The sequence below is a fragment of the Tiliqua scincoides genome, chromosome 4 (assembly GCF_035046505.1).
Source record: "Tiliqua scincoides isolate rTilSci1 chromosome 4, rTilSci1.hap2, whole genome shotgun sequence".
NCBI lineage: Eukaryota > Metazoa > Chordata > Lepidosauria > Squamata > Scincidae > Tiliqua > Tiliqua scincoides.
In genome coordinates, this window is record NC_089824.1 from 211,603,112 (window position 1) to 211,848,873 (window position 245,762).

Here is a 245,762-nt window from a genome sequence, read left to right on the forward strand (position 1 = left end):
TGTGTAAGATGCTTAATACATTGTATTCCCTGTGAAAAGGTCTCAGTGGGACACACTCCATCACCATGATCTGGAGAGCCCCAAGCATGTGGCAAAGAGCTCTTATGTGCAGAAGTACTTCATTAGAGCTGAAACAACAGTATATTGTGCAAATGGGTCAAGGATGGATGACTTTTCAGACTGACATTTGGATTTCAACTTCAGAATTTGATTTGTAGTATTTTAGAATTGAAACGTGACACTGATGTACAGAACTGGCTGTTCTTATTTGCAGCCCAATCCAACTTTAGTCCCTGCGCTGTGAAGCAACAGTGCTAATGTGGCACTGACCAACTGAATCCTGCAGGGAGTTTGGGCCTCTGAAGGACTCCTTGGGGTAAGGGAACATTTGTTTCCTAGCCCTGGGGTAAGCAATATTCAGACCTGCACCAACTCTATAGCTGGCACAATTCTGCACAGACCCAGATTGGAGAATCAAGGTCAGGAAGGTAGTTAGGATATAAGTGTGCACCACTGGCACTGATACTGTCCCACTCCCAGCCCCATCTCTTCCCTGTTCCTCTCTCTGTCTGCCCCATTCCGCCCTCCCCTTGTCTTCCTCCAACTCCCTACATGAACTTACCAGTGCTGGCAGGGGTCCCCAGTCCACTGGTGCACAGACCCAGGCACTCACCACTGCATCCAGGCCATGACCTGGATTTGACAACAGCCGTAAAGGGCCTTACAAAGGAGCTTTCCGTCTAAAAAGGGCCACTTGGATACAACTGCATGGAGCAACTGCATGGCTCTGAATCAACAACTTGGTGTGAGACTCCCTTTAGAGCATGTGCTGGGTGGAAAAACTGAGCTTGCTGGTGTTCAGTGGCCTTCAATTTGATTTGAAAACTTACCTCCAGCATTTTAAACAGGGCTGGTTGTTCCTATAAGACAGAGGTTTACCAGCCAAACCCCAGCCAGCATCTTGCCCTCTGGAGGATTTTATCTGGCCTGCGAGGTTCCCCCAGTGTCTCGGAGCTAAAAATAGCCCAAAAGATGCAATTCTGGGTTTCTCAGCAGGGTGTATACCACATTCAGCAACTAGAAGTGATGAATATAATGAAATATACTGGAAAGAAATTATCATTACATAGCCTTCTCTGGCACTCACACAACATCTGCACAATAATTTCAACATCAATGCCCAATGGAAAATTAAATGGGCAGTCAAATGCCCAGAAACAGGTAGATATACAGACAATCCTACACTTAAGGTGCCAGGTTTTGACTTATCTCGCCAGTACTGGAAAACTTTGAACAGGATCCGTTCCCTACATGGTGTTTGCCAGGACTCATTGTTTAAATGGGGACTAGTACCTACCCCACAGTGTGATTGCAGGTTTTTCCGCCAAGCCATATACCACATTGTGTCTGCCTGCAAACTGAGGGTGTTTACTGGTCCATGGTCTGACCGTTTAAATGAAGGTAACTCTGTCCGTGAATGGCTGGACAAATTGGACAATGATATTTGATTTAGTTTAATTGTTTTATAAGTCCATGTATTATATGTGGTTGGCAACCTTCAGTCTCGAAAGACTATGGTATAAGCCTACAGCACCCGGTATTCCCAATTACATTCAGCACCTCTAGTGGCTGAATGAGGTATATACCATGCTGGGAGATCTGGAATATATAGGTGGACCTGCTGTATCCATGCATAAGAACATAAGAACAGCCCCACTGGATCAGGCCACAAGCCCATCTAGTCCAGCTCCCTGTATCTCACAGCCAAATGCCCCAGGGAGCACATAAGATAACAAGAGACCTGCATCCTGGTGCCCTCCCTTGCATCTGGCGTTCTGACATAGCCCATTTCTAAAATCAGCAGGTTGCACATATGCGTGATGGCTTGTAACCCATAATGGATTTTTCCTCCAGAAATTTGTCCAGTTCCCTTTTAAAGGCATCTAGGCCAGATGCCATCACCACATCATGTGGCAAGGAGTTCCACAGACCAACCACATGCTGAGTAAAGAAATATTTTCTTTTGTCTATTCTAACTCTCCCAACACTCAATTTTAGTGGATGTCCCCTGATTCTGGTGTTATGTGAGAGTGCAAAGAGCATCTCTCTATCCACTCTATCCTTCCCGTGCATAATTTTGTATGTCTCAATCATGTCCCCCTACAGTTGTCTCTTTTCTAGGCTGAAGAAGCCCAAATGTCGTAGCCTTTCCTCATAAGGAAGGTGCCTCAGCCCAGTAATCATCTTAGTCACTCTCTTTTGCACCTTTTCCATTTCCACTATGTCCTTTTTGAGATGTGGTGACCAGAACTGGACGCAATACTCCAGGTGTGGCCTTACCATCGATTTGTACAACGGCATTACAATATTAGCTGTTTTGTTCTCAATACCTTTTCTAATGATCCCAAACATAGAATTGGCCTTCTTCACTGCCACCGCACATTGGGTCAACACTTTCATTGACCTGTCCACCACCACCCCAAGATCTCTCTCCTGATCTGTCACACACATTAGTCCCCATTAGCCTATATGTGAAGTTTTGATTTTTTGCCCCAATGTGCATGACTTTACACTTACTTACATTGAAGCGTATCTGCCATTTTGCTGCCCAGTCTGCCAGTCTGGAGAGATCCTTCTGGAGCTCCTCACAATCACTTCTGGTCTTTACCACTCAGAGAAGTTTGGTGTCATCCGCAAACTTAGCTACCTCACTGCTCAACCCTGTCTCCAGGTCATTTATGAAGAGGTTGAAAAGCACCAGTCCCAGGACAGATCCTTGGGGCACACTGCTTTTCACTTCTCTCCATTGTGAACAATGCCCATTGACACCCACTCTGTTTCCTGGTCTTCAACCAGTTCTCAGTCCAGGAGAGGACCTGCCCTCTAATTCCCTGACTGTGGAGTTTTTTCAGTAGCCTTTGGTGAGGGACCATGTCGAACGCCTTCTGAAAGTCCAGATATATAATGTCCACAGCTTCTCCCACATCCACATGTCTGCCTTCTAAAAGGTTCGTGAGGCAAGACCTACCCTTACAGAAGCCATGCTGATTCTCTCACAGCAAGGCTTGCTCGTCTATGTGTTTTGAGATTCTATCTTTGATGAGGCATCCCACCATCTTACCTGGTATAGATGTTAGGCTGACCAGCCTATAGTTTCCTGGGTCCCCCCTCTTTCCCTTTTTAAAGATCGGTGTGACATTTGCTATCCTCCAATCCTCTGGCACCGTGGCCGTTTTAAGGGACAAGTTCCATATTTTAGTCAAGAGATCAGCAACTTCATTCTTCAATTCCTTAATAACTCTTGGGTGGATGCCATCAGGGCCCAGTGACTTATTGATCTTTAATTTATCAATGAGGTCTGAAACATCTTCTCTTTTAACCTCTATCTGACATAATTCCTTGGTCAGGAGGGGCCGATCAGGCAGCGGTATCCGCCCGAGGTCTTCTGCCATGAAGACAGATGCAAAGAACTCATTTAATTTCTCTGCCATCTCTAGGTCTCCTTTTATCTCCCCTTTCCCTCCCTCACAATCCAGAGGGCCAACCACTTCTCTGGCGGGTCTCCTGCTTCTAACATATTTGAAGAAGCTTTTATTATTCCCCTTAATGTTGCTGGCCATGTGTTCCTCATAGTCTCGCTTGGCCTCCCGTATCACCTTCTTACATTTCTTTTGCCACAGTTTATGTTCCTTTTTATTCTCCTCATTACAGCAAGACTTCCATTTATGGAAGGAAGCTTCCTTGCCATTTACAGCCTCTCTAACTTGGCTCTTTAGTCATGCGGGCACGTCCTGGACTTAGTGGAGCCCTTCTTCCTTTGCGGTATACACTTCCGCTGGGCCTCTGTTACTGTGGTTTTAAGCAGCCTCCATGCACTCTAGAGAGATTGGACTCTTTCTACCTTCCCTTTCAACCTCCTTCTAACCAACCTCCTCAATTGAGGGAAGTCCGCTCATCGGAAGTCAAGGGTTTTTATGCGAGATTTGCCCGATATTCTTCCCCCGACATGCATGTCGAAACGGATTGCAGCATGATCACTGTTCGCCAATGGCTCAGTAACATTGACATCTCTAACCAGGTCCTGCATACCGCACAATATTAAATCCAGAGTCACCTGTCCTCTGGTGGGCTCCATGACTAGCTGCTCTAAGGCACAGTCATTTAACATGTCAAGGAATCCAGTCTCTCTTTCATGACCAGAACACAAATTGACCCAGTCTATATGAGGATAATTGAAGTCCCCCATGATTACAACCCTGTCCCTCCTTGTCACCTCCCTGATCCGTTTCCTCATTTCAAGGTCCCCTTCCAGTTTCTGGTCTGGAGGACAATAGTACACCCCCAGTATTACATCACTCCTCAGGTCTGGTAATTTAACCCACAGAGATTCTATGGTGGGTCGGACCCACCCTCAATCTCTACTTTGCTGGATTCTATGCCTTCCTTAACATAAAGGGCCACCCCACCTCCAACACACCCCTCCTTGTCCCTCCTGTAGAGTTTATAGCCCAGGATTTCAGTATCCCACTGATTCTCTGCATTCCACCAGGTTTCCGTTATGCGCATTATGTCAAGGTTTTCCCTAGTCACCAGACATTCCAGTTCTCCCATCTTTGCTCAGAGGCTTCGGGCATTTGCATAAAAGCATTTGTACATGGAATGCCCCAGGATGGGCTGCTTTTTAGCTCCTTTATCCCTGCATCCTTTCATTGTGCCAAACCGTCTATCACATCCCATCATGCTACCATTCCCAATTGCTTCTCCTACTCTGTCTTTGCCTTGTTGTTCTCTCAGCTCCCCATCCTCATCCTATAGGGATGAGGAGTCCCGAACCGGATGCCCCTCGGCTCCTGTCGGGCTTCCCTCAGAGATCAGTTTAAAAGCTGCTCTGCCACCTTTTTAATGTTATGCGCCAGCAGTCTGGTTCCATTCTGGTTCAAGTGAAGTCTGTCCCTCTTGTACAGGCCCCGCTTGTCCCAAAACGTTCCCTAGTGCCTAATGAATCTAAACCCCTCCTCCCTACACCACCGTCTCATCCACGCATTGAGACACCTGATCTCTGTCTGCCTAGCTGGCCCTGCACATGGAACAGGCAGCACTTCCAAGAACGCTTCCTTTGAGGTCCTGGCTTTCAATTTCCTACCTAAGAGCCTAAATTTGGCCCCCAGGACCTCCCGGTTACACTTGCCCACATTGTTGGTGCCGACGTGCACCACAACTGCTACTTCCTCCCCAGCCTGTCTAGACAAGAAGTGATGTCCGCAACCTTCGCACCAGGCAGGCAAGTCGCCATGTGGTCCTCACATCCATCGCAAACCCCCCCTCTATGTTTCTGATGATCAAATCCCCACTACAAGAAGCCCCGACCCCCCTCCCGCCAAGGAGTATCCTGACTGCATTTGGATACGGGCCCGTCTCTTGGAGAAGGGGTCCACTCTAGGGGATTGTTTCCCTCCTCTCCAGGATGGCGTCCTCCAGCCCTGAGACTTCTCACCCGGGCAGCTGAGGAGCTGCATGCCTGAGGGTGGGACGAAGCCTGATCGTCCCTGGAAGTCTCCCCATGGTCCTTCTCTCCCTGCCTCTGCTTCTCCAGGTTGGCCACCAAGGCTTCAAGGGAGTGGATGCATTCCCTGAGTCCCTGGAGCTCCTTGCACCAAAGACACACCCATGACTTATGCCCCAGAGGCATATAGTCACACATGTTGCACTCGATGCAAAACACTGGATAGCCCCCACCCTGCTGCTGTCTATCTGACTGCATAGACATTGTCCTTGTTGTTGTTTAGGGGTACTTAAAAAACCCTGCACTAGTTTGCTACCCTCTTCTCAAGGGAAGAGAAGGGCAGTATCTGGGGCCCTGGCCTCCTCACCCTGCTGCTGAATTTGCTCAGATGCTAAACTCGCAGTGCCTTACCTGGCACTTTGTTCCCAAGGCACTGGGTTCTGCTCTGCTTCTGCAGAGAGGCTCATGCGGTGGCAGGCACTAGCTTTATACCCTCCCTCCCTCCTTGCTCTTTGAAAAGGGGCTGGTCTTCCTTGGTGAGATTTCAAAAGCTCAGGAAGACAATAGGCTGCTGATGGGCTTGATCTATTCTGCAGGCTCCTGAATGAGTTGCTTGGATTAGCCTAATGGGGCTCTTATCAACTCCTAAAGGTCAATGACTATGACCTAAAGAACAATGACTATGCTAAATTGCCCTGTCTGGTTGGGAACTGGCCCTTCCTAGGTTCTTACCCTCCTAATTCAGTTCTCTTAGGCTGGACTGTTTTTTAACCTCAAGCTAGTTTTTAATTTGAATTTGTTTGTTTGCTTGTTTGTTTATTGCTCTCACCTAGATCCTGTGCCCCAATTTACTGAACCTTTAGATTATGTTCTAACTTAGATTAAGTTTAACTTGGGTTAAGTATAGGGTTAATTTAAACAAAGTATAAAAACTTGCTTTCCACTTTATCCTCCTCTTATTTTTCCAAGTGCCTGACCCTTGGGCTCTTACTCACAAGTAGGACTCTGCTCCTGCTCAGAGTAGACCTATGTGCACACTCACATATTTATTTTTATTGCCCTCACCTAGCTCCTGTGCCCCAACTTGCTGGAGTAGATTTCCTCCCTCAGGTTAGATTAGGTGCTAACTTAGGTAAAGCTAAGCTAAAGGTAAAGTCAAATTTCAATGCTGCATTTGGGACCCACATACTTCCATATCTGCAGGTCCCCAAACTCACGAGTCAGACCCATTTGGACCTCCGGAGGCAAGGGCAGCTGGGCTGCCCTTGCCTCCGGAAGGTGTTCTTAGGGGCAAGAAGGCCTTACTGTATTCTAGGAGGCCTTCAAAAGTCATTGCCAGTTTTTGTAAAAACCAGAAGTGACATTGTATGGCCTTAAAAGGCCTTTGGAGGGCTGGGGATTTTGCTCTCTGCTCCCCTTCTCCTTCCACCCCCACCCACTTATTATATTCAGTCAAACTCTCAGCACATTGGCTCTCCATGGATTCATTATTTATTTATTTCCCAGCCCTCTGCACTGTGTCAGATACACCACGCTGCCCTCGTGTCAAAAAGTTTGGAGACCCCTGCTATAAGAGCTTCTGCTTCATGTTCTTGTTCTGAGTCTGCAACTTTACCACCAGCAATTATGCCAGCAATTATGCCCACAACAAGAGCGCTTGCTATCATTATGATGTGTAATGTAATGTACAATGTGCAATCAATTTGTGTGTGCTCCGCTGATGCAGTAAGAAAGCTTCCAAAGCATACTGACAGATCTGAAACAGATCACTTTGTTGGATCCCATACCACTAAGTTATTGAATTAAGCAAACAGCATAATTATATAGGTTCTGACTTAATTATCTCTGCCGCACCCCGTAATTTCCATAAAGTTCTGGATATTTTCCTCTCAAAGTGGGTGCTAGCTTATTTTCTCAGTGCAGAAACCTCCAATTAACCATGATTCTGCTTTTCAGTTTCTTTCCTGCTATGGTGTAAGTGTCCTATTTTTAGTCAATGAGGGTTCAAACAGTGCAAGGAACCAGTTGATCCGAAAGGGCCTGTGTATACTGATAGGGATATAACCCAATCCACCTGAACATTTTTATGAGAACTCTTCCCATCACTGCTTCAGGCTCAGAGGGGCACCTGCTGTCATTCCATGAGTGCCTGCACATGTTAACATCAAACAAATTGCGCAAGGATAAATGTGGCACCCTCCCAAATCTGCCTCCACAGTTCCAAATGGGAAAAAAAAGGTTAAGAATGAAGATGTAATAATTACAGGAGAAGGTGCCTAGACCCAGGTGAAAGGAAAAGGCAGAGCCTTCTGGCCAGGGAGTGGAACCAAAGACAAATCTGAACCTACAAACTGGTTCAGGTTTCAACCTGAACCTCAAAACTGTTGGTTGCTTTGAGCCTGAATCAGAAGGTAGGAAAAAAGAGAAAGAAGAAATCTTTACAAGAAGAAGAGGGTGCATAATGGAAGTTAAGAAGGGAGGAAAGGAGGCAGAAGAGAGTATTTGCACTTGAAATCTAGGGCGAATGGGGGCTGAACAACCAGGAAGAGGGTGACCAGATGTCCTCCTTTTCCAGGACATGTCCTCTTTTTAGCCCCATGTCCTGGAAAAGAACTTAAATGTCCTCCTTTTCTCTGTGAGCAAAAACGTCCTTTTTTTCCTTTGCCAGCAGTGCATAGTGATCAACAAATTATATATAATATAGTTTTAAATTTAATAATAAATAATATAGTGTTTAAATGAACCACATGAAATCAATATACGAGTGCTTTCGGCTTTTATTTTGCGGTGTCATACATTTTTCTTGGCTGTCCTACATTTTAGGGTGCCTTGTCCTCTTTTGTGGCTATGACATCTGGTCACCCTGGCCAGGAGAGGAAAGAAAAAAGACTTCTGGATTTTAGAGGTTGCGTATCTCTGAATGCCAGATGCAAGGGAGTGGCTCACTCCAAGAGTTTGGGATGAAATGAGCTAGACGTCTTTAAGTGAAGTATCAAAAGAATTATATAAGAACAGCTGGCAGAGGAAGAAGATACTCTAATGAGCAAATTTGAAGTTGATGTTGTTTAGTCTTTGTGGGGTGCAGCTATACGGGTACATCATGATAAACTCCTGCCTCTCAGAATTTATAACTGCATCACTAGTAGTCAACCTCACCCTCCCACAGTCCGACTGCCATTATGCTTGGCACTTTGGGTGATTAGTTAATCTATACTAATATAGCATTAATTAGCTCCGTTTTGTGCCAGTCCAGACACGACTTCAGCACCCTCATTCGAAATGAGTGAAAATAGCCTCTTTGTTCACAAAGGTAAACGGATCCCCAACAAATGGTGGAATATTGTGTGACGGCCTCCTGGTGAATCCCTGTCTGTGTTTTTAGAGCTATGAAAACAAACCCGGAGACTGTGCTCATTGCCGTCTCTGTAGGAACCTGACAGGTGCCATTAGCAAGAAGGTCAGCTATGATAAAAGCTACGGTTTCAATAGACGAGAAATAAAAAGGAAACCCTAAATATTGTCCAAATGGAACAATCCGCGGGGACATTCAGCGCTGCGCTGCGTGGAACTTATGAAAGAATTCCATAAAAGGACGGGTCTGCAAAAGTTGTGCAAAGTTTTGTGGAGAAATGCTGAGGTAAACCTAGGGTAGGCTTCCTTCTGCTGCGTTCAGGATTGTAACTAGACATTTCTGTGCTCTGGGCACATTTAACAATCCATGCCTGCCCCCTTCAATTTTTGAGCAAAAAATTATGATATGTCTACAATCCTGCATGTTGGTTCTGTCCTGTATATGAACTATATGCAAGAAGCCAGGTGACGTCTTGGTCCTGCCAGGCAGTATTCAGAGCATGCCCTATTCCCCCCACAGCTGACCAGAAGCACAAACAGCTTTCCTTCAGCCCCAGTTAAGCCTCTGCTGCCCCAGCCCCAATGAACCTTGCCCGGGGCACCTTTTCCTCACACCCTGGCTGAGTTGAATCATCCATACAGCCAAATATACATGCATTTCAGTCCTCATCATTATTCCTTAGAGACATACATCTGATTGCTCTCAAAAACACTTAGGGTGCAATCCTAATCAACTTTCCAGCACTGAGGTAAGGGCAATGCAACGTTGAGGTAAGGAAAAAAACATTGCCTTACTTTGCGGAGGCCTCTGTGACTACCGCCCAACTGCAGGTTGCAGCACATGCCCCACTGACAAACTATGCCAGAGCTGGAAAGTTGGTTAGGATAGCACTCTTAGGGGCTCTTCCTGCCTTACTAATACCACAGTACAAAATACGTGTGCAAGAGTCCACTGATGCCAGGACCACACATGCATGCCTGGATTTAGGGGGAGGCAGGGGTGGGCGAGTCCACTGTGGCTTGGCTCAAATTGAGTCTCAAGTCTCCGCCTGCCCCCCCCCACCTCCCGTGACTCCACTCAAAAACATGCATGCCTGGATTTAGGGGAAGGTGACCTGACTTAGACAACTGCCTGAGGCTTAGACACAGAGGGCTTAGACATTTTGGACATTACAATTGTACTTTATGTTCAAAAGCATCGATAATGCTTCACACATTTAGCATGGGACCCACTTTTCAGAATGAGAATCTGTCAGGACCCACCAGAAGTGATGTCATGAACAGAAGTGACATCATCAAGCAAGAAAATTTTTAATAATCCTAGGCTGCAATCCTACCCACTTACCCAGGAGTAAGTCCAAATTACTATCATTGTTTAAAGAATACACATAGTAGCTTGTAACGCAGTCTCATACCATGGTAGCATCAAGTCTATTAAAAATAAAATATTGAAATGAATGGGGACCCAGCTGAAATTGGATCATGACCCACCTAGTTTGAGAAACACTCTTCTATAAGATTACAGGAAACAATTTTTGTTTCAATTTGCTTATATATGCCCTACACCAGTGGTTCTCACACATTTAGCACTGGGACCCACTTTCCAGAATGAGAATCTGTCAGGGTGACTGGAAGTTACATCATCAAGCAGAAAAATTTTGCACAATCCTAGGCTGCAATCCTACCTACAATTACCCTGTAGTGACTATCATAGTTAAAATCAAATACACAGTAGCCTGTTAAAAGTACATTTCCACAAATGCAGTCACATACCAGGGGAGCATCAGGTCTAATAGATTAAAAATAAAATATTGAAATGAATGGGGACCCACCTGAAATTGGCTCTCGACCCACCTAGTGGGTCCTGACCCACAGTTTGAGAAACACTGCCGTACACTGTATGTATGTATGTATGTATGTATAAGAATAAAAGAAATAAAGAAATAAGATATGTATCATATAGTATATAGAAAATATATATAGAGAAAAAAGAAATACAGATTTGTAGATTCATGCATGAAAATGTATTATATGACAGGGATACATCAACCATTCAGATTATTACACTGAAATTATGAAAGCCAAGCCTATGCCATGGTTTCCTCACAAGGAAGCTGCTGAACCATTCACTATGCCACACCTCCAAAACTGAACACGAAAAGGCAAAACTGATGCCATTTTTTGAATCAGAACCCCAAATTCATATAAAACCACCATAAAAAGTTTTTCTGACCCTCAGTTTTGCAGGCTTATGTAATGATGGATGGACAGGATGACGGGTCTGACCATTAAAGGGAGTCTTGTATGTTCCTATTCTGTTCAATGGACCCACCCACCCACCCCTGAGTTAACTTACTTACAGTCAGCGCTGTCAATGTTCCAAAGCTGCAGTGACTTCAGAAAGACCCCCACATCACGCACCATCAGAATGGATTTTACAGCTTCTCTGCTGACAAGAAAGGAGAGACGTCTCTGCAGGGTCGGCTACATTTCTTTGAGGCCAACACCTCCGTAAATACTTGAGGTGGATAAGCAGGAGCCAAGGGAACAATGGAAACATTATAGTTAAGAAACTGTAGAAGTTAACAACAGTGGGATTTATGTGCTGTGGAGTAAATAAATATTCAGTTCCCATTCATGCTAATGGGAGTTAAGTGACTAATTTGCTGCACATTCTGCTAAGAATTTACCTCCCTGCCTTTTATAGAACAAATGAATTTATAGCCTCCTTATGCCAAGAAAGGCAAAGGATGCTGAACAGGACTCTTTACAGAATTTTTTTTGTGAGGTCCCTTAAAAAAGTAATGGTAAAAATAACTATTTCCCACCCAGCCCCCTTAAGCCAGGCAATTTTAGATGAGCTCTGAATTGAATCTCACTGTAATTTGGGGCAGGAAATCAGGTACGTGGGAAGGGCTGGATTGAGAGGTGGGAATCTTTGGATACAAAGAAAAAGGCCGTCTTTTGCATTAGAGGCATAAGGTACACAATTCAGTCCAGATCGCACAATTTCTAAGTGCTCCTGAAAGAAGGCTTGAAGCAAATTATGACTGATAGACTGTAGGGGCAGGAAATATCAGAGCTGATGCAGCTCTGACATTTCCAAATGTATCTTCACAACCATGAAGCCTAGATACTGTAACTTTTTAAAAAGTGAAATCTGAGATTTAAGTAAGGTTGCCACGTTTTTCTTACTTTTTTAATTGGCCCTACTCCTGTGTTTTAATCATCAGCTTGAATACAGTCTCAGATTACTGATCCATCTGGGCCTACAGCCCAGTTCTGCTCCCCGCACTGCCGTCGGGTGCAGCAGCACTAAAATGGCTACCACTGTATCCAGTGGCAATACCACAGCCGCCGGAGGTCTCCTGAGGGGAAGGGGACTTTCGTCCCCTTCTCCCAAGGAAAGCCCCAGGTCCCACAATGGGACTTCTCAAATCTGCACCCGCAGTTGTGCTGGCATGGACTTAAGAGCTTCTGTGTTGGGCTTTGCAGCCTCACATTTTTTGGAGCAGGGCTCCGAAGATCCCAACACCCTCCTAGGCTGGTAACTCCCCCTGCCCCCCATCCCGGAACGCCTCCCCAACCCCCAGGCCCTTACCACCGCCCAAAGCTCTTACCTTGCTCCAGGCGGCATCAATCCAGCACTGGTCCCAGCACTAGCAGTCTCTCCTCTCCAGGTGTTGTGGACATGCCTAACAGCACATTTGCAACACCCAGCAGGGCACCAGTGCTAGCGCTGGTAGTCCATATGATTGGGCCCTAAGAGTGTTCATGTTCCGTAGGAAATCATACAGGATTACACACTCACACAGACCTCTACTCTAAGTGGAAGTGTTTCTTACAGTGCATTCACATAGGCCTTCTCATTCTGAGGTTTCCTCTATTTGCATCTTAATGAAATAATTTGAAAGATGAATTTCATTCAGAATGGCATTCCAGAGGTGGGATACATCAAAGAAGGCCCTCATAATAATAATAATAACAGGTATTTATATACCACCTTTCTTGGTCTTTATTCAAGACTTTATTCAAGGTGGTTTACATAGGCAGGCTTTATTTAAATCCCTTATTAAATAGGGATTTTTACAATTTGAAAGAAGGTTCTTTCTTTCAAGAACCACTACATTCAGGTGTTTCATTCCAATCTGGCTTCACATTCTGGCCTCCATCCTCCCACGCTCAGAGCAGATGGAATAGCTCGGCTTCAGCTTGTCAGCTGCTTCAAGGTTGCACGGTGCCGGTGGCCTCGAACTGGCGACCTTGTGGATGTTATCTTCAGGCAGACGAAGGCTCTACCCTCTAGACCAGACCTCCTGCCCATCCTTGACAGCTCAGTTCTAAACTTTTGAAAAGAAGGTACAATGGCTAAGAACTCCTTTCCCAATATCAAAGCATAATGGAGAGTAGATTAGAGGAGGCACTTTTTCAGATAACTGTATAGATCCATGGTACAGATTGTAAAAATGTACACCAATTCCTTGAATTGAGCTTAGAAGCAAACTGGTAACTAGTAAGTTCCTTAAGGTGTTTCATATAAGCCCCTTAGTTCCTGTTTCTCTAATGCAGGGGTGTCCGAACTTGCTGGCAGCAGGACCACATCATCTCTCTGACACTGTGTCAGGGACCGGGGGAAAAAGAGTTAATTTACATTTCTTATTTGAATAAATTTACGTAAATGAATATATTAGAGATGGAACTTTTATGAATGAATGAAGGTCTTGCAATAGCTCATGGCCTACAAAAGGCCTTGCACAAAGCAAGGCCGGCCTTTCCTTTGCTGCCACTGCTGCATCACAGATGTGAAACAGAAAGCAGTGGAGGGAATCCTTATCCCACAGCTCACACAAGAGGTCGAACAGTTGGCCATCACGCTGAGAACAGTTGTGTCAGGCCAGTGTGGGCTCCAGCAAGTCTCCAGAGGGCCAGAGCTCATTGGAGACTGGGGGCTCTCAGTGGGCCGGATTGGGAGTCCTCGAGGGCTGCAAGTGGCCCCAGGGCCGGGGTTTGGGTACGCCTGCTCTAATATGTTTTCAACCAACTGAAGTTTCCTGACACACCTCAGAGACAGCCTTGTGAAGTGCACTTTGAAATTGTCCATCCTGAAGATCGGCACGAGATGGAAAGGGATGAAGCTGGGAGACCAAATATAGATGAAGAAAGCACACACCACAACCACCCACAGCCACTGACACCAACTGAGAATAAAATGGCAGCAAAACAGACGACAAATATGGATGCAGTGCAGGTCGCTCAAGTTGTCTTCACTGGAGCAAAAATTTCTTTTGAGTTGGCAGTGCCTGGCCTTACATTGTATTCCGGAGCTTGCCGTGCCAGGAATACATTTGGCGAGTGTTTTTTTCTCCTGTTACTGAAGCCGGTCTTGTGGTTGTAGGAGCTCACAATTGCTGAATACCCTTCACCCTGAAAGGCATTGAGGTCTCTGAGGAGCTGGAAACCCTACCTCATAATGTTGCCTTCACCAAAACATTCCTTGCTTTGCTCTGTTTTCCATTGATGCTGAAAGAATGACATTCGCTAATAAAAACGAGAGAGAAAGAGAATATGGATGTAGACTGAATGTGCTCCCTTTGCCTATTTGAGGAGTTATTTACTGTCTGGTAACCCCATTTTATAGCCACTCTGCTTTTGCTTTCAAACACTCTGAGTGACACGCATGCTGTATATCAGTCATTATTTGATATTGGAAGCTTTTGCCGTGGTTTCCAGGCGCCTTTTAGAAGCTGCCAAGGAATTCAGCACGACAGAGCTTGGAACTTTATGGCTGCTTCTTTCTCCCCCCCCCCCCCCAGCCTGTGCTAAAAATGAAGACAAGAGTTGTGTTTCAAACTGATAGGCTCCTGGCCATGAAAGGAACCAATTTTGCCGCCTTCTACCATAAAGATAAACCTTCCTTTGAACACGACACCCTTTTCCAAAGACCTTCACACTGTCTCATGAAAACCCTGCAGAAAGCAAATAAATAATAAGGGCAAGCCTATTAAAAAATACAGTTGGCCTCTCCCTCTATTCCCCAGCAAAACCTGAGGCTCATATGCAGGCCTGGCCCAGGCAGAAGGCAGACTGAAGTGGCTGCTCTGAGTGATGGGTTGGAAGAAGCAGTGAATTTCATGACTGCCAGCTGCTTCACTATGTGCTCCAATCCTCTTCCCACCCACTGAGAGCGAGCAAGAGAAGGATTAGAGTGGCAGTGGCAGCCCACCTCTCCCTCCAGGAACGCCATGTGGCCACAGCACTGCAGAAAGAAGAAGCAAGCGGCTCCTGCAATACTGTTCTGTTTGTTCCACTTCTAGGACAATCAAAGCCATGATCACTCCCTCATCTCCTCCTTGCTTGAATGGGCAAGAAGGAGAAGGGATAGTAGAGTGAACCCCCACTACCCTCCTTACTCCCTGCATGCTCCATCCATCAGGGCAATTTGATGCAAACAGGCAATTCAGGGAGGAATAGAGACTGAAGGGTTGTGGAAAGCAGAGCAACAATGGTCAGACCCACTGTGATAACCACAATTTTTTTTAAAAAGTACAGCATCTCTTTAAAGCTGCTTTGAACAGAAAATTACTTAGCACTGTGAGAACATGGAAAACTTACTAAGGCTGCCTTCTTACATGAGAGTCAGCCCCATTGAGCTCAGTGGGATTTACTTCCAAGTGAGTGTGCCCAGGATTGAGTTGCGAGCCAGTCATAAAATTGCACAACAAATTGTGCCTCCGCTACGATGCACTGGATCCAGACAGCCATTCCTTTTTTACTGTCTAGAGGCACACCCCAAATGTCACATTCTTGATGAGAGGGGCTAACAAGACATAAAACAAATATTGTACTTTAAATGGGTCGAAGTCAGGCAAAAGTCTGTGAGCATCCTATTGAGATGATGGACAGGTGACGAAAGAAATCGCGGAGCTTTAAAAGAGATAGCCGGCTGGACTGGTTTGTTTTTGCTGGCCCCTTGTGAGTAGGATCACGCCTGCACAGATTGCTTTTACGTGCTTTGCTTCTCCTCTGAGAGAATACCTTGTCTTTTAAAGTCATTTAGCTGTGCTGATAATTTTTATTCTTTATACCAGGCTGCTAGCCAAGGTAAATGTTTGTGTTGTTTTAAAAACTTAAAGTATATCACTGTGGGAAACTTTAAATGTACAGATTACTTCAGAAAGCATTTTTGGGGCAAAGAAAGTTGTGATAATATACAATGTTATTTCACTGCCACCCCCTTCTTTATACATGTTAAAGCATTTAAAAGCCTCTTTCCTTCTTTGTGCACGAAAATAACGATATGATATTCATGGCCTCCTGTCTGCATTGTATTTCACCAGACACAGATATGAAGAAGCTGAGCATCTACCCTTATCTTTGTAGCTGGGGAAAAAAAAAAGATGCTTGAAGTGCAGGGTGAACATTATGTGAATAGTGTCTGTTGCCTCTCTAGTAAATGTTTCTGCCAAGACTTTAGGGAAACATCCAAATTGTGAAGGAAGGAATCTGGCCAGCTGCTATTGGAAACAGAATGCTGAATGACATGGAGCTTTGGATCCATCCAGCAAGTCCGTTCATCGGGAAAACACAGAATAACCAATCTGAGTAAGATAGACATGCACTTTGGTTGGAGAGAGACAATATCCTATATATTTTTTTTTCAAGGCAGGCTTGAAGAATGCAGGTTGCTTGTACTAATTATGTACATTTATCCAACATTTTTTAATATTATTATTATTATTATTATTATTATTATTATTATTATTATTATTATTATTATTATTAACAGTATTTATATACCGCTTTTCAACTAAAAGTTCACAAAGCGGTTTACAGAGAAAAATCAAATAACTAAATGGCTCCCTGTCCCAAAAGGGCTCACAACCTAAAAAGATGCAAAATGAATACCAGCAGACAGCCACTAGAACAGACAGTGCTGGGGTGTCTAGTTAACAAGTTTGCATGATGCATAGGGTTGCCAACCAATTAACAAAATCAAGATTGAGTCATCAAATAAGTTCTAATTGATATAATTATAGTCAATGGGGCTTACTCCCCCATTACTCTTACAATTATTCTAATTGAATAATTATAGTCAATGGGGCTTACTCCCAGGAAAGTTTAATAGGATTGCAACCTTAATCAACTTAAAAATATATAAATGCATTCACATATAGCTAAAACAGTCATTCTGGGGGGAAAAAAACCAATTTACAGTACAGTACTTTGTTTTATGACATAAAAATTTTGCAGCAGATGCTATCCTAGATAAAGCACTCTCATAGCTAGAAGTGTGAGAGCAAAAGGGCGATGCCTCTTTTCCTCTGGTGCTTCCCTTCTGTCTTTTTAGTATTTATTTGAAAAAATATTGCCCAATTAATTAGGAATGCATTTCCTTGTTTCCTAGCCACCTTGGGTGCCCTTTGGGGAGAAAGGCAGAATATAAATCGAATAAATAAATAAATAAATAAATAAATAAATAAATTTCAACTTGATTTAAAAAGATTTCAGGCAAGGAATCTAACCAACTAATTACTTTTAGCCCAATCCTAAGGTTACCAAGTGCCAGTGTGGTAACCACAGCGCCTGTGCTGTGTATCATAAAAGCACCATAACGTGCTTTTCAACACCCTGGAGAGAAGGCCTGCACCATCCAACAGGCACTCCAACCCACCCAGTGGCCACCGGGACAGATAAGTGCTGTGTCAGGCAATGGGGAGGCAAAGAGAAGGTGGAGCAGAGATGGGAAGGGGGTCTCTCGGGGCGGGGAGGGGTGGTTAGGCCTGGGAAGGGTCGGGGATGGCAGAGCAGGTATCTGCTGCATCCTAAACCCAGATGCGGAGACTCAACTTGTAGATTTAGATTTAATCAAATGGCATAGGGCAGTGCAAAATGGCCCAAAACCATACTTGGGAAGGGGGGCTTGAGCACTTAGCCCCTAATGCAGTTCCTAGCCTGATCATGCTAGTCAAGCATAGCTTTAAAAACCTTCTATTGACTTTCAATAGGTTTTTTTTTTTTAAAGTATAAATAGTGCACACAGCATGTGCACTAGGAATCATCTAGGGCAGGGGTGTCCAAACTTTTTGGCAGGAGGGCCAAATCATCTCTCTGACACTGTGTTGTGGGCCAGGAAAAAAAGAAGAATTAATTTACATTTCAAATTTGAATGTTACATTGTTACATTGGCATCCTTCAGTCTTGGAAGACTATGGTATTACGCTCTAAATGGTGGTTCTGGAACAGTGTCCTCTCCAGTGCGCAAAGCCTGGGTAAAGTACAGATATGGAGGATAGACTGTTACCCATGCAGCAAATCCCCCCTCTCCACATCGCTGAAATGGTCCAATGGAAAGGCAGAGGCCAATACGGTTGGTTCCAGCAGCGTCACAGGAGTTGCCAGAACGTGACTGTGTTCAGCCATGAACTGCCTCAGGGACTCCGGCTCCGGATTTTGCCTCGAGGTTGACTCCTGAAGCCTTTTCCATAACTGGATGTAGCCACAAGGCAGTGGAGGTTTGGGATCAGAGTTTTCCTTCTCTCAGATGAGCTGCCTTCCCAGGTTAACGGGTCCCATCTACCCGGTGGCTGTTTAGTCGCCTCTTACGACAAGTACAGCCAAACTGAGGGCCTATTCTTATCCCCAGCCCCCAGGGGATAACAACAAACCCAACAAACAACAAACAAACCAAATAACAACAAACCCAATTTAAATACATAAATGAATACATTAGAGATGGAACTTATATGAATGAATGAAGGTCTTGCAATAGCTCAAGGCCTATAAAAGGCCTTGCACAAAGCAAGGCTGGCCTTTCCTTCACTGCCACTGCTGCATCACACATGTGAAACAGCAACAGGGGAGGAGACCTCAGCCTGCAGCTCACACAAGAGGTCGAACAGTCACCCTCACTCTGAGAGCAGTTGCGTCGGGCCAGTGTGCACTGCAGCAAGTATCCAGGGGGCCAGAGGCTCATTGGAGACTGGGGGCTTTCTGTGGGCCAGACTGGGAAACCCCGAGGGCTGCAAGTGGCCCCCAGACAGGGGCTTGGGCACCCCTGATCATGGGGAACCATGGCTGGGACTAAGTGCTAAAGCCCTCCTTTCTCCATCCCATTGCAATTTCAGGTTGTTTCACATATCCATCTGTCCCTGTTCTATTTGCAAAAAACAAAGGGTCAAAAGCATTCATTTGTGTGCATGTCTAGTTTGACTTTTAGGCTGCAATCCAATACACACTTTCCTGGGTGTAAGCCCCACAGAACACAGTAAGACACACTTCTGAGTAGACATGCCTAGGATTGCACTGTTATTCTGTTTGGCTTTATTTGTTTTCATTGGTTGGCTTTTAATTGTAATTTTAAATTGTTATTCTTAGGATCGTTTTGATTTAATCTGCCTTGAGAAACCCCAGATTGAACAGCAGAGTATTTTTTGGAGTATTTTTAGAGTAAAAATATTTCTAACAGACACGGAGAATAGGCCTAACAACACTCTGATACACCAATACCCACAAACAGCACCCGCACAAATCCCCACGGGTTGGGTTTGTTGTTTTAAGTGTGGATGACATCCAAGTGGCCAGGAGCTGAGCAACATGGTCTTAATAAGCATGTGCTTTCCATTTGTCACTACTCAAGATATACACCGAGGCAAGGGGACTTGTTGAAATCTGCTAAGCGTTCACTTTAGCCTGCACACTCGAGTGTTGTATAGCTGGGGAAGGTTTGAGGGAGAAGTAATTTTGATGAAATTAAAGACAGTCATTATGAGAATTATTCTGCTAAAACTAGTTCATTGACTGTGTTAAACAATGAACCAAAAGCCCATGGATTTCCTCTCAATGTCAAAACAGTAACATAGCTATTAAGTAATCAACTAGATGCAAAATCATATACAGGGTGACCCAAAACTAGGTGGACAGTAAATGATAACATTTATTCCATCTACTGTCCACCTACTTTTGGGTCGCCCTGTATTAAGTAAGAAATACCTTTGGGTCGCCAAGGGCATTAAGTAAGAAAAATCAATTCATTTGTTAATCACAGATTTAAAATATGGCATGTTGATTGACAGCACAATCCTAACCTGCACTGGTATGGCCTGCGTTATATCCTACACAGGGAAAGGTTGGAAGTCACCTCAGAGTAAGGGGGCATTTTTCCCCTCACCCCAAGTAACACCCCCGCTTCACTATGGGGCTATTTGGATGAATCTTACACCAGGCTTCTTCAAATCCAAGAAGCCTGGCGTAACATCAGGCCAGTGGTGTAGCTAAGGGGGTGCAGAGGGTAGCATTTGCACCAGACAACAAGCTTTAGGGGGGCAACAAGCTAAGCTTGATACTAGTGGTCAAAATTGTGAAACACTTGGAAAGTACAAATAATAGCATCATGTTATATATTATTGGAAAGGTAATTTAATGCAGAATGCAATGAAACAAACTGCATTGGAGTATCTGCATTTTATCAGACATTGTGGCCAATTAACCAGAAAATGAAAACACAACTGCCTTATGCAACAAAAAGTGGATTTTCTTAACTCAAAACTGACTTGTGAGAGCCCAATCCTGTGCTCGGCGGCATGGCTCCATGCTGTAAGGCACATTTGCTAGCCTCACCGCCGGGCTCCCACCAGTGCTAGCCCAGCACTGGCCAGTCTCCCGGACCACTGAGCTGCAGCATGGTAGGTGGGGGTGGGGATGGGGCAGGGAGGAGGCGTTCCGGGAAGGGGGGAGGCCAGCAGGGGCAGAGAGATGGTGGGGGGAAGCATGCCGGGGGAGGGAGGGAGGCATGCTGGGGGGAGGGAGGGAGGCGGGTCTGCGGAGCTCTGCAGGATCCAAGGCGCTCAAGGAGGGCTCTGCACCCTACACAAGTGCCTTTACCTTACCGCTGACCTTTTGGTTGGCAGTAAAGTGAGTAGCCCCATTGCGGGGCTGCTTACCTTACCCGGGAGAAGGGCACAAAAGTCCCCTCCTCCTGAGGCGCCTCCCGTGGTAGCCCAGGCTGCACAGGATCTGGTGGCAGTCCTTCTCGGTGCCACCGAGCCTGGGCACCCCGGGCAGCTCAGGATTGGGCTATGAGACTGATTGTTCTGAAAGCCAATTAGATGACTGGCCAATTGTTATGATATAGCATGGAACCAATAAGGTGTTAATACGAATCAGTTCTCATTTCCATGTATCATAATACCCTTGCTAACTGGATGAAGAGGCACTTTTCAAGTGGTGCACCTCTTATATTTAGTGGGGGGAGAATAACCATCCCTCTTCACCCCAGCACAGTGTCTCTAACCAATAAGGGACATGCTTTTTATTTACCCAATGGGTCTACTTGGATCTGTGCCACCTAAAGAATTTTTCTTGTAAAGTATCTACAAGATTCAGTTGGTTCAAAATGCACTGCTTGGTGATTGCTTGGGACAGTCAGGAAAAAGCACATTAAAAAGTGAAAATCAGGGGAAAACTCACCTCCTCCCCTGAGCAGCTCGCCACCCATTTACTCTGCCGCCTCTCCCCAGTGAGTGACATAGCTAAGGCACCTATCTGCTACTTGGGGTCAAACAAGATTTTGTACCCCTCCCCACAATGAAAATAATTAAATTTAACTCTTTAGGTGGTGCAAATCCAAGCAGAACTGAGCAGCCTGGAGCCAGTCTGCGCTGCCCGGGAACAGGGTCAGGATCTGGCATAACTGCTGGGTCCTGGCTCCAGCCCCGCTCCAGCCCCACTCTCGGGCCTACCTGCCGCCTGTGAGGTAGATGAGGCTGAGAGAAAGTGACTGGCCCAAGGTCACCCAGGAAACTTCATGGCTGAGGGGAGATTCAAACCTGGATCTTTCAGGTCAAAGTCCATCTCCTAAACCACTACACCACCCTGGCTCTCTCAATATCATAGCAGTATTGATAATTTAATTATTTTGAGGAGTTCGTTTTACTCTTAGCCACTTTGATTATTTTTTTTAAATAAAAGGATATAGTCTTTTTAATGCCCTTAAAATAGAATATTATCCTCATAGGTTTTCCTTAAAAGAAATTAAAACTACCTACATAGGTCCTTTATTAGTTCACCACCCACATTCCCCCTTGGCTTTCTAGGTGTCTAGGCCAAGTTCTGACTCTGTCTGCTTTTTGGCAATTACCATTCAGCAACCCCAGACAAACATACTGTGCAAATACCAGCAACTTGAAACTTTAAATAAAGCGGCACTGAAGTAACTGCACAAATATCTTTTTTCACAATAATCTGCTTGCTGTCTTTCATGCATTCACTAATGACTTCTACCTCCTGTGGAAATTCAGTGGGCGCGTGCCTTTTTCCAGGGTTAAAAAAAAGTCACCCTTTCCCCTTCAGTGAGTTATTATATTTGTTTACTTAGTGATGGGTTTTATTTATATTCCTATAATTTCAGTTTTATAACATGAAATACCTGCCAGGAGAAATCATATGAAGAAATGCTTAAAAATCTCTGAAATGTCAAGTACTGTGGCCTTATATTTTCAGCAACTGGTACACATGGAATGTGTGTACCGGTTTTGTGTGCGTGTGTTTTTTAAGTTGTCAATATGTGATAGAAATGTCCCCCAGCTGCAGTCTGAAATTGTACAGTCCAGCAAGAGCTATATTTTATTTATTTACATTTTTATACTGCCCTTCTTCCAAAGAGCTCAGGGGGGTGTACATAGCTGCTCCCCTTCTTTGTCCTCACAACAACCCTATGAGGTGAGGCTGAGAGAAAGTGACTAGCCCATGGTCACCCAGGAAGCTTTATGGCTGAGGGGGGATTTGAACCTGGATCTTCCAGGTGTAAGTCCACTTCCCAAACCACCATACCACCCTGGCTATACCATGTGATACTGCTGATTGCATAGTTTGACTCTCTCCTCTTCTTCAATAAGTGGTTTTTGAAATGGGCTATCCTCAGGGAGTGCTTTCTAAATTGTTTCATTTACATAAGAACATGAGAAGAGCCCTGCTGGATCAGGCCCAGGGCCCATCTAGCCCAGCTTCCTGTATCTCACAGTGGCCCACCAGATACCTCAGGGAGCACACATGACAAGCGACCTGCATCCTGGTGCCCTCCTTTGCACCTGGTGCATCCTGGTGACCTCCCTTGCATTTGCTTTAGAGCATCAGCAGCTTTGTTGCAGCAAAGGATGCTGGGAAATGCTCTTATGGGGCACACTCTCAGTTTACACAGGGCACCGGCCAAGCCTGGTGGGCTTAATTTCTAAGCAAACTGAGATCGCAATGCACCTTAGACCCAATACTTTCCTGTGGTGTCTTCACATTTCAGGGGAAGATTGGCACTGGCATTCCTGGACCGGGGGGGGGGGGGACACACTAAATTTCTTAGGTGCCAGAATACCTGTGTAAGGCAGGCCCTTCCCCTCAACTTCTGAACCAGTCACAGCTGTGAAAGCAAAGTAGAGGCTTCTCCTCCACTTTGCTCTCACCTTCCCTAATGGCTTGGAAGTCGAGGGGGAGAGGCCACTCTACAATGGGTATTCCGGAGCCTGAAGAAACTGAGTATATTCCCCCCACCCGGAATGCCAGTGAAGATTGGTAGCAGTGGACAAACTATCTCTTAGAACTTTTGGCCCATATTACTGACCATCTTGTTGAGGGATGCCTAACAGGGTTTGAAGGGATCCCAGGATTCATCAGAACATAGCCTAAAAACTATGAATGGAAAACAACATCAAGATGCTTACCTCTCCCAGGGTGAAATTCACTGTGCCATAAAGTCACAGAGTAATTTCTGAATGTCCCAAGGCTGTTAGCATGGGTGTGCCTGGCTTAAACACCCTGGAACATCCAGGGGGTTATTATCCTAGAAAAGCAAGCCAGAGATAACAGTGCTTGAATCTCAATTGTGTAAATGAACTCTCAGTGTCACCTTACTTTCCATGCTCAGCTTTCCTAACACACATTATTTTGCATACTGCTGCTTACTGAAGCTCCCGAAAGATTTCCACAAAAGCCAAACAGTCAAGTATAAATAGAAAATAACTGGGATTGCCTGTAAAATCCAAATTCCTTGAGGGGTCTGGAGAATGTGGTTTCAAAGACATGGTCAGAGGATATCTTGCTTAGACCATCTAGATCTAATCCCTTTTTAAAGTCTCTGTAAGGAAAACTTCAAGGGGACTACCCCAGAGTAAGTGGTTTAAGAATCACAGCCAAAGTAAATGCTAGATGCAAGCACCAAGACACCATCTTGAATGATTTCCATATGCAACATGATTGACAAGACACAGAAGAAGAAGAACAAAAAGGAAACTACGTATTTCACATGTACAGTAATAAAAGATGTCTCTTATAGTCGTATGTTAATTTAATCTAGCACAATTAATTTCATTAGAGTTCCTGTTAGTCCCAATCACTGGCTCTAGGCAAACAAGTAACTGAAAGATGGTCCTCCATTCCAACGCACTTTTAATCTAATAATCTTTGCATTAAATTAGGCAGTTCTAAGAGAGAATGATGTAATCTTGCTGCAGAATGAGCACACAATTTCACTGGGATAATGTGGAATTCTGCTCACTAGGACATTCTCATTTGGAACATTCATGGTCTAAATGAATGTTCAGACTGTGAAAAATGGAAACAGCTTCAGGGATGGGCTGATCAGAGTGGATCAGGGTGATTTAGTGCAAATGGAGTATGATTACAAGGAGGGAAGTGGTTACATCTTCTTAAATTTAAGGATTTTCAAAGAAGTTTCTGTCAGAGCTGTGAAATCCAGGAATAACACATAGGAATTGTATATCTATTATAAGATTCAAAGCCCAACCCTTTCCAGGGCTTATACTGGCAGATCTCACAATCTGCTACTCTAGTGTAAAGCCTGGGCCGCTTGTGCAGCAGCCACTCCACCACTCTGCGGGCTGCTACTGCAAACGCGAAGCCTAACTGACCGCACATGGACGACACCAGCCCACAGAACCTCCAGCATCGCTGGTATGTTGGCAGCAGGGACATATTGGGGTGGGAATGGGTCAGCTAGGGGACTGGGAGGGGGTAGATCTTGGCAGCAGCAGTACACACTAGATCTTATGCCCCCTTCTTAGCCCGGCTCCAGTACCAGAGTCTCCTCGGACTTACGCCAGGAAAAGAGTTGGCATAGGTCTGAGGAAACCCATTGGGGAGCAGGCAGCCTACAAGGAGGTAAGAAAAAAAATGGCTGTATTTACCTCTCCTGGATGGTCTGGTTCTGGGTCAGCCCACAGCCTGCAGCTGATGCTGCACACTCTGGGGGCAGGGGATAGGCTTGGGCTGTATGGTTTCAATCCTATTCTGGCGCCTGCAGTTCTGCTACACTACACTACACTACACTACACTTACCGTTTTGCTACACTACAAGGGCTACACTATTGCTCCTGTGGAGAGCAAACACATAAGGACTTCACAGTGACCTCCAAAGTACACAATATATCTGTATCATTCAGTTACACTGTTGTCTTCTGAACTTGCATTCATAGTATCACCAGTTGGCAACCTTCAGTCTCGAAAGACTATGGTATCGCGCTCTGAAAGGTGGTTCTGGAACACCGTCTAGTGTGGCTGAAAAGGCCGATTCGGGAGTGACAATCCCTTCCACACTGGGAGCAAGTGCAGTCTGTCCCTGGTCTGTCCCTGTCCCTGGCTATGGGCCTTCCTTCTTTGCCTCTTAGCCTCAGACTGTTGGCCAAGTGTCTCTTCAAACTGGGAAAGGCCATGTTGCACAGCCTGCCTCCAAGCGGGCCGCTCAGAGGCCAGGGTTTCCCACTTTTTGAGGTCCACTCCTAAGGCCTTCAGATCCCTCTTGCAGATGTCCTTGTATCGCAGCTGTGGTCTACCTGTAGGACGTTTTCCTTGCACGAGTTCTCCATAGAGGAGATCCTTTGGGATCTGGCCATCATCCATTCTCACGACATGACCGAGCCAACGCAGGCGTCTCTGTTTGAGTAGTGCATACATGCTAGGGATTCCAGCACGTTCCAGGACTGTGTTGTTAGAAACTTTGTCCTGCCAGGTGATGCCGAGAATACATCGGACGCAGCGCATGTGGAAAGCATTCAGTTTCCTCTCCTGTTGTGAGTGAAGAGTCCATGACTCGCTGCAGTACAGAAGTGTACTCAGGACGCAAGCTCTGTAGACCTGGATCTTGGTATGTTCCGTCAGCTTCTTGTTGGACCAGACTCTCTTTGTGAGTCTGGAAAACGTGGTAGCTGCTTTACCGATGCGTTTGTTTAGCTTGGTATCGAGAGAAAGAGTGTCGGAGATAGTTGAGCCAAGGTACACAAAGTCATGGACAACCTCCAGTTCATGCGCAGAGATTGTAATGCAGGGAGGTGAGTCCACATCCTGAACCATGACCTGTGTTTTCTTCAGGCTGATTGTCAGTCCAAAATCTTGGCAGGCCTTGCTAAAACGATCCATGAGCTGCTGGAGATCTTTGGCAGAGTGGGTAGTGATAGCTGCATCGTCGGCAAAGAGGAAGTCACGCAGACATTTCAGCTGGACTTTGGACTTTGCTCTCAGTCTGGAGAGGTTGAAGAGCTTTCCATCTGATCTGGTCCGGAGATAGATGCCTTCTGTTGTAGTTCCAAAGGCCTGCTTCAGCAGGACAGCGAAGAAGATCCCAAACAAGGTTGGTGCAAGAACACAGCCCTGCTTCACGCCGCTTTGGATGTCAAAGGGGTCTGATGTGGAGCCATCAAAGACAACAGTGCCCTTCATGTCCTTGTGGAAGGATCTGATGATGCTGAGGAGCCTGGGTGGACATCCAATCTTGGGGAGAATCTTGAAGAGGCCGTCCCTGCTGACCAGGTCGAAAGCCTTCGTGAGATCTATGAAGGCTATAAAGAGTGGCTGTCGTTATTCCATGCATTTCTCCTGCAGTTGTCTAAGGGAGAATACCATATCAGTGGTGGACCTGTTGGCTTGGAATCCACACCGCGATTCTGGATAAACGCTCTCTGCAAGTACCTGGAGCCTCTTTAGTGCAACTCGGGCAAACAACTTTCCTACAACGCTAAGGAGAGAGATGCCACGGTAGTTGTTGCAGTCACCCATGTCGCCATTGTTCTTGTAGAGCGTGATGATGTTTGCATCCCTCATGTCTTGAGGTACTCCACCTTCTCTCCAGCAGAGACAAAGAATTTCATGCAGCTCAGTGACGATGATCTCTTTGCAGCACTTTAGGACTTCAGCAGGGATGCTGTCTTTTCCAGGTGCCTTGCCAAAGGCAAGGGAGTCCAGGGACACGTGAAGTTCTTCTAGGGTTGGTTCACTGTCAAGCTCCTTCAGCACAGGCAGGCACTCAATGTTGTTCAGCGCTTCTTCGGTGACTACATTTTTCTGGAATATAGCTCAGAGTAGTGCTGCACCCAGCGTTCCATCTGCTGCGCCCGATCCTGGATGACCTCACCTGCGGCAGACTTCAGAGGGGCAATAGTATCTCTAATTGGTGAATTAACAAATTAAGGGCACAATCCTACCAACTTTCCAGCACCAAGGTAAGGGCAATGCAACTCCAAGGTAAGGAAACAAATATTGCCTTACCTCAAGGAGGCCTCTGTGACTGCCACCCAACTGCAGGATGCAGCACATCTCGCATTGGTTCAGCTGTGTCAGTGCTGGAAAGCGGGTCAGGATTTGGGCCTAGGTAGTATGTAGTTCATCTAATAAAAACAGTTGACTGTAATGTTGAAATCAAGGGCAATTCCCATTAAAAGCCATGTCATTTCCATTTAAATATCTATTACCAAGATGGGTTTTTTTTAATGCCAGACTGAATGGCAGCAAAGCACACTGGAAATGCAACAGAAATGTGTGTTGTACCATTTTCAAGCCCACATTGCAAAGCTAGATGTTTGTTCATGCAATTGTCAGGCTTGTAGCCAACTCTGTACGTTCAATGGTAAAATTCTGCGTGTGGTTACATACATATTGCCGTATCTAATTTTCTAAGATTCTTTCAGAAGTTATGTGGCCCACAAAATAACCCAACTGGAACAAACAAATGGAGAGCAAGCCTTTAGTCAAAAATAAAATTATGAAGTGTTATATTGCTCCTCCAGCAACACACTCCTCCCAGGTGATTCTGCCTGGTTCTCGGTTACACATCTGTATTATTCTTTATAGGAGAAATAAATGGCTCCCCCAGCACACGGTATTCTGCCATTTAGTCATTAATCTCAGAAATGTGATTTTCATCTGACATAATTTCCGCCATGTCAGAAGAGCAGCCTTTCAGAACTGAAAACCATTGACTCCACTACCTGTGTACGATTGATCGTCTTGTACACTCAGGACAAATGCAATCCTTTCTTTCTTTCTTTCTTTCTTTCTTTCTTTCTTTCTTTCTTTCTTTCTTTCTTTCTTTCTGGACACTCTGCTCAGAACATTTTCATAAAAGCGCAGTGCACACACAAACACAAATTCTGGATTCAGAAATAATTGTTTTTTAAAAGTCACATCACAAACTTCCCAAATAATGATAGGCAGCTCGGTTTGTGGAACGGATCTGCGCAGGAAGATCCCACACAGTCCCCATGCTGGCACTACATACAATGTTATTTGTTTTATTAAAATATTTATATGCTGCATTTCCATAGCAATAAAATGCTCAAGGCAGCTAACTTAAAATGAACTTAAAACGTGATGTAATTCATGAACAACATAGATATTGCAGTGTTCATGTTTTCTCAATAAAGATAAATACAAAAATACGAGCAACAGATGGAACAAGGGAATGGGGTGTTAAAAAGTTCACAGTGGTCAAGATAAAGTATGGCCAGAAAAAAAGAGACTTTAGTCGGTATCAAAACATTATCAAGAAGGAGACCAAGCATTCCCAGCAGTGGCTACTGCCTCTAGATATATCCCGAAGTGAATCCTGATCTGGTCATGAGAGCCAGGCTTAGCTCTTCCTGTTGCCCGAAGGAAGAGGTAGTCTTGGTTCTCCAGCATTCCCCAACCAGTTGGCTTGTCTGAGTTTTATGACTTGTTATTTGCAAGTTCCACCTCGCTTGGGGCAGAATCTGGTAATTGAGAACACGGTGAGCTGGTTCAGATGATACCTTAAAGTCTGAACTGGTTCCTGTGTGTTAAATGACATGCACTTTCAGTTAAATGACTATCAAGTGAGGGGTGAATCAGGATAGAACCAGCCTTAGGGCAATTTGACCAATTTGGGCCCTGTACCTGGAGGGGGAGAGCAGAGTGCCTGAAGCTGCAGCCAGCACCTCATCTTGTAGTTGACACTCCAGCATGGAATCTTCCATACTAAGGTGTTGCAAGGAAAGCATTGCCACTGAGCAGCCCTTCTTCCTGCTCACCCTGGGTCAGACTGCCCCCCCCCCAGAAGCAGTTTGTGGTGATGCCACTGCTGCTCATCCTAGTGAGTAGGGGGGCCTGGAGTGGGTGGGGCTCCCTGCAAAATGTTTTGCATTGAGCCCCACAGCTCCTAAGGCCGGCCATGCATCAGGATATGTGCACACCACCATGAGCACATATGCCATGTAATGCGTGGGGCTGGTTCCGTTCTCTCTGAACCAACCTTCTGTCTTTGCCACTTCCCTCTCCCCTCTTTTGCGGTTAATTCCAGGGCTGTGACATACTGTGCCCCTGGTCACGCTTTTCTCCTTTCTTCTGATCTGATACTTATGTTGGGGCTCCTCTCAATGGATGCGAAGGACAAGCAGTTATTTGTGTTGGGGTGAGCTCAGGTCAAGTGACGGTCCCTTGCAGGCTGTTTCCCCAGCCCTTACTTACAACTGAGAAATACATCCTTTTCAACACAATGCCTTAAACACACAAAACGCTGACACGAACCTGTTAGCTGTAGGGGATAAAGCACTTCTGCTGAGCAATTGCTCTTCTTTTACGTATTGTGAGCTTTCATAAACAAGTTTGAGCAAATGCTTTAGTTCTGGAGTTGCTAGTAATTCAGCTTCTATTTGCTGAAGGAACAGTTCAGGTCACCCAGAGTCTGTATATTTCAGCTGGCTGCCTCTGTGTTTGGATGCCATGTTTACTATCAGCCAGCCTCTCCCTTTATATTGAAGGTGATTCTTGAAAAATCATGCCCAGCCTTGTTGTACAGTCAACAATGGAAGGGAAACATATGGCATTTCAGTGAATAGGAGTGTCAGATTTTTCTTTCGCTCTGCTTAACGATACCCTAACATTCGAAGCCAAAAGCAGCTTCCTCACTTTGGTTCATGGTAGGGCCACCTCAGCTGGCCTGCCTCTCCTGTCTCCAAGGAGGTACAGGTGGTGGGTATGCTTCTTAAAGCAGGGATGCTTCGTGTAGCATTGATATGCTCTGCATGCATATCTCCAATCAACTAAACTGTCCAGTTCCTTATTTCTTCGTCTGTAGGCTGTCCCACTTCAGCTGACAGATGCTGAGGTGTCATTAAAAGGACCAAATTGTCATTTGCAAGTTGGCCCTCGGTATCTATGGGGGATCCGTTCCCAGAACCCTTGTGGATACCAAACCTGCAGATATTGAGATCCGTGGGGGTTCCCTCTGAAGACCTCCAGACGTGACTGGAAGTGTCTTCTGGTTGCAGCCAGAGGTGTTCTGAGGCACACAGAGGTTTCATGCAGCCTCCACATTATTCAGAAGGCCTCCCAGAGACTTCTGAGTGGCGCTTCTGGTTTTTCATCAAACTGGAAGTGCCTCTAAGCCACCTCTGGGATGCAATCTGAAGCACATGGAGGCCACACACAACCTCTGTGCACTTCAGAAGAGGCACTTCCTTGTTGGGTTTTTTGAGGTTAGGCGAGGCCCTCCGAATACAGTTTGGGAGCCATAGTCAAATCCACAGATTCCAAGACCTCAGATAAGGAGGGTCAACTTGTATTTATTTATTTATGTAGAGGGGCCCCATTAGGATTTTCTTCCTTTGGAGCACTAAAATGCAGGGACGTGCAGTAGGTGGAGAGGCAGGTAAGGCAGAGCCTCCCCACTGGAGTCCTTCGAAAAGCGCCGCAGTCATGTGAGGCACCCAAGCACCCATAACCCACGCGCAGAGTGTGGAGAGTGCAGAATGCATGGGTTGTGGGTGCTTGGGTGCCTTACACGGTGGCGGCGCATTCTGAAGGACTCAAGTGGGGAGGCACTGCCTCACCTGCCTCCCCACCCACCTCATGTCTCTGCTAAAATGTCTTCTTCTGTCTCTGGTCTAGGTGGTAAAGCTCTGTGGACAGTACCACTTCAGAATGCACATGGAAGCTTACATGATAGAATGGTACAAAAACATCTGCAGAAAATCAGATGTCAGGGAGAAAAGTTCTAGTCTACCCTTTTGCTTCGGATACTATTTTCCTACACATAGGATTTTTTTTCTTCATGCAGAAGTGTCTTATCACATAAGCCTCTACCTGCAGTCGGAAGTGGTACAGCCGACACAGCTTTGGCACCTAACTGAGAACTAGGCCTCTATATGTGGATTTGTAAGTCGCCCAGTGGGTTGCATCAAAACTGTGTTATGGAATTTCCTCCCACTCTTTGAGTCAATTCATAAATGAGTTTTGTTTAAAATGTCCAGCTGTGGAGACTTGGCAAGGAGGCTGCCACACATACCACAAGCACTAACTCAGTTGTCACCAGGAGAGTGGAACTTTTACACAAGGCGACTCCGCTGATTGATGATGTACCTAAACATGATGTCTGTGTAATAAATGCATACAAATGAGTTAAGTGGGGTCCGCTCCCAAACAAAAAGCATGCCTCGGAAACAAAAAATAACAAACAATTTAGAGAGAGGAAAGGTCATAGGGAAGAACTTTCTTCTCTCTTGTTAACCTCTTATGTGCTGCAGAGTTTAGCGACAGAAGTCCCCTGGTTGGTTTGACACAGCAATGTCCAAATTGTACACCAGAGTACACTAGTGTATTGCAAAAGGGTGAAGTCTTGAAAAGTCTTCACTCCAAGAAGTGTTTCTTGGAGCAGGGATGCTCAACATAGTATTTGTGGTGCGTGCATAGTATTTGCAGCATGCAAGTGGCCTCTTCCCGTTCAGAGCCATTCCTGGGAGGGGGAATAAAATGGAGGCATTTGCCTCCCTGCCTCCTTGTATTCGCCTCCGTTTTGCTCCCCTGCTCAGAATGGCTCTGATGGGGAGAGACCACTTGCACACTGCAGTGAGGCTCCTTGCAAAACTTAGTGCTTTGCACCCCTTCTATCTACGCCACTGGCTACCACCAGCCTTGCTTTCCCACTACTGTACTTGGGGCAAGATCTTGACTTTGGCCTCTTGATGGACCAGTAAGAGATATTTGCTATGGTCTTTGCTAATTGTTGCAGCCCTGTATATCCAATGTCCTGTCTCTGTTTTGCACAATGCTGCATGGTAATGAAACAGAACTCAGAACAAAGCTATGCAAGTATGACCAGAACAGGCTTAATTCTCAGTGGCTACCACAATTAGCAAGATTGTTCAGGCATGGAGGATTTTGCTTGCTCCCCCCCCCCCCAAGCAAGGAAGGGCAAAGATAATCTGAAACCCCACAGTGTCCCTGCATGCAGTGAGCCCTCCTTATCCAACGACTCAGTGTCTGCAGATTTGAGTACCCACAGATACCGAGTCTGAGGTTAGAGGGTGTAAAAGGACCTCCTGGACATGACCAGAAATGGTTTCTGGTCTTGTAAAGGAGTGTTCTGAGGTGTACAGCCTTCCCACACCTCATAACACCTTCCAGATGCAGCCAGAAGTCACCAGCACAAACCAGAAGTGACTTCCGGTTGTGTCCAGAATGCTTCTGAGTAAGCTGGGAGACCTTCACAACCTTCAGAGGGACCCGATGTGGCCCTCAGGTATTGCAACACTGCACCAGCCCTCCCCCCAATTTAATTATCCACAGATGTTGGTATCTGTGGGAGTCCTGGAACAGATCTTGTACTTCCATAGAATCACAGGGTTGGAATGGACTCACAAGATCATCTAGTCCAACCCCCTGCCTGTAACAGGAAATCCTCCTAAAGTATCCCCACCAGGTGCCTGTTGAACCTCTGCTCCAAGATGCTTCAGCAACTGAGAATCCACCACCACCCTCTGCTATCTGTTCCACTGCTTCACCTCCTTTACCATCAATAATTTATTTCTGATATCCAACCCAAATCTCCTCTCTTGCAGTTGGTATCCATTGGATCTAGTTCCACTCTCAGAGGCAGCTGAGAACAAATTTGTTCCTTCTTCTGTATGATGGCCCTCTCCTCTAATTTGACTCCTCAACTGTATTTTCAATTACAGGCCATCCCTCCAACCTGGTTTGATTACTTCTGCTTCCTTGTCTCCAGCCCTACCTGGACAGTAGACTTTAAAGAAGTCTGTGTGGGGTGAAGAGCCTGCAATGATGGCATCCTTTCAATGATGGCAACTGCTCCCACCATATGGAGACTTAATTCTTGCTGCAAGCTTGGGCAGTTCCTAATGCAAGTGGAAAATGCACTTCAGCTCCCTGCGGTCTCCTTGTGGCTTGCTTCTCTTGCCATATTATTTTTGAACGGCATGCAAAAAGCTAAGGGCTCCTTGCTCCATTTTGCAAATCCAATAACCGAACCTGCTTGGCTTCTGGGTGGTCCTGGTGAAAGAGCAGAAAACCACTCCATGCCCATGTGATATAACAATCACAATAAACACTGCAATTGCTTTGACAGGGCCCTTCAAAATCACTTTAACAATGGGATGTTTCCTTCAGGTTCTCCATTCCATTTGTTTTTTGCTTTCCCTTTTGCTTCCCCCAATTCCCCTGGTGTGCATGTTGGTGTTCAGGTCTTAAGCAGAGCCACAAGCCTATTCAGTATTCTCTTTACACCCCGAGACTTATAGTGTTTCGCATGGCTTACAGGCCAAATGCCCTCCAGGTTTAATAAGTTGGATTTGGCCTGTTGAATCAATAAAAAGAGTCAAGCTCAGGAAAGAAGATGACTTTGTTCAAAGAAATGACCACCGCCTAACTAATTTGCAAGTCTGAATTCGGGTTATTTTTCTAAATATGGAAGTAGAACTAGACGCTAGACCTACTTCTAAATACTGAGTAAAATCAACACCCAGCATTCGCGTCAGGAGGGGTGCAATGTTGATGGAAACAGTTGGTGTTAATGGGAGGTTTCTTTTTCCCCTTTGTCAAATAATACCTGTAAAGGGTCTTTCTGGTTTGGGACCATAGCAGGGGCAAAGACTTACAGCCCTCTATACCACCATGTTCCCCACTAGGATTAGGAGCCCCACATATATGCCATTTACAAATGAAAACAGCCCTGGTATGTGTGCAATGTTGTTAACATCGTGTATCCTTTGGCCCTTTGCCAGAATGCTCACAGGTGTTGAGCCAGCCCACAAATAAACACGAAGTTCTCCTCCTGCTGCATGAACCTACCTGAATGCCAAGAACTCCAAGCTCTCCTGTCTTCTGAAGTCAGACGGGTGCATGGTGGTGTTGGGAAAGAGTCTTTTTGTTGTTAGAACCTTTTAAAGTATTTCCAAAGAGATTGCTAATGGACTTTGATTGATGTGCTTTTGTCTGGGCTCTTCTGTTCCTAATTGTATTGCAATTTTTAACTATAGTTTTATTTGCCATTATTTCTGCTTTTGTTTATAAGGTTTTGGGAAAGTGATATATAAATTTGCATACCCAAGTTCATTAAATTCCACATTGCTTGTTGCTGCTCTTCACAAATTTACTTCTTCTCCTCAGGACTGTGGGCTAATTCAGAGCCAAGCAACGAACATAAGAAGAACCCTGCTGGATCAGGCCAAACGCCCATCTAGTCCAGCTTCCTGTATCTCACAGTGGCTCACCAGATGCCTCGGGGAGCATGCAAGACAACTGTAGGGACACTGCCACGTCGGCACTGGCAAACCACGCCACCCGTGGTTCAGCCTCCTTGCACCAAACCCAAGCCAATTAACACAAAAGGCATATGTGGCGTGAGATAATCAGGTTGTTTGATTATGCAAAGAGAGTTTCGGGAATGAGGGGGGGAGAGGGATAAAAATAAAGAGCTCTCGACAGAGAGAGAGAAGATCTTCCACCAAGCCCACCTTCGTCTCTTTCTTCATCTCTATTGAGATCCCACAGACAACCTGTATCCTGAGACCTGTATCCTGGTGCTCTCCCTTGCATCTGGCATTATGAGGTATCAGAATGTACATCACATGAAAGTTAGTATCTGTGTAGTGACTAAGTCTGGGTAGATCTTAAGACATCTCGTGAATTGGGCACTTCGGATGACACAAGGAGGGGGTGATTTCTGCCAGTCCCCCTATGTTCTCTGAAAATCTGCTCCTGTCAGGAAGGCATGTAGAATGGAGGACAGCAGAAAGAAGTGGAGATCAGTAACAAAGGTCTCCCCTCTTGTGTAAATAAAAGTGCTGCCCATTAGCGGAGGAAGCAATTAGGATACAATCCTTTTACAGGTAATAAGCCTGCAAGTGAAGAACTATCCACAGCAGTTTGCACAATGAACAGTGGATTATGCACAATATTCATCCTATTTCTAGGTACAAATCAAGCCAAAAAAAAGAAGTAAAAAGATGCTTGGCTGAGCAGCTGATGTATTTCCGTTTCACTTTCGAATCTTGCCTTTCTTGGCAGTTTTCGCTCACTCATCTCAAGTTGTGCTTGACATTAACTCAGGTACCTTAACATAAGCATCCGCTCAAATCACATTCCCAAACATGTGTTTAAGATCCCTAAAGACACAAAGTGCTTCATCGATTATGAAAGGTGTTAAGAAAATGTATGAGTACCGATAAACGGTGCAGTTGCAAGGCACTGGTGGTCTTGACCCTAGTAGAAGGATCCAGGGACCTCAGTGGTGTAGCTAGAGGTGGTGCTCCCCACTAGGTTCTGTGGAGAGCCTCAATGAGGCAAGCAGGCAGCCCCCTCCACCCCCCCTTCAGAGCCATTTCAGACAGGGAAGCAGAACAGAGGCATTTGCCTTCTTTTTGCTTCCCCCACCTGGAATGGCTCTGAAGGGGAAGGGCCACACATGCTGTGGTGAGGCTCCCTGCAGAACTTAGTGCTTTGCAACCCCCTCTAGCTACACCACTGAGGGACCTTACTCTCTGTACCACTACAATATCTTGTTTGGGTCAAGGAAAGCATTCTACACAATGTCTCTGCTGCATTTCAATATACCACTGAGGATGCTCCAATATTGCAGTTATCAGCCCAGCGTTAGTCGGGTGGCGCAAGGGGTATTTTAGGGTTCCTATAAAACTCTTGACTCCTAGGCTGCCTGTGCACTTTGAGTAACGTTCCTCAGGTGTGGCCTTAGCCCTGCATACTTGCTTGACTGCTCCCTGGCTCGCCTCCAAACTGCCACTCCTGATAGCATTCTTTGCAATGCTGTACAGAAGTATCAGAATGTGCCAAGTATAGTCCTACTGCTGCAATGCTTTTCTGAATATCAAACAATGCTCCTCTTCATGTCTGTGGTTCAGATGGATGCCACCTGATGACAGGGGTTCCACCTTAGAGCTGTTCCAAGGAATCTGGCATGGAGGAATCTAGCATTAAAAAAGGAGCAGTGTGACCATATTCAGGAAGTGCCCCAGACCTCATGCTTGCCGCACTGTAGCATAAACACTCTCGTTCCCTCTGCGCCTCGTAAGATGGATTTTTTTATTTATGCATAGACAGTGCTTTTTTTGTAAAAAAAAAAAAAAAAAAAAGGTGCAGGAACTCACGACTTGTTAATCTTTTATTTATTTATTTTTAAATTTATTTAAAATAAAATATTTTATTTTTATATATATGTATACACACACAAATATAATATGTATATATAAATATATAAAATATTTTTTATTTAAAATAAAATAAATCTTTTATTTATTTATTTATTTATTCATTCATTCATTCATTCATTCATCTCATTTCTCTCTCTTTAAATCCTCATTCCCCAACTACTTAAGAACTAGAAAATGAGGGGAGATCTTCAAGAGAGAAGAACAAAAAGAGACGGACCACCTCGGGAGCGCACACCAAGGATTATATCAGGGCTTGTTGCATGTATTTGCAAATATGTAACAACCAAAAAAATTAATTAAAACTTTTAAAACATTTAATAAATATTGGTTAAAACAATTGATGAAGGCAAAATATAAAAAATGATTACATTACATCACTCTACAGATTTGTTTGAACGCAAATCAATTGGCACACAGGGGAGAGGGGGCACAAAAGATGGGTTAATTAATTTATTAATGAACAAGTTATGGATCAAAAATCATGTGGTCACATACCCTCTATTGGCTCAAGACATTGAAACATGATGCAAAAAAAAAGAGAAATATGTGATCAGATAACAATGAATGTGCAATATAAGCACACAAGGGGGGGAGCAGAAGAACAAACACAAAAGATGAATTGTAAAATAGATAAATTATATAATACCGGAAAATAATCTATTTTACAACTCATCTTGAACCAATAGAGGGTGTGTGACCACATGATTTTTGATTCATAACTTCCTAACTTAATCAATTCATTAACCCATCTTTTGTGGTTCCCCCCTTTCCCCTGTGTACTATGTCCCCATTCCCCATTATAATAATAGTGATTATTAAATATAGTCTAAAAAAATCAAAAATTAATAGACAACAATGATCTGACCTACTGCACAGAGGAATACATATTTCCTAAGTGTTATTATAATGCAGCAAGGACACTTAAGCTTCCACAATTATAGTTAAAAACCTAAATCTCCTGTTGATGACATTACAAAGCTACTAAATTATTAGTAATAATTTTTGCTTAATTAATTTAGATCAGCCAAGCCTTATATTAATAACTATAAAAATGAATAAATTACTTGCTTCTGAGTAGACCTGCATAGGCTTGGGCTGCAATCCCATCCACATTTTCCTGGGAGTAAGCCCCACTGAACACAAGGGGACTTACTTCTCAGTACACCTGCATAGGCTTGGGCTGCAATCACATTTTCCTGGGAGTAAGCCCCACTGAACACAAGGGGACTTGCTTCTGAGTAGACCTGCATAGGCTTGGGCTGCAATCCCATCCACATTTTCCTGGGAGTAAGCCCCACTGAACACAAGGGGACTTACTTCTCAGTAGACATGCCTAGGCTGTCTCAGGTGCAGGGGCTGCACCAGCCAACTTCCTTCCCCCCCTCCTCTTGCCAAGCCAGTACCTGGGTGCTGCAACTCATCTCCCTGGCTGGCTGTCCCTTGTCGTTGTCGTCCTCCTGCTCCTCAGCACACATCCCCACGCCCTCACCGGCTTGGTAGCTGCGCAGGAAGCAGAGCGCAGGGAGAGGAAAGGCGGGCTGGGCTCAGGCTAGAGCTGTGAGTGCGGTGAGGCAGGGGCAGTGCTTTTTTTGTAAAAAAATTAATAAAAGGTGCAGGAACCCACTTACAAGAACAAGTTTAAGATTAACAAGTGTAATCTTTTATTTATTTACCTCCCCACCTAAAAAAAAAAAAAAAAGAAGAAAAAAAATTATTCCTTACAGGGATTTGAACCCCCAACTTCTGGCTCCACAGACCAGCACTTTAGTAACTGAGCCATTGGAAGTCTTAGGCTCAAAGTGTTTGGAACTAATACTTGAGGCGCTGATGGCCACCAGCTGGGCTCAGGACCTTATATATTAGTTTTGAACACTGTAACTCTAGGCTTTCCTATAGCCCAATGGAGAGAGTGCTGGGCTGTGGAGCACTAGGTTGGAGGTTCGAATCCCTCCTTAGCCAGCAGTGCTGGGTGGCGCAGGGAGGGAAAAAAGGTGGGGGCCAGGAGGAGGGGGGAAAAGGTGGGGGCCAGGAGGAGGGGGGAAAAAAGGTGCCGGAACGCTGTTCCGGTGCATTCCATTACAAAAAAAGCCCTGTGCATAGAGAATGGAAGACAGACATGTGCTGCAAGGACTGGAGGTGGTAAAAACAGCTTCCTCACCCAGGAGGGTATGGAGTCAGAACTACATATATCCATCACCATTGCTATTTTAATATGCAAAGTCCATATTTTCTTATGTGCACAGTTTGTTATGAACTGAATTTGCTTCCAGTGCTGGCACTTCTGTGCCACCTGGTCAAGTCAACAGAGCTATGTCTAGCAAGGCCTTTTTAAAACGCATCTATGTTAAGCTGCTGCTGCAGCTCACAGATTTTGTATTGTGCTTACATTGTGCTGTTATTGTTTTTTACATAAGAAATTTCCTGTTTCAATTTGAATGTAAAAATTCAACAGCTCTTAATGTAGTTTTCAAGATATTGTTCAATTATTGTTTTTAAACGTGCACATCACTGCAGGCAGCTCTGCAGGGAAAACAGGCTGTAACTGATGCAATAAAGCCAATAGCCCTATCCTCTTTGGGGGAAAAAGGTTCTTGCAAGTTGGAAACTCTGATCAAATTTGGAAACTCCGATCACTGCAATTCTTGATAAGTGTGATGTGCAGTATCTCCAAAAGTTGCTGTTGTGCATTGTCAATATGCTTATCTCTGCTGCATGTAAGCATTACCTAAAATTGTCACAGATGATACTTTTCACATGTCATGGTAATTTGACCCCACTATTTCCTTTTATTTCCTATACATGTGTGCATGTATATATTCACATATATTTATGAGAGAAATATACATATACATACACACATATATGAGAGATATTTCTTTGAGGGAAGCTATGCTCCACAAACATATTGTGGAGACACTATGTGGGGGAGGTTGGTCAATTCAACGATATACATACCTTTTTCACATCAGCCTGTTCAGAAAGTGAATCAAGTATCTGTGCAATTTATGTTCAAACAATAAGACATCAGTAACTAGTTAGGGGTGTGCAGAGGCTTAGCAAAAGATGGAAAACCCTTATCACAACTGCCTGCTCCCCACAGCCCCCCAAACCAGGGTCCCACTGATCCAGTCAGACAGGGTTGACTTGAAAGGGACCACACTCCAGGGCTAAAAGCCACACCTGATATACAGACTGCCACCACCCCTCGTTGCCAGTACTTCAGCCAGAGGAACCAGAGAACTACAGGCATCTCAGCTACTCAGAGAAACCCTCAAGTCCCAGAGTTAGGGTTACCAGATACAAACAGGGACAGAGTGCCTATGCCTTCTACTATTATATAAAAGAGGGAATTTTGGCAGGTACAGCTCAGCATGGAAGGGTATAAAACTGGCACCTGCCAAAATTCCTTTGTCTTTGTACAATGGTTAAAAGTATAAGCACTCTGACCCTATCTGTTTCTGGTAACCCTACCCAGAGTCCTTTCCCTCTCTAGTACTGGCAAAACACACCACTGTTAGTTTGTGGTCAGAACTGGATTTATACTGAACCAGAGTTCCCCACCACACATGGCTGAGGTAGTTTTTATATGTACTGAAAAGAAAGGGAAGGAAAGGAAGAATAACCACAAAAGCTAAGAAAACTATTTAGGAGTAATACAAAGGCAGACATAAAACAACAAAGATAAGCTGCTAGCTAACTACCAGCTAACCTCATCTTGGAAACATAGCTCCAGGTATATGCAGAACACTGAGCCAACCATCCCTCAGCACAGCTGACTGCAGTGGGAGGTCTTCCCCGATGCTTTTAATACCTTTCTTCCACCTTCTCGAAGGTTCTGGCCAAACAGAGGCTTGAAACCTCCGAGAGTATGAGAAAAGATGACCCCAAAGTTGACCTTTGTTTTAATGCAGTAAAGGAGAAAATTTGAGATAGTGCAATGAACCATCATTTCCCATATTATTCTGGTTCTCCTGAACCATTATTCTGGTTCTCCGGAATAATTGGGTGTGGATGAGGTCTCTCAAAATAAGTTGAATGGACAGAGAATCTTGTTTGCTTTAAGAATGGAGTCTAGATTCCAAAGTACCCTTCTCAGCATTTGAGGACTGCCTACAGACTGGAATCATGCATAGGAACATTATAGCAAAGGGATCTGGGTTTCATTCATGTCTTTGTGACTCCTTTTTAAAAAATTGCCTTAAACGCACCTCACATTTCTATTCCTCATCATCTCTCAGTTCAGCAGTTGGGATCATCTGTACCAAATAGCATTGAGTGTTGCAGTGGGTGCCAGGGCTTTTGACCAATGGCTCTGGTGACAGCAGGCCAGCAACGACAGGGCATTCCACCTAGTAGCCACCAGCTCCCGTGGTTTTCAACCTACAATGCTTCCTGATATAGGACAATGATACACGGGGAGGAGGTAACATGGCAGCTGGCACCCAATAGTGACCAACTAGAACACTGTTGTCGGTGCTCTCTGCCCATCACCATCAAAGTGGTGGGGGGAACCAACCCCATGCCACAACATCCTTTATCAAAGTAAGGAAACGGGCACCCTACTGGCAGCTGCCATTGCTGACTGGGCTCACTTATCCTGGTGGGGGCACCACAATGCTGTGGGCTTCTGGGAGCTCTTAGGCCCTGGCAACTGATGCCAGGTCTGTTATTCACGAGACTGTGCTACCTTGCTGCTTGAAATGGGAAGGAAATCACGATCCGCATTATGTTTTTACTTTTGTGATAGGGAGGGACGGCTGCAATTCTGTGCGTCTCTCTTCTAAATTGGTCATGCTTCCCCCCCCCCCCAGTGGTTCTTGCTTCTTTAGCACACTCCGGAGATTTGGCCCAGATCTCATTCTTACTGATGTCATGTTGGGATTGATTAATCCAAGCACAAGGGAACATGGGCTTACATTGTTTTTGTTGGGTAATCATCTCAGGCTTATTTTGAGCGCTTGGAGATAGCCTGGACGTGCTTGGCCTTGCATGCATCGCAATGTAAACAGCAGCTCTGAGTACAACAATTAAAAATGGGGCTTTATGGATGTTTGTTTCTCTTGAAGGAGCTTGGAATTTGAGTGGGGAGCTAAGGGGGAGTCAAGCACAACAATTAAATATGGCAAATAGTGGCTAGCTCATTCATACTAGAGCATGGATTTTTCCTCTGGAGTTTTATAAACTGCTCAAGCAGCTTCCATTTCCCTTTGTGATGTCAACAGAAACCCTCTGCAGGACCATGGCATTGTTATCAATCACCCACCATCTGCTATTCCTCCCCTACTGTATAGCAGGGGGTGTTCGGGTAAAAGCCTTCCTCAAAGGCAGCTGGAATCCCAAAGCTTGAACGAGCGCCAGTTAGTTTTTCAGACTGGTTGGAAAATCCAGGCAATTAATCTCCTCCCAAGTCTGAAGATAATTCCGTCCAACAGTTGTAGGTTTCAATTTCTAAACAGCAAGATAACCCTCATCATCAAGTAAAGGTATAAATGCCATTAGGAGATAGGGAGATGATTTAAGCCCATCTAGATGGTTGCTTGCAGAATCCAAATTTATTGCCCTGGCTGTGATGAAATGAATGTTTTCACAGCTAGATATGGGCAAGAAACACAGCACAGAACTTCATTCTTCAAAAGACCGTAAGTTCGTAACCTTTTAAAATTTCCTGCTTATCTTTCTTGCAAGGACTGCCTGCCTAGTATGGTGTTGCCATAGAAGAGAGATGACCAGTGGACGGCCTGTGGACTGGATGCCCAAACAAACATGCGCGTGGCAATGAGACGCCACGTATGTTTCATATAAATGTTTGTATATTGCAGTCAAGCAAGTTTAGGAAAAACAAAGGATCACTACCAGAAGGCTTGTTCAGGGGATCTTTCAAGAAGCACATTTGTTCCTCCGTTCCACAATTGATCTTGTGCCATTTGAGTGCTTCTGCCTCCTATCTATGAAGCCTGTACTGCTGGTTGATTCCAATTTTATGATGAAGCCGTTATCCATGAGAGGGGGCAGATATTCCAGTCCCTGGGCTAGTGGCTGACAACTACAGTGCATCCAAGGTTGTAGGAGCTGACCATCCCCATGAGTACAACATCAAAACAATTTCAGCGATGTAAAATGGTTGGCAACCTTCAGTCTCAAAAGACTATGGTATAAGCCTACAGCACCCAGTATTCCCAGGAGGTCTCCCATCCAAGTACTAACCAGGCCTGACCCTGCTTCCAAGATCAGATGAGATTGGGCATGTGCAGGGTAACAGTTGCTGTCACAAAACTGTGATGTAAAATGCCTAGTTACAAAACGCGAGGCCAGTAACTAAACCTTTCCTTACTTTAACCCAAAGAACATCATTTTAACTTTCAAAAATATGTTTCATGCAATGCAGCAGAAAGAATTTTGCATAGCAGATCTGTTGGTTATATGTTTATTATATTTTTTAAGAAAGAAAAAAAAGTCTCAGGAAGTGGCTCACATCAATGAACAAATTCAGTATAATGCTAGTGGTAGGCGCTGTATATACCTGTGATGAGATACAGTCCCTGCCTTCATGCTCATGAACTAAACAGGCAGGGAAGTGAAGGGAAGGGAGGTGGAAAGAAAAGGAAGAGGGTGGAGATCAATGTGACTGCACCAGAATGAAGTGTTGAACTGTAAACAGGGCAGAATTTTATATCTACTTGGGACCAAGTTCTGATCTTCTCCTGCAGCCATTATCTGTGATCACCTTATTAGGTATACCTGTACTCAGAAGGAAAAAAAATATATATTGTGTGAACTTGTCCTACTTTGAGAATTCCTCCTGCTAGGGGGAATGATTACAATGTTCATAGAGAGCTTACCAGAAGTTTGTTAATAAAGGCTGGTATGATGGACAGGATTCCCTAAAAGAGTGCTTCTCTGCCTTTTCTAGTTGCACAACTAGTAAGAACCACTGTGTGTATTTTAAGCCTCCCTAATTGAAATTCAACTGATCCAGGCTTCTCTGTGATTTACTAGTGTTCCACAGAGGATAAATAACAGAAGAGGTTCCTTGAGGATAAGACATTTGAAAAGCTACTTTTCAAATGCTTAGGTGTGCCAGAACAAGGACTCTGGATATGGGATCTTTATTCTGTTTATGACGTGGTGGGTTTTTAGAAGAAGGGACTGCTCACCAGGTCTTTGCAGTGCTTTCGCACCAGCAACACAGATGGCCAGAGGGTGGTGCTGCAGCTATCGGTTTACAAGGGTCAGGTGATACAATGGGCCAATAGTGTTCCGCTTGGTCCTACAAAACTGCTGATTCTGTGTGTGCAACTTGTTACACAGGTGTGTCTGAAGTGTGCCATGGTTGCAAAGCCCGAGTGAATGTCTTTTTCTGTGCCACTGTTTAAAAGGTTTTGGCTCCTCATCTAGGTCTCCTCACCAGTTTCAAAAAACTTTTGCAGGGTGTCTTGAAAGTGTCACCTTTTCCGCAGAATGTTCTGAATGATATTAGACACCCAATTTTGGCCTTGCCATTATCACCAGGACCCTTTGGGTCTTCACTGCAGAAGACCTTGGGCAGATACCGCTGCCTGAACGGCCCCTCCTGACCAAGGAATTAAGTCAGACAGAGGTTGAAAGAGAAGATGTTTCAGACCTCATTGATAAATTAAAGATCAATAAGTCACCGGGCCCTGATGACATCCACCCAAGAGTTATTAAGGAATTGAAGAATGAAGTTGCTGATCTCTTGACTAAAATATGGAACTTGTCCCTTAAAACTGCCACGGTTCCAGAGGATTGGAGGATAGCAAATGTCACGCCGATCTTTAAAAAGGGAAAGAGGGGGGCTTCTTGTTGGACCAGACTCTCTTTGTGAGTCTGGAAAATGTAGTAGCTACTTTACCGATACATTTGTTTAGCTCGGAATCCAGAGAAAGAGTGTCGGACAATGGAGAGAGGTGAAAAATAATAATAATAATAATAACTTTATTTTTACCCCGCCTTTCTCCCCGAAGGGACTCAAGGCGGCTTACAACATATTAAAAACATAATTTAAAAACAAATAAAAACATATTAACACATCATAAAAAACAGCAGTCAGAGTAAAAAATAGATAAAAAGAGCATAGAGCAGCAGCAAGTCATAAAAGAATCAGGCCTGTAAAAAAATATTAAAAGATGTTAAAAAGATGTTAAAAGGCCGAGAACTCAGAAGGCCTGTTTAAACAGAAGGGTCTTCAGGCCTCACCGAAAGGTCTCAAGAGAGGGAGCCATTCTTAAGTCAAGGGGAAGTCATAGCGTTGGTGCCACTACTGAGAAGGCCCTATTTCTTGCAGCCGCCCCACGTACCTCCCTAGGCGGCGGCACTTGTAAAAAGGTCTTCTCTGCTGACCTAAGAGGACGAGCCGGATTGTACGGGAGCAGGCGATCTCTAAGATACCCTGGTCCAGAGCAGTATAGGGCTTTAAAGGTCAATACCAGCACCTTGAATTGGGCCCGGAAACGAATGGGCAGCCAGTGCAGCCGCTGGAGAAGCGGACTGACAGAGTCGAACCGCCTACCTCCAGTAACCACACGGGCCGCCGCATTCTGCACTAATTGCAGTTTCCGAACCGTCTTCAAGGGCAGCCCCACATAGAGCGCGTTGCAGTAATCTAATCTCGATGTCACCGAGGCATGGATCACCGTGGCCAGGTCTGCACGATCCAAGTACGGCTGCAGCTGGCGCACCAGCCGAAGCTGAGCAAAGGCCCCCCTTGCCACAGCCGCCACCTGGGAATCCAGGAGCAGCTGCAAGTCCAGGTGGACCCCCAAGCTGCGGACCTGCTCCTTCAGAGGGAGTGCAACCCCATTCAGCACAAGCCGATAGTCCAGCACCTGCATCGAGGATTTCCGAACCAGGAGAGCCTCTGTCTTATCCGGATTTAATTTCAGCTTGTTAAAAAAGCGGTGTGCCCCAAGGATCTGTCCTGGGACCGGTGCTTTTCAACCTCTTCATAAATGACCTGGAGACAGGGTTGAGCAGTGAGGTGGCTAAGTTTGCAGACGACACCAAACTTTTCCGAGTGGTAAAGACCAGAAGTGATTGTGAGGAGCTCCAGAAGGATCTCTCCAGACTGGCAGAATGGGCAGCAAAATGGCAGATGCGCTTCAATGTCAGTAAGTGTAAAGTCATGCACATTGGGGCAAAAAATCAAAACTTTAGATATAGGCTGATGGGTTCTGAGCTGTCTGTGACAGATCAGGAGAGAGATCTTGGGGTGGTGGTGGACAGGTCGATGAAAGTGTCGACCAAATGTGCGGTGGCAGTGAAGAAGGCCAATTCTATGCTTGGGATCATTAGGAAGGGTATTGAGAACAAAACGGCTAATATTATAATGCTGTTGTACAAATCTATGGTAAGGCCACACCTGGAGTATTGTGTCCAGTTCTGGTCGCCACATTTCAAAAAGGACATAGTAGAAATGGAAAAGGTGCAAAAGAGAGTGACTAAGATGATTACTGGTCTGGGACACCTTCCTTATGAGAAAAGGCTATGACGTTTGGGCCTCTTCAGCCTAGAAAAGAGACGCCTGAGGGTGGGCATGATTGTGACATACAAAATTATGCATGGGAAGGATAAAGTGGATAGAAAGATGCTCTTTACACTCTCACATAACACCAGAACCAGGGGACATCCACTAAAATTGAGTGTTGGGAGAGTTAGGACAGACAAAATAAAATAATTCTTTACTCAGCGTGTGGTTGGGCTGTGGAACTCATTGCCATAGGATGTGGTGACGGCATCTGGCCTGGACGCCTTTAAAAGGGGATTGGACAAGTTTCTGGAGGAAAAATCCATTATGGGGTACAAGCCATGATGTGTATGTGCAACCTCCTGATTTTACAAATGGGCTGTGTCAGAATGCCAATGCAAGGGAGGACACCAGGATGCAGGTCTCTTGTTATCTGGTGTGCTCCCTGGGGCATTTGGTGGGCCGCTGTGAGATACAGGAAGCTGGACTAGATGGGCCTATGGCCTGATCCAGTGGGGCTGTTCTTATGTTATGTAATTGCAGCCTAGAGCTGCCCACATGTTGGAAACAGCCGCGCAACAGATCGGTAACACAATCTGATGCGCACCAGGAGATTTCAGGCCGCCCCAGTTGCAAGCCTGCCATGCTGGAGCTGTCGGCCCTCCATGGCAATCTACAGACACGGTGAAACCTTATCATACATAAAGGACTAATTAGGTGTACCGGGCCATTAGCCATCTCTGAGGATTGACTGATGAAAAACATAATTAATGGCAACTTTCATAAACAGACTCCAGAATGTAGAATTCACTTGAAAGGAAAGCAGCTGGTCCTAATGGAACCAAGACCATTTTTCTGCCTTAAATCCTCCCGTATCTTTCTGGGGGAGACTGCTACATAATTCTGGCTGGAGAGATGATAAAGAGAAATCTAGAAGCAAAAGTCTGCTGCGGAAATGAAAGCGTCTTTGACTACAGAGCTCTGATGTTGTTCTTTTTCAGATTCAAGTGAAAACAAAGAGAGCCTGTGTTGTCCTTGGCTCTGGCATTTTGCTTGGACAATTGTTCGATTAAGTGCTGTTCAGCTATACAGCACATAGGTGACAGACTGAGGTGGTAGAATTCTGGACTGCATCACATCAGACTGCAGGTGTGTATGTGAGAGGAGGAGCCATATATATTTTAACAGTATTCCATGATCCCTGCATATAGTAAGCTAGGACATCAGGAGTTACAGGGGAGTGTCACTTAAGAGAAAGCATCAAGAAATGCACTAGCCTTCTTTTTTAATAAGGATATTTAGGGTTTTTATGCTGATTAGTTTTCTGCTTTTGCATTTTTAAGTTTTCTGCTTCTGGTTTTCTGCCTTTTAATCGGCTTTTAATTAGATTTTTAGGCTGCTTATTGGATTTTAGGAGTTTTAAATGTTTGTATTTTTTTTATATTTTTATGATGTTAATATTTTTTGTTATATCTGGAAGCTGTTTTGAATGCCCATTAGGGAGATAAAGTGGGGTATAAATTTGTAAGTAAGTAAGTAAGTAAGTAAGTAAGTAAAATAAATAAACAAACAAACAAACAAACAAACATTGGCTCCACCCACTTGTTTGCTCTTGGGCTCAGACACAGGTGAAAGACTCTTTAACCCCTTCCTTCCCAGAGTCAACTGCATGAGAGTTTTTGGCATAGATCTCTCTTTATGCATTCAGCTCCTCTAGTGCTCTTCACATTTGTATGAGAGTGAGGAAGAGTTAAGAGGTTCTTTGATGATGTCTGGTCATGTCTAGTGTGGCCTTTTCAGGGAAATCCTGAAAAGGATCCTTGGCTCAGGGACTCTTGCTGGTTAGCAGCAATTCAAGTAGCCATGGCAGAACTTTTATTTTATTTATTTATAGTCATACCTGTGATCATCTTACCTGTGATCATCTGATAGGAGGAAAGACAGCCGCTGGCAAAAAGTATGTGTGTTAGATTGAGCCTCTGGTCGGCCAGTTGCCTGGCCCTGTTTTTAGATCTCACCAGGCCACAGTCACTGTCTTCTTTACATTTCCCTTTACTGATCTGCTCCTGAACTTCTGTTCAACATAAGCTCCACTCCTCTGACTAGACTACCAAGACTACATTACATTAACTGCACAATTCAATAATGTCTACTCAGAAGTTCCATTGTATCCAATGGGGCTTCGTCCCAAGAAAATGTGTATAGGATTGCAGCCTAAAGAAAGCTCCTCATAGTGCTTCTCAAATCTCTGTTCCTGATGTCTACAGTTAAGAAATTCTGTGCCACAGGTATGTACTCGTAGTACAGTGGAACCCCAGTCAAAGCTCCATGCCACCTGTATTCTATGGAAAGTGCCACAATAAAATGCAGGTGTACAAGCCATGGCATCAGTGTTGAAGGAAAGGGCTGATGTCACTTGCCATTTCACCTTTGATCCTGGCAAGACCTTGATGAAATCTTCCACCTCTCAAGGCGCCACCAAGGGTTTCTAAATGAATGTGTTGGGGAAGTGGGAAAGGGGTTTTTAGCTCTCACTTGCAACTTATCAACCAATTTAGACCTCTCCCCCTTGCTCACTCCCCCCCACCCCCATTATACCCTTTCATGCAAAAGCTCAGTAGGAAACCCTCTTGAATAAACACAAATGCACTTGATCTTCTTAATGGCATTTCAGAAAAAGGAAGCACAAAACCACACGAGCAATTTATTTCCCTGTAATGATTTTATCAGGGCTGAAGAATGTAATTTCTTCCTCTTGCTTTGGGAGAACCTGATTTACCTGCTGAGTTTGAAACCCACCAATCTGCCCTTGCTAGAGGTGCCTCACAGAGGCAAAAAAGGTAATAGCAGGGATGGGAAAAATAATTCAAATAGCTAGACCCGAACAAGAATTTTTAAGACCCAGGGTGGAAGTAGTTCGCTAGAGCAGACCTGGGCTACAAGCAGACTTGCTGGATCTGTTTTGCTTTTCTCAAGGACCTGCAGGTCCACCAGTTGGAGCCAATTGGTACACAGTACTAACTTTGCAGCAGGTCATACGCTTAGAATTAAGCCCATACAGGAATTTGTGTTCCTTTAATAGTTTTTAAAAGCTTAAACTGACTGTCAATCAGGGACATGTGCTGGGTGGGGAGGCAGGTGAGGCAGAGCCTCTCCACTGGAATCCTTCGACAGCAGTGCTGCCGTGTGAGACACTTTTCAAAGGATTCCAGTAGGGAGGCTCTGTCTCACCTGCCTTCCCACCCACTGCATGTCCCTGCTATCAATTGACCCTTTTCTTAAATTATATATCACAGTGGGAGTTAATTGCAACAGGGATTAGGTGCTAAAGCCCCCCTACACCCATTCTGGTTTCTGGCCATTTCACACACAGGCACACACATTATTTTTTAGGGGAAAAAACCCAAAGGTCAGAAGCATGCATTTGCTCATATGCCTAGTCTGCTTCTTATTTAGATATTTTTGAATAGCTATGTGTTGTTGCTAGTATTAAACAAAGTGAACATCAGAAACCTTCACCAACCTATTGCAAATCACCTTGTAGTAGACTCCGATCTACCTTCTGATAATCCCTGGTTTAAAGGGAAAGAAACAGAAAATTAGGCAGGCTAGTCAGCAGAGCAGGCACCACTGTGCTGAGTGTCTGACCAGGTCAATTTCTGATGCCATCCCTGTCCTATATACTGATTTGCAACTTTAAAACATCCCTTCCCATCCCTGCATAATTTCAGCTGTCTCCAGCACCTAGAAGAATGTCTGTTCACCACCTAGGTATAACTTACTAGCAGCTCAGTAAACCTCCTGTGTCTTTGTGATATAAGTCACTGAGAGATGAGATATCAAGAGCTGTAGCTGCTTCTATCAATCAGGCCCCTAAGCCAAAAGGAAGCACTGCTAGAGAGATTGTAGGCAAAGCACCTTTTTGCTGCAGCAAAACAGATAGGAGTGATTCAGATTGATGCTTTGAAACCTGTTTGTCTGCCTGGTGACATGAAGTGTGATGGCGTTTTATCTAGATGTCAAATCAATGAGCTGCAGGTAGGAACTGAAATAAAATGACACGCAGGAAGGGAGTATCTTGAAACAGACTTGAAATTCTATCAGGAAGCATAGAGAGCTGTTGGTAAAGATGTTTTCTTAATTCAAGCAACTCCTTGTGCAAGGGTCGGCAACCTATGGCCCACGGGCCAGATCCGGCCTGCCACCCGAAGTCATCCGGCCCATGTGGAGCTTGGCTTGGGAGGCAAAGCCTCCTGCCCAATTTGCCACACGCTGTAGAAGGAATGGCAAAGCCACCTCCTCAGGCTGGCGGAGTCTCTGTGACCTGTGCAGCTTTTCCTCCTAAGCTTGGCAACCGGGAAGTTTGACAACTTGGAGTTTGGCAATCCAGAAGTTGGTGATTACATGATTACATCATTGCTGCGTGTCCAAAAAGGTTGCCGATGCCTGTCCTATTGGCTCAAGAAACTACAGGGCCAGTTCAGATGGTGTTTCTATCACCGAACTGGTCCCACACATTAAAAGACATTCACGCTCAGCATGCACACGTGACTTTTAATACATGGGTCAATCAAGCGAGAGAGGCATCAAGCAGAGCAATCAGCAGAAGTCTGGTAAATTGGTAAATTCCTATGGTAAATTCTACCACACAGCCACTTTGCTGCTATCAGTGAACACCTTGGAGCATCCTGGAGTTAAGCATTCAAAAATACTTTACTTAGGGTGCAATCCTACCATGCGCTGGAACAGGCAAGCCAAGAGGCTTGCGCTGTGTCCAGTGCAGGTTAGGTGCCCAAAGCAGCTCAGTCAGAGGTAAGATAACTTTTCCCCTTACCCCTATGTAAGGCACCCTGGACCCTATGGGTCTTTTCAGACCTGCACCACTTCTTGAGGTGGCACAAGTCCAAGGAGAGTGGAGTGGCTTGAAGCTGCTCTGAGCTCCCCGGGAATGGGGGTTGGGATCCAGCATAACTGCTGAATCTCAGCCCCACCTCCTGTTAAATGCAGCTTAAATGCAGTGGTATCACTAGGGTTGGTGTAACCCCCATAACTTTATTTTAATATAGGTCATCCAATATATCAGTGACAAACAAAAAAAACAGTGGCCAACTTGATGATACTCACACAACTGAATAAGAGTTCTAGCATTAACTCTGATAAATGGAAATGAGAGTTGACTCATATTAACACCTTATTGTGTATTTTATAGTTTGTAGTTTTATGTCTATTTTATAGTTTATTTATTACCTTTTATGTATTTTAGGGTGCAATCCTAACCAGCAGTAATGCCGGTATAGGTGGCCCTGGAGGGTCGCAAACGTGCCGTAAAGCACATTTGTGCTTCCTTAGGTGGGAGCTGCATTGGTGCATTCAGATGTGTCAACACACGGATGGAGGCAGAAGCCTCTGCCACGGCTCCCGCGCCGCCGCTTGCACGCCGACATAAGTGGGAAAGGTAGGCGTGGGCGGCGTGAGGAGGGGGCGGGAGGGAGTGTTACTGGGCGGGGGAGGGTGGGCCTGGGGGCGGCCGCGCGGGGAGCTGGGAGCAGGGCCGGGGGCAGGGCTGGGACCCGGCAGTTATGCTGGATCCCAACCAACGTCCCTGGGCTGAGTGGAGCGGCTTCAAGCCGCTCTGCTCTCCTCGGACTTGCGCCACCTCCAGAGGTGGCGTAGATCCGAAGAGACCCATAAGGGCATGCAGCCCTTACCCACAGGTAAGGGGAAGAGCTTCCCCTTGCCCGTGGCTGAGCTGCTGCTCGCTACAATCCCGCGTTGGATGCAGCGCAAGCCTCCTGGCTTGCCTGCTCCAACATGGGTTAGGATTGCACCCTTAATTTGTTGTCAGCTGCCCTGTGTGCCCTTTGGGAAGAAAGGTGGGGTAAAAATTGAATAATTAAAATAATAAATAATAATAAATATTATTTCCCTTTTGTGTCATAACACCTCATTGGCTCTCAGAACAATCAGTCTCATTGGTCAGTTCTGAGTTAAGGAGATCCACTTTTTGTTATATAAGGCAGTTGTACTTTCTTTTTCTGGTTAATTGGCCATAACCTTTGATAGAATACAGATATTTCAACATTGTTTGTTTCATTGCATTCTGAATTAAATTACCCATTGAATGATGCATAACATGATGGTATTATTCAAAAATACCAAGATTTTCACAATTTTGGCCAGTAGTGGTGTCACATACATCCGAGAGTGTCACCTGGTGCAGTTCGCACTCCCTAGTGATGCCAGTTAGTCTCAGGCATCTGGACAATACATTGCTCCCCAGAGTCCTGCAGGTGGTGTTGCACCCATATTTCAGCATGGAGGGTTGTGAGAAATGCATGCATTGCATTAATATTCCAAATACGATGGAGCTTATTTGTCTGTGAGAGAGAGGAATGTCCTGGTGGAGTCATGGACTATTAAGCCATTTCTGCCCAGCATTGAATATATCTGTGCAAACCAAATGTGTACACCTGTGGGCTGGGCAGAAATGGGTTAATTACTTCCAAATCCACCAGTCTTATAAACTACATTTAGAGCACCTGTGAAATGACATGGATCTATCTTGCAGTATTCTCCCCATCTCATTTTATCCTCACAATGCCTTGACAGTGGTGGGAACCCAAGAGGATAATCACCCACTTTTTCCACTGTGTTTTACACTGGCATCGTCATGTTTTAGGGGTCCATACAAACCCATTCCCCCTTCCCTATGTGGAACTCTTTGCCACAGGAAGTAGTGATGGCATCTTGCCTGGATGTCTTTAGGAGGGGATTGGACAAATTTCTGGAGGAAAAGTTCATTACAGGTTATAAGTCATAGTAGGTATGTGCAAGCTCTTGGTTTTAGAGGCAGGCTGCCTCTGATTGCCAGATGCAGGGGAGGGCACCGGGTCACAGATTGTGTCTGTTGTCTTGTGGGCTCTGTGAGGCATTTGGTGGGCCACTGTGAGATACAGGAAGCTGGACTAGATCGGCCTTTGGCCTGATCCAGCAGGGATCTTCTTATGTTCCCTCTTTTTTTAAAAAAAAAAAAGTGTGTTCTCACCTGCATGTGAGTGAACTGAACCCTCTATTTGTCTGTGCTGTTCCCTTGGAGACATCTGGGCAGGTATTATTTTCTTGCTCTGGATTGGCTTATAATCAGAGTGCCCATCCATGGGTGTTGAACAACCTGCGGTCAGCCTTGTCTCCTGATCACAACCTGCAACATGTCCTATTGAACATGACCCAGCTAAGCTTCTAGGAGGAACTCAGCTGCTCCAGACATTGCCTTTCAGTGCAAGCCTAACCTTACACAAACTTTGCACCTCTCTGATCACTCCCCACAATGCCTTGACAGTCACGTTCCTGAAACCATCTGTCAAGCATGTCTGGGAAAGAGCATTCCTAGAGACGTTTGCCTTTCTCCTCTGAAGCTTCTAATTGCACATTAGAGATTAAGCTTTCGCTCTTCACAGCAAACAGCTGTTACCTGACACATCTAATCTCCATAAACAACAGGAATCCCCTCTTCAAGCCGGTGCACATAGAAATGTTGCCCTCCTATCACACATTCAGATTTCACCTGTTTTAGATATTGATGTCGCACCTGTGGAACAACATGGCTGTGGTTAGTTTGTGTTCTGGGGTTGTGGCTGGTGAGGCTTTTCTGACTCCCACCCACCCTGTGGTGTGGCTGCCAAGAGGAAATGGTACTCTGAATTCATTTGAGGACAGTACCTGAACCCATCATACTATACCCAAACCTTAAGGCATTCTGACATGGCACTGATGCTGACCATTTCTTAAAATTATAGAAGCACAGAATGATTTTTCCAGACAATTTTGTAAATTGATTTTCCCTTTAGCACAACATTTTTTTTTCCACTAGTCCCAGCCCAGCGACTGCAATGCTATACAGCAGTGTTTCTCAAACTGTGGGTCGGGACCCACTAGGTAGGTCGCGAGCCAATTTCAGGTGGCTCCCCATTCATTTCAATATTTTATTTTTAATATATTAGACCTGATGCTACCATGGGATGTGACTGCATTTGGGGAGATCTGTACTTTTAACAGGCTACTATGTATATGCTTTTAACGTGATAGTTAATGGGGCTTACTCCTGGGTAAGTGTAGGTAGGATTGCAGCCTAGGATTGTTAAAACATTTTCCTGCTTGATGATGTCACTTCCGGTGATGACATCACTTCCAGTGGGTCCTGACAAGATTCTCATTCTAAAAAGAGGGTCTCAGTGCTAAATGTGTGAGAACCACTGCTATATAGACATTGCATTTCCACATGAAAGATTGGAGGTAGCCTTGCTGCTGGGGAAAGCAAGAGCTTACAAGTAAGGTCTGAAAGAATGCAGCAGCCCTGCCCTGTTGTGTCTACCTAGTGTAGGGGAATTTTCACCTCTTGCTCAAATCCAACCAGCAGACATACAAGAAATAGCCAAAAAAAGAAGAGGTGCATCATGGTGAGATGCACACAGAAAGCACATACATCTGACCCCCCCGCCCCCGCCAGCAACCATCAAAGCTTCAACAAGGAATTTCAAGCCTACCCAATCACATGCCTGCAATAATGCAATCAACACCCTCCACATCTCCATAGCATAGCAAAGGGAAACTTTCTCCAAAGAACTAGCCCAAACCAGCCCAGAATGACTGAGCCTAGATCTGAATATATCAAGGCATATGGGTTCATGGCAAGGTCACCCTGCAGTAATGACTTTCCTCCATGGCTTCTCTGCTTTTTCTCCTCACTAGCAGCTGGTATTCAAAGGTATCTGCCTCTAGACATGGAGGTTCCATTTAGCTGCCATAACAGTGGTTCCCAAACTTTTAGCATTGGGACTCACTTTTTAAAATGACATTATTATCGGGACCCAGCTAAACCCATCAAGTTTATGAAACTTTTTTTAAAAAAGGAGATCTAGAAAGAAATAATATTTTTATTTATTTACTTACAAGTAATAACATTTTTATTTATTTATTTACAAAAAACTCAAGCCCTTTCTTATAATGGAAGGCGTGCATTCATGAGAGTTCATCAGGGCTGCTTCATCAGAACATAAGAAGAGGCCCGCTGGATCAGGCCAAAGGCCCATCTAGTCCAGCTCACTGTGAGATACAGGAAGCTGGACTAGATGGGCCTTTGGCCTGATCCAGCGGGGCTCTTCTTATGTTCTAATGAAGCAGCCCTGATGGACTTTCATGAATGAACTCCTTCCTTTCCCACATTTTATCTCCCTATATTACACATGCTTGTAAACTGCAGGAGCTCAGCTTCTTGCAGACCCCAGGAGTTGAGCTCTTTGCAGGGCAGTTAGCAGCTATCTTGCAAACACCAATGTAATTAGCAGTATGCAGTGTAATTAGCAGCTATCTGATTCTTGAATAGCCTCAGGACTTGAAGCAATTATCTGATCTTGCCATTACCTGTGTTTACATTGGAGATTGTCCAACCCTTCATGGCCCACCAAAAATCGGGTTGCAACTCACCAGTGGGTTCTGACCCACAGTTTGGGAACCACTGTGCCATAGCCATTGATAGATGCATCCTCTCTGAATTCATTTAATCCTTTAACAAGGCCATGCCTACAGTTTTTAAAATTTCTCGTAAATTACTGTATCACCTCAAGGCAGTCAAGGGGTGGTGTGGCATGCAGAAGGTGAGGGTGGTGGTAGAATCCTGAAGTAATAGAATGAACCAAACTACTTCAGCCTGGAGGGCAGGGATCACATTTTTTAAATGTTTCCCTAAGTGCGTACATTCGATGCAAGTAGAAACAGGAATAGCAGGGAGAAGACTAGTCAGTTAAGAGACCCAAGAACCAGGTTACGAATTGTCGGCCTTTTCTGCATGGGGCTGCGTTCCCCTTGAAGGAGCAGGTTTGCAGTTTGGGAATGCTTCTGAATCTAATCTCGCCCCTCGATGTCCTGATGGCAGTGGCCTAGCTAGAGGGGTGCAAAGCATGGGCAACCCATTCCTAACTTGCACTGAAACAGGCAAGCCAGTGAGCATGCGCTGTGTCCAGCGCAAGTTTTGGGCTGTCTGAGGCTTGGCCTGAGGTAAGGGGAAACTTTTCCCTTATCCCAAGGAGAGCAGCAGCAGCAGCCTCAGTGGATCTACTTGGATCTGTGCCACCTGATGAGGTAGCACAAATCCAAGTAGCCCGAGAATGGGGCTCCCCTGGGCCTGGGCTGCCCTACCCTGGGCCACTCAGGAATGGGGACAGGATCTGGCATAACTGCCAGAACCTGGCCCCATCTCTTGCCCACCCCTGGGGATGCCCACCACCTGCCCTGAAATGCCACCCTCCCGCCTCCTCCCCACCCTCCCCCCAGACTCCTGTGTTGGCTGAGCTTGACCAACATATTTACCAGGCCTGAGACTCACATTGGTGTGGGGAGGCCAGGCTATCTCCCCTCAGAGTGGCGCAAAAGTGCTTGATGACACTTTTTGACATTCCCGGGTCAGCGCAAGAGACTTGGGTCAACCCAAGGGCACTGCACCCTAAGTTCTGCAGGGAGACTCACAGCAGCATGCAAGTGGCCCCTCCCCCTCCCTTAGGAGCCATTCCAGGTGGGGGGAGCATAGAATGGCTCTGAAGGGGAGGGGGAGGGGCTGCTTGCTCACTACACTGAGGCTCCCTGCAGAACTTAGTGCTTTGCGCCCCCTCTAGCTATGCCACTTCCTGATGGTGGTTAGGGCTTGGGGTGCTTTTGTCCTGCTTAGGCTGTTACCCTGCCAGGTGCATCCCTTCTTGAGCCAATCAGATCTGTGGTTGTCCATGCACTGAACACACCTTTGTTGACCATTCAAAACATGCAGAATGCAGCTGCAAGACTGTTGGCTGGCATGAGGTGTGATCAGAACATCAACCCTTTGCTTTGTCAGCTGCATTGGTTGCCAGTCTGCTTTTCGGTGCAATTCAAAGGGTTGCTTTGACCTTTAAAGATCTAAATGGGACCAGCGTACTTGAAGGACCTCCTCTAGTGTTGTTAGATTCTCAGTCAGAAGAGTCATTGCATTAAATCCTGGTGTGGCCACTCTGGCAGAGAACCTGCCCCCTCCTCTTCCCAGTCCTGCAAAAGTTTAACAATAGAGGTTGTAATCCCCTCAGCAATACAATGCCCACCAGTCACCATAAGGTGTTGGTAAGAAACTTAGAATCCAACGTGCCCTGAGGTGGAGAGTGACAATGCTCCATGCAAGCATAGAGTCACTGCCCACCCTTGAGCTAATCCTACACATCCATAGTTTTGTTATCAAAATGCCATATTATTATGTCATTGTACAAATTGATGGTAAGGCCACACCTGGAGTATTACATCCAGTTCTGGTCACCACATCTCAAAAAGCTTATAGTGGAACTGGAGGTGGTGCAGAAGAGAGTGACCAAAGTGATTACTGCTCTGGGCACCTCCCTTATGAGGAGGGAGCTCTTTAGTAAAAAGGTAGCTGAGAGGGTACATGATTGAGATGTTAAAAATTATGCAAGGAATGGATAGAGTGGATAGAGGGATGTTCTTTTCCCTCTCACACAAGACCAGAATCAGGTGACATCCACAAAAATTGAGGGTTGGAAGAGTTAAGACAAACAAAACATTTCTTTACCCAGCGTGTCATTAGTCTGTGGAACTCCTTGCCACAGGATGTGATGATGATGTCTGTCCTATATGCCTTTAAAAGGGGATTGGGCAAATTTCTGGAGGAAAAGTCCATCACAGGTTACAAACCCTGATAGGTATATGCAACCTCCTGTTTCTGGAAGTAGGCTACTTCAGAATGCCAGGTGCAAGAGATTGCAGGTGCAAAGGAGTGTTGTCTTGTGTGCTCCTAGAGGCATCTGGTGGGCCACTGTGAGATACAGGAAGCTGGACTAGATGGGCCTTTGACCTGATCCAGAGGTGCTTTTCTTATGTTCTTATCATGTATGCAGCATTGGAGAGTTTTTATAATCAACTGGGAGAAATCTAAATTCTTGAGCCATCAATGTATTTGTCATGAGTATTTTTTTTTTTCTATTACTCAGAGTCCCACAAATCACTGCCACTTAGGCTGTGGACAAGAAAAGATCACATTTTCCATCCTGGCCTAGAAGAGAATGTCACCATATTGGCAGACAAATCCTTCACTTTATGTCACTCCCTCATCCCGCACCTCATAAGTTATATGACACAATGCAGTGCAATCAACAGTAGCCATTTAGATTGCCCAAAGTCAACCTTTTTTTTTTTCTCTCTCTCTCTCCCCAACTCATGGTCAGATCATTAATGGCCAGATAATATTAGAATATGGATGTGGAATTCTGGCAATTGGAAGCTTGGTGCAACTTGACTTGACATTCTGCCAAGACTATTCAGCACATCTTCAGCCACAAGAAGCTTGCAGCTGCTTTGGTTGCAAATCAAGGAGAAGAAGGGGAGAGAGAGCAGCAAAAAGCGCTCTAGTCTATTGCTCAGGGATGTTCAAATGAAAGCATTTGTGGCTTTTTAGTCAGAAAACAAGACAGCTAAGTAGGGGGACATGATATAGAGGCTGATAAAACTTTGCATGGTGTGGTGAAAGTGGACAGAGGAAAGTTTTTCTCGTTCGGAATACTGTACTAGAACTCAGGCTCTGCTGATAAAATAGATGTAGGACAGTTAAATTAAAGGAGCCCAGGCTTCACAACATATGGAATTCATTTAAGGAATTCACTGACATGAAGTGTAGTGATGGACACTAACTTAGTTGGCTTTAATAGAGGATTGGGCAAATAATTGGAGGAAAAATCTATCATCTGTCATCAGGGGTATGCAGAAGTTCCAAGTTTAGAGGCTGAAAGCTACTGGATATTAATTGTGGGGCGAAGGCAACAGGGGATGGCTATGAGAAGCAGAATGCTGGACCAGACAGACCCTTATTGGAATCAGCTGAGTTGTTCCTATGTTCTTATGTTCACAGCATTCTCCAGGCATGTGACGACTCCTACAATTCAATTGTAGAGCCATTTCACACATTACACATATGAAGGCTTAGGTTTGCCACCAGCCCTTCTGTCAACAGGGAGCTACAGCCAATCATAGCTCCTAATCCACAGGACATGTGTTTGCAAAAATGCAGTATAAGTCTGTGGGTGCAAACCGGTGGGATGTTCTCCTCCATCAATTTATCTAATTTCTATTCACCTAATGAATGATTCCCATTTCTATCAAATGTGTCCAGCGAGATCAGCCCTTTTGTACTGAGATTTCCATGAATTTGGTGAAAATCATACTCCAGCTATCTGGATATACAATTTGTCTTCTTGTATTCACTTTGATATGTCAAAAAACTAGAATACTGCTCATGAAGAATAAACTCCAGTGTGTTGGAATGGTTGGTAAGCATAGCATAGCACAGAGAAGATGTTGTCCTTATTTCTAACACAGTGAACTGTGACTCTGCCCCTTAAGACTATGAAGAGTGAGTGATGGGAGAAGAGTGAAGCTGGGTAATACCAAGGAGGTCCAGTTAGACCAGCATCCTGTTTCTGTTGCAGATTCTAACCTAAGAAATCATCTGGGTATTTAGAGTGGGATGTCACCACTATGCTGACAACACACAACTCTATCTCTCCTTGCCATCCCGCTCTGAGGAAGCTGTGGAAGGTCTGAGGTGCTGTCTGAATGCGACTAAGGACTGGATAAAAGCCAATAGGTTGAAACTGAATTCTGAAAAGGCTGAGGTCCTCCTGGTCAGGAAATCCTCAATGCAGGTGCCGAGGGCGCAATCCTATCCAATTTTCCAGTGCCGGTGTAGCTGTGCCAATGGGGTGTGCAATGCATCCTGTGGTGGGGAGGCAGTCACAGAGACCTCCTCAATGTATGGGAACATTTGTTCCCTTACCTTGGGGCTGCATTTGGGTTGCACCAGTGCTGGAAAGTTGGATAGGATTGGGCCCGGAATCATCTACCCACTTTGAATAGGGTTGCACTCCCCCTGCAAGAGTGGTTGTGCAGCTGAGGAGTTCTCCTAGATTCTCAGCTCTCTCTGGAGAACCAGTTGGCAGCAGATGCTAGAAGTGCATTACATAAGAACAGCCCCACTGGATCAGGCCATAGGCCCATCTAGTCGAGCTTCCTGTATCTCACAGCAGCCCACCAAATGCCCCAGGGAGCACACCAGATAACAAGAGACCTGAAAGGCCTCCTGGGAATTGTAGTTTAAGAACATAAGAACAGCCCCACTGGATCAGGCCATAGGCCCATCTAGTCCAGCTTCCTGTATCTCACAGCGGCCCACCAAATGTCCCAGGGAGCACACCAGATAACAAGAGACCTGCATCCTGGTGCCCTCCCTTGCATCTGGCATTCTGACATAATCCATTTCTAAAATCAGGAGGTTGCATCATGTCTTGTAACCTGTAATGGATTTTTCCTCCAGGAACTTGTCCAATCCCCTTTTAAAGGCGTCCAGGCCAGATGCCGTCACCACATCCTGTGGCAATGAGTTCCACAGTCCAACCACACGCTGAGTAAAGAAATATTTTCTTTTGTCTGTCCTAACTCTCCCAACACTCAATTTTAGTGGATGTCCCCTGGTTCTGTGTTATGTGAGAGTGTAAAGAGCATCTCTCTAGCCACTTTATCTTTCCCATGCATAGTTTTGTATGCCTCAATCATGTCCCCCCTCAGGAGTCTCTTTTCTAAGCTGAAGAGGCCCAAACGTCGTAGCCTTTCCTCATAAGGTGCCCCAGCCCAGTAATCATCTTAGGGCGCAATCCTAACCCCTTATGTTAGTGCTTTCCAGCACTGACATAAGGGCAATGCAGCTCTAAGGTAAGGGAACAAACATTCCTTTACTTTGAGGAGGCCTCCATGAGTGACACCCAACTGCAGGATGCAGCACACATCCCATTGGCACAGCTATGCCCGTGCTGGAAAGTACTGACATAAGGGGTTAGGATTGCGCCCTTATTCGCTCTCTTTTGCACTTTTTCCATTTTTTGAGATGTGGTGACCAGAACTGGACGCAATACTCCAGGTGTGGCCTTACCATAGATTTGTACAACGGCATTATAATATTAGCCACCATTCACCCAGCTTTGGCTGGTACACCGAAACCATACTTGAACCATACAAGTATGTGTTGAACGCAGGCCCTAATAAACTCTCAAGAAGGAAGTTCCCTCCTCCAAGCTGACAAGGAAAATGTATTGAGACCTATGGAAAGTGAAACTGAGCTGTGTGTTTACTCATGAGTAGATGACCATGCCTCAGCTGTTATTGAAGGCCACTGGAATGATCCTGATCTGATGAATGTGGAGCTCAATGAAAACTCCAGAAGGCAGTCCCCCCACTATAGGAAAAAGGTTAAAAGCAGAGGCTTGAGTGGCTGGTAAAGTGAATTATTTTTTTTGGTCTCATAAAGCTAGGTGGGTCCCAATAGAGTGTCATTTTAAAAAATGGGTCCTGGTGTTCAAACATTTGGGAACCACTGTTCTAGCCAATTATAGCAGAGCTGGGATTGACATGCAAGAGAAGCAGTGATAAGGTGCTTTCTTCCCTTCTCACATATATATTGGCAACCTTCAGTCTTGAAAGACTATGCTATCGCGCTCTGAAAGGTGGTTCTGGCACAGCGTCTAGTGTGGCTGAAAAGGCCAATCAGGGAGTGACAATCCCTTCCACATCAGGAGCAAGTGCAGTCTGTCCCTGGTCTGTCTTCCTGGCTATGGGCCTGCCTTCTTTGCCTCTTAGCCTCAGACTGTCGGCCAAGTGTCTCTTCAAACTGGGAAAGGCCATGCTGCACAGCCTGCCTCCAAGCAGGCCACTCAGAGGCCAGGGTTTCGCACTTGTTGAGGTCCATTCCTAAGGCCTTCAGATCCCTCTTGCAAATGTCTTTGTATCGCAGCTGTGGTCTACCTGTAGGGCGCTTTCCTTGCACGAGTTCCCCATAGATGGCCGGATCTCCTTTGGGATCCGGCCATCATCCATTCTCACGACATGACCGAGCCAATGCAGGCGTCTCTGTTTCAGCAGTGCATACGTGCTAGGGATTCCAGCACGTTCCAGGACTGTGTTGTTTGGAACTTTGTCCTGCCAGGTGATGCCGAGAATGCGTCGGAGGCAGCGCACGTGGAAAGCGTTCAGTTTCCTCTCCTGTTGTGAGCGGAGAGTCCATGACTCGCTGCAGTACAGAAGTGTACTCAGGACGCAAGCTCTGTAGACCTGGATCTTAGTATGTTCCGTCAGCTTCTTGTTGGACCAGACTCTCTTTGTGAGTCTGGAAAACATGGTAGCTGCTTTACCGACGTGTTTGTTTAGCTCGGTATCGACAGAAAGAGTGTCGGAGATAGTTGAGCCAAGGTACACAAAGTCATGGACAACCTTCAGTTCATGCACAGAGATTGTAATGCAAGGAGGTGAGTCCACATCCTGAACCATGACCTGTGTTTTCTTCAGGCTGATCGTCTCACAAATGGAGCCCAAAGAGCTAGGAGAAGATGACAGCCACAATTCAGTTGTTTTTAATGATAGAACCTTCTGGTTCCTTTATGGCCCCCAGGTTTTTCCCCCTCCCGCTGAGGATGAAGTGAGAGCTGCCACAAAATACAATGGACAAATCCAGAATTTAAGTGTGGCTGTGATTGGGCAACAGTGTCTGCTCTCCCCAAACATGTAGGAGCAAAGACAGGAGCATAATTTTTCCCCCAATTCAAATCTTGTTTCCTGTTTTAAAATTACTATGATCTTAGTTTTTAAACATTGAAAAGCTTGGTATTGGAGTGCATGGGAGTCAGCGGAGGGCTGTACATGCAGCTGCATGCCAGGCCTGGCCTGGGAAGGGGCGTGAAGGGGCATTTAAACTAGATTGCCCTTTGCTGGAGCCTGAAGGGGTTGTGCGCAGGTAGATTTTGGCTGGAAATTTAAGCCAGCCTCAGCTTTACTTCAAACTTGGAATATGAACCATGTATTACTTTACAGGGCTGTTGTGAGCAACTGCCCTAATCAAAGCCCCCTCAACCTGTAATATGGGCAAAATGGCCTGCATTGGGATTGGAATTCCAATGACAGTTTTGCATGACATGGTACATGACAAGTTCTAGACTTGTACGGAGGAGCTCTTTGGCTTCTAAACCGGCTTTGGTTCCAGATTTTTGCTGGCATGCACTGTCTTTTACCTGTCACCCCTTGTTTACATAATACTGGGTTAATCTGGCATGTATGAAAAAGCATCCATGATTCAATACTCCCCTTTACAGCTCAAGCTCGTTGCAGCTTTATATCACTCAGATCTGACTTTTCTGAGAGATGCTTAGTAGCAAGAAATGCTAGAAAGATCAGAGATAAATTCACTGCATGATGTTGCTGTGTGCTAAAGGATAATAGGTTTTTTAAAAAGCACTTCTGGGACTGAATGAAGTCTACTATGCCAAGGGTCAGTTCTGGCTAAAGAAACCAAAATGGTAAGTCTTCCTCTGGCTGCAGGAGATACCTCTTTTGATCAAACCACTCTGAACTTAAAAGGAAGCCACACTTTTAGAAACAAAGTAAGGGATGCAAGACACACAAAGACCAGCTTCAAAGATACTGCAGCCTCATTAATTTTTTTCCTCCCATTCTCAAGTTCACTAAGCATGATGTAGCATTTCCATGACCCTGTTAAAGACTTGTGTGGAGATGAGAGCTATACTTGGGTTTTGCTTCTTCTTCTGAATGGATGCTAAGAGGGTGTAACAGCAGGAAAGAGGCCTTCAAAGTCTGATGTCTTTCCATTCCCATTGCTATCTCTGACTTGGCTGATGAAATATGTTCATGGCAATTAAGCTACAAGCTCTTTGTAAACTAAAGAGCTTGTATTGCTAGTCTCCTTTCTTCTTGTGAAGGTGGCCATGTCCCCCACAGCTGGATCAGGGCTGTGGAATGAGGGGATCCAGTCTTTTCCCCCCAGCCATAGGTCTGATCCAAAACATCCTCTGAAACGGCTCTTAGTCAGTGGCGCAGCTAATGATCGTGTAGCCCTGTGCCAAGCTCAAAATGATACTCTGGAAGTGATGTCACAACCAGAAGTGACATCACACCTGGGCTTTTAAAAAAGTGAAAATTGCGGAAAAAAAACCTGCCTCCTTGCCCCAGAAGCTCGCTACCCACTTGCTCTGCTGCCACCCCCCAGTCAGTGGAATAGCTAATGCATCTCCCTGCTACTTGGGTGGGGGGGGGGGTTAAAGACGATTTTTGAAGCCCCCTCACGACAAAATTTAATTTAATTAAATAAATTAAAAGTGTGCCCCTTATTGGTTAGAGACACTGTGCTGGGCTGAAGAGGGACAGTTATTCTCCCCCTGCTACATATAAGAGGGGCACCACTTGAAAAAGTGCCTCTTTACCCAGTTAGCAGGGTAACTGTATCACGATACATGGAAATGAGAGCGGACTCATATTAACACCTTATTGTTTCCATGCTATATCATATAACATCTCATTGGCTCTCAGAAAAATCAGTCTCCTAGGTCAGTTTTGAGTTAAGAAAATCCACTTTCTGTTCCATAAGGCAGTTGTGTTTTCATTTTCTGGTTAATTGGCCATAACTTTTGATATAATGTAGATATTCCAATGAGGCTTGTTTCATTACATTCTGCATTAAATAACCTTTCCAAGGATATATAACATGATGATATTATTCATACATACCAATTTTTTCAAAATTTTGGCCACTAGTGTCAAGCTCAACTTATTGCCCCACTAAAGCTTGGTCTCTAGTAAAACTGCTACCCCACGCACCCCCTTAACTATGCCACTGCTCTTAGTTATGAAGGGGACATTTAGGAGACAGAAATTGTGTTCTGCTATCATTGATTGTCGCTCATGCAACCCAATTGTATGCAGATAAGTTCAGCAATCAATCCCACTGAATTACATGATGTTTATTCTTAGGAAAGTGTGCACAGGACTGCAGCCTTACATTTCTAACAGTCCCCTTAGGTCTCCAGTATTGTATTAGTCTGTAGTAGCAGTAGCACAGAAATGATGGTGGCATATTAACAGACTAGTATTTTACTTGACATGTGATTTATAAGGCTACTACCTACATGATTACATGAAGCTGTCTGAAAAGAGCTAAATCGCCAACTCAGAAAAATCTGACCTTTCTTGTAATAGGTAGGACTTTAATAAGCCTTTGTATCATTAAAACTGATTGCAATAGATTCAGATAGACATAAGAAAGAACTTCTTCACACAGTAGGTGACTGATTTATTGAATTCACTTTCACACTGTCAGAGTGCTGGGGACAAATAACAAGGAAAAATAATTGTCTTCATGTCCTGCTTGGAGACTTCTCAGAAGTCTGTGCTGGCTACTGTTGGAGTAGTCTATGACCATTTGTCCCATAGGAATTTTGAGGTGGATGAGTTTTCTCTTCAGATCTTGTAAGGGCACACCCAAAGGAAAGGTAAAATCTTGGGTAGACATCTGGTAACCAGAGCATAAGATGTCAATCTTATACATACTGTCCTGGGAGTAAGCCCCACTGGACACACTGGGACTTACTTCTGAGTAAACATGTATAGGATTGTGCTGTATAGGATGCCCAAACCAAAATTTATTTCTTTATTTGAGAAATTTATATCCCATCTTTCCCATGCCGAAGCAAATGCCCAAGGCAGCTTACAAAGATGCATAATGAAGTACAAAGTATCATAACAGGTAAGAAGAAGAAAAGATCAAAGCATTAAAAACATTAATTTTAGCATTAAACATTGAAACATAAAAAGCAAAACCTAACACAGCCATTCAAGACCATTCTCGCAGCATTGCACTCCTCTCAACCTACCCTTCAAAATGAACCAAGCGGGCTACACTCTACTCTCATGAGTTAAAAACACACATGCCGCTCTGTTTCAGTTTCCATAGGGCACAACACATTTTCCTTGTCAGTTTTGCGATCCGCCAAAAATTGGGTTGCAACCCACAGTTTGGGAACCACTGGGCTAGAAGAATGGAAGGTAGGGCAAGTTCAGCTCATGGATGTTTCCTGCATGTTCTGGCTCTGTTTTGGTTTCCAAGAAACCAAGAAATCTGTATCACAACATTTCAGTGTTTAGTGCATCAGTTATGCAAGTGAAACCTTATTGACAATCAGTTCCATCTTATGCAAGTGAAACCTTATTGACAATCAGTTCAAAATGTTAGATACAAATGAAAAAATTAGTGCTGTACCAAGCAATCATCCAACAGGGCTGACTATTGCAAGCACTTCAGAACTGCCTGGCAAACAGCTGCTCTTGCTTGCCCTCTGCTGTTCACAAACAAAAGGGCCACCACCAACCAGTGGCTAACGTTCCTCTCTCCCCCTGCCCTGAAGATGATTAATGATGAAATGATATTTAATATAAAACAGAGCCAGGCAATTTCCACTAAAGTTCCAAGAAGAAAATATACATTGTGCAGTGTTTCTGTACTTCAAAAATATCTTTGTTATTACACTGGTTATTTTTACATTTAAATGCGCAGAGGCTATTAATTTCTTTGGAAAGGCATCCTTAAGGCAGTTGCTGCCGAAGTGCATGAAAGAGATCCTTCCTCGATTAGAGCTGTTATTGCTGGAAAGCACATCAGACCATGTTCAAGCACATTAACTGCCTAATGAATCACTTTGTTTCATTTTGCTAACAAAGAGAAACATTTAGATGCAAAGAGGTAAGTCTCTGCAGAGAGATGGAGGATCTCACAATTCGTAATGCAGACAGCAGCAGGGTCAAAGCATGCGACAGAGAAAGCAGTAGCGTCCAAGACTATTCTCTTCATTAAGACAAAGACTGGAGTCCTCATATGAAACTGGCCTGTTCGTTCTTCTTGAAATCCATCGCTACATCCTGCAGTTGGCTGGAAAATTCTGTCTTAGCAAGACTTGGCAACTGACATTCATGCCCTTGCATCCTCAAGACACGACTACTGTATGTGCCATATATGGGACTGCCCTGGATGATTGTTCTGAAAATTCAGCCTGAGCAGAATGCAGTGACTTTTTTCTTCACAAGGTAAGTCAACTCACTGAAGTTGCTTTAGGGCCTGCAGGGGCTCCCTGTTATCCTCCAGGGTGAATTCAAGGTGTTGGCTTTATCCTATATAGTCCTAAAAGGCTTTGTTTTCTCTGTCTTAGAGATTTGCCTCAGTGCATCTATGGAATAGGATTTTGGCACTCTGCATGTTGTCTGAATTCATTATGTCTTCAGATTCCAGCTGGGGCTCCTGCTGCAGTCCATTCATTATTTATTTGTAACATTGCCTGTTGAATGTGGACATGTTGGAATGAAAGTTGGTACACACGTTCGAGACCCCACTCCATATTTCAAGTCCAAATACCAGCTCAGCCACTCTCTTTTTCCAAGACTGAAGCAAAATGCAAACACCAACACTGTGGGATACCTGCCAGTTGGGGCAACCTTCTGCACTGAAACAATGTACCACAACTTTCCCACAGGGAAAGATGATCATCAGGAAGGATGATAAGATCAGATGATCTGTTGCCTGAGCAGATATAGGGAAAAAGCTGGGCGAAGGGATTGCATGGTAGAGTCTGATTCCTGTGCTTGTCCTTGCTTGGGACCAGCCTGTTAAGTTAGGGGGCTGTCTGCAACCAAGAACAGGTTGACCACGTCAGTCTACAGTATATGCCCAAAGAGATGCCAGTATGCAGGATAGCACTCACTGGCGTCGCTAGGGGTGTGTGGGCTGCACTGGGTTATGCGCACAGGGGGATGATGCGCACTGGTGATCAAAATCACTAAAATTGTAGGAATAATACAATTATGTTATATACTTACCATTCAATGTGGAATTGACAGCAGAATTCAATGAAACAAGTTATGGCCAAAAAACCAGAAAACAAAAATACATGGAGCCCTATGAAAAGTGAAACTGAGCCATATCGTGCATTTACTCGTGAACAGGTGAATTTGCCTTAGTCTATTGGAAAGGGCAGGCTGAGAGGAAAACAACTACACCGGAATGGTCCCAATCCAGTGTAAACCACCCCCCCCAAAAAAAACACCCGAGAAAGAAGTCACTCCCTCCAAGCTGATGAATGTATTGAGCCCCATGGAAAGCAAAACTAAACTCACAGTTACTCATGAGTAAGCAAACGTGCCTTGGCTCATGGTCTGGTCAGGCAAAGAGGAATGCGAGGCCACCAGGCTGGTCCCGATCTGATGAAAGCGGAGTTCAACAAATGCTCCAGAAGGCAGCCGTCCCTCCACCCCCCTACGAAGAATAAAACAAAGTCATTAGCTTGTAAGGTGAATTTTTTTTCTTTTTCAGACTTGTAAAGCTGGGTGGGTCTTAACAGTGATCTGGTTTAAATAAAGAACTTAACTTGATGAACCTTGGGCCCTAGGCAGGGCTGATATTTTTTTTTGGGGGGGGGGGGCAGGCTACAGAAAAAATTCACTTGGTGGAACAGGGTTGGCTTCCCTTATTTAATTATTTGTTTTACTTTAATTATTTATTTTAATTTGCTTGATGATGTCACTTCTGGCCATGACATAACTTCTGGGGGGTCCTGGACAGATTGTCATTCTAAAAAGTGGGTCCTGGTGCTAAATGTTTGAAAACCACTCAATAAAGTGTTAGTAAGTTGACACCCTGGGGGTGTGTGACACCACTAGTGACCAAAATCACTAAATTCAGTTTTTGTAGGAATAATACCATCATGTTATAGGAATAATACCATCATGTTATATATCAATCAATATATATCAATCAATATGTAATTTCATGCAGAATCCAATGAAACAAACCTTATTGAATTATCTGTGTTCTAGAAAAAGGTACAGCCAAAAAACCAGCAGGGATGGGACAATTTTAGAAATGGGTTATGTCAGAATGCCAGATGCAAGGGAGGGCACCAGGATGAGGTCTCTTGTTATCAGGTGTGCTCCCTGGGGCATTTGGTGGGCCGCTGTGAGATACAGGAAGCTGGACTAGATGGGCCTATGGCCTGTTCCAGTGGGGCTGTTCTTATGTTCTTATGGTACATCACTACACCCCCAACCTGGGGTGTTGCCCCGCTCACTGCATGGGAGGAGGTCCATCATGAGAGGGACGTGCTGGCCTCTGGCACTGGGTGTCATGAACCCTTGTGATGCCACTGCTAGCACTCTTCCTGGTATCCCTAGTAGAACAGAAACCCACTACTTAAGCAGGCTGATACCATAGCAACAGCAGCACTTGTTGGCTATGCCAAAGAGATAAAAAAAAAAACAGACTGAGCTCCTCGCAACCTTTATGTTGGCCTAGAATTCTGCATATGTGGTGCCAGGTGCCATGCAGGAGAGAGTCCCCTCTGTGCAAGCAGTCCCCCTTTTTCCTAGCAGGTCATACGATGTCCTCTACTCAAAAAGTTCTTGGCCTCCTCAATGACCTTCCTCCATCATGGGCAGCTGGAAAAAGAACTCTTGCTCTTCCGGGGCGAGGGAGGTGGCACGGGAACGGAAGCCATGCCTGGGGGTTATTTGTTTATTTCTAAACCCAAGAGGCACACAGAAGGAGCTTTTTGAAAACTCTGTGATCCTGTCTCATCGTGCTGTGGCCAACCTGGAGAACAGAAAGCAACATTGCTGCACCCCAGTCAGATTTTTTTCTGTCCAATGTTGCATATATGCAACAGGGACCAAAAGTGTACACCTGTGGGATGGGCAACAAATGAGCTAAAGGCATCCAGGCCAGATGCCATCACCACATCCTGTGGCAAGGAGTTCCACAGTCTAATTACATGCTGGGTAAAGAAATATTTATCTTTGTCTGTCCTAACTCTGCCAACACTCAATTTTGGCAGGTGTCTCCTGGTTCTGGTGTTATGTGAGAGGTAAAAGAGCATCTCTCTGTCCATCCCCTGCATAACTTTGTATGCCTCAATCATGGCCCCCTTTTTTCTAGACAAAAATGCTAACACACAAGCTCCTTTGGAGTCATAGAAAGGGCTGAGCGCCTTCTTCAGCCTCCGTTTCTATATGTAGACCTTGCCCGACACGTGGACAGGCGCACGCCCTGCAGGCAGCAGCCGGAAGTGTCGCTTGAGCGCCGCGCGGCCCACACCTGCCTCCTGATTGGACGATCTGCGGGTGCTGCGAGTGCCGGAACCTTCGTTCTCGGGGGAACTGTTTCCCCGCCGCACAATGCGGAAGTGACGTGGGCTGGTGCAGTCAGGTCCATCCGGGGCCGGGAGGAAGGGATGCGGGGAGCCAGAGGGGACCTGGGCTAGGTCCCGTCCCGTCCCCGCCGGCGCTGGTGGGAGGGAGGGAGGAGTGGCAGCCGCAGGAGGCTTGTAGGCGGGGAGGGCTCAGGGAGAGCTGAGAGGGGAAGACTCTTTGGGGGGGTCTGGGGGGTACTTGGAAGGGAAGCCCCTCAGGCGTAGCCACAGGTCCAGTGGTGGCCTCTGGGAGGAGAGAGGTGAGGAGGGGTCCCTAGACGCCCCAAGGAGGGGGTTCCCTAGGCACTCCAGGAGGGAGGGGTGAGGGTCCCTAGGTGACCCAAGGAGGCGGGTGAGGGTCCCTAGGCTCCCTAAGGGGGAGGGGAAGGGACCCTAGGCGACCTAAGACAGGGTGGTGAGGGTCCCTAGGCTCCCCAAGAGGGGTGAGGGTCTTTAGGCTCAGGAAGGGGAAGGGTTCCTAGGTGCCCCAAGGAGGGGGTGAGGGTCCCTGGGTGCTGTAAGGGGACTGAGGGTCCCTAGGCACTCCAAGTGGGGATGAGGTGAAGGAAGGGGCTTGTGTGGAGCCCTGCGCAGTCATGGGGGAGCATCTCTGAGGTCTTCATAAAGCTTCCAGAGGAGCATTCCATGTTCTCAGCTCTCTGCTGCAAGGACAATTTTTAAACATTTTTTAAAGGTTTCCCTGAGGGAAAACCTGGAAGGGATTAGTGGGGGTTTTTTTTCCTGAAGGTGTCAAGTGAGGGTTCCCCACTGAGGGTCCCCATAAGTCTCCATAAGATATAAGAGCTCCAACAGATAAGGTATAAAATAAGATAGCCACAAGATAAGGTAAGGTATCCATAAGATACAAGGGCTCCATCAGATATCTTATCTTATGGATAAGATATATCCATAAGATAAAGTAAAATAAGATATTCATAAGATAAGGTGTAAGGGCTCCATAAGATTTGGGGGTGGGGGTCTTCTGAAAGCTCAGTGAGAATCCTCAGGAGAAAGTTGGGAGCCTGAATAGGCCGTATAGGAAATCTAGAGCCATGGCCACCCGGCGTTTAACAGACGCGTTCTTGTTGTTGCGGAACAATGCGATCCAAAGCCGGCAGCTGCTGGCCGAGCAAGTGAGTAGTTACAGCTCCTCCAGCCCTCTGACTTCACGTAGCATGGCTGCTGCGGTGAGTCTCCCTTCATCCTTCTGTATCCCACATTTCGCTGTTGAGTGCCAGCTGCTTAGGACTGTCAGATAGCAAGCATGCTTATTTTTTTGCCCTTTTCTTCCTTGGTTTTCATCCTGTTGCCTTTTTCTTCTCCATTTCCTCTTCTGCCCATTTGCTTTATTAAAAAATTGTAGCGGTAATAGGATATTTCCACCTAGTTCAATGTTTGTAAGAATTTACAGCTGACTACTTAACTTTAAAAGGAAGTATTTCAGAGTGCTCAATTTATTTAAAACTGCCCTGCTCTGAGTTGTGAACACCAGCAATAAGTCTGAAAGCTCCCTAAAGGTAGGTCACTTCACATATTACAAACTGGCTTTTTCACCAAGTGTATGCTCAATATGGAGCTTCAGCCAACTGCATCTTCCTGGCAAGTGCACTTGTATGATAGATTGTTTCTTTCATGTTTCATATTTTTGATATATTCTTAAAGCATCTAAAGCACTTCAGAAAAGTAATGTGTGGCCATTAAAAGGTGTGGATGTTTCTTTGAAGAAATACAAAACTTCTCCCAGACCTCCTTCCAGTCTATTTCTGGTGTCTTTTAAACTGGAAAAGAAGGTTAAAACCTATTTCTTCCAGTCAATAACTCAAGCCTGGTGCAGTCTTGTATTGAATTACGTTGCTTAAGGCCTATTTTACATTCACTTCCTAGAAGCTTTGAAAACATGAAATAAGTTAAACATCTTGTTATCTCCCATTCCTTGTGATTTGCCAGTTCAGATGTTTGGAAGGTGTCTAATGGAATCATCTTTGTCATAAATATTCACAGATAGTTCAGCTGACTGTTCCTTAAGAAGGAGATTCTCCTGACTAAAGTGTTAGTCTTAAAACTTGTGCAGTGCCTGCTGTTATGATAGGCAGGATGTGTGAAGAGGGAATGCACAGACAAATATTGTGCTTCTTCTCTCCTCCTACCCCCCTGCAGTCACCTAGCCACCCAACATGCAGAGGCTAATTCTGTTATGCCTCTTATCAGTTGTGTTCCAGATTTCTACCATTGAGCCCAATAAGATCAAAACTAGCCACTATCCTCCTTTTGCAAAAGCCTGAATTGTGTTTATTGTTTGAGATCTGTGCCAATTAAAATTCAATGGTCATCTTCTGTTGTTGAACTGTTGAGTTACCTTGGAATGAGTCACTATACCACTTTGACACACTGTACTGCTCGGTAAAATAGTGAATAATAATAATAATACAGGTATTTATATACCGCCTTTCTTGGTCTTTATTCAAGACGGTTTACATAGGCAGGCTATTTAAATCCCCGTAGGGATTTTTACGGTTGAAAGAAGGTTCTATCTTTCAAGAACCACAACATTTAGATGTTTCTTTCTGATCTGGTCACAACATTCTGGCCTCCATCCTCCCACGCTCAGAGCAGATGGAATAACTCGGCTCAGCTTGTCAGCTGCTTCAAGGTCGCAGGGTGCTGGTGGCCTCGAACTGGCGACCTGTGGATGTTATCTTCAGGCAAATGGAGGCTCTACCCTCTAGACCAGACCTCCTGAAGGGCCTCCTTGTTATTTTCCTAAAGGACCCTAAAAGTAGGTCCTAAAATAGGGACTGTTTCAAGCAATCCTAGTGCCTCCATTTCTCAAAAAACATTCTCCACCTTTGTGTCACCATTAATCTGGTTTCTTTACATCCGGGTAGGTGAGGGGGAAAGTCTTCTTAGATGCAGTAATTACATTTTTAGAAGGAAGCATCAAATCTTTATACAGTAGCTTGATGCTGAACAGATTGAAGGGTTGGGAATCCAAATTCTTTCAGGGAAGTTTCAAACAGGGCTGTGGAGTTGGTAAACCAAACCCCCTAACTTTGATCCTATCCAAAATTGCTTCCAATGCTGACTTCACAGCATTGAGCAGGGCTGTGGAATCAGAGTTACCGTAGTCAGAAGCACTTTTAGGTGAGGCTGGAGGTTTGCGTACTGACTCCACAGCCTTGGTTTCAAACTCACATACTATATATGATGGGTGTCAAACGTGTTTCATACAGTGGGCCGAATAGCATTCATGATGTCTGTTGGGACCAGAAATGATGTCATGAAGCAGGAAGTGATGTCATGACCAGAAATAATATCTTTTCTTACATAGAAACTCATTAGCTGCAAATGACAGTAGAGAAAACACACAAATCTTGATCATATTTTCAAGATATCAGAGAGCCAGTGATCATGCAGGCTGCCTTTTCAGCAGTGCCATCTCAGCCCACCTCAGCTGAGAGTGGCTGGTGGCGGTCCTGGGAGAGCCTGAGGGCCAGGTAAAGAGCTTCCATGGGCCACATCCAGCCTGCCGGCCTTATGTTTGACACCCCTCATATATGAGATTTTCCCAGCCCTGTCCTACATGTGTACATAATTTTCCTTCCCCTCCCATCATTCGCTCTGTCCATTTATTTTGCTCTCTTTTCAGCTTGCTGATAGTACTATTTAATGATGTTTCATTATTATAAAAATATCATTCTGGTATTAACACCATTAAATTGTTGCTCCTCTCCTCTTTTCCTCCAACTGTATCTTTCTTAAGAAAGTAGGAAGCAAGCTAACCGCTTGGGGGGCACGCGTTGGTAGCAGTCTTTCATAGTTTTCTGATTTGAGCTTTTTTACTATTGAGTGTCAGGTGGTGTTTTGTTCTTTATGTCTCCTTGAAAATGGAATGAATGAAAAACTGTGCCTGTATTAATAAACTGTACAGTAATCTGAGCAGCAGGTTTTAGGCTGTTAAGAGTATTACATAGTTGGCTTTCAGGTGCCTTTCAGCTATATATTTCCATTGGGCAAGAAGGAAATGTAACCTTGTGTCATAAATATTATAACTGAATGCATTTCTCTGATATTGTTACCTTTGTATAGCCTTAGGTTCTTATGGAGCTTATTATATGTTATAGATAGGAAACATCTCTTGTTTACAATGAAATGTCCAAACAGCAGCTTTAGATCAGGGCAGCAATGTATGACTTAAACAATATTTTGAAGTACTAGGAAACTGTGCACTCGAGACTCTACTGATTTTAGCTGCTAGTTTGCTTAAAATGGCATAGGCTGCTTTGTTTTCACTGCAATCATATCCAAAATTACTTGCCAGAAAAATCCACTGAACACACTGGTATGCTTTCTGAGTAAATATGAATGAATTGTTATTATAAACTGCTTTTTCAACAAAAAAGTTAAAGTGAATTGCACAACTAAATAAACAAATCGTTCCCTGTTCTGGAAGGGTTCAAAGTTTCTCGAACCCGACACATTAGAGCATATCTTGATTTATTGCCCAGCGCACTGTTCACTTCGTAAGTTGTATCTAGACTCTTTTTTACAGCGTCCTATTAGGCCATTTATTGATCCCCTTTTTGTTTCGTTAGGTGACAACCAGGCTAACATTATTATAGCAGTTGCTAGTTTTTTATCTCAAATTATCAGAATTTCTCCCGCCTGATTGTTGTATTTACCTTTATATGCCAATAAAAGTTTGATTGATTGATTGATTGATTGATTGAAGGGTTCACAGTTTTTAAAAGGTGCAGAAGAAACTTCTACTAACAGTCTCTAGAAAAACAACTATGCTGGGTTGAATAGGGACAGTTCGAATTGAACTATAAATCATTTAGGCCAGTGATTCTCAAACTTTTAGGGAGATGTATATAAGAACATAGGAACAGCCCTGCTGGATCAGGCCATAGGCCCATCTAGTTCAGTATCCTGTGTCTTACAGTGGCCCACCAAATGCCCCAGGGAGCACACCAGCCAACAAGAGACCTGCATCCTGGTGCCCTCCCTTGCATGTGGCATTCTGACATAGCATTCTGACATTTACTCCCTAAGTAAGTCTTTTCGGGGGGGGGGGGCAGGGCAGCAACATGATCCTCAGGATTGTGTCGCTAAGGGTGGCAAAGGGGGTGTGCTTTTACTCACAGATGGCCAGCATGCGGTCCAGGAGGTGCAGAGAGCCTTGCACAGCCCTCAGCAGGGCTCCCCAATGCTTAGAATGTTCAAACAGCAATTGAAAAGCACCTCCTAGAAACCGGAAGTGCTTTTCATTTGCTCTGTTTGAATACTTTAAGCATTGGGGAGCTTTGCAGAGGGCTGTGCAGGGCTCCCTGCACCTCCTAGACCTCGCGCTGGCCATCCGTGAGTAAAAACACCTGCCCTTAGTGATGTGAACCTGGGGATCACGTCACTGCCTCCCCCCTTCCCCTTCCCCCACACCTTAAAGTCACTGTACCACTTTGACATACTGTACTGCTCTGTAAAATAGTGAAGGGGCTACTTACCATTTTCCTAAAGGACCCTAAAAGTAGGGGGAAGGTTTACACAAGCTGGTTGAGTGCAACCCACCAGTTTGAGAACCACTGATTTAGGCTGTTGGGATATATCTATTTGTAAGGACTTCTATAAAGAAAGCTGCCTGTTTGTTTTGCAGACATAGTAAATATCACATTTATCTCATATGTGATGATCAAGTGTTTCTGTATGCATAGAACAAACGAAATGATATAACAGTACTGTACTGAAAAACATAGTGTTGAATAGAAAAACATATATTAACTTCTATATATACTTCTTGCTATAGCAAGATAGAAGCAAATGTGTTAACAAGGGTCTTGCTAAATGCTTTGCCACACCCTTCTTTAGAGGTTTAGCCCCTCTCTTAATTTCTTCTACCTCAAGAAATTAATTCTCATACCTTTGTACTCTGCCCATCTAATGAGAATCTACTGTAATGCAATGAGCAGATGGGAGCAGTAAACTAAGAAATCAAGGGGATGCATCAGGTCACTATTTTTTCCCAACCATAGGTTTAGATCTGTGGTGTTGCAGTAGGTTTAGGCCTTAACCTCTCAGCCTTTCTACTCTTGTTCCCATAGGCTTTTCAGCCTTTTTGTCCAGATTATAATTTGAAGTCTTTAGGTCTGCCAGGAGACTTTTAGGCATCTGCAGTTGTTTTACTTTTTGGTAGGGTCCCTAACAAATAAAAAACTAGCAGAGAAGTAACAATCATACCCAGGTTCTTTGAAACAGCTAATAGGATCATAGTGGTTAGTATGGATGAATGAGCTTTATATTATCAAAAAAATTTTGCTAGCCTTTGTAGAAAAGATATATTTTTCTAATCCTTGGTATAAATCATGTCAAAGCCAGCAAAGTGTGCAAATGGTTTTGGTGCTCAATGTGTGAGTAAAATAGAAAGATCTTATCAGTGTTAGAAGCACCATTTAAGGAAGGGGGAGTTTCTGCATCCCACCCCATGTTGAGATCATAAATGGTGATTCCTCAGAAGCATCTGCATTTTGGGGTAGTCTGCTGGTTTTGTACATTGACCATGATTATAAGCCATTGAGTGGGTCTTTGTGTACATTTTTTATGTGTGCCTGTTTGGAGTGTCTGTCCAAAACTGGGGAAAACATTGGCATTCGTGTGCAGAATTTGATCTCAGACTTATTTTGTAAATGTTCAAAAACTAGCACTTTCTGGGTTGCAGCCTCCTGACCTCACTTTCCTTAAACACCAACTCTAACAGAACAGTTTTGTATCCAAGAGATGCCAGATGAAGTTGTACCTGCATAGTACATAATGGATCATTTACATATAATTACCTGAACTGTTTCTGTTCAGGAATCAAGCCTGAACTCAGAAGAGGTTCCACAAGGCAGTTGGCACAAGCATTCCAATACAGTATTTTCTAGTGTACAACACCCAGCAGAAGCATTTCACTGGCCGTGCCATGGCTGCTAAGTATTACCTCAGAACAGTATCCTGTGCCATGCTTGGTAACTATGTCTTGAACCGAGTGTAGCTGGAATATCTGTAGATACCCAAATGCTAGATTCAGTTAATCAGTTGAAATTGGATTGAGCTGTTGGTTCTGATCACATTAAAACAGGCACAGTTTGCACTACATGTGAGTTCTGTTTTGCACTTCTGTTTGTTTGCTTAATGGATTACAAAAAGTGTGTTTTGTACAAGTTTTTTTTTCTAAAATGTGTACCTGTATTTAAAGACTGAGCAGATTTTTTGGAATGTATTGAAAGGGGAAGCATGCAACTGTCTATAAAACTAGGTCTTCATCCAGTCATAGACTGATTTGTTTTCATTGATAAACTGGCAATTTTGAGCAATAAAGTTCTTGTATTTCCTCAACTGACTGTACCCTGTGCTGTGTCCTCTTCTTTTCTTTCCCTCTCTTAAACTTTTCCTGTCCCTATATGGATGGGGCTGATGGGATCAACAAACCACCTCAGGAGCTGGATGAGGTATAGTTCTGTTTGTCTAATGCTGCTGTTCTTTCATGAAAATGTGGGTAGAGAGGGCAGGCCTTGAGTTACCAAAGAGGAGTGCAGAGGTTTTCTGATTTGTGGCATAATTTAACTCCTTATAAATTGATAGAATTTGCACAAATATCAAATTGGCAGCCACCTCGACTCCAGTGACCCAGTGGAACCTTTGGTTAGTTCCATGCAGTCTCCCGCATGGGCCCAAAGTCATCAGGCTTGATAATGCCCTATATGAGCTTTTTTTTGTATTAAATTTGAAATTTTGGTACCTTTAAAAAAGGATCTGCCCATTTAAAAGACCCATCTGCCAAGGACCCTAGAGAATCTAAGTTTTATTCTCACAACAGGTCTCTGGGTAGTAGGTTATGTTGAGAGAGAACAACCATTCCAAAGTTATCCAAGGAGGTTCGTGACAGGGTTATAAATCCAGGTTTCCCCCATCTCACCCAGGCCAGCTCTGGCAGAGTTTTTGTGGGAGGGGGTGGGGTTGCTACAGGGGAAGGAATAGCCTGTACAGAGTGTGATGTTTGCATTGTCTTGAGAAGTGATATGTGAAATCATGCTACATTGTTCTGTGAGTCTGCCTCCTGGCCTGAGAGTCAGAGCTGGCCCAGTCAGACCATAGCCGGTTTTCTCTTCAGCTTGCATAACTGGCTGGAGTGTTTCCATCTCCAGGAGGGAGCCCTGGCAACCCTTTTCAGTGTAGCATTCCTAGTTCAATATTCCTTGCCTCTCGGCAGTTTTCTTGCACTACTGTGGCCTTACCTACCCAGGTAAGTGGACATGTACTGATACAGAAAAGATATTCCTGTGTGCCTGACGTCATGTTGCAGTCAAAGTAATACTCAGCAAGCCTACTGACCCATGTGTTCACATTTAAATGCAGAAAGGGAACTGCAGCAACAAGAGGTAGAATTGAGTGGTTAACGGCCCCTAAGAGCAGTTTGTTTACTACATTTATATCCTGCTTTTTTTCCATGGTGGAGTTCCAAGGCAGTGTACATGGAAAATCCAGGCACTGGTCAGGCCTAGACCTTAGCTTTGACCATGTTGTCACCACTCATGCCTTCAGACCAGACTTACTGTGTAATTCTATGCATGCTTACTCAGAAGTTGGTCCCATAGCGTTCAAAGCATTCAATGTGGGTTACTCCCAAGTAAGTGCGCCTAGAATTGCACCCTGAGGGTTTTCCATATCTCCTTTTTCTCTCTTCTTTGTTGGAGCCTTGGGTCCAGTTTTTCTACACAATCTCATCTGGTAAGCTTAAGCACTGTGTTTTAGAAATGATACCTTTTACGCTTTGTGAATGGGAAGCGAAAGGGGGAGACCCCTCTTCTCCAGTTTCCCCTTGAAGGGTTCTAAAAAATTTAATGTGTGAGTAAAGCTGAAAAAATTCCAGTTGGTTTAAAACTTGGAAGACAGAAGTTTCCATTGGTATTAAAGTGTGCTGCTGTTGCATGCTGCGCACACACAATCCGCGTTTTAAAAATTTTAATGTGCAATATTGAACATGGTGTTTGAGGATATCTTAATCTAGCACTTCCTTTAATTTTACAGCAAAATTCAGGCCCTTTGTACAGCTTCCTGAAGGAACAATACCTTTCCATTTGTTGTCATTGTCATTCTACAGCCAGCCTTGCCTAGTCAGAGGAAGCCAACAGGATTTAACAAAAAAGGAATGCCTAGAATTAGATCATGGAACTGCAGGCTAATAAAGTTCTGTCTTTATGCCTGTCACTTTTTTTTTAACTTAAGGAAGGAATTTCCTCCCTGGGTGCTTCAATTTCCATCATTCCAGGACCATTTCTTTGCAGAGGATGCAGGTGGTTGGAATTCTGGCCCACACTATTCTGAAAGTGCAGTTGATTACAATAAGCACAGAGCACAAACTAACTCAAATGGATACTTCAACCTTACTCTTAGTTTAAGTCAGGCCATGCACAACTGTATTGGCAACATTTCCAATAGATGTTTTGACTTTGGGGAGTCTTTTGGAGGAAGGGTAGTCTTAACTCTGGGACTGATAGCAAGACAGATTTGCCAAGGCCAGGTTGCTGCTGCAAGTACATCCATTGAAGCTTCTCTGTAGTTACAGCTATACATATCTACATAATTGGGCCTTAAAGCACTCTTTGAAAAGAGAGTACTGCAGGATGTATGTAAGGGTACTTACATTTTTCTTTTACTAGCTCCCAGCCTTGGCACAGAATCTTCATTTATGAACACATTGTGCTTGAATTCCTTCAGTTGCATTTCAATTGCATAAACACTGTTATGCATTTCAATTGCATAAACCAAGAATGTGCTCACCCTTCTAGGGGAAGGATTGGCAAGCAGTGGCAATCTGTTAGGAAACTCTTGCTAAACTCTTAAGGAGCCACAGTATTCTCAATAAAATGGTGCTGGAAAGCTGTTGCCTTAAGCTACCTGTTCTGCCTCTAAATATGTTGTTCTTGCTTTCTGTAGCTTGCTGATGATCGCATGGCTCTAGTATCAGGAATCAGTTTAGACCCTGAAGCAGCTATCTGTGTAACGAAGCGCCTACCTCCAAAGTGGGTTGATGGAGTGGATGAAGTAAGTATGTATGTGCGTAATAGATTTGAGATGCATTCAAGAAAAAAACAGCAGTTAATTTATATCCTCCCCTTCCGATGCTCAGGAGAACATACAAAGTGGAAAAGAAACAACTATTGATAGTTGCAAAAAGTGGAAGAGACTTTGCAAATATGATTGAAAGCATAAAACAGTCAAGTGATAATTTGGTAATAATACTTATTCTTGGTCTCCCATGTTCAACAAGGCAATTGTGTCTCAGGTTGCCTGTAGGATATTAGTAAAATACTTGCTGTTGCATAAAGATAAAAGAGATGGGGATGTGCAATGAGGTCTCAGTTCTCAAGGCCTTATTGGGGTGGGCAGAGAAGGAGGAGGCAATAAAAACTACTTCAAAAGAAGTGACTAATTGCCTTTGATATACTGACATAAGATACTTGGTGTAATAAGTCAAAGCATTTGCATAAAGAGCAAAACATAAACCTTGCTGGATCAGACCAAAAGACCATTGAGTCTGGCATTCTGCTTTCCACAGCGACTAACCAGATGTTTTCAGGAAGTCCAAAAATTGGACTTGAAGATGACAATTTTCTCCCACTGTTGGCCTCTCCACCACCCTGCAACAGCTATTGTCTCACATGCTGCCACTGAACATGGAAATTCCAATTAGCTATCTGCCTAAAAGCCATTGATAGACAAATACTGTACATAAAGGATCTTTTTAAAGCCTTTTTAAAGTTTACACACCTACAAACAAGCTAAAATATTTAGAAGAGTAGAAGGCTCTATTTGCTACATCTCTGCCTTCAAAAGTGGAGTGTCCTGCTCCGATGACTTCAGCTGTTTAAGAGGAGCAGGTTTTGTCCCATCCCCAGCTGTTTTCTAATTGCACAGAAGGGAGCCACTGAAAGCTACTACTACTTTATCAGCATAGTCGCACCCTGATTTGGTTTCTTGGTAATACTAGTGTGTGCCAAACAGCTGTACCCCCAGATCTAGCTCTTATGTATAAACGATCAGTTAGGGTTTCAATGGAATCTTCTGCACCTGCTGCACTTAGAATTGTAAGAAATCTGGATCTCAAACCTGCTGGAAGCTAATCCCTTTGAAGACCTAACCTATAATCCTAGAAGTACAGGAGCTAGCTGTGATGATTGACTAGAGCAAGTAATACCAAAATGGCCATTCTGATGAGTTTGAATTATGCAGTCACATACTAAGAAGCAAGCGGGGCCTATTACCAAATGTGGACAAGACTATTCTTCCTCCCTGCTACCTGACCAAAAAGCCACTTTTTTCCTAATGGCATGGGAACAGAGTTTAGAGGAGTTTGAACTTTGATTTAAAGGTGCCTTCCAGTTATCATTGGGTTGAAGTGTCATGTCCAAAAAGTAGCTAAGAAGCACTGCTATACACAAGGTTGAAATTACACATTGCTTCTTTGTGATTTTCTTAATGTTGATTCCCACCCACCCCATTTTTATTTAATATTTGCCAATCCCTTTCCCCTTATGTTGTTTGCTTCTAATTTCTCTGCCTTCCTTCTTTTTTGGTGTTTTTTAGATTCAGTATGAAATCTCCAGAATAAAACTGAAGATGAAAGAATTAGCCAGTCTACATGATAAACACTTAAACAGACCCACTCTGGATGATAGCAGTGAAGAAGAACATGCAATAGAAATAACTACCCAAGAAATTACACAGGTACCAGTCACACTTTCTAGAAATAAATCCAAGATTTATCTTAGTTCATGAGTCAGTGTGTTTGCTTTGGCCAGTCACTGAATTGTGGTAGCGATCAAAGTGATACATAAGCTTTATATTCACCTACAGGTTTATATCTTGTCTCAACTAGCACCATGGAGTCTTGCAATGGCATATAAGAAAAATCACAATTGATGAGAGCCATTTAAAAGTCCATGTAGTGCACAACAAAGCTGAAATAAAGTGACAGACTGAATGGCTATGTCCTTTATTCGTGCACGTTATTGGGAGTTTCCACTTGGTAAATGATTGTCTTTGTTCATCTCGTCCCTCTCCACTGCCTGATATCTGGCTCGGGGCGGCCCTACATGGTGCTAGTCTTCACTCAAGTGAGAAGGGTGTGGTTGGGGAGCAGGTCCTTGTCTGTAATTGACTTTCTTCGGTGGAATTGATCTTCATGGAAGAGCTGGTCTTTAATTGGTTTTTGTCAGTTGTTAGATATTTTTGTTCTGTGTTGAAATATGTAGTTGCTCCTTGTTGTTTGGGTGTGGTTCATATTTGACCTTATAGGAAGATATTTTTCAGAACTATTCTTTATCTAGGTTTTTGCTATGGTTTTATTTTGGATTTTAAGTGCTTTACATCACCTTTATAATCCCTGGCATTTATATAGTGCTTTTGAGTGACTGTTTTACCCATATTATTTTGTTGTAATCTGTATCGCAACAACCTTGTAAGGTAGGTCACTATTACTAATCCCGTATTGGGGACAGAGAAGGTTGAATCTGAGAGAATGGTTTGCATAAGACCACCTTGTGAATTCATGACAGAGAAAAGATTTGAACCAAGATCTTGGCTACTGTGCTACACAATCCCTGAATACCTGTAATAGCTGCATATGCTTCCTTTACCCCACCTTCATCCCTCCCCCTACATTGTCTCCCCTGTGTCGGTATCTAGGTTCTAAGCCCCTTAGGACAGAGACTTATCTTTTCACTCCATGTAAAGCACCATGTGCACAGATGTTGCTGTAGACATAAATGCATTTCTAGAGGATAGCTGATGAACACAATAAATAAAAATAAGGATCTCAAGAGTGCCACATGTTGCTGTGCCATTTTGTGTGTCTACATGTCTCACTTAGCTGAACACTACCAACCATTCATTTCCACCCCTTACAATGGGAAAAACAGTCGCCCCACATCCTGTGCAATTTTCAGTAAGGACAGATGAAGACTTTGTTATTATTAAATAATAAACCCTTCAGTTAAGACTTCAGTCTTTTTGAATTCTTTATTTTAAGATTGTGTCAGTTGGAATAATCTGCTTTTTACTAATAGTCATAGCCTTCCTCCCACAGCTATTCCACAGGTGTCAGAGAGCAGTCCAGACATTACACAGCAGGTCTCGAAGCTGTACAGAGCAAGAACAGCGGCTTCTTAAGAACGTTGTGTCTTCCTTAGCCCAGTCCCTCCAGGACTTGTCCACCACCTTCAGGCATGGGCAATCTGACTATCTCAAACGTAAGCTATGCACAATATACCTTCTGCTTGCACAACAGCCTGTGAAATGAACCTCTTTCCCTTTCTCTGCAGTGTCTCCAGATGTTGCAGACCACTTTGTAACAAAGCAGTAATGTCTTACTGAAATCACCCTACTTATTAGAATCTTCTACCTCTCTAAGAGCATAGTGCTCATCCTCTGTCAGCCTTGTGTTCTTCGTGTCCCCTGCCAGTCAAATCAGACCACTTTCCAAAGTTCTCTGATACCCCATCGTGCCCCGTTCCAGTCGTCTAAATCTATTTTAAAAATAAGGGTTTTTTTGTCTGAGAACATATTCTCCACTGAAGTAGGAGACCCTGGTCTGTTGGTGAAGCCCTGGAAATTAGAACAAGCACTAGATGCAATTTATTATCAAATACCCAATCCCGGCTTTGCTGCATCATACACCACTTGAGAGATCTCGTACTTTCAGTCCTAGAAAAGCCAGGGCATTGTATAGTTGGACTTGCATGTCTGCCATGACTGTAATGGCCCCGCAGCAAGTAGCAGCATGCGTATGCTGTCCATTTCTCTGGTTGGATGCTGTTACAGTGACAGTTCTGACTGGTTGCAACAGCACTGATAGTTGTCCTGTGATGTCTGAGTTGTACAGTCTCCCAATCCCAGGAATGTCTGAGATCCTCCATGTTTGCTGGCATGGAAGAGAGTTACCAACTGCGCTAGATAGCGCTTTTTGTTCAGCCAAATTTTGTAATTCAGGAAAATCAAATTATCAGTGGAGCACCTTCCCTGTGAACTAAGGCGGAAGCACTCTGGATCTTTAAGTTTAGAGAAAAAGACAACTACAGATAGGGAGAGACATGGCTTATGAAATTGTGAGTGGGAGGGAAAGTAGATCTTCCTTTCTAATCACAGTAGAATGAAGCTTCACTTAAGGAAGTGGATTGGTGGAAGGTTCAGTACTGGCAAAAGAAAGTACTGCTTCACACAATTTACTTATGGAATTTATTGCCACAGGATGCAGTAATCAACAATAGCTTAGATCAGCAGTGTCAAACTCATTTCATACAAAGGGCCAAATAACATTCATGGTACCTGCTGGAAGGGACATCATTAAGCAGATGATGGCCGGAAATAAGCACTATGTTCTTGCATACGAACTCAGCTGTAAGTGACAGAGAAGAAAATGTGCAAATCTTGATCATATTTTCAAGGTATGGGAGAGCCCAGTTATCACATGGGCTGTCTTTTCAGCAGCTCAACTTCTACCAAGGTATCCCTTCACGACTCAGCAACTGAGAGGTGGTCTGTGAAGTGATGCCTTGGCATCAGTAGCACCGCAGAAAGGGTAGCCCAAATGATAATTGGACTCTCCCAGCACCTCTGCAGCAGCTCTGTCTTGGTCTGCCCCTTCTCTCATAATGTTACTTGTCTTCTGTGGCCTCCTTTAATCTTTCCCTCCCAGAACTTCAACAGAAGCACCGCTGCTCAAATGATGGTACTAGGAGAGCTCAGTTATCACATCAGCAGGGTTGCCACTTTCTGGAAAGTCAGGGAAATGGAAATTGGTCCATTTCAGGCAAAATCAGGGAAATTGTGATTAAAATATATTCAAGCAGTGGATTTTTGACCTGCTGCTGCAAGAGCATGCTCTGTTCTTGTGGCAACTGGAATAGAGATGTAGCAGAATACAAGTAAAACTTAACAATGCCCTTTCCCACCTCCACCTTTTTCTCAGCTCCACCCCCAACAACCAGCCTAATGTCTTTGTTGAGCTCTGTCCCTGCATGATTTCCAAGGTCTGCATGTAGCATTTGCAGAGCGAGGTTAGTTTAAACATTTAGCAGTATACAAACTTTAAACATCTGTTTTCATCCGTACCTGCTAGTACTGCATTTAACTTACATATAAAGCTAAACATGTTTTGGGGTCATGCTTATGTATGGAATGGACTTTTGTCTCATTCCAGACAGAGTTGCAAATGAGTTTTGCTGCTGTTGGATTTCACAGACAACTAGCACTTTCTATTCTGCACCATGCAAAGTAAATTTTGCAAATATGATTGCTTGTTCCTGCTGGAGTTTACAGAGTACCAGCTCTCTCACCCTCTTTCCTAACTTCTCCCATGCATAAAGGTTGCAAATGAGGGTTGTCTGCTTCTCTAGATTACAGAAACTCCACCTCCTTTCTTGTTGCTGATCTGCTCATTACACTTTCTGGAACCAGAAAGTGAAACTTTCCCAGCTTTAGAAAGTTCCTACTTGCCAGAAAACAAATCTGCTAATATCTTGGTGTCAGACAGGTGTGTACAGCTGTATCTGAAACCACATTTTGAAGATGGCTTCCAAAAGGACAGTTTTTTAATATGCAGTGGCTGGATTTCAGACTTCATTCTGACTTCGTTCCGTGGCTATCACCAGTTGCTGGAGACAAATGCAAAGGTTATTGTAAAGTGTGCTACAAAACCTTTGAACTAAGTAATATGGGAATTATAGCTGTGGAGTCTGATGCACAAGGCCATTACATCAGAAGAACCTGAAAATTAAATCAAGTTAACAGTCCATCGCAATATGTTTGTATCTTGGTGTAATATTTTGTGCAATTGCAAAACAGATGTTGCAGTTAATGTTGAAAGAAGCTGATATTAAATCTCTGACAAATATTTTTGCAGTTGAGACTTGTGTAGTTGTAGAGTGGAACATTTCATTAAACCTTGTATTAATGCAACACGACCTATTCATTTTTTAACTTGCGGTTATATTTGAATGGTGGTCAGGAAAATTGACAAATGTTGATCAGAGAAAGTCAGGGAAATGAAAAATAAAATTTTAGTGGCAACCCTGCATCAGTCATATCTGGCCCACTGGCCATACATTTGGCACCTCTAGCTTAGATGTTTTTCGAAAAGAATTAAATTTTTCTATATAAATTGCTTTATCTGTGGTGGTTAACCATGGTGACTAAATGGATCCTCCATTTACAGGGACATTGTACCTTGAGTACCAGATGCTGCATAAAAATAGGGGATGATGATGAAGATGATAAGATCATCTCCTTTATGTCCTGTTTTTAAGCACCCAGGGGCACCTGGCTGGGCTTTGTTGAAAACTGAATGCTTGCCTTGATGGATCTTAATCTTGGAGGTCAACAAGGCATTGTGCTCTTTAGATACCCATGATGAAGTAGTTTCTCCTTCAGGATAAACTATGTATTAATGACTTACTGGACTATGGGCTGATAAGAAATCCTAAATAACACTTTGCAGCTGTAATTTCTTCACCTGTTGGACTATCTTTGAAGTTATTGCATGTTTACATTCATTATGCAGTGCTGAGTACTTTGTATTTATAGTTCTTTTTCTGCTTTTATAGGCATGAAGAATCGAGAAGAGAGATCCAAACATTTCTTTGACACTTCAGTCCCTCTTATGGATGATGGTGAGGACACTACACTGTATGACCGGGTAAGTTAAGATGTTGAGTTGAATGAAAATTTGTTTGAAAGACACTACTTGTCTTTTTATCTTGTAGGAAGAATGGAGAGATGTCATTCTGATTCACATTTGTTGTTTCTAATCTGACCTCCAGCTAAGCAGCTGTTCATTCCATTATGTTTTTTGTGTATCACTCTTGTTAATGGGAAAAGGCATCTGCAACTATGGGGGCGTGGACATTGATGCTGAATCAGACCAACAGTTTATCTTATCACCATCAGCTGTACCAGCTCTGGTTATTTCCCATACCTGCTATCTGAGTTTCTGGGAAAAATTTGTGCCAGTTTCAACTTTGGTTAGATGAATGGTCTCCAGCTAGTAGGTTGGAACTGTAAATGAGTTGCACCTGTTGGCATCCCCACAATTTTTTTATTATTTTAAATACAATTTTTAGTATGTTTAACAAAAGGAGAAAGATGAGGGGGAGGGAAAAGAAGGGAAAGGGAGAAAAATTGATCTGTATAGTAGTAGCCCTGTTTAGTGGGGAGGGGCTGTAGCTCTGTAGAAGAGCTCTGTAGAAGTGCTTTTTATGCAGAAGGTCCTGCATTCAATCCCTGGCATCTCTAGATGATATGGAGTGAAATTCCTAGCTGAAACCCTGGAGAGCTGCAGCAAATCATTGTCGACAATACTGAGCTATGGTCTGTCTCGGTATAAGGCAGCTTACTATATACCTAGCAGTCTGTGGAGAAAGTAGGATTCAGGTCCCAAGTAGTGAAGTCTACTGGGGTAAGTATACACCTCCAGTCTTTCTCTTGCATTTGAAGCTGTAACATAGTGGAATATTAGCAACTATTTACAGCCGTGCTCGCTCTCTTTTTAGGGTTTTACAGATGACCAGTTAGTATTGGTGGAACAAAACACACTGCTGGTGGAAGAGCGGGAGCGAGAAATCCGACAAATTGTACAGTCTATTTCTGATCTCAATGAAATTTTTAGGGACTTGGGTGCAATGATAGTAGAACAGGTAAGATGCCCAATTTCTTCTCTAGAAACAAAGGTGTGACCTTTTTCCAATACTATCAATCATTTATAGATGTGTGAGTGATCCCTGGTGACAATGTATTAGTAAAAGGGTTTGAAGGATATAGAAGCATTTGAGTTTCAGAGTGGGCAGTGATGGGAACAGGGGTGGGTGGACGGGGTCCTGGAAGGGGGCAACAACGGTCTCAATACTTTATGTATTGGGGTTGTGGCACAAAAAAGGTTGAAGACCACTGAAGTAGAGTGTAAGGATTTTGGTCATACTGAAGAAAGAAGTATCAATTATAGTCTGTTTTAATGGGGTGAAGTCTGGTGCTGAAAGGGAACAAAGTCATTAACAAACTTGTGCCCTTGGGTGTGGTCTAGGGGCAAAATGACTTTCTGTTCAAGGTGTTTAAGCCAGACCAGATGATGAATCCAGCTCTTGGTTGATGAGCAAATTGTCAGCATGAGTTCTGTAAGCAAGCAAAGATGTGAATAGATGCTACATCCTGCTCCTAATGGCTTTTTTCTCTGTCATCGATGATCTTTGGGTTTCAAAACAGTGTTTCGTATTGGTATATTTGATTTCTGGTACTGTGTTCCTTAGTTTGAATATTATTGAGCTGACATGCTCTGTTCTTTGCTCAGGGTACAGTTCTGGATAGGATTGACTACAATGTTGAACAATCATGTGTTAAAACAGAAGAGGGATTAAAACAGCTGCATAAGGTAAATATGTGTGTGTGTGGTTTTTTTTTACGATGTAGTATTCTCTGTGAATACTTCCTTCCTTTTTAAGAGCAGCCATCTAAGACCTGGGAGACACTGAGGATAGAGATTGATTCCCCCGCCCCCATGGTATGTTATTTTGATGATACAGCAGCAAGTAGTGAAGGTAACAGCTGTCACCAACAATGTTGCCCAGCCCAGCTCTGTGCAGCCCAGAGTTCAGCAACCCAGTGGCATAGCTCAGGCATCTGGCACCCAGGGGCACACATTTTTTTAACACCCCTCAGTACAACAAAATCAAATTTAATTAAGTAAATTAAAAGATTACAATAAGTACAAGTTTAAAAACAAATTGTAAATTTGGTACCGCCTTGGGTACCCTTCGGGGAGAAAGGCAGAATACAAATCTAATAAATAAATAAATATCATTTTCATTTGGAAATTTGGATTTGAGAATGAGCGACAGGCCATTTCAGGGGGGGAAAAACAGATTTATGTGCTAAAAGCTTGGTGTGTTACCGTGCTGTATATTAGATCCCATTTTAAAACATCAGTTCTTTCTCCTTATAATTAAACAGATTTTATAATTAGTTGTGGGAAAATTCCTTGTTTTGTACCCAATTACCTTTTTTCATTAACCTCATTCTGTCAGACTAAACTACCTCATAATGGTGGTGGTTATGACTGAGTGGGGTAATTTCCACCTACACCACCATTCTGAGCCCCTCAAAGGAAGGGGGCATACAAATACAGTAAATAAGTAATCAGACATGCAATCCTCTTCTGTGTAACTAGAATACTAAAAGCAGCAATTTAGTGGAGCGCTCAGTAAATAAACATGCTCTCTTGGAGTACTTCGATATGTCTATCTCATCAGCATGATGTATAGGCTGAATTTGATTCATGGCTCACATTACCCCCAAGTGCAAAGAGTTAGTTACTACAATTGCTTTTGCATGTTCTGGGGAGAGATTTGATTTAACATATACTGAACATTTGCATTAACAGAAGCATTTTTCCAAAAATATATTATTGTTGTCTCAGTGCATTAACTGCCAATCCTCTATATCTGCAGGCTGAGCAATACCAAAAGAAGAATCGGAAGATGCTTGTCATTTTAATTTTATTTGTAGTAGTAATTGTCTTAATTGTTGTTCTCATTGGTGTAAAATTTCGCTAGCTAACACTCTGGTTATTATCATCCTTCTGTGTGTATATATGTTTGGGGGTGGGTTTTTTTGTTCTTCAGTTTCTTTGCATCTGGTGTGAATGGGTGAGCCTTCGCTCTTGAAAGCTGCCAATGAATGAATGTATAAGCCCTTGTGGTGCAATCTGTGCAATGTTTCTGTAGAAACCCTGTTCTGTTTTACAAACTCAGTGATACGGATGATAATGGTGTGCAAAAGTCTTTCAGTTGTGGGACTTTTGGTTGATAAACGCTACCCAATCAAGATATCTCATTCTTTACCCAGGCAGTTCGAATGCTTATATGAATTGTATCTTTAGTATTTGTTGTGCTTACAGAAGGCATCCTTCTGTTGATAGATCAAAAATAGGATATAATCCCATGTATTTTAACGGAGAAAAACTGAAGCCAACTCAAAGGTTTCATAAAGTATAGTTGTTAACTTTCACCGTGTTCAGAGCCTATGCCCTCATTCACAATCTTGCATTATGGCTAACCTTAGATCTTGTGACCTGTCTCAGTTTCCATTTGGATTCGATACCAAAAAACGATGATTTCAAAGTTAAAATGCCTTAAAGGTAAAGACAAGTTTGGTTTCACCTAGTTTTCCTCCAGACTTTTATTTTAAGACTTTTAATAGTGAAATAAAAGTGAAAACTTTCTGAAACATCAAGTAATGAAGATCCTGTGAAGTGCTACCATTACTAATATTTCTGGAGTAGTATTTAGCAGCATAAGTAACAGTCAAACATAATCAGTGCTTATAAATTAAAATGGCTTTCTTAATCTCCAAGTAATTAGGAATGTGGTGTCTCACCCTGGAATTGATCATGTTTTTTATCTACTGCATGTGTTTTGAAACACTGAAATGTTAAGCCACAACTGAAAGAAAGTTTTCTCCCTCTGCCTTTATATCAGCCCCATGTCCATTATTATATAAAAATCAATTATGGCATATTTCATCCTGTACTTTCAGATACTGACCTGCAAAAAGCATGGTGATAGCCATGCATGTAACTTAAATTGGATGAAATAAGTAAACTGGTATGTGGTTGTATTTATTGTGATCATATAGACATGAAGAACTTTTGTCCTCTGCTCTCTGGCTGCAGAGAAGGCTCAAGAGATATTTTGGAATGCTCATATTCACATGTGATTAAAGTGCTTTACTACTGGTTACTGTATATCAGGATTTCTTGATTCCTCTAATGCAGCAGGTCACTGTGCAGGGAGAGATCATTTTAAATGCTAAAAATATTAGCAGTTTAACTGGATCCTAAAAGTGCTGTGCAGTTTTAGGAGCCTTGCTTTAGTCCTTTTTAAAAAGCTTTCAGTATTGAATAACTTATTTTAAGTTTATGGTGTTGTCGTTCTGTTGTGGCTTATCAACACAGTCTGTTCGTTTTGCAGCCACCTTGGGCAATCAGTAGCCTAATATTTGTAATGACATCTGTGCACTGACCTTCCCCAGCTTTCTTCCTGTTACCCAGCTCTTTGCATTCAGTCCTTATGTAGAATGATGGTCATGGAAACAACATGCATGCCTTTGCCTTGTTTCACCCTAGGATTAGGCCTGTCTACTGGAAGCGGAAGCACCACCATCTCACTAGGAATGTGCACAAGCCCCATTAGATTAATGGAAGGTGCGCAAATGCACCATGCTGTCATGCTGCTTTCATTGTAGTGGATCTTCCGCAAAAGATCTTTCTGATAGGCTGTGTTCAAGGTTAGTTCACAATACTTTAGATTTACTTCTTTTTTTACGGATCTTCATAAAAGATGGTATTCTGTCTTACATGGTACAGATAGTCCCTGACTGATGTACAGGTTCTGTTCCAGATGTTGTCCAATATGGGAACCAACGTAATCCAGATGTTGTCCAATATGGGAACAAACATAAGTTTGAACAGCACCTTTGCACAGGCACAAAAGCACAAGTCTAGATGAACTGCACAAAAGCGCTAACATGGCCAGACAGACTGCCTGTGCAAAAGCCAAAACATCTGTAAACTGGACATCCATAATTCAGGGACTGTCTGTATTGTGTTTTTGCTTCATGGTATTATCTTGTCCTATATTGTCAGATTCTTTATTCAGAGAGAGCTATTCTATGCAAAAAGATACATAAAAGAAGACACGGGCTGCAATCCTATCCACACTTACCTAAGAGTAAATCCCACTGAACACAATAGGTCTTACTTCTGAGTAGACATGCATAGGATTGTGCCCACACAATGCAGGGCTAACATTGCTGCCCCCCCCCCCCAGCCCAGGTTCACTGTGCCCTAGATTAAGTTCTTTCTGGGTTTTCTGTTTGTCTCAAAAGGCAATAGATTTCAGCTGGGATTTTGTCAAACTGCTGTCACAGTTCATTTTGTGCACCATTCTAGTGGAGGTTTTTGGTTTTGAAGATCAATTCCAGCCCAGGGAGCCGACTTGGTCGAGCCAGCTCTCCACAGTGGAGCAGCATAACCCAACAGCGTGGTGGTAGGAAGACTGTACTTGCTGCCTGTGAGAACATTTAGTGTGACGTGACACATTGTTGACTTTGAGACACAGTGAGTGAAAGCCTCAATTCCTTTCGTGTTTGTACACCTATAGGGGTGTATTGTTTACATCACTGGAAGGCGATAGTCATTCTAGACGTATTGAACCACTTCTGCAACCAGACAAGGCTTAACTAGTTCAGTGTTTTGCTAGCAGTTTGTACCTGGATATGCTGGTGGTAGGCCTGATGTTTGTGAATTACATAGACTGAGGGAGTTTGGCTGGTCATGCCTGACCAGAAAGATCAGATGGCATTTTGGCCCTTCCATCTTTGGTTCTGTATAAAGACAGACTGTTTCCCTTTGGCTGGTGTTGTTGCATTTAGGGCCTAGTTCTTGCTGAGGAGCTAAGCCTCTCTCAGTGGCTGTACCCCTTCAGACACAGTGGGCGTTCACACAATTGAATGATTCACTGTTAATATGCAATGTACTCCCAATTTAATGAACCTTAGGAAATAAGGGATGTTGCTATATTTTAAAATAATAAACTTCATATATGTTTTAAGCATGCGTGTGTGTGCATCAGAAATGCATTTGGATTCAATGGATTTTTGGTGTTAACAGATACCTTTCTCCCCACCACCATAAGTGATTTTAAGTGGAGAGTTCACTGTATATACCTTTCAAATTAAACAAACACACATTCTGGATGTGGGAAATAATTCCAGGCCATGCTGGGATATCGTTTTCTTTTTACAACAGAGAGGTATGCAACCATGTGCACTGCCCCCTCATCCACGGTCTGAAGTGGCACAGCCCCGATGTAGGTTTACCTTGTGTTGCAAATCAGGCCTAGAACATGTACACTTGAAGGGCGGAAGACAGACTAACCTTCAATAACACAGACCAACACAGCGTTTGGGAACCACTGCAAGTCTTTGCAGGGGAGAGACAAAGGCAGCAGTGCAATAGTTAGGATTGTTGGGAACTGCTGGGTTAGGGTAACAAGAAATAAAGATGTCATAATAGTTAAGGAGAGGTATAAGAAGGGGTGTTAAGCAAGCAGGGCGAGCATGTTGTTTCCACTCTGCAAGAAACCTAAAAATGGTTCTTACACCCAGACTACTTACTGAGATTTCTAATGGGGCAGATGGAATAATAATGAATACTTGCGGTTTGCCTGGGATTTTTTTTTTAACTTCAGTATTGCATAACAATATGTACTGTAGCAACAATGGCTATTTTGCCATGTGCAGTCTTATGGATTTCTTTAATTTATCTTTTTGGCTTTACAGTAAGAACTTTTCAGTAAACAAAACAGATTACAATTTATTTTGGGAATAAAAGGCCAATTCTGTTTAACTGGGTTATCCTCAAAGAGCTCTGTGAGGAATGTAGCTGCAAACCAGTGCTTTTAATATGCCCAGGACTGTGCAAATTCTTTGAGTCAGTAATTTCATTGTGCAAGCACTTGGTCTAGTTTCTGGGCCTTGAGTTTCACATTTTGAGACTGTAAATAATGCAGGCCCCACTCATGCACTAGACACCTCATTAATTTTGCCCAGATAACAGCTTTTTCCTTGCTGTCTCTACCAGTCCTGGCCCAAAATGTGAAACTATTTGAAAAATGCCACTTTGGTAACCTCAATATATTATACAGTGTACAGAGATGCAAATGTTGCTGTGTGTTTGTTATATATATTTATGAAACACTGAAAAACAACATGGGGGCCTTACCAGGATTATAGATGCAGTTCCTGCCTGCAGAAAAGATAGAAGTAGAGCAACAAAGAAGTGGTGGAAGGCAAATGATATGCGGAAGGCATGTGCAAAACAATGGACCTTTACAATGTTTCTTGAAGATGGTGATGAAGGGAGTGAGGTGGATATCTACAGGGAATTTACAATCAACTAAGAAACATTTGCACAGGCATTCTCGATGCAGAGTTCTGGGGTGTGGGGAGTGGGGTATTTACTTTTAATGCAGACCCTGCACAACTATTTCTGAGACATTAAAATAAACTCATTTTCTGGCAACTTGGCCACAGAGCTTAACAAGGTTGCTGGGCAAAGCTTCTGAGGTTCTATTTGCATATTGTACTTTATCCCTTGATAAGTGTCTAGTGCACTGCTGAAGGTTTGAACAAATCTCAGTTTCTTTGGAGGATGCGATGTAAGATATGTACATTCCAAAGGGGTTCGCAAGCTTGAGATCCTTTCTGTTCATCCACCATAGCTTCCATGGAAGGCTACTGTTGTCTGGGAAGAATTAAACAGAAGAAATGTATTCAATTTTGCAAGCAATGACTTCTAAGAGATGTCATTTACTACTTTGAGTTGTTTTGCCATAACACTAAAATAGCGCAAAATCAAATCCAAGAACACCCATCATTGTCCATCTACGTTCCAAGTCCTGTACCAATCACAGATTATTAACAGTATTTATATACCGCTTTTCAGCTAAAAGTTCACAAAGCGGTTTACAGAGAAAAATCAACTGAATGGCTCAGATGTGATGTTTATCCAGGAAAGAGAATTCAAATTGTATATTGGGTAGAAAGACACTGAGACAACAGTGGTTAATGAACACATTGGCGGAGATTTGAAGGAGATTGTTATAACTGATTGTGCTGTGTCTGTTCCTGTGGGCCTTTGTTTAGCTAAGGGGCAGAATTGACATTTTATGAAGTGCTTTCCCTTAACCTCATCAGTAGTTCATATTGTTCCTTGATGTAATGGCTTTTTAGCACTGGTTCCTAAACTCCTACAGGGAGTTGGGTACCAGGTAAATTTTTGCATGGGCAGGTAGGACAGTGGCACTGGCATCACAGATCCACAGCAAACAAGGGGCTTGTTAACTTACCAGGAGGTAGTTTTCACCTCTGGCAGGGTGCAAAAAGCTTGCAGCTCCTTCTACAGCCCTCCTGCTATTGTGTAAACAGCACTTATCTCCCATCAGAAGTCACTTCCAGTTTTTGATTTAAAACCAAAAGTGGCTTCTAATAGACAATGATTTGTACTACTTGCCAGTGAACCTGATGTTAGTGTGATTTAAGCAGAGAGTGACAATAAGATGAAAACAGATGTAACATTCTTAACAGCAAATTCTTTACCCACAGTGTGAACTTGACTTCACAACTTGCCTTAGGTACTTGTGGATGCGTATATGTATGTACACTGAAAGTAGAATTGGCTCTCACTCTTGCTCAATACCTTGCACTTCAAATGGGCTCTCCTTTTCTAAAAGAATACAAATTTAAAGTGACATGTTTTTGTATTGCATATACATGTAAGCAACAACAAAATGTCAACAATATTTTTAAAGCAGTTGCAAAACTTTTCTGGGAATTGGGAGGGGGCAGTACTTTGGACATGTGATGAGTGCTAGCCAATGCACACTCATCACAGCTGAGTCTTTCCCAATAAGCCAGCTGGTAAGCTTTCAGAATTGTTTGGCTTCTCAGCCCTTGCTCCCAGTTAGAAAGCAAGTGAAGGTGCTTTCCAGTGACCTTCACCACACTTTAATGTTGTGTCTCTTCCCACGAAGTAAGTATCAGGTGATCCATCCACCTCAACTTTTTTGGCCTAGGAGAAAGATCAGATGATATTTTTCACCCTCTGATTTGCAGAGGTTCATTGGGACATGATTTGAGAATACCTGCCTTACTCTCAACTAAAATAATTTCCTTTGGCAAGAGCTGGGCTCAGTGACCTTAAGGCATGCATGGCTAGTTTAGACTAAAATACACTTCCTTGGGAGTAAGCATCACTGAATACAGTGAGATTTACTTTTGAGTAAACATGCATAGGATTGCACTTTTAAACTAATGTGAACTTCAGGCACATTTAGTTTTGTGTCTCATTCACCAGGATGTGCCTTGGTGAAGTAAACTCCCAAGTGGCCTATTCAGTCAAAGAATCAAACAGTATTGTTGCAGAACACTAAAACATTAGCGTGATCATGTGAAGTCTTGTATTCCTCATGGCCTGAATGCAGTCTTGGGGTAGGGAAACTATTGGTGTATGGCCTTTTTCATTTTTAAGTTTTCAATTTTGTCTTTTTAATATTAAGCCAAGACATGGTGGTTTGGGGCATATTTGGGGCACTTTCTGTGTTCAGTCCTTTTTTTGGAGTTCATGTGAATCAGGCCCACCCTTTGTGAGGGAAGCTTCATATAAGCCTCGTACAGGAAACATTCCTCAACACAAGGTCTAATGCTCATACCAAGTTCTCCCTAATGTTAACAGTAATGCGAAAAATCTTGCTGCAAGAAAATTCTTATGTAGTGTTATGAATGCTTCAATAAACTATTCGCAGTAGCTATTTGGTGCAAAATAAAAAGGAGTTCTGTGGCCCACCAGACACAAGACAATCTCAGTGCATCATTGAATGTGAATTGTAGCAGAAGCCAGTGTAGTCTCAAGTCATGTCTGTATCATTTCTTGGTATCTGAATCTATGGAGTATGCAACACCAGGGATCTCATGTTTTACCCAACTATGTACAGTATATTTTCTTCCATTTCTGTGAACGATTTGTAATGTATGAATAAACCATTCAATGAACTCCAGCCTGGTGTGCAAGATGTGGTTTATTTTGATTCTTTTCCCTTAAACAAAAAGTGTTCCGAAGGATGAAAAAAGAAAGAGGCACCCACAGCAATGCTCACAGAATCATTCGCGCAGTGGTGCTGCTCCTCAACATTGTGCAAAGGTTAGCAAATAAGAATTCTGCAGCTGGTGTAACAGCCTTCCATTCGCACTAGAGCAGAGGTCTTCAAAACTTTTAGCACAAGGACCCACTTTTTAGAATAATTTGGCAGGATACCACTGGAAGTGATGTCATGGCTGGAAGTGACATCATCAAATGGGAAATTTTTAAAACCCCTATATGACAAAATCACATCAAATAAAAGTTGACTAAAAGTTTACAATAAGTATAAATTTAAAAATTTATTTAAAATAAAGAACACCCCTAACCCTTCCAAACATTCCCAAGGTTGCAATCCTACCCACACTTATCCAGGAGTAAGCCCCTTGACTATTATTATTAAAAGCATATACATAGCAGCTGGTGGCATACCATGATGGCATCAAGTCTAATATATTAAAAATAAAATATACCTTGAAATTAATGGGGGCTCCCCTGGCATTGGCTCATGACCCACCTAGTGGGTCCTACAGTTTGAGAAACACTTCACTAGAGCATATCTGCCATTGGAAAAGTTTTCTGAATGCTACCCAGTATAAAACAAAACAATAAAACCAAATGCACAGCTCAAAATGGGAGACCCCTTTTCATCTATCCCCAAATGCATACCCAAATAACCATTCCCTGCATTTGCCAGTTCCCAGAAGGCCAAAAGGGAAGGAAACTCACCTTCTCCAGGCCAGGGCCTGAGCGTTGCCATGTAGATGGCCACTGTGCGTGCCACTGTGTTAAAAGGCTACTTAAAATCCTGTGGTTTGCAAAAAATCTGAAGTGGGGCTTAGATAACCTAAAAACTCTGAAGTAAGGGAGAGGCTTCTCCCATTCCTGCTGATGTCTGGTCCCTTCTCAGTGCTGCAATTTCCTTCCCCCCAACTCCTGTGCCTCTTTGAAAGATAAAGCCTAGGCTGGTGCATGCCCATCTCCACTTCTGGTGTGGTAGGGCCCTGCAGAGTGCACTTCACACACCTGTAGTGTGACATACCACTAGCTTAACTCTAGCAAGTCTAGGGGGAGAGGTCTATGTTCATGACCAGACAGTTTTGTCTCCTGAGTCAAGTCACACTAAGCGGTGAGGTGGCTAAGTTTGCAGATGACACCAAACTTTTCTGAGTAGTGTAGACCAGAAGTGATTGTGAAGAGCTCCAGAAGGATCTCTCCAAACTGGCAGAATGGGCCGCAAAATGGCAGATGCGTTTCAATGTAAGTAAGTATAAAGTCATGCACATTGGGGCAAAAAATCAAAACTTCACATATAGGCTGATGGGTTCTGAGCTGTCTGTGACAGATCAGGAGAGAGATCTTGGGGTGGTGGTGGTGGACAGGTCAATGAAAGTGTCGACCCAATGTGCGGAGGCAGTGAAGAAGGCCAATTCTATGCTTGGAATCATTAGAAAAAGTATTGAGAACAAAATGGCTAAGTGTTTAAGAAACACTGGTCTACATTAAACAGTGAACTCTGGTATTGTTGAGTGCCTGTTGGATTGTAGGTGAAACGAGGCCATCCATGGCCCTGAGTTACCTGCCTGATGTGAAAATTGTAAACTAAATGGACGTTTGCTCTTAATCCTGGAAAGCACCTTGGCAGGGAGAGCCCATGAACTCCTGAGGGGTCATGCCAAGGGGGCTACCCCCCTTGGTGAAGCACCAGTATCTGCTTCTCCTGCTCTCCAATGTTGTAGCTCAGCATACCCTTCCCCTCTGCACTTCCTCTCTTTTCTCCTTCTTCCTTTGCCAGTCTAGGGAGTGGAAGGAGCAGCAGTGGAGGCAAGCAGGCAGGCAATGATCAACACACCTCACTAATCTGCTGCCCTAGGTGATTGCTTCAGTTAGCCTCATGAACAGTGTTTCCTGTAAGGGGTGCAAGCTGGTGCGCAGACCCCTTTCATAGCTGTGCAGCAGCATGACTGTGTTACAACGCCACTTCTGAGTGTTTGGCACTGACATCATGTCACCCCCAAACTTTCAGATTGCATAGAGCTTGGGGTTTGAAGGTGTGCGGGCGCTGGGCCATGCACCTTAGAGTAGGTACCACCACTGGTCTGGTGGTATTCCTGGTACCCCTGGACACCTGCCACCTGGCAACAAGTCCAGGATCAAAAACAATCTAGGTGGGTCCCCATAGAGCAGGGGTCTCTAAACTTTTTGGCCATCAAATATCTGGCACAGTGTCGAGGGCCGGAAAAAAAAATTAAATATTAAATTTAAATACATTAGAGATGGAACTTGAATGAATGAATGGGCTCAATGTCCTGGATTTTGTGAACCACCAATACAGCCCAAGAATGAACCCCCTTTCCCCCAACCCACAAGTACAACTCTGGTTGTCAGCCCTATCCTATCCACACTTTCCTGGGAGTAAGCCCCATTGACACTAAAGGAACTTACTTCTGAGTAGACATGCATAGCTGGGCTGTAAGTTTGGTCAACTGGGCCACAGGCTCTCAGGGGATCAGAGGCTGACCGTGGGCTAGATAGAGGCTCTCCACAGGCTGCATTTGGCCCCCAGGCTGGGATTTGGAGACCCCTGCCATAGAGTGCCATTTGAAAAAGTGGGTTCCCACTGGGGACCCCTGCCTTAGAGGAAGGATGAGATGAGATACTCCATAAATAGCGCAGCCTGGTGTTTCCAGCAGCAGCCAAGCAGGGCGGGAGGGCTTTCCCCACTGTTTGCAGTCCAGCAGCTGGGGTGCTCAGGTATTCTGCCCCTGGCCATGGAGGCTCTACGATGCCTGCCCTGGGCAAGAGCCGCTGGTCCTCTCCTGCTCCATCAGCGCGTGTTGCCTGCCTCTGCAGCGCCCGGGCTGCCGTTCCTTGCCCAGCCGCAGGAGGCAGGCAGGCCGGCTTGGCTGGCTGGGAGGAGCCGGAGCGAGAGCGCTGCCTCCTGCCGCCTCCCCCGCGACCGCCGCGGGCAGGAAGATGGCGAACGTGCAGCTGGAGTTCCAGGCCAGCGCCGGCGAGGCGGACCCGCAGAGCCGCCCTGTGCTGGTGCTGGGCCAGCTGCAGAACCTGCACCGCCTGCCCTGGGCGCACCTGCGGGGCAAGCTGCAGCCCAGGGTCACCGAGGAGGTAAGGCTGGGCTGGGCTCCCCTGACCCACCCCGGGGCAGGGCTGCAGGACACTGGGGTGCCCCGCTGCCCCCTCCCCAGAGCTGCAGCCCCCTGGTGGCTCCCTGGATGCTGCCACCCTCCTGCCTCCCCACTGATCTGCTGCGCCCCTGGGTGGCTGCAGGGGGGGCACCATCCCCTTTTCTTTCTCCAGGCCTAGGGGCAGTGCAGCTGCCAGCCACCGTTGGGGGATTTGCAGCCCACACTTTCCTGGGAGTAAGCCCCGTTGACTCTAGTGGGACTTCTTTCTGCGTGGACATGCATAGGATTATGCTAGCAAGCTGCAATCCTAATGCACGCTTTCCTCCTGAGAGTAAGCCCCATGGAACACAATGGGACTTGCTTCCGAGTAGGCAAGCATAAGATTGCACTGTTAGTTTCCTTCTCTGCCCTGTCCAGCTCCAGGAAGCCAGAGAGCCTGTCCTGGGTTTTCCTGCCAATGAACCATCTGGCTTTGTTTTTCCCCAGGTTCTGATCCCCCATCCCCAGGGGTCGGAGGGTGTCCCCAGGGTGGCTGGTGACTGCAAATTGCCCCACCTGTCTTGAAGTTGCATGGAGAAGGGGGGTGCACGCTGTGATCACTGAACACTGATGATGTGTTCATTGATGATTTTACTGTCATTGCCAAGTGCATTTCAGGATCCTAGCTGGACAGCCTGAGCTTGTTATGTTTGCTCAGAATTATGCAGGGGATGGATAGAGTGGATAGAGGGATGTTATTTTCCCTCTCACACAATATCCAGAACCAGGGGACATTCACTAAAATGTTGGCAGACTTAGGACAGACAATGGAAAATATTTCTTTACCCAGCGTGTACTTAGTCTGTGGAACTCCTTGCCACAGGATGAGATGATGGCATCTGGCCTGGATGCCTTCAAAAGGTGATTGGACCAATTTCAGGAGGAAAAGTCCATCACAGGTTACAAGCCAGAATGTGTATGCTCAACCTCCTGATTTTAGAAGCAAGCTACCTCAGAATGCCAGGTGCAGGGAGGGCAACACAATGCAGGTCTCTTGTTGTCTTGTGTACTCCCTGAAGCATCTGGTGGGCCACTGTGAGATACAGGAAGCTGGACTAGATGGGCCTTTGGCCTGATCTAGTGGGGCTCTTCTTATGTTCTAGACCCCCTGGCATTTAATGGGATGTACTCCCGAATAAGTGTGTTTAGAATTTGAGCCCTGACTCCATTTAAAAAAAATTTCAAGATCACAGTGGACATTTTGATATTTCTTTTGTTGCCAAGGTAATTAACCCAGGAAAATGTTTAGATCAGTGATTGTCAACTTGTGGTACTCATACCAATTGTGGTACTTGAGGTGGTGTCGGGTGGTATGCACAGGATCCCCAGATTCCCTTCATTTGGCAGCAAGACCAGCGATGTGATGCAACAAGCGGCAGTAGGAGACTCAGTGGACAGAGCTTTTTACATGCTCAAAGAAACCCTCCTCTCTGCCCAAAGCCTTTTGCTGGTATTAGTTGTGTTGTGTTGGCCTCCCAATCTGGAAGAGATTGGTGATGACATCATCACCAGTTACTTCCAGTGGTACTTCCAACAGGTGGATCTTGCAAAGTGGACAAACGTTGAGAAACTCTGGTTTAGATTTTTTAAATCAGTTTTTTTGTTCAACTCCTGAATTTTTTGCTTGCCTGTTGGTTTATTTATTTTAAAAGCTATAATCAACTGCTCAGTTTTTACAGATTCTTAAAGTGAGAAGTAACCATTGAAAAAGCATTCAATTCACACAACAGTAGTTTGTGCTCACTACTGCACAGGAGGATTTAAATCAATCTGTCAACACCAGAACCTGACTAGCAACCCAATCCTATGCAAGGCTACTCAGAAGTAAGTCTCATTGTGTTCAATGAGACTTACTCCCAGGAAAGTATGGATAGGATTGCAACCTAGATCAGTTTCCCAGAGTTCCCAAAGAACAGCCCTCTGCAAATGCATCTGTACACAGCAGGGCCTTTTCAATGAACATTCAGATATTGGGGATACCTCTCCCCCACGCATGTTCATTGTGTACACAGAAAAAAACACCTAAATAAGGCTAGAGAAAGGAAAGGTGGATAGCTCCTGCTCAGAAGCCACATACAAGTCACCTTTATGGCCTGGCTCAAGGCTTCAGTTGGTCCATCAGTTCTATGGGCTAGTTCCTGCTCCCCAAAAACAATCACTGGTGTGGACACCTGGGCAAGAGCTGCTGACCACATAAGAACATAAGAACATAAGAACAGCCCCACTGGATCAGGCCATAGGCCCATCTAGTCCAGCTTCCTGTATCTCACAGCGGCCCACCAAATGCCCCAGGGAGCACACCAGATAACAAGAGACGTCATCCTGGTGCTCTCCCCTACATCTGGCATTCTGACTTAACCCATTCCTAAAATCAGGAGGTTGCGCATACACATCATGGCTTGTACCCCATAATGGATTTTTCCTCCAGAAACTCGTCCAATCCCCTTTTAAAGGCGTCTAGGCTAGACGCCAGCACCACATCCTGTGGCAAGGAGTTCCACAGACCGACCACGCGCTGAGTAAAGAAATATTTTCTTTTGTCGGTCCTAACCCGCCCAACACTCAATTTTAGTGGATGTCCCCTGGTTCTGGTATTATGTGAGAGTGTAAAGAGCATCTCCCTATCCACTCTGTCCATCCCCTGCATAATTTTGTATGTCTCAATCATGTCCCCCCTCAAGCGTCTCTTTTCTAGGCTGAAGAGGCCCAAACGCCGTAGCCTTTCCTCATAAGGAAGGTGCCCCAGCCCTGTAATCATCTTAGTCGCTCTCTTTTGCACCTTTTCCATTTCCACTATGTCTTTTTTGAGATGCGGCGACCAGAACGGGACACAATACTCCAGGTGTGGCCTTACCATCGATTTGTACAACGGCATTATAATACTAACCGTTTTGTTCTCAATACCCTTCCTAATGATCCCAAGCATAGAATTGGCCTTCTTCACTGCCACCGCACATTGGGTCGACACTTTCATCGACCTGTCCACCACCACCCCAAGATCTCTCTCCTGATCTGTCACAGACAGCTCAGAACCCATCAGCCTATATCTAAAGTTTTGATTTTTTGCCCCAATGTGCATGACTTTACACTTACTGACATTGAAGCGCATCTGCCATTTTGCTGCCCATTCTGCCAGTCTGGAGAGATCCTTCTGGAGCTCCTCACAATCACTTCTGGTCTTTACCACTCGGAAAAGTTTGGTGTCGTCTGCAAACTTAGCCACTTCACTGCTCAACCCTGTCTCCAGGTCATTTATGAAGAGGTTGAAAAGCAGCGGTCCCAGGACAGATCCTTGGGGCACACCGCTTTTCACCTCTCTCCATTGTGAAAATTGCCCATTGACACCCACTCTCTGCTTCCTGGCCTCCAACCAGTTCTCAATCCAGGAGAGGACCTGTCCTCTAATTCCCTGACTGTGGAGTTTTTTCATTAGCCTTTGGTGAGGGACCGTGTCAAACGCCTTCTGAAAGTCCAGATATATAATGTCCACGGGTTCTCCCGCATCCACATGCCTGTTGACCTTTTCAAAGAATTCTATAAGGTTCGTGAGGCAAGACTTACCCTTACAGAAGCCATGCTGACTCTCCCTCAGCAAGGCCTGTTTGTCTATGTGTTTTGAGATCCTATCTTTGATGAGGCATTCTACCATCTTACCCGGTATGGATGTTAGGCTGACCGGCCTATAGTTTCCCAGGTCCCCCCTCTTTCCCTTTTTAAAAATAGGCGTGACATTTGCTATCCTCCAATCTTCTGGCACCGTGGCCGTTTTGAGGGACAAGTTGCATACCTTAGTCAAGAGATCTGCAACTTCATTCTTCAATTCCTTAATAACCCTTGGGTGTATGCCATCAGGGCCCGGTGACTTATTGATCTTTAATTTATCAATGAGGAATTTAAACATTCCATGACGTAGTGGTGTGTCTAGCCCTCTTTAAGTTTACTTAAATTTTTTTCACCTTACTTTTTGTGTGAAAGTCAGGTCAACGTGAGTAATATGAAACATTGGAGTTAAAATGAGAATGAGTTTGCTTTTTGCTTTTAATTATTCTAGTGTGTAACAACCTCACTGGTGTGCAGTTCAACCCCTCCCCCATGTGCATTAATGATATAGGGAACGTTTCGTTAGAAGAGAAGTCATTCTCAGGCCTTTGGCATCCTGGGTCCATCATTCTACCTTTTATACATTCTTCTCCCCACCCCCATCCTGTGGCTCTGATGGATTTTATGGCAATAGATTATAGTGCCTCCTCACCACATATTCAGTTATTAGAATTGAATTGGTTTTGGCGCAGTTGCTACTGCAGGAAAATGGGTCCATTTCATAATTAAATTTAGCTCAAATGCATTTTGCTGAAGGGTGGAGAGAGATTTGAGAGATAGTTGCTGTTGATTAATGAGTGCAGTTCCTCATAGCTGAGCAACATAATTAAGAACCCACAGAAGTGAGACATGTTCTGGGAAGGTTGGAACTAGCCATTCCATTAGGGAAATGGTATATTTGTACTGGTCCAAACGGTGCTGCTCCTGTCACCAGTTATGCCTGCAATAGTTGCATGTCGTCCATCACTGGGGAATTGTTTTGAGAGTCCAGCAAATGTTGGCAGGGCTCATAATCTAAAAGAAGCAGAAGGGACACCCGCAAACAGCCACTACGAGAGACACTGTGCTAGGGTGAGTAGGGATACTTGCTCTCCCCCTTCTAACATAAGAGATCCAGCATTTTAAAAGGTGCCTCTCTGCCCAGTTAGCAGGGAATTGTTTTAATGGAGATTCTGTGGCCCTGGAGCCCTGTTCATGCACATCATTTGCTTTGTTGCTGAGCTATGGTCCTTCAGAAAAGTTTGGTCCTCTATGAGAGAAATGCGCTTTCTTCCCATGTTTGAGGAATTGTTGGGTGCTCTCTTAACCCAATGTCGTGTGACCATAATGGACAAAGTCTAGTCCAGCGTTTCTCAAACTGTGGGTCACGACCCACAAGCTGATATTTGGTGGGTCATGAAACGCCACCCATCTCTCCACCAGAACTTCCAGGTTGCTGAGCTTTCACTTATTTTTACACGTGGGGCAGTCTTCGGCCTGCTCCGGGCCTCGTCGTGACACGTTCTCTCTGATGAAAACGCACTTGTCGGAAGGAAAACGACGAGTTGAAGCCCTGCAGTGGCAATGAGGCAGGCTTTTCATGTAAAAAAAAAATGTGACAGGTCGGCAACCCAGAAGTTTTGGTGGCGACATGATGCTGTCATAATCTAGTCACAGCCAAAGTTTCCAGGTTGCCAGGCACATGGTGGGAAAATTTAAGAACTGCTGGTCCTGAAAAGCCTCCTGACATGTTTCTGATACATATATCTGCGGCTCAAACGACTGTTTCGCGCAATATGCAGCAGTAAACCCAGATTTGCCATTAAGTGTATTTTCAAGAGGGTATTGCAGCAGTAGCTTAGCCAGAAGGGGGGTAGCATGGTAAATACTGCAGGTGTCGCAGCGTGCCATATCAGCAACCCCCCCCCCACTTGCTGTTGGAGCCATTCCGTGTTGTGCAGAATGGCTCCAACAGCGAGTGGGAGGGGCCGCTTACACAGTACATTGCAGCGTCTGCAGTACTTACGGTGCCATCCCCCTCTGGCTACGCTACTGTGTTGTAGCCAACTGCACCTCTCTGACATCATAGTCCGCATCACACATCTGTCTTCCAGCACTTCTGTGTCACAGTCAGGCTTTACATTGGATCAGTCCAAACAACCATCAATCAAGTGATCAGTTGTCAAGGTGTGTGTGCCAGCTGGTCTCCTGTATTGTCCCACTGAGCACAGAGGGGGAAGTCACTGCCCCACTGTTCCCCCCAGATTGCTTATCAGATGTGCAAATGTGGTAAAATTCTCTTTGCCACCGGATAGGACGAAACAGGCAACCAGGTAATTGAGCACTTCCTAGTTGCCACTTGGCAAATCGTGATCAGTGTTCACCCATGTTTAGGTGGTCACATAAAGGCTTCTCAGCTCAGTAAGCATATTCAGAACATAAGAGTCCTGCTGCAGCAAACCATCAGTCCATCTAATCTGGTGTCCTACTTCCCACACTAGCAAGCTCTTAGGAAACCTGCAAGCAACGTATGAGGACATAGCTCTCCCCAGCTCTCACCCACTCAGGCCTGGCCAGTTCCCAGTATGCTCCACTCTACCTGTTTTTTTGATATAGGACAGATATGGAAGAAGGAGGAGGCAGGCTCCAGTTCTCTGCACTCCCTTGCCCACACCCAGTTTTTTCCTAAGCAGCTGGGTATGGGTGAGCACATGGTGGTGGGCAGTAGTGGCAGCTCTCTTGTGGGGAGTTGCCATTAACCTGATCTTCTCCTTCTTGATATCAGCCAGCTGGAAGAAGATTGGGGAGCCAAGTGAAGTAGCTTAATGGGGGGGGGGCAGAAGGGGAGTGGGAAGATGTGGAGGGAGTGAGGCACCCCTTGGCAATTTGCTGTCCCCCCCCCAGACTCCCTAAAAGCTACAAGGCTTTCCATTGACATCATGAGCAGGCTGGCACCCCCTGTGCTGGTATTAATGACCTCTTTCCTCTGAATGTGGAGGTTCAACATAATTGTAACTAAGTGGTCATCCTATCCTCCAGGTTGCCCTGGTAGCACAGGAGCCACAGCTGCTCCACTCCTTTGCTTCCACATCAACAGTGCAGAAGAAGCCCACACTGTGGCACCTTCCAACGTCATCATGTCTTTCTAAAGTGGGACTGGCATGAAGAAGAGATGCAGCAGGGGCTCTTCCTACAAATCTCATGTAACTTCAACAGTACCTGCACTGCCATCGTATCTGAAGTACCAAGCCAAAGATGTGCACCTCAAGGCAACACATGAAGAGCCTTGTGTAGTGTCTTTGAATGTGTTCTCTGCTCTGTTTTCAGATCTGGCAGGCTGCATTAAGTACTCTGAACCCAAACCCGACGGACAGCTGCCCCCTCTACCTGAACTATGCCACTGTAGCAGCCCTGCCTTCCCGCGTCAGCAGACATAACAGTCCGTCAGCCGCCCAGTTTCTCACACGCCTCATTCGGAACTGTCTCCCAGGAGGGGCCAACAGATGCATCCTTGTAAGTGGTGGAAAAAACCAATCAAGTTTTATTACCCATAAACCCTTAGTGTCCCACCTTGAGAGCTGCTGCCGTAATTGTCCTGAAGATAGTTCTGGTTGACCTGTCAGCAGTAGTGTAACCAGAGGGAAGGTGCTTGCTGGTGAGGGACTTTGCATTGCAGTCACTACCTATCCTTACCCGTATTTATTCTGACAGCAAATGAGAGGGGCTGCTTACATGGCAACCTGGTGGCACCTGCTGTACTTACTGTGCTGTCAGCTGTAATGGCTGTAAGGTGCAGCTTCTTAATTAGTAATTAGTAATAATTAGTAATTATTTCACGGTGTATTTTGCATTCTGTTAGCCTGTGGTGGTTAAGACAATAATGAACGTTATAAAGAGTATAAATGTTATAAAGATAAAATTCATAAAGAGAATTGAAAAAGCTGATTCTTGCAGGTTGCCAACTTCTTAAGTTAAATGCCTTCCATCTCTAGTGGTGAATTTCTAAAACTGAGGTGAGGAATGGAGGAGCCAAACCAGCATGTTTCTTGTGTGCCTCTATTGACTAATGGATTTTAGTAATTTCTACACTGCTTTTCCTTGTTGAAACAAGCATCTGGTGGCTTGCCACAAAGTACTTAAAAACGATAACTAAGGAATCAATAACAACATACACAAAAGCAACATTCTAGAAACAGATTCACTGATCCAAAATTGATCTGTACTCTACAGACCTGGCCAAAATAAAAAAAAACCTTTAATTGCCGCTTTCAAACAGTGATAGATGGTGCCTGCTGCTATGTATATCTGAGGATATCGCTGCAGCAGTGTGGGGCCACCACCAAAACGGCTCTGTTTCTCATGCCAGCCAAACACATTGCAGTTAAAGTCAGGCCTGCGAGCAGAGCCTCTGAGGCCAGTCAAGTGGCTTAGGCAGGCTCATGGAAGTATAAGGTTCAAGGTTCAGAAGTGAACCTCAGACTCTTTTAAGTACTTTCCTGCAGATGTTCTTTTAGTTGACCTACCTTGTGTTAACTGGCATTCCCACTTCAGTACAGCCAAAGAGCCAGTGATAGAACCAACTTCCAAGATGCAGTCAGATCCCAGTTTTCTTGGGATTCCTTTCAGACCCCCTCCTCTGGTGGATACTGAACCTTTGGGTAACGGAATCTGCAAGTGGGGGCCAAAGGACCTCTGGACATAGCATCTGGGAGGTGTTCTGAGGTGGGGAAGTCCTCTCGTGAGGACATATACCATAAGCCTGCACCTACAGGGGATGCTCTAAATGGATTTCCTGCTACAGGCAGGGGGTTGGACTAGATGACCTTGCAGGTCCCTTCCAACTCTGTATGATTCTATGATAAGGTTTCCGGGAGGCTGCAGAAACATACTTCCAGCTTCCAGAAGTGGATTTCTAAGGTCTTCTTTAGGTGTGGGGAGGTGTGGAGCCTTCTTTAGGTGCCAGGAGGCCTTCTTAGGTATGGTGAGGCTACGTGCGACCTCCCTACACGTCAGAACACCTCTTGGACTTGACTGGAACACTCTTCCATTTGTGTCCAGGAAGCACAGATTGTTCCTTCTCACATGGATTGGGACCTATGTTGGGTCAGATCTGCAGGTCCCAAACCCCACAGATAAAGAGAATGACTTTATTGGTCTTGTTTCTTTGGTTTTCTCAGAGCACTGTTTGTGATTAAACATAATCTTATTCCCCTGCTTGGGTTTCTGTGACACCTTTGTTTTTCTGCTTTCATTTCAGATGGTCTGTGAGCGCTCGGAGGTGTTTGCCTCGGCCTGTGCCATAGCAAGGGCTTTCCCACTGTTCACACATCGTTCTAGTGCATCTAGGCGCACAGAAAAGAAAACTTTGACAGTGGAATTTTACCTGGTTGGGCAGAACAATGGCCCAGTAGAAGTGGAGACGCTTAAAGTAAGCTCTTCTTTTCTGTACACTAACGGTTGCAGTGGATACAGTGGGATGCTTTAAATTTAGAATAAAATACTTGGATGTGAATTGTTTCTTTACTTTGGGCTAATTTTTAAGGCACTTTTCTTTCTGGCTGATTTTGGGGGGGGGGGGGTGATTTTCTTTGGCAGTGCCATGGATGGGCAACTGCAATACTTGCTAACATCTAAAAACATTAACATCTGAAAAATAAAAGAGGTTTACTCCCTAAGAGAGTTGGCAATTGTGTTTTCCTCTTACTAGTAAAACATGAGTAAGAAGCTGATCATGTCTTTCAGTTCTTCTTTTAAGGCGTTTAGGCTTGCCAGGTAAGGTAAAAATGGAAACACAAGTGTTTGTACTTTTTTTTTTGTCTATCGTGTCCTTCCTCCAGTGTGCTCAGGGCAGTGTGCCCTGTTTCTTCTGCTACCTCAGATTATCTTGACAATGGCCCTGTGAGGCAGGTTAGGTTGAGAGATATGACTGTCTCAAGTTAACCCAGTCAGTACCGTGGCTGTGGAATTTTAATCTGCCTATCTTACTCCAACTCTGCAATGACTGTATCATTCTGGCTCTTGGGCGGCTTCATATGTTACAGCGCTTCCAATATGGCAGTTATCTGTTTAACTTGTAAAGTCCTGATTTTTTTACTTGTGTTGGCAACCTTCAGTCTCGAAAGACTATGGTATCGCGCTCTGAAAGGTGGTTCTGGCACAGCGTCTAGTGTGGCTGAAAAGGCCAATTCGGGAGTGACAATCCCTTCCACACTGGGAGCAAGTGCAGTCTGTCCCTGGCCTGTCTCCCTGGCTGTGGGCCTGCCTTCCTTTGCCTCTTAGCCTCAGACTGTTGGCCAAGTGTCTCTTCAAACTGGGAAAGGCCATGCTGCACAGCCTGCCTCCAAGCGGGCCACTCAGAGGCCAGGGTTTCCCACCTGTTGAGGTCCACTCCTAAGGCCTTCAGATCCCTTTTGCAGATGTCCTTGTATCACAAATTTTTTACTTACATTCCACATAAATAGACAGGTGTACTAATTATGATGTGGACAGAAATCATCATCATCACTTTTGTAATGTATCTACTTATAGTGGGCCCCCCATGGGGGATCCGTTCTAGGACCCTCTGTGGATACCGATTTCCAGTATGTCTTTGCTGAAAACATGGGGCCAGCTGTCCTCATATGTCTCTGACTGGTATTATATACTTTTATGATACTTAAATTATCTTTGATACTGACACTCGGAAGGTCTCTGAGCAACATGGTCGCATCGTTGTGCAAAACATATGTCAAGACAGGCACACACATCCATGCACCCCTTTCATGTCTTCTCTTGCTTTTAGTGCCTGGAAAGTGCTACAGAAGGAGTCAGACTGGCTGCTCGGATTGTGGACACCCCATGCAATGAAATGAACACCGACAGCTTCCTGGAGGTTGGTGATACATTTTGATAGGGCTGTCTGTTGGAAATCAGTCCTAGTGAGTTTGGAACGTTCAGGTGGTTACTACAGTGTGGAAACAAAGAAGGAGCTCACAGATCCTGATTATCCTAGGATAGTGACTTTCTGAAGTTAAAACTTCAGCCAGGTCATCCTGTCAGTATACGCCCACCAAGGTGTGGGTTCTCTGTTCCTGTGACCTTTTATGTTCCAGCTTCAGCCAGGTGACTGCAGTTATAGGGTGATAGATGTAGGTTTTGCAAATGAGTGGGGGCTACTAGAAGGCCCCAGAGAAAAATGACAATGGTTCAGTAATAGATAAAGGGTGCAGTCCTAAGCATGCAAGCTTGGAAGTAAGTCAGTGGCACTTACTTTATAAATTAATTAATGTATTGATGATTAATGTGTTGGTGAAGTAATGGAGATTTCTTCACAGAGGGGAGAGAGCATGCCTGACTTCTTAACCAATGCTGACTCCTTAACTGTGGTTGAAGGCCCTGTAACATATCATATCTGCGCAGGTCCTGATTCACAGTGATTTGGGGACAGCTACATTCAGATGCTGCCTTCCCATAAGCCCCCAATTTGTGCCACCACTTTTGCAAACCCATGCGAAGGAACAGTAGTAGAGAAACCTTTGTCTGATTTTGCTTGCCCTTTATTGTCATTGAAGTTGGGCTCATACCTTGAATCCCATGGCTACAAACTCTAGTCTTAAACCCATGGAAATGACTAGCTTAAGCACTGATTGGGTTTGGTCTTGGACTGTGGCCTTGAGCTTAAAAAGGAGGATCAAAGTGTGTTGCTTGACCCTGATGTCTTCCTTCTTGAAGGAAATCAGAAAAGTTGGAAAGGACTTGGGGATCGTCCCAACGGTTTTTCGAGATGTAGAACTGAAGGAAAGAGGATTTGGAGGTCAGTCAAGCCAAAGTGAATTTATTTTCTTTCTAGTAAAATGATGGCTTATTTATTCAGATTTTAACCACCTTCCCAATCCAAGGCCTTGTCGCAGGTAAATCTCCATGACAAAAACAAGAATAAAATATTATATATATTTATATTTCCCTGGTGGAGACGGGGGCATTCCTGACAGATGGGAATGTCCCTCGTCGCTTCATATAGGCAGGTCAAACCCAAAGGAGGGTGGAGCTCCCTGTGCACGGGGACCAGGACCCCGATCGTTCCTGCCTCGCGCCCTCCTGGAGCTCTCCTGCACAACGCTTCTTTCTTCTTCTCCTCGCGCCTCTTCTCCCTCCCCCCGCCTGGGGCTCGAAGGCAGGGGTGGTGGGAAACCCTCCGAAGCAGGCAGGCATGTTCCTCCCTGCAGCGCTCACAGCTGGCTTCTGTGCCTTGCTGCGCCGAGGTCCCTGCAGCGTCGCAGCCACGTGCCCGCTCCCAGGGAAGCAGCAGGATTTTGGCGTGCCTGGTCCGCGCCTCTCAGAGGTAACGGCAGGGAGGGGGGAGCGACTGTCTTCTCCCCCCAGGTCCGCCCGGCGCTAACGCAGTGCCTGGGTTCAGACCAGGCAGACCACTGCACAAGTTCTGGGCGCCCAGGTCTGCCCCACGCACCCCAGCTTCAGGCGCCTCCATGGAGGCATGGCCGCCATTTTGGGGCAGCTTGCCGGTGCCTGCTCTCATGTTTCCTGCCTAAACCGTGAGTTGCAAGGGGCTGGGAAGCCTTTTCACAGTGATTTAGGGCACATTCTGAACCAGGTCTACTCAGAAGTAAGCCCTGTCTGGTTCAATGGGGCTTACTCTCAGGAAAGTGTGGTTAGGATTGCAGCTTCTTCGTCTTGGCTCTGGCTGGTGAAAATTTTCTATTTAGGCTTTGCCTGGTTGGCTCGGCTGAGGCTGTTAAATTGTTGGTTGCTCTTTGTTCTTTTGCTGGTCAACTTCCTTTGCCCCCCCCCTCAAAAAAAAAAATCTATTTGCATTCATAGAGATTATTTGTTAGTTTCTTCTGAACTCACAATGTTCTCTGACGCGAGTTCTGAATCCAGCCTTCCTGACCTTGGGTACCTCGCACATACTCAGATTAGCCAAATCACTGGGCAGAGCTGCACCTACCCACAAAGCACCAAGACTCCTGTTGCCCCCTCACCTCTAGGGAACGCAGACAGAGAGCATATTGTACTATGGCTGGAGGGGCTTATAGACTCCAGATTGGCTGCACATGGCTCTGCCTTTCAGCCACAGTATCCCTCCAGCACCAAGGGTAAGGACAAAGCTAAATGCCCAGGCCCCCTGGTTCCCCCCCCCCGGCTCCACCGGGGTCTGATTTTTCAGCTGCCTCAGACTCCCATGCCCCCCAGCGCAAGAAAAATCTCAAATCCCCTAAATCACGGGGAGCCACACATGCTGGCAAAATCCCAAGCTCCTAACAGCTATGGGTTATGGGGGCTCTGAACTTAGTTCCTCAGAGAAACACTCTTCCAAAGAAGAAAGGGAGTTTCTCAAGGGAAGGCCAGGGGGGTGCTGACTTCAACATGAACTGCCTTTTTCCAGCAGTATTCCTCCCCCGGGTGTTGGAGAAAGTAATTAAAGCATTAAGCCTCAAAGCATCAGCAGAGGGTGGACCTAGCTCTACAGCACTGTGCATCTGGAAGACCTCTTTTTTCCCCAAGGGCCTCTCCGCCAGGCAGAGATACCCTTTCCTGAGGCTTCTCTTAAGATCATGGAATCTGAGTGGGCAATACCTTTACATGGCAGGAGGGATGCTAGATTAGTCAACGAGTTCTACTCCCTCCCCAAAGAAGTTCTTGAGAAAACTTAAGACACCTTCCGTTGATGCCCCAGTAGCAGCCTTGGCCACCAATACTATCATTCTATCCAAAGCGGAGGGCAGACCTCAGTAGCAGTCCGATAAGAGAATCAAGTCTGCTTTCAAGAGTGCTTTCTAGGCTTCCTCCTGTTTCCCTTCTGACGCAAATGCTTAGTCTAATAGGGGTATACAAGACGCCAGTGGTCCTAGTCATCCCAAGCTGGCCAAGAAGGCCCAGGTAGCCAGAGCTACTGCAGTTGTCAGTTCTTGCCACTTGGGAAATTCCTCATCGAGCAGATCTTCTGTCCCAGGGTGTGCTAAATCACCCACAGTCATACCAACTCCATCTGTCTGTGTGGAAAGGTTAGAGCTTCAACACTTAGGTCTCTCTGAGAGGGTAATCTCCACCAGGTTATCGTCTAGACGTTCTTCCACAAGAAGGGTTTATAGAACCAGGTGGAAGAGTTTCATTCATGGTGTAGAGAAAAAGACCTTGATCCCACCTCTCCATCAGTCTCTGTTGTTTTCTTGCATGATGGGTTAGAGAAGGGCCTCAAGACCTCCAACCTGTGATGCCAGGTGGCAGCAATTCAAGGCACTTTGGGAGCGGGAGGTCATCTGTCGCTGCTGATGAACTCTCATGTTAAATGGTTTTTAAAGGGGGTGTATCTGCTTAATCCTCCTCCCATTCACAGAGTCCCTACTTGGGACCTTTTCAAGGCCCTTACAGCTTTGTTTAGTGCTCCCTTTGAGCCTTTAGCTACAATCCCTTAAAGCTACTCTCTATCAAGTCTGCCTTCCTGGTGGCTATCGCCTCCGCTTGTAGGGTTTCGCAGCTGGGAGAGCTGTCTTTCCATCCCAAGCTCTGCATCTTCACAAAGATAGCCTGGTTCTTTGGACTGATCTGTTCTTGTCCAAAATTAATTCAATTTTCCACCATCAACAAGAATTAGTCTTGCCATCCTTTTGTCCTAATCCCAAACATCCTAAAGAGAGATCTTGCCATATGCTGGATGTGTGTAGGGCTACTAGATTTTACACAAAGCACACTAAACCCTTTAGAAAGACTGATGCCCTTATAGCTTATCAGGTTAGGACACTAGGAAGAAAAATATTACCTGTTACCTTGGCTAGGTGGTTGAGAACCTGCCTTTCCATGACTTACAACACTTTGGGACTTCAGCCCCCTGAAGGGATCCTTGCTCACTCATTGAGAGGGGCAGCCATTTCAGCCGCTTTTGATGACATCACCTTGTTGTCTGAGATTGTAGAGCGGCTACATGGTCGCCACCACATACTTCTCTGAAACACGATAAAGTTAGTTTTCACGCCTTTTCAGAGGCTGACTTTGGATGTAGAGTCCTCCAGACGTTGCTTAGGGTTTACTATGTTCTGTATCTGATCCTGCCCAACTCAGGGATTACTGCTTAGGGAGATCCCATCTGTCAGGAATGCCCCCGTCTCCACCAGGGAAATCGGGAGTTTTGGCTTACCTTGGTAAGTCCTGTTCCTGGTGGAGACAGGGGGCATTCCACCCTCCCTTCTTCTATTCTCGTTGGACTCTGCACCCTTCTGGTCCAGTTAAATTTTGTTACACATGATGGGCTAATACTTGTGGTTGGGGTCTTGCTGACCTTTGTTCTATCCTGGGTGTTGGTCTGCCTTTTTTTTTGCTGAAGTTTAATCTTTTCCAGTTATTAAGTTTAGTCTCTGAGAACTGTGGCTCGGCTATTAGTCTGGGTCCTAGTCCCCGCGCACAGGGGTTTGACCTGCCTATATGAAGCGACCAGGGACATTCCCATCTGTCCCCAGGAACGCCCCCTGTCTCCACCAGGAACAGGACTTACCAAGGTAAGCCAAAACTCCTGATTTTTCTCTGTCTCTCAGGCTATTCTCTCTCTCCGTTTCCAGGTATCTATGGTGTGGGCAAAGCAGCTACACACCCACCTGCTCTAGCAGTACTCAGCCATACTCCAGAAGGTGCCACACAGACCATTGCCTGGGTTGGGAAAGGAATTGTCTATGACACAGGAGGCCTCAGTATTAAAGGAAAGGTACATACCCTCTTGAATCTGGCTACAGGGGACTTGGTGGGCCTTCAAGTAGTTCTGGTTTTGAGGGCAACATCCACAGAAATTCTCCTCCTGCACACATATGCATGTCTGAATGTACTGCACACTCTGCATTTTAAAATAATGATAATATAATAATAATAGTTATTGTTGTTGTTGTTGTTGTTATAGCAGCATCATTAGTACATGTGATAGTTATTCTGTGAAGTAAGTAAAGTAAGTAACTGGCCCATCTCACCCCAGCAGTGTCTGTTCTAGTGGCTGTCTGCTGGTATTCTTTTGCATCTTTTTAGATTGTGAGCCCTTTTGGGACAGGGAGCCATTTAGTTTTTTGATTTTTCTCTGTAAACCGCTTTGTGAACTTTGGTTGAAAAGCGGTATATAAATACTGTTAATAATAATAATAATAATTGACAGCAACTGTTACCCTGCACATGCCCAATCTCGTCTGATCTTGGAAGCTAAGCAGGGTCAGGCTTGGTTAGTACTTGGGTGGGAGACCACCTGGGAATACCAGGTGCTGTAGGCTTATACCATAGTCTTTCGAGACTGAAGGTTGCCAACCAACCAATAAATTAATAAATAATAATAAGTGAATAAGGGGTCCCTGCCCCGTGGAGTTTCCATTCTAAATTTAGATGGAGAGAAAGAGGCCAGAGAAGCAAGGGATGAATACAAGTAAATGCCGTTACATGGACTGAAGCCTACTTTCAGTTGCAGTGTGGTGATGAAAAGGACTAAACATTTCAGCATTTTTTTTAAGCATAATTGTTTCTTGCATCGGTTCATACATTCCTGTTCCTGTTTGCATAGACAACCATGCCTGGGATGAAGCGAGATTGTGGAGGCGCTGCTGCTATATTGGGTGCCTTTAGAGCCGCTGTAAAGCAAGTGAGTAGAATTCAGGCAATGACCAAAATTATATTGAATGTCTACCTCAATTAGCTATACCACAGTGGGGACATACACATGTTCCCCTCCAGACTGGGTGTTCAATGGTCTGCTTATGACATCACTGCCACTTCCTGACCTGATGTGTATGTGCAACCTCCTGATTTCAGAAACGGGCTATGTCAGAATGCCAGAAGCAAGGAAGGGCACCAGGATGCAGGTCTTTGTTGTCTTGGGTGCTCCCTGGGGCATTTGGCAGGCCACTATGAGATACAGGAAGCTGGACTAGATGGGCCTGTGGCCAGATCCAGAGGGGCTGTTCTTATGTTCTTATGAACCCTGCCACTCATTGTAAACTATATGGAGAAAATCCAGCCAAGGTGAATTGCTGTTCTCTGAAGAACAGGTGGTGAACTTTCTGTTGTGAAAGCTCTTGCTGTTCTGCTGTTGTGCTAAACTTCCTAGTTTTCATTCTTCTTTCAGTTTCACTCTAAATTGCTTTTGCTAAATTTTAAGTTTTGCTAAACTTAAAGTCCCCCCCGAGGTTCTCTTCACATGTGCATGTGGGTTGCTCAGCATTTGCTGAATGTGTGAACTGACTGTGTTGAAAAAATTTTTATGAGGTGATGAGAGAGATGACATGAAAGCTCTGCCTGTGGGGATCTATCTGCCCATAATATTTTAATCTTAATTTTTTTTTATTATATGTGCCTTTGTCATTCTCCCTCTCCTATCCAGCAAATGCTAATGGCGTAGTATGTAGAGTGCTGGACTTAAACCTTGAATTCAAATTTATGCTCAGTTGCCAAGCTTACTGTGTGATTTGGGGTACTTATTATTTCTTGCCAGCCTTACCTAGTTGTTGGGAAGATAAAAGGAGGAATACTGTATGCTGTCCTGAACTCTTTAAAGGGAAAGCAGTATGAAAATATAATAATAAATAAAAATGTGTGACTGAGAGCTCATCTGGCAGAAGACACATCCAGACTGAAAGTCCTGGTGCTAGCACAGCCTGCAGGGAGCCTCTAGTTAAGATTGGGGGAAGCGAGTAATTGCTTGCTTATCTTCTGCCTAACATGCTGGGATGCTCCTAACTGTGGCACCTGTTCTCACAGTTCTCTCTGCTGCCATGGCTGTTCTGGGTGGTGTGTACCTCTTTTGTTGGAAATAGAGTTGTAGCTCAGTGATGAGGGTATCACTTTCTTTGCACAGTGGGGATTTGCAAGGTTTAGGAATTAAATCTTGGTTTCATCTCGTGAAACCCAGCACAGCCACAGCTATGTAGTGTAGGCAAGGCTGGTGTAAATGCACCAATGGTCTGAGTAAGGCAGCTTTATACGTTCATTTCGAAGCAGGTTTTTTTTTCGGGAAGAGGGGTGGGGAAGTGGATTCATGCACCCTCTCAGGCTGGCACTCCTAAAGTCTGTCTGTGGACTCTGTCTTTAAAAAGAATCAAGGATCTAAAAACAACTGTCTGTCTTGATCTTTGTGCAGGCATATGCCACTCAAACATGGAAATACAGGAGGAACAGTGGAGCTCCAAGACTTGAATTACTGTGACAAAACTGATGGGTGTTCTTTAGAAAAGAAAAATATAGCTAGAGAAATTCCCTTCTCACCATAAATTGTACTGCTATGAATCTTGCTGGGAGTCCTGCCGGTATCCAGGGCTCTGAAAGCATTCTCTGCTGTGATTTAATGGGCAGGAGGTCAGCCAGGAGGTCTGGTCAGAAGGTACTCAAATGCTAAATTAGCATTTCCCAGGGTTGTTGCTTGAAATGGCTGGAGCTGTTATACATATTTCCTGTGGAGAGCTGATTCCAAAGCTTAGTTTGCAATCCAGAGTGCGCCTCCCCAAACAAAGGTTTCAAACTTCCCTAAACTTAACAAACCCAAAGACAAAATATTTTGCTCTTTAAAATTTGAAATAAGAAAGCTGCTTGGGAGAGTTGTTGTGTTATGTGGGTTCTTTTTTCCCCTTCTTGTCAGTTTATCCTGTCACCCAACTCTACCCTCTGTTAAAAAATACTCTTTGAACTGGTCTCATTTTTAACTGCCAGCTTCTATTATTGTGCTATCTATATTTATCCTCAAATAGGTTTTTGGGAAAGCCCATTGTTCGAACAGAACTCCACCTGTGCTCCTTTGGACAGGATCCAATAAGAACAGCAGATAAAACAAAAAGGAAGTGAGACTCAGAAAGAGCTGTAAATCAGAGACTCCCTATGCCTCTGTCTTGGACTTAACTAATGACATTGTTCATTAAAAGCTCAGGCAAATAGAGGGACCTTAATCTGATACTGAAAACTTAACAATGATGACACCAGGCCAGTGCCAGACCTCCATTTTGGGGGCCCTGAAGCTTGCACTGTTATGGGGGGTCCTTCACAATCAGCTTTGGGATTGTTGAAATACAGACAAAAAAATTAATCAATTTTAGTCATACAACTATTATACTATATTATTAATATTAATATTGTTTTTTAAACCCCTTCTCACACAATAGACCCAAATTTTTTAAACAGTGTGGTCCAAAGTCAGTTCTGGGGCCCCTCCAGGATTAGAGGCCTGGAAGCTTCTTTAGTTTCATAGTAGACCAGAGAAGCCCCTGCACCAGGCAGACTGTTCTGAAGAGCGTATGAAAAAGCAAATCTTACTTGATTTATCAGTCAGTCCATTTTGTATGTTCTGTAAGTTCACACCTGCCTTTTTTTTTCTTAATATCAGGGCTTTAAGGATAATCTTCATGCCATTTTCTGCTTGGCTGAGAATTCTGTTGGACCAAATGCAACCAGACCTGATGACATCCACGTTCTTTATTCAGGAAAGTAAGGCGCTCTCTCTCTCTCTCTCTCTCTCTATCTCTCTCTCTCTCTCTCTCTCTGTTGCAGAAATGTACTATGTGGGGGCAGCAGGTGTGGCAGAACTACCCCACCAGAGTCCTTCAAAAAGCACTGTTGCCATTCCCACTGTGGGAGGTGCTATTTAACTGGGAGACCTCAGTATAGTCTCCCAGTTAAATGGCAATTGTTGCTATAACAGGAAGTCATAGTTGCATGTAGCTCCAGTAAGGCTGGCTTGGGTAGATGCCGTTGAATTAAAATGAGCCCGGTTTCTGTATGAATGTATAGCTCAAAAAGATGCCCTGTTCAAACAGAAAGAGAAAAAAGTGTCTTGTTCTTTCCCCAGAACTGTGGAAATCAACAACACTGATGCAGAGGGCCGACTGGTGCTTGCGGACGGAGTTGCATATGCTTGCAAAGACCTTGGTGCTGACATCATTCTTGATATGGCCACTCTCACTGGTGCTCAGGTACTTGGGTCCCCCGTATGAGATAGTTTGAGAGGTACTGGTCTAAAAACATTTAGTGGCCCTCCAGTATTTCAGGCAGTGATTTTGCCCAGACCTATCTGCAGGTGCTAGGACCTCCTACATCCAGACCATGTGCATCCAGACCATGGCCTGCAACCAGACCATGTGCTTCTACATCCAGACCATCCACAGCTGTCTGAGCTGTGGCTGCTCTGCAAGGTCCACAGTGGAACCGGCCTCTGAGCCAGCATTTCCTCTCTCCAACATCAAAACCACTACCCCAAGTGACTCTCAACTTACCTTCAGCATCACTCAAATTGGTAGCTTTAACACTTTCCCTTCAAGGAACACTCTCCACATCTACTTCGCTTTCATATTCCCCTGCATATATCAGAGGAAGGTACGTTCCTGGGTGCAAATAGAATTCATGTGTATAGCCCACTGTCCATGTTATTTAGGCTTCTCTGTAATCCTCTAAGGACTGCACAGCCAACTTACTACAGGATCAGTGCAGACTTCACCACATGTGCACTGATATATCTGATGTCCTCAGGTTTTATTGCCTCATCTATGCAGTTAGATCAATAGTGGAGGGCAAGCTACATGTCAGGGAAGCTTGTCCACCATGACTGATCTTATCAAGAAACATCTGCTGTGTTGGTGTTTCCTAAAACAGTTTGAAAACTACCAGGTTAGATGTCAACTACAACTGACACAAACATGGTAGTATGTTTTTGCAGCTGTTTCAGCATAAAATCTGTTGGCATATAGTCGCAAACGTATGAGTGTGCATGTGGTGAAGTTGGTAGTCTTCTGCCCCTTTGTCATCTTCTCCTAGTCTCCCATCTTCTACCACTGGACTCTGGCTTGAAACAACCTCTCCTTCACTGGCCCAGCTGCAGGGGAAAAAGGAAATTTAAAAGATGGCCATAGGCAAGTTGAGGTGTTGGCCTCATTGTGTTTCCCATGTATTCTTGCACACGTGGACATTACTTTTCCATTTCCATTGCCTGAAACACCTTCTCCAACCAAACAGAGAAGGGAGGACAGGTCGGGTGGCTGAGAGTTGCCAAAATCTGCCTATGACAGCCACATCACAGCAGTAATGGTCAACATGTAAGCTCAGCTAGGGCATAATACCTTTGAGTGTGTGCAGAGATGGCCCGAGTGTACCTAGCATCTTTTAGGGTTTCATGTGTTTCCCTTTTTCCCTCTCCCAGGGAATTGCCACAGGGAAATACCACGCTGCCATCCTCAGCAACAACGAAGAGTGGGAAAGAGCATGCGTGAAGGCGGGCAGAAACTGTGGAGACCTGGTGCACCCTCTCGTCTACTGCCCTGAGCTCCATTTTAGTGAATTTACTTCTGCTGTAGCTGACATGAAGAACTCTGTGGCAGTAGGTTGACCAGATTAAAAACAAACAAAAAAACACATCACACTGAATGCAACTGTTGGATTATATTTCGGGTGTCATTTGCCTCATGACAAAGTGAGTGACGATGCACTTCACCCAAGCCCTGTCCGCCCCTTGTCAGTGGCCGTAGCTCAGCCTTCCTTAAAATCCTGTTGGATTCTCGTGGAAGCCATTGTGTATAGTGCTAACTATGGGGGAGATGGTTAAAAAAGCCTTGTACATGTTGATCATTCTAAGGGTTTACTAGGGATGAGAACTTGAGTCAGGTGACTCATCCGAGATGCAAAAACTCATGTTTTTTGCTGACCCGTATACACTTGAGTCAGGCGTGTCATTGACTTGGGCACTGACTCAAGTCTGAGGCCACTAACTCAGAAAGGGGTTCTCACTTGTGCAGACTTGCCTGTGTCTGGGTGTGCTTGCTTACTTTTTTTCTGCATGTGAAACACCTTGTGGGGCCATAATTCCGACTGGGTGAGCAGCAGGGAAGTTCCAGCCTGGAGGCTGGGAACAGCTAATGTTTTGCATCAAGCAGGAGGTGGGGGATGGGTTGCAGGAACAGGCTCTCTTGTCCATCTCTGAAGGAACTGATGGATGAAGAATTATCATTGGACAAAGAATAGGTGGTTGTTTTATTTTTTTCCTCTGGGTAAGGGAGGGCGGAAGGAGGAACCCAAGGGGATTCTTGCCTTAGGATTGGCTAGAGGGGGGGGGAAGGAGGCAGGGAAGCCAGGTAACAGTTCCTCATTGCTTCATGGCTCTGGCCATTGTTACCTGGGGAGAAGAAGCTGCCTCAATGAAAGACAGGCAATAAGACTACTTCTGAGTAGAGCTGCAAAAGATTCGCTCATACTGTTAACATATGCCTCCCAGCTGCTGCTGCGTGACCCTTCTCCTGCTTGCCACTTCTGTCCCTTCCCGCTGTCTGTCTCGGCCCCTCCCACCTTGCCAAGCTCAGATGCCTCCCAGTCCCTTTTGGTCCATACCCTTGTGTGCCTGACCCAAAAGACTCTGACTTGAGTCAAAATCTCAGGAAGTTCAGGAGTCAGCAAAGAGCACCCTTTAGGACTCGAGCACAAGTCAAGTCATGGGGGGGGCGGAGACTCAGGACTCAACTTGAGTCTTGCTACAGTGCCAAGTTCCCATCCCTGGGGTTTGCCAAAAGAAATGAATCTACTCAGCATTTGGCTCCTGCGCGCTAAGGCCATTTCTAGTCCTGTATAGACCGTCATAGGTCCCAGTCATGGGGAGCGTTTCTGTGCTTGCAGACATAGCCAAAGGCTTGTCTGAGTGGCTCATGAACCAATTTGTCTATGTAGCCAGATACAGGCTACTGCTATGTAGAATTAGTTTGCTCAACATACCAACCTGTTTTGTAGTGAGACTGTCCTGTTCTGTAGAGCCCACACTGACTGACAGCTCCAGATTGGGCAGAGCTCCAGGCAGGGTCTTTCCCAGGCTTACCCGGAAATAGCAGGGATTAAACTTGGGACCTTCTGCATGCAAAGCATGTGCTCTACCGCTGAGTCGCACCCTCTCACTTGTGTCCCTTCTCTAGAAATGCAACTCAGCATCGTACCTATATAAGCAGTTTTCAATGGTAACCTTTAAAAAAGCTTCTTATGAGGGGAATCTATTTTTGGCTCTTTTCTCCAGGACCGTGATAACACCCCAAGTTCCTGTGCTGGACTCTTTATTGCGTCCCACATTGGGTTTGACTGGCCTGGTGTTTGGGTCCACATAGACATTGCTGCACCCGTCCATGCGGTGAGTGCCATTGTACTTAAAACAATTTTTTCTTTGCCTCTACTCAACTTTCTTTCATGAGTCTTTGCTGGCTCGTAGGTGCAGAACTCCCACCTGGATCGTGTTACTGTTCTCTTTGCCTTGATATCCCCTGCAGAAACTTCTATATGACTTGTCACTGCCTTGTTATTCTCTTTAGGCTGCAGACCTATACTCACTTTCCTGGGAGTAAGCCCCGATGGACACAATGGAACTTACTTCTGAGTAGGCATGCATAGGCTTGTGCTCTGATATAAATTACCAGATCTCCATCCTCATGACACTGCCCACAGCAACTGTTTTCCTCCAGTTTTTATCTAATGTTGTGTTTGACTGTTGTGGGAAGGAGACTGTTGTTATTCTGTACTGTTTCTGGGGATTTGTAGTCATAGTCCAGCCAGTGTGTATTCTGTGATAATGTGCAAAGAATTTACAAGTCAGCATTAGGAGCTTGCTAGATTTGAAAAGCAAGCATCAAGCCCAAAGATTCCCAAACTGGAATGTGTACACCCCAGCCAGGGAAGCTTTGTCGCTGCCTCCATAAGGGGCGGGGTGACAGCGATGGTGGTGACGTGATCACCATGAATGCACTGCTACAAGAGAGGAAAGTTTTGTTTTTTTAACTAACCTGGGGGTCACTATGGCTCTCTAGAGGGTCTGGGAAGCCCACGACCCTCATTGCGGGACTCCCCATACGTCCAAAGTGCTGTAAAATGCTTAAGAAACCACTTCTGGTATTACAATGAAAACCAGAAGTGGCTTTTTTTAAAGCAGTCTAAAGCACTTTGGGAACCCCTGATCTAGCCCTTAGGGATGGGAAAGGTAGGCAGGAAAGTGGGTGGATAACGTCTGCTGATACTGTGACAGCCAGAGAACATGCTGAAAGTTAGGCCCTGTGCAAGTCTTGTTTGAAGATCCCACTGACTTAGTGGAACTTACTCCAGGTACATAATATTGCATGTCTGGGGTTAAAAGTCTAGGCCATTGTGACCTACATGACTCCTTGGGAAGAAGCAGCAAAGTAAATTGTGCCGAAGAAGCAAGTGTGTGTAAGGTCGTGTTTTTGGCAGGATGCAGAATTCAGGTTTTCTTGGGACAGAATTCATAAAGTAAACTGATATAAAGTAATCAATAGAACGTTGATTTTTTTTTTTTAAAGAAAAGCGTAGAAGGTCCGTAGCCCTGACCCAGTGGCAGTAGAATCCATACCAGTTCATTGTTTATTGCTGTGTGTTGTGTGCCTCATTTCACTGCACTTTCTTGGAAGCTTGGAAGTTCCACACTCTTGCACCTAGCCAGTGTTCTGCCCTGTGCCTCAGTGTGTCACCCGCATTCACTCAGAGGTCCTGCACAGTCAACCACCTGAAGCTCCTCTGCTTGCTTGCTCCTAGGGTGAACGAGCCACTGGCTACGGCGTAGCTCTCTTGCTGTCCCTGTTTGGCCGGGCCTCCGAAGACCCCCTGCTGAACATGGTGTCTCCTCTGGGCTGCAACGGAGACTCCCCTGAAGATGACATGGAGCGAAATTCCAAGAGACGACGCCTGGTTTAGTGCCCCCACCCCTCAGAGGCGACATGCTAGAATTACCTCACTTTGGACTGATTACTTTCCAAGACCATGAAAGTACTGTGTGTCAAAAATTGCCCCTTTCAGAAAGATCAGCAGACAGCGAAGATCAATGGTCATTGCATACATTTGATAATCCACTTTGTTCTGATCTTTCTATTCTTGTTGTTTTATTATTCTTTAAGCCCACTTACCTGTGGGTTTATGCCATGCCATCTAAAGACTTCGCTGCCCCCAGTCTTTATGGAGAAAGGGACAGAGAATGTTGCTCTGTTTCCCTTTCAGAAGTGTCTGAGCCTCATAATGTAACAGCTTCACCTCTGGCTGCTTATAGAGCCTTCCAAGCTAGTTCCAGGGAACTGGGTTCTCCCAGCAGCTTCTCAGCACCCCTGCCTTTCAAAATATGAACACCGGGGGGGGGGGGCAGGACTGGGGATGGACAGGATTGCCACTTTGTACTTCAGGTGCCAGATTCATACGTACCTTTAAATCCATAGTTTCTATGGAATGAGACATGCTGCTGCATCTCCCTGTCCTTCCTTTTCTGATTTGTTGTGTTGTCCCAGCTTTTCCTGGCAAACCCTGTTTGCCACAGCAGGTGACAGAAAAGGATGGCAGGCAGGGCTACGGGGGAACAGGTGAGAGGTGCTGCAGCTGTCTTGTCTTGTAGCACTGGGTGCTTTAGAGGCCCCTGGGTCCAGTGGCAACCTGACAAAGAAACCACTTGGGCTTTGCTTTATTCCATGGCAGCTTTTTGGCTGGACTTAAAGGAAGCCTTATTTTCTAAAAAGGCTTTTAACAAATCTCGTCAGCTGTGGTTCCTGCATGTTAAATCTTTTGCTGTTCATTAATGTTGCCCAAAGCGTGAGCCTGTGTGTTTCTCCATGCCATTTTTAACACTCTTCTGCTCATTAACTGTATTAACATTTAGAATAAAAAAAGTGTTCTGGTCACTGGTGCTAGAATAAAACCTTTCCTTTTCTCATCTCAACACAGCTGTGCGCTTATTAAATCAGACACACAGTACAGTGCTCTCTGCAACTGCCTGCAAGTGAAACAGTCATGGAGAAAAAGCCTAGCAATTGCTGTTAGCCTGGGCAGCTTGATATTCTCAGAGGCAGTGTATTATTCCTCAAATTGGGGGTGAACAATGGGGATGGCTGGCCTTCTTGCTCTGCTTGGAAGCTTATGTGGGGTAACTGGTTGCTACTGGTGCCAGAGTGTGGGACTGGATGGTCCCAGTGGCATATCTAGGGTATGGCAAGTGGGGCACATACCTTAGGCATCCCTTGAAGGGGGTACCAAGCCATGCCAGAGCTGCCACCTCCTTTGAATGTTCTCCTTGACCTGGAGCAGCTCTCCCTCAAAACTTGGCAGGATTTGCCTCTCACCTGGTCAGCCATGCCCTTCACACCCGTGCTACTTCTTCGGCTCAGCATCAGTGGCAAGAGCAGCAACAGCGCCTTTGCCCAGCCAACCCAGAGGACTGCCAGAGTCGTGCAAGGCGGGAGCGCAGGCTCACCCGCTGCCCCTCACTGACGCCACCACCTGGACTCAGGAAGCTTCCAAGGGGGTGCACACTCAGCTCTCCGCTATGGCCACCTGCACTTTATGCCACAAGATTCAGCTGCCCCTCTCCTTTGGAAGTTGGATCATGGCACTGTGGCTGCTACCTCCACAGCAAAATACATGGAAGAGGAAGTGGCACCCTCAAGATCCAGCCTTCAAAGGAAAAGGGCAGCTAGATTGCTGATCTACCAGTGCCAGCACCTCCCTGCAGGTGAAGGTCCCAGGGACGTGACGTGACATTGTGATCTTCAGCACCGCAGAGTCCAGGTATGCCACAAAGGATGGTCCTGTCATCTGATCCAGGATAGGAGTTTATTTTCTTCACCTTAAGGGGCAAGCACTACCTGGGCCATTCTAGACACGGCTCGCCACCCTTCTCCATACCCACCTCACTTAATGTCAATGTCTTACCTCCAGTCACCACCTCCACCAATACCTTAAAGGAAAAAGAAGGAATTGGCCTGGGACATAGCTTTGTATTATGTGTGTATTTTATTATCCTATTCATCCTACAAATATTTAACACGAGCTTTTTTGCCAAAAATAAAGGAATAATATTTCGCTTTTCCAATGTTAATGTCTAATTGCAGTGGAATTGTTGATGTGATGTCAAATGGGTATTTTTCAATGAAAACAGGGTGCAGCTTCAACTCTTCTGTGTAGGGAATTTGATCTCTTCAAGATATCTGAGTCCGATACCTCACTGGGAGGATCTTTCCCAAGTTTTTGGTACAAACAGTCCTGCAGATTTAGGCACTCAAACATAAAAACATTCATGTTGTACTTTTTATTTTTTATATTTAAGTAATAAATTGCATACATGCTTTGTCGTCCTGACTGAGAAGCTCATGCACCAAATAAACGTTACACTTGGATGAGCTCACCTGCCATGCAGCTTTTGATGTACAATCTCTTCCACGTGTATATCAACAGTTTCCCAGTGGCATTTCCTTCCGGAACAATGGTGATCTGTCACCATTCCATTCCCCATTATTGTTCCTTAGGTTCTCGGGTCCACTTGATCATGGTTTCAGGAGATCGGTACAGGAAAATGAGTTTTGCAAAGAGCTGCTCTTCCAGCTCCAGCTCCCCAGCCTCTCTCACCAGGAAGATGTCTGTGCAGAGTTTCAAGATACGATCTACGTTGGGCAGCTCTTCAAACATGATGGAACGTGAGATTCCATTGAAAAGCTCTCGGATGAATTTTCCAATGACCAGAACAACAGACATGTAGAGGCCGACAATGCTGAAAAGAAGGAGACAGAAACAAAGGCCAAGGTTATTTTTTTCAGGTACCTGTTGAGTTGTGTGTGAGATGGGGGGGTATTTACCCCAACAGTGAGTGTGGACACCTGCCCTGTCTTTTTCAAGGCAGCTCTGATAAGTATCTCAAAAGCTCTAGTGTAGGGGTGATCAGCCTTTCCACTTTAGGGATCCTGGACCTTTAACAATTGTGTAAAAGAGGGAATTTCAGCAGGTGCAGCTTGATATCTCACAGATGACAAGCTGCACCTGCTGAAATTCCCTCTTCTATATAATTGTTAAAGGTCTAGGATCCCTAAAGTTGAAAGTTTGCCCACCCTTGGGCTAGTGTATGGGGGTATCACCATCACAGAAATCACTATTAACACAAGTTACAAAGTACATGTGGATTTTCTTGGGAGTTCCTGCAAGAGCAAAACTATCTACAGCTCAATTGTTGGCTGATATAATTTGTTTTTCAAGACAACTCACAAGGAGACACAATTCCAAAAATGTGCCCATACGATATTCAGATTGTTGTCAAATGGAACCAAAAACCCCACAATAAGGTTGTGCCTTTATTCGGATCAACCCAGAAGCAATAAAATATAAAACAGTGAGTTTCTGAGTCTTACTGAAGTCTTCTCAGATGGTGAACACAAACCAGGGAGACACATTGTAGGAGTTCCAACCGTCTGCAGCTTTTACTTACCGGATGTGAAGTCATCATTTTTTTTTTTTTTTAAAAAAGGTCTTTTTTCTTTCCTCCAATCACAAGTTAAGGAATCTTCAGTTCTTAGGTCAATATAGTAATATATCTTACAATGGCTTTGTCACAGAAATAAGGCATAAAAAGTAATAGAGGGGGTGTTGCTTTGAACAGGTAACAGCAGCCCCTAGCATGGAGGCACTCCAGGTACTTTCTACAAGTAACAAACGAGTCATTGGAACAAAAATAAAGCAAATGTGTTTTCTGCCCTGAACAAGCACAGTCTTAAGGGAACTATGTGCAACAAGTGAGTAACAAATGGACATTCAGAGGTAAAGCCCAATTTGATCCCTGTGGGCTCAGATGTAAACTCTTTACCATAACAATAGAGAGGTTCCATGGGTTTAAAAAAAAAGCGCTCTCAACACAGTGTATGGTGGCTGTACAACTCCAGAGTGCTGCCAGGCATGAAGGCATGCCATTTGTTGGATAATCTTATCTTGCACTGTGGCTTAGAATGCCGTCTGGGAGTAGAACTGCACATGTGTTCATTCAGTGAGATCAGTGATTGCAAGGAAATGCTGGCCTACAAGCCAAGTGCAAACTCTGGCTGATGGATCAATAGATCACTCACAATTATGCTGAAAACAAAAAACAATTCACAGCTTAATTCTCAGTAGCAAACCAAATAAAGGGAATTAGTATTTAGTAAATAAATACTAAATACAAATAAAGGGAATTAGTATCGGGCATTTGGTGGGCCGCTGTGAGATACAGGAAGCTGGACTGGATGGGCCTATGGCCTGATCCAGTGGGGCTGTTCTTATGTTCTTATGTTCTTAGTACTTTTGCCTAGCACAGCTCCTGTCCTCTTGTTCACGCTGCAGGTATTCAGAGCTTTCATCTAGTTTTACAAAGCGGTTGCAATAGCTGAAGGCCTCATCTTTCCCATGTGGAATTTTTCCAGAAAAACATATTTCAGCAAAGGAACTGGACACAAAACCGGACACTGAAAACTTCCATTACACCATCCAATGTTATACTTTTCACTATGGTAATTTGCTCCACAAGGAACTGCTGCCGTTTTGCACAAGAGCAAACCTTCAGAGGAATGACAGGCTCCATCATGTTGCAAAAGGCTGATGGGTTCGCAAATCTCAAGTAAGCTAGCCAAAGCACATTTCAGTGGAGCATGCTTACCCATATCCTGCCAGGAATCCCAGGCTGGAGGGGCTGACCTTATCATTACAGATGAACAGCTCCATATTCTGGCTGCACCCATTACCCAAACACCCAGGCTTCCGTTCCTTAACAATCCACCATTCTGGAATATGGTTTGAAGAGCCATTGGCTGGTAGCTGCTGCAATTTGATGGTGATATTTCTGAAGAAGGCCGTCTTCTCGATATCCATTGGCTTATTGGAATGAGCTGTTCAAATGGGAACAACAGTAAGATGCCCAGGCTACACATGCTACATCTTCCTCCAATTCATACAACCTACAACACAGTAGTAGCTGAGTGCACCCTGGACAACGGTTCTAATCTAACCGGTTTCTCCATCCCCACCGCTTACTAAACAATGCTGATACTGTTGACAGCCCAATCCAGAGGGCCACAGCACTGGCCCTGTGCCGGCACCACTAAGCCGGCTGTCGCAAAAAAGTACCGTAAGGCACTTTTGCGCCAATGCTACTAAGCCCTGCGTCAGTCGGCACGGGGCCTCAGCGCCAGAAAATGGCCACCAAGAGCTCCAGCTAGTATGGCTGCTGGCCAGCAGCAGGGCTCTTTGGGACAGGGGGAGGGCAGGAAGGGGGCAGAACTATGTGGGGGGACAGCAGGAGTAGGGGAGGAGTGGGCCTGGAAGGGGGGCAGAGATGGCCGCAGGCTCTGCTCTTGTATCCTGTCCTCCCTTCCAGGTCAGGAAGCCCAACACAGGTCTCCTCACTTCTGTGCCAACTCAATAGCTGGTGCTGATCTGAGGAGACCCATTGGGGCTACCTGGGTACTACATGGGGTAAGGGAATGCTTGTTCCCTTAACAAACATTAAAGGGAATGTTTGTTCCCTTACCCTGAGAAGACCTGGCACTGCTTCCCTGCCCCATAGGATACAGCAGTCGTCACTTTGTCGCTTTGCTGTAGTCCTGGACACTAGGGAAGCTTAGAATTGGGCTGTAAATCTGCCACTCTTTGATTCCATGCTCAATCACTAAACAGCATGAACACTCCCATTTTAGCAATGTGCTGGGACTAAAAGGCTGGCAAACTGTATCTTTTCCCAGCCTTGATTATCAAGTATGATTGGGGAATGAAAGAGTTCTAAGCTGGGCTGTCTGCCAAATATTGATTAAAAGCATTTATACCCCACCTTTCTTGCCAGGACAAACCAAGCTGACTGACTTACAGTCAAAATAAAACCCAATAAAACATAATATTAAATAACAAAGTAAAGCACAATAAAATGCTAAAACAGCCCCCCCCCACACCACCCCATACAAGAATCAGGGAAACTTGGAGCCAAAATGAATCTACAATGGCATCAACCCACTACAGAAATAATAACAAAAAGACCTGTCGTGATTTTGTGCTTGGCGAAATACAGTGAGGGGGCCCAAAAGGTATCCAGTGAAAGGTATTCCATAAAGCTGGTGCTACCAAAAAGACCTTTCAACGATGATTAAAGAAACCTTGATTGTATGAGTTTTATGGCGCAATCCTAACCGGTAGTTATGCCGGTATAGGTGGCCCTGGAGGGTCACAAATGTGCTGTAAAAGCACGTTTGCACCTCCTTGGGCGGGATGCATTCAGATGCGCTTACGTGCGGAAGGAGGCAGAAGCCTCCGCTGCGGCTCCTGCACCGCTGCTTGTGTCAGTGCGAGCACGCTGACATAAGTGGCAAAGGTAGGCGTGGGGGGGGCAGGAGGGGCGTTACTGGGAGGGGGAGGATGGGGCCAGAGGCGGGCATGCAGGGAGCCAGGGGCGGGGCTGGAACCCAGCAGTTATGCTGGATCCCAACCCCCGTCCCCGGGGCGGCGGAGCGGCTTCAAGCCGCTCCGCTCTCCTTTGACTTGAGCTACCTCCGGAGGTGGCACAGGTCCGAGGAGACCCATAGGGGCACGCAGCCCTTACCCACGCCCGTGGCTGAGCTGCTGCTCGCTGCAATCCTGTGTTCGATGCAGCGCAAGCCTCCTGGCTTGCCTGCTCCAGCGCGGGTTAGGATTGCACCCTTTGTTGAATGCTCAATTAATTCTTGTACGGTTTGCAAATGACAATAGTTTTGAAGGAAAAAGTGTTTTTAGGTGACACATGGAAGTATTGCAAGAGGCATCAATTTGGAAGAGGCACTTCCTCCTCTGTGAGAGAGGAGGGGGGCAGTAGTATAGCTAGAGGGGGGCAAAACTGCAGGTGCCAAAACACACTAAGTGGCCCCTCCCACTCGCCATCGGAGCCATTCTGGGTAGTGACAGCAATCTGCAGGTTGTCCAGATTCTTCACTGAAGCCGTGAAAGCTAGGGTGGTGTAGTGGTTTGGGAGCTGGAACTGGACTTACATCTAGAAGATCCAGGTTCAAATCCCCACTCGGCCGTTAAGCTTCCTGGGTGACCACGAGCTAGTCACTATCTCTCAGCCTCACTGGGTTGTCTTGAGAACAAAATGAGGGGAGGAACAATGTACACCACCCTGAACTCCTTGGAAGAAGGGTGGTATAAAAATGTGAATGAATGAATGAGTGAATGAGTTAATGAATGAGTGAATGAGGGCTAGAAATGGGAATATATAAATGAGAGCTTTGCTTTTCAAATGTAGGTGGAGAGTCTCAGAGCACCAAATTATGTGAGATCAGCTTCTCTCACTCACATGAAGAATTTGGTTTTCCCATCTTGCAATACATTTGAAATGCCTGAACCTGCTAGTCAGGCCCTCCTTCCTATCTCAAAGTGGAAACCGCTCTTTTTCATTTTTAACTTCATTGCCTTACTTACCCACTTGCAATCGATGTGCAATTTTAGCTTCTACTCCTTCAGTAACCCTCAGGTATTTTGGCAGGACACCAGGAAGTAAACTAGACAAAAAAATGCAAATTCAAAATCTTGGTGACTGCAACAGTTTGTTTTTTTCTACATTAGCCTTGCAGATAATCACTCATGTTGTGTTTATTTTTCACTTCCTCCAAGATGCTCAGAGTGGGACGTACGGGATTATTTCAATTTAGCTTTGCAATAAATGTATGAAGTTAGCAGAAGCTGAGATTAACCACTGACTAACCTGTGGTCACCTTGTGAGCTTGGCTATTTTGAACTCAGGTTTCTCTAATCTAAATCCAGAACCTTGCCCATGATACCTCACTGGCTCACGAATCATTTCTGATTACATTCAGCACTTCCTTTGCTGGCTAAAGTCAAGCTTCCCTGAAGAATTAATTATTCACACATTTTATAGTACAATCTGAGATTCGGGTTGAAAATAGCTGAAGGACTTCATAAGGACTTCATACACTTGGCATCCTTTAGTCTCGGAAGACTACGGTATCGCGCTCTGAATGGTGGCCCTGGAACAGTGTCCTCTCCAGTACGCGAAGCCTGGGTAAAGTAGGTATGGAGGATAGGCTGTTACCCATGCAGCAAATCCCCCCTCTCCACGTCACTGAAATGGTCCAATGGAAAGGCAGAAGCCAATACGGTTGGTTCCAGCGGCGTCGCAGGAGTTGCCAGAACGTGACTGTGTTCAGCCATGAACTGCCTCAGGGACTCTGGCTCTGGATTTTGCCTCGAGGTTGACTCCTGAAGCCTTTTCCTTAACTGGATGTAGCCACAAGGCAGTGGAGGTTTGGGATCAGAGTTTTCCTTCTCTCAGATGAGCTGCCTTCCCAGGCTGACGAGCCCCATCTACCCGGTGGCTGTTTAGTCGCCTCTTATGACAAGTACAGCCAAACTGAGGGCCTATTCTTATCCCCAGCCCCCAGGGGAGAAATAAGGACTTCATAAGGACCTGTGTTTCCTCTCAGTGAAGAGACTGACAACTTCTACAAAAGTTATTTAGAGGGAAAGTCAAGATATACACCACTTATAGTAAATATACACTGCTCAGAACAATAAAGGGAACACTTAAACAACATAATGTCACTCCAAGTCAATCACACTTCTGTGAAATCAAACTGTCCACCTAGGAAGCCACATCGATTGACAATCAAGTTCACATGCTGTTGCACAAATGGAGTAGACAACAGATGGAAATCATAGGCAAGTAACAAGACACCCCCAATAAAGGAGCGGTTCTGCAGGTGGTGACCACAGACCACTTCGCAGTCCCTATGCTTTCTGGCTGATGTTTGGGTGACCTTTGAATGCTGGCAGTGCTGTCACTCTAGTGGCAGCATGAGGCGGAGTCTGCAACCCACACAAGTGGCTCAGGTAGTGCAGCTCATCCAGGATGGCACATCAATGCGAGCTGTGGCAAGAAGGTTTGCTGTGTCTGTCAGTGTAGTGTCCAGAGCATGGAGGCGCTACCAGGAGACAGGCCAGTACACCAGGAGACGTGGAGGAGGCCGTAGGAGGGCAATAACCCAGCATCAGGACCGCTACCTCCGCCTTCGTGCCAGGAGGAACAGGAGGAGCACTGCCAAAGCCCTGCAAAATGACCTCCAGCAGGCCACAAATGTGCATGTGTCTGCTCAAACAGTCAGAAACAGACTCCATGAGGGTGGTATGAGGGCCCGACGTCCACAGGTGGGGGTTGTGCTGACAGCCCAACACCGTGCAGGACGTGTGAACTTTTAGTTGAAAAGCGGTATATAAATACTGTTGATTGATTGATTGATTTGCCAGAGAACACCAAGATTGGCAAACTCGCCACTGGCGCCCTGTGCTCTTCACAGATGAAAGCAGGTTCACACTGAGCACATGTGACAGATGTGACAGAGTCTGGAGACGGCAGGGAGAACGTTCTGCTGCCTGCAACATCCTCCAGCATGACCGGTTTGGCAGTGGGTCAGTAATGGTGTGGGGTGGCATTTCTTTGGGGGGGCCGCACAGCCCTCCATGTGCTCGCCAGAGGTAGCCTGACTGCCATTAGGTACCGAGATGAGATCCTCAGACCCCTTGTGAGACCATATGCTGGCGCGGTTGGCCCTGGGTTCCTCCTAATGCAGGCCAATGCTAGACTTCATGTGGCTGGAGTGTGTCAGCAGTTCCTGCAAGATGAAGGCATTGATGCTATGGACTGGTCCACCCGTTCCCCAGACCTGAATCCAATTGAGCACATCTGGGACATCATGTCTCGCTCCATCCACCAGCGCCAAGTTGCACCACAGACTGTCCAGGAGTTGGCGGATGCTTTAGTCCAGGTCTGGGAGGCGATCCCTCAGGAGACTATCCGCCACCTCATCAGGAGCATGCCCAGGCGTTGTAGGGAGGTCATACAGGCACGTGGAGGCCACACACACTACTGAGCCTCATTTTGACTTGCTTTATGGACATTACATTGAAGTTGGATCAGCCTGTAGTGTGTTTTTCCACTTCAATTTTGAGTATGACACCAAACCCAGACCTCCATGGGTTGATAAATGTGATTTCCATTGATGATTGTTGTGTGATTTTGTTGTCAGCACATTCAACTATGTCAGGAACAAAGTATTTAATAGGCATATTTCATTCATTCAGATCTCGGATGTGTTGTTTAACTTTCCCTTTATTGTTTTGAGCAGTGTATAAATATTTCAGTCTAATAACAACAGTAATACCATTTGTACAGTGCTTACTGAACATGCAAAGCACTTCAGATGCATTTTCTCTGTAAACCACTTTGTGAACTTTTGTTGAAAAGTGGTATATAAATAATAATGTAGTCTATGCATCCCTACGACATGGGGAGAAAGGAGAAGATTGTAGTATGCTGTTTTCTTCATCTGTGAAGAGTCCATTGGAAGTTGACATAGATAAGGTATACAGGTAACATTCTGATTTAAAGATGCTAAAACCCACTACTCAGCAGAGACTCAGCAGTATCCTGGCCACTGAAAGAAAGCCCATACTATAAGGACTTATACTAGCAAATAGAGGTCTAGCTCCAATAAGTCCCCAGTTCCACTAGTCGACCTATAGCTGAGAGGTGGAGCACACAGTGAAAACTTTTTCTACCTGCCTTTCCTATTCAAATGCATCATTTACCTATGGAATGCACTAGCACAAAGTAAATGCAGATTTATCCACAGCTACAGGCCATGTTAGCTAAATGGAATCTTCATCTAGAGGGCTGTATACCTCTGAATGCTAGATACTGGGGACAAAAAACAGGGAAGGGCCATCTGCACAAGGGACACCTTGGAAGTTCTCCTGATTAGAAGTCAGGCCACTGTGCTATGTCCACAAAGATCACTGAAGAAACAAGATGGAGGAAATTTGAATACTGACACTGGCTTCGTCCTGGTCCCACAGAGCATTTGAACGATTTGCTCCCGTACTCCCTTGTCTTCGTATCGCACAGTGTGAATGCCGGTTGCTTCAATATTCTTCACAAGGGAAGCATTCCTGATTTAGTAAGAAAAGCAAGAAAAGTTGTAAGACCACACAGATGCCATGTGGAGCAGGGCTTGGAAGAGGAATTCTATGCTATCTGCATTCCTTGCCACTATGCAAGGGGCAATAGAGTGAGGGAAGGCTGCCTGGGGTACCTTATTTGAGCAAAGCTCCTGAGAAATAACCATAGGAGGGACAAATTGTGGAGGCAGGACTGCAAAGGTTCTGCAGTACCCCATCTGATGGAATTAGTGCTCCATCAGTGCAAGGCCTGGGACACTCATGTGGCGGCTGCTGTGACGGCAATCAGCTAGCAGCCCCAGGCATGGTTAGCAGAGGGGGCATTCTGCAGTTTACCAGGAGAGGACTGGGTCAGGGATCTGGACTGGAGTTATGTCAAGGCGGCCCAGGGCAGATACTGGCAACAGCAGTGGCTCCAATGTCCTATACCCCTGGCCTGGGCTCAACATGCCCCTTTGAACTTATGCCAGCTAAAATTCTGGCACAAATATGAGTAGGCTCATTGGGGGCAAAGCAGCGGTGGAATAGTGCCATCATTGCCTGGTTCACAGCATGCAGTGGACAAACTGAGCACTAACACTAAAATTGAGTGTTGGGAGAGTTAGGACAGACAAAAGAAAATATTTCTTTACTCAGCGTGTGGTTGGTCTGTGGAACTCCTTGCCACAGGATGTGGTGACGGCATCTGGCCTGGATGCCTTTAAAAGGGAATTGGACAAGTTTCTGGAGGAAAAATCCATTACAGGTTACAAGCCATGATGTGTATGTGCAACCTCCTGATTTTAGAAATGGGCTATGTCAGAATGCCAATGCAAGGGAGGGCACCACGATGTAGGTCTCTTGTTATCTGGTGTGCTCCCTGGGGCATTTGGTGGGCTGCTGTGAGATACAGCAAGCTGGACTAGATGGGCCTATGGCCTGATCCAGTGGGGCTGTTCTTATGTTCTTAAATTGTAGCTAGCAACTGCACAGTCTGGGCCAACCCAGGATAGGACTGAACCCTTTTTTTTCACCTGAGAAGCGTCCATTGGAAATTGACATAGATTGCAGAGGAGTTGGAAAGTTCAGCAATCATAGCTTTCCGGCTTGCCGGACTGATGGTCCACAGCAAACTAGCACTGCCTTTGATTTTTGCAACCACAATGTCTTCTGGGCTGTAGTTCACTATAAATTGCATGGCAGCCTAGGAAGATAAAACACAGGGGGATTGAAAACATATCAGACAGAGGAGCCTCCTGGCTTCTAGCTAGCCTCTGCTTTTGCTGACACCATTTGAATTCAGTTGCAGCCACAGTTTTGGACTTGTCAGCTATTATAGCCAAAGCCAACCTAAGTGTTCCAAGAAAGTTTGAGAGCACAGCAGTAGATGCTGTTCTGTCCTGCTTCTAATTCCATCTAATAGTGAGGAATATAGTTGCATAGGTGGCACAGGAGACAGCAACTTCGGAGATTCCTTCCAGCTAGTTTGGAACAAATTACAGTGTACCACCACAATTCAAAAGGGAAGTGGAAAAAAGATGCTGGCTAGGTCCCTCCCAAAGTATGACTAGGTCTCTTCGTTTGCAAGGCTGTTGTGCCTGACAATAAGGGAGGTTTGTTGGATTAATTCCAGGTGGGACATGATGGTAACACATAAACCAGTTCTATGCCTGTAAATGTAACATGATGATCACCAGCTCTAAAGCAAGGTCACTTGGGAGTGGGAATGATTCCATTTTATACTTTTGTCTCTTTATCACACCAGTCTGTGGTCTAGTGAACTATTTGAACTAATAGTTTTGAATCTAATTTGAGCCACAGCTCACTGAGATTTGGCCCAGGAACCTGTTTAAACTGACAGCATTCAATTTTGAAACTATATGATAATAAAGAAGACTATTTTTCCTTACAGTTGTTCACCATTCGGGAGCCCTGTGGATAGGACAGACTAAAAGTGAAAATAAATTCATAGCATATTTTGGTGTCGACTTGTAAAGACACCAGCAGTGGGAAACTAGGGCTAGAATCCTATACACATGTACTTGGGAGTAAGTCCCATTGTCCTCAGTGGGTCTTACTTTTGGGTAGGCACGCATGGGCTTGCACTGTAGGTGACAATGCTATCCCACACACATACCCTGCCACAAGGTTACAATGCAAAGTGGCATCATCAGCTAGGATAAATATATTTTTGCTGCCATTGTGAAGCCAAACTGTGTTCACTTCTGGAACAGAACTCCCTAGGTTGCAACAGGGCTTGGGATTATACCAGTTCCAACACCACAATGCGGTAGAAGCAAGATGGGTTCTCTGAGCCAGAGACGTTGTGTAACACACTCTGTTGCTAACATCTGCTGCCTAAATTGTTCTGATAAAAATAACCCTACTACAATGAGTACACTTTAAAGAAGAAAGGACTGCTTCTGAGATCCATCCGCGGATTTCTTTTGTTTCTACCACTGAATAATCACAACCAGCTTCCAAAGCAGACTGCATGACTTTCAGAAATGCTTGAGGCCTGGTGCCTCTTGTTGGAGAAAGAAGTACTGTGGGCAGCAGGGCCAGCAACAGCAGGAGGGGCTAGAGGTTTGTGCTGTCTGAGCTTTTACTTACAGGATGAAGAGCATACTGAGTGCTGAGGTCATTATACTCTGTGCGAGTGAAAGGGATCAGATTTTGTTGCTGAGCACTCATGGTGAATAAGGACTGAAAGAAAGAAAGAAAGAAAGAAAGAAAGAAAGAAAGAAAGAAAGAAAGAAAGAAAGAAAGAAAGAAAGAAAGAAAGAAAGAAAGAAAGAAAGAAAGAAAGAAAGAAAAGCTAGTATTATAAACTTGAACTCTGCTGTAGAGGCAGCTCATTTTAAACTTGTCACTTTCAGACAGAAGTATAGCTACAGGGGGATGGTGTGTTAAGTATTGCAGGTGCCACAATGCACTGTGTTATGGCCCCTCCCACTCACCATTGAAGACATTCTGACGGCAATGTTTTGCCGTCACTGCCTAGAATAGCTCCAATGGTAAGCGGGAGGGCCCTGTTACATGGCAAATTGCAGCACCTGCAATACTTACCATGCCACCTGTAGCATCTGAAAGTGGTAGCATAGCTATAGGGGGCGGTAGCGTGGTAAGTATTGCAGGCTCCACAATGGTTTGGGGAAGCATCAGCACACAGCTCATGTACGACTGGCTTGCAGGTTTGTACTCATATGAAAGCAGCAGCATAGACTGCAAGCCAGTCTTACACCTGCTGTGTGCTGATGCTGTGTGCTGATGCCCAACCCATGAGCCATCCAGGACTGGCCACAGCTCTCCAAAGCCTCAGGCAGGGCTTTTCCCTGCTACCCGATCCATTAACTGGGACTACCAGAGATCAAACCTGGGGCCTTCTTCATGCAAACTAGGTGTGCCACCTCTCAGCTATGATCCCTCCCAAGTTCTGGCCATGTTAGAACTACAGGTCTGGGTGCCATAAAGGTAGCCTCATTGTGAAAAATTGTCTCTGCAGTGTTAGCTGAAAAGCACAATTGTCTCACCTCGTAACCACTGATGGTAATTTTGACAGATACACCTAAAGGCTGGTTGGTGACTCCGGCCACGGATTTAATCAGAGACATAAGAAGCAGCGGAAACCACACAATGAGGATCAGTATAAAGACAATGGAGCCTCCCATCCCATATTTGACAAGCATTTTCTTCTTCTGCCCAGGAGGCTGGGGGTATTTCTGGAACACATAAAATGATTAAATAAATATATTGAACCCCCAAATTCCCCGCACCAAGGTCATTTGAATTAAAGCACCATGAGAAAAAAAAACCTGAATTCTTCAAATGCTACATATTTGCCTTATGGGCATATATTGGACTTTTCCTACAATAATTTTAACTTCTGGCCATCCTAGGAGTGGCAAGTACACAGGGCACTGAATTCTGCCCACTGAGCCCTGCCAATCATATGCTGAGATTTTCCTAGACTCTACCCACACTCATTCAGGCACATCTTATGCAGCCAAACTGGCTTTTCAATTTTAAACAAAGCTCACAAGTTGAAACATTCTGCATGCTAAATTTTGCACCCAGTTCCGCGTTTGCATGCTGCTTGCCATGGGAACCGGCCACAACCCATCTGATGCGAAAGTTGACTTCAGAGTGAAAATGTCAAGGTGCCGAACATTCAATGCACATCTATTACCCAGCTATTTCACACTCCTACCCTGCCGTATCCCACAGCCTCATGATTTTTTCTACAACATGACAGTCTTACATCTCAGCACCTCAACATTAAAAAGCTACATGTTGTAAGCTGCAAATCCTTACACCTGTTTCCCAATTATGAGCAGACATCAGATGTCAGCCAGTTGGGCATTGACCAAGGATCTGTACCCATCAGAGGGTGCACCTAACCAGGCCAGTCCTTGAATCCTTACTACTGATGGCAGTGGTCATGCCAAATGCACAGTGGGGGACCCCAGAAACCTGGTGCTAGTACTGAATGTAGAACACATTCTTTCACTGAGTTATTATTAACAGTATTAACAGTATTATTAAGGAAGTTAGGAGTTAGGAAGAGCCAAATCCCATTCAACTTTCCAGCACTGGTACAGCCATGCCAATGGGGTGTGCGCCGCATCCCATGGTGGGAGGGTATTGATGGAGGCCTCCACAAGGTAAGCGAACGTTTATTCCCTTGCCTCAGGGGGGCACTGCAGCTGCACCAGCGCTGGAAAGTTGGATAAGTTTGGGTCCTATGTCAAACCTAGATGCCGACTGCATTCAATACTCCTGTCCCAGTAGACAACCCTGCATCATATGGATTTGGAATATAACTATCATCCCTAAAGAATATCACTCACTTTCTCAGATTCTCTCCAGCATTTCATGATGAAAATGTTAGCATAAATATCCTCTAAGCAGATCCAACTGGACAGGCTGAGAGTGGTGTCGGTCCACACCCAATCCATGGCAGCTCTCAGCTCCATTAAGAAAGGTACCAGGCGAAATCTACACAGAGAAGGAAAAAGGGATAGGTTAGGGATACAGGCAAGCATTTTGCATTAACTACCTGAGGCAGTATTTCAAGTTACTTCTGGTGCTTCTGTACTTCTGGCAAATCAATACGACTTTCCAAATGTTGAGACTATTTGTACTTCTGTCTCTTTTGTATCTGTCTACCATGGCTAACCGCAAGGAATCCTGGGGACTGTAGTTTGATGAAGGTACTGAAAATTCTGTTAAAAAGCTTTAAACCCATTGCAAAGCCCACTGGGAGAGTGAATGGCTATTTCATTAATATGAACACTGTGCCATAGTTTTGCCTTGGGTGGTATCTCATCTCTGCCTCCCATGGGATGACTTCAGGCAGAACAATGACTACAGTATGACTTCAGAACAATAATGATGGAATGTATAGGTCTGGGGGATGGGGCAGGAGGTCTGGTCTAGAGGGTAGACCTCCGTTTGCCTGAAGATAACAGCTGAAGGTCGCAAGTTCGAGGCCACCGGCACCGTGAACAGTGAGACCTTGAAGCAGCTGACAAGCTGAGCCGAGTTTTTCCATCTGCTCTTTGGCCACCCTTCAAGTGAGATATGAAGGATTGTCAGCTTGCGTGGGAGGAAACTGGAGGCCAGAATGTGATAGCAGATCATAAAAGGATCCATTTGAGATGTTGTAGTTCTTGAAAGACAGAACCTTTGTCAATTGTAAAAATCCCTATAGGGATTTAGTATAGCCTGCCTGTGTAAACTGCCTTGAAATAAAGTCTGAGGAGAAATCTGAAGACCATGAAAGGTGGTATATATAAATACCTGTATTATAGCAGGCTGAATGTGTATGATGGTGACTTTTTCAATTATTTTGGCAGGGTTGCATGACTGTTAGGGGTTCAGGAGTCCTAAACCCAAAACACTTTGTGTGTATGCTTGCTTATAAAATGTACAACTCCTCCAACATGGAGGTGTTCAAAGTGGCTATGAAAGTGGATAAACAATGGCAAAATTAAATACCTGTCATACAAAACGTGGCACATGTCAGAATCATCTCACTGTCTGGCAATGTCTGGTGCTCCTGGAGGCAGGCACTGAACATACTGGCTTAACTTTCATAAAATTTTCAAACTAAGTTTTTCCTGCCATCTGTTATACAAATGCTCCTTACCCTTGAAATAAGAAGAGGTTTATGCAGTTATATCTCTTAGTCAGAAAGTTGCCCAAGACCCGTTTAGGGTAACCACATTTAATCTGATATGCTGACAAACCAAAATAGATGCATTTGAAAAAGTACCACAGCTGAGCCACTGGATTCCTGTTAAATCTCCTGCAAATGAACAGAAGAGACATTCCGTTTTTCCCCCCCTTGACTAACAATGATGTGAGATTAAAGGCTTCTCTTGTGCCAGACTAGAAGTTGCACCTTTCTGTTACTCCAGGCAAGATGAAGAACATCCAAAAGTGGATGCCAAAGACAAGAACCACCTGAAGAACACACTTCCCAAACATGTTCTTTCTCAAGTAGATCGCCCGATCAACTATCATTGTGCCAAACTGCATCAAGAGCATCACGAGGAAAGCTTCAGGGACCTGGTCTTCTGAAAGAGACTCTGTGATGTCAGCAGCAGCAGAGTGTCTCTGAAATAAATCAGAAGCATTCACTTACAAAACCTACACACAAAAGAAAAGGTGCAGCCTTAGGCTTTGAGCAAGAGTCTATGAGTACACTGCATCCGCATTACAAATATAAGTTTTGTGCCAGTTTAAATTATAGCTTCCCTGAAATGATCCTGAAAATGTTGTTGAGGGATGTGATTTTAAGAGATTCCTTCTCTTGCCCAGTACCCAGCTCCCCTGGTGAGAGGTGCTCCTATTAAACCAGTTTGCGTCTGTGGTATACCTATGTCCTGGTTCTTTAGCACCTTCTTCCCAGTCCTCTCCCTTGTGTTCATTCTTAAGACCAACCTCCCCACTCTTGACTTCACACTTCTGCAGCCACTGCTAACCCTGTTTCCAGATCGGCCCCTCTCCCCTCCTAGTGCATCAGCAGTTTCACTGAAGCCTTGAAGATATTGCAGACAGCATCCCCTTGTTGGCTAGCAATTTGTCCTGGAAAATATGGCCAGGTTGGATTCTCAGCAGCAGAAATGCTACAGTTTTCACTGACTAGAGACATGGCAGAGAGAAGCATGCAAAACAATGGACTGTTCAGTGACTCCACCTGGGGTTGTCAGAAGGACCTGATTCTAATCCTGCACTGCTTCTGATTTGGTCAGAACTTTAGTTCCAGATTATGTGGCACATGTTCTGAGCACCTTTCATTTTAGAGGTTAACCAATGCATGCTTATACTTACACCAAAAGCCCAGAAGCCAAATATGACAATAATAAAATTAATCACATCAACGAGGAACATGAGAACGTAAACATCACAGACTGAGCTGTACTCTGGATGAATAATGTCGTAGAAGAATTGTTTGATAGGCCAGTAAATCTGAAGAGCACTGCAGATAAAAATGAATCCATGTGAGTCAAGCTACAAAGTGGTATTATGGCTCTCAAAAGGACAACTCAAAGAATGTATTCATTCTTAACCCCTGCTGATTGGGTAAGAGGCACTTTTTCAAGTGGGTGCTCCTTTTTTTTAGCAGGGGGAGAGTAACTGGCCCATCTCACCCCAGCAGTGTCTGTTCTGGTGGCTGTCTGCTGGTATTCTTTTGCATCTTTCTAGATTGTGAGCCCTTTTGGGACAGGGAGCCATTTAGTTATTTGATTTTTCTCTGTAAACCGCTTTGTGAACTTTTAGTTGAAAAGCAATATATAAATACTGTTAATAATAATAATAATAATAATAATAATAATAATAATAATAATAATAATAATAATAATAATAATAATAATATTCAGCATAATTTCAGTAGAAAACCCTACTAGCTAGAGGCAGCATCACAAGCACATAGGGCTGTAGGGCTAGAAAGGTTCTGAATGAAGGCCTCCTCATAGAGACCCCATGTACAGAGTCATGATCCACTAGTCCCAAATATTCCTTGAAGAAAGCCTGGCAATCAATTACAACCTTTTTTGCCTCTGCATTCCAATAAAATGTCAGCCAATCGAGACATGTTAGATTGGCTTTTCCATACAAACAGCGGTCAACTATGAGTTTATGTTCATGTCAGCAGTGAAAGGGGTTTCCACGGGAAGGAGCCTTGAGGCTTTCTCTGCAGGTATTCCTTCCTACTACTTCTCAGAAATGACATGTAATGGGAAGGAGTTACAGAACAACAGTTGCATTGGAATACCTCATTAGGATGACCAGATGCAAAGGAGGACAAGGCCTGGTTGTACAGAACAGGGAATTTTGGCCAGTGTCACTTGCCATACAGAGATGAGAAAAGAACTTATTTTCCTAAACCTCTCCTATACAGCTCTTAACAGTACAGAAGAGTGGTCATCCTATTCTCCAGGCAGCTAGGCACCAGTTCATAGCTGGACATCTCCAGTAATTTGCACTTCTCATTTGCCTGTCATTTAGTTTTCATCCCTGGATTCTGATTTTGTTCTGACTCTTGTCTCTAGAGTCACATTTGTTGTCTTAGCCTAACATTCCTCAGAGGGTTGTTGTGAGAATGAAATCCCACAATTCCAAGTGTGCTATCTTAAGTTCTTTGGAGAAAACATAACATATAAAATAAAAATAAAATGGATTCCAACAGCACTGAGCACTTTTCCACACAATAAAACAATTTAAAAATGCAAGCTAATTTTGCAACGTGAATACATTACACACAGACATAGCAGATAAACTGTAGAAGCGGCTTGGTCCCGCGTCCCGATTCTACCATGCTTCAAAGTCTCACTTGCATTATAAGCAGAACAAAATAGATGCTATTTACGTTTTGATCAATAGCTTCCTCGCCTTCACCATCTGCTGGTGGATTGTCTCTTTGGTAAATCTCTTCCTATCAGTGAGTCTTGTCCTGAAAAAATTCCATTTCTTCTTGGCTCCCTTCAGTGGCTTGCCTGCCAAAAAGAAAGCAATATGAGCTCTGCTCTGGGAAGCATTAATTTCATAAGAGCAGTGCCCCATTTGAGGCTCTTAGCAACTCATGTGAGGTCCATTCGCTGAATGCATGACACCTCATCCATCATGCACTCCGCAAACCATTCACAATCAACCCTTCAGGCATAATTTCCACTGATCTTTGTATAATTTTGAAGTGAAAGCTCTGGTGACAATTCCTGCCTCGGGTTCCCCAAAATGCCAGCATTGTAATGTTATGACCACAGGGAGGTCAAGTTTTTAGGTGTTTATATGAAAAAGTGTTTATACAAAGAGGAAGCCAAGAGACTAGTCACAAGCCAACCAACAGCAAAAGAGAAGAATGGAGAAAGGTGGAGTAAGAGCAATAAACCTGCAACAAAATGTGCCCCCTTGATACTGTTCTTCCTGCCCTCCTCCAGACACCCCTGCAACCTTATTAGGTGTGGGCAGCAGTGGCTTCGCCCACCTCCCCATTAGCAGATCCTCCAACTCCCATCCTTGATGAGTAACACAAAAAGGAGATGGCACTGCATCCCATTCTTATTCACAACTTGGAGTAGAGACAAAGGAGTTTCCACTGCCGAGTCCTATTCCCACCTTCACAGTGGCCAACGGGCTTCCTCCTCAAAGTCTTTGCACCCTGTTGGCCAGGGAAGATGGTGGGAGAAGCATGCAGGGGCTTTGGGGAGAAAGCTCATTGGCCAGTTGGAAGAGTGGGAAACTCACATGGAAAAAGAGGGAGTGACTGGCCAGGTGGGTGCTCTGATGGGCTGGGTTCTCAACCAGTGCCTGACCTGGCCAAACACTGGTGCCCCCCAAAATGTAACAGTCACACATATATGTCCAACTACCTTCAGGAACACTCTTGCTGTTTCCTTCGAAGGTGTCTCTTGAGGGACTCTGAGATCTACAGGTGCACCCAGCAGCTGACCCAGGCTGACATTCCTTCAGATGGCCTCTGTGGTCTCTGTTCTTTTGCCTCCGTGTCACTATCTTTCTCTTTGAGTCTGGTGTTGGGATAACTTTGGAATCCCAAAGCCCATAACACTATGAAACATAATACAGTGAAATTTATTGTGTATCTTTAAAACATGGGAAACACAAACCACTCTGGAAGGACAAAAGAATGTCAGTCAGTTCCCCATGGCTAAGAGGGGCTACACATGGGCCAGTTCTGAGGAAGCAACACTGGAAGCTGAGAGAAAGACAAGGAAACAGAAGAACAATGGTGAATATTCACTTGCAGATAAAAATATAGACCTGCCTTGCAGTTTTGCTATGGGATACTATGGTTTGGAAGCACCAGGGCTTTTTTTGTAATGGAACGCACCGGAACGGCGTTCCGGCACCTTTTCCCCCCTCCTCTCCACCCCCACCTTTTTTTCCTCCCTGCGCTGCCCCGCACTGCTGGCTAGGGAGGGATTTGAACCTCCAACCTTGTGCTCCACAGCCCAGCACTCTTTCTATTGGGCTATAGGAAAGCCCATAGTTAAAGTGTTCAGAACTAATATATAAGGTCTTGAGCCCAGCTGGTGGGCATCAGCACCTCAAGTATTAGTTCCAACACTTTGAGCCTAAGAGTTCCTATGGCTCAATTGCTAAAGTGCTGGTCTGTGGAGCCAGAAGCTAGGGGTTCAAATCCCTATGAGGAATAAATATTTTTTCAGGTGGGGAGGTGCTCCATGGCTGCAAAATATAAAGGTTGGTTGCCAGTTGCCAAAAGGGGGGCCAGTTGAGGCTGCAAAACTCCTCAAAGTTCAGTCCCAAAGCCTGCCTGGCTCACCTAGTGGGTCCAGACCCATAGTTTAAGAAACACTACTGTAAAGCACAAAATAAATACAAAAATTTCAATTTGTTGGCAAACATCAGTGTCCATTCTTTCATTCATACAGCAAATAAAGTACGTATATTGGCCACCTGTGGGAGCAAATCGTCTTTGAGATGGACAGACCCTGAGATTTATGGTTTCATTCTAGTGCAAAATGTTCAGTTTGGTTCTGTTCAAGTCTGCAACTAGACAGGAAAGCAAGATGGCAGGAAGCTGGACGCTTTAGTTGAAGAAAAAAAATGACATTTAGGCTGGGCATTGGAGGCCTAACAAACAAGAAACAACACCTTACTTCCTTCAGTCTTGCTGGGCGGTTCTCAGCTCCTGCTCTATTGTTTTGTGTACTGCACTGTATAAATCCACCCCAATGCAGAAATGAATGAATCTGTGCAGTAGTGGAGCTAGAGTGATGCAAAATGGTAAGCAGCGCAGGCTCCCGAACCTGAGTGTGAGCAGCCCCTCCCACAGGCTGTTGCCACCTGAATGGTTCCAAGGGTGAGTGGGAGGGACTGCTTAACATAAGAACATAAGAACAGCCCCACTGGATCAGGCCATAGGCCCATCTAGTCCAGCTTCCTGAATCTCACAGCGGCCCACCAAATGCCCTAGAGAGCACACCAGATAACAAGAGACCTCATCCTGGTGCCCTCCCTCGCATTGGCATTCTGACATAGCCCATTTCTAAAATCAGGAGGTTGCAGCTACACATCATGGCTTGTAACCCATAATGGATTTTTCCTCCAGAAACTTGTCCAATTCCCTTTTAAAGGCGTCCAGGCCAGATGCCAGCACCACATCCTGCAGCAAGGAGTTCCACAGACCAACCACACGCCGAGTAAAGAAATATTTTCTTTTGTCTGTTCTAACTCTCCCAACACTCAATTTTAGTGCTTACACTCCTATTGGGGTGCCTACACTACTTACCATTTTGCACTGCTCTATCCACGCTACTGAACCTGTGCTCTAAAGTCACTTTTAAAAAGTGGACCATGTTCTCCGTCCTGTGAAGAAAGGTTTGCAGTACCTTCAAGATATACTTGTGGAAGAACAAAGCCAGCAGTTGCAGCAGATCAAAGTATACATAGCCATCCTTCTTCTCAATCCCAACAATATTTGGCAGCACAAATGGCTCTTCTGCATTGATGCCACAATAAACCTTAGTGGTCCAAGGAAAAAATCCAAACTGAAAAAAGTATTTGACCACAATTGTTGTCTGGCAGGAGAAAAGGAAACAACAAATTAATTGAATGCAGTGATCTCAGGACAACTATCCGCCAAAGAAACAAGAACTCTCCTCTCACTATCAGGTGACGGTCTCTGACATCCTCCTTCCAAGCTAGCTTCTAGGAAAGCTGGTTGGCTCTTCAGTTCTGCAAAAGTAATTTTTCACCCTGTGCAAAGAAGTACCTCCCTTTATTCATCTTCAATCCCCCTTCCGGTTTTAATGAATTATCCCTGGTTCTAGTTTTGATCCCTGGTTCTATCTGCTCTCTCTACACCAGTGATTTTCAACATTTTTCTGCTCATGGCACACTGACCTCTATGGTCTTTTCTATAGTCTTCACTTGCGATGTCACTTTCATCTTCCGAGAGACTTTTATGGGTACTTCTAGGGCACTTTTAAGGGTACTTATAGGGCAATTGTCTGTAGTAACAGCTTGGCAGAGGAAGGGGGACAGACCATTCATTACTACAAACAGTTGCCCTAGAAACAGAGCTGCAGCACCCCAAAGAGATTTTCAGCCATTTTCAACTGCTGTGCTCCAAACTCCCGCTCATGCCTGCAAATCTTTCAGGGCACCCCAATGTACCATGGCACACCAGTTGACAATCACAGTTCCACATCATGCATAATTTTATAAGTCTCAGTCATGCCCCCCCTTAATCACCTTTCCCCCAAACTTTCAACTTCTTGTATGCAAAGGAGGAGGACAGTGGGAGGGGGAATTATGAAGCTTAACCATTTTTGCCCGGCCCACAGGTGTACACATTTGGTCCCCGTTGCGTATATGCAACATTGGGCAGAAATGGCTTAAGATTCATGGCAGTGCATTCTTGACACCACAAACCATGGATTTTAGGATAGCCTTATTTACATTCATCACTTTGCCCTAAAAGTAGCACCTGCTGAATACCCACCTCAGTGTAAATTATAGCAGTCATCCAAAATAATTTTGTAGGCCTTGGAATGGACAACATGGCCCACAGAAATATCAGCATAGGCAGAACCAAAGTTAGGATGGAGGCGGAGACCATGTGATTCAGAATTATCACAAAATAACACAGCATTTCTGATTTAGACACAACGGCATTGTATAACGCAACTCCCAGCTTCAGAGGGCGAGGGAGGCTCTGGTAGAATTCCTCGGACTGCTCCAGCTCAGTGTCAAGAAAAGTTCTGGACCATTTAAAAAACAACAATAAACCAAAACATCACTAAAGTAAGAGGGTACATCTACCAACTTATATATTTTAGAATTAGTAGCTTATTTAAATTACATTGGAGAGAAATGAAGGCTATACAAATGTAAACAGAGTTAAGTAAATGCATAGAAATTGATTTACCTTCAAAGTGAATACGTAGGTGTTTCCTTGCCCTGGGGAAAGCTCCTGTTGGCCTAGTGGGTCAACTTGGACCTGCACCAGCTATAAAGCTATGTACATAGGTGGTGCTGGTGCAAGTTGAGTGCCTCCATGAAGGCGGATAAGGCCTGGGAAGGGGGCTAGGATTTGGCAGACGCTGCTGAACCTGCCCTTTCCCAGTCCTGATCCACCCTCCTTCTTGCCCTGTCACCTCCCCATTCTGCACCCTCCCCTCCTCCCTCCAAACCCTTGTGCCTACTCACTGGCAGTGGCAGGTATCTCTAGTTCACTGGCATGTGGACCAGGCCACTCACCGCTTGCTACAGCGTTTGCAACAGCCAGAAAGAAAGTTACACCACAGGAATGCTTGTTCGGGTGTCGTAACAAGTGATTAGAATTAGGCCAAATTTTTTTGACTTAAAGCATCCTGGAAGTGCTTCCTAATCCAAAGATAGTTCCTTTTGCTAGTAATAAATATTTATTGGAAGGAGTAAGCAGCTTCAACAGAAAGAGAACGGTAAAAGATGGTTTTTCCTATGACAGCACTGCAGGGATGAAAACAGTTCTGCATGCCATGCAGATATTAAAAACACAGCATCTCGCTTCTGAGCAATACTAGGGAACCAGGAGTTCATCACCAGCAAAGGGGTTCACCTCCACTTGCCCAAACTTGCTGTTTTCTACAGGTGCTCTGAAACAATATGGCAGCTTTTTGGATGGAAAAGAATGTGTATATTTCACTTACGTATAAATCTGCAGTATAGTGAATCATATCCTTGCTCCATCTGACTTGCTGATGCTGGGCTTTCCAGATGGTTGGGCAGGAATTTTCCTCTGCCTTCCCTGGAGATACCAGGGATTGAACCTCTTATATGAAAAAGCCAGGGATTGAACCTTTTGTATGGGACCTTTTAGATGAAAAGCAGGTGCTCTACCACTGAGCTACAATCCCTTCCCTTTCATATAACAGTAACCCAAGCTGCACCTACAAGATGAGGCAGGTTATAAGCCCAAATAAATGCATTCTGAAGAGATGCCACCAGCATCAACCAGACCAATTTTAGGGACTGACTCAATATATAGCAGCTTCCAATGCACATTAACTAGACCACCTTATCCCTGGCCACCAAAAGTTAGCTTAAATCAAAACATCTGGAAGACACAGAGGATGGGGCTTTGGTGGATGCTTTGTGCACCGAAACCCACCGAGTTGGCAACCTTCAGTCTCGAAAGACTCTGGTAACGCGCTCTGAATGGTGGTTCTGGCACAGCGTCTAGTGTGGCTGAAAAGGCGAATTCAGGAGTGACAATCCCTTCCACACTGGGAGCAAGTATAGTGTGACCTTGGTCTGTCTGTCTGGCTATGGGCCTTCCTTCTTTACCTCTTTGCCTCAGTCTGTTGGCAAAGTGTCTCTTCAAACTGGGAAAGGCCATGCTGCACAGCCTGCCTCCAAGCAGAACGCTCAGAGGCCAGGGTTTCCCATCTGTTGAGATTCATTTCTGTTTTCTGTTGCATGGTGCAGAGTTGTCGATCCGCTTGTCGGTTTTCACCCTAAACCCCACGCACCCCATGAGGTTAACGGACCGTGGCGAGGCAACACCTTACTGGCTGGGGACTGCCCAGCTTAAGGCAGGCAGTAGCTGCCCAATGAGATGCAATGATCTCTCCCACCGTCGGAAGCAGCCCCTGGCGTCATGCTCTACGCCAATCGAGCAAAGACTTATAACCGGTAAACTGCTGCTTCCCGTGTTGTGCCGACGCCGTATGGCGAAGTTGGAGTGTCCTCTCCAGTGCGCGAAGCCTGGGTAAAGAAGGTATGGAGGATAGGCTGTTACCCATGCAGCAAATCCCCCCTCTCCACGTCGCTGGAATGGTCCAATGGAAAGGCAGAAGCCAATACGGTTGGTTCCAGCGGCGTCGCAGGAGTTGCCAGAACGTGACTGTGTTCAGCCATGAACTGCCTCAGGGACTCCGGCTCCTGATTTTGCCTCGAGGTTGACTCCTGAAGCCTTTTCCACAACTGGATGTAGCCACAAGGCAGTGGAGGTTTGAGGTCAGAGTTTCCTTCTCTTAGATGAGCTGCCTTCCTAGGCTGACGAGTCCCATCTAACCCACCGAGTACCTCTCTCTTATAGAGCTGTGCTGGAACACAAGACTAGAGGCTGCCTTTTAAACACCCCAGGGATCTCAAACTTTGTAAGTCATCACCAGCACATGTTCACAGACAATTGCAATTTAAAACACAGTATTATTATTAGAGGTTTAGTGGTAATGACTCTTGCCTGTTCAGAAGCAGTTCACTGGCTGTCATCCTAGCAGGAACTTTGCTCAGTGGCCTGCCTGCTTCTTCCCTTCTAGCAAAGAGGAAAGCAGGAAGTTCTTCTGTTTCTAATGGGGAACTGCTCCGGCTGTCCAACTCTGTACAAGAAGCTGTTGGGGTGACCCCTTCAGAGCTCCCTTCTTCCATCTCCTCATTTCCTGTCATACCCTCAGCAGCTTCACTGGGTGGTCTCCTGCATCTAAAAGGCACAAAAACCAAATCCCTGTGAATCTGTGTGGTCTACTCTACTGCTGCAGGATGAGCAGTCTTAACCTGCTTGAGGACACTGCAGGAGAACATTGACACATAATTGTTCTAAAATCAAGATGCCCATAACCAGCTTCTGACTCTTTCATATAGTCAAAAGTGAAAAGTGAGGGGATTTTGAATCAACTTTTTTACGTCTTAGTAGCCACACCAGGCAACTACACTGGCGATAGGCAAGGACAGGCAACTACACTGGCGAGTATCAGTGGTCCTTCAACAGAGGAAGAGCACCAGATGTCCCCCTACTGCAGTTCCAGTCCTCTTCCCATGCAGGACACAAACATTACAGCAGAAGCATAGCTGCCTATCCCAGCTTAAAAGAGTCACCATTGCAATGAGAGCACAGTTATGACTTGGTGGTTAATACACTGCACTAAGAGCAGAACCTCCTATGTTCACATCTCCACTCAGCTTTGAGATTAGCTGGGCCACGGCTGGGTCAGTCATTGTCTCTTAGTCTAAGTCAGGGATCTCCAAACTTTTCAGCCAGAGGGCCACATCAGATATCTGGCATGGTGTTGAGGACCAGAAAAAAAAAATTAAAATATAAAATTCAAATAAATACATTGTTATTGTTATTGTTATTGTTATTGTTATTATACTTTATTTTTACCCCGCCTTTCTCCCCAAAGGGACTCAAGGCGGCTTACAAAACAAGGTTAAAATACATTAAAAACATAGTTTAAAACTGATTAAAAATAACATATTGTAAAAACAGTAGTCAGATAAAAACTAGTCAGATAAGAGCATAGCGCAGCAAATTAAAAAAGGATCAGGCCTGTAAACAGATGTTAAAAAATATTAAGAGATGTTAAGAGATGTTAAAAACGCCAGGAACTCAGAAGGCTTGTCTAAACAGAAGGGTCTTCAGGCCTCGCCAAAAAGTTTCAAGAGAAGGAGCAGTTCTTAAGTCAAGGGGAAGGGAATTCCATGGTGTTGGTGCCACTACTGAGAAGGCCCTATTTCTTGCCACTGCCCCACATTAGTGATGGAACTTAGACAAACGAATAAATGAATTAATGGGCTCAAATTTCAAGGATTTTTCTAAGCACCAACACAAACAAATAAAGCACATACTCAAATGAATCCCCAAACAGAGGCCTCCCTAACCATCACAAAGCCTTCTAAGGCCTTCAGAGGGCACAAAAAAGTTACTTCCAGTTTTCAGGAAAACCAGGAAGTGATGTTTTTACGCTTTTAGGCACCCCCCAGACTGGACTGGACAGGAAGGTCCAGTGACTGGAGCACAGCTCTAGTTATGTTCAGTCAAGTAGGCCAGAGGCTCTCAGGTGACCAGAGAATGGCAGCGGGCCGGATAGAGATTCGCCACAGGCTGCGTCAGGCCCCCAGGCCAGGTTTGGAGATCCCTAAGTTATCTTGCAGGGTTGTTGTGAGGGTAAATGGAGGGCAGAAAACCTCAGCTCCTTGGAGGAAGAGTGGGATAGCCATGTGACAAATAATAATGTCATTGAATCCAAGGAACTGGTGCTACAGACAGCGTCTCTACCAAACTCCAATGACAAAGGAAGACATAGTGCATAGTGTCCTTGCTGGCCCGGGAAAATGCTGTAATTTTCTAACATGCTCTAGGCAGTTCCTGCTCACCTGAGATGTGCAGATAATGACTGAGCATCTTCCTTGCATGGGTGTTCAGGAAACTTATCTTTGCTTTCACTCATCTCTGTCATCTCAGCTTTAATTTCTCCATCCTCTGGTTGGCATTTCCTGACATTATAGTACTGAAGTACAGTGACTGCTGATGCTTCTTTTCCCTTCCAAGAAAAGCAGCGGGCAATTAATTTAGGATGGACAAGAGTCTCTACTGAGCAGCTTCTCTTCAGTAAAGGGAACTGCACCAAGCTGATTGGGATTCCCTGAAAGCTTGTATTAAATTAGCACTTCTAAAATCCAAAGGCCACCACGTGCACTTTCATGTACCAGAGAACAAGCACAAGGAAGGAACAAAAACCCTGACAATGAACGTGAAGATATTTGAAGGCACTACCTAAAATGCCAAAAATTACTAAATTTTGAAAACATATTTCTGAGGACATTCCTGCCAAAGTTGTAAAGTTAATAATAGCAAGAATAATACTGCTGTTTATTTCCTAATTTATTTACTTAAAAAGATTTCTCTGCTGCTCAAAGTGGTACACAAGACTCAAAATACAGTATAAAATCCAATCAATAAACACATTTAAATAAAACTTATAAAAACAATTGAAATGGTATCGGTGCAGTTAAAAGATGTAAAATCAGCAATAATATTAAAACAGCAACAGAGGACCTATAGGTACCAGATTTAAAAGGGGTCCCTTTTATTATGCATTATTATGTTATATAGTGCCTTGACCTTACTTGGCAGTCTACAAAGAATGATAGGACAGAGCTCTGCCCCAAGGTGCTCACAATTTAGAAACTGACACAAGGATGACAACAGAAGGGGAGGGAAAAGGAGACAGAGGTAAACAGGAAAGAGCATGCAATCATTCATTCAGGTTGCACTGTGGGCATTTCTGAATACCTGGCTGCTGAAAGCAAAAATCTACACGCTCTTCCCTCTGGCTCACCCCTCCCCCTTTTGCTCTTCTGATGAGGGAAACAATAGCCAAAGACAGAAAATGTACCTTCTTAACCTCTCGCTCAAGTATGCACTTTTCAATCCTCAGCACACTGGTGATATTCAGGTTGTCTTTAAACAGGGAATTCAGCGCATCTGTGGTGTCATCCAATGATGCTTGGATAAAGACCCAAAGAAACTTGACAATGTGGATTACTCTTTGTACTATATTTCCTGGTAAGAAGAAGAAAGGATAGCAAAAGGCCAGGTTGCAATCCAAGGATCTTCTTAGGTATCTGCAGGACTTTGTGTAAACTGCAAACATCTGGGTCCACTATCCGCCTTTCCCCCTCCAAAGTAGCTTCCTGGGGTGCATGCTGATTAAATGCAGCTTCTGCATTCTCCCAGCTTTGAGAATGGTTTGTCTGATAGCAAAAGGGTGTGGATGTGAACATTTGCATCTTTTTGCCCGAACACATTTGTCCTTTCCAACGTTTCATCAATGAAAGTAAGGACATGCTTGTGTGCCCCCTTCCCCCACCAAGCATTCCTGCCTGTGGTGGTGTAGCTAGAGGGGGTGCAAAGCACTAAGTTTTGCAGGAAGCCCCCCTGTGATGTGCAAGTGGCCCCTCCCCTTTAGAGCCATTCCAGGTGGGGGGCCTCTGTTTTGCTCCCCCGCTTCCATTTTGCTCCCTCTGCCCAGAATGGCTCCAAAGGGGAGAGGGAGGGGCCACTTGCACGCCACAGGGAAGCTCCCCGAAAAACTTAGTACTCTGTACCCCCTCTAGTTAGGCCACTGCCTGCCCGAGCCCCACCCCTCAACTTCCCTAGTAAGAAACAGCATTTGGCTCTTCCTTGGGACTAAATGCACCACAACTCAAGCTGCTCTTGTGTCATAACCGATCCCGAATGTTTGTGTGCCAAAGATTTTCTGGGCAGGTACCCAGTTGAATGAATCACCTGGCTTTCCCAAGTCCTCTTCTGTACTTGACACCTCCAGATTTTCTTCATGAGGTTTCACTTTTCCATTGGCTGCAGTACACCAGGATAAAAGATTAGAAAAAAGTATTCCAGAGTTAGGAATCCAATGTGATCTCCACTATTACTGGGGGCTCTGAATTTTGTCACTAGTCGCAGTTGGCAACCTTCAGTCTCGAAAGACTATGGTATCGCACTCTGAAAATACTTTGTCACTAGAAAGTATTACAAATGGTGTAGGGTTAACTTCCCTTGCATGGGAAATTGTTTCTCAAAGTGCGGAAGCATTCCTCCCTTGCAGCTGAAGTGACACAGTCCACTGTACCACTTCGCCTCCATCTATATGTGCTGTCTTCCTACCATGTCCCTTACCAGATAGTTGGTGTTTTTCCTCTTCTTTCTTCCTTTGGTCCCTGGTTTCATCTTGCTCTCTCATCCTTAGAGCTGATTTTGAATTGGCCATCCAGGCTTCATACGCAAGCTACAGAGAAGAAAGCCTGTTACGCAACAACGGACAGTACCCTTGTGGTTGGGGTCCATCAGACTAACTACTCTCAAGATGTTCTCAGCAGGAAGTAGTTTCTACAGGAAGGGGCCACAACTCAGTGCTACAGCAGGCAGAAGATCTCTAGGTTCAATACTTGGCAACCCCAATTAAATACACCAAGTAGCAGGTGACAGGAAATTGCCCTGCCTGAAACCCCAAGGAGCCAATGCTAGTCAGGGCAAGTAACCCTGGGCTGTATGGACCAATGACCTGTCAAAGCATAAGGACCAAACTGTATGTTACAAAGAAAGCCACTGACATTCCAAGATGCTTTGTAAAACTATAAATAACACAGCAGATGGAGGAAGGATAAGACCAGGGTCAGAACTGTGGGGGGTGCAAAGAATCAATAACACAATCCTAGGCATGTCTACTCAGGAGTAAGTGCCAGTGTATTCAGTGGGGCTTAGTCCTAGGAAAGTGTGTATAGGATTGCAGCATAAAATCCCCAGTAGTCTCCGCCACTGTTTCAGGCTATTTTATTCCCCTCCCCATGTTGACTTAAAAGAAAATAAATAAAAGCAAGAGCCGCCCAACTGACATGTTCTTTATAAAGAGTAGTTTGGCCCCAAACTACTTCATATACTCATATTTTTAGGTAGAAATACAGGGCTCTCCAAAGGAGTCGAGGCACAATACGACAATATACCTAATGCTTGGTGGAAGTGGGGTACCTCGCTGTGGTACCAGTACAGCTTATTTTGCTCCTCTCTCCCTCACCCAGAATAATGGCCATACCTGGAATGCTGTTTTCCTCTTGGGGGATTCCTCCTCACGCTTCTCAATGCATCTTTGTTCCTCTTCTTCCTCGCTATCCGTCTCAAAGAGGTAATAGCTCCCGCCTCGAATCACTGAAATTAATGCAGGAGGCAGACATGGCTGAGCACTTGGGTGGTCTTGCAAAATGCTCTGCCACACGCATAAGATGGCATCCTCTAACATGTGCTGAGTCATCAGAATCCGTTGCTATCACAGCCTGGTTTCGTACATATACTACGCACAAAGAAAGATCAGCATGCCTCCCCACACTCCATCTAGGAGGGTGGGAAAGTCCACATTCCAACTACCAGCATGTGAATAGGACAAGACAGTGCCAAGATGTTAATAAGAGGCAATTAATCAACTGCAGCAGTATTCAAATGATGGAGAGCAAGGTAGAGGAGCCTTTCATGAAATCCACAACCATTGCCCCGTCTCCCCCACAATTTCAGTGTCCCCCTGCTCATTACCTTTAAAAATTGCCGTCTCAACAATAAGAGGCCAAGCTCTCTCTGACCCTCTCTAATTCAAGCACTGTGCTACAGAATGCCCCCCCCCATCCAATGCAGAGCACTTTCAAAAGAACTGCATAAAAGATGCATGTTTGCAGCAGCCACAAGTTTCTCAGGTTCTGGTCTGTAGGCAACTTACTTGAGTTGTGTGTTGTCCATGGCTGCCACCAGGCCTTCTGGTCTTTGTTTTTCTTCTTATTAGCATCATTCTCTGCAAAAATGTTCCAGAATAAGATGCAGGAAAAAGTGCCTTATGAGCAGACAGTTTTCCTGATGAAAATCTCACCCCCTCTTTGAAGCTGCTACGGGCGCCTGAATTTATCATGTTGCCTCTTAGAGGGGATTTGGTGCAGGTTCAACCCCACAGATTTCTTTGAGTCTGCCTTAGGATAATATGGTTCTTTACTTATCCAGTTGGATCTCCCTTTCACTTCCTTTATATGAACTGGAGAAGCTACTTTCCACAGAGCCTTGAACCATCTGGCTGAGCTCACAGGACTCCCTTAGCAGTTCTTGCCAGAACTCCCTTTGGAGGGCCAAATTATACATTACAGACAAAACCACAGATTTACACCCCAGGATTGTTTCTTCAAGAGAAAAGCAACTTTGCAATAAGGTGATTTTTTTTTCCCAATGGAGAAGTAGCAGGGGAGAGAGAACTTCACCATCTTCGTACCCAGTATTTTTATGCTCAGTGTCCTAACACCCAGTGGTGTCACTAGGAGGGTGCAGGATATGTAAACCACACAGGATCACACCATCATGGGGGGAAACCAAAATAACTTGTCGAGTTACATCTGCTTCCATGGAGTTCAGCCACATGATGGCCATTGCTGCAGGAGGCTCTGTTTCCCCCCTGTGCTACACCTACACATTTTGAGAAGCTTGGTACAGAGAGCATGGCACAGGAAGACACAGTGCTGCCTGGCTGCAGCATACTGTATCTACAAGGGAAGGTTTGGGTGCCCCCTCCTTTTAAACACACTTCAGTTGAACTAAAGTGGCATGTGCAGCTTGCCAGGGCACATGCTGAGTTGAAACTCTGTAGCCGCAGACAGCCAAGAGAGGAGAAAGAGCCAGCTATCTGAGCAGATACTGTGTACAGGAGGAGGTCCATGGTTAACACCATGAGTTAACACACTGGGTGATAGCAACCCCAGTGATGCCACTGCATACACTCCAACTGCTTCTCCCCCATAGGGTTCCAGACATGTGTTTCAAAGGGAAACTGACTTCTGAAAATGACTGAAGCTAGACGGGCAGCTGTTTAGGTGATCTGTACAGACCTTTGTTCCAGGAATGTATAACCCCAAATCACAATGTGTTTGAACAATGTGTTAGAGAAGGAAAACTCTGATCCCAAACCTCCACTGCCTTGTGGCTACATCCAGTTAAGGAAAAGGCTTCAGGAGTCAACCTCGAGGCAAAATCAGGAGCCGGAGTCCCTGAGGCAGTTCATGGCTGAACACAGTCACGTTCTGACAACTCCTGCGACGCCGCTGGAACCAACCATATTGGCCTCTGCCTTTCCATTGGACCATTTCAGCAACGTGGAGAGGGGGGATTTGCTGCATGGGTAACAGCCTATCCTCCATACCTACTTTACCCAGGCTTCGCGCACTGGAGAGGACACTGTTCCAGAGCCACCATTCAGAGCGCGATACCATAGTCTTCCGAGACTAAAGGATGCCAACATGCATGAACTTCTAGTTACCTGAGAGCCCAATCCTATGTCTCTCTACTCAGAAGTAAGTCCCGTTGTAGTCAATTAGGCTTATCCTAGGAAAGTGTGAATTGGGTTGCAGCCTGACTATCTGGTTCTACCGCCATTAACCTGAACACCCATCATCATTGTTTAACAAAAGAGGTTGCACTGGAGCAGCTACTTAAAAGTAATAAGATTGTGTCACCTGGATCCTGCTCTTCTTCCGACTTTCCCTCAGCTTCTGCTCCTGAGCAAGGTGTTTTTTTCTCTATGCAGTAAAGATTTCTCTGCTTTGATTTGATCAGGTCTGCTCTACAGATTTAAAATAGAAGAGCAGGTGTTTTATCTGATTCAAAGCAACTTGCAAAGATTTCTGAATCCTCAACACAACTGCCCCTTCAAAAATTATGCCTAGACCTAAGGATAGGAGAACACAACACAACACGCAAAATTGGAATTCCTCACAAAGAACTCCAAAAATATCTCCAAAACCATTTTTCACTCCATCACATTCTTGATTACATAAACTGGCATGCATGTAAGTAAAAGGTTGGTGTAGTGGTTTGGGAGGTGGACTTAGACCTGGATGATCCAGGTTCAAATCCCCCCTCAGCCACAAAGCTTCCTGGGTGAACTTGGGCCAGTCACTTTCTCTCAGCCTCACCTACCTCACAGGGTTGTTGTGAGGACAAGAAAGAGGGGAGGAGCAGCTGTGTAAACCGCCCTGAGCTCTTTGGAGGAAGGGCGGAATAAAAATGTGAAAAATAAAATAAATAAATAAATGGGGTGGGTGGGTTTAGACATGGTGACCATATGTCTGTGTTGCTACAAGGCCATTGCGGTGGGTACAGTCGTTCTGCAGTCACACTCCCCCTTCTGGAGGCAAGTGGAGTTTTGAAAGCAAAGGCCTTAGATAAGAGGAGGGGGTTGTAAGCCCTGCCTCACCCTTGGCTCTGCCTTTTCCCATTCAGCAGTGTGTTCTCACAAAGTATTAGCAAGCAGTGTGAATCCCATGGACTTTCTAATGCCAGCTTGCCTGCCAACTATCACCATAGGGTTCTGGCGTCTGGACTTTTAAACCTATCACAGCAGACTGTGCAAGCGCTATCCTTCCCCACCCTGCTACAAGACCTGGCTGGAACATCATCACTGCCTGGATAACATGACTTGCTTGTCAGCAAGATCTTGCATAGAGCAAAATCTCAGAAGGAAACCATCCAGCTGACCCAGTTGCCATCAGCAGACCCACCTCACTCCATTTGCAGCCATTAGGCTGGATGCAGCTGCCATTCAGTACAGGTGATCCCTGCCAGAGTAGAACTTGCAGGGTTTTTATTCCAGGGTCACCCAAAGGTTGGTGCTGCTACTATACACACCATAAGTATTTGAGTATCTCCCCAGTGTCTTCTTGCACCCATCATATTCCACATGCATCGAAATGCATTGTGCAAACATTGTTTTGGAACTGCACCAGATGAAAAGCCACTGGGGGAGAGACTTGGGGACAACTAGACATGATGTGGGAGTGTGATGATTGGAACTCTCAACTTCATCTTTTCCATAAGCAGCTGGAGAATATTTGGATCAGGGCCATGGATGGGAGGATGGAAAGGTGTTAATGCTTTATTCCTACACCAGTTCTCTGACTTAAATTCTCTCCCATAGTGTCCAAAGCTGCAATTTGCCACAATGGAGAAAATGTACAGGATTTGTGCCCATACATTTTCTGTTCCATAGCTAATAACAGCCTTGGGGAAGAAGGCCACTTGGATGGGTCTGCGATACAGTGTAAAGGGTTAGCCCTCCTTCAGTCCCATACTGTGACCCAAATCCCACACACCCAAACCCCCCGCCCCACACACACAAGTTTTTCTCATGCCACATCTAGTTTGACTCTTAGAATGTGTCTGCCTTGTGATACATAATTCTGCTCTTTGCCTGTAGGCACTGCTAGGTAGCATCCACCACTCATCTGACAGGCATGTGCTGACCTGTGCCTGGAAAGCTACACATCCTCTGAAATGCTGTTCAGGATTTCTTTGGTTCCATAAATAAACAGTGACACTTACTGCCTCTTCATGGCCTGAATGGATTTTTGGTCTTCTTTCCAGCGGAGGGCCACCATCTTTTTCAGCAGTGCTTCAAACAAATCTGCTCCTCTACATATACGAGACAATTTGGAATATGCAATGAGAAAATAAGATCTCTCCAGCTGGAGTGGATTAAAGTGTCATCCAGCCTAACATGGGCCCATCCAGAAGCCTCTGGGAAACACACAAGCGGGATATGAAGATAACAGGCCTCACCAGTGTCTGGTTCTCAGAGGTATTTTACCTCCATGCATGATCCATTTAGCTAGCAAGCCCAATAGCAAATGATAATCCATGCCAATAAAGGTTTCTGATCTGATCAGATCATAATTTTTAATAAGTGGCTCAAGTTTGCCTCCTTGATTAAGACCCTCTGAACTCCAATCCCAATTGTGCAGGCTCACTGCAGTTACTATGCCCGATCTCGTCTGATCTCGGAAACCAAGCAGGGTCAGGCCTGGTTAGTACTTGGATGGGAGACCACCGGGGAATACTGGGTGCTGTAGGCTTATACCATAGTCTTTCAAGACTGAAGGTTGCCAACCATCACTGCAGTTACTTATACAGTCTGATCCTATGCATGTTTCTTCAGATTTAATTCCGACTGAGTTCAATGTGGCTTATTGTCAAATGTGCCTAGGCTCTGAGTTGGAGAACAGAATTACAGAACGCACCTGCCTTTTCTGTATCTTTGTCCTCTTTCTCCCAGGCATTTTAGGACTTCCCAAAATATTCTGGATTGTAAATTAACATCTTTCTATCAGAAGAGATCAGGCAAATAAAGCCATGCCTGCAAATATGTATGCCAACCAATTCAAAATTTCAATCTATTAAGTGGCTGCTTCAAGCTAATTGATCAATTTAAATATATTTACACTTACATTTTGAAACTTCAGAGCTCCTTGAAGATTATGAGTGGAGCAGGCTATAGCTATTACGTGTAAGACAATTTAGGGCACAATCCTAACCCCTTATGTCAGTGCTTTCCAGCACTGACTTAAGGGCAATGCAGCTCTGATATAAGGGAAAAACATTCCCTTGCTTTGAGGAAACCTCTGTGAGTGACACCCAACTGGATGTGAGAACTAACCACATTAGTTACCTGATCCTCATGATTGCTTGGTACAAAAGTAACATCATGTGTGACTGGAAATGAGCCATGGGATTGAGCCATGGGGGAATGGCAACCACTACCCCTCTGGTAACTTACAAGAAAGGACTAAATTTAGCAGAAAGAAAGGAGTTAGAACATTGGTCTGGTCTTCAAGAGCAGTGAGCCAGTCAGAAGCCCAGAGATTCATCCAAGTCTCTACAAGTTTAGTGGTGTGAATCGGACTGTAGACATCACGCATCGTTTGCACGTACCTTGAAGATAGAGTCTTGGCAGCCTTGAGATCTGCTACAATATATGGATAGTAGTGGCTTGTAAAAACTCTGCGCTGGATCAACAGGAACATGAAACAAATGGCATCCCAAGTGATTCCTTTTTTATTCTCAGGCAGTTCACATGTGTCATTCCCAGGTGGATCTGTGCAGGAGAAAAACACACATTTTCCAGGTGGCTAAGATGTGAGTAGTTGATTCAGTTTTCTTAGGGCACAGTCCTACCTTGTGCTGGAACAGGCACGTCAAGAGGCTTGCACTGTATCCAGCACAGGAGAGGGACCCAAGGTGACTCAGCCAGAGTCAAGGGAAACTTTTCCCCTTACCCCTGGGTAAGGCACCTTTTCCCCTATGGATCTCCTCGGACTTGCGCCACCTCCTGAGCACGTTTGCGGCCCTCCTGGACTGGCGCAAGGGACTTGCGTCGGCCCATGGGCACTTCAGGATTGCACCCTTAGTGAAATAAGTATATTATCTTTTAATTTTGGTAATGCAGAGGCCATAGAAGAGTCTGACGCCTTGGTTCTTCAGAGGTGACATAAAGGGGAGGTCAACAATTATTTAAAAAAAACAGCAGACATGAACTTTGATTTCAGATTTTGTGTCGCTGTCTGCTGTCTGAAGTTCACTCAAGGTCAGGGCTATCACTGCAAACTTCACAATCTACCAAGTCCATGTAAAATTGCTGCTCTCCTTCATGGGGTGTTGCAAAGACAAAGGGCCCAATCCTAGCCAACTTTCCAGCACTGATGCAGCTGTGCCAATGGGACATGTGGTGCATTCTGCAGTGGGGGGAGAGTCATGGAGGCCTCCTCAAAGTAGTGGAACGTTTGTTACCCTACCTTAGGGCTGCATAGCGCTTGCATTGGCACTGGAAAGTTTGATAGGATTGGGCCCAAAACAAAGTTAACACTGGTAATGCATTTTACACACTGAAAGTATTACAAAGGCCATTTGCCACTTCAGTCAAGTTTCACTTCACAGGTTAATACAGCAATGCCCTTGGAGCACCTGCCACTCTGCTCCCACCACAGCGGGAGAAGGGATGTCCTGTCAGGGCTTCCACCTCTTAAATATACAATCTCTTTTCTTTGGCATGTAGGGCATTAAGATAATAAATTAAGGGTGCAATCCTAACCCCTTATGTCAGTGCTTTCCAGAACTGACATAAGGGCAGTGAAGCTCCAAGGTAAGGGAATAAACATTCCCTTACTTTGAAGAGGGCTCCGTGAGTGGCACCCAACTGCAGGATGCAGCACATGTCCCATTGGCACCGCTATGCCAGTGATGGAAAGCACTGACATAAGGGGTTAGGATTGCGCCCTAAAGCTGACATTTCCAGCAAAGCTTCTTGTTTAACATGACAGAAAACAAGTAAGCTATCTTCGTCTTATTTAGAAATTATTGCAGGAAGTTGCACTGTAAAGATCCTTCCTTTATGAATGTAACTTCCTACTCACCTATATCATATCCTGGTATGGTGCAGAACATGCCAAAGATGTGAATTAACCAACAGTGGTTTCTTTGTAATGTATTAAGGTAAGCACATGATCCAACCTATGAGAGAGAGAGAGAGAGAGAGAGAGAGAGAGAGAGAGAGAGAGAATAAGCGGCACCACATCCTAGGATCTAATAGTAGTCTATTCCTCTAAGCTCCAGCTAGCCTTTTCAAATCAGCACAATGAAATAGCAAAAGCAGCTTCACAAGTTAAGGTTCTTGGACATGGCTTCCACATATGAATAAACGTGTAAATGCATTGTCTGAATGAATTCTATGAACAGCAGGTTCCAGATGGATTCATCGCAACAGACAGGACACTTTCAGAGGACTGCAAGTCACATTCATTCATTCATTCATTCATTCATTCATTCATTCATTCAAACAATATACAGGTGTGCCCCCATATCTGTGGGAGTTCCACTCCAGAATCCCCCCACAGTTAAGTGAAACCATGGATACAGGCAAATGCCTTGTAAGACATTAAAAAGTCACTTCCGGTTTCACTGGAAGTCACATTTTTTGCTTTCTCAGTCTGAGCCTGGGAAAGGCACAGACGGATGTTCGCAGCCTCTGTTGTGCTCACTCCTTGGAAGCAAGATCCAAGGGGGGGCATGTGCAGGGGGTGCATGTGCAGGGGAGCCCCACAGACCTGATCTGTGGATAAGTGAATTCACGGATACGGGATCTGCTGATACATGAGGCCCCCCTATATGAGGGCCTGGAAGATGATCTGCAGGCACGTGATACAGGTCTATGTCTGGTCACTGTGCTGATGGCAGACTTCCTGGGAACTCCATGTACATTTCTTAGGGCATCATGAGAGAATAAACGCAGAATAAAATGAAATGCCATAATGTGAAATAATGTGAGTATATGCCAATAGCTCTAGAAGAGGGTTAATTACATGTACACAAGCCCAGAGGATCAACAAAATAGAGTCACTGTAGAGGTCTGAGTGGTCTGACTTCCTTCGTGTTGCTTATAGACTCATTGCTTGATTGAAAGCCTAGTGCCCCAGCAGCCATTCTTGAATGCATTTCCTCTAAGCCAATTGGCCCCCACTGGAAAACCATCCGCAACTGCATAGTATTGTAAGTAATAAGCATGCTCTTTGATTACGCAAATAGATCAACCCCTCTCTTGAGTTTTGCATTGTCTGGAGCTTGTAGGTAGACAATCCTATGTGGCCAATGTGTTGAGAGCACAGGGTTGCCAGCATGAAGTCTACTGGATGCAATCCATCATCCCAGTGGAGAAGCCAGTTGAAAGGAATGAAAAGGGGAAGAAACAAATTTGCGCTGCTTCAAGTCTAATACTGCCTACCTGCCTACCTGCTCCCCACTGCTCAACCTGTACATTTTAAAATAAACAGTCTGTTTCAAAAGAGAGCTGAGTTTCTGGTCCTTTCTGTTCATCAGGAAACCGATATTGTGAAAGGCTGCACTAAATAGTCCTACCACTTCTGGGAGTGGGAAACACAGAACAGGACAGTGGGTTGTTTCTTGTATGTTTACATGGTCCGTCTTCCTGCATGTAAGTAAGTGTTAGTTCCATGTAAGTGTTAGTTCCAGCCTAAGGACCCTCTTCCCCACCATCACAGCCAATGAAAGTCACAGGGAAATGTCACTCTCAGCTAGCCTGCCAAGATGACTGTCTAATTATACATACAGCAAGGAGGTTCTTCACAGCTATAACCAAAGCTGTGTATGTGATCAGATAGTCCCACAGTTTGAGCATGACTTCGACTGGCTTCAGCTGAAGGTTGCTTCCAAAGAGCAGGAAGTAGAAAGAGGCCATTAGGTAACCGATGCAGAAGATGTCGACCTGTGATGTCCCAGTCATAAAAATCAGGCAAACCACAAACCAGAAGTGATATCTGAACACAGCAACTTTCACCAAATCCAGATAGGACCTGCACGGAGAGGAAGAACAATGGGAGGATCATTGATTGAGTTCTCCAGTTGCCAAATGCAAAGATAATAGAACTAGCTGTGACCACTTAACCTGCAACCTCTTACCGTACCCTTAACCTGCAACTTCCTACCGTACTCTTATTGTCTTACGCCCCAACAGCCTGCATTTACTGGAGAGAGTCTCTATTTTCTGAAGCCTGTCCCTGATCTATCACTCCTCTGTTTTGCTTGGGGGGGGGGGGGAATGCCTTTCTTCTTTTTTTTAAAAGTTAGCATTTGCACATGTGCCACAGCTTCCCTCTATCCCCCCATAACCCTGTACCCAGAATAGTGAACACTGCTGGCTACAGTGTTCTGCCTACACAAAGAAAACAGAACTACTGACTGACTACAGTGTTTGTTCTACATGAAATAGACCCAGATCTATCGTGAGAGCAAACGCTGTATGTTAAAAGAAAAAACTCCTTAAACCTGTGGAACGGGGGGGGGGGGGAGAGAAACAGGCTATACACTTTGAAATAAAATTAAAAATAAAATGAAATAAAAATTGTTATGGTCAGTTTGACTGGCACATCTGCTTCCCCAAAGCCAGAGCAGGACAGGCTGCTATAGAATTGATGCAGTGCACAAACAGCAAGAAGAAGCTTCGGCAATGCAGAATTGTGGAGGTGGAAAGTGGGGCACAAATTAGCAACTGTGGTGCTTATGATTATTACAGCCCAATCCTATGCTTCCCCTCCCCCTCGGATGCAGCTGCATCAAAATGGCTCATGTATCCCGTGGTGGGGCAGTCCTGGAGGTCTCTGGGACAGAGGACTACTTGGGCCTGTGCCAGTGAAATCGCAGGCAAAGGTCCACATGGATCCTGGCAGAAGGACTGAGTCTGGGAAGGGGGTTTGGACTAGGCTGATACTGCTGCTGCTGAACCCACCCCCTTACCAGACCCAATCCACCCTATTCCCCAGCCCTGTCACTGCCCTCTCTCCACCTCCCCCTCTGGCTTACCTGGGTTGGAGGGCCTCCTTGGAACTGCTGCCAGGCATGGGGCTGCTCCAGCCTCCCCACTGCATTCTGGCAGCATGTGCCTGAGATCCTTTTACCACTGCAGTAAGGCAGTCCCCACTGACAGTGTTCAATCAGTGCCCAATAGGTTTGGGCTGTTATTGTGCTATCAATGTGCTTGATACTTCCAGAGCAGGACAGGTCCATGTCCTGAGGATCTTACACTCTGAAATTTCATAGAGAGAAGGCAACAGAGGAAAGGAGGGAAGCAAAAGCAGGAGAAGAATATGTGCTTATTTTATGTACATGTACTTAGCCAGGTCTACAGTAGGGTAGGTTCTAGGTGTGATACGTTTGGTGTGCAGTAAGTATACAAGAGTGTCCCTATTTGCACCAGTGACTTATTAGAGGGTAAGATTTCTGAGTGTGTAAGCCAGTGAGCAAGCTCTTCTGTAATGGAGCATCTGAGTTCCTCACACAGAGGTGCTGTCAAACCTACCCCCCCCCCCCCACACACACACACTTCATTGAGCAACCCCCTCTCCCGCCCTTCCCGCCTGGGTTTCTTACCTGCAATGGATAAAGTTTTGTACAGGACTGTCCTCACTGAGGCCAGCTAGGTCTAGGCCCCGGCTGATCTCTACATTATCTCCAGCCTGCATCCTCACAGCGCTATTATTTTCATCTTCAAATACCTGCCACTGGAGGGAGGCGAAGAGCAGTAGCAGGAAGTCATCTGTCATAAGGAAAGAGACAGAAACTGATCCAAAGACCAGTTCACTGACTGGTTCATTTTCTTGCCCCACAGGGACTTCAGACAGTTGCCCTATGCTAGAAAGAGCCTTCTGAAACATCATCTCATGAATGGGTTCAGTTCAGATTCAGTTTCTATCAGGAAGCTTATTATTACAGACCAGCAATGAGAGAGAAATGCTTTATCCAGATTTGGTTTCTTGCATTTCACCCCCCCCCCCCCCCACACACACACATTGCTGTATTGAGAGTGTGGGCTGGGTGTTTGTTTCTGTAAAGAATGCAGCACACATCAATGCAGCCATGTGATGCTTTGCCCCCGACCAGGTTGACATTTCAATGCATTTTGACCATGCGGCCTGGATCATGAAGATTTGTCAAGGCCAGTAAAGGTGTGTTGTGTTCTAAACTATGAGGCAATATGGGTACAGGCTATATGGGGTGTGGCCAGAAGTAGGAAAGGGAAAGATAAAAAGAGGCAAAGTCCATCACAGGTTACAAGTCATGATGACTATATGCAACTTCTGGGATTTAGAGGTAGCCTATCTCTGAATGCCAGATGCAAGGGTGTGACACCAGAATGCAGGTATCTTGTCTTCTGTGCTCCCAGAAGCATCTGGTGGGCCACTGTGAGATACAGAAAGCTGGACCAGATGAACTTTTGGCCTGATCCAGTGGGACTCTTCTTATGTTCTTAAAAAGGGAGGTGGTAGGGCTCCTTGCAAGGATCTAGCAAGATGTGCAGAACTCACACCCCCTCAATATTAAACATTCAGAAGTTTCGGATTTGCGCCCTCTATGATCTATAAATGATAGATGCAGAAGGTTTTATCTTCCTAGTTTCTGGTCCCAATTTTACCCTTCCTGTAGAAGGGTAAAGAAGCAGCTACTTGTGCATGCTGCATTGATGTCACACTTTATAGACGATACTTACACAGGAGAAAAGTAGCATCGGGCATCTTCACAAAATCAGGCAGATACAGCCACTTAATCAGGTTTGAATGGAGACGCCAACGAGAGGCTCTCCACGGATAATCTGTCAGGAAAGAATGGAGTCACGATATTGCACAAAGAATTTAAAATTCTTTCAAAATTTTAAAATTTAATACTCATTTCTGAGGTTACTGTCTGAATATGTCTGATTCAAAGAGAACTGCCAAGAAGTAAAACTGAACAGAAGCCACTGCAGCCAGTGGATGGCATGGTTGGCCAGTTCACTTGCACATCATCTATTATGATTTTCTTGAAGACATCCTCCAGGTACCCCACTACCACCCAGAATACACAGCGCTGCATTTACCTTGGCATAACGCAGGTGGGAGACCAATGCAAAGCAAATACTGAAAGGCCAGGATGCTGGCGAGGAAGCAACAGTATTTGGGCCAGATTCCAGCTCTTACTTCCCTTCCACGGCAGCTCAACAGGTAGATCAGCCAGCAGGCATGGATGAGAGCATAGAAGTCCATGCGCTGCCTAACCACATTTACGATCGTCACAAAGCACACCTGCAGGAGCGGAAGACGTCACTGAGTCAGCCTTGCAGGCGCTTCGTCCCCAAGCGACTCAACACTGAGCCCAGCGGTTGGGATTCAATTGCCACAGACACAAGATCATGACCTGTCACTTCTTATAAATGAATCCTCTTTTCTCTCTCCCCTTTGCTTCATGGGAAACACAGGCAGTGGAGAGAGAAGTAACTTTACACTCCTGGTAAATAAAGAGAATGAGGGGTGGGGGGGTGCCCACTTGCTTGCCTACCTTACCCGCTCACTCACTTGTTCACCCCCACCCACTTGTCTGTACCCTGCCCACTCCCTCACTTGTCTGCCCTTCCCCTCTTCCTTCATCAGGGAGGGGGGCCACACACATGCATGGGTGGCACTTTGTATGGGAATTCAGTTGGCAAAAAGAGGGTGCTGGCGGCAGCAGCACCGTCACATCCTCCTGCCCACTGCCACACTGAGCAGAGTTTTTTTACTCTGTAAAGAGTAAAGAAAATATTTCTTTACTCAGCGTGCGGTTGGTCTGTGGAACTCCTTGCCACAGGATGTGGTGATGGCATCTGGCCTGGACACCTTTAAAAGGGGATTGGACAAGTTTCTGGAGGAAAAATCCATTATGGGTTGCAAGACATGATGTGTATGCGCAACCTCCTGATTTTAGAAATGGGCTATGTCAGAAGGCCAGATGCAAGGGAGGGCACCAGGATGCAGGTCTCTTGTTATCTGGTGTGCTCCCTGGGGCATTTGGTGGGGCTGCTGTGAGATGCAGGCAGCTGGACTAGATGGGCCTATGGCCTGAGCCAGTGGGGCTGTTCTTATGTTCTTAACTACAATTCCCAGAAAGCCTTGCAGGTCTCTTGTTATCTGGTGTGCTCCCTGGGGCATTTGGTGGGGCTGCTGTGAGATGCAGGCAGCTGGACTAGATGGGCCTATGGCTTGAGCCAGTGGGGCTGTTCTTATGTTCTTATGAGTTACTCTGTGCCCCTCTCTCTACTACCACTGTCAAACTGAAGTGGAAGTTTTAAAAAATCATGATAGAAGAGCCTAAAAAAAACCAACCAACACAGTGACAGCAGGGAATTGGGCACGATGGTTCAGTTGCCTAAATTTTCAGGAATAATAGAGTTTGAACAGATAGCAAAGGAAAAGGCAGGTGTGGCAGTCCCTGGGATCAAGCTGATGGCCAGTTCCTGCTGCTGACTTTCTCCATGCAGTCATGTTTAGAGGTGATCCCAGCAGCTGCAGAAGCTACATCAATGGATGTTGAGCCACTACATGAGGTGTCCAGTCACACTAGCCTTTCTCTACACTTTTGCAGGGAACACAAACTGCTTTCTACACATGTTCGTGGAACTGTAAACATGGAACAGTAGCAAAAATCAGCTGAATGAAAGTTTTGCTTTGGCTTCCTGTTTGGGTCTCTGCTGTCACCTGAAATAGTTCCCCTCCTTGAAATGAAGCCTCTTTTAGCCTGCAAGTCACTACAATAAAACTGTACTACCATTGCAAAAAGGCATCCCCCTTCTTAGCTGCCATGTCCTTACCTCAAGTCCAAATTTGTAAAAACTGTAGTTGATAAAGTATTTGATGCAGCTGAGCAGTCCATCATCCAAGTTCTCCCGGGAGATGTTATTAAAAAGGCTTCCAGTGAGAGGTGGAAGCAACTGGTTCTGAAGCCGGTAGGAAAACTGGTGCCGATGCACCACTGCTTCCAGTGCCATTAAAATCAGGATGGTCAGGTGGTTCTATAAAATAAAGAAAGAAGATTCATAGGGATGCCCTGTGCTTCAGAACCAAGGGCACCCATTCCTACATCACCTACAGCTAGATCATGCCTGATGCTACCCAGACTGCCTTCTCCCCATTGGTTCCTGGCTGTAAAATGATGTTAATAACTATGGCCAATAATCAGATGGTTGGTGACTGCTACAGCCAATGGCCCGGGCAAATATCCATTCCACCCAGTAGCAGAACCGATGGTAATTTCCGTATCACATAAGTAAACGTGCATTTTTTTGCAGTGACTGCAGCATCATTAATATTAACATTCAGTGGTGAAGCTAGAGGGGGTGCAAAGTGCTAAGTTTTGCGGGCACCTGAATGTGCTGTGCAAGCAGCCCCCCCCCCTCCGCTTCGGAGCCATTCCAGGCAGTGGGAGCAAAATAGAGGCAAATGAGGCAAATGTCTCTTATGGTCTCATCGCCTGGATTGGCTCTGAAGGGGACGGGACGCTTGCACGGCCTGTTCAGGCACCTGCAAAACTTAGTGCCCCCTCTAGCTATGCTACTGTTAACATTCATGCCTAAACCTCAGTAAGGCTGCAATCCTATACATGCTTACCTGGGAGAGAGTCCTACCAAGCTCAATGGGAGTTACTTCTGAGTAGACATGCACAGGACTGGGTTGTAACAGCCAATCCAGAGCTGCCCGGCACCGCAGTGCCAAAAAGGCTGCCAAGGCATCTGAGTATGCTGGGCAGCTGGCAGCAGCCCCTTGGGGGAAGGGGACATTTGTCCCACTCCACCGGGTAGGGAAAGTAACCCCACAACGTGGCTACTCGACTCTGTGCCAGCTATTTAGCTGGAGCAGAGTAAAGGAGTCCCGTGTCAGGCCAGACACAGGGCTCTAGATCCAGCGGACCTGAGCTCTGTTGGTCCTGCCCCTCCCACCCTGCTCCCTTCTCCTGCCACGCCTTTCCCCGCCTACCTCCTTATGGCATGTTTGCAACAGTAGGAGGAGGTAAGCCAGCATGCACTGTTCAGGATTGGGCCCTAAGACTCCTACCTTGAGGCAAGGGAGAACATTATCAGTGCACTTGCGCAGCCCTCCAAGCCAGTATGCTGGATCAATAGGAGCAATGTACAACAATGATTTCTCCAGCAATTCATCAGGATTGGCATAGCGGGAGGTCATATTCAGATGCAGCTCCTGAGGAAATAAACAGCCCAGTACATGCCTAAAATAATGTTTCTTAGTTGCCAGCAGTGAGATGTTAACAATGAAGTTTTGTTTACTATGGCTCGTTGGGATGTATGAGTGACTGAATGACTAATCCAATTTATACCAGTGTGTTCTTTGGTAATAAGCAGTGGCTTTCAAACTGTGTCCTGGGGAAGCTAGCATCCCTTAGAAAGTCTTTATGAGTCCCTCAATGAGAAGTGTGGCAAACAGTGTTCCCGCAAAGCCTGCTTTCCCACATCTAAGCTTTCCCTGCAATGTGTGGCCAGAGCATTGGGTGTGTTCTAGGTTCCTTCCTGTTGCATCTTTTTCCCAGCATTTGGAAAAGCAGCTGGAGGGGGAGGAGGAGTAAGGCAATGACTTGACGGAAATGGCCCACAATTCTCTCCCTCCAAGTCCTCCATTTCAACTCACACCCACCTGTGGCTGCTTTTGGTTCCTAAACAAAAAAAAAAATGCAGGGAAAAGATACATGCATTTATTGCTGCCTCCGCTTCCCTTTGAACAAAGCTCAAAATGACTAACAGGCAAATAAAACCACATCAAAACATAATAAAACAGCAAACAACCAACAATAATGACAAGACAGCAGAATAGAAACCCATCCCTTAGCAACAGAAAACAAGCAAGCCTCAGGAGCGCAATGATCAAAGCCAAACTTTAAAAGCGGTTACCACCAAAGCCCAAAGGAACGGCTATGTTTTAACCTAACAATGGAAGGCCAAGAGCGATGAGGATAGGCTTGGACTTCCTGGAAAGGGGATGCCATAATACTACTGGCTGAAAAGGCCCTGTGTCTGGGGGCCACCCGTAGAACTTCAGGCAACAAGAGAATACCAAGCATGATCCCAGACGTCAGCCAGAGCACATGTCACAAATAGTTTGGGGTTCCCAACGTATCACTGCTACAACTTCTACATACAATTAGTGAGTCTCACAGATTAGTGAGTCTCACCATGCCTGGCCAGTGCCCTGAATGAACAGAGTTTGCATCCTTAAATATGTCCCAGACACAAGAGTTCCATGGCAGAAGCAAAGCAATCCTCAACAGACAAATTGTGGCAAAAAAACATTTCCCCCTATTTTTCCATTTATTTTGGACATTCTATAACCTAAGAAGGTTAGAATGCACCTCCAATCCGCCAGAGGTTTGTAAAGGCAATTTTGTAATGGCTCAGCAACCTAAGTGCTGCTGGAATATCCTCCTGCAATGGTCTTTGTCCTTCCTTTGAAATCCCATTCCCAAATAGCAATGTGGGTGGATGTGTGTTGGTCTTCTAATGGCTCCTAGCCAAGCCTTCTTGGTTGCCTGGTCTCAGTTATGCAGCTCGCTCACGAGGGAGCTGATGGCCACACCTGCTAGACCACCCACATTTGGCTTTCTTCTGCTTCTAAGGAGACCCCCTGATTTTGAACTCTCTGCTATCTTGGAAAAGAGGGTTTTTGAAGGCAGTGTCTTTCTGTCTGGAACTCTCCAGCTTTGGGTGGTGGCAGCAATTACCATCCTAGTTAATCCCAGCTCAACAAGTGAAATGGGGCTGGGGGGTTGTACTTGCCAGGCACTGAGTTACTCTTTTGCTTGCCTTTCACAACATAAGACTACATGCAAAGGATTCTTTGTAAACAGTAAGTTTGCAAGCCTCTGGGGCCCTCTTCTTCATTTGACAGCTCTCCAGTTCAAGTGAAATCTTGGGGAATTGTGGCATCAACACAGGTACCACAGAAACACACAAACTCTCAGGCAACGTGTTGCCTCCTTTTTGCAAGTGCTGCTTTCTAAAGTGCAGATTTAATGTGAAAGCAACCAAACTCTTGCATGACCGTAAGAAATGCTAAATGAGCCCAGGAAAATACTTGAGCTATTCAAATCCACAGAACACTAGCAAGCTGACCTGTGTGCAATTTGTGGAATATTTGATGGGCTTGACCAGTTTCAGCTGGTAGAGGAATTTACAGATGACCATCACGCAGGACCAAAATGTACAGATTCTCGAGGCATGTGGGCGTAGCTTGGAATACGGCACAGCAAATACCCAGAGGATGAAGAAAGGATAGTTCATCAGAGACACCTATAAACCAGCATCAGGCACATTATAAAAGCACAACTGGAGCCACTTTGCCATTAGCAGAATTCATGCATTGTGCTTGTTGCTTCTATTTCATATTCTAGTTTGGATAGTCTCTAGGTACATAACTGGAGAATGGATTAGCATGACTGTAAAATTCCAGACCCTCTATTTCTGCAGTGATTTCATGGAAGGGTTTGCACAGGTTCATATAAAGCTGGCTGACATCCTTAAACTGATGCACAAGCACTGCAATGCTACAGCAGACAGTTCCACATTCCTGAGGCAGGAAATGGTGCATTCATGAGCCTATCACAGGGAAGTCTCTGTCCCACATGCATGCCAATCCAGTCTTGTTTAAAAATCACACAGCCTCCCCTGAAGGTATTAATGGACAGGGGATAGATTTGCATAGCAAAATGCAGGCCCTAGGTTATTGAGGGCCCACACTGTATAGGGCTTTCAACGATCAGCATCTTGAACTGGACCTGGAAATGGATGGGAAATCAGTGTAGTACCTGCAGGAAGCAAGTTATATACTTCTCCAGCAGTAGTGATCCTGGCCTTGGTACTGTCCAGGGCCATGAGCACCCACTGGCCAAGCAGCCACTCCCCCTCTGGCCCAGCTGCCACCCCTCCCACCAGCAGGCTGTCACCCCTGCCTCCCTTCTGGAGGTCCAAGGAGACTGTGCACACCCTCCCCAACCCTTCGAAGGTCTTGTTTTTATGCTCTCAGAAGGCCTTCTAAGGGCTTAAAAACATCACTTCCAGCTTTCTCCGTGAATGTGATGTTTTTCAGCCCTCTGAGGCCTTTAGAAGGCCTTCAGAGGGTTGGGGAGACATCACACTGCTTCTCCAGCCCTCAGAATGCCTCTGGGCAAAAGGCCCAGAGTGCCTGAGTGGGGGTGGGGCACTGCAGGGGGTGGATGGTGGCACAGTGCTGCCCCTCCCGGCCTGGCACCCAGGGCATTTGTCCCCCTTGCTTCCCCTCAGGTATGCCATTGTTCTCCAGTGTGATCCCCAGTAACAGTCTGGTTACAGGATTCTAAGTCAGCTGCAGCTTTTGAATTCTTATCAAGAGCAGCCCCACATGGAGCCTGTTGTAATGATCTGGTTGAAAGGTGAACAAAACATGAATGACTGTGGCCAGTTCTGCTTTCTCAAGAAAGGGCCACCACTGGTTCAACAGCAGAAGCTGGGCAAAGATCCTTCTGGCCACGGATGCTACCTGACCCTCCAGGGACAGTACCTGGTTAAGGCTGCAATCCTATCCACAGTTACCTAGGAGTAAGCCCCATTGAGTCTAAATTGACTTACTTCTGAGTAGACATGCATAGGATTGGGCTCTGCTATATGGCAAATCTGCTCTTTCAGGGCAAGAGCTACACCCTCCTGAACAGGCTGAACCCTCAATCCAAATAACCTGCAGACTACCAGCTGGTGGTGTAGCTGGAGGGGGGTGGAGCACTCAGCTGGCAGGGAGCAGGGTGGGCAAGCGGCCCCTCCCTTCGGAGCCATTCCCGGCAGGGGGGGAGCAAAACGGAGTCACACAGCTCCGTTTTGCTCCCCCCGCCGGGAATGGCTCTAAAGGGAGGGGCCGCTTGCCCACCCTGCTGAGGCTCCCTGCCAGCTGAGTGCTCCGCCCCCCTCCAGCTATACCACCGCTACCAGCAACTCACTTCTGTGTGGAGAGGAGCCTGCCAGAGATAGCTAAATATTCTGCCTGACAGAAGGGGACCCACTGACCTCCTGAAGGGTCATCCAGATGGTGCCAATGGATATAATCTTAAGGATATGCAGCTCCAGAAATCGCCATATGAACACTTGTGTCGCCTGAAGCATTGCCAGGAGTCTCAGGAGAAGGGACTCCACCCTGTCGACCATTTTTGTCCATCTAAGCATTCTTTCCACTAGGAAAACAAGACACTTGAGTTTTTTTTTAAACAGAAAACAAAAGAAGGAGAAACAAGCACTGCTCTTTAACCAGAATGATAAGGTTTCCAGGGACCCCCTGAAATGTACTGTCAACATGAAAATGCAAGCTGCATTGTCTCCTATAGACTAAAATAGCAGTTCCCAAACTTTTTAGAACTGGGACCCTCTTTTTAAAACGACACTCTGTTGGGACCCACAGAGCTTTATGAGGCTAAAAGAAAAGTTTCACTTCACCAGCCGCTCAAGCCTCTGCTGTTATCCTTTTTATTATGGTGGGGTGACCACCTTCTGGAGCATTTGTTGAACTCAGTGTTCATCAGATTGGGACCATCCTGGTGGCCTTGTGTTCCCCTTCATCTGGCATTCAGTAAGGACCAGGGCACATTTGGCTACTTGTAAGTAAACATAAATGTCTGTCTCAGTTTCGTTTCCATCAGGCTCAATACATTTTCCTGGTCAGTTTCACAACCCACCAAAAATTGGGTCATGACCCAATGGTGGGTCCCGATTCACAGTTTGGGAACCATTGGACTAAAATGCCCCTTTGTTCCATACTTGGTTCTGCTCTGAGAACAGGAATTAATAGTTTATCTTTACCCAATTTCTCCTGATGATCCTTTCCTAGGGATTTACCCACTGAAGTATTCTCAGGTTCATCCAAACCACTTTGAAGGTCATCATGTAGCTTTACCTCAACCAGCCTATTGAAAACACAGGGGGAAAAATGTGACCACTACAGTTATTGCAGAACAGGACAGGCTGGGGGTGAACCTTAGGGGAATTACTGACAAATTAAAATACTGTCCTACAGTGTAAGGAGGAGTAGAGGGAGAGCTCCGGTTCTTAACACACTTTTCAGGTAAAAGATAAGAATGGAGATGCAAGCGACTGGGTGGAGATGAGAAGACTGCCTGAGAACTCTTGAGCAAATGCTCACAATTCTTTTAAGGAAAGTCTCATCACAATGTGAGAGTGCCAATCCTAAAGAACATGTTAGCGTTTGAAAAATGTCTCAGAGTACAATATAAGCAACACTTTGGTTTGGATCAGGCAAAAGCATCACCTCAACCCAACCGGTTTTGCTTATCATTCAGCCTAAAGGAAAGCCCTGGTGAATCTGAACTTTTGCTTACCGTTTTGTGACATTCCCGTAGGTCCTATTAAAAGCAGATGGTGATGTGCATCCAGTGGTGCAGTTAGAGGGGGTGCAAAGCACTAAGTTTTGCAGGCATCTGAATGTGCCGTGCAAGCAAATACCTTCGTTTTGCTCCCCCCACCTGGAATGGCTCCGAAGGGGAGGGGGAGGGGCTGCTTGCACAGCGCGTTCAGATGAATACTTGTTAGACTGCATAGCCCCTTCAAAATAATACAGTCCCAGCAAACTGTGTCCTCCTTCCAATGCATATCTGAACGCATGTCCCATTTATGCCCCTCGGTTTTCATTCTTTTAAGTGAGATGCATGTATACAACTGCTTAGCAGGACTGGGACAATCTGCAGTGATTTTTTTTTTCTTTTAAAATGTTGAATGACCTCAAGGATGGAACAAGCTCAGATATGTATTTGTATGCTCACCTTTTTTGTAGTTTCAAGATATTTTTCTTAAGCCTGAAGATTTGAAGGGAAAAAAATTGAGATCAAGAACGGCACAGAAACAGACATCTTGAAAATACTTGCACAAAAACGGAGCAGAAAAGTCTGCAAAAGTCACATCAAAACTGCCCAGTTCAACACTACATTCTAAAGTGTCCTCTATCAGCAAGCAGCACAAATTCTTTTGGTGGGAACTACACTACAGTCCAATACTCCACGTAACAGAAGGAAGGTTTCTGTTCCTTCCAAGCATGCAGATCTACTCCTGCATCTTGTTTCCCATAGTGATCAATGCAATGCTTCTGCTATACCCAGAAGCTACGCATGTAAGCAAATACACTTCGCCCATTGTTGCTTCCATCGTGATACATCTCAGAATGCATTGCAGCTTCCATACAGCACCAGCACACAACTCACTTCGTTGGCTGAGCCGTGCCCCAGAATGCCTTACAGACTTGGACTGTGACCCAAAACAGCAAGGCATTCCAGGGCACAATGCGGCCACTGCAGCAGACAAAGCAGGTCGGAGCGGTAAAAAGTATGCGGATGATGACGAGTATCCAGTGGCTAAGAGTATCCAGTGCTGGGATCAAGCCCTTCACAAGAGATCCTGAGTCCCTACCCCAATGGCCAAAGGAGAGAACTGCAAGCAGATCAAGCTGAATCAAAGGGCCTAACTAGACATGTCCCTAAAAATGCCTTGAACTTCTGGTTCTAATTTTGGTATTATAAAGTGCTTCGGGTGAGGGTTGAAACATGGTTAAAATGCAGCATGGGGGCTGGGTGGCTTTTGCACTATGCTCCACCATGATTTCAATTCTAATCTGAGGCTCCTCCATTCACAACTTTTCTTGAGAAAACTGTAAAAAGATCCTTTTTTAGTATTGGATTGGTTGTGGAGGAATATAATCAGTGTCAGAACTACAGTGAGGACAGAGTACTAAGGACCCTCAACCTCCGCCATGGATTTACCACATTTTACCCCTTCTCTCAAGTGCTATTTCTGAAAACAAAACCAAAGAGTTGGGACAGACATTTGGGGTCATGTCTAGTTTGACCCAAATACTGTAGGCTAGATTCCTCCCGGGATCGGTTTGACAAGGGCAGCATTCAGCTTCACAGAAACCAGGCGCTAATGTGATAATTGCAGTTACCATTTTTTACAGAACAGCATTAGGGCAGAAAAGGCTGGTGGTGTAAGGAATTCAGCAGAACAGCAGTGGTAAAGAGCTCAGCAATACGGAATGATATTGCAAATGGCTGTGTTCAAACATCACACCAGACCATGGCATGTACACCTAGGTATTACCTATTGAGGCAAATGGAAGGTGGGGAAGGATTGCATTAGGAAAACAATGCACAGACCTCCATCATCTTTTCTAACTTGGCTTTAGCATATCAGCTCTTTAACGTCTTATGCCTGCCCTTTCATATATGAAATACCAGGCCTCCAACCCTTGACATGCTTTCACTTTTGTTATTGCTAACTTCATTTTTTTCTGGTTTTTTTGAATTAGTAACGATGCAAATTATTATAAGGAAGAGATCTGAAAAAAATTCACATAATAAAGCTGACTTACATGTTAGCCAGGAGATGCAACTGAGTCTCGGTGTTCTTGTCACTGCAGTGAAAGAGCATAACTTCAGTGCCTATTTCTTTTTTATGGCATAAGATTAACAGTACAACTGAGGATGCCTGATCTTGTCTGATCTCAGAAGCTAAGCAGGGTCAGGCCTGGTTAGTACTTGGATGGGAGACTGCCTGGGAATACCAGGTGCTGTAGGCTTATACCATAGTCTTTCGAGACTGAAGGTTGCCAACCAAGCAACAGTATAACAAAATATATTTTTCAAAACTTGTAAAATGCATGTTTGAAAAACTTACTTATACCCAATCCTAACCTGTGCTGAAGCAGGCAGGCCAGCTGGATCAAGTTGGCAGTTGCACAAGATCTCAGTGCCAGTAGCACATGCTGGATCGTATTCCCTTTCCTGGCTCTTTCACCAAGATCCTCCCCCTCCCACTCCCTTCCTCTCCTTGGACTGATGCAGCACAGACTCAGGGGTATGGTTGCATGGCAGAAGATGGTAGAGTTGGGCTGTTAATCACACACACACCATGTATATTTCCTATCACGCTACACAACTTCATTAAACTGTGCATGAAACCTGTTAGTTGAAGAAGCGGGTCTGATGGATATATTACTCAAATCTGTGATCTTCAGAAAACCTTGATGAAAGTAATGAAGCTGAAGGATGCAAGCCAGAAGAAAGGCCCCAGGAAGCAGAATTCTTGCAAACAGCTCAATTGTGCTGAATTGTTCAAGACCCACATCGTTTAAGCTGTCAAGCAGAAGAAAGTTGTACAGAAACTGGCCTTGTAACAAGAGTTTATTCATATTCTGTGACCTTGAGCATAAGCAAATGCACCTGTAATTCTTTGTCAGAACAAATGATCAAGCTAACCTATTATTCAAATAGGAAGGCACAGGAAGTCCACCCTCTCTCCTTCATTTCCTCAACCTGTAATCATGTACAGTCTGAGAACGCTTCCTGTGCAAAATGGAATTTGTTTACTGTCATTTTGAACAAAGCTAGACGTGATTCTCATAGCACTGCACTCCACAAATAAACAATATCTGATATGGGAAGTTACTACTATAAAGGATATTTTAAATGAATGTCTTACAAATCCCCAGACCACGCATGTAAGATCTTTGCATGTGCCTTGATTTTGTGGTGTTGTCCCCCCCCCCACTCCAGTAATTCTCAGTTAAACAGTATTTCTTCCATAAAGAGGTTAAACCTTTCATGTCTATGTGGTCAGAGGAGTAAGAGCAAGATATCATGCCCCACCTCCTGCAGGCCCATTCCCTATACCCCATGTGGGCAGTATTTGTTTTCAGTGATAAATGCTGCAGGTGATAAATGCTGATAAATGTCCCCATCCCCATGATTTGGACCACTGGGCTTGACAGAGGCAGAGGTGGGGAAGGATGGAGTCTGTACAATGAGAGATGACATGTTATATTGTGGGGACACATCCTCGGCATCACCTGGCAGGACAAAGTTCCAAACAACACAGTCCTGGAACGAGCTGGAATCCCTAGCATGTATGCACTGCTGAAACAGAGATGCCTGCGTTGGCTCGGTCATGTCGTGAGAATGGATGATGGCCGGATCCGAAAGGATCTCCTCTATGGAGAACTCGTGCAAGGAAAGCGCCCTACGGGTAGACCACAGCTGTGATACAAGGACATCTGCAAAAGGGATCTGAAGGCCTTAGGAGTGGACCTCAACAGGTGGGAAACCCTGGCCTCTGAGCGGCCTGCTTGGAGGCAGGCTGTGCAGCATGGCCTTTCCCAGTTTGAAGAGACACTTGGCCAACAGTCTGAGGCTAAGAGGCAAAGAAGGAAGGACCACAGCCAGGGAGACAGACCAGGGACACACTACACTTGCTCCCAGTGTGGAAGGGATTGTCACTCCTGAATCGGCCTTTTCAGCCACACTAGACGCTGTGCCAGAACCACCATCCAGAGCGCGATACCATAGTCTTCCGAGACTGAAGGTTGCCAACAACAACACAAAAATCCACATTTGCTTTTGTAAAACAGCAAAAACTGTCGTAATTAATCCCAACATAAATTGGAATATATAGTCTAACTCTCACTCGAGAGCCCTTACCTCTCCTCTGATATTTTCAGATTCTTCAGGAAAAATTCAGAAATCATTTCAAATTGATACGCGTAGATAGCAATGAGTACCACCATTGAATAAGAAACAACAGTGAGCCAAAAGCCCTTCAGGATTAATCTCCACATCTCATAATGAATCTGAAACCAAAAAAATCAATTTCCAGGTCTTAGCACTGATCCCAGAGAAAATCTGGTAGTCATTTTATAGAACTGCTTGTGTTAGAGGTGAGCTGGACAACTAGACTGGGAGATGAGTTCTTGCATTTTTATATTATTATTACAGTACTAATTTAAGTATCATTATAGACACCACTATATGATACTAAAAGGCAGTTTATTCATCTCATTAATAATGAAAAAAGTAACAGCAACAAGCCCAGTGTAAAAATCTGCCTTCAGCCCCTGTTTTGACAGGGGCAGCCTACAACTAGCTTAGACCTGCTGGTTCCCCCATACCATGCCAAGCACGCCTTGGGAATCTGAAATGGAGGGGAAGGGGGCAGTGGTATCACTGGGGTTTGTGTCACATCACCCCTATGATGGACCTCCTCCCATCCAATGGCAACGCCCTGAGCAGTGGGCGTTTTGCTATAACTCTTGATAGAATAGAGCAGTGATTCTCACACATATAGCACCAGGACCCACTTTTTAGAATGAGAATCTGTTAGGACACACCGGAAGTGATGTTATGACCAGAAATGACATCATCAAGCAGGAAAATTTTTAACAATCCTAGGCTGTAATCCTATCCAGGATTAAGTCCCATTGACTATCATTGTTAAAAGAATATACATAGTAGCTTGTTAAAAGTACAGGTCTGTAACATTTCCCCAAATGTAATCACATACCATAGTAGCATCAAGTCTAATATATTAAAAATAAAATATTGAAATGAATGGGAACCCACCTAGTGGGTCCTGACCCATAGTTTGAGAAATACTGATCCAAATAATAAAGGATATAAAACTGCTGCTGCCATGTTCAAGAGAGAAAAGGCAAGCTGTGCAAGGGAGGTCCGCCGCTTGCAAATGCCTCAGAGTCTAGGCTCGCTTACCTGGAACAAAGCCACACAAAACAGGAAAAACACAGTGTAGAGAATTTTGTACAGTGCCACTCTGCCATTGAAGCTCACAATGAAGAACATGATGGAGCAGAAGTAAATCCAGTATTTCACAAGCACCTCCTTGAGCACAGAGCAAAGGATCTCCAGAAGCAGGTTACCTTGTTTGTCCACGTCTGCAATAGGAAGTTTAAAAACAACCAGTCAGGAACATCACATTCTAAACTAGCATAATTATCTAGAACGGTGGTTCTCAAACTTTTCAGCACTGAGACCCACTTTTTAGAATGAAAATCTGTCAGGACCCAGTGGAAGTGATGTCATGGCTGGAAATGACATCTTCAAGCAGGAAAATTTTTAATACCCCAGTACAACAAAATGAAATCAAATTAAGTAAGTAAGTAAGTAAAGTAAAAGTTATAATAATTAGGGCACAATCCTAACTGCGCCCTATGCCGGCCCAAGTCCCTTGGGTTGGCCTGGGAGGGTCGCAAACGTGCTGTAAAGCATGTTTGCGCCTCCTTGAGGGGAAGCCAGGCCGGTGCTCCGAGAAGCCTCCGCGCCGGCTTCCCCCCATCTCCTTGTGTTCTTGGGCAGTTATGCCGGATCCCAACTCCCATTCCTGGGGAAAACAGAGCAGTTTCAAGTTGCTCCGCTCTCTTCAGACCTGCGCCACCTCCACAGGTGGCGCAAGTCTGAAGAGACCCATTGGGGCCAGCATCCCTTACCCAGGAGTAAGGGGAAAAGTTTCCACTTGCCTCTGGCTAAGCCACTTCTGGCCACTATCCTGCGCTGGATACAGCGCAAGTCTCTTGGCTTGCCTGTTCCAGCGTAGGATAGGATTGCACTCTTAGAAATTTAAAAATTTATTTAATGCCAAGAAGAACCCTCCTACTGCTCCCAAACAGTTGCTAATCTGTTAAAAAAAATTCCTCAAAGGCTGCAATCCTATCCACACCAAGGAGTAAGCCCCATTTACTATAATTATTAATACAGCTCAGGCACTGAGTGAGGACTCACCAACCTCTGAACCCACAGGACTGGTGGCAGTAGCAGTACTAATAGGGCATCAGCCCAAATGGAGATGGCAAAATTCACCTTTTTTTGTTTTTTAGTTCGGGGCGAAGCTTGTTTAGTACTAATCCGTCTTACCTGTGCCATCTGTTGTCACTTCCCGGAGAGGTTCCTTTTCCTCATCTCTCCGCCTTTGCTGCTCTACCATATGCTGCTTCAACAGGAGCCAGAAAGTGAACAGATATGAGATCTGTAATAGAACAACAAGAATATCTGGAGAAGAACAAGGGATTTATTAACATCTATTAACCTGTGCAGAAACTGCCTGAGAAATTTTAGAAGCCTTGTAGGAACATGTTTGGTTCCCTTTGGAAATTCTCCAGAGTCTCTCCTTGGGAGAAACCGTGAAATTTCTTGCAAATTGGTTTGAAACTGACATATATTTCAGTGTCAACACTTGGGAAGGGAAAAGCAAGAGCAAAATCCAGATCCTCTAACTGAATTACATTGTCCATATTTCAGCATAACTTGCTTATTTATTTTGCTGAGTAACTGTATTCTGTTTCAAGATACAGTCAGCTCTCCTTATTTGTGCATTTGTTTATTTGTGAGGAGCATAAGAACATAAGAACAGCCCCACTGGATCAGGCCATAGGCCCATCTAGTTCAGCTTCCTGTATCTCACAGCGGCCCACCAAACACCCCAGGGAGCACACCAGATAACAAGAGACCTCATCCTGGTGCCCTCCCTTGCATCTGGCATTCTGACATAGCCCATTGCTGTTACCCTGCACATGCCCGATCTCGTCTGATCTCGGAAGCTAAGCAGGGTCAGGCCTGGTTAGTACTTGGATGGGAGACCGCCTGGGAATACCAGGTGCTGTAGGCTTAAACCATAGTCTTTCGAGACTGAAGGTTGCCAACCAACCAACCATTGCTAAAATCAGGAGGTTGCACATACGCATCATGGCTTGTAACCTGTAATGAATATTTCCTCCAGAAACTTGTCCAATCCCCTTTTAAAGGCGTCCAGGCCAGATGCCGTCACCACATCCTGCGGCAAGGAGTTCCACAGACTGACCACATGCTGAGTAAAGAAATATTTTCTTTTAATTAACATTAATTAACAGTATTCATATACCGCTTTTCAACTGAACGTTCACAAAGCGGTTTACAGAGAAAAATCAAATAACTAAATGGCTCCCTGTCCCAAAAGGGCTCACAATCTAAAAAGATGCCAAGGAATACCAGCAGACAGCCACTAGAACAGACAGTGCTGGGGTGAGGTGGGCCAGTTACTCTCCCCCTGCTGAAAAAAGGAGCACCCACTTGAAAAAGTGCCTCTTACCCAATTAGCAGGGGTTAGCAGGTTCTTTTGTCTGTCCTAACTCTCCCAACACTCAATTTTAGTGGATGTCCCCTGGTTCTGGTGTTATGTGAGAGCGTAAAGAGCATCTCTCTATCCACTTTATCCTTCCCATGCATAATTTTGTATGTCTCAATCATGCCCCCCCTCAGGTGTCTCTTTTCTAGGCTGAAGAGGCCCAAACAAATTGCTACTTTCTCTCAATACCCACGCCTCTGTTCTCATTACCTGCTATGCAGAGATCTTCCAGAGGCTACAAAAACCTTCAGAATGGCACCTGTGACCAGTGCAGATTCCTTTAAAATGGCTGGCAGAAGCTTCCTGGCTGGCAGAAGTATGCTTGATGCCAAATTCGATATTTTTTAATACCATAGGAAACACTTTTTATGTTTCCAGGCCTTTAAGTTTGTTGACCTTAATTCTTCTCCTTGTTCATTATGTTGTTTGATGTGCTGTTCATTTCCTGTGATGCCCTAATTCAGGGGTGTCCAAAGTTTTCGGCAGGAGGGCCACATTGTCTCTCTGACACTATGTTGGGGGCCGGGGGGGGGGAAGAATTAATTTACATTTAAAATTTGAATAAATTTACATCAGTTTACATAAATGAATATATTAAAGATGAACTTATATGAATGAATGAAGGTCTTGCAATAGCTCAAGGCCTATAAAAGGCCTTGCACAAAGCAAGGCTGGCATTTCCTTTGCTGCTGCTACTGCATCACAGACGTGAAACAACAAGTAGTGGAGGGAGCCCTCATCCCACAGCTAATGTGAGAGGTCAAACAGTCACCCTCACGCTGAGAGCAGTTGCGTCTGGCCACTGTGGGCTCCAACAAAGCTCCAGAGGGCTAGAGGCGCATTAGAGACTGTGGGCTCCCTGAGGGCCACATTGAGAGGCCTTGGGGGCCGCAAGTGGCCCCAGGGCCAGGGTTTGGGCACCCCTGCCCTAATTGAAGAGCAGGATAGTAGACAGTCTTGTCCCTTGAGAAGGGCAACTGGGGCAGCTGACCTGGGCCCCATGCTAAGAGTGCATTTTTTTTCCCTATTTGCCATTTTCCCTTTACATTTTTCCTTTAAAGAGCTCACTCAAGAGCGCTGTGCCTGGTAATTGCACCAGCTAGTCGAAGACCTACATTCCGCATGCTGGGAGGTGCAGGCGCCATTTCATTCCTTCGCATATGCATCAGGAGCTCCAAGCAATGGGCCAGGCTAGCCATACCCAGTGCAAAGGAACCCCCCCATCTGCCCCCACAAGAATGGAGTCAAGGAACGGCAGTGGAGCCAACAGCATTTTCCAGAGAGGTTCTATGTGAAACTCACCCCGTCCAGGACTTTTATTTTACACACACACATGGACATAACAGGGGAGCACACAGGTTGAGTTGCCCTGGGCCCTGTATCCTTCTAGAGATGGCCCTGGTAGCAGATGCTTCAGTACATTCAAAAATGATTGAACATGTATATATCTTCAGTGTTTTTCCCATATGGAGATTATATTTTCAGGTTTGGTTTTTTTGGTTATTTTTCTTTTTTGAAAAGTAGGTCTTGTGTTACACAAAATACACATACACCCTGTTTATGTTGGCAACCTTCAGTCTCGAAAGACTATGGTATCGCGCTCCCTATGCATACTTACTAAGCCCCACTGAGTTCAAAGGGACTTAGGGCCAAATCCTATCCAACTTTCCATGGCTGGTGCAGTCATGCCAACAGGGCATATGCTGCATCCTGCAGCAGGGGGCATTCACGGAGGCCTCCTCCAGGTAGGGGAACACTTGTTCCCTTTCCTTAGGGCTGCATTGCGACTGCACTGGCACTGGAAAGTTGGATAGGATTGGGCCCTTACTCTGTAGTAAGCATCTTTAAATGAGTGCCTGGAACTATAATTAAGCACACTCACCTTGGCTCCCAGATGGATACAAGGTTGTGAATAAAGCTTTAAATCCAGGTCAATTAGCAAAGAGGTTGGAACTCCAGGAAACAGTTCCTCTTGGGACACATTGAGCCCTACTAGGAAATTAAGGACCACCAGGACATTTCCATGGGCTACAAGGAAGGGTGAGCTCCGCAAGGCACAGTGGCGACGGTTGCGCATCATCCAGATGATACAGGACCAAATCAGCAGGACGAAGGTCAGCCAGCTGTTATGAGTGATGCTCCAAGCCTGCAAATGAATGCACAGGGACTGCTTTTTAAAAGACAACTATTAAATAATGCTGCAGTTTCTATCTTTGTGTGGTCCCAAAGGGACTGTTTGTCCCTTCATGACAACAAAGTCCTCTCCAGGCCCAATCTGAACCGTGTGCTGCGCTAGCAGAACGTGCATTCCACTGGCACAGTAGTGTAGCTATAGGGGGGTGGTAAGTATTGCAGGCACTGCAACATGCCGTGTAAGCAGCACCTCCCACTCGCCATCTGAGCCATTCTGGGCAGTGTGCAAAATGTGTTGCCATTTTGCCTTTCCTCTTTACCTTGTTACACTTTGTAATTGCTGAGCTGAGAGCATTTGTTTGACTGAAGAGCAGGATATAATTTTTGTAAAGTAAAGAAACATGACAGCTCTGATACCCGCTTCCCACTGTGAACTGACTCCTGCTCTAGGTGAGCCCATCCCAAGTCATTGCCCAGCTTCCTGTGGGCTCTTAGTTCAGCCAGATCAGGGTCAGATCAGATCAGGGCAGAGGGCAGGTGGTGCTCTGAGTCCACAGGGTGAGACTGTTAGCTCTGCTTCTTACCATCATGACAATCAACGCAATGATATAGCTCTGCTCCAGAATGAATTGTGCCAATGCCACGGAAAGGCTAGGCCTGTTTTCTTCCGCAAAATGTTCTTCCATTTCCATCATTGTTTCAGGGCACGTTGAATCCTCTGCAAGAATTATAACACTTGGAGAGAAGGATCATAACAAAATGAATGACCATTCAATGTATGTCTTCAGTTAATGAGGTTTCGTAGTTCTTTGAAACTCAGGTCTTACAGCATTTAATTTTTCTGGATGCACTTAAGGCCAGTCCCTTGTAAGATGGAAGAACAGTTCACACTCAGTGACATAGAAAAGAATACCCAGAAACTACCCTCCAAAATCAAAAGAAAAGGGGCAGGGGAAATAGAAGTTCTTCCTTCCAAATAGGTCACTGTCCAGGATGATTCCAGTGTAAATTTTCTCTCTGGTTTGACAATACATGAACAAGCCCTGTGTTTGCATGCTCCCTCCTTCCCTCCCTCACATCATCATTTTCCCCCCGATTTAGCATCGGAACCAGGCAAACTATGGGTTGCACAAACCAGAGTTTTCCTACAAACCAGCACTGCAAACAACAGCCTGAACATGCTCAAATATGTTTGAGAAATTCTGTTGCCAAGGAATCCCCGCATGGCAAAATACAATGCCTGTCATGTAAACTTATATCATTCTGCATCAAACCCCACCATAAACACCTCAGAGTGATAAATACCTGATAAGGAACTTCTGTGTCCCTCATTGATGTAGCCATCCCTATCACAGCTAGTGCTACTTTGACACTGCAGGAGGGGAATGTCCGGCAAGCTGCTGCTTGAAACATAAGCTATCTGGGCAAAAACAGAAGCCATGTTGAGATTCTACACTAGAGTAGCATTTCTCAAACTGTGGGACCCAGTTGGTGGGTGATGACCCAAGTTCTGATGGGTCCCACAGAGCCTCCAAAGAAAACAGGGTGATGGAAAGATCGGATAATGAAGGAAGCAATCCTAACCGAGCACCAAGGTAAGGGCAATGTATCTTCAAGGTAAGGGAGAGAATTTCCCTTACCTCAAGGAGGTCTCTATGACTGCCACCCAACTGTAGCATGCAGCACGTGCCCTATTGGCACAGCTATGTCAGTGCTGGAAAGTTGGTTAGGATTTGGGCCTAATTCCCTCAAGCCCTGAGGCTATTCAAAAATCAGATAGCTGCTCATTGCCCTGCAAACAGCTGAGCTCCTGCAGTTTGCAAGCCTGTGCAAATATAAGGAGATAACAGTTTGAGCATCTTTTTTTTGAGGTGTTTTTTTTCTCCATCAATGACAGGTAGTGCGGGCAGGTGAGGGCAGGTAATTTAACTAAGGGCGCAATCCTATCCTGTGCTGGAACAGGCAAGCCAAGAGGCAAGTCAAGAGAGCAGGACAGTGGCCAGAAGCGGCTTAGTCAGAGGCAAGGGGAAACTTTTTGCCTTACCCCTGGGTAAGGGCCGCTGGCCACTATGGGTCTCCTCAGACTTGCGCCACCTCTGGAGGTGGCACAAGTCTGAGGAGAGTGGAGAGGCTTGAAGCAGCTCCGTTCTCCCTGGGAGGAAACTGCCGGATCTCAGCCCCGCCTCCTTCTCCTCATCTGCCCGCCCCTAGGGCCACCCACTGCCCGCTATCCCCCTGCCCAGGAATGCCTCCCTCCCACCTCCTCCCCACCTCCCCCCACCTACCTTTGTGGCCTGCGTCAGCCCAGGCGGGCCGACGCAAGCCTCAGAGAGGAAGCCAGTGCAAAGGCTTGCGTTAGCCTCTGCAAGCCGGCGCTTCTTACAGCACGTTTCCAACCCTCCTGGGCCAGTGCAAGGGACTTGTGCTGGCCCAAATCATTTCTAGAATTGCACCCTAAGCCCCTCAAGCCTTGAGACTATTCATTAAGGTTGCCTCATTATGAGAAATGGACCAAGGTGAGCTTTTTTAAAAAATATATATATAAATTATTATTTGTAAGGAAATAAATAAAAATATTATTTCTTTGAAAATCACCTTTTTTCATGTCTCCTAAAGCTAGGTGGATCCTGATAGAGTGACATTTTAAAAAGTGGGTCCCAGTGCTAAAACGTTTGAGAACCACTGCACTAGAGACTTTAAAGAGCCAAGCCTAAGGACAGAACAGTTTACCTTAACATTTTCAGTCATGGTCACCCATTGTTCAGGAGGTACTTTCACTTCATTGTACTCTGTAGATTGCAGCTGGGTGGTCTCTTCCTTATCTTCCTAAACAATATATCAATTTCAGAATATGAACATAAGAACATAAGAACAGCCCCACTGGATCAGGCCATAGGCCCATCTAGTCCAGCTTCCTGTATCTCACAGCGGCCCACCAAATGCCCCAGGGAGCACACCAGATAACAAGAGACCTCATCCTGGTGCCCTCCCTTGCATCTGGCATTCTGACATAGCCCATTTCTAAAATCAGGAGGTTGCGCATACACATCATGGCTTGTAACCCGTAATGAATTTTTCCTCTAGAAACTTGTCCAATCCCCTTTTAAAGGTGTCCAGGCCAGATGCCGTCACCACATACTGTGGCAAGGAGTTCCACAACCAACCACACGCTGAGTAACATACCAAGCCAACTCTTTATGTGTCAGCCTGTTGCCTGACATGTTTATATACACACATTCATGGTGCTGGGTGCATGCCAAGTGACCATGACTCAGGCCACTCAGTTACAGCCCCTCTGCAAGTGACACCAGTTTCAGGAACACAAAGTGTCCATGGATGAGTACAGGATCCTCTCCCCCTGTTGGAACTGCTGCCCACTTCCCTATCCATTTTCCTCAGCTGAAGCCCTGACACCAGAATTAAGCTTAACTGAGGGCCAACTCAGTCCTATCCAACTTTCTGGTGCTAATGCAGTCATGCCAATGGGGCATGTGGTGGAGCAGACATGGAGACCTCAAAGTAAGGGACATTTTTCCCTTTAGCTCAGGTCTGTATTTCAGCTGCATCAGTACAGGGAAGTTGGATAGGACTGGGCCTACTGTTACATTAAACATGAAGTTTGGCGCTGTGTTTCTATGTTTTTGAAATGTATTTAAATAGCAATCATGGGAAGGGAATCAGGAAAGAAAATGATACCTGGTTAGGTGGACTTGAGTGGATTTTTTGAGATTTTGCAATCTTCAGATATAATAAGTTAGGAAAAATAAAGAAAATAACAAGTTGGGTCATTTGCTACTGGACAGTACGTGTTCATCCAAACTAGCGATCATGTATTAATAAGAATAAAGCTCTGTACATAGTCTGTATTTTAATGTTTCCCTTACCTTAGCAGGCGGTGTCCACTGCCGGAGTGTTGTGGCTACTGTATAGTAAAGAGCAAAGAGCACGAATGGATTCAGAACTACAGGCCAGTTTAGCTGAGGGTGAATTTGAAATTTCCAGGGAACTGAAATGTTGGTCTGAATAAGTGGAACCATCCCTGAGAGTCTGAAAAAGAAGAAAATTGAGAACAGGCCTGCTGCTACTTCATCTTTTGACAAGGAAATAGAATTTTAAAAACACCATGGACCAGACTGCACATGCATGATCATCAGTTAGTGACTGTAGCATCTTTTGATGACCTGCACGTGCAAAGGAGACAGTACAAAGCAAACATCACTGACAGAACTTTTATATCACCTGAGAGTTGGTCTACATCAGTGGCATAGCTAGAGGGGGTGCAAAGCACTAAGTTTTGTAGGGAACCTCACCACAGCATGCAAAAGCCCCTCCCCATTGGAGCCATTCTGGGCAGGGAAGCAAAACAGAGGCATGGGTTTTATCTGGCATTCACCTCTGTTTTACTACCCCCACCTGGAATGACTCCAAAGGGGGGGGCACACTTGCATGCTGTGATGTGACTCCCTGCAAACCCATCTCAAGCAACGCCACTGGTTTACAACACTTTGTACAGATGGCAAAGTGATTGGATGAACTAAGGCAGTGGTTCTCAAACTTTTTAGAGTCTTAGTCTAGAGCAACCATTTTCAACCACTGGTTGAAACCACTGGTGTGCCACAAGTAGTCCACAGGTGTGCCACAGGAATTTGGGGGAAGGTCATTTATTAATAGGACCAATGGAAGATGTGAGTCTCCATTGGCAGCATGGTGTGCCTTGTCAATTGTCAAAAATCTGGTGGTGTGCCTTGACCATTTTAATGCCTTCTCAGTGTGCCATGAGATGGAAAAGATTGAAAATCACTGCTCTAGAGGCTGCTGCCTGATTTATAAATGCCAAGGGATGTGACTATAATGGTGACTGGGCAGCAGTGCTTCCCACCTCCCACAAGTAGCTGTTTGTTTACTTTTAATGCACATGGCCTAATCTGCCCTGCCAGTTTCACAATCCAATAAAAATAGGGTCACAATCCACTGCTGGGTCCCACACCCACAGTTTGAGAATCACTGAACTAAAGGATTGAATTCTGTCCTGTACCATCTCAGACTGCAGGTGGGGAAACAGTTTTCATGTGGCATATTATATAGCTTACAACATGCAGAGGGTGTTTTATGCAGCAGTGCCAATGGGGGGCTGCATTCTGCGGAGGAGGCTACTAGAGGCCTCACTGGAGTAAGGAAACATTTGTCCCCATGCCCCAGGCTATGTCCATGCTGGACTGCAGGGTCTATTTGGTCCTGTGTCAGCTCTATGGCTGGTACCAGTCCATGTGGACTAGGGTCAGGGGATCAAGGCCTGGAAGGGGGTTGGGATTTGGTGGACGCTGCTGCTGCCGAACGCACCCCTTCCTCATCCCAATCTGCCCTCCTTGCTGCCTCTATCCATCTAGCTCTGTCTTGTGTACAGTGGCTCCCAAGGGCTTCAGACAGGGGTCTTTCCTACCTTCCCAGTAACTGCTCTGCAACAAAGTTACAGGTGAGCTTAAGACAGTTTCCAAAATGGACTATCAGAATTCAGATGATGCTTCTGCTCTGTTCATACCAATTTTTGGTGAGCTTGATATTTTTTACCTGGCAAAAATATCTTCTGAAGGAACAAGATCCTGAAAGTATGGCAGCTGGTACAGGTAAAGCAGAATTAAGTGCCCTGCACCAAAGATTGAAATCATCACACACAAGCTGTTGAAGGCAACAGAGGTAATTGGACTATGGCAAGACCACCAGGAGCACAAGCCCAGGAAGATGAAGAGATAAACTGCAGAGGTCACAGAAGGTAGGATGATACCTAAGGATAATACAATACAATGCCTGGTTCAGAGTCCAACAGTTACATTTAAATGCTGATCATATAACCACCATTTCTTAGAAAGAAGTCCTCATTTATACAGTTAGCAGTCAAGTGGTACCAACAGGTGAAACTTTATTCTGGACTGTCACATGCAAGGCTGTAGATGAGAAGTTGCCAGTTGAATCTCACCTACACACACACAAAAATCCCTGACTGCACATTAACACTTCAAGCAATGGCATGTTAACTCATTTCTGCCCAGACCACAGCTGTAAACATTTGATCCCTGTTGTGTATATGCAATGTTGGGCAGAAATGGCTTAAGTGCTGTACAAATGACCCAAGGGGCACTGCCACTATCCTGCCTTCAGCACACTACACAAGATCAGCTCTTCCAAGTGCTTAATGCTACACAGTCAATGGATCCAATTGTCATTCTCAATTAGGAATCTTGATTGTCATGGATGACAGGGAAGGCTGGGAGCCTCCACAGGAGAAAGAACAGGGCTTGCAAAGCCACCAGCACCTCCTCTGTAACTAGGGTGGAGCCTGGGGGCAGTCTTGCACCTTCACTTGGTGTAGTATCCAGGACAGGTACCCCTCAGGCTCCACCCTAGTTGTGGCTCTGGTTCCAGTTTCAGCTCTGATATCTCCAGTAGTCAGGATAGAAATGACTTTGCCCAGGGGTATGTGACCCAAACACCGCCTGATGCCATCTCAGGTTCACTGCCTCTATGCTACAAACAAAACAAAAACAACCACTGCCATGCTTCTTGCGCACTGCTTGGAAGTACAGAACTTTTATAGTGATAGCGAGTTTCGCTCTTCAAGCAAGTAGACATTTGTGACTTGCATTGGTGACAGGTTGGAGAGAGTTGGCAACAGCAGGCTGCTGCTTGGACCTCACAACCTGCATCAGGTGGCTTATGGATGGGTCAGCCATGCCTCCACTGGAGAGCTGTTGACAGTTTGCCCTATTGCACAAGGAAGGCCAGTAGGTTGACACAGAAAGATGCATCTTCAAAGGATGTTCCATTTGAATTACTGGGAGAAGGGGCTGTTCTTTTGCTAACCTCTGTCAGATTTATAGCTGCTGACAATTGGAAATTCTAATCCCTTCCACATATTGAACATGGGTTGATTAAAAACTTAGACCAAAACTTTTGAAGGAGCTCACATGAATGTTCATCACCAGATGACTCCAATATTGACTGATGTCTTCCATGTGCAAATGGGCCAGCAAAGGTGCACCACCCTGGGGGGGCTGTCCTACTTCCTACTGTTTCACATGCTATATTTTTACGATCTAGCACAGAGAAACACATGTATGAAACAGCTGGAACCAACTCAGTTGAAAAGCATTGCATCCGAAAGTGATATGAGGCAATATGAATGGTCTGTTTGCAGTACTATACCTGTGAAGATTCAGGTATAATCCTGCAAGCTGTCATGAGGTTTTAACTATTATGCAAGGAACACATATGGGCAAATCTCCCCTGAAAATTGCTTTTACCTGCTAAGCCTAATAGAAGCACAGTCACCACCTTGCCAGCACGATCAAGTGCACCTCCACAAAGAATTTTCAAGCCTGCCAATAACACAGTGAGCTTCTGGAGGAAGTCTGATTGCCTGGTATCTTGGTCTCCTCCCAGATGATCCTTCTTGAGTAATCTGTCTCTCTCTTCATTGTCGGTGTCTTCAGCTTCTGCTTCAGATTCCTGTGAATGAAGAACTAACTAAACAAGAATCTTTCCTCGTGATGAGCAACAAAGCAGAGTTGATGGCAAGAGGACATCGCAGAATGTTAGGCTTTGGTCTAAGTTGGTAAGGTGAAATGTTTTCCAAATAAGGTCTAGCAACAGACCCTATTGTGGAAAAATGGTCACAGCACACTTGTTACACTAACATCTGATATCTTGAAAACAAATTATTAGGGCCATGTTAATAAGCCAGTGCATGGCGTCAAGTGATCTTCCAGTATTCACAGAAAAAGACAAAAAGAGAAGGTTTTCTTTTTCTATTTGTATGTTTAGTGAAGCCTGCCTGGCTTTGGTGTAACTCACCTGTAATATGCCTGCTTTAACTGGTTGCTTTGACCAGGTTTTTGTGCTACTCACCTGGCCTGTTTCAACGTTTTGTATTAGAAACCCTGATCAATAATAGATAATATAGATTTGCAGTTGTACATTCAGGTCATCCCAACGTATGGCTCCTGGGACACAGTAGGTGACTGATTCAGCTTCCAAACCACCAGTCTCCATCTGGGTCCATCCAAAGGGATGCAAGGCACTATGTTTTGCACAGTGCCACATGGCAGCATGCAAGCAGCCTCTCCCCCTCCCCCTCAGAGCCAGTGCAGGCAGTGAGAGCAAAACAGAAAGCAAAACCTCTGCTTTGCTCTAGCAGCCTAGAATGGCTCCAGTGGAGGGGGGGGGGCGAAAGGGAGAGGCTGCCATGTGGCACCATGCTAAACATAGCGCTTTGCATCCCCTCTAGCTATGCTACTGGGTTCACCCCAACACTATTTGGCACTGTCTATGTTGAGGGATCCGAAGGTGCTAGTAAAAATAAAAAAGAAGTAGATCCCACAAGCCTGAAGTCTGCCCATCTCTGCTGCAGTAAGGTCTGTTTCAACCTTAACCATTATATGGTTTTTTAAAAAGTAAACTTTATATGCATGGCAATGATTTTTTATATATCGCAATCTGATATTTTGGGAGTGCATATTTTAGTGCTAGGTGAGAATATGCAGCCAGATTTGTTTTGAAACCATTTCACATTTTTTTTCCTGTAGTTAAAAAACTGCATTTGTTTCCTATGTCTTCCTTGCAGCTCCCAGGCTTTCTCTCCATATACTTTTCTCTTCCCAAACTTTTGTTATGGGAATCTTGCATTTTTCCAAGCACTTGAAACATACTCCGACTCAGAGATCATATGTGGCACCTGCTGTATGTGGCTGCACCTGCTGGGTATTGTCTGTGATGTTACCCTTATCAGTGTCAAGTGAAAACAAATCCTATCTTTCTTACTAAGCCATTTGTGCATCTGTTTGGGGGTTTTCATTTGTTGGGCTTTTATTCTTTGCCTACCTTTTTAAAAGTGTTTAAATTCTGTTAAAGTCTGTGGGCTGCCACAGTGTCAAATTCCTGTACAAGAGTGCACATACAGCCACATTCTTAATCAGTGTAGAGTAAAACGTCTGCAGACCTTTCTAGCAAATAGTAAACTCACCTCTAAATCTATAAAGCAGACATAAAATGGTTTAATAGACTTTCCTTTCCCTAATTCTGGAAACTGTCGTTCTGTGAGGGCATGGCTAGGAATTTCCAAAAGAAAACTGGCAACTTCCTAAACAAACTACAATTCCCAGGACTTTTTGGAGGAAGCAAGGCTCCTTTATATAATTAAACAATTATACAACCAAATATAAATCTGAAGTGCAGCTAGGCAATGTTTGCGGTGGTACATGGAGTGACAATGCCAGTGGCATAGCTAGAGGGGGTGCAAAGCGCTAAGTTTTGCAAGAAGCCTCACCACAGCATGCAAGCGGACCCTCTCCCTCCCCTTTGGAACCATTCCGGGTGGTGGGAACAAAATGGAGGCATTCACCTCCATTTTGCTCCCAGAGCTCGGAATGGCTCCAAAGAGGAGGGGGAGGGGCTGCTTGCAAGCTGCAGAGAGGCTCCCTGCAAAAATTAGTGCTTTGCACCCCCTCTAGCTACACCACTGGAAAACGCGCAGGAATATTGTACAGGGACTTTGTGGCACATTTGACACGAGCATATGGAAAGACCCCTTCTATCTGAATCCAGTTCATTGGAAGCATTTCATCCTGCAGCAGCTGCAGAAATTACTCTTGCTCTATATCAGGTTCAATATCTGAACCCAGTCTGGATCTGGTATCCTCAGAATGCCCTTCCAGTTTGTCACCAATGATTTTCAGACGGAGGTGTTCCCCCCCCCCAAAACAGATTAAAACAAAATGACTAGAGGAGAGAATAGGCGCCCCCCCTCCACTTGACATTTTGCAGCCCAGATTTGGTCTGTGTATGTAAATCTAATTAATGCACATGCATACACATTGCGTGCACACACACATACAAAATCCCACACCAAAAGCAAATATATGGAACTCCTGAATATGGTGCCTGTAAACTAAAGCAAAGAATCCATCATTAAAGGTTTGGGGTTAGTCTCACACTGCAGCTCACGCTAGGGAACATGCACACATGCTGGTGGTCTCCGCTGTAAGGGATCAAGCGAAGCCCACATCCATTTCCTCCCCTTTTTCAGTCTGCATACTGCGTCAAGTGGTACAGAAACATAAATGCACACATCTTCATCACTACCCTCTCATCTTCCTCCTCCTCGTCCTCCTTCTCTTCATCATCATCACAGCTGAACAGATCTTGGTTTCTGTAACAAGGCTGGCTTTTCGGTGTAAGTATCACCATCTTTTTGCAAAGCTGGGTGACTGTGAGGCTGATAAGAAGCATTCCGATGTCGGGAGCCAAGAGACAAATGATGTTTCCAGCACCAAGATTGCTAAGCCTGTGGAATGGAAGGCACATTACTATCCTGTGGCAATGAAGACATGGGAGTAAATTCTAATGAGATCAAAGGGACTTATTTCCATGTACTGTCTTTGGTTCAAAGCTGTACACTCATTATGTAAGCTGAAGCAACTACACCACAGCTATTTGCTAGTTTAGAACTAAAATTGACCTTACATGAAACACATCATCATCTATTAGGTAGGGGCTTGATTGTACTCAAGTAGCAGTTGCACAGGGACCTGATCCAGACTGGGACTTTGAAATGTGCTACGCTCATCCTTTGGGAACTCACTGCAGCTTCAGGGGAAAATTTTGTCACAAAAACAACACAGAAAGGGTTAACAGCCCTATCTCAAATCTCTTATCAGAGAAAGCCCAGAATGAAGGCAGAGATCTAGTATCTATCTTAATGTTTACAGTAACTCAGATAGTTCTGCCAGCCATTGGCATCAAACCCATGCAAAATAATGTTTATAAAACACATGAGAAGACTTAAAAATGGCAAAAAATAACCTGTTACATGTGTACTGGTCACTGACCGTAATAAATGAATGATGATGAACCTGTTACATGTGTTTTAAAAATTACAAAGACCAAAGACTTAGAAAAGAAACTGGACTGTTTATTAATTTTTATAATAACAGAATGCGTTTTGACATACCAGTTTGCTTCCATTTTTCTGCACTTATGATTATGATTAACAATAACAAGAAGAAGTGGAATCTGACCTCAGGAAGCCAAAATGGCCCAGCACGTCCTCCCATATGAAATCTAGGAAAATGGAAGAGAGGAAGTTACCTTCCATTCCACAGTCACTATGCTTATGTCTCGCTTTTTGTTCTGTCGCCCTTCTTTTAAGACTGCTGACCCCTCCCTGTTCCAGAAATCAGAGATTTTGAAACCCAAAGCTGGCAACCCAATTGCAAGGAAACAGTTTCAACTTCCAAAGATATCTGGTCAACCAGCCCCTTTAAAAGATAAACGTGTGTACTACGTACAGGCATTTCTTACAAATGGTGCCTAACTCCATGCTGTCTGGCTTGAAACATATGAGTGGTTACTGGGGTATGACTTCTGCTATAAAGACTGCAGGCCCAACCCTATCCAACTTTCCAGTGCTGACGCAGTCATGTCAACAGGGCATGTGCTGCATCCTGTGGTGGTGGGGCAGTCACAGAGGCCTCCTCAAGGTAAAGGATTGTTTGTTTCCTTACCTTGGGGATACTGTTGTGTTAGCACTGGAAAGTTGGATAGGATTGGGCTTTGCAAACACAAGCAGAGAAGGGTTTTTCTACCTTTGAGAGATCTGCCCCAAAACACAACAACTGGGGAGAAGCTCTTGTTTAGACATCATGTTATTTACTACAAGTGTTGGGATCCCTGGAAGCCATCTGAATGGGCTTCCTCAGCAAGCAGGAAATGCCTCAGGTTAGAAGGAGCTTTGCTTACAGTGACGACACCACAGATTGCCACTCCCTGGAGGAACAGAAAGATCTATTCAGCACGACTTCCTGTAAAACTGGGTTTTGCTTATTATGGGCAATGTTACCTGTCCAGTGAAAGTAGCAAAGAATACAGGGATCTTCTCACACACTTTTTTGGTACATTGGTTCTCTTTTTACTGTGGGTCAAAGTAGGTGGGGCTCTGGGAGATGTGTGATTACAACTGATCCCCCCTGAATTTCTCAATGGAACCCCATGAAGACCCAATTGGGGGGGGGGCTTTTCCTCCATCATTTTTCCAGTTCAAGAGCCCCTTGCATTTTGCTACTACCACCTCATCACTGACACTCAGTGAAGCCTTTATACTGGAGACTGCATTATGGGCATGTGCTGCCTCACTCTGCTTCCAACTCAGAACCCACCTCCCTAGTGTTCTTGCTGTCCCAGCAACCAGGGAGTTTGCCTTGGGAGAATATAAGAAACTGCAGGACCTGACTACAGCTCACCCAGTGGCTGTAGTGTTAGCTGTGGCTGGTTTGTTAGCAACTACTTGGTTGTCCAGGTGACCCCAACACAGGGCTCCATGGCCATGCATTGGGGATGGCAGATTCTCCAGGTGGGCATGGCGGACACAAGCCTGGGAGCAGTAGCACTGCTCTTGGACACTATCTTGTAGACTGAGATATTGTAAACGAGAAGATTTGTGTGCAAGTTCAGGACAATTTTATAGTCTAAAGATGGATTCCAGCTGAACATCACACACCTGTTTCCAGAGGGGCCAGAAAAATGGCAGAGACACACCACTAATGCAATGTACTAATTGCACACTAATGCACACTGAGAAATCACAGTGACATGTGCTATGTGCATTTACAACATTGTTCTTGGTCTGGATTCTGAACATACAACTTGGCTCCCAAACTCATTTCTAAGGGGAGATGGGAAGAAAGATGCAAAACACATTATAAAGTGAGGCTCTTCCAACATTGTGATTTACTAGCAATAATATCTTTTTGCTTTAATCTAGAACAGGGGTCTCCAAACCCCAGCACAGGGGCCAGATGCGGCCCACAGCAAGGCTCTTTCCGGCCCGCAGCCAACCTCTTGTCCCCTGAAAGCCTCTGGCCCACTGAACTGAACATGACCAGAGCTGTGCTCTGATTGTGTCTGGAGGGTGTTCTGAGGGCCAGAGAGGTTGAATTAATGAGCTCATTCATTCATTCATTCATTCATTCATTCATTCATCTAAATTCCATCTCTAATTTATTTATTTAAATTTTATATTTAAATTTTTTTTCTGGCCCTCCACACCACGCCAGATATTTGATGCGGCCCTCTGACCAAAAAGTCTGGAGAACCCTGATCTAGAAGAAATGGTTGCAATTGGATATTGAACTGAAGTTACCATTAGGTGGCAGGTAGTGAAAAGCAATCTGAAAAGCTGCTTGTACCATGAGGAATGTGAAACTGGTATAGCTGGTTGCTCGAAGCAGCAGCCTTGTGGACCCTGAAAAACAAAATTATTTTTAAGTACATCAGCTTACTCTGCCCAAGGGAATGAGAGGCAGAATTCTGCCACTTGAATCCTTCAGCTTCTGAATCAAGTGGGCAATACAGCCATGGTGAGAGAATTATGAGCAAAGACATCCTTGCCTTGATTGAGCACATCACTGGGGTGGCACATCAATGGAGTGGGACATCCAAGCATTTAAAGGGAAAATCTAGATTGCTTATCTAAGTGAAATTCACCATGAATTCCTTGGGACCTTCTGCATTCAAAGCTTCAAGGGTATTACTTTAGCCATGCTGTGTCATCCATTCATTTGTTTTAACATGATTGCCACCCCCTGGGCGATATTGCTACAATAGATTTAGCACAGTAAAGTTTATGCAAATGAAATCTGCAAATAAAAGCTTGCCTACCTTTCATTGTGGCAGGATTGGGTGTGGGGCAAAGTGGCAAAAGCAGGAGGAAGATGAGGTAGACCACGGAGAGTCCATTATATCTGAAACTTATAGCTGCGGAGACAACCAAACATAATTCTAAGATTATGTGGAGAATAAAAAAATTCTGAGCATGTAAATATCATAAACCCTCCAGATTACCAGTTAATACGTACAGTACTTGAGTTCTAACAAACTGTGCACCACTTAACCCTGTGAAAATGGCCTGATCACTTGCCTTGCCCTTAGATGTGCTAGGAATTCTTAGATACCCAATGTTTAAAAATGATTTACTTAATGTACTTATTTTTGCCAAGCAGATGGGTCTCCAAATCTGCCTTCCAATGGATCCATAAAAGAGTTGGCATCCTTTTCCTTTGAAGGAGTAGGGAATCCTGTGATCTTACTGTTGAATATTTATGTAACTGCAGCTGTATACAAAATGCTATACAGAGGTGATACAATGACTGCTCAGAGATCTGTAATCTGCATAAATGATAAACTCCATCCACATGTGTTCTAACAGTCCCTATTTAACACAGTGCTTTTCTGATACACCATCCTGCTAAATCACTTTTCCTCTTTTGTCCTCTTTAGAAGATTTTGGAGGTGCTATTTAGAAAATATATTGTGTGCACATGTGTACAAGAGTACATTATCTTCCCATTTACCACCGTTCCAAAACATGAGAACTAGTGTGGTGTACTACAGAGAGAATTGGAACGGTATTAGATGCGGTATTAGATATTAAGAATTAGATAAGAAAGATTTTATTTTAGAGATTACGTCAGTGGTAAGAAGTTTGTATAAGTAAAAATTTGAAGCCTTTTTATGATGAGTTAGATACGGTTAGAGAAAAAATATTGATTGTTTAATTAAACTATTAATCAGTAGATTAATTAATATGATAATCTTTGTATTGATGAATAATTCCGTTTGGATTAATGTATGTTGTAATCGATGGCCACCACCTTGTGTGTAACCTATGTAGTCCCAACCCTAAGTCTATCCAATTTTCCTTACCTGTAATAAATAAATAAAACATTATATTTAAAAAAAAAGAGAGAGAGAGAATTGGAACAGGAAGTCTCATGGGCCCTGTTACTTTCTCCCAGCCTGACCTTACTTATAGGGTTGCTGTAGAGACAAAATGATGCCAGTATAGGGCAATGAAGATTTGGAACACACAACAGGCAGGGAACATGGTGGGTGTGGCAGTTCAGGATGTGATCCTTGGTGTAAAAACAGGGGCATAAATACACACATGGACCAGCATGCTCCTGCTTTCAGTTGCGAAATGTGCGAGCTGCTTTGCTGTGCCAATCACATGGACAAGGGCCAACTGTGTGGGTCCTCACCCAGCCAAGATGGTGGGTGACAAGTGGGTGGGAAAGCTCCACTCAATTGGCCCCATCCATCTGATACCTGCAGGTGCTTGCTGCATCAGCATGGGGGAACACTGAGTAAGTGTTCCCCCTCATACCTTTTCCAGGTAGTCAATGTCTGAGATTCAGAACACAGGATGCCTCCATTCAGATTGTTCGCTAATGCTTTAGACCTTTGGTCCCTCTAGTTCAGGACTGTCTGCAATACTGTACGTGCCAAGGATTAAACCAGGGACCATCTGCCTGCAGGATGTGTTCTTTGCGACTGAACTATCATCCTTTGCTTTATAACCGATACTGCAGCCCATTCCTACCAAATTCTCAGTGCCGATGCAGCCCTGATGAAGGGAAACAAACATTCCCTTACCTTGAAGAGGCTTCTATGACTGCCCTCACAGGGTGCAACATGCACTCTATTGGCATAGCTGCATCAGTGTTGGAATGTTAGCTAGGACTGGGCTGCTACTATCTTAGCAGGCCCCTAACTGAGAGTTCACGTAGTATGAAGAAATATGAGTTGTGAACCAAGAAGTCTCTAGTTCAAATATCACTTCTGCCATGAATTCACCAAGTGTCCTCCGGCAAGACACCATTTCTCAGCCCTGGCTGTTTTACAAACTATACTCCCATCTGCAATGCTGTATAGAGATGATAATAGTGCTCACCCAACCTATAGGGCTGTTTTACAAACTAAGATAAGTGAAGTGAGAATGCAAAACACTGTAATTAAATAATTGCACCCACAAATGTTCCATTCCATTTCAATCAGTGCTGTATACTATATATACTGGACATAGGACCCAATCCTATCCAATTTTCCAGTGCCAGTGCAGCTGTGCCAATGGGGGCATGTACTGCATCCTGAGGCAGAGGGACAGTCACAGAGGCCTCCTCAATATAGGGGAACATTTGTTGCCTTACTTTGGGGCTGCATTACGGCAGCACCGGTGCTGGAAAGTTGGACAGGATTGGACCCATAGTCATTTAAGCAATTTAAACTTGCACATGACAATACATTTTTTTTTCTAAAGAACATAAGAACAGCCCCACTGGATCAGGCCATAGGCCCATCTAGTCCAGCTGCCTGTGTCTCACAGTGGCCCACCAAATGCCCCAGGGAGCACACCAGATAACAAGAGACCTCATCCTGGTGCCCTCCCTTGCATTGGCATTCTGACATAGCCCATTTCTAAAATCAGGAGGTTGCGCATAGACATCATGGCTTGTACCCCGTAATGGATTTTTCCTCCAGAAACTTGTCCAATCCCCTTTTAAAGGCATCCTGGCCAGATGCCGTCACCAAATCCTGTGACAAGGAGTTCCACAGACCAACCACACACTGAGTAAAGAAATGTTTTCTTTTGTCTGTCCTGGTGCAAAGTCCAAAACTTAATAAATTCTGACTGGGAGGAGGGGCCAAGATGGCGACAGAGTAACATCTTCCAGACTCAGCTGCCGTTTGCCTTCAAATAATTGGCGCCACAAACATGATAAATAAAGATTCGACCTCAGTTAAAGGAAGGAAAAGATTGCGGAAGAGGCAACATACCACAAGCCCTAATGAAGAGAAAGATGAGAGGGAACGTAAGAAGAAACAGCTTAAAATTGATAAGTTCCTCCCTTCCAGCGGAGACAAACAAGTTGTGAGTACTCAGAACAGCAGTAAGATAAGACCTGAGGCATTTGCTACAGCTTTGAATGCTGATACAGAGACAGAAAATTGTTTATCTGCACTCCCCAAGGAGATAAAAGGAAAGGAGCACAAAGTTTTAAGGCAAAATGCAAATAATGGAAAAAAAGAACAGGTTCCCCTTAATCACACTAATTGGTCTCTTAACCATATGGGTGATATTTGCTACCTTTGTGCTGAGTCCTTGATCCTCATTATGGGGAATATGGGCTTAATTGAACAACAGTTAGTGTCTCTGAATCAAACTCTTGGAGATTTATTACTTAGAACGCATCAGAGAGATAAGAAAGACGATGAGGCCATTGCGAAATTCTTAGGCACCTCCCTTCCCAGCCCAGCTGGAACTCGTCATTTACAGCATGAATTGTCAGGGAAGGTTCAAAGAATGTTCCAAGCAAATCAGATTGTAATCTGTATCCCTAGAATTGATGCCCGACTTTGGTCACATAAGAAAAAGATACTTATTTCTTTGGAAGAACTATTGAACTGTAGCATATCTCCCTTGGAACTAAAAAACTTCCATTTTCTTCCCTCTTTGGATGATTATAAAAGGCTATTTTTGGATTTTAAATCACCAGAGGTGCCTTTACAACTTTTCCATTCACAACAGCTATTGAGAAGATACAACATAATCACTCAACGAGTCTTTAAAGAATTGGGAGTTAATGCCCTGGGCAGAATCAAAAAATCTCATAATGGCTCTGCTTCACTATCAAAGAACCCAAAAATAGAGGAGGAGGCTGGCTTAGATAGGAATCATAAGCCTCCTCAGGATAAATAAAGCAAGCTGACTGGCAGCCATTTATCCAAACATAATGAACTATTAGCTGTAAAGAACAAGCTGGATATGCTGATTGAGCCAGGAAGACAAAATTTCAGAAAACTTCGGGACTTGGAAAGAGAAAGTGATATTCCTAGCTTTGAATCCCCTCCCCAGTCAAGTCTGCCTCTGGAAAATTTTATAGACCTAAATTTTGATCCCATAGATATGACCTTGGAGACAGATACAGAGTCGGTCAATTCTTTGGGACTGGGTGATGCCTCGCCCCATTTCTCGGCATCCAAGGGATTCCTTAGAACTCATGAATGTCTGTCCAGGAAAGACATTATCCCTGATATCATTCACAGAGAGTGCAATTTCTATCAGTACCCCTAAAGATCCTTCCTTGACATGTTTGCCACAGGTTTGTATGGCTGGAATAGAGGAAGAAACTTCAGGTGTGCAGGTCTTGGAGACAGAGATGATTCTCTCACAAAAAATAATTCCTGCACCGTCAATGAGGCCTCATATCCCTTTAAGGGGAAACTCAGAAGGATTACAAAATTCAGCAAATACTCAGATGTATACAGATCCTGAGGATGGTTCAGTAGTGAACTCCCAGATAACCTCGGTGTGTCAAGAGGATATACCTATTGCCTGAGGGAAATTGGAACATAATTTAAATCCTGAGGCAGTTTACCTTCAAGAGGTCCCTCCCTTGGGAGAGAACCAGCTGACCTCCCCTATTTTCCTGAATGAAGAAGCTCCAGCTGAAGGATCTGAAGGAACAGGAAGGATATCTGTAGAAGAACATGCTCCATCTTTCTCCTCTTGACAGGTGGCAGACCAGTGCAAAAACAAAATTAGTTTTATAACTTGGAATGTCAATGGTTGGACCAGCTTATTACAAGACCCCTCCTCTAGAGAATATCTTCTGACTAAGGATATAGTGATGCTTCAAGAAACCTGAATTCCAGGGGATTTGTTCCTTAACGGTTTTAATTCTTATTCGCTGGGAGCAACCCCTGGGGCTGGACGTGGAAGATGTAAAGGAGGTCTGGGAGTATTAGTTGCTACATCGCTCTGTGTAACTACAAGGGCACTTCCACCTTAAGCATTATGCTATGGCCATCATGCTTCAGTTTACTCGGGAAGCCTTGTTAATTATAAATGTATATCTCCCTCCCCAAAGAAAAAGATCACAGACTAGTATATTATGGACTGAGTTTGAAGCTTATATAACTAATTTACTTTAGTCCCATCCCAACGCATATATGGTCCTAGGAGGAGATTTTAATGCTAGATTGGGCTCGGATGACTACACTCTATACACCCAACAAAAGGCTCACCTTTACCCCTCCACCCCAGGATTAGATGACCTTCTTTTAAAACGAAAATCTAAAGACCCAAAATCTAATTATGCGGGGCTCTTGTTGAAGCAAATGACTATAAGGCTTAATTTGCACATCTTAAATGGTGCATTTGGGAAAGATCATCCAGCCGAACTCACTTATTTCAACGGATTTAGAATGAGCCAGATAGATTACTTTATGGTGTCTACAAACTCGATTCCCTTATTAGAAGATTTGGAGGTTTCCTCTAACCTTTGCAGTGATCATTTACCTGTCTCACTGCTTTTGAAAGTGCCCTGCCTTCAAATAAGGAATACTAAATATAACTTTGCGCTACTTCCGGAGGGGGGAACATATGGTCGCACCAAATGGTCCTCAGAAAAGGACTCCGAATTCCGCGCTCTATTTGCCTCAGACAGTATGCAAAATTTTAAAAAAATCTTTAACACATTCTGTGGAAGCATCTAATCTAGTGGTCACTTTCCAGGAACTGACTAATGAGCTGAAACAGCATCTTAATGTTAAAATATACTCTACCTCACAGCGGCACTATCCAACATCTAAAGGTTGGTTTGATAGAGATTGTGTTACAGCAAAAAAAGCACTACATAATAACTACAAACTCTATAAATCTGACCCAGGTCCAAAGGCTTCTTGTTCAAAAAAAACTATATAAGAAGCTGTTAAAGCAAAAGTAAAAGGAGGCATTGAAAGAAAGCTGGATGGGCCTGATCCAAGCAGCTAAACTTAAGAACTCGGCCTTGTTTTGGAAACTGGTAACGATCTCTCCCAGTTGTGGCCCTTCATCTCTAGATTGTCATATTCACCCTGGAACTTGGGAGCAACATTTCTATGACCTCTATAAAGACTCTATCATAGTTTACAATGATCTGAACTTTGTAGGGATTCCACCCTGGCCAGTTACTGTAACAGAAATCCATGAACTAGCTGCTCAGATGAAATCAGGTAAAGCACCAGGTGGAGACCTGATCCCACCTGAAGCAGTGAAGAACAATCTTGGTTTTTGGGGCCCAGTTTTAGCTTCATTATTTTCGTACATTGGCAAAACGGGTCAAATTCCTGAAGACTGGGGTGCTGCCATTATTGCTCCTATCTTTAAGAAAGGTAATAGAGAAGACCCTGCAAATTACAGACCTATCAGTCTCTTAAGTATCATTAGTAAACTATATATGCGCCATCTCCATAGAAGGCTTAAAGACTGGTTAGAACAAGAGGAAATACTTGCAGAAGAACAGGCGGGGTTTAGAGGGGGCCGCACTACTATTGATCAATGTTTGGTGCTACAACATCTCATTGAAAAATATAGTTCTAACAAAGTAACCTTCCTCTATGCAGCCTTTATAGATTTGAAGGCAGCTTTTGATTCAATCTCGAGTGTCAAACTATGGGAAAAGCTGGAGGCCTCTAACATCGACAGACACTTGCTTTTTCTTATCCAAGCTCTACACAGGAACGCTACTCTCAAGGTGAGATGTAGTACTCAGGGCCACCTTACAAATGCTGTTCCAACTCAAAAGGGGGTTAAACAAGGCTGCATCCTGGCCCCACTTTTATTTAATTTTTACATTAACTCCTTGGTGGGCCATTTAAACACCATGGATTTACATCCCCCTAGAATTGCAGGGAGACATATATCTGTCCTGCTATATGCTGATGATGCAGCCATTCTGTCAAGGACCCCTATTGGGCTCCGGAGAGCATTGCGAAAGTTATCAAATTACTGTGAGGAGAACCAGTTAATGATCAACTATCAAAAAACTAAGATCGTGAACTTTGCTAGGAGGCCTAAGTTGTGGTCATGGACTATTAATCATCATAGGATAGAGCAGGTGTCCTACTTTAAATATCTGGGAGTGGTAATACACTCAAGTGGCTCTAGTAGAGCGCATGGAGAGTATGTGGCCTTAAATGCCCAAAAGAGCTCTTCGGCCATTATTCAATATATGAAAACGAACAGAGGGCATTATTTCCCTGCTGCCCTCAGGCTATTTTGAGCAAAGACACTGGCTCAGTTATTGTACGGCTCCCAACTTGGGCTGCCCCCAAATATTAAGACATTGGAGAGGGTACAATCAAAGTTTCTGAGGCGGTACTGGAGGTCCCAAGAGACATATCCAATGTCAAGCTACGTTTGGAGACAGGCCAGATTAAAATAGAGGCTAAGACCTGGATAGACATTCTTTCATACTGGCTCAAACTTCGGTATTTACCAGCTGGTCTTGTACCTCTAGTTTTGTATGATACCTATAAGTCCAGCTGGATACACTTAATAGAACAGAAAATAGCTGCCCTAGGTTTTTCTGTAATAATCTTATTAGATATGGGATATGAATGGGCAAAGGCAGCCATTAAACAACGTATCCTTGATATGGAAAGGCAGAATGATGTTTCCAACATTCAGTGATACGCATCAGGACATTGATACTGAAAGTGGACTGAATTCAGTAGAGCTGCTGCCTACGATGGGTAGTTGCCTCTGAGAATGGGTGCTGGGTTTGGGTCTTTTTGAAGACAGAGATTATTCAGCTCAATGTTCTAGCTCAATGTTTTAATTGTAATATTTTATTCTTTGTGCACTGATATTTTTAAGTGCACAGTTTTATATTTTATGTACTGGTCTATGACCATAATAAAAGATTCATTCATTCATTCTGACTGGGCTTTGGCCAAAGAGCCATAGAGAGGCTATTTTCTCAGTCACTGCTATATTAGCAAGAAGGGAATCTATCATGCTGATCAGTATCCACAATTCTTTAACTTTTCTTTTAAAGGTATCCCTTATGCAGAGACAAATGGCAATCAAAGAAATAATATAACCAGTCTTTTAATGTGATAGTTTCCACAGATCTGTCACTTGTCTGGGATTTTTAATGTCTATCCTCCAATCCAGAAGTTTGCCAGCAATAGATTATTATCATAGACTCTCAGCAAGGTATGGGACCAAAAGGATATCCATCCAGTCCATGCCCTTGCAAAAAATGCACCAACCACCCATACATCAAGTTACAAGATCCACATACAGTGTTCCACATATGACACAAGGAGGGACTTGTGGAACAAACGGCTTCTGATAATGCACCCAAACAACCAGACCGCACTACCAGGCAGGGGACTAACATCACTCACCAGTTTAACTGGGGCAGAGAATATTTATTCTCTGAATAACTGGGGCATATAACTGGGGCATATAACTGGGGAGAATAACTGGGGCAGAGAAGAGGTACTTGTGGAACAAACGGCTTCTGATAATGCACCCAAACAACCAGACCGCACTACCAGGCAGGGGACTAACATCACTCACCAGTTTAACTGGGGCAGAGAATATTTATTCTCTGAATAACTGGGGCATATAACTGGGGATATAACTGGGGCATATAACTGGGGAGAATAACTGGGGCAGAGAAGAGGTACTTGTGGAACAAAAGGCTTCTGATAATGCACCCAAACAACCAGACCGCAGTACCAGGCAGGGGACTAACATCACTCACCAGTTTAACTGGGGCAGTTCCTGAACCCACATTAGCATCCACCCAGTACTGATTTATATGCACTAGGACATAACTAAGCTTAGGCTGCAATTCTACAGCAGCAATTCTAACACCTTTCTGGGAATAAGTCCCATTGAACATACTTCTGAGTGAACATGTATACGATTGCACTGTAAATCCTATAGCATTGCCTCTGATGCATCCTTGGTATCACCTGGCAGGCCAAAGTTCCAAACAACACAGTCCTGGAACGAGCTGGAATTCCCAACGTGTATACAGTGCTGAAACAGAGACGCCTGCGTTGGCTTGGTCATGTCATGAGAATGGGTGATGGTCGGATCCCAAAGCATCTCCTCTATGGAGAACTTGTGCAGGGAAAGCGCCCTACGGGTAGACCACAGCTGCGCTACAAGGATATCTGCAAGAGGGATCTGAGAGCCTTAGGAATGAACCTCAACAGATGGGAAACCTTGGCCTCTGAGCATTCTGCTTGGAGGCAGGCTGTGCAGCATGGCCTTTCCCAGTTTGAAGAGACACTTTGCCAACAGACTGAGGCAAAGAGGCGAAGAAGGAAGGCCCATTGCCAGGGAGACAGACCAGGGACACACTACACTTGCTCCCAGCGTGGAAGGGATTGTCACTCCCGAGTCGGCCTTTTCAGTCACACTAGACGCTGTGCCAGAACCACCATTCAGAGCGCGATACCATCGTCTTTTGAGACTGAAGGTTGCCAACAAATGATGGAATGAATACATCAATCCTTTGGACACACAGATACCTGAAATCAAATGCCACTGCAGCCGAAACTAGTTTCAAATGCATATATTGAGATGTTCATTAATTATTATTATTATTTCATATGCATATGTTTTCATATGCAATAATAAGTACATACACAGAAACGATGGTCACAACCTTGTGGTGGACTGGGAACCATGGAAAATCATCACATGAGGGATCCAATACTGCACACAGTTAGGCTGCAGAAATCCCACTGAAGTCAATGTGGTTTTAGTAGTTTGTGTGCAATGGTGCAGACCAAAAAAGTATAATTTGCTATTGCTTAATGTATCAAACCCGACCAAGAGGTCAACTTTCATCTGACTACTCACAATGTAGTTAACAGCCACTATCTCCCACTCTTTCTGGTTTCAATCTAAACTGCGAATGGAACTTCTCAGGAAAATTTCAGACTTCGAGTCTTCTTACATAGCAGACATCTTACATAAATGACAGAAACATTGAAAACCTGGAAGCTCCGCCTCAGAAATCTTTGTCCGATATTGACATGAATTCATCCTCTCCGTGACAAACCAAATAAATAAAAAACAAGGAAAGTGCAGTAGTTGCACCTGTGTGTTTGCATACATCGACAACCCACCCTATCCCAAAGCCTTGGCAGCTGCTTTTGGTCGAACAAACTTCGAGCAAGAATAACGAGCAACCTATAGAAAAGAAGTCTAATGCACTGGGCATAATTCAAAGGGAATCACTTTTAAGTCTGCATCAACAACAGTGGGAATTAAAACTGCTTAACTTAGGCTGGATTGTGTCCAAATCTTCAGCCGAATTTAAAATTAAGACTGCAATTTCATTCCCAACACAAGTCGACTGAGTGAATGAATTTTTACCTACTCTCTCTCTTTCTCATTTTCCTGATCAACTTCATGCAGCATAAAGTCTTTAAACACAAATGGAAATTTCTTACCTGCTATCAAGGACAACAATAGACCTAATCTGAAAATTAAGCCACAGGCTAAACTATTTGCCATCCTCTTCCCTGTTCAGCATAAGGGTGGAGATCCAGAGGTATCAATAGGCTCCGTGGTAGCCTCCTGCCCCTTGGCTGAAGGAAATGACTTCAGGGTGAGCGCATTGTGCTGTCCCATTTCATACCTCCGGTAAATGTTAACTCCCCCCAACCTTTTATTCAAAATATGGCCAACCCATCAATCAGCTGCTAGGTATTAATTTTTTACAAAAAGTAAGATGAAATCTGGTGAATCTCCAGTAATCCTCATTTTCTATAAAATGGGATGTATTGATCCATTTGGGTTTCCCCTCTCCTTCCGTCCCCCCCCCTCCACCCTTCACTTTAATTTTATTTTTCCTTTGGCGCAGAATAAGTACTCTGAAACTTGGCTGTTGGGCACGTATTGATCGATTTCCCTTTCCAAAGTTCCCCTTTCTTGACTGCTTTCCAAATAACTAGTCAGAGTAGAATCATCCTTCAAAGAGCTGGGAATTTCTCCAAAACTCTACACCAACCTTGGCCGACTTTTTTCCTTCCGTGTGAAACTCTTTTCACCATTGAAAGTGTAACTCTAATGTTCAGCCTGAATATGATGAAGAACTTCTAGTAATTCTATTTTGTTCCAAGCTGTTATGTTTCTTGTCTATACCCCACGCAGTTGTCACTTGAGGCCCAATCCTATCCAATAGTCTGTGCGGCATTCTGTGGGGTGGGGGCAGTCATGGAGGCCTCCTCAAGGAAAGGGAATGTTTGTTCCTTGCCTCAGGGCTACTTTGTGGCTGCATCGGTCTGGGGCTGTTGGATAGGATTGTGCTCTTAGACTACTGCTCTACCTCATCCTCTGTGCCTTCTTACAGGTAACCAAATACAAAATATGGTCATCATCCTTATTGTCGGTTATACATCAAGATTATGAGTATGAATTTGGGATTTAAATGGTGGACTTGGATCAAGTCACCAGTCAGTTCATCAAGTTCATTGAGTTCTCTTAGGCAACCTACTATATTTCACTATGTCATGGCCCTAGACTCGGACCCTGATAGCATGGTAGATGGAGAAGACTAGGGAAAGGAAACACATCTGGAGACAATCCCTAAAGTATTTGTTTGCTTATTCATTTATTTAATTGTAAAAGCATTTATAGAACCTTCCTTCCAAAGGACCCATGGCAGGGGACAAAAAATAATAACATAAACTAAAATCACAATCACTAACACTATAAATAATGGATCAAAATCAATCAATAGTGGCAACAAAACACACTATGATACATCAAGGGAACTTAAATATCAAACACTCGTCTAAACATCCACACTATTTATTTATACCAGTGTGTGCCCGTGCACACACTATAGAGTTACATGGTGGCAAGGTTGCTTAAGTTAAAGGCATCTTGATTTTGACTTTTCACACTTCTCATTTGCGTACAAACACCTAATATCATGACAATCCTTTTAACAACTCTTTCCACACCTTTCTGGAATCCATTATACTTTAATGTGGCTTCACTGTGTACGAGCAAAAACAGCAAGGATCCCTTTAGCACCTTAAAGACAAAAAGATGTATTATGATAGATGCTTGCCATTGTTCCAGCTTCATGTTCTCACTAACTACACTTTTGCTATACTAATAACCCAGATAAGTCTGGGAGGGTAAGGTCAGGAGACACCTTGGCAGGGCTAATGGAAAAGGAGTGAATGTATGTGTCAAGATACAGCAGTTTGCAGTCTGGAAGAACTAGGTGTCAGAGTGATGTTCTGTGATGCATTGTAGGGGGGATGGCAGCTCCAGCTATTCTGAGCTTGAAAAGCCATCAGTCAGCTCACCAGGGCCCATACACATAGGCACCCAGCAGAAGGTAGCAGTGGTGCCCCTTCAGCTGGAAGATTGCTAGGAACCTGGAAAGGAAGCTTGAGACACCAGTACAATTTCATGGATCATTATGATATGGGTCTACTGTTGGGGCCTTTCCAGGTGGCGAGAGCAACATGGAGGAGATGCCTCCATGTTTGTCTCGCTGCCTGGAATGACTCTGACAGCAAGAGGGTGGGGCAGTTTTCATGGTGCATTGAAGTTCTTCATTAAGTTCCATTAAGATCTTGGGGAGGTCTTGTTGTACTTGCCACTTCCTAAAGAGGTATGATTGGCATATACATGAGAAAGAACTTACTCAGGTTACCAAGAAAGGTACAGGAAGCTCCTACTCTTCCCGTTTCCAAAAGGCTATTAAAAATTTATCTCTTCCACCAGAGATTAGGCTGTGATTATTACTGGACTTTTCCCGTCATCTGCTGTTGCAAACTGATTGTGTTGAGTACTAATTAATTATTTGATGAGTTTTATTGTGTTTATATTGTTGTGAGCTGCCCTGGGACCATATGGTGAGGGGCAGGATATAAATGTAAATAATAAATAAATAATAACCCACCCACTTCCACTGTTCCTGCCCATCGAGTCTGGGGTGTTGTGCATTCAGAAACCTGGTGGGCATAACTTGGAGAGATCAACCCTCTTCCTCTCCCTCCCAGTCAGGTCTTGATAATAATAGCCAGGTTGGTGTTGTCATCCATGTTCAGATCTTGGACAATATTCCTCCATTCACCAACCTGGTATTCAGCAATCTCTCTTGAACACCCAATGGATTGCTGAGATAAGCATCACAGTTTTGAGACTGGAGGAAGGAATGAAAGAGGGAAACAGGAAAGAGTTATCTGACCCTTCTTCCTGTTACCTGGCCCACCCAGTCTCCACTGCCAACCTTCCCCCAGTGCCCAAGATATGACAATAATGCCCTGTCCCCCATCCACTATATACCCACCTGCCTGGCTTTCCAACCACATAGCATCAGATGTAGCAGACAATATCATAAACGGAATAAAACAAGGTAAAAGCCCCTACTGTTAATAGAAGCAGTAAAACCACTTTAAGGTGCTAGGAACACTCAAAATCGGTCGTGGTGAAATATTTCATAAATAAAGCGCTCTTACAAACAATTTTTAATGTGTGCAGAGCAAATTGAACCTATTCCCAAGCAAGCCCAGGCAAGAGATACCTGCAAAGGCACATCTAAGTGAGAGAACTTACTCTGGACCACACTTAGGTGAACAACAGACCCCAAAAAGCTCCTTCACCTGGGCCAAGAAACTCCAGTCTTCCCATTAAGAACAATATTTCAATGTTAGGCATGATCTTTTTCAAAATGGTGCCTTTGGTCTCACTCCATCCCCAGAATGAAGACTTTTTATCACAACTCACCTGCCACTAACTGTGTCCTTTCCCTCAATTGGTAGGTCTTCTCAGCTTTTCCTGCCCTACCATCTTAGGAAATCCATCCCTGAAAAAAAGGTTCATCATCCTCTCCCAGAGTGACAGACCTCATGCCTGGCACCCATTTCCAATCCTCCTCTCTCCCTCCCTGTTCCTTAAGCCTTGCCAGAAAGCACAGTGTGGAGAGGATCCTGGGGTCAGTTGTCAGCTTAGCTGTATTTGAGCAGCTTAGCAGGAGCAAAGTAGTGACAAATCCCGCACTGGCCCTTCATAAGGCAATGATTAATTTAAAGACTTAGTGTGTGTGACTTTTTCGATTTTTTCGTTCTTGCAGGAAGAATACGCTGATTGACAAAGCTGGAGGGCCAGCCAGCAGATGTACTTTGGGGCATCCTCAGATCCAACATCTAGAACAGCAGGATCCAATTGTGCCCTCTACAGAAGGCAGAGACGGGGGGGGGGGGGGAGCAGACGACTTGCAACCTTTCATCATGTTCACTAGCACAACCAAAATGTAAAATTAAATGCACATTCAAAACAATTTTTTTTACCACCCTGTCAAAGAAAATCTAAGAAAAGTATAAAGGACCAAAGCAACAGATAGAATGAAGCCTTCTATAGTGTTCTATAGTGGTACCACAAAATGTTCGATTTTAGACCGGGGTTGGTTCACTGTCTGCCTGCAGGCCAGATGTGGTCTACAAAGCTATTTTATTTAGCTTCTAGCAACCCTTCTAAATTTGAATCAAGATGTAGTACAATGTGTTGCCACCATTTCACTCCGAACACAAAGAAAATTGTTTCCAAAACTTGGAGAAAATAGAATAGGAAATTCCACATTTTCCTGTTGCATCTCTGTTCTGGAGTTCTATACGGACAACTCTGGCCGTGCCCAAGTGGCAGTGTACAAATTTCAGAACTGCAGAATGCCATAAGAAGAATGGGGCATAAGAAAAGTCCTGTGTCCAACACTGCCATCTGATAAAGTTGTTGCATAAAGCCTACACATAGCCTGATAAGGATATTCCGGTCCTCATGCTTCAGGATGTGCCCAGAGACCCTGAAAAAGCATAGGGACCTACACCTGCCACTGAATGGTTGCAAAATTCCATCTAAGTGGCAATTCCCATTTAAATTTTGAATTCTTAAGGCTGGAATTACACTGTCCACTACCACAAAGAAGGAGGTGTAAAATCTATCCATTTGCCTTGACTTTGAACTACCATAGTCAGTGTCAGTCCTTGATTCTGATGCAGGAGAAGAGAGCTGTGACAGGGAGAACTCAAAAGCAGAACAGCATGCTCAGAAAATACAAAGTGGTTTCTGACTACGTGCAGCAGTCTAAACATAAATTTGCACTTAGCTGTTTTGGCTGCTTCTCTACCCTCTTGGTTTGTGATCATTCTAACTGCTGCTGTGAAGGTTTGAGGTGCAAATATTTTCACCCAAAGACAGGAAGCAGTGTGTGTGCTTGCGAGTGTGTAGTTTTCAGTTCAGTAAGCACCCTCAGTGAAGTAGCCATTCAGCTCAAGTAGCTCTTGAAGCTCAAGAAGCAAGCCCACTTCTCTGGTTAATTAATGATGGTTCTCTTTGCACTGTATTATATATATCAGAAATAAAAACACTCGACTGTTTGCATGTCAAGTACATCGCAAGAATACAGGACCACAGTTTATAGCTTGAAGGTCAAGGACAGAAAGCACCTGATATTAAACTAAGGAGACCCATAGGCAATTGGGCAGCCCACAAGGGGTAAGTAACAAATCCATTTACTTATCTCCTGCTGGCTGATCAATCCCCCCATGCTCACTCTGTCAGCACAACAGCAAAGGCACCAATGGGGGGGATAAGGTTGGGCAACGGGTTTTCTTTTAAGATAAAAATGTGTTAGTTTCATTTTCTGCAGACCATCACTGACATGGGGCCACAGGTGGCTGTCTTGTTCTGTACTGGATCATTGACCAAGACCTTCGGTCCCTCTGGCTTGATATTGTTGATGCTGACTGGGATTGGTTCTCTAGGGCAGTGTTTCTCAAACTGTGGGTCGGGAAAATTTCAGGTGGGTCCCCATTCATTTCAATATTTTATTTTTAATATATTAGACTTGATGCTACCATGATATGTGACTGCATTTGGGGAAATGTTTATAGACCTGTACTTTTAACAAACTACTATGTATATTCTTTTAACAATGATAGTAAAAGAAACTTACTCCTGGGTAAATGTGGGTAGGATTGTAGCCTAGGATAGTTAAAAAATTTTCCTGCTTGATGATGTCACTTCCAGTCATGACATTACTTCCGGTGGGTCCTGACAGATTCTCATTCAGTTCCGGTGGGTCCCGGTGCTAAATGTGTAAGAACCACTGCTCTAGGGACTCAAATGGGAATGTTGGCTGTCCTATCTGGAGGTACTGGGGCACCAAACCTGGAGACCTTCTATATGTAAAGCATATAACTCTACGAATGAGCCACAGCCCCTCCCCCCCAAATCTGTCATTGTGGAAAGACATTCTCAACTAATGCTACAAGATGTACTTCTCTGCTTCCCGTTCATATGTCCTTGATTAAGCTTCTGCTGGTTACAGTGTGTATAATGTTTGATTTATTTGCAGTTGTTGCACTGTATATGCTCTTTGAAAACCAATAAAAACATTGTTAATAAAAAATAAATAAAGTACTGGGCTAGATGGACCACAGCTCTGACTCAGTATAAAGCAGCCCCATATGCTGAAATAACTCCCAGAGTTCTCAGAAGGAGGCAATGATAGTTGGCCACGTTGAATTTATAGTGTGGATGTTCCTTAGGAGTCAGTCTCATAAACCTGTCTCTCTTGCACTGAGACTACAAAGAGTATGCTACGTCTTCTCAGAAAGATTATTCCATGGAAATATCTACTTTGGCAAAAGCCTTTTGGTGGAAAGCACTTTTGATAACGGAAATGCACATATATAAAAGTGCCCATCAGCAGAACAGTGCCAATCATCACATTCCCCCTTTGTCAGGCTGAGAAGTATAGCACTTAGGATGTTATTGATAGACAAGGAAAAGCACATTTCAAGATGGAATGGAAAATGAGGGTGCTGGTAATATTGCAGAAGGTAAAGAGGCAGCAATGCAAAAGAGCATGATTTATGTGTCTCTGTGAGTGGAGAACAACTGCTAGAATGTTCCTCCTTCTTCTACAACACAAAGATGGCCAATGGGGTGGGTGGGTCTGTGAGTGGGTCTGAATAAGACTTAAAAGGCATCATATAGCAAACAGTCTGCCAATTCACACTCATCAGCGGCAGCAGTCTATTCTGGACTACCAAATAAATAACACTGCAAAACAATTAAACCTTCCTCACATATCATTAACTTAAGGACAAATCCTATCCATGAGAGACACTGGTGTCAAGACAGCTTCATCAGTGCAATGACAGCTCCACTGGTGAAAGACATAAGAACAGTATAACATAAGAAGAGACCCACTGGATCAGTCCAAAGGCCCATCTAGTCCAGCTTCCTGCATCTCACAGTGGCCCACCAGATGTCTCAGGCAGCACACAAGACAACAAGCGGCCTGCATCCTGGTGCCACCCCCTTGCATCAGGCATTCTGAGATACTTCTATAACCACAAGGTTGCACATACCTATCATGGCATGTAACCTGTGAAGGACTTTTCTTTGACACTTTCATTGAACTGTCCACCAGTACCCCAAGATCTGATTGGTCACAGACAGCTCAGAACCAATTAGCCTACATGTAAAGTTTTGATTCTTTGCCCCAATGTGCATGACTTTACATTTACTTACATCAGGGGTGTCCAAAGTTTTTGGCAGGAGGGTCACATCAGCTCTCTGACAATATGTTGGGGGCTAGAGAAAAAAAGAATTAATTTACATTTAAAATTTGAATAAATTTACATAAGTTTACATAAATGAATACATTAAAGATGAACTTATATGAATGAATGAAGGTCTTTCAATAGCTCAAGGCCTATAAAAGACCTTGCACAAAGCAAGGCTGGCCTTTCCTTTGCTGCCGCTACTGCATCACAGATGTGAAACAGCAAGCAGTGGAGGGAGCCCTCATCCCACAGGTCGCGCGAGAGGTCAAACAGTTGCCCTCATGCTGAGATCAGTTGCGTCGGGCTCCAATAAATCTCCGGAGGACCAGAGGCTCATTGAAGACTGGGGGCTCCCTGAGGGCTGCATTGAGAGACCTTGAGGGTCGCAAGTGGCCCCAGGGCCGGGGTTTGGACACCTCCAACTTATATTAAAACACATATGCCTTTTTGCTGCCCATTCTCCCAGTTTGGAGAAATCCTTCTGGAGCTCCTCAAATCGCTTCTGGTCTTTACCGCTCGGAAAAGTTAGGTGTCATCCGCAAATTTGGCCACCTCAGAGCTCAACCCTGTCTCAGGATCATTTATGGACAGGTTGAAAAGCATTGGTTCCAGGACAGACCCTTTGGGCCAGCTGGGAGTGCTGACACAATCACACACACACACCCCAGTGCTGCCTTGGGCCCACTGCTTCGGCACAATTACAAAAAAAATAAAAAAATAATTTGAAAAAAGCAGCAGCTTACCATGCTTTTTCCATGGTTCTCTACCAAGGAACTACACACATGAAAGAGCAACTTCATTTGTGTGGTCCCTGTAAATAAAACTGGAAGGCCTGCACTTCTGTATTTAAAGAAACCATGCCTGGGAAAGGTAAGGGGGGATCCACTTTCTGGTCACTTTTACTGGGCAGAAAGTGAATTAGTGCAGACTGCATCAGTGGCAGACTGGACAGAATTGGTGGTGTCAGCAGACTTAGAGTAAAGTGCACCCCAAATCCGCCACCAATGCAACCTGCATCATCTTGCCCACCTTAATGGGTGAGCTGCTCCCGCCTGCTGGTCACACCTCTGGGCAGGGGTTTTGCCAGAGGTTAATGAGGCTGGGTGTTGACCAAGAGGCCAATGCTCATCAGAGGATCCATCCAGCTGAGCTAACCCCAAACTGTCAGTACTGCTAGCAGCTGGCACACCCAATGAGGCATGTGAGGGATGTTGTTGAAGGCCCAGTGCAGGGCTTGCTTCAAGGCTCTCAGCAATCAGAGATCCACACAGTTCTAGGCAGCCACACATTGTTTGTCTGTAAAGGGCAGTGCTGAACATGAGGAAGGTGACTTGCCATTGGGGGTGTGGCTAGCAGGTGTGGTCCTGCCAATTCCCTCTTGCATTTGCTGCATATGGAAGGGGGATTGTCTGCAGAGGGCTGCAACATACCTGCAGACAAGGCTCTTTGGCCAGAAAAACTGCCTTGTTTTTTACCCCACCTTTACTGATAAGATGCACCAAATATCAATGATGTATGAATAACAAGGAAGCAAGTGCTGGCAACAGTGCTGGCAACTACAACAGAGCTCCTGGGAAAGCAACTCTGGTTTTGTGGGAAGCCTCACCTGAAGGCAAACATAGAGCTGTGAACGCAGAATGGACAAAAATTTCACCTTGAACAGAATTTATCTCAGTGCCCGGGGAAGGTTCAGAAGATCTCATGGACTACAACTAACAAGCAGGGGGTTGTAGTAAAATAGAAATGCATCTAAGAAAGTGCTTGCACATGGAACATGGAACCTCTCATTGATCCAGCGTATTATCTTTGAAACCCTGTCCTGTTTCTATCAGGAGCCCCACAGCAGCCCAGTCTTATTAAACAGACCACAAAACAATCCAACAACACACAAGGCTTTGTCTGTAGAGGTCAGCACTTACTGTATGGAAGATATAGTTCTACTTGTGGCCTGTGACCCTTTCCAGATATTTCTCTCACTCTCTTATAGTACTGGAAATCAGGGTCACTCACTGACCTTCATAGACTATAGGCTGTTTCTTTACTTATGTGTTTATTTATTTAGTGCCATCAATATACACTCAGAGTGAAAATAATAATAATAACTAGGTATTTATATCCTGCCTTTCTGGTCATTGGATTACTCCTCTGACTTTATTCAAGGCGGTTTACATGGGCAGGCATTTCTAAATCCCTCAAGGGGATTTTTACAATCATAGAGGTTCTCTCTTTCAAGAACCAACAACATTTCAGATGGATCTTCCTGGTTTGGTCTCACTTCTGGCCTCCAGTTCTCCCACACAGGCTGACAAGCTGCTCCATCTCTCACATGGAGGGCAGCCAAGACGCTTCTTACCCACACCAAGAGCAGGTGGAATCACTCAGCTCGGCTTGTCAGCTGCTTCAAGGTCTCGCCGTTCTCAGCCTTTCAAGGAGCTGCCGGTGTTCTCGAACTGGCGACCTTCTGATGTTATCTTCGGGCTTACAGAGGCTCTACCTTCTAGACCAGACCTCCTGCCTGAAAAGACAGGTCCCTGCCCCAAGGAACTTACAGTTAAGGTCATGGTGTCAAACACATTTCATAAAGCAGGTCGAACAGCATTCACTGCACCTGCTGAGGGTCAGAAGTGATCAGGAATAAGCACTTTGTTCTCACCTAAGATTGCATTACCTGCAAACGACAGAGGAGAAAATATGCAAATCATGATATTTGGGAGAGCCCAATTATTATGTGAGCCACCCCAGAAACTGTGCAAAGTGGTGCCTCAGCATAAGCAGTGCTGCTGAAAGAGTGGCCCACAGATATTGGAGCTCTCCCAGTACCACCTTTTCTGCTGATTTGTCACTTCTCAACTTGGTAACTGAGAGCATTTGATGGTGGTGCAGGCCAATTACCACGTGGGCAGATAAAGAGCTTCTGCCTGTATCCAGCCTTAAGTTTGAAACCCCTGGGGTGGAGTCCTTTTAGGGAGCAGGAGACATTTGGATGGTTGAGAAGCTAGAAGAGCAAAGGTCTCAGGCAGGAATGTGGTAGTCTGAGAAGGCAAGGCCATGGGCAAGAGCTTTGGAGGTTCATCACAGCAAAAGTACTTGACACAACACATCACACTGGGCTGCAATACTATGCACACTTACCTTTAAGTAAGCCCCACTGACTGTAAGGCCCATTAGAAATGCATAGGATTGGGCTGTTACGGAACTTGCAAGTTGAGCAGTTTTCCACAAAGAAAGGCTAACCTGTTTCGGCCATTTTAGTTAGAACAAAGTTGATTAGGACAGGACATGATTGAAGTTTGCAAAAATAAAGCATGGTGTAGAAAGAATGATTAGGGATGTTATGCAAGGTTGAAAGAGACCACTGACACCAAACTAAGTTTAAGGATTTTATTAGAAGGAACAGAATCTGAACCAAACAGATGGAAAGGCCTTCTTTTAAATTCTCCCAATTGAGAGAGGACCTGAGGCAGGGAGGCAGGCACTAGGCAGGGAGGAGGCAGCAGGACTTGAGGCAGGCCAAGGTTCTCAGATCTAGCAAGAGGCTCTAGCTCCTTCTCTGCAGAGTTTCCCCGGTAGTCTCTCCAGCTTGCTCTTCCAGCTCCTTCTCTTCCAAGTTTCCCTGGTGGTCTTCCCAGCTTGTTCTTCTAGTTCAGGGGTGTCCAAAGTTTTTGGCAGGAGGGCCACATCATCTCTCTGACACCGTGTCGGGGGCCGAATTAATTTACATTTCAAATTTGAATAAATTTACATTAATGAATATATTAAAGATGAACTTATATGAATGAATGAAGGTCTTGCAGTAGTTCAAGGCCTATAAAAGGCCTTGCACAAAGCAAGGCTAGCCTTTCCTTTCCTGCTGCTACTGCATCACAGACGTGAAACAACAAGCAATGGAGGGAGCCCTCATCCCACAGCTCACTCAAGAGGCCAAACAGTTGCCCTCACGCTGAGAGCAGTCGCATCGGGCCAGTGTGGGCTCCAACAAATCTCTGGAGGACCAGAGGCTCATTGGAGGCTAGGGGCTCCCTGAGGGCCACATAGAGAGGCCTTGAGGGCCGCAAGTGGCCCCCGGGCCGGGGTTTGGGCACCCCTGTTCTAGCTCCTTCCCTGCTAGCCTCTGAGCTCTCTTTGCTGGTGCAGCCCCTTTATAGCCTCAGTTCCTCTGCACACAACAGCCTCTACCTTTCCTCCACTGATACTGCAGCCTTCTCTCCTGCAGCAGTTTTCCATTTGCCCCTCCAACTCTCAAGGGCTTGTTACAAGGTACTCAGTTCACTTTCCTCAACAGTGACCCCATTGGCTCAAACATATAATGATTGGCTCAGACAAACTCAGACTGGCTATCTATTGGCTCATGAAAGGCACAGGCTACAATCCCCTCAGGCCAATTTGCAGCAGTCAACTGAGCCCAAGTTCTGCACATATCAGGGAGAAGGGTCATCCAATTAAGGGTGTAATCCTAACCTGTGCTGGAACAGGCAGGCCAACTGGCCTGTGCTGTAGCCAGTGTGGGTTTGGTGCAGGCTGGGGCACAACTTGGAGTAAGGGGATTTTCTTCCCCTGACCCTGAGGAATGCCACAAGCAGCCCTATGAGGCTACTTGGATCTGCACCTGTGATTTTGTGGGCACAAATCCGAGTAGTCTAAGCAACAGGGATGGAGGTTGGAATCTAGCCTGCGCTACTGCAGTCGATCCCATCTCCTTTCTGGATCTGATCCGCCCCTTGGGCTGCCTTCCTCCACCCAGAAATGCCCCCTCCCCACCTCTGATTCTCCCTCCCGCTGCCCTCTCCCACAACCTGGGCCAGTATAAACCTACCTCTCCCAGGAGTGGGGCTGACTCCATGTGCTGGCCTGTCCTCCTCCTGAGTCAATGTGAACATGCTTTACAGCACGTTCACAATGGCTGGGGGCAATCACAAGGGACTTGGGGGGGAGGGGAATAGGATTGCTCTGCCCACCGATTGGCAGAAGATTCAGGAAAGATTTTGGGGAAGGACTTCTTCACACATCAAGTTGCTCACTTACAAAACTGGCTGCTAACAGACATGGCAATGGCCACTCTATTGAACTTCCACACTTTTGCAGCAGTAAACTGGAGTGCTGGTTTAAGGACATGTGGTTTAAGCACTAGTGGTATGCACACATCCTGGCCTCTCCCTTTGCATCTAGGCCAGTTTACTTCACCACTTTAAAGCAATATCAGCAGACCACGTAGAAGAGCTGTTCATCCAAACCACCACCACTCCCCATGCAACTGAACTCACCCAGATGTGAAAGGGGAGCAAGGACATGTGCATGCCATGAGTGCACACATCTTGAATCATATGGGGCCAATTTAAAAAAAGATATCACCCAAATTGGTCTCAGCTCACCAGTGGCATTTAGTGCCTGAATATGCTGTGTACTGTATTAGGAAGCAGAGCCCAAGAGAAGCGCCTACTGTTCATATAAACAGAGTTCTTGTGCAGAAGGTGTGAAATGGTAGCCCTTCTGCAAGAGGAAGTGGAATAAATGTCAGGTTATACGAACTGTCGTCATGGGTGTTTAGGTAAGTAAACAGCAGGATGTATAAATTTTAACTACCTCTGGTAGAGTTGTGAATATAGCATTGCCATCCTTTTATTTTAAAATAAAACAGTTAATATTCTTAACTGCTTGAGCTTTAACAGCACCTGCTAATGTACTGGCATGAAGTGAACCCCAAAAATATCAAGCAGGCTGTAGACAGAGAGGACAGGCTTGCTGGGTGTGTCTCCCAGGCTCATCTTGTCACCAGGGTGTCTGCCAGTCCAAAACCATCATTCATTGATTTGGAAAACCACTTCTAAAAGGTGGCAGCAAACAAATTAAATTATTTGGGTTATTTTAGAGAAGCCCAATCTGACTGGTTGCTGTAGCCCACTATTGTTAAAACCAGTGGCATAGCTAGAGGAGGTACAAAGTGCTACGTTTTGCAGGGAACTGCACCACAGTGTGCAAGCTGCCCCTCCCTCTCCCCTTTGGAGCCATTCCAGACAGTGGGAGCAAAACCAAGGCATTTGCCTCCCTGCATTCACCTATTTTGCTCCCAAGGCAAAATGGCTCCAAAGGGTAGGGCGAGGGGCTGCTTGCATGCTGTGGTGAGGCTCCCTGCAAAACTTAGTGCTATGCACCCCCTCTAGCTATGCCACTGGTTAAAGCAATATTCTATACCATGCAAATTTGTGAGAGCACAGCTCTGCTCACCTTCCATCTAAAAGCCCTACCCAATATTTCAGCTTATAGCAATGTACTACTGCTTGGAAGACTCTGATGGCCCAGCACATGTAGACACTTTTATTGTGGGATGCCCTCAGTTAGGGAAGCTGGTGGGGGGAAACTAGTGTTTTTAATTAAGTACTGTTAGCCACCTCAGATTTTGTGGGTGAGAAAAGGTGGAGTCATCTCTTTACTGGGGGAAGTCCCTAACTTCTGTAAGCAGAGCTGGTGAAAGAAAGAAAATATATACTATCATCAGGGGTCTGTCCTTGTCACCTAGAGGTACCTGTGTCCCCAAAAGCACTGCATTTACTTGTTTTTATTTATTGGTGTCATTTCTTCATTGGCTTTCTAGCCAAAGTTGAACACCACCATTTTCACCAGAAAGTCCCCGCTTCATTCACGAATGAAACACCATCATAAAAGTTTAACAAGTGCGATTCAACAAGCGGTCACATTTAAACTTTGCAAACTGCACTTAACTGTTTAAAAGCAGCTTAAGAAGGAGCCAAGCATAAAAATGTAATACAATACACCATGCACATTACAAAATACAGAACACAGGATTAGCAGCTGAACAAAATCCTGCTGCATGAAACAGCAGAGCCATAAAAGCCATAAATCATATACCACTAGTGCCAAAGCTCAAATGCAGCCTGGCTAAACCAGAGGAGAAGCATAGCAAAGTTAAACACCAACATCCATGGAAGTCACACAGACTTTGCCTCGTGTGTGTGAAAGTAACAAGTGTGTGAAATCACACTAGGAAGGAAGTGCCACAATCATAGGGAGGCCATAGCACACCAGTAAATGAAAACTGGAGCGGTCCGAGCAAACAGCAGAGGAGGAAATTTGACAACCAGCAAGTAAATGAAAGTGATGCATGAGTAATATGTCCTATAACGCTGCTTGATTCAACACTGTTTTGTGAGTGTAATATTTACAATATTCTAAAAAAAGAAAGAAGTTTATACCCATAAAACCACTCTCAAGTTTGGTGTGGAAAACTACAACAGTCTGCACAGTGTTTTCAGCCAACGGAAGCTGCATATTCTGGTTAGCACTGTGGCAACAAGAGTGATTGTATCCTGGCTAGCACACAGCCAATTGCCTTCTACTATGAAATCTTTGGCTTAAGAAAAGAGGGTAAGGCCATCGACCCGGCATGCCTTTTTCAACAAGAAGCCTGCAGTTCCCAAGGATGAATCACAAGTACAACCTGGCTCATTCTCCTGAGAGTAGTTCCTCCCACTATCTTCCACCATGACCATGTAGGAGGAGGGGTGGCAGTGGTGGTCAAGTATGCAGCAGGCTCTGGCCTTATTTTATTTATTTATTTATTCATTTATTTATTTATTTATTTATTTATCTGAATGCATCCAAAGGCAGGCAAAGCAGCTTACAACAAATATTAAAATATTTTACAAACTTCATCTAGGTCAGTGGTTCTCAAAGTTTTAGCACCGGAACCCACTTTTTAGAATGACAGTTTATCAGGATTCACCAGAAGTTATGTCATTAATCTAGAAGTGATGTCATGGCCGGAAGTGACATCATCAAGCAGGAAATTTTTGACAATCCAAGGCTGCAATCCTATCCAAAGATACCCAGGAGTAAGCCCTATTGACTGTCATTGTAAAAAGCATATGTTGTAGCCTATTAAAAGTACAGATCTTTAACATTTCCCCAAATGCAGTCACATACCATGGTAGCATCAAGTCTAATATAACAAAAACAAAATATTGAAATGAATGGGGACCCATCTGAAATATTGTGACCCACTTAGTTGGTCTTGACCCACAATTTGAGAAAGACTGACATCCCTGTGTCTCAGAAGGTCTGCTGGAAGCCTTAGCAAGGCACCTCTGGTTTTAGTGAAAACCAGAAGTGCTTTTCTAAGGCCTCCAACAGGTCTTCTCAGGTCTTCCAACACTTGAAGAGATCGCACACAACCTTCCTGGGCCTCAGAAGGCCTGCTGGAGTCCTTAGAAAGGCACTTACAGTTTTCACAAAAACCAGAAGGCTACTATATTAGATTCACATAGCTCCCTACAGCCTCACTAAATCTTGTGAGGATGGATGAGCAAGAGTTGTTCACAGGCCTCCATCTAGAACTGGGACATTGTTGCCACAACACAAATGGGTTCCAAATGGATGATATCCAGGATAAGCTAATCTCTGCCATTGCCAAGTCTCAGTGTTAGGTGATGTACAAAATTCAACAATGTTTATCATCCAACCTTTCCCCGCGGAAAGAATGCCACTTGGCCTCCAGCAATGTACAATACCATGTATCCTACTTGTACATCTTTTAGCTAATCAGAGGCTCTTGTTTCTTTGCAGACAGAAGAACACTTGCTCCCACTGTCTCAGTTAATGGCCTGGGCACTAAATATAACCTTCTGCATCTTCTAGTGCCTCTCCAAAATCTAAAGAGGAAAGGAAACTGGTACAAATCTGAGCAGCCCATGTAAGGCTGCTTGGGCCAAGGCCAGGGGTTAGGACACAGCCTATGTTACTGTGGCTAATCCCACCCCCTCCCGGGCCCAAACCCCTCTCCTCACCTCCATTCCACCCTCCCATAGCCCTCTGCCACCCCGGTGCAAACTTACCCTCCCTAGGCAGTATAGGGGTGAATCTGGGCTTCAGGAGCCAGCACAGGCCTCCATGTCAGCCCAGCTGACTCCTGAGTTGGCCCATTTGCAACACCCAGCAGCCAGTGCAGGGGGGCTTGGGCCTGCTCAAACTGACTTCTGGACTGCAACCAGCATTGTATGTGCACCCCAAGCAACACATATAGACTCTTGTATCACTTGGTCATATGGCTGCAAACACAATACTCTGAAATGGAATGCTCTGAAATGTGAAATTTCACATAGTGTTTTATGAAAGCAAGTGATGAGAAGTCAAGCAATGCACAAGCAGGACTGAGACAGTAGGGACTGAAACAAACAGTAACCTTCTGAACCCATATACCTAGTTGAGATATGTTCTCCCAGACATCATCAGTTTCTAGGAAAAGAAATGCTTAAGATTTCATATGGCTATAGCCAGGGCTGGCCTTAGGAGCTGGATGGCCTCAGGTTCACAGTCAAGGTCTGTAGAATCTTAGAAAAATAAAGAAAATTATAGACTTTATATCTCTAAAGTAGAATAGAAACCAATCAAAATGTGGCACTTAAAAACAGTTTGCAAGTTAATGAACCAAATGAATCTAAATCTAAAATTGCATACAAGACTAGATTACCCAAGTAGGGGAGGCCTTATGCACAGGGCCCCAATTGGCAGCAATTTGTCCAATTGGCTTAAAGCCGGCCCTGGTTGTAGTAGCACCCTGCCACATCACTTAAGGCACATACTGAGCATGCAGAAAGTCCCCATGTTCGATTCCTTGCATCTCCAGGTCAGGAGGAGAAACAAATTCCTGCCTGAAATTCTGAACTGCTGCTGGTAGTTGGGATGGGCAATGCTGAATTAGTGGTGGACCAGGGGCCTGACTCCACCAAATATTGCTTCCTAGGTTCCTTCCTAAAGAAGTTCCCCATTGACATCACTAGGCACAATCCAGAGGTGATGCATAATCTTTCAAAGACCCATTAATTTCAGTGGGAGAGTTAAACTGACACTCTCTCCTAGAAATCAACAGACAAAGGTGTTGACAGGTGCCCGGTTTTGTTACATGTAGTGGCGTTGCTAGAGGGGGTGCAAAGCAATAAGTTTTGCAGGGAGCACCGCTGCCAGCATACTTTTGGCCTCTCCCCCTCCCCTTTGGAGCCATTCCAGGCAGGAGGAGGCATGCCTCCGTTTTGCTCCCCTTGCCCAGAATGGTTCCAAAGGGGTCACTTGCACACAGCAGTGAGGCTCCCTGCAAAACCTAGTGCTTTGGAACCCTTCTAGCTATGCCACTGTGTGTGTGTGTGTGTGTGTGTGTGTGTGTGTGTGTGTGTTACAATTTGTTGGTGTTAACCCATTTCTGCCTGGCCCACAAATTTGATCCCTGTTGCTTATATGCAACATTGGGCAGAAATGGCTTTTAAAATATCTGAAAAAAACCACAAACCACCACATTTGGGTGTTGAGGGATCCTGAACCTTTAACAATTGTATAGAAGAGGGAATTTCAGCAGGTGCAGCTTCTCCTCTTGTAGATGACAAGTTGCACCTGCTGAAATTCTCACTCCTAAACAATTGTTAAAGGTCCAGGATCCCTAAAGTTGAAAGTTTGCCCAGCCCTGACTAGTGCATTTTAAAGTGATAATACAATAACTTATAATGATCATTTAGTCAGATGTGCCCTTTGGGATGAAGGCACCTGACACTACAATTTACCATTTTGATCCAGGAACTTTTTGGGGGGGAAAGGGCACCCACACACAAAACAGCCCACCAGCCATGGAGAAGGGACTTTGACCACTTCGATTTCTTTCTGGAGAATACGGTAAAGGCGTCCCAGTCCCGGTCACGTGTGTGTGCCACTTTCTCTTTATGATGGGGGGGGAAAGATGAACCCACAGGGCGAAGAGATGCGCCCTTGAGCGGCCGGGAGAAGGTCCCCTTGCAGAGCAACCCCCGGAAGGCAGGATCCCCTCCCCAGAGCCCAAGAGGAAGAGGAGGAGGACCGGCTCAGCACCAGAGCATGCCTGCCTCGGGCTAACAGGGGCAGCACCAGCAGCAGCAAGGAGAGAGCGCGCACTGAGCGCACTCGGATCTCCAGCGCGTGCGCCCCGTGCCGGGTCTGGGTGGCCCCGCTCGCCTTGCGCGCTCTGCGCCAGCCAGCCATGGGGATGTGCTACAGCCTGCAGCAGGACCACCCGCCCATCCCGCACGCCTGCGGACACTGCGAGGGGGATGCCCCGCAGCAGCTGGAGCGCGGAGATCTCTGCCCCTTGGGCACGGCGGCGCTCACCAAGGAGCAGCTGCGCGTCCTGAAGAAGAGGAGCAAGAGCATCGACAAGTACCTGAAGGCGGAGAAGCGCCAGTACAGGCAGACCCACCGGCTGCTCTTGCTGGGTGAGTGCGTGAGTGGCCGGCCCCCAGCAGCCCACTGGCCTCCCCCATCGCCATCCTTTGCAAGAGCATCGGCTCCTGGTCCGCGCCCTCTTCGTCCGGAGCAGGGCGCGCTCTGCCGTCTGCGTTGGGCTTTCACGCTCTCCTCGCCCGGAATGGCTCCGAAGGGGAGGGGCCGCTTGCACGCTGCGGTGGGGCTCCCTGCACAACGTAGTGCTTCGCCCCCGCTCTGGCTTCTCCACTTGGTGCTCCCCCCCAACTTAGTGCTAAGCTCCCTCCTGGCTCAGTGCACCCCTCTATCTTAGTGCTTCGCCCCCCTCTGGCTACGCCACTTTACCCCCCCAGCTTAGTGGCAAGCACCCCCCCCCCGGCTCAGTACTCCCCTTTAAGTTAGTGCTTCACACACACACCCCAGCTTAGTATCTAATGTTAAGCACCTTCCCCTCTGGCTCATTGCTCCCCTCTAAGTTAGTGCTTTTCCCCCCTCTAGCTGTGCCACTTAGTGTTTCCTTTCCTCTGTAGCTTAGTGCCAAGCACCCCCCTGGCTCAGTGCTCCCTTTAAGTTATTGCTTCACCTCCCCCCACCTTAGTGCTTAATGTTAAGCACCTTCCCCTCTGGCTCAGTGCTTTAATTTAGTGCCTCTAATTTAGTGCTTTGCCGCCTTCTAGCCACACCACTTAGTGCTTCACACACACCCCTCTGGCTCAGTGCTCCCCTCTAACTAACCCCCCTCTGGCTACGCCACTTTACCCCCCCAGCTTAGTGCTAAGCACCTCCCCTCTGGCTCAGTGCTCCCCTCTAACTTAGTCCTTTGCCCCCCTCTAGCTATGCCACTGGTCTGGTTTTCAGGGCTCTGTGAGAGTCCAGGGGCTCTCTCTGTGGCTGATAGTTTTGCTCATTGTGAGTTCACATCGATCTTGAAAAATCTTGTGACTTTTAAACTCCATCCAGAAGGAGGTTTCTGCTTGTGGCTGAAAAGTTTTTGGGGCCATGTGGTCTGTTGTTGCAACATGTTGTTTTTCCAAGGGTGTCTCCAGATGATTAGTTAATCTCTGCAAAAACGTGCTTTTTTGCAGCTGGATGGAGCAGCGCAACTGGATGACAGCTTGTGAGGGTGTCTGAGTGCTTTCCAGCCCAGCCAGTCCTCTCCCTTGCTCCTTGCAGGGGCCTCAGGAGCGCTCTGTGATTCGCTCTCCTTCTGCAACAAGTTTCAAGTTTTTCCATGAGGCATGCCTTGTGCTGGCTCTATGTCTGGAAAGCTGAGTCTTTTGGGGATGCTGGGGGTGGGGGAGAGAAACGAACCCGTTTTCTACTTACAAGTCTGCTGATGCTGCAGTCCTGTCCACATTTTGTGGGAGTAAGCTCCTTGGACTATAATGGGGTCTTACTTCTGAGTAGGCATTCATAGGATTGGGCTGTGGAAAAGTTTTTTTTAAGTGGTTAGAAATCTCCATAGTATCTACTAAGCAATGGCTTTTTGCTCCAAATTGTTGTTGATCTTGGGAATCAGTGCAGAAATGAATTATGGAAGACCTATTTAAATCCAATTTTTCATGCCAATTTTGCTCACATTTCTTTGCTTTCAGAAAGATATCTGTAGTTATGCTTTTGGAATAATTATTGACATTCATTACGATTTCACCTCCACCCTCCTTCCATTTTATTCGTACATGGCATTGGCCCAACAGCCAAGGGACATAAGAGTTTCCACTATAATTAGTTGCTCCTTTTAGAAATGATTTCAGAAGTCTGTCTTGCAGATAAATTCTTCTAAACGTGTTTAATCAGATATAGGTCCTATTGATATGATGGGCCTTCCTTCCTAGGAAATGTGTTTAGAATTGCAACTCAGTGGCATCACTAAGGGGGTGCAAACAGCACCAGGTCAGGTGACACTCTCAGGGTGTATATGACACCACTACTGGCCAAAATTGTGAAAATCTTGTATTTTCAAATAATATCATCATGGTTCAATGGGTAATGAAACATAGAATGCAATGAAACAAGCCACATTGAAATATCTATATTCTATCAAATGTTATAGCCCAGGGATCTCTAAACCTTTCAACCGAAGGGCTGTATTAAATATTTAGCACAGTGTCAAGGGCGGGGGGGGGGAATCTCCGCAGACACCAGCCTACCCCACAGATAAGTCAAGGGCAGATTTTGAGCCAGCAATCATGGAATTTTCTATGGCCCTCGGATAAGTCGGGGGTTAAACTTGGGGGGTGTCTGACTATAGTTTTGTCTGATTTTACCCAAGGCCAGATCCTGAAAAATAACCTACCACTAATTGTTACCTAAGAACTGTAGTCTCTAATTTATTAAAAACATAGTAAAAGATCACAAGATACATTTTTGTTCTTTTTAAAATCTGGTCTTCACCACCTTTTTGTAAACACTATCATAGTAAGTGCACTGTAAACAACATACCAGTAAAACAGTGGTTCCCAAGCTGGTGTTCATGTAGGGGTCCAGCCTATTTATACATGGATTTGTTATACACGGATTTGACTCAACACAAATGGCCCCTGCAAATGAGAAGGAATGTGCTGATCCCTGGAGAAGGGGAAAAATGCACTCCTTTAAAATCAGTTTAAAAAACTTAACAGTCCTTTAATAATAGCCTCCTTAATGAGAGAGAGAGAGAGAGAGAGAGGGCAGCTGCTCACAATCCATCAATCCTTCTCTCTCCAGGCAATCCCTCCCTTCCCCCTGAGCACATGAAAGAAAGGTGATCATTTTCCATTGGTGAAGGGAGGGGCTGAGTGAAGCGCCTACAGATTCTCTTCTTAATGACTCTTACATCACAAAGGTCAGCAAGGCTGTTTTTAAATCACTGGAGCAAAGAAACTTTTTTTAAAATTGATTTGCTATAGGGTGTTTTTTGCCATCCATGTGAGTGCTTGGAAGGGAACCCATTCGAATAATTAGTCTCAACCTGTGCTCCCAGGGACACTCAACAGGACCTTTAGGGGTACTTGAAAAAGAATGGAATAATGGCAGAAAAAGGCAGGTCCTGTTCCAGAATGCTTTCCATCAAGACAGAAGTGCCTTGCAAGGACCAGCAAGGCAGGAAGGGAGGAAGCTAGTTGGCCAGCTAGTTGGCTAGTTGAAAGCCCCACCAATAGCTAGTTTTTGGTCATCAATTCATGTATGAACCAGTGATTGATAACCAGCACAGTAAAAAAGCTGAAACATAATATGGAAAGTGATCAATCACTCAGAATTTCTCAGCACACTTCTGGTGCAAAACAGTGCAAAGGCAGTCTTCTGTTCTTCAAACAGATAAAAAGAGAAAGTATGTGATGAATACATGAAATCTGGGTTTTCATAGAGAGGAGATGAGGGCTTGTATTATTACAAACATTTTGCTAATATGAAGGGTACAATTTATGGAAATGGGCTGCCAAGGGATATGCAAGTGAAAAAGATTGGGAACCACTGCAGGAGATCCATGAATCAAATCCACCTTTAAGGTGTCTGGTGTGTTAAGCCAGAAGCTCTACGTACAACATGCAACCCATAACACATACCTGAGAGTGTGCAATTCAGTTCACAGCAGAGAGATGCAGCTGCATATATTTGCAACCTTTTTTACTCAGAAGTAGACCCGCTGTTTTCCATGGTTGTTATTCTTAAGTAATGGTGCACTGAATTGTAGCCTGGGACTTTGCTTCAAATGGAAAGGGGATCCCATCCTGGTATTGGAAAAAAAAGACCTCTGCCAAATGCATGCATTTGCAAAAGGGAATGGAGGAGAATAAAAGGTTAACTGTGGCTGGAATTGCCCAGGAAAGTTACTATAGAAACATGATCTTTGCAATGAGTGGTGCCTACCTGCTGCTTTAGCAAGAAACAAACTTTTCAGAGTTGAAAGCGCTGCCCTCTGATTGACCCGAAGATAAGGCAAAGTGATAATTTGAGCTTGATTACTTGGCAAAAATTTTACTTACTATATGGGAGTATCTATGGTAAATACAAAATTTAAATAAATACATTAAAGATGGAACTTAGATGAATGAATAAATGAATGGACTCAAATGTCCAGAACTTAGCCCAAGAAATAAAGCACACACTTAAATGGACCCCCCTTCCCTCACAACACAAGCATAACTCTGGTTGTGTTTGGTCAGCTTGGTCAGAGGTGCTCAGGGGATCAGAGGCTGGCTTCGGGCTGGATAAAGTCTCACCGTGGGCTGCATCTGGCCCCGGGGCCGGGGTTTGGAGACCCCTGTTATAGCCAAATAACCAGAAAACACAACTGCCTTATGTAACAAAAAGTGGATTTTCCTTAACGCAAAACTGACCAATGAGACTGAATGTTCCAAGAGCCAGTGCGGTGCTGTTATGACACAGCAGGGAACCAATAAGGTGTTAGTATAAGTCAGCTCTCATTTCCTTATATGAGTGTGAACACTAAAGCTCTTATTCAGGTGTGAGAGTGTCATCAAGTTGGCCATTTATTTTTGTTGGTCACCGATTTGTTGGGTGACCTGTAATGTTCTATATTTAAATAAAGTTAATGAGGGTTACACTGACTCTAGTGATGCTGCTGCATTTAGGCTACACGAACATTACTGTAATTTATTCTGTATGGTCTGGAATGTGAGGAGGTCCATCATGCGGGTGACACAGTGAGTTCTGGCACCAGATGTTGCAAATCCTAGTGATGCCTCTGGTCCAGTTTTAAAGTCCAGTCTGAAGTACTTGGAGGTAAGTGCCATTGAAACAGATAAGAATTCCAGTTGCCAGGTGTAGGTCTAGGTTTCTGCCGGGTTAGTGGAGATTCAGTTGTTCATAATACTTCTCTAAATACATTTTTCTTCCCTGATTTTGTTGTTGTTGAAGCAGAAAAGTTATCAAAGCAAAGATCATAGACATTTGAAACCTACCTGATATCCTAGCTATGGGCTTGAGCTGCCAGTGAACTCAATACTGAACGATAAGGAAACTAATATCTACAGGCTAGGAGCCTGCAGGCTCCGGGTCCAAGTCTGCAATTCAGATTAAATTGGGCTACTTAGTTTGAAGCTGATCTTCATCTTGATCCTGAGCACCCCAATTTTCATGGTGTTGGTTAAATTTTTTAATACAACGCAGTATCGTTGGGGTGTGATAAGTCCCTGCTGGATCAGACCATTTAGGTCAGACCAAAGGTCTCTAACAGTGTTAAACCAGATGCATCTGAGAAGCTTATAAACAGGATTATGAAAAGATAGGAGCCCTCCCGTTTGCCCCCATCACCTCCTGCTCTAAGGACAAGCAGTCTCCATATGTGGAGCCTCTCCTTTTTAACTGTCATAAGTCATTGATAAACCTTTCAACTATGAGTTAAGTAGCAGCTGCAGGAAAGGCAATTAGGTTTTGGACTGCAGCATGCAGGGAGGGGATGCTTATGCACATTGCAATCCCAATGGTAATCCTGCCACCAAAGTTGTTGTCAGCTTTGAGAGAGTAGCTTTGATTGGCACCACTCCTAGGGCAAGTAGTAGTCTTTGGGGTGTGGCCTTGACTGGTGCCACAAAGTGGTTCTAAAGAGTTGAGATATGCCCTTCTCCATGTGCTGATCCCCTCCCTTGCTGTTTAAACAGAACATATTCTGTTCTGAATCTTTTATGAATTTGAGGTTATTGGGTGGTCCCCCCATTTCTTTCTCCCTTCTCGCTACACCAGCATTTCTCAAACTGTGGGTCGGGATGCATTAGGTGGGTCATGAACCAATTCCAGGTGGGCCGCATAGCACCTAGCTCAGCCACTGCTGAAAATGCAGGGTACAGAGCTGCTGGGCAAGGCATGCTCCTGATGCTTTACCCTGAATAGGGGAGAAGATGGGAAACTGGAAAGGGGGGGAGGGCTGTGTGGTTGGAGAAGGATTAAAGTCTTTGTTCTGCTTTGAGCTGGAATGTTTGAATTTGCAAAAATTCAAAATATGCAAAATAAAGCACAAGCGCACTGTATAATGGGACACTTGGCTGATTGCAGCTTAGATTTGAAGCCTAAATTGAAGTCACTTCTGACCATTACATCACTTCCAGGTTAATGAAATCACTTCTGATGGTTCCCAACAGATTGTCATTCTAAAAGTAGGTCCCAGTACCAAAACATTTGAGAACCACTGCTCTACATGTTTTATAATTTTTATAAATATGTAATGTGATTTCCCCCCCCCCTCTAATCTAAAAGGCCCCAAACAGCCTTTACTTCTCCAGAAGGTGCTCTAACCTCTTGATAACTTTGGTTCTCATTTGCACCATATAGGAAAGCAACCCATCATGTGAGAGCTCAGAAGAAAAGCCTAGGTAAGAGAGAGAGTCGGGCATGTGCTGTGGCGTGAACAGCACAGACTAGTCCCAATGGCAGTGACAAAGTGAGGCCTCTGGTAGTCGCCATCCTAACCACTGAAGAATGCAGAACAAGGACTGGAGTTTTCTCAGACAACACTGGAGGGCAAAGAGAAAGTTGAATGAGGTTTCATTCCTGCACACTTGAAGACCTACAGTCATGTTTGGCGGTTCATCAGAGGCTTGATAGGGTTTCTGTTTTTCTGAGCTGCCTCAAAGTATAAAAACAGAGGCTGTTCTAAGCTCTAAGCAGGCTGTGTCCAGCTTGGTGTGTTCCAAGTTGTACAGGCTTGATGTGGGAGAAGGTCTTCCTGTTGGAAAGTGGAAGGAAAGGAACAGAAAAGCCCTATTGAGGGCTTTAAGGTGAACATGTCACTTGAATTCAACCCAGAAACAAACTGGCAACCACTGCAAATCTCTCAGCAGAGGTTCAGTAATATTGTCCCTTCCTCGGGCCTATGATTGAGAGTAGCTAACTGTAGCTTCCACACTGGCAACCTTCCTTGCCATAAGTATTGTAATATCCTCCCTTACAGGACTGTTGTTAGGACATATGGGAAGGGGACATATGGGAATAATGTAAAGCAATGTTTCACAAACTGTGGGTTGGGACCCACTAGGTGGGTTGCAAGCCAGTTTCAGGTGGGTCTCCATTAATTTCAATATTTTATTTTCAATTTATTAGACTTGATGTGGTATGTATGTGCATGGTATGTGGCTACATTTGGGGAAATGTTACAGACCTGTACTTTTAACAAGCTGCAATGTATATTCTTTTAACAATGATAGTAAATGGGACTTATTCCTGGGTAACTGTGGGTAGGTTTGCAGCCTAGGATTGCTAAAAATGTTCCTACTTCATGATGTCACTTCCGGTCATGACATCATTTCTGGTGGGTCCTGACAGATTCTTATTCTAAAAAGTGGGTCCTGGTGCTAAATCTGTGAGAACCACTGATGTAAAGTACTTTGTGCATGAAACGTGCTTGATTTCTAGTTAGTATTTAATGTGTTCTGTATTGTAATAACCACCTATAAGAAAGAAAATAGACTGCAGTTCATTACTGGCTTCATGGCCTTTGCCCAATACAAACAAAGGTCGAATGGGGGCTTGGTGTGAGATTGATGAGGTCGCTGAGTGGCAAGCAGTGATTGTTGTCAAGGTATTGGCTTGGATATTTCCGGAACAAGTGAGTGCTATTTGGGATATATCTGCGTAAAGTCTTCACATCCACAGTGACAGTTGCATATCTTCCCATATTTTGTAGGTGAAAATAGGGACCTTCTGGGTAACATACCGTACCTATTCTTGCCCCAAGAGGCAGTGTTTGAGGTCTTGATTTGTTGCATGCTCTATATTGTATTCCTTTATTCTACATGTGAAGCCCCTTTTTACCAGTTTGGATGTCAGATGAAAGACATTTTGTTGGACCACAGCCAGTAAAGCCCAGACACTTTTAATTGGACTGTTGGACGTTCTGTACATGAAAGTCTCAGTATGTATGTATCTGATTTTTATCTGACTACTGTTTTTATGGTTTCTGTTAATGTGTTTTTAATATGTTTTTATCTGTTTGTGAAATTATGTTTTAATCTCTTTTTATATGTTGTGAGCCGCCCTGGGTCCCTTTAGGGAGAAGGGCGGGATAGAAATAAAGATGATGATGATGATGATTTATTATTAATTGGACTGCTGGCCCATCAGGACTGGCCCATCCATTCAGGGTTCTGCAGACCTGGGGGAGAGGGAGAAAACCAAGAGCTGTAATACAGATTGAATATAATTTAACCATCTAAAAGCATAACTTTCCCAACATTTCCATTAAAGTATTTAATTAAAGGTAAAATAAGGCCAGTGATTGATTTATTAGTGGTATCAGAAAAGAGAGATTGTTCCCAGCAGGTGTGATTTTGGTATTGCTGCTGTTGAGGCCAGCAAGCACAGGTTGATGTGACATATTTTATTCTTTGCTGTTTGGAGTGCAGTAGGGATGACCTCTATAAATATTGGCTAATTGAGATAACACGCCGTTTCTCAAACTGTGGGTCAGGACCTGCGAGATGGGTTGTGAGCCAGTTTCAGGTGGGTCCCCATTCATTTCAATTTTTAATTTTTAGCATATTAGACTTGATGCCAACATGGTATGTGACTGCATTTGGGGATTTCTGTATTGTTAACCGGCTATCATGTATATGCTTTTAACAATGATAGTCAATGGGTAAGTGTGGGCAGGATTGCAGACTAGGATTGTTAAAAAATTGTTCTGCTTGATGATGTCAGTTCCAGCCATGACATTACTTCCAGGTTAATGACATCACTTCCAGCGCGTCCCGACAGATTGCCATTCTAAAAAGTGGGTCTTGGGCTAAAAAGTTTGAGAACCACTGAGATAGCATGTATATTTCTAGTTCCTAGCTTGTGAACAGCTTGGCAAAAATGTGAAATCTCATGATGATAATAAAGAATAGATACTGGCTGTGACTCTTTCAGTTCACTTCTCCTAAGAAGTATGCCATGCTGGTTTGAAGCAAATTGACTGTGCTCAGAAAGAGACTACAGCCAATACCATGTGCTGATGTTTAGCTTTTCAAAGCCCTTCTAGTTTGGGTAACTTCAAGGCTATCTCCCCCTGCAAGTGCCTGCCTGCAAGTTAAGATCTGTATTGGAGGCCCTTCACCTCCAGGTGCCTTGTGTTCTGAGATTGGGCAGGTGGCAACAGGGGCTTCATCAGAACTAGGCATGCCTGCTGGCCCGGACAACCCCTGAGCCCTTAGTACCTGTGGCAGTGCCATTGCCCAACATGCCATCAGGGGAACAGGCAGGGGATGCTATTGAGGACCCAGTCCAGGGCAGATCTGCTGCATTGTCTTTAGCCAAGAAGAGGTTTCTGTGTTGTATCCAAAGAAACGGAATCTTAAGCACTACTGATATTGGTGAAGACAAGATGGCCAGAGCTAGCTTGTCACGACTAACCTGTCATCTTCCTTTTTTTTAAAATCAGTATTTACTTTCTCTGGCAACAACCCACTGTGTGCTATGCTGTTTTTAATGTTGTTCCTGTTTTATTGTTTGCTTATTTCTATGTAATTGCTGTCAGGAGAACTTTCTTTGGCTGAGGGTTGAATATAAGCTTTATAAAAAAATAAATCATGCCTTGAAAGACCTTTCTTGTTTACTTTTATTTGTCACATGGAATCCTCTGTTCATAAAAAAAAAAAAAAAGAAATCTTAGGCAAGGCTGTGACTCCCCCTCCCCCCAAACTGGGAACTTAACTCCAAGGTAGAAGTATCACCATGGAGAGATTTTCTTCTTTCTTTCAGTTTTGCACCACTTTTGCTTGTGACCTCCTGAGTTCATGATCTCTGTGTTCTTTATGATAACAGCGCTGTGTAGAATTTTCACATGGTTTTTTTTTCATGTTGGTTTATCAGATACCTTAGAGGAGGCTCCAGAACCTCTTTTTAGTTGTATTCCTGTCCTGCTTTTCTTTCATCATGGCATATGTAAGGTGTCAGTTTCGAATCAAGACACTGATCAATCTGCTAAGCTTCAGGAGGATCTGATGTGACTACCATCTGTCTTCAAGCCTCCTTTGGTACTTTATGCTCCCTGTTGTATATTTACTTGGAATTCCTGCATATGTGGCAACCATGCAGTGAATCTGCAAGGGATGAGAAATGGCATCTGCCACAATTTCCCTTTGGGTTCAGTTAGTCAAGTTGCAAGAACTCTGTTCTCTGCCATGTCACCATTCTGCTTTAGGCCAATGATAACTGAGGATGAGACTAAGGCCCCAGTTTTATCCCCCACCAGCAGCCCCATGAAGCCACACCAAAAAGGCACGTGTAGCATTCAGCAGTGAGGGTGACCCAAGGGCGAACAGGAGGGAAGCAAGTAAAAAAACATTTATACATAGCTCTACATGGGTCCTGGGGCCACCTGTGGGTCTTCTCAGACGTATACCATCTCTTTTGGTGGCATATGTTCAAGGAAAGAAAAGAAGGGGAGGTTTAAAATGGTGAAGATAAGATCCAGCATGCATTATTGCCAGCCGGATCCATTACCTCTCTACCCAGTTGTCCTTAGTCCTCCCCCTCCAAGCCCACCCCCACTCCCTGTTGGTATTGTACACTAAACACATCCTGCATGCGCTATTGTTCATTCCCTGTAGGTATTGTACACCAAACGCTTCTCCAGAGTTGGATCTGTATCCCAGACTACTAGCAATACAGACAATGGAAGAGAAAGAGATGAGATGGTTTGTGGTTCTGAAAGTTGATTCATTACCACTAATACACAATCAGTTTGTTTTTGGCATTGATGGTTTGGCCATCGTTTAGTCCAAACCCACCAGTGTGGAAATTGTTTAAAATATTGAACCTTGCTTCTCTTTTGTTCAAGACAGCTTTCGACGAAACTTTCAACAATGAGTGCCACCCACTGCTAATCAAGTTTTCTAATGCAGGACTCATTAAAAAGTACCAAGGTTCTTTGAAATGACTCGGGGCCCAAATCCTAACCAACTTTCCCTCACTGACATAGCTGTGCCAATGGGGCATGTGCTGCATCCTGCAGTTGGGTGGCAGTCAAGGAAGCTTCTTCAAGATTAGGGGATGTTTGTTCCCTTACCTTGGAGCTGCATTGCTCCTACCTCAGTGCTGGAAAGTTGGAAGGATTGTGCCCTGACTCCTTTGAATCCCCTGGAATAATTGCTGGTCAAGTGAAGTTCAGAATGGAAAGTCTGAATGAATTAGGACTAGGATACATAAAGGACCACCCCACCCCCCCCGGAATCTGCCTCATTAATATCAGCAGAAGAAGATCTCTTACATATTCTTCTACATTTTGAGTCTTGGCTGGTGGTGATGCATGAGACAGTTTTCTCTGTGGTGGCCCCCTGTCATGAATATGTACAGTTTAGGCCTAGTAGCATGTGGAGCCTGAACCAAGGTAAACCAGTAACAGAGAAGTGGCTTGCAGTTCCTAGCTGCAAGGATGTGAGTAACAACAGCCAACGGAATGAACAACTCAGTGGTAGGTGATAATGTAGCACCTAAGATGCCCATCAAAGATGGAATGCAGCTGTAGATCTCCAGTGGGGAGGGGAAGAACTAAGAGGACTAGCATCCAGCCCCACTTCTGGAAGATTCTGTCCCCAAGAGTTTCTGATTGGACAGTTTAAATGAGTACATAGTCACCTGAGTCCTGTTAACATGAGAAGTATAAGGACAAAGCCCAAAGAGTTGTCTTTTTGGTGTTCTTTTGGTGGAAAAGGTTGTGGGTGCAAGATCCTGCAGGGAGAGCCTGATCCACCAGGGCCAGGAGGCCTCTTAGGTAACTGGGAGCTGAAAGATCTACAAAGGAAAGCTGACCCAGGTGAGAGTAGGGAATAATAGAGATAGCCAGTTAGCTTTGTTATTTTAATGCTGATATGTTTCCTAGAAGTTTTATGCCTCTAGCATTTGCTGCCTTTTGTAACTTTATGTCACCCTATGTATTTAATAAAGTAAAAATCCTTTTACTAAGTTGTTTCATTGTCTGTTGGGGACAAAGGTTCAGAATCCTGTCTAGCCAGTCAGCAAACTACCAAATACTCATTGAGGACTAGTAACTTGAGGACTGAGGCTTTAATTAAAGAAAGTGCTCAGTGCCTACAAGGGATAGAATTAAGCCTAGAGGGTCTCAGTGTCCCTGGACTGAGACACTGGCACATAGACGGTGGTGGCAGTACTACCGAACAAGAGTCCTTGAGGGCTCTAGGGTTCAAGAACCAAGAACTCTGAGCACCCCCAAAACCCTGGCAGTGTACGACACCCCCCAAGGTATGGAATGACATGCCCCAGGAGATCTGCTTTGCACCAAGCCTTCAATAGTTGCTGAAGCCCTGTTTTTGTGTTCTTTCCACAGGCTTTTAAGTAACCATGCTCTGGTTGCATGTGCTGGTGTTTACTTGCAGCTTTTAAAGTTTTTGTTGTAGATTTTTATTTGCTAGTGATTTTGATTGGTTTTGTGCTTGATTTGGCAGGACATACATTTTTGATCATAAAAGAACCAACCAACTCCGAGCTAGGTAGGACCTCTTGAATCTTCTTTGCTCTCCATGAACTTGCTAAATGGTTTGAGACAAACTGCTGCTTTCAGTGCTTCCCCCACCTCCACTCTGTAAAATGATATAATGAGGTTGGCCCACTTTCTAAGACTGCTGTAAGGATTACTTTGGATATCGTATGTGAAATGTTCTGAAGAGTGCCATATAAATACTACGTGTTATTCAAATTAATCCACTTTCTGGGAAAAAATATGGGAGAAATGGGGAATAGGGAGTTTTTTAAAAAAGGACATTAAGCATGTTCAAATAACTCCTTATTAAGTTTAATGCTGTAATAAAAAGAAAAATGTACAAACTTGTATTTGGTACAGATGAGCTCATCTGAGCAATCCACAAAATACTGTATGATGATCTATAGTACTCCCTGATTTACTATTGTGGAATATGCACCTACACATGTTTCTAGTTGGATTTTTGTGAGCTGCTTGAAGACAATTCCCAGAACTTTTGGACAGTAATGGCAGGCTTTATACCAATGTAAATGAGGAAAAGTCATGTGTTTGGAGGGTGTTCTCCAGGGGAGTTATGAAAAGATTTTTGGACTTGTGGGAGGCCCAGGACACTTAACGTATAATCAGTTTCTTTGTCCAAGGATCTTCACTCTATGTGCATCTGCTGCCTTCTCCTCCTGAATTTCTGTGCCTGTGTGAATAACTGGAGTCCTGTTGAAGGCCATTTTGTAAATCCAGATCTAGATTTGCTTTGGTAAAGATAACTATGAATCATGACCTGCAAACATGTTTTCAGGGATGCTGATATGCTAATTTTTACCAAGTGGACCTCATTCACAAGGAAGATTTGCCCCTTTAGAAAAAATGCATGGAATTTTGCATGGTAGTGACTTGACAGACTTATGTAGTGGCCAGCAGTTCATCTGCTGGAAGGGATACTGTAACTCTTTTTACACGGTTGGCAGAAAGTAGATCAGGATCCAGTAGTAGATTGCTACATGACTTGCAATGGAGTGGATTGACAAGAGTTTCTCATTCCTGTTTACTAATGGCAGGGGTGCCCAAACCCCGGCCCTGGGGCCACTTGCGGCCCTCGAGGCCTCTCAATGTGGCCCTCGGGGAACCACCAGTCTCCAATGAGCCTCTGGCCCTCCGGAGATTTGTTGGAGCCCGCACTGGCCCCTTCGCAACTGCTCTCGGTTTGAGGGCAACTGTTTGACCTCTTGCATGAGCTGTGGGATGACGGCTCCCTCCACTGCTTGCTGTTTCACGTCTGTGATGCAGTAGCGGCAGCAAAGGAAAGGCCAGCCTTGCTTTGTGCAAGGCCTTTTATAGGCCTTGAGCTATTGCAAGACCTTCATTCATTCATATAAGTTCATCTTTAATATATTCATCTATGTAAACTTATGTAAATTTATTCAAATTTTAAATGTAAATTAATTCTTTTTTCCCCCGGCCTCCGACACAGTGTCAGAGAGATGATGTGGCCCTCCTGCCAAAAACTTTGGACACCCCTGACTAATGGCATCAGCACAATGGCTTTTAAAAACAGGCTCTCTGATCTATAAAATTTCAGAAATAGACTCGTACTTGTAGGTCATCCTAGTGCAGTGATTGTCAACCTTTTCCATCTCACGGCACACTGACAAGTAACTAAAATGGTCAAGGCACTCCACCAGGTTTTGACAATTGACAAGGCACACCATGCTGCCAGTGGGGGCTCACATCTCCCATTGGCCCTATTAATAAATGACCTTCCCCCAAGTTCTTGTGACACACCTATGGACCACTCGCGGCACACCAGTGTGCCATGGCACAGTGGCTGAAAATGGCTGTCCTAGTGTATGACTAATGGTAGTGGTTCCCAAAGTGTGCATTGGAACCCCCTGGGGCGTTGCGAGCTGCTTACTGGGGTGTTGCAGGCCACCCACTCAGCCAGTAGGAAGAACATGGCGCAAGCCTCCAAGCAGCTGCAGGAGGGCTCAGCATGGCAGGCAGGGCTGCAGTGTGCAAAAACTGCACACTGGCAAAAACCCTCCTGCCTGTCCGGACCCTCGTGCCACTCTTTGGAGGCTTGTGATGACCTCCGATCCCAGGAGTAGCTGAAGACATTGTCATGTGACACATTTTGCGTCACTGCGACTCCCAGGTTCTGAAGGCGTCACAGCCCTGAAAACTTTGGGAACCGCTGTCTTATGGGGTGAGTTAATTGGCTCCACCTTCTGAGTGACCATTGTGCACCTGATTCAGGGTTGATGGAACTTGAGTGAACCACTTTGTAAAAAAAAAAAAAAAAAACTAAGTGGATCTGCATCCCTGAAATTTGCACATGCCTGACTTATTGGACCACTTGAAAGCAAGCCTCAGGAATGTTAAAAGATGATCCCTCTTGAGTTTGAGAGCTTTCAAGCAGCTAGTAGATCTGGGAGAGGCTACAGTTCATATCCTGTTTCACAACTTCTATGCTGATCAGTCAACAACGTGCAGCTGATCAAGGGATCAGCAGAGGGCTGGGGCATCTTCTTCCTCATTGCTGCTTTGGCACTAGCCATGTTCTAGCTTTGGTAGCTTAATAGCTGTATAAGGGCACAATCCTAACCAACTTTCCAGCACTGGCATAGCCGTGCCAGTGGGGCATGTGCTGCATCCTGCAGTGGTGGAGACCTCCTCAAGCTAAGGCAATGTTAGTTCCCTTACCTTGGAGTTGCATTGCCCTTATGTCAGTGCTGGAAAATTGGTTAGGATTGCAGCCTAAATGTAATGGTAGTGGGTAGAGAAGAGCTTTGCTGGGGCTGAACGTAGTGTGGGCAGAGCATGCAGGTGCCTGTAGGATAAAATGGAGACGTGAGGAGAGAACCTTATACATGGTCTTGATGCCCTTGGTAGAATGTAAAATAACACAGAAGGAATGTGTTGGCATTGGATTCAGATTCGCCTTGTGTATGCTCCCTCTTCAAAGGGAGTTGGTATGTGGAATTCATTGCCACAGGATGTGGTGATGGCATCCGGCCTAGATGCCTTTAAAAGGGGATCGGACAAATTTCTGGAGGGAAAATCCATGATGGGTTACAAGCCATGATGTGTATGTGCAACCTCCTGATTTTTGAAATGGTCTGTATCAGAATGCCAGATGCAGGGGGAGGGCATGAGGATGCAGGTCTCTTGCTGTCTTGTGTGCTCCCTGGGGCATTTGGTGGGCTGCTGTGAGATACAGGAAGCTGGACTAGATGGGCTTATGACCTGATCCAGCAGGGTTGTTCTTTTTTTTATTATTATTATTTTCCAAAAACGAAAATAAACTAACACACATAACACATAACAGAAAAAACACAACAAACTTCACTACTCAAAAAAAGGGGTTCAGGAAATCATATATCATTATCATATATTCCTAAAACTAATAAATCATTACATATCTTAATCAGTTTCCTCTTCTAAATTTACCTCTTAATATCATTTTTCATTCATCATTCATCTATTATATCATATCAAAGTATATATGTACTATGTACTATATACTTGGGATTTTCTTCGCTGTCCTGCTGAAGCAGGCCTTTGGAACTGCAACAGAAGGCATCTATCTCCGGACCAGAACAGACGGAAAGCTCTTCAACCTCTCCAGACTGAGAGCAAAATCCAAAGTCCAGCTGAAATGTCTGCGTGACTTCCTCTTTGCCGACGATGCAGCTGTCACTACCCACTCTGCCAAAGATCTCCAGCAGCTCATGGATCGTTTTAGCAAGGCCTGCCAAGATTTTGGACTAACAATCATTGAACAGGTCATGGTTCAGGATGTGGACTCACCTCCCTGCATTACAATCTCTGAGCATGAACTGGAGGTTGTCCATGACTTTGTGTACCTTGGCTCAACGATCTCCGACACTCATTCTCTCGATACCGAGCTAAACAAGCGCATCGGTAAAGCAGCTACCACGTTTTCCAGACTCACAAAGAGAGTCTGGTCCAACAAGAAGCTGACGGAACATACCAAGATCCAGGTCTACAGAGCTTGCGTCCTGAGTACACTTCTGTACTGCAGCGAGTCATGGACTCTTCGCTCACAACAGGAGAGGAAACTGAGCGCTTTCCACATGCGCTGCCTCCGACGCATCCTCGGCATCACCTGGCAGGACAAAGTTCCAAACAACACAGTCCTGGAACGTGCTGGAATCCCTAGCATGTATTCACTGCTGAAACAGAGACGCCTGCGTTGGCTTGGTCATGTCGTGAGAATGGATGATGGCCGGATCCCAAAGGATCTCCTCTATGGAGAACTCGTGCAAGGAAAG

The 245,762-nt window shown here is 44.9% G+C and overlaps 3 protein-coding genes and 2 pseudogenes across 4 annotated transcripts; 4 read left to right on the plus strand and 1 right to left on the minus strand.

The window, feature by feature from the left end:
* Window positions 1-70,462: 70,462 nt before the first annotated feature.
* On the plus strand, window positions 70,463-96,923 carry STX16 (syntaxin 16). 2 transcript variants are annotated; one of them, XM_066624126.1, is made up of 9 exons: window positions 70,463-71,417; window positions 77,700-77,711; window positions 80,200-80,307; window positions 81,850-81,990; window positions 83,351-83,513; window positions 86,865-86,956; window positions 87,810-87,953; window positions 88,601-88,681; window positions 89,757-96,923. In XM_066624126.1, the coding sequence occupies exons 1-9, from the start codon at window positions 71,283-71,285 to the stop codon at window positions 89,859-89,861; spliced, it is 981 nt and encodes a 326-aa protein (XP_066480223.1). In that variant the 5' UTR covers window positions 70,463-71,282; the 3' UTR covers window positions 89,862-96,923. The 2 variants fall into 2 exon arrangements, with proteins under 2 accessions (XP_066480223.1, XP_066480221.1); XM_066624124.1 differs by lacking the exon at window positions 77,700-77,711 and having other exon boundaries at window positions 70,463-71,363.
* Window positions 96,924-99,963: 3,040 nt separating this feature from the next.
* On the plus strand, window positions 99,964-126,586 carry NPEPL1 (aminopeptidase like 1). The gene is made up of 12 exons (XM_066623497.1): window positions 99,964-100,129; window positions 107,095-107,280; window positions 109,025-109,195; window positions 110,549-110,638; window positions 111,478-111,559; window positions 115,317-115,459; window positions 116,291-116,368; window positions 119,096-119,196; window positions 119,558-119,681; window positions 120,902-121,078; window positions 122,753-122,863; window positions 124,273-126,586. The coding sequence occupies exons 1-12, from the start codon at window positions 99,980-99,982 to the stop codon at window positions 124,429-124,431; spliced, it is 1,572 nt and encodes a 523-aa protein (XP_066479594.1). The 5' UTR covers window positions 99,964-99,979; the 3' UTR covers window positions 124,432-126,586.
* On the plus strand, window positions 115,887-116,006 carry LOC136650437 (5S ribosomal RNA; annotated as a pseudogene).
* A 410-nt stretch (window positions 126,587-126,996) lies between the features above and the next one.
* LOC136648594 (piezo-type mechanosensitive ion channel component 2-like) lies at window positions 126,997-196,829 on the minus strand. Its single transcript, XM_066624714.1, is given in 45 exon segments — window positions 126,997-127,261; window positions 129,167-129,395; window positions 131,950-132,029; window positions 135,376-135,492; window positions 136,515-136,684; window positions 138,094-138,186; window positions 139,014-139,202; window positions 140,331-140,478; window positions 141,632-141,790; window positions 141,887-142,101; window positions 142,819-142,966; window positions 144,359-144,485; window positions 145,371-145,554; window positions 147,360-147,548; window positions 148,475-148,733; window positions 151,202-151,429; window positions 153,112-153,278; window positions 154,134-154,300; window positions 155,027-155,098; window positions 155,405-155,525; window positions 156,330-156,442; window positions 157,002-157,073; window positions 158,773-158,879; window positions 160,637-160,726; window positions 162,023-162,185; window positions 163,501-163,597; window positions 165,210-165,453; window positions 167,027-167,192; window positions 168,144-168,245; window positions 168,510-168,714; window positions 170,256-170,456; window positions 171,496-171,639; window positions 173,562-173,738; window positions 175,482-175,645; window positions 176,268-176,316; window positions 177,217-177,277; window positions 178,843-178,884; window positions 179,432-179,605; window positions 180,947-181,095; window positions 182,012-182,193; window positions 183,170-183,281; window positions 186,298-186,561; window positions 187,133-187,266; window positions 187,854-187,968; window positions 196,683-196,829. Coding segments are annotated over 45 exon segments (6,792 nt in total). The 3' UTR covers window positions 126,997-127,005.
* On the plus strand, window positions 183,804-183,920 carry LOC136650061 (5S ribosomal RNA; annotated as a pseudogene).
* Window positions 196,830-245,762: the final 48,933 nt, after the last annotated feature.

Coding starts and splice junctions, on each gene's coding strand:
- STX16 (XM_066624126.1), top strand. CDS start 71,283: ATGGCCACCCGGCGTTTAACAGACGCGTTCTTGTTGTTGCGGAACAAT. Junction 86,957..87,809: donor ACACTACACTGTATGACCGG/GTAAGTTAAGAT, acceptor CTCTCTTTTTAG/GGTTTTACAGATGACCAGTT. Junction 87,954..88,600: donor GTGCAATGATAGTAGAACAG/GTAAGATGCCCA, acceptor TTCTTTGCTCAG/GGTACAGTTCTGGATAGGAT.
- NPEPL1 (XM_066623497.1), top strand. CDS start 99,980: ATGGCGAACGTGCAGCTGGAGTTCCAGGCCAGCGCCGGCGAGGCGGAC. Junction 107,281..109,024: donor GGGCCAACAGATGCATCCTT/GTAAGTGGTGGA, acceptor CTTTCATTTCAG/ATGGTCTGTGAGCGCTCGGA. Junction 111,560..115,316: donor GAAGGAAAGAGGATTTGGAG/GTCAGTCAAGCC, acceptor CTCCGTTTCCAG/GTATCTATGGTGTGGGCAAA.